The sequence below is a fragment of the Myxocyprinus asiaticus genome, chromosome 7 (genome assembly GCF_019703515.2).
Source record: "Myxocyprinus asiaticus isolate MX2 ecotype Aquarium Trade chromosome 7, UBuf_Myxa_2, whole genome shotgun sequence".
Taxonomy (NCBI): Eukaryota; Metazoa; Chordata; class Actinopteri; order Cypriniformes; family Catostomidae; genus Myxocyprinus; species Myxocyprinus asiaticus.
In genome coordinates, this window is record NC_059350.1 from 2,710,690 (window position 1) to 2,972,500 (window position 261,811).

The 261,811-nt window shown below is 38.7% G+C and overlaps 19 protein-coding genes and 1 long non-coding RNA gene across 44 annotated transcripts; 10 read left to right on the forward strand and 10 right to left on the reverse strand.

The window, feature by feature from the left end:
• Positions 1 to 8,589: 8,589 nt before the first annotated feature.
• On the forward strand, positions 8,590 to 28,913 carry LOC127444206 (E3 ubiquitin-protein ligase pellino homolog 1-like). Of its 2 annotated transcripts, none has more exons than XM_051703469.1 (7): positions 8,590 to 9,810; positions 19,757 to 19,950; positions 20,043 to 20,172; positions 20,371 to 20,472; positions 20,895 to 21,092; positions 23,110 to 23,298; positions 26,949 to 28,913. In XM_051703469.1, exons 2-7 carry the CDS (start codon positions 19,880 to 19,882, stop codon positions 27,585 to 27,587), a joined length of 1,329 nt encoding a protein of 442 aa, XP_051559429.1. In that variant the 5' UTR covers positions 8,590 to 9,810; positions 19,757 to 19,879; the 3' UTR covers positions 27,588 to 28,913. The 2 variants fall into 2 exon arrangements, with proteins under 2 accessions (XP_051559429.1, XP_051559430.1); XM_051703470.1 differs by lacking the exon at positions 8,590 to 9,810 and adding an exon at positions 16,839 to 17,134.
• Positions 28,914 to 33,429: 4,516 nt separating this feature from the next.
• On the forward strand, positions 33,430 to 62,360 carry LOC127444196 (vacuolar protein sorting-associated protein 54-like). Of its 3 annotated transcripts, none has more exons than XM_051703442.1 (23): positions 33,430 to 33,574; positions 36,598 to 36,769; positions 36,878 to 37,119; positions 41,304 to 41,385; positions 41,565 to 41,599; positions 43,234 to 43,365; positions 43,459 to 43,844; positions 43,984 to 44,110; positions 44,922 to 45,029; positions 48,603 to 48,655; positions 48,770 to 48,866; positions 49,249 to 49,634; positions 51,586 to 51,712; positions 51,972 to 52,153; positions 52,255 to 52,367; positions 54,347 to 54,410; positions 54,493 to 54,598; positions 54,754 to 54,841; positions 54,939 to 55,060; positions 55,144 to 55,224; positions 55,959 to 56,066; positions 56,153 to 56,247; positions 60,252 to 62,360. In XM_051703442.1, exons 2-23 carry the CDS (start codon positions 36,616 to 36,618, stop codon positions 60,355 to 60,357), a joined length of 2,994 nt encoding a protein of 997 aa, XP_051559402.1. In that variant the 5' UTR covers positions 33,430 to 33,574; positions 36,598 to 36,615; the 3' UTR covers positions 60,358 to 62,360. The 3 variants fall into 3 exon arrangements, with proteins under 3 accessions (XP_051559402.1, XP_051559403.1, XP_051559404.1); XM_051703443.1 differs by having other exon boundaries at positions 51,589 to 51,712; XM_051703444.1 differs by lacking the exon at positions 33,430 to 33,574 and having other exon boundaries at positions 36,648 to 36,783.
• A 925-nt stretch (positions 62,361 to 63,285) lies between these two features.
• On the forward strand, positions 63,286 to 67,571 carry LOC127444222 (UPF0390 protein zgc136864). Its single transcript, XM_051703495.1, has 3 exons — positions 63,286 to 63,410; positions 63,590 to 63,645; positions 66,988 to 67,571. The coding sequence occupies exons 1-3, from the start codon at positions 63,323 to 63,325 to the stop codon at positions 67,138 to 67,140; spliced, it is 297 nt and encodes a 98-aa protein (XP_051559455.1). The 5' UTR covers positions 63,286 to 63,322; the 3' UTR covers positions 67,141 to 67,571.
• Positions 67,572 to 67,723: 152 nt separating this feature from the next.
• On the reverse strand, positions 67,724 to 73,097 carry LOC127444223 (uncharacterized). The gene is made up of 4 exons (XR_007897785.1): positions 73,013 to 73,097; positions 70,617 to 70,670; positions 70,244 to 70,400; positions 67,724 to 70,086 (listed from the first exon to the last, which is right to left on the reverse strand). It is a non-coding gene; the product is annotated as an uncharacterized LOC127444223 (long non-coding RNA).
• Positions 72,065 to 86,959, forward strand: LOC127444203 (calcium-binding mitochondrial carrier protein SCaMC-3-like). Of its 2 annotated transcripts, none has more exons than XM_051703460.1 (10): positions 72,065 to 72,879; positions 76,613 to 76,739; positions 82,335 to 82,422; positions 82,549 to 82,660; positions 82,758 to 82,916; positions 83,337 to 83,489; positions 83,597 to 83,710; positions 83,841 to 84,008; positions 84,083 to 84,233; positions 85,018 to 86,959. In XM_051703460.1, exons 1-10 carry the CDS (start codon positions 72,688 to 72,690, stop codon positions 85,197 to 85,199), a joined length of 1,446 nt encoding a protein of 481 aa, XP_051559420.1. In that variant the 5' UTR covers positions 72,065 to 72,687; the 3' UTR covers positions 85,200 to 86,959. The 2 variants fall into 2 exon arrangements, with proteins under 2 accessions (XP_051559420.1, XP_051559421.1); XM_051703461.1 differs by having other exon boundaries at positions 72,072 to 72,879; positions 76,616 to 76,739.
• A 560-nt stretch (positions 86,960 to 87,519) lies between these two features.
• On the forward strand, positions 87,520 to 110,476 carry LOC127444201 (far upstream element-binding protein 2-like). Of its 2 annotated transcripts, none has more exons than XM_051703454.1 (18): positions 87,520 to 87,715; positions 93,619 to 93,724; positions 93,814 to 93,867; positions 93,975 to 94,011; positions 94,196 to 94,254; positions 97,121 to 97,192; positions 97,330 to 97,387; positions 97,473 to 97,638; positions 97,729 to 97,827; positions 101,948 to 102,100; positions 102,206 to 102,308; positions 102,591 to 102,712; positions 102,809 to 103,108; positions 103,210 to 103,319; positions 104,899 to 104,972; positions 105,407 to 105,607; positions 108,494 to 108,675; positions 108,955 to 110,476. In XM_051703454.1, exons 1-18 carry the CDS (start codon positions 87,611 to 87,613, stop codon positions 108,961 to 108,963), a joined length of 2,010 nt encoding a protein of 669 aa, XP_051559414.1. In that variant the 5' UTR covers positions 87,520 to 87,610; the 3' UTR covers positions 108,964 to 110,476. The 2 variants fall into 2 exon arrangements, with proteins under 2 accessions (XP_051559414.1, XP_051559415.1); XM_051703455.1 differs by having other exon boundaries at positions 108,497 to 108,675.
• A 1,036-nt stretch (positions 110,477 to 111,512) lies between these two features.
• Positions 111,513 to 118,799, reverse strand: r3hcc1l (R3H domain and coiled-coil containing 1-like). Its single transcript, XM_051703478.1, has 8 exons — positions 118,478 to 118,799; positions 117,461 to 117,925; positions 114,364 to 114,551; positions 114,188 to 114,258; positions 114,011 to 114,106; positions 113,413 to 113,553; positions 113,050 to 113,110; positions 111,513 to 112,956 (listed from the first exon to the last, which is right to left on the reverse strand). Exons 1-7 carry the CDS (start codon positions 118,541 to 118,543, stop codon positions 113,058 to 113,060), a joined length of 1,080 nt encoding a protein of 359 aa, XP_051559438.1. The 5' UTR covers positions 118,544 to 118,799; the 3' UTR covers positions 111,513 to 112,956; positions 113,050 to 113,057.
• Positions 118,800 to 119,041: 242 nt separating this feature from the next.
• On the forward strand, positions 119,042 to 128,348 carry LOC127444202 (cartilage acidic protein 1-like). 4 transcript variants are annotated; one of them, XM_051703456.1, is made up of 14 exons: positions 119,042 to 119,161; positions 119,475 to 119,668; positions 121,313 to 121,509; positions 121,591 to 121,727; positions 121,835 to 121,991; positions 123,930 to 124,064; positions 124,230 to 124,366; positions 124,484 to 124,620; positions 124,746 to 124,828; positions 125,006 to 125,106; positions 126,885 to 127,053; positions 127,504 to 127,703; positions 127,833 to 127,875; positions 128,077 to 128,348. In XM_051703456.1, the coding sequence occupies exons 1-14, from the start codon at positions 119,153 to 119,155 to the stop codon at positions 128,085 to 128,087; spliced, it is 1,710 nt and encodes a 569-aa protein (XP_051559416.1). In that variant the 5' UTR covers positions 119,042 to 119,152; the 3' UTR covers positions 128,088 to 128,348. The 4 variants fall into 4 exon arrangements, with proteins under 4 accessions (XP_051559416.1, XP_051559417.1, XP_051559418.1 ...); XM_051703457.1 differs by having other exon boundaries at positions 127,504 to 127,699; XM_051703458.1 differs by having other exon boundaries at positions 127,504 to 127,649.
• Positions 128,349 to 128,841: 493 nt separating this feature from the next.
• Positions 128,842 to 130,850, reverse strand: LOC127444219 (germ cell nuclear acidic protein-like). 3 transcript variants are annotated; one of them, XM_051703492.1, is made up of 2 exons: positions 129,306 to 130,850; positions 128,842 to 128,950 (listed from the first exon to the last, which is right to left on the reverse strand). In XM_051703492.1, exons 1-2 carry the CDS (start codon positions 129,704 to 129,706, stop codon positions 128,908 to 128,910), a joined length of 444 nt encoding a protein of 147 aa, XP_051559452.1. In that variant the 5' UTR covers positions 129,707 to 130,850; the 3' UTR covers positions 128,842 to 128,907. The 3 variants fall into 3 exon arrangements, with proteins under 3 accessions (XP_051559452.1, XP_051559451.1, XP_051559449.1); XM_051703491.1 differs by having other exon boundaries at positions 128,891 to 129,254; XM_051703489.1 differs by having other exon boundaries at positions 128,891 to 129,839; positions 130,044 to 130,095.
• A 102-nt stretch (positions 130,851 to 130,952) lies between these two features.
• LOC127444218 (golgin subfamily A member 7B-like) lies at positions 130,953 to 141,135 on the reverse strand. 2 transcript variants are annotated; one of them, XM_051703488.1, is made up of 5 exons: positions 141,044 to 141,135; positions 133,988 to 134,113; positions 133,450 to 133,602; positions 133,283 to 133,384; positions 130,953 to 133,067 (listed from the first exon to the last, which is right to left on the reverse strand). In XM_051703488.1, the coding sequence occupies exons 1-5, from the start codon at positions 141,053 to 141,055 to the stop codon at positions 132,990 to 132,992; spliced, it is 471 nt and encodes a 156-aa protein (XP_051559448.1). In that variant the 5' UTR covers positions 141,056 to 141,135; the 3' UTR covers positions 130,953 to 132,989. The 2 variants fall into 2 exon arrangements, with proteins under 2 accessions (XP_051559448.1, XP_051559447.1); XM_051703487.1 differs by lacking the exon at positions 141,044 to 141,135 and adding an exon at positions 137,886 to 138,051.
• Positions 141,136 to 141,217: 82 nt separating this feature from the next.
• Positions 141,218 to 153,122, reverse strand: LOC127444205 (protrudin-like). 7 transcript variants are annotated; one of them, XM_051703464.1, is made up of 14 exons: positions 152,944 to 153,122; positions 151,645 to 151,875; positions 151,236 to 151,306; positions 150,976 to 151,162; positions 150,772 to 150,867; positions 148,216 to 148,328; positions 147,894 to 148,015; positions 147,148 to 147,219; positions 147,025 to 147,045; positions 145,917 to 145,973; positions 142,603 to 142,744; positions 142,475 to 142,521; positions 142,304 to 142,385; positions 141,218 to 142,210 (listed from the first exon to the last, which is right to left on the reverse strand). In XM_051703464.1, exons 2-14 carry the CDS (start codon positions 151,872 to 151,874, stop codon positions 142,143 to 142,145), a joined length of 1,308 nt encoding a protein of 435 aa, XP_051559424.1. In that variant the 5' UTR covers position 151,875; positions 152,944 to 153,122; the 3' UTR covers positions 141,218 to 142,142. The 7 variants fall into 7 exon arrangements, with proteins under 7 accessions (XP_051559424.1, XP_051559426.1, XP_051559425.1 ...); XM_051703466.1 differs by lacking the exon at positions 145,917 to 145,973 and adding an exon at positions 146,821 to 146,841; XM_051703465.1 differs by lacking the exon at positions 147,025 to 147,045.
• Positions 153,123 to 156,083: 2,961 nt separating this feature from the next.
• On the forward strand, positions 156,084 to 166,931 carry LOC127444141 (uncharacterized). Its single transcript, XM_051703357.1, has 3 exons — positions 156,084 to 156,228; positions 162,729 to 163,126; positions 165,102 to 166,931. Exons 2-3 carry the CDS (start codon positions 162,729 to 162,731, stop codon positions 165,343 to 165,345), a joined length of 642 nt encoding a protein of 213 aa, XP_051559317.1. The 5' UTR covers positions 156,084 to 156,228; the 3' UTR covers positions 165,346 to 166,931.
• Positions 166,927 to 178,963, reverse strand: LOC127444140 (phosphatidylinositol 4-kinase type 2-alpha-like). Its single transcript, XM_051703356.1, has 9 exons — positions 178,498 to 178,963; positions 172,519 to 172,719; positions 171,968 to 172,099; positions 171,288 to 171,441; positions 171,109 to 171,170; positions 170,212 to 170,311; positions 169,911 to 170,044; positions 169,709 to 169,768; positions 166,927 to 167,895 (listed from the first exon to the last, which is right to left on the reverse strand). Exons 1-9 carry the CDS (start codon positions 178,834 to 178,836, stop codon positions 167,734 to 167,736), a joined length of 1,344 nt encoding a protein of 447 aa, XP_051559316.1. The 5' UTR covers positions 178,837 to 178,963; the 3' UTR covers positions 166,927 to 167,733.
• A 1,823-nt stretch (positions 178,964 to 180,786) lies between these two features.
• On the forward strand, positions 180,787 to 188,765 carry cdc25d (cell division cycle 25 homolog d). 2 transcript variants are annotated; one of them, XM_051703130.1, is made up of 12 exons: positions 180,787 to 181,075; positions 182,408 to 182,511; positions 182,750 to 182,774; positions 182,868 to 182,901; positions 183,040 to 183,111; positions 183,424 to 183,570; positions 183,831 to 183,935; positions 185,238 to 185,300; positions 185,511 to 185,609; positions 185,756 to 185,994; positions 186,073 to 186,190; positions 188,350 to 188,765. In XM_051703130.1, exons 1-12 carry the CDS (start codon positions 180,978 to 180,980, stop codon positions 188,512 to 188,514), a joined length of 1,269 nt encoding a protein of 422 aa, XP_051559090.1. In that variant the 5' UTR covers positions 180,787 to 180,977; the 3' UTR covers positions 188,515 to 188,765. The 2 variants fall into 2 exon arrangements, with proteins under 2 accessions (XP_051559090.1, XP_051559092.1); XM_051703132.1 differs by having other exon boundaries at positions 180,788 to 181,075; positions 182,871 to 182,901.
• Positions 188,766 to 190,290: 1,525 nt separating this feature from the next.
• LOC127444153 (phosphoglycerate mutase 1-like) lies at positions 190,291 to 198,385 on the forward strand. The gene is made up of 4 exons (XM_051703376.1): positions 190,291 to 190,707; positions 193,074 to 193,348; positions 195,144 to 195,324; positions 197,170 to 198,385. The coding sequence occupies exons 1-4, from the start codon at positions 190,569 to 190,571 to the stop codon at positions 197,337 to 197,339; spliced, it is 765 nt and encodes a 254-aa protein (XP_051559336.1). The 5' UTR covers positions 190,291 to 190,568; the 3' UTR covers positions 197,340 to 198,385.
• A 4,545-nt stretch (positions 198,386 to 202,930) lies between these two features.
• Positions 202,931 to 209,134, forward strand: LOC127443536 (exosome complex component CSL4-like). 3 transcript variants are annotated; one of them, XM_051702229.1, is made up of 9 exons: positions 202,931 to 202,976; positions 205,421 to 205,495; positions 206,349 to 206,464; positions 206,555 to 206,629; positions 206,721 to 206,809; positions 206,894 to 206,927; positions 207,010 to 207,060; positions 207,280 to 207,360; positions 207,438 to 209,134. In XM_051702229.1, the coding sequence occupies exons 2-9, from the start codon at positions 205,480 to 205,482 to the stop codon at positions 207,564 to 207,566; spliced, it is 591 nt and encodes a 196-aa protein (XP_051558189.1). In that variant the 5' UTR covers positions 202,931 to 202,976; positions 205,421 to 205,479; the 3' UTR covers positions 207,567 to 209,134. The 3 variants fall into 3 exon arrangements, with proteins under 3 accessions (XP_051558189.1, XP_051558190.1, XP_051558188.1); XM_051702230.1 differs by lacking the exon at positions 205,421 to 205,495 and having other exon boundaries at positions 202,939 to 202,976; positions 207,280 to 207,364; XM_051702228.1 differs by lacking the exon at positions 205,421 to 205,495 and having other exon boundaries at positions 202,939 to 202,976.
• Positions 209,048 to 218,747, reverse strand: knop1 (lysine-rich nucleolar protein 1). The gene is given in 6 exon segments (XM_051702234.1): positions 209,048 to 209,677; positions 212,382 to 212,435; positions 212,600 to 212,659; positions 214,871 to 215,431; positions 215,434 to 216,105; positions 218,672 to 218,747. Coding segments are annotated over 5 exon segments (1,503 nt in total). The 5' UTR covers positions 215,956 to 216,105; positions 218,672 to 218,747; the 3' UTR covers positions 209,048 to 209,371.
• A 594-nt stretch (positions 218,748 to 219,341) lies between these two features.
• Positions 219,342 to 230,415, reverse strand: gprc5bb (G protein-coupled receptor, class C, group 5, member Bb). 2 transcript variants are annotated; one of them, XM_051702224.1, is made up of 4 exons: positions 230,095 to 230,415; positions 222,931 to 224,001; positions 222,747 to 222,853; positions 219,342 to 220,217 (listed from the first exon to the last, which is right to left on the reverse strand). In XM_051702224.1, the coding sequence occupies exons 2-4, from the start codon at positions 223,997 to 223,999 to the stop codon at positions 220,173 to 220,175; spliced, it is 1,221 nt and encodes a 406-aa protein (XP_051558184.1). In that variant the 5' UTR covers positions 224,000 to 224,001; positions 230,095 to 230,415; the 3' UTR covers positions 219,342 to 220,172. The 2 variants fall into 2 exon arrangements, with proteins under 2 accessions (XP_051558184.1, XP_051558183.1); XM_051702223.1 differs by having other exon boundaries at positions 229,701 to 230,414.
• A 7,990-nt stretch (positions 230,416 to 238,405) lies between these two features.
• LOC127443535 (lipopolysaccharide-induced tumor necrosis factor-alpha factor homolog) lies at positions 238,406 to 246,043 on the reverse strand. Of its 4 annotated transcripts, XM_051702226.1 has the most exons (7): positions 245,930 to 246,043; positions 244,509 to 244,621; positions 244,262 to 244,363; positions 243,771 to 243,872; positions 240,166 to 240,267; positions 239,921 to 240,068; positions 238,406 to 238,986 (listed from the first exon to the last, which is right to left on the reverse strand). In XM_051702226.1, exons 2-7 carry the CDS (start codon positions 244,609 to 244,611, stop codon positions 238,881 to 238,883), a joined length of 663 nt encoding a protein of 220 aa, XP_051558186.1. In that variant the 5' UTR covers positions 244,612 to 244,621; positions 245,930 to 246,043; the 3' UTR covers positions 238,406 to 238,880. The 4 variants fall into 4 exon arrangements, 2 of the variants coding, with proteins under 2 accessions (XP_051558186.1, XP_051558187.1); XM_051702227.1 differs by lacking the exon at positions 240,166 to 240,267; XR_007897674.1 differs by lacking the exons at positions 238,406 to 238,986; positions 239,921 to 240,068 and adding an exon at positions 240,396 to 240,992 and having other exon boundaries at positions 240,168 to 240,267.
• A 2,334-nt stretch (positions 246,044 to 248,377) lies between these two features.
• On the reverse strand, positions 248,378 to 260,627 carry LOC127443538 (lipopolysaccharide-induced tumor necrosis factor-alpha factor homolog). The gene is made up of 5 exons (XM_051702231.1): positions 260,304 to 260,627; positions 253,461 to 253,570; positions 252,844 to 252,930; positions 250,496 to 250,643; positions 248,378 to 249,804 (listed from the first exon to the last, which is right to left on the reverse strand). The coding sequence occupies exons 2-5, from the start codon at positions 253,558 to 253,560 to the stop codon at positions 249,699 to 249,701; spliced, it is 441 nt and encodes a 146-aa protein (XP_051558191.1). The 5' UTR covers positions 253,561 to 253,570; positions 260,304 to 260,627; the 3' UTR covers positions 248,378 to 249,698.
• Between the last annotated feature and the right edge of the window lie 1,184 nt (positions 260,628 to 261,811).

Consider the following 261,811-nt stretch of genomic DNA (forward strand, 5'->3'; position numbering starts at 1 on the left):
TAACCCTTGTGCGTCAATTTAAAAAAGTTACTCAGAGGTCCTTAGAGGACAAAAATGTCTGCTTCAAAAAACTGACATAATAATATTATATATTAGTATTATTTTCCACTTTCAATGACTTAGATTTTTTTAATCAACATCAGTCCTGATCATAACTACCAAATATTCATTCATTTTCAGGATTTTAACTCTTTAAATGCCAGTTTGTTTATATAATGCCACTGTTGTTTATTTACACACACACACACACACACACACACACATTTCTCAATACACACGTGCAAAACACACTCTGACCTCCATACCAACACACACACCCACACAATTTTATCTGCATCATTTATTCAATTGTCCTGCAGTGCTCTATAATACAGCAAACAGAGAATAGGGGAAAAGCTTGTATTTGCTCCATAGGCTAAACATGAGAAAAATGGCGCCATCTGGTGGAAAATATTACAAATATAAATTTTGAATCAGGGCTCTGGAATGAAAGCATAATATCATAGAATTCGTGATTTTATGCTTTAATGGCACTGGGATCAAATATTGCAGTTTTAATGGGTTTCAATGGGGACATTTTTGTCCTGAAGGTCCTGAGTGTAACTATTTTGTGTACACAGATGTATTATAGGAAATGAGGTTGAAATATCAAAATTCCCCCAAAAATACACACCTTTGGCAAAATTTATGCCGTTGGCATTAACACAGCCAAAATGATCGAAAAAACAGACAAAAATGTCCCGAAGTTCACACAAGGGTTAATATTTCAATTGTGTCTCCAAAGACTCCAGCTTATCAGATTTTCCTTCAGAGTTTCAGAAAAGAACCGGTAAAACTTGACAGTAAGGTTGTATTTGTTAACACTAGTTAACATGAACTAAAATGAACAAACATTTAAAGCATTTATTAAGTGCTAATTTCTACATAATCTAATACATGTGTTAGGCTTACACAAAAAGTTGTATATGTTAACATTATGAACTAACATGAGCAATAGTAGTATTTGGATAAATGAACATGAACCAAGATGTAATAATTGCTGTTATTGTTAGCTCATGAATACTAATATATATTTGCTAATGTTAATGAATAAAACCGTATTGTAAAGCGTTACCAGAGATCTCAGAGGATCTGGACTTTGCTATCCACTAAAATGTTATACCTCTGTACTCTTTCTGTATGTCAGCAATTGACGAGGAACCTCTGAGCAAGAACATTTTTCTCTGGGTATGGTTATCATTCAGTACCATGACATATATCAAAGTACTTTGGTTATTACCACTGTCACAGTACTTTTCTTGTAGTGTGTTTGATCTTTTCCATTCTAGACATAAAGTTTGAAACATTTCATTTCAAGCAGATTCAACATACGGCACCATACAAATGTTATTAAGATGAGATGTAAAGATGTGAATTAGAACCATGTGTAGACTTTATTCCAGTTACATAACAGTGAAATATGTTACCAAAAAAACAAATCTTGGGAAAGAGGAAAAAGCCTAAGGAAGGAAAGCGTTTTTAATTGGCATTCCAGTGAGCTGTAAAACATTCCACTCTTTAACTCATTTGTGTTGATGGACTAAACTATACTGAATGTAAAAGACAAAGACATTTCACACAGTGTGATTTGAAAGTCGCTGTTTGTCTTCATTGTGATTTGACACATGATTAATCAGCACTCTGTTGGATCTGTATATTGAAATAAGACTTACAAGATTAAACACAATGAGGACAGCACCCAACCCATCACGTGTTTTGTGTTGTGAATGTGTATACAGCAGGTGGCAGTATATAGCAATCCTGTAGTTTCACAATGACCTCTGCTTCACATGACCTGCAGGTGCTATATTCATTTACAGTGGCTTGATTCATGCGTCCTTCACAAAGACTGATCTGCCTGATTCTAGCCTTGCTGAAGCACCCCCAGATCATCACCGATCTTCCACCAAATTTCACAGTGGGTGCGAGACACTGTGGCTTGAAGGCCTCTCCAGGTCTCCATCTAACCATTAGACGACCAGGTGGAGGATCGGTGATGATCTGGGGGTGCTTCAGAAAGGCTGGAATCGAGCAGATTTGTCTTTGTGAAGGATGCATGAATCAAGCCACGTACAAGTTTATCCTGGAATAAAACTGGCTTCCTTCTGCTCTGACAATGTTCCCCAACTCTGAGGATTGGTTCTTCCAGCAGGACAATGCTCCATGCCACACAGTCAGGTCAATCAAGGTGTGGATGGAGGAGCACCGGATCAAGACCCTGTCATGACCAGCCCAATCTCCAAACCTGAACCCCATTGAAAACCTCTAGAATGTGATCAAGAGGAAGATGGTTGGCCACAAGCCATCAAACAAAGCCGAGCTGTTTGAATTTTTGCGTCAGGAGTGGCATAAAGTCACCCAACAGCAATGTGAAAGACTGGTAGAGAGCATACCAAGACACATGAAAGCTCTGATTGAAAATCAGGGTTATTCCACCAAATACTGATTTTCTAAAGTTAAAACATTAGTATTGTGTTGTTTAAAAATGAATATGAACTTATTTATTTATTTATTTATTTATTTACTGCATTATTCGAGGTCTGAAAACACAGCATCTTTTTAGTTATTTTGACCAGTTGTCATTTTCTGCAAATAAACGCTCTAAATGACAATATTTTTATTTGGAATTTGGGAGAAATGTTGTCAGTACTTTATAGAATAAAACTAAAATGATAATTTTACTCAAACACATACCTAGAAATAGTAAATCCAGAGAAACTGGTAATTTTGCAGTGGTCTCTTAATTTTTTCCAGAGCTGTATGTATATATAAAGCTCAAATCTGGGTTTACAGTAAGGCACTTACAATGGAAGTGAATGGTGTTAGACTGTAAATGTTAAAATACACACTGTTGCAATAGTATAGCTACAAGATGCAAATAATATACATGTTAACATGATTTTACTGTGATAATTTGCTTATCTTACATCTATCTATCTGTCTATCTGTCTGTCTGTCTATCTATCTCTGTTTGTCTGCCAGTCAGTCAGTCTGTCTGTCTGTCTGTCCATCTGTCCGTCTGTCTGTCTGTCTGTCAGTCTGTCAATCTGTCTGTCTGTCTGTCTGTCAGTCTGTCTGTCTGTCTGTCTGTCTGTCTGTCAGTCTGTCTGTCTGTCTGTCTGTCTGTCAGTCTGCCTGTATGTCTGTCTGTCTGTCAGTCAGTCAGTCAATCTGTCTGTCTGTCTGTCTGTCAGTCTGTCTGTCTGTCTGTCTGTCTGTCTGTCAGTCTGCCTGTATGTCTGTCTGTCTGTCAGTCAGTCAGTCTGTCTGTCTGTCTGTCTGTCTGTCTGTATGTCCGTCTGTCCGTCTGTCTGTTAGTCTGTCCGTCTGTCCGTCCGTCTGTCCGTCAGTCTGTCTGTCTGTCTGTCTGTCAGTCTGTCTGTCTGTCTGTCAGTCTGTCTGTCATGTCTGTCTGTCTGTCAGTCTGCCTGTATGTCTGTCTGTCTGTCAGTCTGCCTGTCAGTCAGTCAGTCAATCAGTCTGTCTGTCTGTCTCTCTGTCTGTCAGTCAGTCAGTCAGTCAGTCAATCTGTCTGTCTGTCTGTCAGTCTGTCTGTCTGTCTGTCTGTCTGTCAGTCTGCCTGTATGTCTGTCTGTCAGTCAGTCAGTCTGTCTGTCTGTCTGTCAGTCAGTCAGTCTGTCTGTCTGTCTGTCTGTCTGTCTAGCTAACTATAGTCACATTCGACATATAGTATTGTGTTGAGAAATGTGCATACTGCATAGATACACTGATAGGCAGCTAGTGTATGCACATTTCTCAACACTATAATATGTTGAATGTGACTGTAAATACAAAACGTGAACAGAATTCAAAGTGAAATCAACCCCGTTTGACAGGGTAGTTGTGTACAGTATGTCTATTTTCTCCATGGCCATAAAAGTATACAATACACAAGGAATAACTCTTGACATAATCTACAGTTGAACCTCCAGTTATCAAAACAAACACTCTCTAGGCTAACTGGTTTTTTAAACATCTCATCACTGTGTTGGTTACCAGTGACCTATTGACTTATTCAAGATTATAAGCATGGCCGTTTTTGTTTAATTCTTTCTAAAGAGTTGTATAATAAATCTTCATGCTTTGCTGTGTCATGGTGCACTGTTCTATCCTGATGGTGCATGACCGCTGTTAGATTGACTAAATAAGATTGCAATAATGTGTTATACAGACAAAGACTTCTAAGACAATATCTCTCTTCTCTATCTCCTACGCCCAAATATCACACACACACACACACACACGGTCAGACTTCAGGACTCCGGCCAACCAGTTCTTTTGTTTCCCTCCCAAGTCTGAGTTCAGGGTATTTAAAACACACTGTAAACACACTCGTGCTCATGGCAACTGTCGTCATGACGGCATGACAACAAGCCCTTGGCAGCTGGGGTAACTTAATATTTGCCTTGCGTTAGCATAACATTTTCATTATGTAAGGTCGTGGCAGTGAGGCCGAGCACCCATTGAAGTTCAGTGCAGACTGCTCGGGACGGTTGCTATGTTGCTGTGTGTTGAGTTGCAACTGTGGCAACAAACTCATGGTGAAGTACTTCCTTTAGCAGAACATCTGGTGAAAAAAATGTCCCCGGGGCGTAGTGTGCTCTGAAAAAAGAGACACATAGAGAGGGAGAGGTGGGGTGGGCAGACAGACAGACAGACAGACAGACAGACAGAGAGATATGACATAGAACATATGCATTATTCCCACTGCCAGGCTCATGGGTTTGCCTTCAGTGTTGCTTTGTGTTGGGATTCTGACTCACCTTAAAGGGTGAATTGGGAATTGCCTGATTTAAAAAGAGACTAAAGGTTATAGAGCAGAGACTGTGAGTAAACGCTTGACTGTTTATGTTTGTGTGGACTACGCCCATGGCTACACCTGTGTCGATTCAGCACACCACAATGACACACTATCACTGCATGTGAAACACACCATTAGTCAAACATGCGATCCAACTGTTGAGATGTCAGCCTGTGATTCTATTTCAACATTTTACGATAATTCTATTCTACGTAAATGCTGTAAATAAAGTGAGGAAACATGCTTTTTTAAATATAATCAGTGAACAAACCAACTACTTTAGGCTAGACTATTCTGTTATGCTATGCTCTAATCTATTCCATTCTATTCTAGAACTGACTAGAACAGAGCAAAGCATAATATAATAGAAAAGAATAGCATATGTGGCATAATATAGCAGAATATAATAGAATGTATCTTAACAGAACAGATTAGACTAGATGAGGCAAGACTCGACTAGAATAGAATGTAGCATAATATAGCATAATACAATAGAATAGAATAGAATAGAATAGAATAGAGAAATAAACAGAATTTAACATAGCGGAACAGATTAAACTAAACGACTAGAATAAAATAGATAGAATATGGTAGAATAGAAAAGAATAACATTTGTGGAGTAACATAGCAGAATAGAATAGAATGGGGAAGAATATAACAGAATAGAATAGAATAGCAGAACAGAAAAGATTAGACTGGATGAGACTAGACTAGACTAGAATAGAATGTAGCATAATATAGCAGAATAGAATAGAATGTGGAATAATCTAACAGAACAGAACAGAATAGAATAGAATAGAATAGAATAGAATAGAATAGAATAGAATAGCAGAACAGAAAAGATTAGACTGGATGAGACTAGACTAGAATAGTCTATATCTGCTATATTATGATACATTCTATTCTATTCTATTCTATATTATGCTACATTCTATTCTATTCTAGCCGAGTCTTGCCTCATCTAGTCTAATCTGTTCTGTTAAAATACATTCTATTCTATTCTGATATTTTATGACACATATGCTATTCTTTTCTATTATATTATGCTTTGCTCTGTTCTAGTCAATTCTAGTTCATTCTATTATCTTATGCTACATTCTATTCTAGTCTAGTCTAGTCTCATCCAGTCTAATCTTTTCTGATCTGCTATTCTAATCTATTCTGTTAGATTATGCTACATTTGATTCTATTCTATTCTAGTCTGGTTTATTCTATTCTAGTCTAGTCTAGTCTAGTCTAGTCTAATCTAGTCTAGTCTCATCCAGTCTAATTTTTTCTGTTCTGCTATTCTATTCTATTCTGTTAGATTATTCCACATTCTATTCTATTCTGCTATGTTACTCCACAAATGTTGTTCTTTTCTATTCTATTCTACCCCATTCTATCTATTTTATTCTAGTCTTGATTAGTTTAATCTGGTCCGCTATGTTAAATTCTGTTGTATCTATTCTATTTTATTCTATTCTATTCTATTCTATTATGCAACATTTTATTCTAGTCTAGTTTTATTTAGTCTAATCTGTTCAGTTATGTTACATTCTGTTCTTCTCTATTCTATTCTATTCTGCTATATTATGCTACATTCTATTCTATTCTAGTCGAGTCTTGCCTCATCTAGTCTAATCTGTTCTGTTAAAATACATTCTATTCTATTCTGATATTTTATGACACATATGCTATTCTTTTCTATTATATTATGCTTTGCTCTGTTCTAGTCAATTGTAGTTCATTCTATTATCTTATGCTACATTCTATTCTAGTCTAGTCTAGTCTCATCCAGTCTAATTTTTTCTGTTCTGCTATTCTAATCTATTCTGTTAGATTATTCCACATTCTATTCTATTCTGCTATATTATGCTACATTCTATTCTAATCTAGTCTAGTCTCATCCAGTCTAATTTTTTCTGTTCTGCTATTCTATTCTATTCTGTTAGATTATTCCACATTCTATTCTATTCTGCTATATTATGCTACATTCTATTCTAATCTAGTCTAGTCTCATCCAGTCTAATTTTTTCTGTTCTGCTATTCTATTCTATTCTGTTAGATTATTCCACATTCTATTCTATTCTGCTATGTTACTCCACAAATGTTGTTCTTTTCTATTCTATTCTACCCCATTCTATCTATTTTATTCTAGTCTTGATTAGTTTAATCTGGTCCGCTATGTTAAATTCTGTTTTATCTATTCTATTCTATTCTATTCTATTCTATTCTATTCTATTATGCAACATTTTATTCTAGTCTAGTTTTATTTAGTCTAATCTGTTCAGTTATGTTACATTCTGTTCTTCTCTATTCTATTCTATTCTGCTATATTATGCTACATTTTATTCTAGTCTAGTCTCATCTGGTGTAATCTGTTCTGTTCGGTTACTCTATTCTATTATTTTCTGTTAGATTATGCAACTTTCTATTCTATTCTTCTTTGTTACACCACAGATGTTATTCTTTTCTATTCTATTATTCTATTCTAGTCTAGTTTAGCCTCATCTAATCTAATCTGTTCTGTTATGCTGAATTACTGTATATATATATATATATAATTATTATTATTATTATTATTATTATTATTATTATTATGTTACATTTTATTTTATTTTGCTATGTAAGGTCACATATGCTATTCCTTTCTATTCTGTTATGAAATGCTCTGTTCTATTCTACTCTGTTCTATTCTCTTATGCTTATTCTATTCTAGTCAAGTTTCATCTGGTACAATCTGTTCTGTTATGCTATTCTATTCTTTAGTTTTTTATTGTATTCTGTGAGATTGTGCTACATTCTATTCCATTCTGCTATTACTCCACAAATGTTATTCTATTCTTTTCTGTTCTATTCTGCTACATTCTATTCTATTTTAGTCTAGTCTTGATTAGTCTAATCTGTTCCATTATGTTATAGTTTTTCTCAAACACTTTTGCTCATTTTTTTAAACAGCCTTATCATTCTCTAAACTGTAAGTGTGACTGTCGCAACTGTTTTATGGGACATCACAACTCTATTGCATGTCTGCAAAATGTAATAACTCACCCAAACATTTCATTCGTGCTTCAAAATCTAGTTATTGTGTCAGTAAATTGGCCAATGCCACCAAAATGAGAAGTTTTTTTTGTCATCGTGTGAGCCGTACTGGTCAAAATGTTTTTTCACCATGGCAGTCAACCCTGGAAATGTTTGTTATATACACATTTCATTTTTGTTCTACTTTTTTGTTGACACTGACTGCTTACTGTACTGTACAAGAATGTCAGTTTTGTCAAGCTGAATGCTGTTGTGTATCACACTGAGCTTTATAGATACCGATTTCAACAATAGGTAAAAGTTTACTGGGAAAAGTCAGTACTGTAGCACACAGAATAAGGATATGCACATTTGTTTGTATACAGTACATTTATTTTTGTAGCAATGTGTTACATGTAAACAGAAAATTCACATTTGCATATACATTTTTACACATTTCTTATAAGTAAAGTCATATATAGTGAACAGAAAATTACCACAAAATGAAATACATGCAAAAAAAAAAACCAAACAAAAAAAAACCTACAACAATGAAAAAACATTCCATGTCATAGATATTTATGGAATATACATGTATGTCTGACAGATTTTGATTACTGAATGGATCATTTTGCATGTGATGGCTCATACGATGAAAGAATGTTTAGAAGATATGAAGAGTATGACAATTTCACTGAGAATCATCTCAGTTTTGATCAGCAAGACATGTGCATTTAGTTATTGTGCAAACTGTAGACAATTGTGTTTACTCTTTTGCACACATGTGCCAGAACACGTGCAATTTGCTTAAATGAACAAGAAATTCAAATCTGGTGTGAACAAGAAACTAATTATCCAGAGATTTGAACTTATTGTTTTGAGAAAAAAAAAGAAAAATTATTCTCATTTGAGAATTGAGCCAAAGTGAATGAGAAAAACTGTAAATTCTCTTTTCCTCTATTCTATTCTATTCTGCTATATTATGATTCATTCTATTCTGTTCTATATTATGTAACATTCTATTCTATTCTGTTAGATTATTCCACATTCTATTCTATTCTGCTATGTTATACCACATATGCTATTCTTATTTATTCTATTATGCTATGCTCTGTACTATTTTTTTCTAGTCTATTCTAGTCTCTTATGCTACATTCAAGTCCAGTCTAGTCTAGTCTCATCCGGTCTAATCTGTTCTGTTCTGCTATTCTATTCTGTTATATTATGCTGCGTTCTATTCTATTCTGTTATGTTACCCCACAAAATGTTATTCTTTTCCATTGCATTCTGCTACATTCTATTGTATTGTAGTCTAGCCTCATTTAGTCTATTGTTACTTTCTGTGCTAATCTATTTTATTCTATTCTGCTGCATTCTATACTATTTGTTTATGTTATGCCACATATGCTATTCTTTTCTATTCTTTTATACTATATTCTATTCTAATCTAGTCTACTCTAGTCTCATCTTGTCGAATCCGCTCTGTTATGCTACATTCTATGCTAATGGATTCTCAACTGAATGAAGTGTGACATTTACTGTTCAAAATTACAGTATTTAACTCTATGCATTATAACTATATTATATTACAGTAATTAGACTTCCTGTTATTCATGTAGGCTAACAACTCTTATAGAGTTATGCATGTGTGGTGTTCTCATGTTTCTGTTGTTCTGCGAGTCAATGGGACGTTGCTAAATGAAGTAGTGTTAATGAACTACATTACCCATGATCCTCATGCACCGCTCTGTGACGTCAGCTCTCACGCTGTGTAGACAGCAGCGCTCTGATTCTCTGGGCATCTAGTGTACTGTAGACAACTGCACATCCAACTTCATTCCTTGCATGATTTGTTTGTATTTTATCAGAACAACTGTTATCATTTATTTCCAACAACTCTTGAGTGAGTTCACCTGGAGTAACTTTAGTTTGACGCACAACTGCAAAGGCATAAAGTCTAAGTAGAGGTAAGCCGTTGCCTTTAGTGGGTAAAAAATGTAATTGAAATGCAGTCTTGGCATATTGCTTTTTTTAAGTATGTCAGATGTCTAGTATGCACACTTTTGCACAAATGCAAACAAACATTTAACAAAAATGTAAACAGGAGGTAATGAAGACATAAACTAAATGTGGAATTATAGTAATTACATTAGTCTCAATATAAACCAAATACAAGTGGCGTTTATTGAAGATCATTACACGTATAAATCTGCATTTTACTTCCACGGATTGCCAGTAAAATTGGTTTCAAATATTTAGGTCCCCCTTGCCTTCCTTTTTATTTAATTTACTTTTTGTATTCCTTTATTTTCATTACGTTTTCTTGACTTTATTCATTTTTAGTTTCTGTTCCTTTGTTGTGGCTCGGTGATTCATGTGTTTGTCTTTATTGTCACTGATTAATCAGCAGCGTCGATTGATTGACAGCAGTCAGCATATTTAATATTCTCTGATTGACACCTCATCGCTCAGGATGTTCTCAGTTGTTTTGGTTGCCGCCCGGTTGAATGCTACTGGAGTTTATAAATAACCGCATCATGTTACTATGGCTCTCTAAACTCTGTTTCCATGCCTGAAAAGGCTGCGGATTTCATGATCACATCGAAATGCTCAAAGCCCCATTCACAGGAGCCTTCACAAAATGATACTGAAGCAGTGGCGGTTCTGGCTTACTTGGTGCCCTATGTGAGATCCGACGCGGCCCCCCTTAACAACAACAACAATATGAGAAACAGATCAATATTTAAGTCCTTTTTTTACTCTAAAGCTCCACATTCACATCTGAAAGTCACATCTGATGCCTGTTTAGTTTCACTTTTATGTCTGAAAGTGTAAGTGGAGATTTAGAGTAAAAAGGGGCTTAAATATTGATCCGTTTCTCACCCACACCTATCATATCACTTCTGAAGACATGGATTAAACCACCAGAGGCTTATGGATTACTTTTATTCGCTTTTATGTGCTTTTTGGAGCTTCAAAGTTCTAGCCAACATTCACTTGCATTTGATGAACCTCCATAGCTGAAATATTCTTCTAAAAATCTTAAATTGTATTCTGATGAAGAAAGAATGTCACACATCTGGGATGGCATGAGGGTCAGTAATGATGAGAGAGTTTTCATTTTTGGGTGAACTGTCCCTTTAAATAAATAAATAAATGTATGTATATTATACTGTTGATCGTGATTATCTTATGTTTGTTCAGGATGTAAGAATACATTATGAACATTCATAATCGTAACCATATAGAGCCTTTAAGGCTGAGTAGCCCGTAAGGAACAACTCGGGGCACCTTTCCCCCATCGCGATCTTGCGAGCTCTGTGGGGGGGGGGGCCGATCAGGTACCCTGTCGTGCCGCCCCAGAGAGCGTTGCCACCCTAGGTGGCTGCCTATATCACCTATGCCAGGATCCGCTACTGTACTGAAGAAATGTAAAGGTTCGTTTCAGCACATTTTTAGGTTCATTAAAGAACAATTTTCTGATCAAGAACCATATTTCAGTGTTCATAGGGATTAAAAATGTTCTGGATGTTTAATTAAAGGATTAGTTCACCCAAAAATGAAAATGCAGTCATTGTTTACTCACCCCTGTGTTGTTATAACCCTATATGATGTTTCTTTTTCTTAACACAAAGGGAGAAATTGTGTAAAAATGTTGTGCTCAGTGATGTCATACAATGGCAGTATATGGTGACCACCTCTTCAAACTTCAAAAGAACACAAAAGTATAATTCAGAAGTCTTATAAATTATTCCATGAGACTCATGATTGTTATATGATAAGATTTGGTGAGAAACAAACTGAAATCTAATGTATTATTTAGTGAAAATGTTCACTGACCGTTGATCTCCTGTGTGTGTTCATGATAGGGCATGAAAGCAACAGTTCACGCAGCCCCCTCGAGACATTGGGGCGTTCAAGCAAAAACTTATTTTTTTTTTATCTAAAAACAGTTCCTCCACAGTGATAGTGACAACACAGCTGCACACAAAATAGAGAACAGAACAGATTAAACATGTCTGAAGAGTTTGTAGTAAAAGAACTGATGCATTTCTATGCCCAGCCTTATTTTTTGTTAATACGTTTTTGGACCGGTGCCAGTTCACAGTGGATGGAGTTACCTGTGCGATGCCAAAAATAGAAAACAAGCGATTGATAGAATGCACCGTCGTTCATCACTGCTGGTTAGGACAAAATCACTGATTAACATAGAAAATATACCTTTTATCGCATGTTGGTTAGGACACGGTGTGACTATGGCTGCCTGTAGCTTCCTCTATGTTTCTGTTTGATTTCCGAATTCTCCATTCAAAAAAATAAGGCTGGGCATAGAAATGCATCAATTCTTGGACTACAAACTCTTCAGACATGTTTAGTAAGTTCTGTTCTCTATTTTGTGTGCAGCTGTGTTGTGTTCTGTTGTCACTATCGCTGTGGAGGACCTGTTTTTAGATAAACAAAATCAGTTTTCGCTTGAATGCCCCAGTGTCTCGAGGGGGCTGTGTGAACTGTTGTTCTCGTTCCCTATCATGAATGCACACAGGAGATCAACGGTCAATGAACATTTTCACTAAATAATACATTCGATTTCAGTTTGTTTCTCACCAAATCTTATCGTATAACAATCATGAGTCTCATGGAATAATTTATTAGACTTCTGAATTATACTTTTGTGACCTTTTGAAGCTTGAAGAGGTGGTCACCATAAACTGCCATTGTATGACATCACTGAACACAACATTTATTCACAATTTCTCCCTTTGTGTTCAGAAAAAGAAAGAAAGTCATATAGGGTTATAACAACACAGGGGTGGGTAAACAATGACTGAATTTTCATTTTGGGGTGAACTAATCCTTTAAAGGTTCTAGAATCTATTATGGGTTCTTTAAAGCACCAGTAGCCATGTATGCCAAGTTCTATTTGGAATCAAATGTTAAATTGGAACTTATGACATCAGTCTGTAAAATGCTCTTTGGTTCTAATTGGAATTTTGAAAGTACTGTATGTGTGTGTGTGTTCTTGTGTATGTGTGTGTGTGTTCGTGTGTGTGTGTGTGTGTGTGTGTGAGTGTGTTTTGTGTGGGTCAGGTTTTGCCTACATTGTGGAGACCAAATGTCCTCAAAAGGATAGTAAAACCTGAGATCACCTACATTGTGTGACGCAGCCATCGGTTAACCAAGGAAACAGCTTAATAAACATCCCAATGCCCTAATTAAAATGTAAATAAGTTTGTGTGAGGATTAGATGGAAAAGTTGAGGCCAGACACAGTTGCTGGTCCAGTATAAAAAAACAATAATTAAAAGGAAAGTCTCCACCGTGATAGAAAAACAAACTATTTTTAAAATGGCAAGTAATATGAAAATGAGCATGGTTGAGCAAGCACATTGTTTTTTATTTTATTTATTTATTTTTTTTTTACGATAAACAAAAACAGGAAACATCTCTATAATCTTCGCCTTCAAGTCTTCACATTCTTACTATGTGACACAATGTTTACTGCTACTGATTTACTGCATGTTATTACAGTGGTGAAGATATATGCTGTAAAAACACGCAAAAATCACCAATGATCACATGAAAAGTAGTATCAGACACATTTAGGATTACACACATCTTTTGACATTGTTAGATTCGAAGCAAAATATCATTTGGCAGATTTATGAACATTACAAATTGTGAGGAGAACCACTTCAAATGTCCACATCTGCTGGTTTTCAACCTGTTGGTTTTTCACCATATTAGTGCGGACATTGTGAACAATTTAGCCCTCACAAGTATAGCCAAACCACTCCCACGCTCCCCCATCTGTCAGATGAATAGACGGATAATGTCTGCTACTCTGTCTTCACCTCATCACTTGATTCTAGACTTTTCCTTAAGCTGAGCAAATCTTTACCTCTGAATTTTAGTATGTCAACTCTGCTATCAAGAACTCAAAAACTCTTTGTCAGAAGTCAATGCTGGTTTGTTTTGGAGTAATTTCACCCTTCCAGACAATCAATTTATCAACAACTTATCAATGACTGACCAGCATATACCAGGTCCAAAAGAGCTGACAGAAGCTCTCAGCAGCAACAATTCAAAACGTGTGGGAATAAATAACTTCCGTTGGAGTATTCATGTTAATTTAATCATTTAAAAAAATATGTTTTACTTGAATAAAACCAGTTAAAACCAGTTTTAAGTGTTTTTTGTGTATTGCTAAATTGTAGATATGTTGTTGTGGGTGGTTGCCAGGGTGTTACTATACAGTTACTTTGGTGTTCTGAATGGTCTTTAGCATTTATTGCTATATTGTTGCTAGGGTGTTGTGGGTGGTTGCCAGGGCATTACTATGCGGTTGCTAAGGTGTTTTGAGTGGTTTTTTTTTGCATATATTGCTATATTGTTGCTATGGGGTTGTGGTTGGTTGCCAAGGTGTTATGCAGCTTCTAAGGTGTTTTAAGTGGTTTTTAGTGTATTGCTAAATTGTAGATACAGTGGTGTGGGTGGTTGCCAGGGTGTTACTATGCAGCTACTTTAGTGTTCTGAATGGTCTTTAGCATTTATTGCTGTATTGTTGCTATGGTGTTGTGGGTGGTTGCCAGGGCATTACTTTGCAGTTCATTAGGTGTTCAGAATTCTCTTTAGCATTTATTTTTATATTGTTGCTGGGATGTTGTGGGTGGTTGCCAGGGTGTTACTATGTGGTTGCTAATGTGTTTTAAGTGGTTTTTGGCATATATTGCTATATTGTTGCTAGGGTGTTGTGGGTGGTTGCCAGGGCATTACTATGTGGTTGCTAAAGTGTTTTAAGTGGTTTTTAGCATATTGCTAAATTGTAGATACAGTGTTATGGGTGGTTGCCAAGGTGATACTATGCAGTTACTTGGTGTTCTGAATGGTCTTTAGTGTTTATTGCTATATTGTTGCTAGGGTGTTGTGGGTGGTTGCCAGGGCATTGCTATGCAGTTTCTAAGGTATTTTGAGTGTTTTTTTTAGCATATTGCTGTATTGTTGCTATGGTGTTGTGGGTGGTTGCCAGGGCATTACAATGTGGTTGCTAATGTGTTTTAAGTGGTTTTTAACGTATTGCTGAATTGTAGATACATTGTTGTGGGTGGTTGCCAGGGCATTACTAAGCGGTTGCTAAGGTGTTCTGAGTGTTTTTTAGTGAATTGCTGTATTGTTGCTAGAGTGTTATAGGTGATTGCCAGGGCGCTATTGTGCAGTTATTAGGTGTTCTGAATTCTCTTTAGCGTTTATTGCTGTATTGTTGCTAGGATGTTGTGGGTGGTTGCCAGGGCGTTACTATGCAGTTGCATAGGTGTTCTGAATGGTCTTAAGTGTTTATTGCTATTATTGTTAGGGTGTTATGGGTGGTTGCTAAGGTGTTTTGAGAGTGTTTTAGTGTATAGCAATATTGTTGTGTGTGGTTGCTTACTGACCCAAGTTAAAAGTCTCATTATGATATTCTGGTCTCCGAATATTGCTTGAGTCCCCCATCTGTTTGTTTTTTTCACCTTTTGTATCATCCACCAGGCAAAACTATTTGTCTGATCACTTAGATTGTTAGATGTTCTCAACAAGTCGCTCAGCCCTATGAGCAATAGCAAACACAACCAACTAACATCTAGTTTGAGACGATAAGCTTTTGAAGCATAATCAAAACAGAGACTTCTCCCTGTTGCACTTATAACATCCTGCGGTTAAACAAACAAAGCGTTTAACCTTCTCTCTTACAGATACAATGGATGAATTGAATTCAGATGAACGAGCAGTCTTTGCAAACTGCTTTGAGCGCGCTTTCAATCTCAGCACCAGCGAGGAGGTTGTGTGAATGTGTTTTTGTGTGTGTGCTATAAAAGAATCTTTGTTGTTGGACAGTGAAGTCACTCTTTGACTTGTGTGTCTGGTCGGGTGGGTCCATCCAGAGTGCTGAGCCCAGCAAGGGGCTTTCAGATGCTGGGTAAATGAAGCTCTGTGTGTGCCACCTTCCTTCTGGAGGAAACGACTCACACGGTCAATTCAAATCAAATCAAATCAAATCAAATCACTTTATTGTCACACAGCCATATACACAAGTGCAATGGTGTGTGAAATTCTTGGGTGCAGTTCCGATCAACATAGCAGTCGTGACAGTGATGAGACATAGTGTTTGTCTGTCGTAGACAATAAGGCAGGCAACATCCAAGACAAAAAACATAAGAATTGTAAACAAAACAAACAAACCATTGCTAAGTTGTGTCGGAGCTCGCAACGCAGCAGCCATACTCGGCGCCATCTTGAGACAACAAATCTTTTTGATTTGATTTGATTTCTGGAGGAAACGACTCACACGGTCAATTCTGTCTCAGATCGGACCATTAGAGCTTCAGCTAAAGCAAGCATCACTATTGCTATTCCTTATACTTAGGGTTAGTGATTTGAACAAACCCCTAACCTTGAGTATTAAAATCGACCCCATTCTGTTGAGTTACTGAGAAGCAGCATCTCCCATAGCACACGAAAAACTAAAAAACATTCTTATTTTTTGACACTTTTATTAAAAGTGATTTATAACGCACTTATAAAAGAGATAATTCCCCTATAATAACCTGAGGTTAAATGATTTAATCAAAGGCACAGATCTTTAACCAGTACATCCCTCCATTCCAGAATCATTTAGAGTCAGAATTTTTAAACATGCACACTCTTGTGTATGTGTTGTGTGTGTGTGTGTGTGTATTTTTACACTCTTTTTACTACTTTCTCAGAAAAGTCTCTCGTAAATCATGGTTCATCATTAGCAAATGTCCCTCTGGCGTACAGCGAGAGTCCATACTTCAAAGCACAGACTCAGAGAGGTGTGTGCCCTACATCTCTCAGTGTATACTCTGTTGCTGTGGAAACGCTGTGGTGTGTTTTAGCCGCCTGGCAAGAGTGCAAGCAAATGTCTGGCATTGATACAGGGACGAAGCCGGGGTGTGACACACACACACACACACACACACACACACACACACACAGTACATACTGCCCTCAGAGCTGACAGTATCCAACCTTAAGAAACATATCTGTCTTTGTTGAGAATGTGTGTGTGTGTGTGTGTGTGTGTGTGTGTGTGTGTGTGTGTGTGTGTGTGGCAGGGAAGATGAGGTGAGAAGTGTATTCACACTATGCCGGCGTGTCTCTGTCAGACATTAGTGACGGGATGAGATATCTATACTGATTATGATTGTTCTCTACGTCATTCATAAAGACCTACAGGAACTAGAGCAAATGGATTTAATGGAAGTGTGCACATATTTTTCATTTAATCTTTACAAAGGTGGGTTGATTATGTAATTTCGAAAATATTCAGGGCACCGTCTGCCCTGTGCTGGTCCAATATCTAGAACACAGCAGCTGTTTTTGTTAATTTGTGCTTGTTTTATGGTTGGTTGCACTTGCGTATATGTTTGTTTATTTTATTATTTATTTGATTTGCACTAGTGTTTATGCTTCTTTGATTTTTGTTTGTTTGGTTCTTTAAAGGCCATGCTAATGTTTGTTTGTGTGTTGATTTTGTGCTTGTATGATGTATTATGATTGTGTTTACGTTTGTTATTTTGTTTCTTTGTTCATTTTTGTTTGTTGTTTTTATTGTTCATTCATTTCTTTATTTGATTGTTTATTTATTTGATTTGCGCTTGTATTTATGCTTGTTTAATGTTTTTGTTTTTAATGCCTGCTGTGCTTATGTTGTTTGAGTTGTGCTATGTTTGTTTGTTTGTTTGTTTGTTCTTTCATGTATGTTTGTTGTTTTATTGGTATTAATTGTATTATTTACTTGTTTATTTATTATGTATTTATTGTTTGTAGATTTTGGGTATGCAGTATATTTGATTTATGTTTTGTTTATTGTTTTTATGGTTGTGTTTATGTTTGTTGATTTGTTTGCTTGTTTATTTGTACTTGTGTTTAGGCTTGTTTGTTGTTTATTTGTACTTGTGTTTAGGCTTGTTTGTTGTTTATTTGTACTTGTGTTTAGGCTTGTTTGTTGTTTGTTGAGTTCTGCTTATGTTTGTTTTTGTCGTTTTATTGTTTATTTAATTGTTTGTTTGTTTGTTTGTTTATTTGATTTGCATTTGTGCTTGTTTAATTAATTAATTTATTTATTTATTTTCTCCCCTTTTCTCCCAATTTGGAATGCCCAATTCCCAGTGTGCTCTAAGGGTGTGTTCACACTTGGCAGGTTTGTTTCTATTAAAACAAACTCTGGTGCGATTGCTCTGTTAGTGCGGTTCATTTGAACAAGTGTGAACGCTGCCATCCGAACCTTGGTGCGCACCAAACAAGCGGACCGAGACCCCCTGAATAGTGGGTCTCGGTCCACTTCCAAACGAACTCTGGTGCGGTTTGACTGATATATGAGTGCCGCATGGACCAAAGATGTCTAAACGGACCAAAAACAGTTAGTAATTTGCCTAATACTGACCTCAAGCATACCTGGTTCTTCTCATCATAGGAGCTATGTTGCCCATTACTGTTCGGTACAGGCGTCGGAACCACCATCTCCTTGCAGCATATCTTGGTTTGTGTGTGCAACGGAGGAATTCCTGCCGCTGTTTTGACTCCTTTACACATTTTATTAGCTCTTCGTTTGTTCTCAGCTGGTAAAAATACCACCATATATACATAAATCCAGCGAGCGCATTTAGCCCAGCAGCCAGCATTGTTTTGGATGTTCGGCAAGTTCCATCAAAAAATATCCGTCATAACAGCTGTCCAATCAGGTTGTGACTTTATCCTTATGCCTTTTGTTTTGTATCATTAGGTTCGGTGTTAAAAATGCCAGTGTGAACGCTAAGCGAACCAGGATTAAATGTATCATTTTCTTTTTTGGTCCGGACCAAGAGAACCGAACTACAAGTGTGAACACACCCTTAGTCCTCGTGGTGGCGTAGTGACTCGCCTCAATCCGGGTGGCAGAGGACGAATCTCAATCTCAGTTGCCTCTGCATCTGAGACTGTCAATCCGCGCATGTTATCATGTGGCTTGTTGAGCGAAGACCTAGCGTGTGTGGAGGCTACACGCTATTCTCCGCGGCATCCACGCACAACTCACCACGCACCACACCGAGAACGAACCACATTACCCCATGTGACTCTACCCTCCCTAGCAATCGGGCCAATTTGGTTGCTCAGGAGACCCGGCTGGAGTCACTCAGCACGCCCTGGATTCGAACTCGCGACTTCAGGTGTGGTAGTCAGCGTCAATACTCGCTGAGATACCCAGACCCCCGAATATTTTTGTTTTTAATGCCTGTGCTAATATTGTTTTTTGAGTTGTGCTATGTTTGTTTGCTTGTGCTTGCGTGTATGTTTATCATTTTTTTGTTTATTTTATTATTTATCTGTTTATTTACAGTTTTTTTTAGATTGTTTGTTTGTATTATATTCGTTTGTCATTTTGTTTAATGTTTCATGGTTGTTTGTGGTTCTATCGCATGTCAAAGCTGAGTTTTCATGACCGCTTGACCTAAGTCGGTTCAAAATAGCACTGGTGCCAACCCACACCAAGAGGAAGTGAAACCGTCTTACCACTATTTAGAAAAGATCTGCTGCTTTTTAAAATCCACTGAGACCTTATTGCTTTTTCATATTAGTAAGAAAATTAGCATTCTTTTTTGTTTTGTTTTTATTTTATTTTATCTATTTTTGGTTTATGTGGTTTCTGATTTGCATGTGTTATGGTATATTCTCAGTGGTGCCATCCTGCAGGTGGGATTCAGACTGTTATCGTTGACATTTAAGCTTTATATTTTGTGCTACTTTGCGAGGTGTGTGTGGTAGGAAAACAAATGTCATTACAGACATCATCAGAGGCATCTGTTGGTTAGTCACACGTTAGATAGAGTGCAGAAGATTAACGTATCCTGTTTCTTTTTGTATTTTTATTCATTTGCAGATGTCTAATAGTGAGACAGTGATGAAGGAGCTTTGAGGACGAAAGATTAGGAAGGGAAGAAGGAGGCAAAACCTGAAATATTTCAGAGGAAGTCATTGAAAACTCTTGGCGAAATCCAGACCAATGTTGTCTCCAGAGCAGGAGCTTCTGAGCTCTTCAAAACCCATCAAATACGGAGAGCTCCTCATCCTCGGGTAAGAGCACCACTGCTGCCTCAACTGGGATTTCTGTTTACTAACGCAAGATGCTATACTAAACTTACCTCAAATGTTTTTGTTTAACACAGTTACAATGGCTCGCTACCAAATGGAGACCGAGGCAGGAGAAGGAGTCGTTTCGCTCTATTTAAAAGACCCAAAGCCAACGGAGTCAAACCCAGCACTGTCCACACCGCATGCAGTCCACAGGTCGCCAAGGTACACAATCATTCACCTGATGCTGATTTTATTTATCTTTAAGTCATTTTAAATGTCATATTAAATGTTTTATATTTTTATATTTTACTTTGTTGTAAATGTGAGCTAGATGCATGCTTTATTGTTGTGCATTTGATAAATAAGCATAACTAGCATCAACTTAATAAGCGTTTACATGTGCATGTGATCTTCTTGCAGGCCATTAGCAACAAAGACCAGCACAGCGTCTCGTACACACTATCAAGGGCGCAGACGGTTGTCGTGGAGTACACACATGACAGCACGACAGACATGTTTCAGGTACAGCTCACATGATACATGTTACATATCCAAAAGCTAGCTTGAAGTCAACATGAAACACAGTATACAACCCATTTTACTTCCATAATCTGACGTATTTTAGATCAATTGAGTTTTATTTGGAATAACGTGTACTGATTAATCGTTCACAATAAGACCAGGAAGATGTTGACTTGAAATCAAAATAGACGTTTCGGGGTTTTGAGTTGATGTCTGTTAGCTTTGAAGCCTTTTAAGCATATATATGCTTTACAGTCTTTGTCTCTGAAACACACATCCTCTGACCACAGCAGTTTGGCTTTGTCTATCATCGATATCAGTCAGTATCTCTCTGTGCGTCATAGATTATAGATTACACGAAACGTTCCCCTCTGTCATTCCATTAACCCTATTAAAATGGCATTATATTTGGTCTTTTTTAGATTGGCCGGTCCACTGAAAGCCCCATTGATTTTGTGGTGATGGACACTGTACCTGGTTGTCTCTCTAACAGCGACACTCTGTCATCTCAGAGCACTATATCGCGGTTTGCGTTCCGGATCGTGTGTCAGAGAGCGCCGCCCTACACTGCTCGCATCTACGCTGCCGGCTTTGACTCGTCCAAAAGCATCTTTCTGGGGGTGGGTCCAACTGTCTACATCAACACAATCTCTCTCCTCTCTAACAGTCTTTCATATTCATCCATTCATCCATCTGCTCCACGATCCATTCTTGTGTTCACCTGTGCCCTAACAATGATCCTGGAGAGGCTGAACAAGTGAGTGAGTGAAAGTTAGAATGAGTGAATTAAAAAAGAATGAGTGAGTGAGTGAATGAATGAGTGACAGTTTGAATGAGTGAATGAATGAATGCATGTGTGAGGGAGTGAATGAGTGAATTAAGTGAGTGAATGAATGGGTAATTGAAAGAGTGAGTGAAAGTTTGAGTGAATGAATAAGTAAAAGAGTGAGTGAATGAATGAGTCAGTGAAAGTTAGAATCAGTGAATGAAAAAAGAATAAATGTGTGAATTAATACATGTCTAATTGAGTGAAAGAGCGAATGAATGAATGAGTGAGTGAAAGTTTAAATGATTGAGTGAGTGAATGAAAGAATGAGTAAAAAAAATGAATAAGTGAGAGAGTGAGTGAATGGAGGAGTAAGTGAATGAATGAATGAGTGATTGAAAGTTGGAGTAAATTAATGAGTAAAAGAGTGAGTGAATAAATATTTTAGTGAAATTTAGAGTGTGAATAAAAAAGAATGAGTGAATGAAAAAATAGTGAGTGAATAAAAGATGAATGAGGGAGTGAATGAATGAGTAAAAGAGTGAGTGAATGAATGAGTAAAAGAGTGAGTGAGTGAATGAATGCGTGAGTAAAAGAGTGAGTGGATGAATGAGTGAGTGAGAGTTAGAATGCGTGAATTAATGAAAAATTAGTGAGTGAGTGAGGTAGTGAGTGAGTGAAATTTGGAGTGACAGAAAAAGTGAGAGAGTTGAGTGAGTGAGTGAGCCAGTGAGTGAATTGGAGAGTTGGAGTGAGTGAAGGAATGAAGTGAGTGAATGAGTGAGTCAAGGAGTGAGTGAGTGAAAGCTGGAGTGAGTGAATGAAAAAGTGAATAAATGAGTGAGTGATTAAGTGAATGAGTGAGTAGAAGTTGTAGTGAACGAGTGAAGGAATGAGTGAGAGATTGAGTGACTGAATGAATTAAAAGTGAATGAGTGAGTGAATGAATGAATAAGTGGATTGTTAATGAATGAAAGAATGAAATAATATTTCAGTTGTGAGATTTGGAGTGAGAGAGTGAGTGAGTGAGAGAGTGAGTGAGTCAGTGAGTAAGTTGAAGAGTTGGAGTGAGTGAGTCAATGAGTGAGTGAGCAAAAGCATGAGTGAGTGAATGAAAAAGTGAATAGATGAGTGAACGAGTGAGTAGAAGTTGGAGTGAACGAGTGAAAGAATGAGAGTTGAATGAAAAGTGTGAAAGAATGAATTAAAAGTGAATGAGTGCGTGAACGGAGTAAGTGAATGAATGAGTGAAAGTTGGAGTGAATGAATGAATGAATTAATAATTTAATAGTAAGTGAGTGATTGCGTGAATGTAAAAAGTGAATGAGTGAATAAATACATTAATAAGTGAATTGTAAGTGGTGAATGGATAAATTAATGAATGAATAAGTTAGTTAGTGAAGGGGTGAATGAATAAATGAATGAGTGATTGAGTGAGTAAAAGTTGGAGTTAAAGAAAGAGTAAGTTAATGAGTGAGTTGGAGAGTTGAAATGTGAGTGAATGAATAAGTCAGTGAATGAATGAATGAGTGATTGAGTGAATGCATGCATGAGTAGAAGTTGAAATAAGTGAGTGAAAGAATAAGTGAGAGTGAGTGAATGTATAACTAAGCAATTATGAGTGAGTGAGTGAAAGTTGGAGTGAGTAAATGAATAAATGAATAGTGAATGAGAGTGAATTAATGAATAAGTGAATTGTGAGTGAATCAATTAACAAATAAGTCAATTGTGAATGAATGAATGCATGAATGAGTGAATGAATGAATTAATCCAGTGTGGCAGTTTGAGATAAAGCGGTTAAACTGAGACATCTCGTCTCACTTCAGCTCTTCACCGTGTCACCGTTGTGCTCATTTTCTCGTTGTCTTCAGGAGAAAGCAGCTAAATGGTGGTGCGCCGATGGACAGATGGATGGACTGACCACGAATGGTGTGTTAGTGATGCGTCCACGACATGGCTTCACCTGCGAGTCCAAACCGGGAAGCTGGAGAGAAATCTCCGTCTGCGGAAACGTCTTCACGCTCCGAGACACGCGCTCAACTCAGAAACCAGGAAAAATGGTGAGAGCCGAGATCAAACCTCTCTCAAACACGCATTGGGCAATATAATTGTATCACAACCCAGATATCGCTATAATTGCTTTATGCCAGGCCCTTGTTGTAGCGATTAATCCACGTGCCTCCAAAACATTGCTCTGATAATGTTTGAACAACCATTTCATAATCGATTATAGCACCCGAACAGAAAATGCAATACTGTATGTATGTGCAAAAAAGGTAACGTGATAGCACACGCCAAAAATATACCCGAAAATGTATAATAACTTTATTAATCTGAATTTCTCATGAAATGCCACAGCCAGCAAAGACATAATCAACAGAAGATAACAAGGCTTTACAGAATTCCCCGAAATAGAGTCTGAGGATCACGGAATTCTCCAAAACGAGGTCAAAACATCACCAAAGCAACGTTTTAGTCATGCACAGAAAAACAGTGTGGAATGACGTTTCATTGGGACAGTATGTTACACAAGGAGCCAGCTAACATTACCATGACAACTGGTAAATTCTCTACTCATCTGGGATCTTGAAAACTCCCACCCGCCCTTATCTGGAAGCACACACACACCTGACAGCAGCACTGCAGTTTTACTGTGTGAATATGAAGCTTTTTATATTTTCATCTTCTCGATCAACAATCGCCCACAGAAATAAAATCAGCTCCAGTACTTGTGTGTTTGTGTTTGTGTTTGTGTGCTGTTGAGCGTGATATGGCTCCCATCCAACAAGTTTGTTGTGTGTTTAAAATCTGGTCTCCATGGAGTCAGAAGTCCTTTCCTGGATGCACAGTGTGGGACGTGATGAAATGACAGTCGGTGGTAAACAACAGGAATTCTAAACATCTCGGAGCCAGTTCCTCTCGAAACTCCAGCTGAAGCATTTCTCAATATAACTGAATTGTATAGCCAGTATTTTATGGTCACATTTCACCACAAACTCAAAAGAAATAAGAAATTATATTTAGCAAATAAAGAAAATTAAGCCTATTTTTTGGACCATTTGGGTTTTTGCATTTTAACCATTTTTATGCAGATTTCTCGCCAAAATTATCCATACTGTAATGACAAATAATAACATTGTTATTACTGTAGTACAGAAAATCATCCTTTAGCAATCAATGCAATATTTCTTTTGTTTAAATAACAGCATAAAATAAACTCATACCATGATTGTTGCCATTCATAAATGTTCTTTATAATTGAAATATCATTGTGAGTAAATTAATGTAGCGAAGCTACCAACTTAAAAGCATTTTTCAGTAGCATCACAGTAACTCTATTTTTACACTAGTGTATCTTTTCCGGTTAAAATGAACAAGTATCAGGGACGGGCCTGTGTAGATCAGCGAGTGGGACAAAAATAAATAATTGTTTGGTTATAATAATAATAAATAACAACTAAATTCCAAAATGTTAGTGAGTGAAGGAGATTTTGCACACCCTAGTGTTTTGTAAAAATATATGTTGGTAAATATTGCTTTTTTTATCACTGTATTGTCAAAAAAACTGGAAAAATGCATTAATTACCTTGAACTAGAATTTTATTTAATTACATTTTTTTTGAATGTACTCGGCTATAACGGCTGATTAACATTATGATTTAAAATACATTTTATGTCATTTTTAAGCAACATTTTCTAAATGGGGCCCCGGGTTGGTTGATTGCTTGGGGCCTCAGAAATCGTAAACTCGCCCCTGTTTGCCAGAAGTTTGCAGCTCTTCGCCGGTACTGGTGAACCTCCGGCAAACCTTTAGCAGCAATAGACAATTTTCCGCAAGTTTGCCGCAAAGCTCATTTGCATATGAAAATGGTCAGTGGCAAATTTGCCATGAACTCTCGATTTTCCAGTAAAAAGATACATATTTTCAGGAGTTAATGAGTAGTGGTGTAGAGTCACAAAAGGCCACATTTCTCACATTTTATTGCGAATGCGGTGTGATCACACGCACTCACCTACTGTAAATCATCCTCTCTATCTCGTGTGTAGCGTTTGGAACACAGATTCATTTTAGTGAATCGGTTCTTTCGAACGGTTCATGTAAATAAACTAGTTCACATAAATGATTCACTGATTCACTTGAGCCACGTGAAGTCTTATTTTTTTTAAGCACTATATTTCGAGGTGTTTTCTAGTTGTATTTATATTCAGAATAAATGTATAAGTTCAATTTAATGTCACCCTTATTAAATATATAATATCAGGTGATATTATTTAATTCTGCTTTTAGAAGTTCTGATAATATCCTATTGTTTTTATTTTAAAATATGTTCTTATTTAAATAATATAATATAATTAGCTATTTTTTAAAAGTGTAGTTTGGCTGTAGTTAAAGGGATAGTTCACCAAAAATTGAACACAGAACACAAATTAAGATCTTTAGAAGAATATTTCAGCTCTGTAGGTTCATACAATGCATGTGAATAGATACGAAAATTATGAAGCTCCAAAAAGCACATAAAGGCAGCATAAAAGTAATCGATACGACTCCAGTGGTTTAATCCATGTCTTCAGAAGCGATATGATAGGTGTGGGGGAGAAACACATCAATATTTAAGTTAATTTTTGCTATAAATTCTCCTCCCTGCCCAGTAGGGGGTGATGTGCACGAAGAATATGAATCTCCAAAAACAAAAGTATAAGAAAGTGAAAGTGAAAGTGGAGATTTATGGTAAAAAAGGACTTAAATATTTACCTGTTTCTCAGCCACACCTATCATATCACTTCTGAAGACATGGATTAAACCACTGGAGTCTTATGGATTATTTTTATGCTGCCTTTATGTGCTTTATGGAGCTTCAAAATTTTGGTCACCATTCACTTGTATTGTATGGACCTACAGAGCTGAAATATTCTTCTAAAAATCATCATTTGTGCTCATCAGAAGAAAGAAAGTCATACACATCTGGGATGGCATGAGGGTGAGGAAATGATGAGAGAATTTTCACCTTTGGGTGAACTATCCCTTTAAATACTTCAATTAATGAGTGGCTTGGCAAGCAACAGCTTTAAAGTAGCTTCCCCAAAACTGGATAGTTTTGCATAACAGTAATGGTAATTCTGGGGGTAAATTGGCTTAATTTATGACTAGCCCTTAAAAGATGCTTCATTTTCTTTATGCTAAATTTAATGTAAAATATTTATTATTTTAATAAGAAATATAACTAGGACATGTTCTTGACAGTTTTTGTATGAGTCACCCTTTTGTGACATTACAATTTAGATATTTTTGCACTGCGAATAGTTAAAATGCAGTATTGCCCTACTGTAGCTACACTTGTGAAAATGTTTTAAATAGTGGACAGCTGTATCCACATGCTGTCTGTGTTTCAAGTGTTCTTTTGGTGGAGAATTGGAGGTGTCGGCTAGATTTGTGCACTTTGCCTGAGACAGTACAGCTGAGGTGACACTGGGAGGTTTTAGTGGATATTTTGTGCTCTCTAAATAGTGGAAATAGTGGTTTGGACTTACTCCATTAAGACTCACTAAACTGGTGTATGAGAGAGCACTCTAGTGGGCCTTTAGAGCCAGTGCACATCAATTTCCTAATGCAATTCAGTGGAATTTAATGTTCATGTATACAGCAGCATCCAAACAGATTCACACATGTATGCTTACTTTAAACGATCTTCCTCTCTCTTTCCGTCTTTAGGTTGAAAATGAGTGTCAGGAGTTGGTTGATGGCTCTTTAATCGATCTTTGTGGTGCGACTCTGTTGTGGCGCTCTGTGGAAGGCCTCGCCCGCACTCCCACCATCAAACACCTGGAGGCGCTGCGAAGGGAGCTGAACGCCGCGCGGCCACAGTGTCCCGTTGGACTCCACACACTGACGTTCCCCAGTTTAGACCACTCAATTAGGGGTTACGCCCACGAAGACCAGCCCTGGGCGTATCTTCACTGCGGACACGTGCACGGGTACCACAGCTGGAGGGGGCGCCGGAGAGTCATGAAGGAAGGATCGACGGAAGAAGAGGATGATGGGTGCGAGACGAAAGCAGGGATGGAACTATTGAAGGAGGAAGAGAGAGAGTGTCCATTGTGTCGTACGCGCGGTTTGTACGTTCCGTTGAAGCTGGGACGCGAGTCGGGCTTCTATCTGGACGCGGCGCCTCCGACGCACGCTTTCATCCCGTGTGGACACGTGTGTTCAGAACGAACGGCCTCGTTTTGGAGTAAACTGCCGCTACCGCACGGAGCTTACGGTTTTTACACAGCATGTCCATTCTGCATGAGGCCACTTGCTCGAGACAGGAAATACGTGAGACTGATCTTTCAGGGACCGTTGGACTGAGAGAGTGTGTTTGTGTGTGTAATATTACACTTCTCTGATCATTTACTCACCCTCATGATGTTCGAAACATGTATGACATTCATATAATAAAAGTGGCTGAGACTTACCATCATGTCTAACATCTCCTTTTGTGTTCCACAAAATAAAAGTCATATGGGTTTGGAACAACATGAGGGTGAGTAAATGATGACAAAAAAAAATCCATTGGACTAGCAGTGCTCTTATGCGTTGCTCTCCTGAGAACAAAAGTGCCAACTCACATATTTATCACTCTGTTTTTACCCACAAGCCATCTGTTCTCTGCACCGCAGCTTTGACCCTCTCTGATTGGACGGAGCGAAATATTCGCTTTACATTACAAAGTGACTGAGGTTCAGCTTTCCTGAGCCTTTCACTGCTATTGCCTTTCAATAAATAATAATAAACATTCAAATGCTTTACCTGTCAGGAATCTGTACTAGTACACTCAAAAGTGTAAATCACTAAATGTTTAGGTGTGTATACTAACGAGTAAGCAAAACTATTAACATGTTTCCTGAATTGTTCTTTTGAATTAATGAGTTCGGTTCATTTTTGCGCTTGTTATTTCAAACTGCAAACGATTCTTTTCTCTCTTAAAATACCAATGAGTTTCATCATTAATGAGTTTGAAATGAGTTTTTTTAATTATATTATTTTATATTACACTCAACAAAAATATTTTAAGATTTATGCATTTAAATTTCAGATCAAAATTCCATCAAATTGAATTAAATCATCTTTAAAAAAAATAAAAAAAATAAACATTTTATGTTTTATTACTTTAATGTAGTTAAATATTACTCAATTCAGTTTGATGGAATTTTATATAATGTAAATCTTAAAATCTTTTTTTTGGAGTGCATATTATATTATATTTTGTGGGTTAAACTGTATTTTGTTGCATTTTCTCAAAAAACATTTTGTATCATTCTTAAAGAATAAAGTTATTTTGCTCCAACTTCAATAAAACACTGTTTCCATTTAGAGAAAACTATGAGTGAATAAATGTATTAATTTACAGAATGAATGAATGAATGGATGAATGAATGGATGGAAAGCAGATAAAGAAAGGCAGAAAGAATTAATGTCAAAAGAAAGAAAGAAAGAAAGAATGCTAGAGAAATAAAGAAAAAGAAATCTTAAAGGAAAGAAACCAAATGAAGAAAGAAAAAAGCTAAAATGAAAGAAAGAAAAAAGAAAGATAGAAAGATAAAGAAAAAAGAAAGAAAAAGATAGAAAGAAAAAAGAAAGAAAAAAGACAGAAAGAAAAAGAAAGAAAAAAGACAGAAAGAAAAAAGAAAGAAAAAGATAGAAAGAAAAAAGAAAGAAAAAAGACAGAAAGAAAGAAAAAGATAGAAAGAAAAAAGACAGAAAGAAAAAAGAAAGAAAAAGATAGAAAGAAAAAAGAAAGAAGAAAAAAGAAAGAAAGAAAAAAGACAGAAAGAAAAAAGACAGAAAGAAAAAAGATAGAAAGAAAAAAGAAAGACAAAGAAAAAAGATAGAAAGAAAAAAGAAAGAAAAAGATAGAAAGAAAAAAGAGAAAGAAAAAAGAAAAAAAAGAAAGACAAAGAAAAAAGACAGAAAGAAAAAGAAAGACAGAAAGAAAAAAGAAAGATAAAGAAAAAAGAAAGACAAAGAAAAAAAGAAAAATAGAAAGAAAAAGAAAGAAAAAAGACAAAGAAAAAAGAAAGAAAAAGATAGAAAGAAAAAGAAAGAAAAAAGACAGAAAGAAAAAAAGAAAAATAGAAAGAAAAAGAAAGAAAAAAGACAAAGAAAAAAGAAAGAAAAAGATAGAAAGAAAAAAGAAAAATAGAAAGAAAAAGAAAGAAAAAAGAAAGAAAAAAAGAAAGAATTTTCAAAAAAACTTTATTACAATTTAAATAAGATTCAAAACATTATCCAATGTAATCGCTTTATCAAAGAAACAATAAAACAGAACAATATCAGGGTAACTCCAAATCACATTTCCCTTAAACAACAACAACAACAACAACAACAACAACACCTCAGTGCATGAGATATAAACACATGTTTACATCAGATACCTCACACAACACCAGATCAGCTCAAAAGTCACTCGGTCTTTCATGGCTTTATAATATCGAAAATCAATCAAAATTCAAGATTTCACAAGATTTGAAAACACCATTTCTGAGTTACAAACCAAGTTTATCTTGACCGGTGTCTCTGAACATATTTAAACACGCAAATAAAGGTCTTCATTGAAAAAAACTAATCAAAACAATCAATAAATAAAGGTTTTAATCTAACAGGATGCATAAAAGCATGAAACACAGTTTCGCTCTGAAAGGACATTCTTGATTTACAGCAGCGTTTAACACTGAAACAGAAGCACTGCTGACTTATAAAGCGTTCTCCACTCCTCCATTAGGACAGTGCGCCAGGTGTATCAACCTTTTTTGAGTCCATTGATCCTGTTAGAAGTCTTTGTACATGTTGACACCAAAAAGCCGCTGTTCTGCTCTGAGAGAGTGTAAGTCTGCGCCCTCCTGTATTTTAGCCCAAAAGTCTGCTGGAGGATCTACACAAGCTAGCCGATGCAACTTAATTACTAATAATCAGCAGGGCCGGTTCTATACATTAAGAGGCCCCCCTCCCCTCACAACACATATTTCTGATTTGGAAACTAAAAGAATGTATTATGTTAGAGTAGTAATGTAAACATCAGTTTTACTTGATGCTGATTCAGATCATCACTTAATCACATAATCTACTTCAAACAGTATACTTTCTTTCAAAGACTCAATGCCCTAAACTTTGCAAGCTTTGGCAAGTCTAATCTAATATTTCGACTTGTTCTTCCTCTAAGGTGCTCATTGTTGCACCCTGGTAACCTCTAAACAAAACTTTGTTACCTGATCAACTGATGAAAACTTGTGCACCTCCAGACAATCACAATGCATTTTCTTCCAGCTTCCGTCATGCTCGCCATGAATGCTCTGTGGGTTTTCCATAGGCATGCTGTTGAGACTGTTTTGTTCTTTACAAGTAGCTACAGTAACTTAAACATAAGGGAGTGCAAAATAATCCCATAACAAATTATATTTTTTAATTCATATTCATGAACACATAGTTTTTATTAACATTCATTGCACTGGTTTAAGAATAGACCGCTGATAACCCCTTATCTGTCGTCCACTAATGTGAATACTCTATAGAGGAATACATCACATAGTGTTTCTCTAAGGATGCTCAACATCTCCTGGCTAATTAACAAGTTCAAATATGAGAGAAAGAGAGAGTGAGAGAAAGAGAGCAAGAGAAAGAGTGAGAGAAAGAGAGTGAGAGAAAGAGAGAGTGAGAGAAAGAGAGAGAGAGAAAGAGAGAGTGAGAGAAAGAGAGAGAAAGAAAGAGTGAGAGAAAGAGAGTGAGAGAAAGAAAGAGTGAGAGAGAGTGAGAAAGAGTGAGAGAAAGAGAGAGAGAAAGAGAGAAAGAGAGAGAGAGAGAAAGAAAGAGTGAGAGAAAGAAAGAGTGAGAGAGAGTGAGAGAAAGAGTGAAAGAGTGAGAGAGTGAGAGAAAGAGAGCAAGAGAAAGAGTGAGAGAAAGAAAGAGAGTGAGAGAAAGAGAGAGTGAGAGAAAGAGAGCAAGATAAAGAGTGAGAGAAAGAAAGAGTGAGAGAAAGAGAGAGTGAGAGAAAGAGAGCAAGATAAAGAGTGAGAGAAAGAAAGAGTGAGAGAAAGAGAGAGTGAGAGAAAGAGAGAGAGAGAGAAAGAGTGAGAGAAAGAGTGAGAGAAATAAAGAGTGAGAGAAAGAGAGAAAGAGAGAGCAAGAGAAAGAGTGAGAGAAAGAAAGAGTGAGAGAAAGAGAGCAAGAGAAAGAGTGAGAGAAAGAGAGTGAGAGAAAGAGAGCAAGAGAAAGAGTGAGAGAAAGAAAGAGTGAGAGAAAGAGAGAAAGAGAGAGTGAGAGAAAGAGTGAGAGCAAAAGAGTGAGAGAGAGAAAGAGTGACAGAAAGAGAGAAAGAGAGAGTGAGAGAAAGAGAGAGAGAGAGAAAGAGAGTGAGAGAAAGAAAGAGTGAGAGAGAGTGAGAGAAAGAGAGAGAGAAAGAGAGAAAGAGAGAGTGAGTGAGAGAAAGAAAGAGTGAGAGAGAGTGAGAGAAAGAGAGAGTGAGAGTGAGAGAAAGAGAGTGAGAGTGAGAGAAAGAGAGAGTGAGAGAGAGAAAGAGAGAGAAAGAGTGAGAGAAAGAGAGAGTGAGAGAGAGAAAGAGAGCAAGAGAAAGAGTGAAAGAGAGAGAAAGAAAGAGAGAAAGAAAGAGTGAGAGAGAGTGAGAGAAAGGAGTGAGAGTGAGAGAGCAAGAGAAAGAGTGAAAGAGAGAAAGAGAGAGTGAGAGAAAGAGAGAGAACGAGTGAGAGAAAGGAGTGAGAGAAAGAAAAAGAGGATTAGAAAGAAAGAGTGAGAGAAAGAAAGAGTGAGAGAGAGAGAGAAAGAGTGAGAAAAAGAGAGAGTGAGAGAGAGAAAGAGAGCAAGAGAAAGAGTGAGAGAAAGAAAGAGTGAGAGAAAGAGAGAAAGAAAGAGTGAGAGAAAGAGAGTGAGAGAAAGAAAGAGTGAGAGAGAGAAAGAGTGAGAGAAAGAGAGAGTGAGAGAAAGAGAGAGAAAGAGTGAGAGAAAGAGAGAGTGAGAGAGAGAAATAGTGAGAGAAAGAGAGAAAGAAAGAGTGAGAGAAAGAAAGAGTGAGAGAGAGAAAGAGTGAGAGAAAGAGAGAGTGAGAGAGAGAAAGAGTGAGAGAAAGAGAGAGTGAAAGAGAGAGTGAGAGAAAGAGAGAGAACGACTGAGAGAAAGAGAGAGAGAGAGAGAAAGAGAGCAAGAGAAAGAGTGAGAGAAAGAAAGAGTGAGAGAAAGAGAGAGTGAGAGAGAGAAAGAGAGAGTGAGAGAAAGAAAGAGTGAGAGAGAGAAAGAGTGAGAGAAAGAGAGAGTGAGAGAGAGAAAGAGAGCAAGAGAAAGAGTGAGAGAAAGAAAGAGTGAGAGAAAGAGAGAAAGAAAGAGTGAGAGAAAGAGAGAGTGAGAGAAAGAAAGAGTGAGAGAGAGAAAGAGTGAGAGAAAGAAAGAAAGAGTGAGAGAAAGAGTGAGAGAAAGAAAGAGTGAGAGAGAGAAAGAGTGAGAGAGAGAAAGAGAGCAAGAGAAAGAATGAGAGAAAGAAAGAGTGAGAGAAAGAGAGAAAGAAAGAGTGAGAGAAAGAGTGAAAGAGAGAGTGAGAGAAAGAGAGAAAGAAAGAGTGAGAGAAAGAGTGAAAGAGAGAGTGAGAGAGAGAAAGAGAGAGAAAGAGTGAGAGAGAGAAAGAGAGCAAGAGAAAGAGTGAAAGAAAGAGAGAAAGAGAGAGTGAGAGAAAGAGAGAGAAAGAGTGAGAGAAAGAAAGAGAGAAATAGAGAAAGAAAGAGTGAGAGAAAGAGAGTGAGAGAAAGGAGTGAGAGTGAGAGAGCAAGAGAAAGAGTGAAAGAGAGAAAGAGAGAGTGAGAGAAAGAGAGAGTGAGAGAAAGAAAGAGAGAGTGAGAGAAAGAGAGCAAGAGAAAGAGTGAGAGAAAGAAAGAGTGAGAGAAAGAGAGAAAGAAAGAGTGAGAGAAAGAGAGTGAGAGAAAGAGAGAGAAAGAGAGTGAGAGAAAGAAAGAGTGAGAGAAAGAGTGAGAGTGAGAGAAAGAAAGAGTGAGAGAAAGAGAGAGTGAGAGAAAGAGAAAGAGAAAGAGTGAGAGAAAGAGTGAGAGAAAGAAAGAGAGTGAGAGAGAGAAAGAAATAAAGAAAGAAAGAGAGAGAGAGAGAGAGAGAGAGAGAGAGAGAGAGAGAGAGAGAGAGACTGATCTGTGTGATGACGCGTCTCGCGGAGTGTAAACCGGAAGTGTGTGTGTGTCGAGCGCGCGGTGTGTTGTGGGCCGGTTGGCCGGTGAGATCTCGAGCTGTTCTGTCGTGATGATGATGATGACGACGACCACCAGCAGCTGCTTTCATTCATATATCAGGTATTTAATATCAGTGTTCTGGGATGTTTGACGAGCTTTAATGGCGCTGAAGCGGATGTTTTGATCATTAGCACATAGGCTAACAGCACGAGATTACGAGTAAACACACATTAACAAACACAACAACACATCAAACTGATTAAATACCGCAAAAATTACACCTATATGCACTCAAAGACTTGTGTTAGATGTTTAAATGTTTTTTATTAGATGTTTGTATGTTATTTAAAGCGAGTAAGATGGCGTTATTAGCGTTGTTATGGGTTATTTTACTCTTCACGTGTAATTTTAATAATGTATTATTAATATTTATTATGTCAAAATACTAAAACGGCATGTCTTATATCTTTAAAACAGCATATATCTGTAATTTCTGAATGGGTTTGATCTGTGTGAAGAGACAACTGTAATAACTCATAATAAATAAAAGTGCATGAAATATAGAGCTAATAGTTGATCAAATGAATAAAGTGTGTGGTTCAATGTGTTAATGATTTGATCTGATCATCACTTCTGTTTGTCAGCACATTTAGCTCAATGAATGAAGGCTTAGAAAGAAGAATCATCTATTGAGACTAAGTCTAATCTCTCTTTTATTTATTTTTATTGGAGACTCTTTGTATTGTTTGTATCTCTTAACTGGTGCCTGATATACAAATGGAAATGCTTCCTAGCAATTTCTATTAACAAGATTAGTAAATATCCACAGTACTCATAAACGACTTTTCATTGGTTAAAGGTGTGTGATACTGCAGAATTATATAGTGTGTATAGCTGGTGGTTTTGAAATCTTCCTGAGGTCTGGCAGTACTCGAAACTGCAAGCGTATAGAAGTGAAACCACAGCTCCTTTCGATTCTCATCCTGAATGATTAGTAAGTGATGAGTGTCGTTCTTTTCATCTGGCATGCAGAAATGTCCAGTTCAGCTCATTTGCAGCCGTTACAGGTCTTTAGTTACCTGATGGATCAGAATCCTGCCTCCTCTGAAACACTGATCCAGGGTCAGACATGTCTGCTCTTAGATGCTCAGAGCAGATGTAGTTATCTCACTAGTCGCTCAGGTGTGAAATCAAGTCCTGTACAGGTAAAACATCTCATCTGTGTCTCATTAAACATGCTGTGATGTGTGAACATTATTCTGATCAGTTCACACACAGCTGTGGGGTTTAAACACAACCCTGTTCGTATATGAATCAATCTCTTTATATGTTTTCATTATGACTCGCTGTTTAATGCTTTTCTGTTTAGGCTGATAACGTAATGAGATAAGATATCATTTTGACAATATTACTAATCCAATCAGACTTTGGCTTGTGGAGGAATCTAGCTCATCTTTTCTCTAAAGACAGATACTTTCAGGATGCCATTGTGAGTATTTATAAGGACAGAGCAATATACCTAAAAATGTAAGCTAAATATTAATATTTGTCATCCCTTTGACCATATTTGATACATATTTACATGACATTTTTAACGTCAATCCGTGAAGAATCATGTACTCAACATGTGCGCACATTGGATAAGCCGGTAAGAACTGCGGTTAAGGTGTTTTATTCCACACGAAATCAGCGTAATGGGCAAAAAACGACCTGTGTTGACCGATTGTTATGCTGTTTATGACCTTACACTGATAAAGGAACACCGTTTATTGTGTTGCATGACCACTTGTGTTGTTGGCTTATTAAGCATTATCTGTGTAAGAACGTACATGTAAACGCACTCTTATGTTGCTAGGTAGATTCAAAATGTTTGCTATTAAAATATTTCTGTCTTAATTAGAGCTGTGCCAATTAAGCCTGTCACGATTGTTAAATAACCGTATGATTGCGGTTATTTGAGAGAACCACGATTATTGGGCATTCTAATTCCAATAACATTTTAATGCCCAAATAAGGGTATTTTTTTCCTCCCCAATTTGGAATGCCCAATTCCCAATGCTCTCTAAGTCCTCGTGGTGGTGTAGTGACTCGCCTCAATCCGGGTGGCGGAGGACGAATCTCAGTTGCCTCCGCGTCTGAGACCGTCAACCCGTGCATCTTGGGGGCCTGGGTAGCTCAGCGAGTAAAGACGCTGACTACCACTCCTGGAGTTGCGAGTTCGAATCCAGGGCGTGCTGAGTGACTCCAGTCAGGTCTCCTAAGCAACCAAATTGGCCCGGTTTCTAGGGAGGGTAGAGTCACATGGGGTAACCTCCTCGTGGTCGTTATAATGTGGTTCTCACTCTCGGTGGGGCGCATGGTGAGTTGAGCGTAGATGCCGTGGAGAATAGCGTGAGATGTTTCCACACGCTCAACAAGCCAGGTGATAAGATGCGCGGATTGACGGTCTCAGACGCGGAGGCAACTGAGATTCGTCCTCCGCCACCCGGATTGAGTTGAGTCACTACACCACCACGAGGACTTTGAGCACATTGGGAATTGGGCATTCCAAATTGGGGAGAAAGAAAAAAAATTTGCACATCTTATCACGTGACTCGTTGTGCATGACACTGCGGAGACTCACAGCATGTGGAGGCTCATGCTACCCTCCGCGATCCACGTACAACTTACCACGCACCCCATTGAGATCGAGAACCACTAATCGCAACCACGAGAAGGTTACCCCATGTGACTACCCTCGCTAGCAGCCGGGCCAATTTGGTTGCATAGGAGACCTGGCTGGAGTCACTCAGCACGCCCTGGATTCAAACTCGTGACTCCAGGGGTGGTAGTCAGCGTCAATACTCGCTGAGCTACCCAGGCCCTTTAATATCTATTTATTAGCTCTGAAATGGCTTTTTATTCAATCAAAGGTATCACCATTTTATCCAGATAGCCGAGTAGATTCAAATGTTTAATGCACATGTTAAAAATGTGGTTAAGAATAATCAAAGCATGTTTTCCAATTGCCACATGTAGACTTCGGTGAACATTTTGAATTAAAAGGTAGAGGAATCTAGCTCTATTATCCCTAAAAACAGGTACTTCCTGTGCTGTGAGGAAGTCAGTGTTTGTTCTAAAGTGTCTGTTGTCTTCTATCTCAGTGTGAGGGATGTGCAGTGATGTCCTCCAGTCAGGGCTCGTCTCCGGTCCCTCAGTCCAGCGGAGGAGACACCAGCGATAAGCTCTTCCGCAAGCCCAGGGACCTGCCTGCAGCCTCCAGACACTACCGAACACCTCACTCCCTACCGGACGTCTGTCCCAAGGAGCCCACCGGTCAGATATCATGAGTTCAGCAGTTTTCATTTGGATTAAAAAAAAAATTATATACTATGTTTAGCTGTTATTTGTAAACTATATCTCCCACAATCCCCCTCTGTACAGGTGATGGACGTGCCCTCTGTGATGGCCCGTCCGTGGTGGCCGACCAGCATCGCTGGACTGTGTATAACTCTAAAGTGAATCTCCCCGCGGCCCTGAATGACCCCAGACTGGCCAAGAGAGAATCAGACTTCTTCACTAAGACATGGGGCATGGACTTTGCAGAGACTGACGTCATGCCTTCATTCTACCTGCCCAACATCAGCCGAGAAGACTTCAGCTCATACCTGCAGGACACAGCTCAGGTGACACGTCATATGAATTATTCACACGCACACGGAGAGAGAGAGAGAGAGAGAGAGAGAGAGAGTTGTCTGAAAGCTAACTGTGTACAGAACAGATTGAGGGTCTCGTTCTGTTTAGTGTCAGTTCTTGAGCAGCAGAATTATTATTTATTTTGTCTGTGTGTCTCATGTTTATCTCTCACCCACATGAGAACATGGGCTTGGCTCCAGACTATGTCAGTTATTTTGTCTCTGTGGTTTTCTAAAGGTTACGAGACAGTTCCTTTCCACTGTTGATGGTTTGTTACTCATTTCTGAAGAACAACTCTTCTGTCCTCTCATTTCCGTAAATAAAGATTATTTTGTCAGTTTCCAAACAGTTTTGCTTTGTGTTGCAGAGTTGGAAAGGCAGATCTGTGTGTTTGAAATATTGTACCGCTGTCTCCAGGGGTCCCATCACATGCCACAAAGTAGTATTGCCAAATTTGTAAACATTTTTTTTTTTTTTTTTGCAAGCAACATAAAATCATATATTAATATAGATAATTGAACGGTTCAAGATTTTTTTTTTTTCTTTTTGAGGGGATCATAAAAGTGACTTTTTTTCACTGTCTGCTGCGTTTTTGTTTTAAGGTGTTTTTAGGTTTAATGATTCTAATCATCACTTAATTTGTTTTGGACATTTACTTCCTCTAACTTACTAAATTATTTACTAACCTGTTTAAACTCTCACTGATGGGTGATGATTAACCAGCTGTCTCCTTTTGCTGCTCATGTCTGTTTACAAAAACACCAATTACTCATTTGTACCTGACATCTTACTGCACTCATTAAGTTTGATGTTTGTAATTGTCACTTTTAGGGGTGGGCGATATAAGCAAATATTGTACTGTGAAATTCGTAACACTTTTGGTTAACCATATATCGCGATATATTGCGATATATAAATTTTTCATGGAAAGTGATTAAACTTCTGAAAGAATCAAGTTTCTTTTTGATTTAAAACAATGTCCAGGGTAATGGTAGAAGTTCCATATCCACTATGTCCAATGAAAGGACTTAAATAATACAAATGACGGCACTTTGCATCACCGCGAAAGCAAGGATTCACGAAACATTTTTGTGGCTCATGATGGCATTAAGATGCTGAATTACATTTCTTTGGATGTTAAAATATGTTTCAGAGGTTGACCGATAGTGGATTTTGCAGATACCGATAACTAAGGTGGTGAAAAAGGCCAATAACTGATTAATCGGCTGATCAATTTTTAAAAAAGAGGTTTATAGTGTGTTTACCAATTTTTGTAGTCTTCTCTTGCTATGACAGGCAAAGACATATAGACTACAAGAGTCTAAAATGAATAAAATCCCAGATTCAGTTTCTTGTGCGACCAAAATCCCATTAATAACCAGAAAAATTAAGATTTAGTGCATAACACAGGACTTTTATCTATAAACAAGCCCTAAATACACGGCACCGATTAATTGGAAAAAATATTTAGTCTACCTTAAATATGTTCTCAAAATTAGGAAAAAGGCTTTGTAAACAAACATCGTGATGGGCTTTGATTGTTTATGCGCAAGTTATATACCAACGTAAACAAAGATAGCAATGGACTATGTTTATGCGAAGGTTATATACCAACATACACAAAGATCGCAATGGACTATGTTTATGCGTAAATTATATACCAACATAAAGATCGCAATGGACTACGTTTATGCGTAAATTATATACCAACATAAAGATAGCAATGGACTATGTTTATGCGCAAGTTATATACCAACATAAAGATCACAATGGACTATGTTTATGCGCAAGTTATATACCAACGTAAACAAAGATCGCAATGGACTATGTTTATGCGCAAGTTATATACCAACGTAAACAAAGATCACAATGGACTATGTTTATGCGCAAGTTATATACCAACGTAAACAAAGATCACAATGGACTATGTTTATGCGCAAGTTATATACCAACGTAAACAAAGATCACAATGGACTATGTTTATGCGCAAGTTATATACCAACGTAAACAAAGATCACAGTGGACTATGTTTATGCGCAAGTTATATACCAACGTAAACAAAGATCACAATGGACTGTTTATGCGTAAATTATATACCAACATAAAGATCGCAATGGACTATGTTTATGCGCAAGTTATATACCAACGTAAACAAAGATCACAATGGACTATGTTTATGCGTAAATTATATACCAACATAAAGATCGCAATGGACTATGTTTATGCGTAAATTATATACCAACATAAAGATAGCAATGGACTATGTTTATGCGCAAGTTATATACCAACATAAAGATAGCAATGGACTATGTTTATGCGCAAGTTATATACCAACATAAAGATCGCAGTGGACTATGTTTATGCGTAAGTTATATACCAACATAAAGATCACAATGGACTATGTTTATGCGTAAGTTATATACCAACATAAAGATAGCAATGGACTATGTTTATGTGTAAATTATATACCAACATAAAGATAGCAATGGACTATGTTTATGCGCAAGTTATATACCAACATAAAGATCGCAGTGGACTATGTTTATGCGTAAGTTATATACCAACATAAAGATCGCAGTGGACTGTGTATGCGCAAGTTATATACCAACATAAAGATCGCAGTGGACTATGTGTATGCGCAAGTTATATACCAACATAAAGATCGCAATGGACTATGTTTATGCGTAAGTTATATACCAACATAAAGATTGCAATGGACTATGTTTATGCGTAAGTTATATACCAACATAAAGATTGCAATGGACTATGTTTATGCGTAAGTTATATACCAACATAAAGATCGCAATGGACTATGTGTATGGGTAAGTTATATACCAACATAAAGATCGCAATGGACTATGTTTATGCGTAAGTTATATACCAACATAAAGATTGCAATGGACTATGTTTATGCGTAAGTTATATACCAACATAAAGATCGCAATGGACTATGTGTATGCGTAAGTTATATACCAACATAAAGATCGCAATGGACTATGTTTATGCGTAAGTTATATACCAACATAAAGATCGCAATGGACTATGTTTATGCGTAAGTTATATACCAACATAAACAAAGATAGCAAGCTCTTTCTTTCAATATTTACAAAACACATTTAAATATTGCTGAATAAACTACTATCAATGTCTGCTTTCATTTTTACATTTCAGTCAGTTTTCATTTTAAGCATCTTTGTGTCTTCACTTTGCCCACGCTGTATGCCGAGAAAAGTGCACATTTAAATGAAAAATAACGCACAACCAACTAACGATGGCTACAAATGCACATTCCCTACCAAATGGCGGCACTTTGCATCACCGCGACAGCAAGGATACACAACATTTTTTTTTATGGTTGACACATTTCTGTCCATATATCGATGTAATCGGTATATCGCCCACCTCAAGTCACTTAAAATTGTTTCTTGACAATATCTTTTAGCCTCCCACATCCCTTGACAAATCTTTTGAACAAATAAACTATGCTCTTTTGAGCTGCACGTGCACGCTTCATGGTAGCTTTGGAAGTGGCTCACAAAAACCTAGCTAGCATTATCCAATCCTGCTTAGAAAAAAGCTCAAAAGTTAATAACAGCCAACATTTGCCAAGCTAACAAGCAAATTAAACATACAAGCAATTTACATAACGCTAAATATGACAATCCACATTTTGTTTGATTACCCTTGACACATTTTCACTGGTTATCAAGTTAAATTCGAGTATGTTGGCTACTACACTCAGCCATGCTATACACACGTACGGTTAAATGTTAGTCTTTTGAATAATACAACGTTAAAAATTAAATGGTAAAAGTCCAAATCTATATTACGCTATAAACAAATACTCAATATGTATTACAGATAGCTTTATTATCCTCTCACATTCGTTGCTCTTGCTTATCTTCTCCGGGCGGGAAATATGGCTGCTCTGAAGCAGCACATTCAGTTAAGCAGCAGGGCAACCAATTGATTTTGACCAATCACAACTATTCCAATCACAACGCTAAAGGTAAAGTCAGGACTGGATCACGTAAGTGGGTTCTATTTTGAACCACCAGAGCTAAAAATGCAGGTTAATGAAGCTGAAATAACGGAGAAAAGTAGTATTACCATGGCAGTATTGGTAGCGGTGGCCATGCACGTCTCTCACACTGACTGTGTTTGTGTGTTTCAGAGGGAGAAGATTCACGAGCGCTGTAAGAATATCTGTCCGAACAAAGATGATCTGTTGGTCCCTACCATCACAAATAATCATGGTAGGATTTACCAGACTTTTAATGAAAATTAGTTGCAAATTATCACTGCAGCAGCAGACAAACACAAGCAGAGCTAAATCTTTGGAGGAAATCATATGATTGTTTCTCTGTGGTGTGGTGTGAAAATGTTGTTTATTTGGGGAATTCAAATGCATTTTTGTCACACATTTATTCTGTAGATAAAGCCAGAGCTGAACTGGAGCAGGTGCCCAAGGTAAGTGCAAATATTATCAATCATTGATGCTCTGTTTCTCAGCATGAAAGCAATATTTTTTAAAATAAAAAGATTGCATTTAAAAATATTGTAAGTAAATTAATTGCTATGAATTTATCTTTTTATACATTTAAATAAGTGACTGGGACATTGAGCTCATGATGGCATTAAGATGCTGAATTAAATTTCTTTGGATGTTAAAATATGTTTCAGAGGTCGACCGATAGTGGATTTTGCAGATAGCGATAACTAAGGTGGTGAAAAGGGCCAATAACTGATTAATTGGCCGATAGTTTTTAAAAAAGCGATTTATAGAGGGTTTACCAAAAGTCTTCTCTTGCTATGACAGGCAAAGACATTGACTACAAGAGTCTAAAATGAATAAAATCCCAGATTCAGTTTCTCGTGCAACCAAAATCCCATTAATAACCAGAAAAATGAAGATTTAGTGCATAACACAGGACTTTTATCTATAAACAAGCCCTAAATACAAGTCCTTATTTCGGGACTGTTATTTTGAAATGACGGAGACTTGCTGCGCCCCTTCTAACTGTAGAGTCCTCCAGAGGAGGAACATGCGTAGGAGTAAAAAAATAAACTATTGGCAACTATCGGCATAGACTTTTGCCGATAACCGATAATTCTAAAAAGCAACTATCGGCATGGATTAATCTGAAAAAAATTATATTTAGCCTACCTTAAATATGTTCTCAAAATTGAGCGTAAACAAACATCGTGATGGTCTTTGATTTTTTGTGGGCGGGTTATATTGTAACGTAAACAAAGATCACAACGGACTATGTTTATGCATAAGTTATATACCAACATAAACAAAGATCGCAGTGGACCATGTTTATGCGCAAGTTAATTTTGAACGTATACGAAGATCGCAGTGGACCATGTTTATGCGCAAGTTAATTTTGAACGTAAACGAAGATCGCAGTGGACTATGTTTATGCGTAAGTTATATTTGAACGTAAACAAAGATCACAACGGACTATGTTTATGCGTAAGTTATATTTGAACGTAAACAAAGATCACAACGGACTATGTTTATGTGTAAGTTATATACCAACATAAAGATCACAATGCACCATGTTTATGCGCTAATTATATTTGAACGTAAACAGAGATCACAATAGACCATGTTTATGCGCTAATTATATTTGAACGTAAACAAAGATCACAACGGACTGTTTATGCGTAAGTTATATTTGAACGTAAACAAAGATCACAACGGATTATGTTTATGCGTAAGTTATATTTGAACGTAAACAAAGATCACAACGGACTATGTTTATGTGAAAGTTATATTTGAACATAAACAAAGATCACAATGGTCTGTGTTTATGCAAAGGTTATATTTTAACGTTATCAAAGATCACAACGGACTATGTTTATGCACAAGTTATTTTTGAACGTAAACAAAGATTGTAAAGGACTATGTTTGTTTGCAGGTAGGTTATATAGTTACGTAATCAGATGCGTCCTTGTTTGGCTCTCCATTTAGTGGAGACCCTGGAAGGTTCACAGGTCCCCTGACTGAGTACTGGCTTGGTCACCAGTATCATTTTAATACAAAAGTGGCTCTAGAGTGCCAGATAAATTTACACACCTGTCTATCTCTCTCTCAGATCTTCATGAGCCCTGAGTTTATGCTGAATGACCCAGCCACCTTTAATGCTGTGTTGCCGTGGTCTCACTTCAGCGTTGCCGGGGGGAAAAACAACCGAGATGTTGCATCATCACGGTTACTACAGGAAAAGGTGCTTATTTTTCATTATTTGTCAGAACATCCCATAATATCAACAGCCACTAATAGAAACACTCAAATATTCATCATATCTTTTTTGCTGTAGTTGAGTCACTACCTGGACGTGGTGGAGGTGAGTATCGCACGACAGATCTCTCTTCGCTCCGAGGCATTTTTCCATGCCATGTCGTCTCAGCACGAGCTCCAAGACCAGATGAGAGAGACGGCTGACGCCGTTGCGAAGCTTCGGGCTTGCACGGCCGCCATTGACCGGGTAATGTGTCGAGGGCCGTTACGTGCCCTGCGGGATGCTCTGACCCGTAACAACTGTATTAAACTACACAATAAACTCAAGCTGATGGCTGCGGTGCACCAAACGCAGCCCACAGTGCAGTTACTACTGTCCACCTCAGAGTTTGTGGGGGCACTAGAGCTCATCGCCACCACCAAAGAAGTATTGCAACAGGAACTGCAGGGAATTCATAGCTTCAGGTGAGCACACACTCAAACGCATGTCTACGAGGAAACTTAGAAACAAGACACATAACTGAAAAATCTTTTTGTAATTTACTTACTATTTTGAGATTATTGCTGTTGATTTCCTCTTAATACTTTCTGTCTCTCTATGCAGACATTTGGGTTCTCAGCTCTGTGAGATGGAGAGATTGATCGATAAGATGATGGTGGCTGATTTCTCCACATATGCTCAGAGTGATCTCAATCGACCCTTTGAGGAGGACATTCAGGTCCTAGAGAAGGTCAGACAGATTTTAAACAATAATGTTAAAGGTACAGTTCACCCAAAAATGAAAGTTCTGTCATTACAAACTTGTATGGTGAGGAAATGAAGACATGATTTAAATTTTTTGGTGAACTGTTCCTTTAAAGACTTCTTTTATCATCTGAAAACCCAGGCATGTTATTCAGTTCTCTCGGCCATCTGGCTATGGTTTCAAAATCTGTCATGTTGTTTCAAAAGAAAGTGTGAAACAAACTTGTCATGAAATGAGGGATCGCCATTGTGACATCACCATGTTTACAAACAAGCAGACCGCAGCAGCTGTTTCCAGGTGTGAAATTGATGTAGCGAGCACAGTGAATCAGGTCATGCTTGTGTTGAATGTAGGCGTGTGTGTTGGTTTGAGGTTTACAGTGTGAGGTTTTCTCATACAGGTCACAAAACCGGCTACAGCGTCAGGAAAGGTTGGTCTTCTCTGAGAGGGAGACATTTATTTAATGTCCTAATTCCCACTGATGTACCCACTGAATGTTTTCTCACCCAAAACCACTGATCTCATTTAATTTCCTTCTTGAAAACAGAACCACAAATTGTCAACAGGCCATGCTTGAAATCAAAATGATTTGGAAACAATTAATTGGAAAACAGACAAATGAATGTAAATTGGAAATATAATCAAGAATAAAATCTTAGCAGAATGTATGTTTTAATGATGTGGTATGATTTGTCTGATATCAGTTTATATTTGATTTGAATCTCTTTAGTTGGAGTTATTGGTTTCTGTGATGATGCATTAAATCTGAAACGTAATATCTGTATATGTATTACAGGATCGTTTGCAGTCTCTGGTGTTTGGTTTGTTGAGACAGAGGAAACTGGACTTCCTGGATATCTATAGTGATGAGATGATCCGTGCAGCCAAGAACGTCGTACGGCAGGTACAGCACACGAAACGGGAACAGTAGAGGGGCCAAAACAGGGGCAGAGGAAGGAAATGCGGTGTCATGCAAGAGCGTGATTCTCACAAAACCTGTCGAGAAAATGTCCTGGTCCTATTTTAATGAAGTCTAAAGAAAAAAGTACGAAATTAGAAAAAAGACTATTTTTAGAGCCATTGTGACATTATTTTCATGACAGTTATGCACATTTTACCCCCCAGTTGTCATTACCACAATGTGAATTTTTTTTATATTTCGGTTGTGAAGTATTCATACACTGCCTGGTCAAAAAAAAAAAAAAAATTGCATACTCTAATATTTAGTTGGACCACCTTTAGTTTTGATTATGGCGCACATTCGTCGTGGCATTGTTTCGACAACCTTATGCAACGTCACAACATTTATTTCCATCCAGAGTTGCATTCATTTTTGGCTGAGATCTTGTATTGATGACGGGAGAGTCGAACCACTCCATAAAGTCTTCTCCAGCACATCCCAAAGACTTTCAATGGGGTTAAGGTCAGGACTCTGTGGTGGCCAATTCATGTGTGAAAATGATTCCTCATGCTCCCTAAACCACCCGATGAATCTTGGCATTGTCATCCTGGAATACGTCAGGGAAGAAAAAACTCCATTGATGGGGTAAACTGGTCATTCAGTACATTCAGGTAATCAGCTGACTTCATTTTACTGCCGCATAATGTTGCTGAGCCTCGACCTGACCAATTGAAGCAACCCCAGATCATAACACTGCCTCCAGAGGCTTGTACAGTGGGCACTATGCATGACAGGTGCATCGCTTCATGCGCTTCCCTTCTTACTTCTTAATCTGGGCTCAACAGACCACATGACTTGCTCCACAGTCCAATCTTTATGCTCTCTAGCAAACTGAAGTCGTTTATTCCAATTAGTCTCACTAACAAGTGGGTTTCTTGTGTCCACACAGCTGTTTAGTCCCAATCCTGTAAGTTCTCGTCACATTGTACGTGTGGAAATGCTCTTACTTTCACTATTAAACATAGCCGTGAGTTCTACTGTTGATTATTTACGATGTGACTTCACCAGGCGTTTTAGTGATCTCCGATCACGATCATTCAAGATTTTTTTTCTGACCACATTTCTTCCACGAAGCTGACGGTTCACCACTATCCTTCAGGTTTTAATAATGCGTTGGACAGTTCTTAACCCAATTCCAGTGATTTCAGCGATCTCATTAGTTGTTTTCTTTGCTTGATGCAGGCCAATAATTTCTCCTTCTGAAACACAGTAACATCTTTTCCACGACCACATGACGCGTCTAACAACATGATTAAGAAATGAGAAGCTACACACGACATCAGTTAAAAGAATTGTTGCCAGCTGAAACATATTAATCACTGCAATAATGATCCAATCATAGACTCTGAAGTATCTGCTTATTTAAATACAAACGGCAACTTTTTTGGAGGGGGGGGGCCAGGCAGTGTACATAAGAGTAGTACTTCCTTGGTACTGCCTTTCATTTTAACAGATTTTAATTTTAAAAATCATTGTACAATAGCATCTTTTTAACTGTAATACAGGGGAGAAAGACTGTTCCGGTAATGAGAATCATCACTGAAAACATCAGATGGGAATAGCAGAAGTAAAACTTCCAGACACATTACTGTAAGGAGAATTGGGTCATTTAAATAAGGGATGTGCGTTTCGAGTAATATTGTGGTCAAGTGCTTTTAACCAGGGCTGCTTAATTTAACCCGTTAATTTCTGCGATAAATAGTTGACTGTTTAAAGCGTTAAAAAAAAGTTTTATGCAATTAATACAGTATCCTTTTTTGTTTGATTTTTTTTGTTCAAATTCTCTAATGACATGCATTGCGAGTAATGAATAAGAGTGCACCAACAATCATCCATGCGAATATCTAATCCGCTAATCGTGTGGCAGCAGTGCAGAGCATAAAATCATGCAGATACGGGTCAGGAGCTTCAGTTAATGTTCACATCAACCATCAGAATTGAGGAAAAAATGTGATCTCAGTGATTTGGACTGTGGCATGATTGTTGGTGCCAGATGGGCTGGTTTGAGAATTTCTGGGATTTTCACACACAACAGTCTCTAGAATTTACTCAGAATGGTGCCAAAAACTAAAATCATCCAGTGAGCGGCAGTTCTGTGGACAGAAACATCTTGTTGATGAGAGAGGTCAACAGAGAATGACCAGACTGGTTTGAACTGACAGAGTCTACGGTAACTCGGATAACCACTCTGTACAATTGTGCTGAGAAGAATATAATCTCTGAATGCTATTCTGAGATGTGGGTTGGCGCTGTTTTAGCGGCACGAGGGGTACCTACACAATATTAGGCAGGTGATTTAAGTGTCCTGAAAAAGAAGTCACATTGCACAACATTTTCTTTATGCAAAATATATATATTTTTATTGATTTGGGGTTTAATATGACCAGGAAATGTTCTCCTTTTTTTTTTTTTTTTTACCCAATTTGTAATGCCCAATTCCCAGTGCGCTTTTAAGTCCTCGTGGTCGCGTAGTGATTCGCCTCAATCCGGGTGGCGGAGGACGAATCCCAGTTGCCTCCGCGTCTGAGACCGCCAACCCGTGCATCTCATCACGTGGCTTGTTGAGCGCGTTGCCACGGAGACATAGTGCGTGTGGAGGCTTCACGCCATCCACTGTGGCATCCACGCTCAACTCACCACGCGCCCCACCAAGAACGAACTACATTATAGTGACCACGAGGAGGTTACCCCATGTGACTCTACCCTCCCTAGCAACCGGGCCAATTTGGTTGCTTAGGAGACCTGGCTGGAGTCACTCAGCATGCCCTGGGATTCGGACTAGCGAACTCCAGGGGTGGTAGCCAGCGTCTTTTACCACTGAGCTACCTTAATTTTCCACAGAATATAATCCCCGTTGGACCCCAAACCGATTGAGTTGGCTGAAAGAACTTGTTTCGGGTATTCTATTCGATGCCGGATCAGAAATCCTAAAATATTGCTTGATGATTTATGTAATTAACTATCAAAATACATAAATTAATGTCTTTTTAATTTTACATGACATACCACATGATACAACTGATGCTCACATTAAAAATGTAGCTTTGTGTTAACAGTTATTGTGCTAACCGATTAGCTTACTATGCTAACAATTTATCATACACTCCCTCTGGTTAGTATGCTAATCAGTTAGCCTGCTAAGCTGACATATTCCATGTAGGTTACTTCACCTAATCATATCAAAAGGTTGAATTTCATGCTATATGTTATTACCATATTTTCTTTACTGAATATCATGTCCAATTGTCAAATGGTATACGTTAATAATTTTAAGGAACATGCAACATAAAATGTAATATCCTGACAAACTATATGAAATATATTATCCGCATTGAAATACCATTTAATTATGCCTGTCTTTACGTGATCAGCTACAACCGGAAGATGTGACAGACACTTCTGATCGGGCATTACAAACAGCTACCCCTGAATCTCGCACAAAAGCATTTGAAAATTAAAATCAAATTAAATCTAAACAATGTTTCGTGGTGTGACGATTCTCTTTTTTTCTCGCAGTGTGTTTTGAATTCCGTGTCCCAGATCAGTGAAATTGATCCAGACACTATCAAGTAAGTTCAGATACAATCAGCATCATCATCATCACTGATGATAATAATAGCGCTGATTATCACAGTACTGTATTATCACAGCTCATTGTGTGTGTGTGTTTGTGTGTGACTCAGATTGCACGAGCAGATGCGCTCGATGACGCTTCAGCTGTGGTTTAATCTTCTGAAGGATATCTTTGAACATTTCATCCTGTTCCTCAAGAGAATCAAGGTAACAAAACTATACTCTCAAACTATTCTCAATAAAAAAAAACACAAAACTCTGACTCCATATAGCACAATACACACTACTGAACAATCGGCCAGTGAAACTCAGCACTCCTGTTCAGTTGTTTAATTTTACAATATTTATAAGACATTGGCTGTCCAAAATCTCGACAGCATTTTAAGGTTACGAAAAGTAATGCGCTATCTTTTGGCCAAATTCTAAGGCAGCATTGCATGTATTTGTTGTAGATAATAATGCGTCACAATGAACTGCAAAAGTTTTGGGCTGTTTTTGTGTGCTTTGTTTAATGAGATTCTCTGATTGGTGGTTCTTTCTCTTCAGGATCATGAGTTAATACACTTGTGTGTTTGTGTGTTTGTTGTAGGCCACGCTCGGCGTCATCCGAAACGTCGTGTTGGAAGTGCTTGACAGCAGCCAGAGGAGTCGATTGGCTGATGTTTCCTCGGCAGTGAATCATTCTGATGGCAGGGCCAATGAGGATGACGAGGAGGAGGAGTCAGGAGGCTCCGCCCTTCATTCAGGAGAGGCGGCACTAGCATATCTCACTCACGAGGGGCTTTTCATCAGTGATGCATTAAATGAAGTGGAACAACGCAACAGCACGGCAGCACATGCGCATTTGAAAGCGCAGGTGCGTTTAGAGACCTGTGGGAGCGACTCAGCTTCCGCAACGACTGAATCTTCCTCCAGCAGGGAACATAACTCCAACACTACCTCTTCTTCACTGCCCATATGGGGCGCTGCTGCAATGTGAGTTAGCTTGGTGTAAGCCTTAAAGGGGTTTTGTTGCCTTTTAAGTCTGCTTATATTGTTGCTGAAGGTTTCTTGCATTTGCAGTTCTTGATAATTTTCCACCTTGTCGAAGCCATATTTTTGTTCTACAAACTTGGTTTTGTTTTGTTTTTTTCAAATCCCTAAACTGAGGCCAACATTTTTAACATTAACTTCTAGAGCTTTCAAGCTACATCCATCAAACCTGGTACAGACCTTCAGACTGTTCTGGAATAGTGTGCTGTGTCTTTTCTAACTGATCGGACTTACAGTTTTCATACAGCGGACGATGGCAAATATGAAAAATGCCATAGACTTCTATTGACGGAATGTTCAAATGGGCCAGTGGAATGCTCGTTAATTCAAACTATGTCCGAATTTCAAATGTAAACAAACCCACAAAAACTTTATCTGTTTATCTCTTATTCTTTGATAATTTATTAATAATTTTGCACAGTACATATTATTGTAATCGGTAAAAACAAAACTGATCATTTAGCCATGTGACGTATGTCGTTGGAAAGCTCTCAAAGAGTAGAACACAACCAGCCTATTTGTTTTACTCACTGACAAAAATATAGTGAGTAATTGCTTAGTACATGTCTTTGACATACATGTAAATAGGTGTTGCCTATAAGCCTTTTTGCTTATAATTTCACGAAAAATAAACAGAACACAAAATATCAAATACCATTACTTAGAGGAGGGGATTCCCAAGCCCACACACAACGTAATCGGATGCATAGATCATCAGATAATCCACACGAAGCACAATGTGCTCACAGCACATAATGTGCTATCTGGCTAAAAACACTTTAGCTTTCCTGGATCAGATGACTTCGGAAATGATGTAGTATGTTGTCCAGCATCATGGAACGCTAAACAAATCGTATTAGGATTCAGATCACTCCAACCTGTGGTGGAAGTCATCCAAATATGGGCAGAGAGGATCATTAACTCTAATTACATATGGTCACCAGGAGATGGCGCCAAGTACATGACACAGACTCAATGATGACTCAAATGACACAGAATGGAACTGAATGAGATCTGGTTACACATGCTTGCATGCTTTGAAGAGAGAACATACCTTTAGACATTGTTGTATTTGCATGTACAGTTCTTATATACAATGATTATGTTTTATTTTTTTTGGAGACGTTTTTGGACACTTGGATAAATAATATTTGAAATGCTGTAACTTTTGATTGCCTTGTCGTATCAACACAACATTTTACTCGGGTACTGGTGACATGATTGGGAACAAAACATAAGCAGTTTTTCGGAGCAACCTTATTTACACCCTTAGATATATAATGTTAAATCAAAAAAACAGGGGGGAAAAGTTAATTTTTTGGCACAATTTTTTGCTTTGGCTGAGAGTATCAATTTTGAGAGTCTGTATCATTAGAAAATGTGACAAGTAATCTTTTAAATGACACCAAACAATTGATCCTCTTTGGGTTTTTTGTCGTGTTAAGCTTTAATTTTGGTCATGTCACTGAAACAGGAGATCTTCAAAAACACCTTCAGAGGTTAAAGGGTTTATGTTGCTTTAAGTGTAGACAAGGCTTTGTCAACCCAACATCTTGTTTTAAATTAAAATATCACTTTTTGTATAATAGTAATGAGAATCTGTGGGGGAAATCAGCTTAATTTTTATGAAAATAGTCTTAGCTAATTATGGTACTAAAAATAGGATTTTTTTTTTTTCTTTATGCAAAAATATTTTTTCTTTCTTTTTATTTTGGTGTGAAATATGACCCTGACATCATCTTGACATGACTTTGAGATTCTCCCTTCCATTTTTCCTTGATATGACCCCTTTTAAGATCCTCTGTGTTGTATTTTTAATAAATATCACGTTTATAGACATACCAACAGTGAAAGCATTTTACCCATTCATATCTTATGTCTCTCTCTCTGGCAGTAGTGAGGATGTGATGCCATCTGATCTCGAGTTGGGTCGAGTGGCCAATAACATCCAAGAGCTGCTGTACACGGCGTCAGACGTCTGTCATGACCGCTGTGTCAAAGTGCTCATGACCCGAGCCAAGGTACACACACAGTCTTTTGTTATGGACACACCTGTAAAGGGACTGGTTTATCAACTCCTTGTCAATCAAGCTCTCAAATCCACTAAAGCAGAACCTTCCTTAAAACATGACGTAGTTCACCTCTGCCTCTATGGATAAGTAGAATCAAAACATAGTACTACGGTGTGAAGTACAAATATTAAAGTAGTCTCTAAATTATTAAGAATCTCTCCTTCTAGTCTTTGAATTAACATGTCTATTTGTGTCTCTCTGTGTGTAGGATGGCTCTCTGGAGCGCTTGAGTTCATCAGAGTTTGTGTGTTTGAGTCAGACAGTCGAGACTTTCGCCAGAGACACTGAAGAGCTGTGTGGCAGACGCAGTGTGAGCCTGAGGGGGGCGCTACAGAGTCAGGCAAACCGCTTTGTACAGCGATTCCATGAAGAACGCAAGACTAAACTCAGGTAGAGGCCAATGCGAGATAATCACATATATATAGTGAGCAATGTATGGTGTTGATATATAATATCCAGTGCACTAATTCACTGACATTCTGTGCATGCAGTCTGCTGTTGGATAACGAGAGGTGGAAACAGGCGGAGGTTCCTGCTGAGTTTCAGGATCTGGTTGACTCCATGGCTGATGGACGCATCACTTTGCCTGAACGCAAATCCACAGGTACATAACTGGCCTTTATTAATACACTGTGTCCCACTGTGTTTTTAAATTGATGTTGTTTCGGGGGGCCTGGGTAGCTCAGCGAGTATTGACGCTGACTAACTCCCCTAGAGACATGAGTTCGAATCCAGGGTGTGCTGAGTGACTCCAGCCAGGTCTCCTAAGCAACCAAATTGGCCCGGTTGCTAGGGAGGGTAGAGTCACATGGGGTAATCTTCTTGTGGTTGCGATTAGTGGTTCTCGCTCTCAGTGGGGCGTGTGGTAAGTTGTGCGTGGATCGCAGAGAGTAGCATGAGCCTCCACATGCGGTGAGTCTCCTCGGTGTCATTCACAACGAGTCACGTGATAAGATGCGCGGATTGAAGCGGAGGCAACTGAGACTTGTCCTCCGCCACCCGGATTGAGATGAGTAACCGCGCCACCACGAGGACCTACTAAGCAATGGGAATTGGGCATTCCAAATTAGGAGAAAAGGAAAAAAAAAAAAAAAAAATACAAAAAATGTATGTTTCTTTAATCCACAACAAGGTGCTACAAATATATATAAACCAAACAGCACTGTTTTATATTGTTTATTATTGCACAGAACACAACTGGCTGTCATCAAAAGGTCAATACATTTTAAACTAAAGTGCATTAAAGGTAAAAAATCAAGATTTAGCCAGTTTATATTCTCAAATCTTAAGTAAAAAAGTTAACGAAAAAAGAAATGCTTCAATAGACAGTTCTATGTTAAGTTTGTGTTGCATGTTGTACCAGCGCCACGGTACTACCGCGATACTCAAGCTTCATAATACCATCATAATATTACTAATTCGCTAGTAATATTCCAACATAGTAGCTGTAATTGGCTGAACGGCTGGTGTACAAACAGATGGAGCGCAACCGAATGGAAAAGAACGTGGGGATAGTTTTTAAAATGCATTGCTTATGCTGCGAGACGCCGATTAGGCTAAAGAACTCTACTTAACACTGAACGTGTTTTTTGTGCCTGTCCACTCAGTTTTTTGTTTGTTTTTCTATGTAAACATGCACTAGACAGATGTCTTTGAATGATGCGTCGTGTTTCAATGTTTTTTAAGTTAAAAAGTTCAAAACCTGCGTTCTGTTGGATTGCGATAGTTGCGTTGCGTCAGGCTTTTTTTAGTGCATGAATGCGATCAGTCCAAACGGAGTCATACCTAAGTGATTGTCAGTACTTGACACACGTCCATACACACATTTAAGATATTTTTATCTTAAATTCGATAAATATTCAAATTTTAAATGGAAACATACTTTACGCAAGAACGTGAACTCAAACGCATCTTGCAACGCAATCTTGATTTCATGTGTCATTGCTGCAAGGGGAGCTACAGCGTCATTGAGACCGAGTACTTAAGTTTGTTCCTGCCACGGTAACGCAAGAACACACGTAAAGCATGTTTCAGCCTTTGGTCAACACTGAATACGTTAACATTGTGCGACGTGACATAATCACAGCCAATCCGAAAGTGTTTGAAGTTTATTGTGCAGTTATGAGAACCTGGATTTTGGACCAATGAGAGTTGGGGGGGTGGGTCCACCTGACCCGTCACTGCAGAAATGGAAACCAAGCGATCGACAGAATGGCCTGTGTAGAAGTAGTGTGCGATTCTGAATTAAGCCAATGTCCTGTCGGTTGTCGCTTTACTCTGTCTCGTCTGGTTAGGATTCGATGTTACAGTTTATTATTTAGGTTTTTTTTGGGGGGAGACTTCACGCCATCCACCGTGGCATCCGCGCTCAATTCACCATGCGCCCCACCGAGAACAAACCACATTATAGCGACCACGAGGAGGTTACCCCATGTGACTCTACCCTCCCTAGCAACCGGGCCAATTTGGTTGCTTAGGAGACCTGGCTGGAGTCACTCAGCACGCCCTGGGATTTGAACTAGCGAACTCAAGGGGTGGTAGTATTATTTAGGTTTTGAAAGTCTACTATGTTTTGTTTTCAAGGCTCTGAGGACAGGAAGCCCAGTGACTTCCTGTGTGTTGATGGACAGAAGTACGCTGTTGTCGGGTAGGTTTTTATAAACAAAATCATCACAGGAACTTTTGTCCCTCTTGTCCCTGTGTGACCTTTGCCCTCTGCCCTCTGATAGGACGGTGCTGCTGTTGATCCGGATGTTTCTGGAATACTGTCAGTGTGTGAATGACATTCCCTCCATCACCACAGACATCCTCACACGCCTCGCTGACCTGCTCAAGGTGTGTGTGTGTGTGTGTGTGTGTGTGTGTGTGTGTGTGTGTGTGTGTGTGTGTGTGTGTGTGTGTGTGTGTGGAGATCTGACATTCACTTCCATCCTAGACTGCACTGTGACATCACTTGATTGACAGGTTGTTTTTTGTTTCCGTGGTAACAGCACTTCAACTCTCGGAGCTGTCAGCTGGTGTTGGGGGCGGGAGCTCTGCAGGTGGTGGGACTGAAAACCATCACTACCAGAAACCTGGGTGAGAAATCTTACAATTCAAGGGATGGTTCACCCAAAAATGAAAAATGTGTTGTCTTTTACTTATCATTTATTGTCTTTCTTTGTGATCTCCTCAGCTCTGGTGTCTCGCTGTCTGCAGCTGGTCGTTCACTACATCCCAGTGATCCGAGCACACTTTGAGACCAGACTGCAGCCCAAACAGTACAGTATACTGCGACACTTTGACCACATGACAAAGGTAAACGCACAAACATATGCATCCATCAACACTACTCACTAATGTCTGTGACACTAATATGAAACGTGGTTCTCTTTCTTCAGGACTATAATGATCACATCGCAGAGATCTCTGCTAAACTGGTGGCCATCATGGACAGTATGTTTGAGAAAGTGCTTTCTAAGGTAGGCGTCAACATTCGAGTACAGTGAATAGTCACAAAGTTCTGTAGTATCTTCCAGATTAACTGTAAAAGCTTTGAAATTTGCAGACAAATCAGAAGTTTTCTAACAGGCAAAATATAGTGAGTAATTGCTTAGCATATTTCTTTGACATGTTACATGTAAACAGGTGTTGCTTTTAAGCCGTGTTTTTGCTTATAACTTCACGAAATATAAACAGAGCATATAATATCACATATTATGTGAGATTATCTTTAAAACGAGCCCACACACAGCGTAATCGGATGCAGAGCTCATTAGATAATCCACACAAAGCATAATGTGCTATCTGGCTAAAAACACATTAGCTTTCCTGGATCAGATGACTTCATCAGAAATTATGTAGTACGTTTTACAGCATCATGGAACACTAAACCAATTGTATTAGGATTTAGATCGCTCCAACCAGAGGTGGAAGTCATCCTAATAAGGGCAGAGAGGATCGTTAACGCTAATTACATATAGTCACCAGGAGATGGCGCCAAGTACATGACACAGACTCAATGATGACTCAAATGACACAGAATGGAACTGAATGAGATCTTGTTACTCATGCCTGCATGCTTTGGAGAGAGAGCATACCTTTAGACATTGTAGTATTTGCATGTGTTCTTATGTACAATCATTATGTTTTATAGGTGATCAGTGTAATAACTCACTTGACTGTAGGTCAACTGAACAGTGTTTTCTCTCTGCAGTATGAGGTGAAGGCTCCAATGCCATCAGCATGTTTGCGTAATGTGTGTAAACAGATAGCCAAAATGCATGAGGCCATTAATGAACTCTTACCACAGAAGCAGACACAGGTGAGACATCACATATGATACCTGCTGAGAGTGAACCAACCTCTCCAAATGCATGAGATTCATCGTGTGTGTGTATGTGTGTGTAGATGCTGTTCTTACAGATTAACGCCAGCTTTAAGCTGCATGTGAAGAGACAGTTGGCGCGACTGGGAGTTATAAATGATGGCGGACCCCAATATGGGTGAGTCTTGCTCTGTCAGGGTGAATCTCACAAAAAATATAAAGAACATGTTCAGGTCATGGTTTACACCAAAACTAAAAGAAATGAGAAATGTATATTTGCATAAATAAAATAAATCCCCCCAGATTATCAATACCGAAATGCAAAAAGTCTCATTGTCATTACTGTAGTGTGATTAAAAAATAGTGTACTATTTAAATTGTAAATTGTTTATACATTTATACATAATAATATTTGTTGTACTACCTTTATGCTAATTTAAGCGTCGATGACACGGTGCTAATTTTATTTATTCCAAAATACATTACAAATTTAATTTACACAAAATATAAATACTTCTCTACTGTGAGGAACATGTTTTTCATTTCTGAGTTCAAAGTCAATTTTGATTTTTTTTGGGGGCTTAAAGTCTAAAATGTTTAAGTAGTGTAACCGTCCAGAGATGGTAAAAAAAAAAAAAAAAGCTATTAAAAATAGAAATGTTGGCATTAGAAGTTGACCGACAGTGGATTTTGTTGATACCGATAACTAAGGTGGACGAATAGGCCGATAACCGATGGTTGATAGTTTTTAAAATCGATTTATACAATTCTTTGTCAATCCGTACTACGACGGGCACAGACAGAGGCTACAATAGTCCGAAATGAACAAAATTCCAGATTCAGTCTATTGTGTAACAAAATCCCAATAATAGCCAGAAAAAAAATTAAGGACTTTTAACTATAAACTAGCCCAAAATACACTTACTTATTTCAGGACTCTTATTTTGAAATGATGGAGAATTGGCTCAGTTTGAATGCTCTATATTGAAAGGTGCTGAAAGTGATTTATTTTCATGGAAAGCTTTGCAAAAAATGTTCCTACACCCTAAAAAATATTAATGAAATAAGTGTCATGAGATATCTCACCGGTCTCTGTGACAGCTGTAGACTTTGTAAAACAAAAATGTGTCCGCGGACAGTGACGCTTTTCACCTGTAAATCATTTTGTTCATTCTCATATTATTGTAGTTGCAGCAAATTATTGAGACTTAATGCCATTTTTAAGCCATGTTGTTCATAACAGTTGTCAGCTGAGGGCGCTATTTTGCTGCTGTTGTTTTTATCAACCGTTTCTGCATGATGTCAGCGTCAATAAAGATAATTTGGTATCTTTGGAGTTTGGTGTTTTGGAAAGAGGGAGTGTGTCTAATCCAATGGCTCAGTCTCAAGGAAGTAGAATGGCTGAAATCGCTTACAGCACCTTTAAATAGTTACCAAATGAAGCTTTTATAGCCTAAATTCACCAGACTGAGAATTTGATATATCACCAGGTGATGTTTTTAATTATTATTCACAAGAAAGTTGGAGACACGGTGTATGTGCCGTGGGGCACGTTTCTATACAGTCACATTTTTCTTTGCATGTTCTCGCTTCACTTTAGAACACTAAAATAAAAAATATGCATTAAAGTGAGGATAAAAATATGGATTAATATTATCAATGACAAAAGATTTAGAAATAATAAATCCCCACGAGGTGTCAGTGATTGTTTTTATTTCACTTCTAGAGGCTGCTGTTATATTGTAGGGAAAAAAAAGAAATATCAGCAACTATCGGCACCGATTAATCGGTAAAACTGATATATACAGTTCTGCTCAAAAGTTTGCATACATTGGCAGAAATTGTGAAATTTTGGCACTGATTTTGAAAATATGACTGATCATGCAAAAAAACTGTCTTTTATTTAAGGATAGTGATCATTTGAAGTCATTTATTATCACATAGTTGTTTGGCTCCTTTTTAAATCATAATGATAACAGAAATCACCCAAATGGCCCTGATCAAAAGTTTACATACCCTTGAATGTTTGGCCTTGTTACAGACACACAAGGTGACACACACAGGTTTAAATGGCAATTAAAGGTTAATTTCCCACACCTGTGGCTTTTTAAATTGCAATCAGTGTCTGTGTATAAATAGTCAATGAGTTTGTTATCTCTCATGTGGATGCACTGAGCAGGCTAGATACTGAGCCATGGGGAGCAGAAAAGAACTGTCAAAAGACCTGCGTAACAAGGTAATGGAACTTTATAAAGATGGAAAAGGATATAAAAAGATATCCAAAGCCTTGAAAATGCCAGTCAGTACTGTTCAATCACTTATTAAGAAGTGGAAAATTCAGGGATCTCTTGATACCAAGCCAAGGTCAGGTAGACCAAGAAAGATTTCAGCCACAACTGCCAGAAGAATTGTTCAGGATACAAAGAAAAACCCACAGGTAACCTCAGGAGAAATACAGGCTGCTCTGGAAAAAGACGGTGTGGTTGTTTCAAGGAGCACAATACTTGTTGACCCCTCTCCAAACATAGCGCTTATGGTTGTGACCATAAAGCTCTATTTTGGTCTCGTCACTCCAAATTACAGTGTGCCAGAAGCTGTGAGGCATGTCAAGGTGTTGTCGGGCATATTGTAACCGGGCTTTTTTGTGGCATTGGCGCAGTAAAGGCTTCTTTCTGGCAACTCGACAATGCAGCTCATTTTTGTTCAAGTATCGTCGTATTGTGCTCCTTGAAACAACCACACCGTCTTTTTCCAGAGCAGCCTGTATTTCTCCTGAGGTTACCTGTGGGTTTTTCTTTGTATCCTGAACAATTCTTCTGGCAGTTGTGGCTGAAATCTTTCTTGGTCTACCTGACCTTGGCTTGGTATCAAGAAATCCCCGAATTTTCCACTTCTTAATAAGTGATTGAACAGTACTGACTGGCATTTTCAAGGCTTTGGATATCTTTTTATATCCTTTTCCATCTTTATAAAGTTCCATTACCTTGTTACGCAGGTCTTTTGACATTTTATTCAGGTAAAATGGAGTTACCCTGAGAAAACTTCTGGATATTCGTGACTCAAAAATGTATATTTATTTTTTTTAAAAATACCTTGAAAAATGTTTTATTTAACCTAATGATTAAGTTGCGTACACTTCAAGGTGCACGCAAAGTATTTTAATTCCTTTTACATGATGGTTACACCACTTGACATTTTTATATTCATTATGTTTAGAGACATTTTCAATAGTCATTTTGTGTACAAAACACTATAAATGTTTTCCAAAAACCTATGAAACCAACATGGACAAAAATTACATTTCTACAAAAAAAATTCCGATTAACATTTTTCATTGATTCGTACATAACAAAGAAAAACAAAACATATATACACTGAATCAACATTTAACACCCACAATTACCCCTCCCCAATCACCAACCCCACCCTGACCCCCAACGAACATCCCTGTGGTCACTTATAAGAATACACACAAAATAATAAATATATATATATATCACACATTTAAAACTATACTTCTCCACAGCCCCTCCCCGAGAGTCCCCCAAAAACGCCAAATAACTGCCCCATTTCCCATCAAGCAAATCCCAGATCACCAGCCTTCTACATGACACCTCCTCGAAAGCCGCCACCCTCCCCATCTCCGCGCACCACTCCCGAAATCAGGGCGCTCCAGCCAACTTTCATCCGCTTAAAATAGTTTGTACATTCCTACAAACTTGATAAATATTTTTTATTTGATTTTTAAAAGGTTTCAAATTTGTATCATCTCGGACAACTGTATTGTCATTGACTCTTAAATAAAACATTATTTAATGACAATGTTCTTACTGTAATGCATTACGAAAAATCTCATTTAAATTGGTAGAATTTGTTGAACTGATTTTAATGAAATCATTGTAAAATATTTATTACTGTAATACAGTAAAAATGACTATTACAGTAATGAGAATCACAGAAAAAGTAGTAAAAAAATGTAAAGCGTTTTGGAGGAAATTTGTTGAATTGTTATGTTGTAAATAATGAATATTAATGTTCCTTAAAAACAGGCTTCGCTTATTAATGCAAAATATAATTTCTTATTTCTTTTGATATTGGAGTAAAATATGACCCGGATATTTCTTCCAGAGTTTCTCCCATTAACTCTCGATTTTTGTTTTGTTTTGTTTTCTCTTTGTGCAGGTTGGTGATGGTGGACGTGGCGTTTTACTCTGAGAACGTTCAGGCTTTGCGCGCTCTGGAGCGACTGGACTTAAACATGCCTGAGATCTGGGAGCAGAAGAGGTGATGACGAACAGCTCCTCCTGGCCAATCGGGCTTCTTGGCCACGCCTACCATCACGGTGACCCCGTCTCGGAGGAGGAAGTGAGGTCGGTGGGGAACAGGAAGGAGCAAGTGGACAGACTCCAGGTGTTGTTTTTATACCTCTGTGAAACTGGATTCCTCCAGCGGCACCTCGCGCTCCGCCCGCCGCCTTCACCAATCAGAACGCAATTTTGTGGGCTCGTTAAACGTGGAGGTCGCCTGTGACGTAGAAACGTCTCTCCTATCAGTTCGTACCCAGAAGGTACCGGAGACCAAATCAGGACAAGCTCATGTGATTGACCAATCCTGTCGCAGCTGGGAATTGTGGGAAATCAGTTTTGTTGTCTAAAGCAGAGACGCATCCTCAGTGCCTCCTTCAGTACCGCCACTACAGTGCAATTATCCATTCGTGTGCAGTTCTGTCCGATTGTTATTACCGAATTATTTAATCACTGTTGAATGAAACAATGAATAGTTATTTATTTAAATGTATATGTTGTTGATTGTTTTTTTCAGGTGAACTGGAGAACTTGTACCTAAAAAGCAGTTTTGAAACACTGACTTCCAGTTTCTCCATTAATTTAGCCAACATTATAATGATTTTTGGTTTTCATGTTTGTTCATTCATGATGGGCAAATCAATGACGTATCAAAGCTATGGAGAGGTTAAAGGTCAAGGATGCTAGACCGAGGTATCACGCAAATCTTTCTTTATATGGATCTTTTTTTTTTATATATAGATATTCTCATCTTCAAGCTGCTCAACAAATTCAGATAAAGCATTTTACTGTTAATCCGCATTAGATATATATATATATAAACTACTCATGATATTGGCTACACTAGCTCCCAGTACCAAAATATATTATAATAATAGTAGATGATGGAACAGTCCTCCTAAATCACAGTAATTTGACATCAATGCATGTAAAATAAACATCTAAAAGATTCTTCATAGCCCCTGTATTAAACCTGGTTTCCTAGTTTAAATCTAAACTCCATATAGAAGTGTCTTATACGATGGTTTTAGGTCTCTTTAATGAAATCTTCATGAAGAATCATGATTATAAGTTAATTCCCTTTCCACTATAGTGCATTAAAATTATTTCTCTGACTTCCAAACCCCAGTATTATTGTAATACTGCCTCTTGAAGAGGTGTGTTTGTGTGTATCAAATCACTTATTGTGTTGCTGTGGGCATTTGTCATTCAGTAAGATCCATGTTTGTCAGCAGACACCTTATTTAAAACCTGTGCTGTCCCGATAAAAAGTGCCTACCAATTATTTGATATCAAAGACGAGTACTGATCAGCTGAACAGATCAGAGATATACTGATGGGGAAATATCATGGCATGCTTGACCATTCAAAATGTGGTACTTTTTATTATTAATAAAGCCACAGTGAAAATAAATACCTGTTGTTCATTTTATGTAATGCATTTGAATTAAACTACTGGACTTTTAATCACTACTGGACTTTTAATCACTTGGTACCACGATAGTAGGCTACTCCAAAATGCATCAGAGAAAACCATGGTATTACAACTGCACATTTCCAAAAACACGTTAATACCATGGTACTTTTGAAGTGTGTTAATGCCAACGGCACAAATTTTGCCAAAGGTGTGTATTTTTGGGGGAATTTTGATATTTCAACCTCAGTTCCTATAATACATCTATAATACACTGTGTACACAAAATAGTTACACTCAGGACCTTCAGGACAAAAATGTCCCCATTGAAACCCATTAAAACTGCAATATTTGATCCCAGTGCCATTAAAGCATAAAATCATGAATTCTATGATATTATGCTTTCATTCTGGAGCCCTGGCTTCAAAATTTACATTTGTAATATTTTCCACCAGATGGCGCCATTTTCCTCATGTTTAGCCTATGGAGCAAATACAAGCTTTTCCCCTATTTTCTGTTTGCTGTATTATAGAGCACTGCAGGACAACTGAATAAATGATGCAGCTAAAATTGTGGGTGTGTGTTGTGTGTCAGAGTGTGTTTTGTATGTGTGTATTGAGAAATGTGTATGTGTGTAAAAAAAACAAAAAACATTCAAATGGCATTTAAAGGGTTAAAATCCTGAAAATGAATGAATATTTGGTAGTTATGATCAGGACTGATGTTGGTTTAAAAAATTAACTAATTGAAAGTGGAAAATAATATTAATATATAATATTATAATGGCAGTTTTTTGATGTGGACATTTTTGTCCCCTAAGGACATCTGAGTAACTTTTTTTAAATTAACACACAAGGGTTAAAATAGTGTTTAATAGCGGAATTCCTGGTGAACAACTACACTACCCATGATCTAGCAAAGAGAGATCCACCAATCAGAGACCTGCGGCCAACAAAGCCCAAGTCCCAGTGACCCTTTTTCATGACACAGTCAAGTCAGTATCCCTGCACACTCAAATGACATATATTTGCATATATCTGAATATTTTGCAGTAAACTTAAAATATATTGTTTCTATACTTATAATCAACAACCTAAAATCAATAGTTTTATATATTTCCTTAGTTTTTAATTCGATTACGTCATTCGCAATGCCTAATGGGATTGTAGTTCATGCCCTCGTATTTGGCCTAATATGTTGGAAAATAGTAAAGAATTAATTAATTTTCAGAGTTACCTTTATATTCTTCCCTTTTTAGGGTTAAAAATATCCCTCAGACGCTGAAAATAACGGCGTGACGGTCAAAGACGTCAATCAAGTGCGTGTTTATATAGAAAACAATAGAACAAAACAGCGCAGACATACGCAAAAATGTGTTTGATCCAAACGGTTCATAATATCCCGAGAATATCCTGAATTGCATATTCTTTGCTGTTAGAGAGGACTTTTATTTTAAATTTCACCCCAGGAAACGCCAAGGACTTTTATTCTATTTCTCACAACATTCTGCTTCCGGTTGTGATTAGACCATCGCAATGGCTCAAGGCAAACAGAAATTTAAAGGGCAGCGACCCGGAGGAGCGAAAAAACAACAGAACAAACCGAAAGGACTCAAGAAAGGAGGTAAAAACATTCGTGTCTTTGTAAACAGACCTACTGTGAGCTTTCAGGAGCGTCAAGTAGAGGCGTTTTATTAGCAGCATGCTAAGTGAACACGTTGCTGTAGTATAGACGCGCATGCGCATGACTGACATTGTAAAAACGCAGTTCAGTGCACTTTGAGTTTACTATGTTTATTACAGGAAGGATAATCGCACCCAAGAAAGCTCAAGTGGTCCAACAACAGAAACTCAAGAAGGTAAAACATCTGCTGCATTAAGAGGGTGTATCTTATTTTAAAGGTGTACTCAGTATTTTTTTTTTTCCTTGTTTTACTCCTAAAGTAATTAATTGTATTTTTGAAACCAGGAGCATTCACATGAGATGAAGATTCCAGTCATATCTGTAACCTTATAAAGCTGTTTTATTCTACTCTTGAGAGGGTCTCCTCATGGGGGCGGCCATGTTAGGATCACATGAGCGCCCGCATAGTACTCGACCTGTTATTGGACACTTTCGTTCATGGATTACATTAAATATGGCTGACTGTGAATCGGTTGCAATCTATTAATTTTTAATGATGCTGTGTCCACTTGATAATAGTCACCATAAGTCCAAGATGACAAAAAAAAAAAAAAAAATTACTCAGTGCACCTTTTGAAACCTCCTTTTTTTGTAAATTAAACAAAAAAGTGCCATGGTACTACAATATTTGTACTATTTTTACCACAAGGCATGGTAATACCATGTTTTTTTGGACATGTAAACTTCTGACTTCAACTGTACATACACTTAGTCTGAAGTCATTAAAACTCATTTTTAACTACAGATTTCATATTAGCAAACTATAGTTTTGGCAAGTCATTTAGGACATCTAATTTGTGCATGACGTAAGTAATTTTTCCAACAATTGTTTACAGACAGATTGTTTCACTTTTAATTGACTATATCACAATTCCAGTGGGTCAGAAGTTTACATACACTAAGTTAACTGTGCCTTTAAGCAGCTTGGAAAATTCTAGAAAATGATGTCAAGCCTTTAGACAATTAGCTTCTGATAGGAGGTGTACTGAATTGGATGTGTACCTGTGGATGTATTTTAAGGCCTACCTTCAAACTCAGTGCCTCTTTGCTTGACATCATGGGAAACTCTAAAGAAATCTGCCAAGACCTCAGAAAATAAATTGTGGACCTCCACAAGTCTGGTTCATCCTTGAGAGCAATTTCCAAACACCTGAAGGTACCACGTTCATCTGTACAAACAATAGTACAGCAAGTATAAACACCATGGGATCACACGGCCATCATACCGCTCAGGAAGGAGACGCATTCTGTCTCCTAGAGATGAACGTAGTTTGGTGTGAAAAGTGCAAATCAATCCCAGAACAACAGCAAAGGACCTTGTGAAGATGCTGGAGGAAACAGGTAGACAAGTATCTATATCCACAGTAAAACGAGAATTTCCGAAAATTTCAGAAAATTATGTCAAGCCTTTAGGCAATTAGCTTCGGATAGGAGGTGTACTGAATTGGAGGTGTACCTGTGGATGTATTTTAAGGCCTACCATAAAACTCAGTGCCTCTTTGCTTGACATCATGAGAAAATCTAAAGAAATCTAAATAAAAAGACCTCAGAAAAAAAAAATTGTTGAACTCCACAAGCCTGGTCCATCCTTGGGAGCAATTTCCATGCAAGTATAAACACCATGGGTGCTGGAGGAAACAGGTAGACAAGTATCTATATCCACTAGGGGTGTAACGGTACACAGAAGTCACAGTTCGGTATGTACCTCGGTTTAGGGTTCACGGTTCGATACGAGTTTGGTACAACAGGAAAAAGCAACACATCCCAAATGCTAGGTTTCTTTTCATTTATTTTGAACAGACAGTAGTGCAAATTACAGTTTGTTCCACCTAGCGGCATTTAGTCTCCCTTGAGGTAGTTGGTACAGTACAGACTCCTTTAGTGTATTAAGCAGTAAACAGAATGCACTCTTACACAGGCCATATTGTTTTGTAGGGTTGATAAAAAACAAAAGGTATTTGGTCACAATCAGCTACAAAACTGAAAAGCATCTCGTGTTATAAAAGTACAAAATAAATAGAATAATGAAAAATAAATCTTGTGCATTAGGAGAAGCCATTCTTGTTTTGGGTTGGTGCATAGATGGTCTCTTCTTTTTCTGCTCTTCTTCCTGTTGTGTTGTATTTAAATAGCGTCGCACAAACAGCGTTGCATTACCGTGCGCCCCACCTTCTGGATTAGAGTGTGGATCGCCTGTGACTGACTCGGATGTATTATTCGTCTGACTGCATGCACTGAACCGAGACGTCAGTACTGTGACGGTTTGGGACAAATACATGTACCGTAACACCCCTAATATCCACAGAAATAGAAGTCCTATATCGACATAACCTGAAAGGCTGCTCAACAAGGAAGAAGCCACTGCTCCAAAACTGCCATAAAAAAGCCAGACTACAGTTTGCAAGTGCACATGGGGACAAAGATCTTACTTTTTGTAGAAATGTCCTCTGGTCTGATGAAACAGAAATTGAACTGTTTGGCCATAATGACCATCGTTATGTTTGGAGGAAAAAGGGTGAGGCTTGCAAGCCGAAGAACACCATCCCAACCGTGAAGCATGGGGGTGGCAGCATCATGTTGTGGGGGTGCTTTGCTGCAGGAGGGACTGGTGCACTTCACAAAATAGATGGCATCATGAGGAAGGAAAATTATGTGGATATATTGAAGCAACATCTCAAGACATCAGCCAGGAAGTTAAAGCTCAGTCACAAATGGGTCTTCCAAATGGACAATGACCCCAAGCATACCTCCAAAGTTCTGACAAAATGGCTTTTTTGTGGGCAGACGCATGTGCGAGCAAGGAGGCCTACAAACCTGACTCAGTTACACCAGTTCTGTCTGGAGGAATGGGCCAAAATTCCAGCAACTTATTGTGAGAAGCTTGTGGAAGGATACCCAAAATGTTTGACCCAAGATAAACAATTTAAAGGCAATGCTACCAAATACTAACAAAGTGTATGTAAACTTCTGACCCACTGGGAATGTGATGAAAGAAATAAAAGCTGAAATAAATCATTCTCTCTACTATTATTCTGACATTTCACATTCTTAAAATAAAGTAGTGATCCTAACTGACCTAAGACAGGGAATGTTTTCTACGATTAAATATCAGGAATTGTGAAAAACTGAGTTTAAATGTATTTGGCTATGGTGTATGTAAACTTCTGACTTTAACTGTAGCATGAAAGCATCATTGCATTTAACTTGGAGTGTCATGTGAATACTGTGGTATTTTAATTTAGTAATATTTAGTACCATACACTATATTTTGATATATGATGTTGCTGTGGTTTAATTTTTTCAGTTAATGTGATTTATTTGCATGACAAATAGTGTATATGTAAAGTGTAGATTTTATGTCCTGTAACTGTAATGTTTTTTGTAGTTAAATGTTCCCACGGTGTGACAACTGAATTTATAAAAGTACAAATATTCCATGTAGTCTCATTTAATATGAGCTGCATGTATAATCCTAGCACAAGAATTAGATATGGAGGATTGTTTTTGTTTTCCGCAGGGTTTGGAGGTGGCCATCAGAAATAAGATTGAACAGGAAGTGACACAGAGGGCCAGCACTTCCTTACATAAGAAACTGAGTGTCCTGAAGACTCCAGCGGGGAAGAATGGGACATCAGGACCCCCAAAATCCGCTGCTGGATCATCCAAATAACACACCAGAACCTGTTGGGAGCTCAAGATGTGATGAACTGCTTACATGCAAACAGTATAATTTGCTGTATGGACACTAGGTGGAGCTAGAAGCCATATTGTAAAGACTAATTGCTTGACAGTAAAAATGTATGTAGAAATGTGGCTTGATGCTTGTACACTGCAGATTAGTTTTACTGCGAGAGCTGGCCTTTTATGACATATTCATTTTGAGCTTATTTTTATATTATAAGTAAAATGACAATTGTTTGTGACCTTTATGTGAGTTTTGCATGGTCAAGTACCACTAATGTTTCTTTAGAAAATGTAAAAATTGAAAATTGGCTCTCAAGTGCTTGAATGACAACATTCGTTCATTGTATTACCATTGATCTCTTTGGAAACAGATTTATTAAATTAGTTTGAATAATATAAAGGTGCAACTGGAGACTACAGCAGGGTCAGAATGTACTTTTTGTAATGGGGCAACTTTTGCTCCCTGAATAGTTTTTTTTACCTTTATGAGGGCAGTTTAAAAAAAAAAAAACTACATCGTTCTTTTATGTAAAATGTTTGCGTTTAAACTGTCTTTCTAGCAAGGCAGTACACTGGCGGCCATCTTTGGAACGCTCCCGGGAAGCTATTTCCAATCATAACAGTGCAACTCCTATCTAGTTGAATGGGGGAACATCGAAATCTTCAAAACGGTGGGTCAAGATTATGATCAAAACACATTTAAATTCAGAAGGTGATTGGCTCTTTTACCTGTAAGGCGGGACTTCCTTTCTACATCCGTTCCCTTCTACAGGTGTTCCAATTTCTCCCATTCATTTTATAGAAGTTGCCCATCTCTGCTAAATAGTCTCTGGCTTAAAGGTTCTGTAAGCCATTTTAGCTGTTCTGGAACTTCCACCAGACTGAGCCATTAAAATAGACACGCCCCCTATTTCCAAAACCCCACCCTACAAAGATAGAGTTGAGACCGTCACCTTCTCCAAAGTCTTTCTAGCTCTGTCTTCTCAACGGTTGTCAAACATCAGGAGATAAATAGTGCCATCAGCTGACAACTGTTATGAATCTAAATATGACATTAAACCTGAATGAACTGCTTCAACAGCTACACTTTGAGAAAACGCAAAATGATTGACGGACAAAAAGCACATCAAATTCTTCTGATTGGCATTGAAAATCACTGTGGTCACATTTTGTTTGCTGTTTACACAGTCTAGTGCTGTTAGAGACCGGTGAGGGATTTATTTAAGTGATGTCTTTAAGGAAAAAGGAACACTTTATGCATACCATTCTATAAAAAAAATAGTTTACAGCACCTTTAATTAGTTAATGTAAATTCCAACTTCAGTAAGTTTGTAAACTCTATTGGACCCGCTGGTGGGCCAAAGGGGGGGCACTATATTGCGAAAAAAGTTTACGCTTGAAACGTTAAAGTCTCCGTATCCATAAGTTAGGTATATGAGGTATCATTTGAAGGCTTAGAATCTGAACTTTTCATAGATAACCATCACTTCTGCATTTATGTTTTTAAAATAACAAAATACGGCCTCAAATCATTTGCATTGAAAAGTAGCGCCCCCTAGAGGTCATAGGGTAGAAATATTTATATAAAAATCCCTCAGATAGCACATAAATGGACAAGTCATATATCAAATGAAAGCTCTCATTCTCAGGAATGTGACTGTACAGTTTATTTTGTTGCCCTAAACACCACAGTTCAAAAGATTTTCAAAATAATCACAAAGTGAAATATGATTTCTGTAAGTCATCAAATACAAACGTCTCTTTAATGCTCCGATAACTGCTGCTGTAAGCTACAAGTAGCCAAACATTTTATATCTGCTTTTACCTGTGGAAGTTCTCTTAAAAAAAAAAAAAAAAAAAAGATGAGCCATTTTTTACTTGTCTGTGAGCTTGCTTGTGTGAATAATCTAATGATATATCTTATATGTCAAGAACAAAATATGCCATTCAGAAGGAAAAGCATGCAAAACAAATAATCATAAAATATGTTTTCAACTATTGAAGATAAAATGATATATCATCGCTAAGGGGAGGATCTCAGCTTTCTAATGAGTTACTAGATTGAGCTTCTAGTCCACTCAGAGGCCGAGATATTCAATGAAACAATGAGGGTGGTGCTTGAACTGAAAATTACACTGAATGTCTATGGACGAACACATCTGTGAGGGCTAAAATACATTAAAGCGCCACCTACATTTCAGATCTGTATATTGTGATGGAATGTGATTACTGCCACATAGTGGAATAAAGTGAGACTTTTTAAAGTGATGTAGACTGAACAGAACCAGAATTACATGTTTACAAAGTTAGGACGACAACGACAAAATCTGTTTATCATAAGAGTCTAAACATTCAGTGTTACTTATGAATAATTAGAGTATTTTTTTATTATTATTTGGGGGGTTCTCTGAAAAATTAGACAAATTTTTTTGCAATTAGTCCACAGTGTGTGTGTGAATGGTGAGCTTTTAAATTCGAGTGTGAAAAATTGCAGGCGGCAGCCCAAAAATGCACCAGAGTATAAGGGGTTAATGTAAATCAGCATCAACTCATATTTTGTTAAGAGGGCATATATTATGAGGGCATTTTTTGCCCCTACATTTTGAATTTTATTTCTATTAATTAATTTCTGACACTGGACTACGCTATTCTGTACCTAACACGTTCTTAATGTACATAAATGCAACTACATCCTACCTGACAGTGGTTCATGCATGTCAACTGGCTGTTTAACTAGTCTACGAACCAACAGGTTCAATAGCAGGCTGTGTCTCGCAGACCTTTGAGTGACTGTTGACTATATGAAGAATGCAGAAAATGTGGGAATGAATCTTTAGCCATGAGAGAGAAGATCCGGTGCTGAGCTTCATCAAATGTGTCTGTCGTAGGTTCATTCATCACATCATTAATGCTTCACGGGTCTCAAATTCACCTGACAAACATACAAACAATATCAGAACAATCGCTGTGAGCTCATACTATATACTACTAGGGTAAATATTTTAAAAACAAGTCAATTTCACACCACAACCCATTTAACTGTCATGAAAGTAATGTCACAATGCAAAAGCTCTTAATGGTGCTCTCACCTCATGAGGTGCATCAGGGTTGATGAACTGGTTGTAGATGCTTTGGGCTTTTGCTGTCAGTTTAGATCCTGAGGAGTTCTTGTAATCTTCACATGCCAAACAAAACTCCAGATTCTCCTGTCTGAACGGAGGAACCAGTAGAACGCCTGAAGGCCCACTGCAGAGAGAGTTCAAAGAAGATAAAATGAGTATGGAGATGATGAATGTTATCATTGATAAAACTGTCAGTGTTGACAGTCCAATTTATGATTATAGAAATCACTGTACTGAGATTACTGTGCATGGTGTTCAGATAGACTTTAGGAAAAGACTGAATTCAAACATTATGAACCATTTATTTATATGAAAGAAAAAAAAAATAGAAATGTCTCACTCTTGCTGTTAAGCAGAGGTTCCAGGTCTTGTGTGCAACTTTTCTTCATGAGCTCTAGAGGAAAAAAAGGTCATTACGCCCCAAAAAGTATACGGATACTTATTACAATGGCCTTATATATATATATATATATATATATATATATATATATATATATATATATATATATATATATATATATATTTCAGCTCTATAGGTCCATACAATGCAAGTGAATGGTGACCAGAACTTTGAAGCTCCAAAAAGTACATAAAGGCAGCATAAAAGTAATCCATAAGACTCCAGTGGTTTAATCCATGTCTTCAGAAGTGATATGATAGGTGTGGGTGAGAAACAGATCAATATTTAGTTTTTTTTTTCTTATAAGTTCTCCTCCCTGCCGAGTAGGTGGTGATATGCACAAAGAATGCGAATTGCCAAAAGCAAAAGAAGAAAGTGTAAGTGGAGATTTCTAGTAAAAAAGGACTTAAATATTGATCTGTTTCTCACCCACATCTATCATATCACTTCTGAAGACATGGATTAAACCACTGGAGTTTTATGGATTACTTTTATGCTGCCTTTATGTGCTTTTTGGACCTTCCATGTTTTGGTCACCATTTACTTGCATTGTATGGATCTACAGAGCTGAAATATTCTTCTAAAAATCTTCATTTGTGTTCAGCAGAAGAAAGAAAGTCATACACATCTGGGATGACATGAGGGTGAATAAATGATGACAGAATTTTCATTTGTGGGTAAACTGTTACTTTAATAACAATATCACTAAACTAATTCTGAAATGCCACTGGTACACAAAATACGTTTTAAGCCACTGTAGGTCTAAAGTCAGAGCCGAGCTGTTTTTTTGGCCAGGTGAGATAGTTTAACCCTCATGCCCTTTACCCTGAAACACACACAGTTGCTAGGGTGTTGTGGGTGGTTGTCAAGGTGTTGCTACATAGTTGCTATGGGGTTGATAGGGTGCTGTAATGCAGTTGCAAACTTGTTCAGAGCGATTTTTTTTGGTGTGTTGCTATGCAGTTGCTGGGGGATGTGGGTAGTTTTCAGGGCGTTGCTATGTAGTTGCTAAATTGTTTTTTGTGTGTTGCTATGTGGTTGCTATGCAGTTGCTGAGTTTTTCTGAGTGTTTTTTTTAGTGTGTTGCTGTGCGGTTTCTAGGGTGCTGTGGGTGGTTGCCAGGGAGTTGTAATGCAGTTGCTAATTTGTTCTGATTGATTTTTTTGGTGTGTTGCTATGCAGTTGCTAGGTTGTTGTGCGTGGTTGCTAGGGTGTTGCTATGTGGTTGCTAAATAGTCTGAGAGAGTTTTTTGGCATGTTGCTATGCGCTGTTAGTGTGTTATGGGTGGTTGTCAGGGTGTTCCTATGTGGCTGCTAAATTATTCTACTGTATTCTTTATGAACTGCCAGGAAATGACTTCATTAGCCAGTCTTAATCAGAAATAAACATCTAAATGACCCTTGTGAGAAAGATCTTGGTTATCTCTGACAGGCTGATTTTATTTGTTTGTATTTCATTTTATTCTTGACTCAGTTGCAACTAAGCAGATCAGATAATTAGGCCTGTTCAGGCACATTCAACACTATTTGTCTGTAAGTGCTGAAGGACCGAGGCGAGCTGGAGATGTATGTGTGCATGCTCTCCTGTCCGGCGGTGTGGTGTAATCTGAAGCCTCTGTAGTATCGGTTCACTGCAGTACTGTCCATGAGCTGCGTCTCGGCCCACGGACACTCACATTCGAGCATGTCATTGACATATTCAGCTCATGCATGAAGGAAAGTGCCGTTTGCTTAGTTCAGATGCTTTTGTTTGAGGATCCGCGGTGCGTGCATTTCTGGGAAGTGTTTAATTCACGTTTGTGATTCAGGCTTCCTGGTTCTTGCAGCGATAAGCAGCTGTTTCGAGCCACCAACTACGCGCTTGGAAACGCGAGGGGCTTTTACTTCGCTAATAGCTCCTTTTTGACGTCTAACCATCGTTTGGCACGTCGCACCGTTTTCCACCCGGTGCGCCGTGGAGTTTATCGTGCAGATGCCTCTCCTTGCGTGACTGCGTGTGGACATAATCATCATGGGTAAACGCGGATGGCGCTCGGGTTGGACCCAGGCGCGATGCCAGGACAGCGGGGTCGATCCCGAACGCGAGCGGCTCTGGGCCGAGCTCTTCGAGCAGCTGGATTTGAACAAGGACGGACGGATCGATGTAAACGAGCTACGGGTCGGACTTGCCGACCGGGGGATGTCGTGGAGCTCCGTGGAGGATGTACGTAAGAAACCCGACACACACACTCAAAACAGAAGCGAAAGGTTAAATGCACCGGCCGGAGGTGAGCTGGTGGCCATGAATTTAAAGGTTTTCTGGGTGTCAGATTCATTAACCTGCTCCCCTACATCACCTGATCTCTTCCCTCCTTGACAGTCTTCCAGCGACAAATTCGTAACTGAAAGCGAAAATGTTGTCCGACGCGACACAATAACAGCCAATCAGAACATAGATAAAATATACAGCAGTGTGATTTGGACCAATGAGATTTTACTGTGGGCGGGGCTACCCACAGCGACGCGACAGAAGTAGAAACCGAGCGATTAACACAATTTTCACTAACAAGTTTCCAGCGACTGGGCAACAGAAAACAATAACAACCAATCAGAACATAGTTGTAGTTTGGATCAATTAGATTTCATTGTGGGTGTGGCTCCCCAGCGCAACAACAGAAGTAGGAACTAAGCGACTGTTAAAATGTAGTGTGTATCGCGACTGTTTACAGCGACAAGTAATAGAACGCAACAGTCTGGTTCCGGAAGTATTTATCCCATAGACGAACTGATTTTCAACGATAACTTATAAACCTTTAAAGACAGACATACCGTAAGCTACGAGGTTGTTCATCGATGGTATATGCTTCCGTTGAAGCCATCCGTCTTCATTGCTTAAAAATCGTGTTTGATAGCGGAATTCATGTTTAAAACAACTACATTACCCATGGTACAGCAGAGAACCACGTCCAACGAAACCAGCGAAACGTGCCTCAGAGCAACCGCATGCACTTATGAGTGACGTAATCGAGTCGGTCTCCCTTCACCCTTAAACTACTTACTGTATATATTTTCACATATTGGAATATTTTGCAATAAAGGTAAAATATATTGTTTCTATACTTATAACTAACAACCTAAAATCAATAGTTTTATATATTCCCATCGTTTTTTATTCAATGACATCATTCGCAATGCTTCATGGGATTGTAGTCCGTGCCCTCATGAAAGACGGTAAGTACACAGTCTTGTACCGTTGTCTTTATGTCTGATTTTCAAATAATTTTTTGCCTCAAAACAAAGTTGAATTGATTTAATTGCTGCATGTCGTCAAGCCACTGTACTGTTAGCCGCTAGTAGCTAGTATTCGACAGCAGTTTTCAACTGTGTCAGCCAGCAGATACATTGATGGTCATTACATCACAATACTGCCTACTTATATAAAGTAAGCAGTGTTGAACGCTGCTCAACTTCGTCGCATAGTCAACGGTCGCTTTCGCTCTTTGTCACTGCTGGTAGCCAACTCTCATTAAAAATGACTTGCGGTCAGTTTATTGCTAAAAATGGATGTCGACGTCAACACAATGGAAATGGCTTTTTTTTAATGCTTTTTTATTTATTTATTTATTTTGCTTTTTCACACCGTGTCTGGTTCTAACAAAGTGTAAGATCAAAATCCCTTTCAAGGCATGTCAGTCCACTCGATGGCCATATTTGTAATGCTCCCGGGCAGCTATTTTCTATGTAAACAAGCGACATGAAAGCACAGCTCCTATCCACTTGAATGGGTAAAGATTTAAATCTCCAAAACGATTGGGTCAAGATTACGATCAAAGAACAAATTTCAAATCAGCAGTAAAGTCTGACAACAATGGTATCATAAATAACATGATGCGCATGAGTGTTCTCGAGATGAATGACAGGTGATGTCTTTATCTAAAACGTGATTGGCTCTTTTACCTGTAAGGCGAGACTACCTTTCCTACACCTGCCATATTGGGTGTTCCAATTTCTCCCATTCATTTTAGTACAAGTGCTCCATCTCGGGCTAAATAGTCTCTGGTTAGAGTCAGGAACAGGGTGGAAAAGAGTGCAGTGTTGCAGCACTAATGGACCAGTTTATGAGTGCTGTAGTTCATGATCTCAAGGTCAGATATGCAGAAACAGAGGAAGCCCTTCAGAAGTGCCTACCCCACCTGTCATTTCCTGGATACTAGAATAAGGCCTCCACCTATTTCACCAGTGGGGCATAATCTGCTATAATTAGCGCTGGTTGCTAATGCAAGCATTATATCTATAATATTATCAATTATACTTGGGGATAGATTTGAACAAACCTCAACTTCATTGTGTAACTCGTTGCTTCGTCATGAAGGAATTTGTTGATTAGAGATGTGCCATTACTTATCTAAGCGACCAGACTTGGAACATGGTGGATAATAAAATGCATGAAAAAATCCCTTAGATTTACACTGAAGGAGGGATCTGAGCCATATAGAGACCACAATAGAGCAACCACCTAGAACACCCTAGCAACCATCTAAACCACCTTGTAACCACATAGTAATATGTTGAAAACCCCTGAGGGCATGGGCAAGCACCACTCACATTTATGTCTATTGTAAGTGTAGAGTTGCACATACTGTATCTTGCAGTATTTTAAATGTTTATTTTGTGTTTGTGTCATTATGTAAAATCTTAGATTACCGGTTATATACAGTAAATGTAATTTCACACCCAGATATTGATTGCTTATGTACTGCCTGTTAAAGAGGTAATTGTGATATCTGTTGATTAGGTTTTTGATATAGTGCCAGCTGAGTGTTGGTGTCATTAACCATCTGCCTGTGTGTGTTTGTTTCTTGATCTGGTGGTGAATGCAACGTGTGTGTGCATGTGTTTATAATTTTTTTTACATGCTTTTTTGTTTTTTACATTAATAACATTTTAATGATGTCTGTAGTTCAAAAGGATGTATTTCACTTTTCTTTATTGTGTTTCTATAGCTATCACACTTTAGAGTGTGTTAAAGCTTCTTGGGTGTGATCCATGCGAGAGTAAATACCATGTGACTGGGGTTCACATAAATACACAACAGCACACGTGTACGTCGACATATTGTGTAGACGTCTGCCCGCAGAAGAGGCAAAGCTAGTTAAATGTGTGAAATAACTGGCATATTTTCGTGTGGAACACACAGAGTCCGCTTCACAGCGTCATTTAGCCTACTACATACCAGGGAGTGTGGGAATATTTGTCTGGTTTACTTTAAACACCAGAATGAGTCGCCCAGTGCAGCGTTTCGATTTAAGGCTACAGTACCCCTTTGTGTTTTGGCTCATTTAAATAAGGTTGTGCTGAATTGACCTCTGATATTAGTTACTGCATGAGCCAATGTGTTGTTTCGAAGAACAGAAGAGTCCTCAGAAGTGCAAGAAAGTCTAGTCCTCCGTGTTCTCGCCTCAGGAAAAAGCAAGTTGAGGCACGCTGCACTGATGAAATTCTGGCATTTTTAAAATTTAGTGTCCCTGGGGAGACATTCTGAAAAAACATGGTACTGAATGGTGACTTGGCACAATGTCCCAACTCTCTCAAAGTACAGCAAATCTGAGCTTTACTTTGAGTAGAATTTCGTATAATAAAGTGTTTATAAAGTAGTGAAACATCTTAAGCTAGTGTCTTGTGCGCTTCGCTTTCTTTGTTGCTTTGGTAAGTTACAATCATTTTATGAACTTATAACTAAGACATCTTGAATTCAAAGGTTTTGAATGTTTTTTTAAGAAGTGCTCTTTGTGTGTCATGTTTGCGGTTGTGGGCTGTTGGCTTTGCATGTTTTTAATGGGCTTTTCTCCTGATTTTTGTACTCTCCCATCCCACCTCTCCTAATGATTCCGCCTCTCTCTCTCTGTCTCTCTCACTCTCTCTCTCTCTCTCTCTCTCTCTCTATGCCATATATCCAGCAGGTTGTACGAGCTGGAGACACCAATCAGGATGGTCAGTTGGATTTTGAAGAGTTCATTGAGTATCTGCGTTCACATGAGAAACGTCTTAGACTCATGTTTCACAGCTTGGACCGCAACAATGATGGTTTGTGTCTATAACCTTTACATTCCTGTCAGAACCTACAGTATATAAGCATTACGGTTGAAACCTAATGTGTATCTTTCAATTGCTCTAAGCATATACACTATTATATTGCTACTAGTATCATATTACTATTAAAATCTATACAATTACATCACTGTTAGCACATATAATCTCAGATTACCTTACAAATCTTTACTGTAAGCATCTATATTATTACATTACTGTTAGCATCTGTACTATTACAATACTGTTAGCATCTATAACCTCATATCACTATTAGCATCTATAACCTCATATCACTATTAACATCTATACTATTACAATACTATTAGCATCTATAACCTCATATCACTATTAGCATCTATACTATTACAATACTATTAGCATGTATAACCTCATATCACTATTAGCATCTATACTATTACAATACTATTAGCATCTATAACCTCATATCACTATTAGCATCTATACTATTACAATACTATTAGCATCTATAACCTCATATCACTATTAGCATCTATACTATTACAATACTATTAGCATCTATAACCTCATATCACTATTAGCATCTATACTATTACAATACTATTAGCATCTATAACCTCATATCACTATTAGCATCTATACTATTACAATACTATTAGCATCTATAACCTCATATCACTATTAGCATCTATACTATTACAATACTGTTAGCATCTATAACCTCATATCACTATTAGCATCTATACTGTTACAATACTCTTAGCATCTATAACCTCAAATCACTATTAACATTTATACTATTACATTACTGTTTCCATCTATAACCTCATATCACTATTAGCATCTATACTATTACAATACTATTAGCATTTATAACCTCATATCACTATTAGTATCTATACTATTACATTACTGTTAGTATATATACTGTTACAATACTGTTAGCATCTATAACCTCATATCACTAGTAGCATCTATAGTATTACATTACTGTTAGCATATATAACCTCATATCACTAGTAGCATCTATAGTATTACATTACTGTTAGCATCTATAACCTCATATCACTATAAGCATATATACTATTATATTACTGTTAGCATCTATAACCTTAATCACTATTAGCATATATACTATTACATTACTGTTAGCATCTATAACCTCATATCACTATTAGCATCTATACTATTACAATACTGCTAGCATCTACAGTATAACCTCATATTACTGTTAGCATCTATACTATTACAATACTGTTAGCATCTATAACCTCATATTATTATTAGTATCTATACTATTACAATATTGTTAGCATCTATAACCTCATATCACTATAAGCATATATACTATTATATTACTGTTAGCATCTATAACCTCATATCACTATAAGCATATATACTATTATATTACTGTTAGCATCTATAACCTCATATCACTATAAGCATATATACTATTATATTACTATTAGCATCTATAACCTCATATCACTAGTAGCATCTATAGTATTACATTACTGTTAGCATCTATAACCTCATATCACTATTAGCATCTATACTATTACAATACTATTAGCATTTATAACCTCATATCACTGTTAGTATCTATACTATTACATTACTGTTAGTATATATACTGTTACAAAACTGTTAGCATCTATAACCTCATATCACTAGTAGCATCTATAGTATTACATTACTGTTAGCATCTATAACCTCATATCACTAGTAGCATCTATAGTATTACATTACTGTTAGCATCTATAACCTCATATCACTATAAGCATATATACTATTATATTACTGTTAGCATCTATAACCTTAATCACTATTAGCATATATACTATTACATTACTGTTAGCATCTATAACCTCATATCACTATTAGCATCTATACTATTACAATACTGCTAGCATCTACAGTATAATCTCATATTACTGTTAGCATCTATACTATTACAATACTGTTAGCATCTATAACCTCATATTATTATTAGTATCTATACTATTACAATACTGTTAGCATCTATAACCTCATATCACTACAAGCATATATACTATTATATTACTGTTAGCATCTATAACCTCATATCACTATAAGCATATATACTATTATATTACTATTAGCATCTATAACCTCATATCACTAGTAGCATCTATAGTATTACATTACTGTTAGCATCTATAACCTCATATCACTATAAGCATATATACTATTATATTACTGTTAGCATCTATAACCTTAATCACTATTAGCATATATACTATTACATTACTGTTAGCATAACCTCATATCACTATTAGCATCTATAACCTCATATCACTATTAGCATCTATACTATTACAATACTGCTAGCATCTACAGTATAACCTCATATCACTGTTAGCATCTATACTATTACAATACTGTTAGCATCTATAACCTCATATTACTATTAGTATCTATACTATTACAATACTGTTAGCATCTATAACCTCATATCACTATTAGCATCTATACTATTACAATACTATTAGTATCTATACTATTACAATACTGTTAGTATCTATAACCTCATATCACTATTAGCATCTATACTATTACAATACTATTAGCATCTATAACCTAATATTACTGTTAGCATCTGTACTATTACATTACTGTTAGCATCTATACTATAACTTTGTTAGCATCAATAACCTCATATTACTGTTAGTATCTATGATATTACATCACTGTTAGCGTATATAACCTCATATTACTATTAGCATCTATACTATTACAATACTGCTAGCATCTACAGTATAACCTCATATTACTGTTAGCATCTATACTATTACAATACTGTTAGCATCTATAACCTCATATTATTATTAGTATCTATACTATTACAATACTGTTAGCATCTATAACCTCATATCACTATAAGCATATATACTATTATATTACTATTAGCATCTATAACCTCATATCACTATAAGCATATATACTATTATATTACTGTTAGCATCTATAACCTCATATCACTATAAGCATATATACAATTATATTACTATTAGCATCTATAACCTCATATCACTAGTAGCATCTATAGTATTACATTACTGTTAGCATCTATAACCTCAAATCACTATAAGCATATATACTATTATATTACTGTTAGCATCTATAACCTTAATCACTATTAGCATATATACTATTACATTACTGTTAGCATCTATAACCTCATATCACTATTAGCATCTATAACCTCATATCACTATTAGCATCTATACTATTACAATACTATTAGCATCTATAACCTCATATCACTATTAGCATCTATACTATTACAATACTATTAGCATCTATAACCTCATATCACTATTAGCATCTATACTATTACAATACTATTAGCATCTATAACCTCATATCACTATTAGCATCTATACTATTACAATACTGTTAGCATCTATAACCTCATATCACTATTAGCATCTATACTGTTACAATACTCTTAGCATCTATAACCTCAAATCACTATTAACATTTATACTATTACATTACTGTTTCCATCTATAACCTCATATCACTATTAGCATCTATACTATTACAATACTATTAGCATTTATAACCTCATATCACTATTAGTATCTATACTATTACATTACTGTTAGTATATATACTGTTACAATACTGTTAGCATCTATAACCTCATATCACTAGTAGCATCTATAGTATTACATTACTGTTAGCATATATAACCTCATATCACTAGTAGCATCTATAGTATTACATTACTGTTAGCATCTATAACCTCATATCACTATAAGCATATATACTATTATATTACTGTTAGCATCTATAACCTTAATCACTATTAGCATATATACTATTACATTACTGTTAGCATAACCTCATATCACTATTAGCATCTATAACCTCATATCACTATTAGCATCTATACTATTACAATACTGCTAGCATCTACAGTATAACCTCATATCACTGTTAGCATCTATACTATTACAATACTGTTAGCATCTATAACCTCATATTACTATTAGTATCTATACTATTACAATACTGTTAGCATCTATAACCTCATATCACTATTAGCATCTATACTATTACAATACTATTAGTATCTATACTATTACAATACTGTTAGTATCTATAACCTCATATCACTATTAGCATCTATACTATTACAATACTATTAGCATCTATAACCTAATATTACTGTTAGCATCTGTACTATTACATTACTGTTAGCATCTATACTATAACTTTGTTAGCATCAATAACCTCATATTACTGTTAGTATCTATGATATTACATCACTGTTAGCGTATATAACCTCATATTACTATTAGCATCTATACTATTACAATACTGCTAGCATCTACAGTATAACCTCATATTACTGTTAGCATCTATACTATTACAATACTGTTAGCATCTATAACCTCATATTATTATTAGTATCTATACTATTACAATACTGTTAGCATCTATAACCTCATATCACTATAAGCATATATACTATTATATTACTATTAGCATCTATAACCTCATATCACTATAAGCATATATACTATTATATTACTGTTAGCATCTATAACCTCATATCACTATAAGCATATATACAATTATATTACTATTAGCATCTATAACCTCATATCACTAGTAGCATCTATAGTATTACATTACTGTTAGCATCTATAACCTCAAATCACTATAAGCATATATACTATTATATTACTGTTAGCATCTATAACCTTAATCACTATTAGCATATATACTATTACATTACTGTTAGCATCTATAACCTCATATCACTATTAGCATCTATAACCTCATATCACTATTAGCATCTATACTATTACAATACTGCTAGCATCTACAGTATAACCTCATATCACTGTTAGCATCTATACTATTACAATACTGTTAGCATCTATAACCTCATATTACTATTAGCATCTATACTATTACAATACTGTTAGCATCTATAACCTCATATCACTATTAGCATCTATACTATTACAGTACTATTAGCATCTATAACCTCATATCACTATTAGCATCTATAACCTCATATCACTATTAGCATCTATACTATTACAATACTATTAGCATCTATAACCTAATATTACTGTTAGCATCTGTACTATTACATTACTGTTAGCATCTATACTATAACTTTGTTAGCATCAATAACCTCATATTACTGTTAGTATCTATGATATTACATCACTGTTAGCGTCTATAACCTCATATTACTATTAGCATCTATAACCTCATATTACTGTTAGCATCTGTACTATTACATTACTGTTAGCATCTATAATATTACATCACTTTTAGCAACTATACTATAACATTATTAGCATCTATAACCTCAAATTACTTTTAGCATCTATATTATTTCATCACTGTTAGCATCAGTAACCTCATATTACTGTTAGCATACATCGCTGTATAACCTCATATTACTCTTATATTATTACATGTCTGTTAGCATCAATGGCCTCTTAATTCTATTAGCATATGTAATATTACAGCAGTGTTAGTATCTATATACTCTATACTATCTATTAACTTACGTAACAGCTGTAATTAATAGTTTTTTCATATCTGTGTGTTTTGTAGGTAAAGTTGATGCTGGTGAGATCCAGCAGTCACTACATAATCTAGGAGTGGACGTCACAGTGGAACAGGCTGCGAAAATACTGGAAAGGTTTGTATGTTTATGCTCAGTTTGAATAAGTGAAGCTTTTTCTAAAATACTTTTTGTGGCTTGTGTCAGTATAGACAACAGCTGCCCTATAATAGAGTAGTGACTTTGATAAATGTGTTTATGCAGTATGGATAAAGACCGTTCCATGACTGTTGACTGGGCCGAGTGGCGAGATCACTTCCTGTTTAACCCTCTGGACAACATGGAGGAAATCGCACAGTTCTGGAAACACTCAGTGGTATGAGCCACGAGACACACAACTGAATCAGTGAAGTTTATGTCTGTAACATTTTTTCTTGTACGCCATTTTACAATATGTTTATGTTTTTGTGTAGATGTTGGATATTGGAGAACTTCTAACTGTTCCAGATGAATTCTCAGAGAAGGAGAGGCAGTCTGGGTTTGTGTGGCGGCAGCTGATGGCGGGGGCCGTGGCGGGGTCTGTATCCAGAACATGTACCGCACCGCTTGACCGTCTCAAAGTGTTTCTGCAGGTGAGACAGCACTGGTCTGGAATTAACTGTCTGTCTTTAAAGTGGTGTAAAATATTAAGCTGTAAAACTATCTATTGTGATTGACCATTATACCTGCATGTACAAGGTTAGGATGCTCTGACGTATGACATCAGAGAGTTGATGGCATTGTGGTGGTGCATGGTAGCAACACATATAAAACATACAAAGCTGAAGTGTGGAAGTGTGTTCTGCCGGAGACTTACTTTGACTGTCCTTTGAAAAGTGAGGGTTTCCATCAGCACACAAGGACCCCTGGAGGTCATAAGAGATATTGCAGCTAAACAGACAGCTGTTTATTATGTGAAGGGGTTGTTTTATAATAATCCTGGAGTTTGAGAGACTCAAAGTGGAATTAGATTTTGAATTTGCCTTGTTCTTTGTGTGTGTTTGTTTGTGCAGGTGCATGGCCAGAGCTCTGATAAAGGAAATGTTTGGCATGGTCTTCGAGCGATGGTTAAGGAGGGGGGGCTCACTGCGCTGTGGAGGGGCAATGGCATCAATGTGCTGAAGATCGCTCCAGAAACAGCTATCAAATTCTTTGCTTATGAACAGGTAAACCTCTCTCGCTCTCTCTCTCTCTCCTCATACTCACCCACACAGTATAATCAGAGCTCAAAAGTGCGCTCTCTCTCTCTCTCTCTTTCTTCCTCTGGCTGCAGATTAAGTGGTTAATGAGAGGTAGAAAAGAAGGAGGAACTCTAAAAGTCCAGGAGAGATTTGTCGCTGGATCTCTGGCTGGAGCCACAGCTCAAACTATTATATACCCTATGGAGGTACACAAACATACACATATGATGTCATCTAATGTGGTTTGACAGCAAGTTTCTTCACACATCGTCTTTGAAGTTTATTGTCTCTGTCTCTCTCTGTTCCTGTCTGTCTCTATCGTTCTCTATGTTGTAGGTGCTGAAAACACGTCTTACTCTTCGTAAAACAGGGCAGTATTTGAGTATGGCGGACTGCGCGAAGCAGATCCTGCAGAAAGAGGGCGTTCTGGCATTTTATAAAGGATATCTACCCAACATGCTGGGCATCATCCCTTATGCGGGCATAGATCTCGCTGTATATGAGGTGTGTTTGAGTGTGTGTATTCAGAATAGTTCCTTCATAAAGACTCTTCCTCATGCTGTCTTCCTCTTTGTCAGACGCTGAAGAACGCATGGCTGCAGCGGAACACGGAGGGTTCGGCTGACCCAGGTGTTCTGGTGCTAGTAGGCTGTGGCACTGTCTCCAGCACCTGCGGACAACTGGCATCATACCCGCTCGCCCTCATCAGAACACGTATGCAGGCTCAGGGTGAGAGAGAGACAAAATGGTTAACTGTGTGTACAGAGACAAAAAGGAAGACTGAATAGATGGATGGATGATTGATAAATGGATGGATGGAAATGAGATAGATGGATAGATGAATGGATTATGAAAATAGGATGGGTGGATAGATGAAGGATGGATGGATAAAAGATACATGATGGAGAAAAAATGGATAATGGAAACAAGATAGGTGGTTGGATGGATGGATGGATGGATGGATGGATGGATGGATGGATGAATGGATGGATGAAAGATGTATGGATGGACAAAGGATAAATGAGTGGAAGATAAAAATTGGATAGATGGATGGATAAAAATGGATGTATGAATGAATGATGGATAGGTGGATGGATGAAAGAAGGATGGATGGATGATGTATGCATGAAAGAATGATGAAAATAGGATGGGTGGATGGATAGATGAATGGATGGATGAAAGATGAATGATGGATGTAAAAATGGATAAGGAAAAATGGATGGATGTAAAAAGGATGGATGGATAAAAGATCAACGGATGGATGGATGAAAGAAGGATGGATGATGGGTGGATAGATGATAGAAATTAGAAGGATGGATGGATGATTGAAATTAGATAGATGGATGAAAGATGGATGGATGAATGGATGATGAAAATTGGATGGACAGATGGATGGATGAATGGATGGATAGAAGGTTTTAAGGGACATTTTGAAAATGAAGTAATATTACAGAATGTTTAGATTATGTTTTAGTTAATTCTGTTCCCTTTTTTTCTCTTTCATCACTCTCAGCATCAGTGAAAGGTGCTCCTCAGCTGTCCATGTTGACTCTCTTCAGGAATATTGTAGCTCAGGAGGGTGTGGTGGGACTCTACCGAGGCATCGCTCCAAACTTCCTCAAGGTTATCCCAGCTGTCAGCATCTCCTACGTCGTCTATGAACACATGAGGAAAGTACTGGGAGTAGGAACCTGAGAGAGAGAGAGAGAGAGACAAAGAGAGCCTATGTGTGTGTGCAGAAAAAAACACCAAAAATGTATTTTTGTTAAAAGATGGACAAGAAAAGACAATAGGACTCATTTATGAATGTCTAAAGACATATCAGATCACTGGCAGTATGAGAGAAGGGTTGAGGTGTATTTACCAAAAAAACAAAAAACAAAAAAACAACAGTCCACTGTCACTCTTCCTGAGAACAAAACGAATGACAGAAAACGACTCTATAACAGACTGATATTAAAACAGAAGTATGCAGAATCTAAGAGGTGCTGTCCTGACCCATTTCTCAATCACAGAGATTCATTTATTTTTGTTTGTTTATTTGTGTTGTTGGTCAACAGGGGCCTGATATTCATGTATACTGGGTAAGCCCCTCTGGACGTGGTAAAATAAAAGCTTGTGTGTGGGAGATTGTGTGAGCATGTGCTGTACTGTGTCGCCTGTGTGTGTGTGTTTAACCATTGATTTGTGGGAATGGACGCTGATCAATCGCTAGTAAAACCATTCTTACGTAAACTGTTATATTGACTTGATTGTGATAATTCACGTAAGAACGGGTTTACAAACTATTTATAACAAAGTTTTTCTTGTGTTTTTTTGAATGAGGCGCATATTATCTCACAAATAGTATGTGCCCAAATGTTATACCTTATCTGGTGGATTTTCAAAGTGTGCTAACATTTTTCGGCTAGCATTGCCCACAACCCATTGTGCTACGGTTTGTGACGGTTCTCTTTCTACTGTTTCAGGTGAAGAAAAGTGCCTAAGGAATATGAGGCCGGAGCTGCTACAGCACTTTTTAAATGTTAACATAAAGTGAAATAATAGTTCATTTTAAGGCAATGAATTTAGCTAAATGCTAATGCTAACATGTAAACTCAGACCGTATGCTACAAAGGGGTGTGTGTTATCAAGACATATGTTGCAATGTTGGCATTCTGTTTTTCTACACTCTCAAAAGAACTGAAGGATGTACTTAAAGTGCGCAGTTTACGTATGTTCAGGAGCGGAAAGCCTTATGAACCGATGAACGTGAGAGTGTATGTGTGGTTTCTTGATTTTTGACTTTGTTAGGGTCAATTTTAAGTCAATATGCTGTTAAATTTATCGCCACCTGAATTTTTCCTCATTAAAAAAGTTTTACTTCCAAAATAATCAATAGTAATTTGGAAATGTATTCATAAAATCATGAGTTGAAGACTCCAGGCATATCAGAAACCTTATAAAAGATGTTTTATTTTACATGGAGAGGGTCCCCCCATGGAGGCTGCCATGTTATGATCACATGACCAGTCGAATATTACTCGCATAATCTCAGTAACCGCTAGGTGTCAGTGTATGTCCAAGACGACTTTTTAAGTAATTAAAAAAATTATGGAGTGCACCTTTAAATGTTTTCATCCATGAATATGAGTTCTCTTAGCTCGATTTTGAACATTTTAAAATGTTTACATCCATTCTGAAGAATTCCACAGATTTTATCATAAATAGTGTGGAAAGTATAATAAAATTGCAACAGATTCTGTCTGGGTATATTCATTTCCAAGGTTTTGTATACATGAATAGGCTGCTGTTCTTATTTGGATGTAAACAAAACAACTATATGACCATTATCTATTTTTGCGTTTCTTCTGTGCGGTTTTTTTTCCTTTTTTTTCCCCCTTAAAAAGCAAACTACATCTTTTTATTGAATACATGCAAAGAATGTATGTATATTAAATTATTACATTAAAATGTATAGAGTCTTGACTGGATGTTTTCCTTGAGGTCAGCTAGAAAAGGCCTTGTCCTCTTGCAGTGTGATAGTGTGTGCTTGTCTCTTCTACACGGAAATTATATTTTACAAATCCATAAAAACGCCAAGAAATGCATAGAGCAGCAAAATCAACCAAGACTGTAAACACCCTCTTAATGCATATTTGCATCCACACGTCTATTATTGCCAATAAGCGTTTTCTTGAACCTCATTGGTCAATTTTATGTGCTCTTGAGCTCTGATTGGCTCCCGCATGTATGGCTAAAAGCATATCCAATGATCACACAACGCCCGCTCCAGCTGCTCTCTGATTGGTCAGCTATCCACACGTCTGTTATTGTCAATAAGCGTTTTCTTGAACCTTATTGGTCAATTTCATGTGCTCTTGAGCTCTGATTGGCTCCCGCAAAGCACATCCAATAATCACACAACGCCCTCTCCCAGCTGCTCTCTGATTGGCCAACCCGACAGCTCATCATTAAGAGCGCCTATAGGAGACGTCTCTCAGCTCTCCGAGGCTCTTTTGTCCCGCCTATGCGTTTGTGTAGCTTGTATTCCCGCGTCTGCGCACCACCGCTCGGCCTAGACTCACCGCCTCATCCTGAACGCCTCGCACCTCCGCACGGACAGCATGTCTGAGTATAGCGCGGTGCCGTCGTCCGGGACCGGAGCGCCTCTTGGAGCCGGTGGAATCAAGAAAGACGCCTTCGCCGACGCAGTGCAGCGTGCCCGGCAGGTGAGTAATCCGCAGTGCGGGATTGAGCGCGGGCCGCGTTTGTGGGTCAGCGGGCCTCGGGTACACGAGCCGGCGTGCGGGACAATGAGATCGCCCATATTATAAAAATAATATCTGAAAACTAGTTACCCTTACAAACATTACTGTAGTGATAAAACGTTAGTAATATAGTAGCACTTTGATTTATAACATCATGGTACTGAATGAGTGCTACTATGGTATTTACATGGTATTCCAAGGTACTGCTAAAAATACCGTGGTAAAGTATGTCCTTAAAACAATGGTAGTTCCATTTACTTATATGGTACTCCAAAGCATTTCAAAGAAAAAATTAGTAACTACTAATTACATCTTTACAGTGTAATTAGATTACTGCACTAATTACTCTGTCTGAATAGTAATTGCATTACTTATTAATAATTACTTTCTAAACCCTTATCAACCTCGACCAGATGAACAATACAAGGATAGACATGAAACTGTTCTTTTAATTCTTTCAAATAAATAATATAAAATCAAATAAATTATTCATGATCTGGCCAAAGAATTTAAAGGGGCGGTGTTAAATTAGAAAAAATATATTTTAACATTAGACATTAAATTTTGATTTTAAATTCACTATTGTTTTATATAGAATTGTTCTAGAGTCTATACAGTATTTAACGCAATTACATCAGAAGTAACTAATTAAATTATTTAAAAATGCAGAGTAATCCCGTACTTTACTTTTTTCAACGAAAAAGTATTTTAATTACTTAGTAATGCATTACACCCAACACTGGTGTAAACCAACTTCATTAAATGTTTGACTTTCTTCTGCTGAACACAAACGAAGAGTTTTTTTGAAGATTATCTCAAATCTGTAGGTCCATACAATGCAAGTGAATGGTGACCAAAATATTGAAGGTCCATAATGCACATAAAGGCAGCATAAAAGTAATCCATACGACTCCGGTGGTTAAATCTATATCTTCTGAAGTGATCTAATCGGTTTTGGGTGAGAACAGACCAAAATGTAAAACTATCATGTTTTTAATTTTGATTGCACTTCCTAGTGCTCTGTGCATGCGTCAAGCACTAGGAAGTGTAATCGAGCTTAAAATATCATGATTGTACCTAGAGACTGCAATGGGGAGATGTACATTGAAAAAAAACCCCATTACATTTTGGTCTGTTCTCAACCAAAACCAATTAGATCACTCCTAAAGACATGGATTAAACCACTGGAGTCTTCTGGATTACTTTTATGCTGCGTAAAAGTTCTGGTCACCATTCACTTGCATTGTATGGGCCTACAGAGCTGAAATATTCTTCTTAAAATCATCATTTGTGTTCAGCAGAAGAAAGAAAGTCATACACATTTGGGATGGCATGAGGGTGAGTAAATGATGAGTTTTAATTTTTGGGTGAACTATCCCTTTAATGAGCTTTCCAGGCCTGTAAATGTAAATAATGCTTAAAAGGTTTTCTAGTTTTGCTTTTCTCTGAAATATTTCATTGGATAGATATTGTTCTAATCTCTATAAAACAAGTTCCAAAAATCCACATTTCTCGAATGACATAAACATTCATTGGTCAAAAGCTGTCGGGAAACCTGTTTAAAATGTTCTTCATTGTTTTGTTTTTTTTATTTGTTTTTATATTCTCCCCAATTTGGAATGCCCAATTCCCAATGCGCTCAAAGTCCTCGTGGTGGCGTAGTGACTCGCCTCAATCCGGGTGGCGGAGGACGAATCTCAGTTGCCTGAGGCCGTCAATACGCGCATCTAATCACGTGGCTTGTTGAGCGCGTTACCACGGAGACGTAGCACGTGTGGAGGCTTCATGCTATTCTCCGCGGCATCCACGCACAACTCACCACTAGGGTTGCAACGGTATGAGATTTTCATGGTATGATAACCGTCTCAGAAAATCACGGTATACGGTATTACACAATTACTATTATCAGTTACAATGACCCTTAAAGGAGTGAAAACAGTTTATTATAATTGAAACTTGAAACCATTTTTTTTAATTGAAGTATGTGTTAAAAAAAAGTCTTCCTTTTGAAAATAAAAAGAATAAATAAGAAAGCTAACAGAATTATAATAATAATAATAATAAACTGAATTATAAACATGATACAAAAATTGCATGCAACTATAACATGTTATATAACTAAAGCATGTTAGCATAGCATGCTAAATTAACTATTAAATGAAAAATAACATCATCTGTGTGAGCTTTTAAAGTAATGTCCTAGGATTATTAATAATTAACATAAACTGTAGGTGTGCGACTGCTCCCGTCTGTACCTTTAACTCAGTGTTTCCTCAACTGGTTTTTACTTCAGAACAGATTTTACATTGGAAATCAAGTGGCGACTTTTCCTTTTATGTTGCATAGTTTTGTTCATGGTTTTCAAGTACAAGGACATGCACCAAGTGACATTGCTGTTGATGTCAACAACAAAAGCAACAGGAAGTTTTCTCTCCCTCTTTTAAAAACTGAAGAGCATATTTACTTGCATGAGCCCATTATTATCATCCCGTTTGTTTCCTAATTTCAAACATCATTCAAACAGAACATACATATTACACAGGAGAAAAGACTCCTCATTACCATGGTTAGGTCAATGTAGCTAGTCTTAGAGTGTGTTCACACTTGTAGTTCGGTTCTCTTGGTCCGGACCAAAAAAGAAAATGATACATTTAGTCCTGGTTCGCTAAGCGTTCACACTGGCATTTTTAACACCGAACCTAATGATACAAAACAAAAGGCATAAGGATAAAGTCACAACCTGATTGGACAGCTGTTATGATGGATATTTTTTGATGGAACTTTCAGAACATTCAAAACAATGCTGGCTGCCGGGCTAAATGCGCTCGCTGGATTTATGTATATATGGTGCATCTCAATAAATTAGAATGTCGTGGAAAAGTTCATTTATTTCAGTAATTCAACTCAAATTGTGAAACTCGTGTATTAAATAAATTCAATGCACACAGACTGAAGTAGTTTAAGTCTTTGGTTCTTTTAATTGTGATGATTTTGGCTCACATTTAACAAAAACCCACCAATTCACTATCTCAAAAAATTAGAATATGGTGACATGCCAATCAGCTAATCAACTCAAAACACCTGCAAAGGTTTCCTGAGCCTTCAAAATGGTCTCTCAGTTTGGTTCACTAGGCTACACAATCATGGGGAAGACTGCTGATCTGACAGTTGTCCAGAAGACAATCATTGACACCCTTCACAAGGAGGGTAAGCCACAAACATTCATTGCCAAAGAAGCTGGCTGTTCACAGAGTGCTGTATCCAAGCATGTTAACAGAAAGTTGAGTGGAAGGAAAAAGTGTGGAAGAAAAAGATGTACAACCAACCAAGAGAACCGCAGCCTTATGAGGATTGTCAAGCAAAATCGATTCAAGAATTTGGCTGAACTTCACAAGGAATGGACTGAGGCTGGGGTCAAGGCATCAAGAGCCACCACACACAGACGTGTCAAGGAATTTGGCTACAGTTGTCGTATTCCTCTTGTTAAGCCACTCCTGAACCACAGACAACGTCAGAGGCGTCTTACCTGGGCTAAGGAGAAGAAGAACTGGACTGTTGCCCAGTGGTCCAAAGTCCTCTTTTCAGATGAGAGCAAGTTTTGTATTTCATTTGGAAACCAAGGTCCTAGAGTCTGGAGGAAGGGTGGAGAAGCTCATAGCCCAAGTTGCTTGAAGTCCAGTGTTAAGTTTCCACAGTCTGTGATGATTTGGGGTGCAATGTCATCTGCTGGTGTTGGTCCATTGTGTTTTTTGAAAACCAAAGTCACTGCACCCGTTTACCAAGAAATTTTGGAGCACTTCAGGCTTCCTTCTGCTGACCAGCTTTTTAAAGATGCTGATTTCATTTTCCAGCAGGATTTGGCACCTGCCCACACTGCCAAAAGCACCAAAAGTTGGTTAAATAACCATGGTGTTGGTGTGCTTGACTGGCCAGCAAACTCACCAGACCTGAACCCCATAGAGAATCTATGGGGTATTGTCAAGAGGAAAATGAGAAACAAGAGACCAAAAAATGCAGATGAGCTGAAGGCCACTGTCAAAGAAACCTGGGCTTCCATACCACCTCAGCAGTGCCACAAACTGATCACCTCCATGCCACGCCGAATTGAGGCAGTAATTAAAGCAAAAGGAGCCCCTACCAAGTATTGAGTACATATACAGTAAATGAACATACTTTCCAGAAGGCCAACAATTCACTAAAAATGTTTTTTTTATTGGTCTTATGATGTATTCTAATTTTTTGAGATAGTGAATTGGTGGGTTTTTGTTAAATGTGAGCCAAAATCATCACAATTAAAAGAACCAAAGACTTAAACTACTTCAGTCTGTGTGCACTGAATTTATTTAATACACGAGTTTCACAATTTGAGTTGAATTACTGAAATAAATGAACTTTTCCACGACATTCTAATTTATTGAGATGCACCTGTATATGGTGGTATTTTTACCAGCTGAGAACAAACAAAGAGCTAATAAAATGTGTAAAGGGGTCAAAACAGCGCCAGGAATTCCTCCGTTGCACACACAAACCAAGATATGCTGCAAGGATGGCTGACGGTGGTTCTGACGCCTGTACCGAACTGTAATGGGCAACATAGCTCCTATGATGAGAAGAACCAGATATGCTTGAGGTCAGTATTAGGCAAATTACTTACTGTTTTTGGTCCGTTTAGACATCTTTGGTGCATGCGGCACTCATATATCAGTCGAACCGCACCAGAGTTCGTTTGGAAGTGGACCGAGACCCACTAACAGAGCAATCGCACCAGAGTTTGTTTTAATAGAAACAAACTTGCCAAGTGTGAACGCACCCTTAAATAATAGTAATAATAATAACAAATTATAGTATTTATGAAATAAATAGATGGTCCAATAGATTCTACCTTTTAGATTATTTCATATGAAACGATAACATTTTGTCAAAATATAAGTTACTTTTACTCAGGTGAAATTGTGAAACAATTTTGTAAAGGTGATGTATAATAAAAAATTGGCGCATAGCACAGTGTTGCTCTTTTCCTCCGCAGTGCTGTTTGGCATGTCGGGGCTGCCTGTTTGATGGGTTTGACTTGACTTCCTCCGTAACGCTTTAAACTAGAAAAGTCTCACTAGAATTGAAATTGGTCACATCAGTTTTGAGGTCTGCGTTCCGCAATATCGAGGGAAGCCCGGTTGTTGCATGCGTGCGCCAGAGCGCAGATCGTGATCGTGAGCTGGTTCCGTTACACTCGTGCGAAAGTGCAGATGAGAAGCCTTTAGTTGATTGTGAGATTATCATTAAATCTGCCTCGGCAGTCCTAAATAAGCTATCACTTGGGCGACCACCAAAATATCTTCAACGCGAGAACCGTGGCATTGTTCTTTCCCTGCTGTCCACGACCCAGTCCGAATAGACCTGCAACCCACCAGTTGAGAAACACTGCTTTAACTCACACACACTTATATCAGACCCCCTTGCCTTGCTTCTCTCTGACATTTTCTCCACTGCGTGTGTGTGTGTGTGGCGCAAGTTGACGAGTCTGACAGGCAGTTGAGGAGGAAAGGAGATTCTCAATCCGGTTGCATTTTTTTCCTCAATACTGTAGATAAGCAAATGTACATGGTATGATAACCATCAATTTTCATACCGTGGTATACCATGAAGCTGGTATACCGCTGCAACCCTACTCACCATGTGCCCCACCGGGAGCGAGAACCACATTATAGCAACCACAAGGAGGTTACCCCATGTGACTCTACCCACCCTAGCAACCGGGCTAATTTGGTTGCATAGGAGACCTGGCTGGAGTCACTCAGCACACCCTGGATTCAAACTCGCGAATGCTATTTTGTATCTCAGAGTAATCATCTTTATCTGTTTTCTAGATTGCAGCGAAGATTGGCGGTGATGTTTCTGGTCCTCCCATGAGCAATAATGGTGGTGCAGAGGGTTACCCTTTTACAGCACAGAAACGATCACTGGATGATGGAGGTACTGCAGAATTTGAGATATGAACTGGATCTGTCTGTCTGATTCTCTTTGAGCTAGTTATGATCAGGTTTTGTGTTTTTCCACATCAGATCAACCAGAGAGTAAGAAGATGGCGTCGGACAGGGACAGCGCTGCTGCCCTGTGTATGTGTTGTTAGTTTCTATGCACATGCACTCGTCATGACTCAAAGCAAATGTGTGTGTGTGTGTGTATTTATAGAGCAATGATTTTATACTTGTCTCATCCACAGCTATTGGAGCTCAGCTGGCTGCCCTTTCACAGCAGAGGTAAGACTGTCCTTCATTACTGTGTATGTCATCAGCTCTTCATTTTGCTCATACTTGGGGATTAATGATGTGAACAAACCTTAAGTGTTGAGTACTGAGAGTGTTGAGAACTTGAGGATTAAATGTATATTTAGAGCTAGAAATTTTTAGTTGCTGATGTTGACGGTCACATTTGTTTGTACAGTATCCGTCCCTCCACTGTCACAGAGGACTACAGAGTGCCTGATGGAATGGTCGGCCTCAGTAAGTTCATGCTACCCATCATGCACTGCTTCAATAGCATGTCCGGATCACATTTCACCTTAAAATTAAAAAAAGGAAATAGTATTTTGATTAATGAAAATGAAGCCTATTAGCACTATCAACAGCCTTAAAAAAAAAATGTGTGTGTTTGTTTATTTATTTATAGTAGGGCTGTCAATTTAACATGTTAATTTAGTGCAAATTATATGAAAACAAACTAGACTGACAATTTAAAGTTGCGCAGAGGGAAGTAGGGAAATAATAGGGTAATGTTCAATGATATGTAAATAAAACAAACAATATTTTGACTTTCAAGCCACTTTTTGTATTGTCTAAATGTTTGATGCCACAATATATGTATATGATGTTATTGAGTTGTAATATGTAACATTTATAGTTATTTTAATTATATTAAATTGTTTTTATTTGGGGCTTTTCTCAAGAATGAGCGATATGCGATAAATTGTAATAAAGATTATTAATCGGCACATTTAATTAATTTGATTAATCGGCACATTTAAATCAATTAAAAAAAATTTAACGATTGTTTATTCATTGCAATTATTCTATAAAACAATATAGTTAATTACGGCACCATAACACATTTTCCTACCAACCGAGTTGAGCTCTACAATTATATTTAATTTTATTTATTTTTTAAAATATTTTTAAAAATATTTCTCCCCAATTCCCAATGCGCTCTAAGTCCTCGTGGTGGCGTAGTGACTTGCCTCAATCCGGGTGGCGGAGGATGAATCTCAGTTGCCTCCACGTCTGAGACCGTCAATCCGTGCATCATATCACGTGGCTTGTTGAGCACGTTACCGCGGAGACGTAGCGCGTGTGGAGGCTTCACGCTATTCTCCACGGCATCCATGCACAACTCATCACGTGCCCCACCGAGAGCAAGAACCACATTATAGCGACCACGAGGAGGTTACCCCATGTGACTCTGCCCACCCTAGCAACCAGGCCAATTTGGTTGCTTAGGAGACCTGGCTGGAGTCACTCAGCACGCCCTGAATTTGAACTCACGACTCCAGGGGTGGTAGGTGGTAGTCAATACTTGCTGAGAGAAGATGATGTTAAAATGAAGAGCACATTAAACAGCTGTTGTGAATTCAGCTACACAAACTCATGCAGATATATGCCCAAATAAAAGCGTGCCTGTTTAGAACTCATTGGTTTAACTGGACCACATAGCAATACCCTGTACAACTTGAGATTTAAGAAATGTATTACTATTGTCTAATAATAATGTTAATAATCATCTTAATATTATAACATTAATATAATATTGACTGAGTTCCAAAAAATAATAATGATCAGTAGTAGGCTGAGATCCTATCACAAAGTGGACAAAAAACAGGTACGTAGTGGTCCGGTACATTAGCCGCTTTTCCACTATCGGACCAGCCGAGCCAGGGATATCATCTGGGCAGCCAGAGCCAATAGCCTCAGATCTCATGCCGCAAGACCAAAATCAATCTGCATTTCCACCATCGGGCAAATAATTCTGCAGTGTTGCCCAAAAATACGCCGCTGCATTGCCAACGTAATACACCCGGCCCATTTCACAAGCAAGAGGGAAGCTCAAGCTGAGGTATCACGTTATTTAGTTATCTAGAATATCAAGTTTATATAGAGTGTAAATAGCTAAATAAGTTGCCGTTGAACTTGTAGACTGTAACTGCCATGGTGTCCTGAGTGGTCTCTCCACTAACAGCGGGATGTTCCAGCACACCATCTATGAATGTTCACCAAACATGGAAAGTAATTTCTTGGGCACCGCTTTACCCATTGGGCGTTTTAATGGATTTTTATTGTGCTTGCATTTTTTTCGAACCTGTACCGTTGTGCGCTGGATACACAACCTGGGAAGTTCGGCAAAACTCCGCCTTTGACACTGATCCGGCCTCAATCCCCGGTTGGCCTTGTTTGGCCCAAGGGTAATCTGTGGGCCTTAGGCCCAGAGAAAGCCCCGATGAGCCACGATGAAGCCCCGGATGTGACGGTGGGAACGCAACTGGCACGCACTAGCACGCCCTCATTTGGCCTGATAGTGCAAATGGAGCTATTGTGAATATGATGGAGACTGTTTTTTTTTTATTATTATTTATTCTGTTTCACTGTTTTATTTGTTTGTTTGTGGCAAAAAAAAGGTCAGAGTTTCACTCAAAGAGTGGCCTAAGTCTAAGAACATGGGCAAAAATTACCAAATTTTGGTCAAAAGAAATCACTTACTAGTTATTTTTTTTATTTTTTAGATAATCACAGTTCAAATAGTAATATGCGTTTTTGTCCAAATCGTGCAGCTTTACAACGGAGCAAATAAACCTTGAAGTGCTACCTCCATTTTTTTTTGAGTCTCAGTCAACAGGGGGCAGTAAGCGCAACTCCAGCTGGACGGAGCTAAGTGCAGGGGTCTCCAGATGCGTTTTTTCAACAATACAAATGACATTTAACTTGACAAAGTGTTCTTAAAAATGCAGTGTTTACGGCTAGAGATGTTGAAAACCAGCTAAATGCGACTCAGTCACAGAGAGAAGCACAAAATGCCAGTATAACATGCAGTACGTGTACAGAAGGAACGCAATAACGGGTCCTATGAGACCTCAGACAGATTGATTTACTAAAATCAATTTATTAAAAATATATGTATGTATGTATGAATTAAAACGTTTTCGTTTAAGTATTTATAGATCATAGTAAAATGTGTTGTACTACCTTTAATTCATAAACAATTTTACAATGCAAAAATCCTAATGGTCCTCAATAGGCTTTTTAATAAAAATTCTTGTTTTTTCTTTGTATTTTAGGGTGAAATCTTTTGTCTATATGTATTAATGTATGTATCTGCCTGTAGTTATTGGTCGGGGTGGAGAACAGATCAGTAAGATCCAGCAAGAGTCAGGCTGTAAAGTCCAGATCGCTCCAGGTGAGTCAATGCATGTTGAGTCTGTAAACTATATGGCTTAATACATTTAGAGTAGATATGTTTAATTCTTTAATTTAGCTCTCATAGCTACATGTTTACATGTATTGGGCATGATGGAACTTGATGTTTGTGTTTAGATAGCGGCGGTCTTCCAGAAAGGAGTGTGTGTCTCACCGGCTCCCCTGAATCCATCCAGTACGTTTGTTCTTATGACGCAAATAACATAACATCACTGTCAATCTGTGTATTAGAGGCTTGACCTTTTGACCTCCCCATTCAGGAAGGCCAAAATGCTATTGGATGACATTGTGTCTCGGGGGCGGGGCACTCCCCCTTCCTTCCACGAGTCGACCAATGGCAGCGGGCACATGCAAGAAATGATCATTCCGGCAGGAAAAGCGGGTCTGGTCATCGGCAAAGGAGGAGAAACTATTAAACAGCTGCAGGTTTGTGAGTTTGTTTGTGTGGAGAAGGTGTCTTGGAGTGAAGAATATGTTGTACATACCTCTTGGCTTTAACTAATGTGTGTGTTTCAGGAGCGAGCTGGTGTGAAGATGATTTTGATTCAGGATGCTTCTCAGGGCCCGAACATGGACAAACCACTGCGCATCATAGGAGATCCCTACAAAGTGCAGGTAAGAGCTGTTTTGCATTGGATCTATGTCAGCTGATCAGTGTTGAAGTATCAGCTATTAATCTAATATGTTCACCCCCAACAGCGACCAAACCAAAGCCAGTATACAAACCACACAAGGGCTGGGTATCAAAATAGATTGCCAGTTATGTCAAGTCATTTTTATTTGTATAGCGTATTTCACTATACATATCGTTTCAAAGCAGCTTTACAGAAAGTCATACTGTGATGTCTGTAATGTCGTCCCCATTGAGCAGTTTAATTAAACACTTTGAAATTGAAAATTATACCTTGATGTTTTTGTCTTTAGGCCCGCAGTGAGCATGCCAAAGGCGACTGTGGCAAGGAACGAAAAACTCCATAAGATGTTAGTTAGTGGAGAAAAAAACCTTGGGGGAAACCAGGCTCGGCTGGGGCTATACAGCATGAACATAATGCCAAAATCAGTTAGTTACGTGTAAGACAAGTCATGTATTAAGTATGTAAGGCCAAGTGCACACTACACGACTTGCAGTAGGCGCCCTGAGACTCTCAGTCTTGTTTTCTGTCGTGCTGGTGTGCACAATACAGGACTGATTGCAGACGGGGGCGTTTTAACTACACGACCATTCGTCCCCGACTGAGGCCCTGTGTACACCCGATATTAAGATGCATTTTGAGTTATCCGATCACAAGTGTACAAGCGAGGCACATCACCATTACACCTGTCGTCTCTTTTGACCACTTGTGTATGGGTTTTCGAGGGGAGAGTCTCTGATTTCATGAGCACATCAGTCTTTACGTCTGTGTTTTTACCGAATGATGATAAAGCGCAAAAAATACAAAACGCCGCACAGTTTTTCTTATAGGCAAACATGATGTTTAAACCTCCGTTTCAACTTTGCAGACCTGCTGGCGGGTCCGAAAGGGGCCGCTATGTTGCGAAAAAAGTTTACGTTTAAAATGTTTAAGGCCGAGTTCGGAATGACACACTACCATACTTCTCTTACCATTTCTGCCACAGACATATATGACAATAGTATGGGTAGAATGTCATTCCAAACTCAGCCCAAGTCTCCGAATACATAAGTCAGGCATATGTGGTATTGTTTGAAAGCTTAGAATATGAGCTTTTCATAGATGACCATCACTTCTGCATTTATTACATATAATCACAAAATAAGGCCTGAAACATTCGCGTTGCAAATCAGCACCTCCTATAGGTCATGTGGTAGAAATATTAATATGAATCTGAAAGTCTTTCAAATAGCACTTAAATAGAAAAAACTCATGAATATGACTGTACAGTTTATTTTGTTGTCCTAATACCACAGTGTGAAAAATGTTACCGGCTACCACACCTGGAGTCGCGAGTTCGAATCCAGGGCGTGCTGAGTGACTCCAGCCAGGTCTCCTAAGCAACCAAATTGGCCCGGTTGCTAGGGAGGGTAGAGTCACATGGGGTAACCTCCTCGTGGTCATGATTAGTGGTTCTTGCTCTCAATGGGGCATGTGGTAAGTTGTGTGTGGATTGTGGAGAGTAGCATGAGCCTCCACATGCTGTGAGTCTCCGCGGTGTCATGCACAGCGAGTCACGTGATAAGATGCACGGATTGACGGTTTCAGAAGCGGAGGCAACTGAGACTTGTCCTCCGCCACCCGGATTGAGGTGAGTAACCGTGCCACCACGAGGACCTACTAAATAGTGGGAATTGGGTATTCCAAATTGGGAGAATTAAAAAAAAAAAAAAAGTTTTATGTATCTGTAAGACATAAAATCAGCGCATTAAAGAGACCGCTGTATAACTGCTTCTGTAAGCCCCAAATAGCTGAAAACTTTATCATCTTTTACCGTAAGCAGTTTGCTAAAAAGAGCCAATTTTTACTTGTCCTGTGAGGTTGCTTGTGTGAATAATCCAATGTTATATCTTAGATGTCCAGAACAAAATATGCGGTTCAGCAGGAAAAGCATGCTAAACATGTAATATGTTATTGACTATTGATGATAAAATGTTATACATCATCGCAGCGGGGAGAAACTCTGCTTTCTAATTGAGCTTATAGTCCACTCAGAGGCCAAGATATTGGATTAAACATTGGGGGAGGTGCATGAACTGAAAATGTAGATGAGCACATCTTTGAGGGCTAAAATGCGTTGGAGTGCCACCTACATTTCAGATCGGCATTTTATGATGGAAGCTGGAGGAAAAATCTAGTGGAATAAAATAAGGCTTTTTGGAGGTAGCTGGTGTTAACAGGACCAGAATTACAAAGTTAGGACAACAACAACAAAAAATTCTATTCATCATAAGATTGTAAGAGTAATTGGAGACTTATTATTATTATTTGGGGGGTGTTCTGAAAAAATGAGACAATTATGTGTAAATGAAGAATTGCAGGTGGCAGCCCAAAAATGCACCAGAGTTGAAGAGGTTAAAGCCGAATTTTTAACTGTGCTTTCGATGTGCGTGCTTCTCACAGCTTTGTCCCTACATGTTGAAATCAGACACTGAAAAATTCACTCACTAACTCTAGCCTTTTATTTGTGATGTCAACAAACATGAGAGTGGTCCGCCCCGTTATTTAAACGCGAAGGAAATAATAAAGACAGTGTGCAGGGAAATATAGGGGTTTTTATTTTCAATTATAAATTTTTTTTCTCTCCTGCTTCCCAATACCTTGCTCTCCTCTAGCGCTCTCTATATTTCATTGGCTGTGGCTCATTGTCTGTCTCTCACTTGTCGGGACGGTGCGCACACATGACGATAAGACGTCTAGATATCTGTTTTGAAGCGTAGCGTCTGCGACTTCGGGGTATGTCGTAGGATTGTGCAAACAACATGAAATTGCTTGTGAGATCTGAGACTTCTCGACGCAGACCAGTCGCCGATGGGGACGAGCTTGAGTTGTGTAGTGTACACTAGGCTTTAGCTGAGTAGATGTTTTGGTAGGCAATGTTTAAAACTAAAAGGTATTGATTGAACTGTAAGATAAATAGTGTCTTTTTTGCTTGCATACAATACCAGTTTTGATGCCGCAACTAGATTTTCTCTCTTCAGTCAGTAAGATAATAAGAGTAAAGAAACTGATTACAAACTATAGAACATGGATACAAATTAAGAAAAAGTGCTTTAAGTTATCGGGAGTATTCAAGTAAACATTCAACAATTAAAAAGCAACTTCGGTTACTGGTCTTTACAGTATAATAATACATTAATACTCTTTGAATGTATTCCGCCAAGAGTATTGAGTGGTTTTCTTGTTTTTATTTGATTAATATTAACATCATACTATACCGCGGCAGGTCTATTAGTCTTCATTTACACCTCGTCCGATTTTATACAAATCCAAGACGGGTGTGCTATTATTTTTGTGCCGTTTAGGAGTGTATCCGCATTACCGCAACTCAGCGTGCGCTCTGAGAACACGCTCATCATGCAACACAAGCAGCTGTCAGTCATTCAAGCAGCGCACGAGTATCGAAATGAGGAAATAAAAATGATCTTTAAGATTCTCATTATTTGTCTAGTTTCTCTCTCTGCTCCCTTTTCCTTTTGACATGTAAACGAGATCGAGCAGTGGTTGTCTTACGATCGACTGGTAATGAGTACATGTGGCATAGAGATTTTATTTAGAATTTCCCCTCCACTGAGACACTTACAATGGAAGTGAATGGGGGTCAATCCGTAAACCTTAAAATACTCACCGTTTCAAAAGTATAGCCACAAGACATAAACAATATGTGCGTTAACATGATTTTATTGTGATAAAAATAGCTTACTTTTCTGTGTAAAGCTATAGCCAATTTTACAACTTTGTTGCCATGATGACGCAACAACGCTATTAAACCCTAAAAAGACTGTAAAAGTGACTATTTTAAATTATTTTTGTGCTTTTATAAAATGATACATTTCACATTTCTGCCTTTTTAAACACTCCAAGAATTTGCCCCATTCACTTCCATTGTAATGCACAGTGCCGTCAATTGATCTTAACTTGTATTGAACCCGGAGTATTCCTTTTAATCAAAAAAAATCTTTATTTTATTTCCATAGAAATTTGAACCGTTACACCCTTAACCGTGTTTCTCAATGTAAATTTTAGCTTTACTGAGAGGTCATATCATTTGTCTTTCTCTCCAGCAAGCACGTGAAATGGTGCAGGAAATTCTGCAAGAGAGGGATCGCTCTGGATTTGACAGAAACGAGTTTGGCTCTCAGATGGGAGGCGGCGGTGGCGGCGGTGGAGGCGGCGGTGGTGGAGGCGGTGGTGGTGGTGGAGGAGGAGGAATTGAGGTCTGTTAAATTGCAATTCTCTTTAAACCGTTAAGCTGGAGTTTCCCCACATTAGAAAACAAGCACGCTGTATGAATATGTATTAATCCCGTTCTGATTGGACAGGTGCCTGTGCCACGTCACTCAGTGGGTGTTGTGATTGGCCGAAGCGGAGAGATGATCAAGAAAATTCAGAACGATGCCGGCGTGAGGATACAGTTTAAACCAGGTCTGTTTGCTGTCTCGGAGCCTGAATTATATAACTAAACCCTGTTTTTCTTCAAACTTCTAGGAGACCCGCATTTCTTGGAACTTTCTAAAGCTACATCCAGCAAACTTGGCACAGACCTTCAGACTGTTCTTACTTGCTGTGCCATATTGCTTTTTAACTGATCAAATATACTTTGTTCACAGCGAACGTTCACATATCGGATAGACTTGCATTGATGGAATGTGCAGAGACACTATTTGACTGTCAAGCCAAAATCAAAGTTTCTCATTCTCTGTGTAGATGATAATACTGGTCCGGATAAGATCGCTTATGTAATGGGACCTCCTGACCGCTGTGAACACGCCGCCAGTATCATCAATGAACTTCTGCAGAGCATCAGAGTGCGAGAGGAAGGCGGAGGGGTGAGTGATCTTGAGTCATGAATGTGCTATTCTGGTGACTCGCATCACTTAATTATTATTTTCAATGTTTTTTTTTTTGTCTGTTTGTTTTCTTAGGGTCCCTCTGGTCCTCCTGGCACAGGTATGCCTCCGGGTGGCCGTGGCAGGGGACGTGGTCCAGGCAACTGGGGTCCCCCTGGGGGTGAGATGACCTTTTCCATCCCCGCTCACAAGTGTGGCCTCATCATTGGCAGAGGAGGTGAGAACGTGAAGGCGATCAACCAACAGACCGGAGCGTTTGTGGAGATCTCGCGTCAGCCGCCGCCCAACGGCGATCCCAACTTTAAGCTGTTTATCATCAGGGGGGCACCTCAACAGATTGACCACGCCAAACAGCTCATTGAGGACAAGATCGAGGTAAGATAATGATTCGGTAAAAAGACATGTACGTTTGTCTTGAGTTATAAAGGTGCTTGCTGGTTTAACTGGATTTGATTTTGGTCTGCTGCTTTTTGTAGGGACCCTTGTGCCCTGTTGGCCCCGGACCGGGTGGGCCAGGCCCTGCTGGACCGATGGGCCCCTACAACCCAAATCCATACCAACCCGGACCCCCTGGAGGACCCCCACAGTCAGTACTGCATTTAGTTATGACAGATGAACTTAAAGGGGTCATGCTTTTATGTTCCTTGAGGTTCACTTATTTATCTAGAATTAGCCTAGATACATTCATGTGAACGATTTGTTGGGTGAACAAGCATTTTGTTTGGCCGATCGTGTCCGTGATAAGAGCAGCACAAGCAGAGGTGGACGCGTGCACACCACCGCCTCGCCACAGTGTGTTTCACTGAAGGCCAACAGGCAACAAGCTCTAATCGCGTTTCCAAACCAGGGGGAACATATCCTTACTGTTGCAGTGAATGGTACAAAACTGATTTTCTAACTGTATTTCTTGCTTAATATACTCCACAGAATTCATTCGTACAGAACATGACTTGTACAATGGCCACAATGTTTGGCTATTACTAGTAACACACTAACTTTATGATGTCTGTTTGAATATCTCTTATATTCTTTACTGTCGGTTGTTGATATAGATACATTAACATCAATCGCATATAGCGCAGAACCGGCAAAGAAACAGTGTGGCGATTTCTCGTCTATGGCTTATTTCTAAAACTGTCCCCCTCCCTCTTAGGATATGAGAAAAAGATGCAAGGAAAGGAAACTTGGACGGAGGAATCCAAGTGAAATGTATTTGTAAAATTAAATGTCCCACTTATTTAAGCATCATTTCAGAGCATCGCCTTTGAGCAGTTGCATTCCCTCGGAGCGCTTGCAGTTATGTTGTTCAGATTTCATTTATTGATATATTGAAAATAAATCCTAATAATTCAAGATGCGCGCTCAAAGCATGTGGCAATTACAGTTAAAACAGCGGTGAAACATGAATTTGAACTATTGTGTCGGATGTGAAGGGGGAGGAGAATTTATGCGTGCGTCAGGTGCTTCGACATCCTCCTCACAAAGCTTCCTCTGTCCTCGTTTCAATTGTTTTTCATATAAACATGCACTACATTCATTTCATTGCTGTGTTTAAAGACTCTGAAAAAGAACTTCAACTGTTAAAAATGCATCTCGAGACACCTGCGTTCTGCCTTATTGTACTGCATTTTGCTTTTAGTGCAAGAACACGTTTGGTCTGAACCAGGGGCAGAAATGAACAGGCTTAGGGCAAAAATGACCCGAAATTAAAAATGTGGGGGCAAAAAATATGTGCCACTTATGATTTCTATTTCCTATTTGTAACATCGGATATTATATTATTTTTATATTCTCGACCGAATATATACGTATCACATTATTGGTGAAATTATTTGATGTTCATTTAAATTTATAAGTAAACATTTTTCTGGTCATTCAGGTTGAACATGTATTTTAAGAAATTGATTAATTTGAAGTATTTGAAATAACAAAATGATGTCATTGTCATATTTTGTATGGTTATAAAATATGCCCAAACAATGCCCTAATAATGCTAAAAAAATGTTTGCCTAAAAACAACTCAGGGGGGCAAATGTCGCCCCTTAATAGAAAAGTTCATTTCTGACGCTAGTCTAAATAGCCTCTTAAAAATGCTTTAGGCAGTAGTTACATAAATGCTATACATACTCAAGAAGAAAATAATAATAATAATTCTCTCTTTGCAGTGGAGGGCCTCCTGGTGGTCAGTATCCTCAGGGTTGGGGAAACACATACCAGCAGTGGCAGCCACATGATCCCAGTGAGTAAAAACATGCACATTTATTTACTGCCTAGAAACCTCTTGGAAGTTTGGAGTTTTGTGGCTTTTAGTCCATGTGCAGTAGCTTCTAAACGCTAATGTACACCTAAAGTTGACAATAGGGATAGATGGAAATCTATAATTAGCAGTTTCTTTCTATGGGTAAAGAAACAAAACAAATGACTTTTTTTTTTTTTTTGTCCAATCAAATGCTCTCTAGATTAATACTTGGCCCTCACTCTAATATCACCTGCCTTTGACGAGCAATAGGATTTTCATTGGCTCTTTAATAGTATCTCACTTAATGAACATTGAGCCACATGTTGTTTCTGTGCAGTGGTTGAGATCTACTGACAAAACACTACACACTTCTTGTAAGTCGATTTGCTTGGACTCTGTTTGCTTGTGATTTGTAAGAAGTGAATTTCTTTCAGGTAAGGCTGCTGCAGATCCTAATGCAGCGTGGGCAGCTTATTATGCGCAGTACTACCAGCAGCCTGCAGGTGCCGCTATGCCAGGACAGACACCAGCGGGCCAGCCGGCTGCTCCTGCAACTGCAGACCAGAATCAAGCTGCTCCGGGCGCTGCTCAACCCGACTACACTAAAGCCTGGGAGGAGTATTACAAGAAGATGGGTAAGACATAGTGTGCTTGTGTGTAAATACTAGGGAGAGTACCAGAACAATACCAAGTTAATGCTAAAATTTGAAAAACATTTGCAATATTGAAAACATTGTAATATTGGTAGTAGCAACTATGTAGCACATTGTTTTTGCTGGCCGGTTACCTCTTTTATACATTTATTAATGGTCCGTTCATGCCATATCGGAATTAATGTAATTACGAGTTTCCGACTAGTAAATACCGTTCATGTCACTTACAATTAATAAAACAATTGGTGGCCCTGGAAAAAGCACTTAAGTCCTGGATTTTCATTCGGTGATTCCTGTGTGAACTCTGAAATCCTTTGGCTTTTGAAGGCTTGGCTCATGAATATTAAATTGGTCATGTTGCTGTTGGTTTGTACATTTCCTGGCATTCCTGGCAATAACATTACCTTTTATTTTTTTCATTATTATTATTATTTATTTTTATTATTAGGAGCCAGGCACCAAAGGTGCAGAGCCCCTACTGTTTCTGTTAGTGTTCTTATTATTCTTCCTCTGGGTGTCTATGGCAGCCCATAGATCCGTATGGTAAAATGTTGTGAAATTTGGCAAACTTGTAGGGGAGAGTCTGAACAGTCCTCATGGCAAGTGTGGAGCCTCTAGCTCAAATCCTGTAGCGCCACCAACTGTCCAAGTTTCACTCACATTTATGCTTCACTTTTGAACCGTATGGCCTAGAATTTTTTTTTGCTGATTTCTTGGCTCATGACCGTTTGAGTGGTTACAATTTCCACCTGACTAGATTTTCCGCCATTTAGATTTTTCCTGTGCATTGAACAAGCATTACACAGACGCCTTTAACGGTTGTGTACTGTCACCATGTCAACAACCGCGTCTCTCGCTGAAAGCATTTAAACTCATTCCTCCTGCTAATATGGATAAGGGGAAATGGGCTCCATGGCCGTGAGCTGGGTCCCATGGGAGTTGTGGGCCCCTGGGCTTCAGCCCGTATGAGCCCGTGCATTAATGCGCCCCTAGTCATAGCCATCATGACTTGAGAGTATCTGCACAGTTTAGGCACAGCGCCACCTAGTGATCAGGAGATATGAAATGCCTTTATTTTTTTTGCTTATAGTTTGGCCTAAAATCATGAGACTGATCTCTTTAGATTTCTTGGGGCATACCGAGTGGAATGATACCAAATTTTCCCATTTCGGTCATATTGGCCATAGACCATTTTGAATTTTGTTGTAAAATAATGTATTTTACAAACACGATAGTATTTATGTTACAAAACTTGGTGTGCATCATTGGCACCATGCCCTTAGGTTACCTACAAAGCTTGGGGCCAGCACCACCTTGTGGTCAAGATGTAATAACGAAGTGTTTAAAAATGCTTATAACGTTTGTCTAATTTGGCTTGTCGTCCTGTGACTGCTCTGTTTAGATTCCTTGAATCATGCCGAGTACGATGATACCCAATTTGCCATGCCCGGCCATACTTCCTGTCCGCCATTTTGAATGCAACTGAAAACCTACTTTTTCAACCACCTCCTATGCTGTACGTCCGATTCGCACTAAATTTGTCGTGTTTCATCAAGGAACACTCATGGCAAAAAGTGCTCAAAAGCTTTTCGATAGATCAAATCGTTCTCTAATTGCACACTAAAGTCATTGGCAAGACACCAAAAAGGATCTGAGGCTGTCTCTCGGTAACTCTGACATATTGACATGAAACCTTGTGTTTCATTGTGACCACATCCTGACTGCAACCTATAAATTTGGTGACAACACCACTTATTGGTCAGAAGTATAATCAATTGTATTGTAACATAAACAATTCTACTTATGTTTTTTATACTATTATTCTTCAAATTATAATCTGTGGTGTCCAAGCATACTTCCTTACATGCCATTGTAAGAGGCAATGGCTGATTTTCCACTATCGGGTCAGTGCGAGCCAGGGCTATCAACTGGCCAGCCGGGGCCAATAGCCTCGGTTCTTGAGCCGAGAGACCAAAATTGATCTTCGTTCCCACCATCGGGCCAATAGCCCACAGTGTTGCCCTAAAAACTTCCCTTTATACACCGCATGTAAACATCAAATTGCTAGCTAGCTAGTGTTGAAAACTCACCGATTGTAACTGCCATGTTATCCTGAGTGGTCTCTCCACGAACAGTGGGACGATGTCCCAGCACACCGTCCATGATCTTGAACCATGGAAAGTTCTTTCTTTGGGCACCGCTTTGTACATTGTGCGTTTTGTCAGAATTGTACTGTACCCTCAATGTTTTATGTTTTCCCAAACCTGTACAATGGTGCGATGGATACACAACCTGGCAAGTTTGGTGAAACTCCGCCTTTGAGACCCTTGGGCCAAACCCTGCCTCACTGCCCATTTGGCCTTGTTTGGCCCAAGGGTAATATTCGGAACAAAGTCCATTGTCCGTTTTCCCTGAGGAGGCCCCGAGGAGCCACGATGAAGCCCGGAAGTGACAGTGGGAACGCAACTGGCCCTGGCACGCACTAGCACGCCTTCATTTGGCCCGATAGTGGAAACGCAGCTAGTGTTAAATTTGAGAAAATTAACCTACGAATTGCTTGCTTACAGTTGTCTCTGCATATTTAGCTACGATAGGAGAAGTATGTTAATACCCAAAAAGTTACACATTCCAACTTAAAGATCCACATATGAAAGTGCTTTGGGATGAGTGCTACATGCTGTCATTTTAATATGTCCAAACTCTTTACATTTATTGTGTTTAATTGCATCTTTTGTACTGAAATTGAGATAAAAAATTGGTGGATTTTGAAATTTCGATATCAGGACAACCCCAGTGCCACACATGCACTTATTCATTCAACCAACACAGCATTTTGTTGACAAAGCATCATTCCTTTTTCTCCGTCAGCAGCAGCAGATGGAGGTGCGGCCCCAGCAGCAGGGGGCGCTCAACCCGCAGGAGCCGCAGCTGCAGCAGGACAGACGGATTACAGTGCTGCATGGGCTGAATACTACAGACAGCAGGCTGCTTATTACGGTCAGACGGGACAGACGCCTGGACAGCCGGGAGCAGCGCCACAGGGCCAGCAGGTACATGTCAATCTTGCACAAGAACTACGGCTGGACTTTAATTTAAAATCAGAAAAGCTATTAAAACACCCGTCTTAACGCTCTTATTCTTGAGTCACGAGTCAAGAATTGTAAAACCAGTCTACATTTCGGAAACTTAATGAGCTAGTTAAAAACACATCAAATTGTTATATTCATAATGTTGTTTAATATTATATGATATATATGTATCACAAACGCTTTTCAAGTATATAACTTAAATGCTACACCATTGATCTGACAAAAAAATTTATGTTTCAGGCTCAGTGAAAGACTATTGGTCAACCCTGATTCATCCTGATTCGTCCATCCATTCTCATGCTGTCCTCTGACAAAAGGACTGAAATTCTTCTGCTCTTCCTGTTCTTCTCTTCCTGTGTCCAGCAGGAAGCTGCGTGACTCTCCTCTGGAGCTCACTGACATGCGTCACGGCTTCTGCGAAAGCTGTGTTCCCTTCTTTCTTTCTTTCTTTCTTTCTTTCTTTCTTTCTTTCTTCTGCTGGATCCACACACTGATGAACTAAAATTAAACTCTGCTTCGTCTCTCCTTCCTCTTCCTCACACTAATGTGACTCATCTCCAGGGAAACTTCTTTACATGAGTGTGCACTTCCTGTTTTGCATACATTTTTGATTTAAAAAGATCTTTTTGAGGAAAATGGTGCATTAGAAGAAAACTTCAGGTGTTGTAACTACTGTGTTTTAAAACTCAATGAGTAACTTTGTATTATTTTCTTTTTTTAATGCCTTTATTTTTGGAGCTGGAACATTCCCATTGTTTGTTTTTAATTCATTTAATGCGATTTAATTTTTGTTTCTGTGATATCAAGCGAGACTTGGTGTGTTTCTCACTCTATGAAACAAAGGTTTCTTTTTCATCCCAAGTCAGCGGAAGTCAAGATGTGATACACCGATCAGCCACTACATTAAAACCACCTGCCTAATATTGTGTAGGTCCCCCTCGTGCCGCAAAACAGCGCCAACTTGTATCTCAGAATAGCATTCAGAGATTATATTCTTCTCAGCACAGTTGTACACAGTTCAAACCAGTCTGGCCATTCTCTGTTGTCCTCTCTCATCAACAAGGCATTTCTGTACACAGAACTGCCGCTCACTGGATGTTTTTTGTTTTTGGCACCATTCTGAGTAAATTCTAGAGACTGCTAGTGTGTGAAAATCCCAGAAATACTCAAACCAGCCCGTCTGGCACCAACAATCAACCATGGTCCAAATCACTGAGATCACATTTTTTCCCCATTCTGATGGTTGATGTGAACATTAACTGAAGCTCCTGACCCGTATCTGCATGATTTTATGCACTGCACTGCTGCCACATGATTGGCTGATTAGATAATCGCATGGATGATTGTTGGTGCCAGATGGGCTGGTTTGAGTATTTCTGGGATTTTCACACACAGCAGTCTCTAGAATTTACTCAGAATGGTGCCAAAAACAAAAAACATCCAGTGAGCGGCAGTTCTGCAGACGGAAACACCTTGTTGTTGAGAGAGGTCAACAGAGAATGGACAGACTGGTTTGAACTGACAAAGTCTACGGTAACTCAGATAACCACTCTGTATAATTGTAGTGAGAAGAATATCATCTCTGAATGCTATTCTGAGATGTGAGTTGGTGCTGTTTTGGCAGCACGAGGGGGACCTACACAATATTAGGCAGGTGGGTTTAATGGTTTTTTTTTTGTTTTGTTTGTTTTTTGTTTTTGTTTTTTTACTGCTTGTTTTTAAAAAATGCAAAATAAAATGTTACCGAATTCTCATCAGTTCACATGGCTGCTGTTCAGTGTGAAATTTTGTTGACAATCTTTTTAGTGGTGTTTGCAAAGTCAAGCATCACTATTACAATTTTAGGGTCTGTGTTTTGAATAAACCCCTTACAGTTTTTTTTTTTTTATAAAATCTTAAATGGTCACCTAAAATGTAATGGAATGACACAATACTGGTCGCGCTGTATTTTAACAATGTTATTTCGGGAATCAGACTACACTGATAGCGCTATAAGCTGCCAAAGTCTCTTTCAAGGCCACAGAGTGGACAGACTTGCCATCTTTGGAAAACTCCAAAAAGGTTGGTCAAGATTATATTTGAAATAGATTTTACAGCTGATTTGTAATGGGACAACTATGGTACAAAAACGCCATTTTCAGGCTGGTGCAGCTAATGCGCATGCGTGTTCAAAAGTTGATTGACATATGTCTGTATTTGAAAGGTGATTGGCTCTTTTATCTGTAAGGCGGGACTTCCTTTTCTACATCCGACATATTGGGCGTTCCCATTTCTGCCATTCATTTTATTACAAGTGGTTCGTCTTCGGCTAAATAGTCTTTGATGCAGCCAGTAATTGATCGCCCCACTCATATATTAAGCGCTGCCATTTACTTCTGTGCATGGAAAACACCACATACTCAAAGTATGACGAAACAGCGCTACCCGATTAAACCGTGCACGCATCCACTGGCCGTTTCCGTTCCTACTCACTGATTCAGACGTCTCTGTTCCGGACGTATTTTCTCCATTAAATCCTTCATAAAAGAGTTGTACACCATGAACCAAACCAACCAGCTCCGCGGTGAATCACATCATCACAAACTTTGTTTTGAGACAAAAAAGTATTTGAAAATCGGACATAAAAGTCAAAGATACAAGACTGTCCTTACCGTCTTTACTGAGGGCACAAACTACAATCCCATGAAGCATTGCGAATGATGTCGTTGAATAAAAACGATGAAAATATATGAAACTATTGATTTTAGGTTGTTGTAAGTATAGAAACAGTCAGTTTTACATTTATTGCAAAATAATGCAAATAATTTAAGGGTGAAGATACCTGATTACGTCACTCACAGTGCGTCATGGGAGCAGTTTCGCGGGCTTGGTTGGACGTGATTCTCTGATTGGTGGATCTTTCTCTGCTGTACTATGGGTAATGTAGTTGTTTACCATGAATTCCGCTATCAAACATATTTTTAAACAATTTTGAAATAATGCATTTACCATCTAACAACCTTGTAGCTCACAGTAGGTCTGTTTTTAAAGGTTTATTAGTTATTGTTGAAACTCAATTCGTCTATGGAAAGAAACTAATGGGCTTTTAACTTACAGGACAAGCCTGTTGCCCTCTATTTAGGCGGGAAAATGGAACCGAAAGTCATGAAAATCATACGGTTCCAATATATATATATATATATATATAAAAATTAAATAAAAAAGAACTGGTTTCCAGCCATACAAATTAATCTACAAGAGAGACTTTTTTTATTTTTTTTTATTCAGATCATAGAAACCCTATTGCACCAACTTTGAAGAACAAGACACAGACTTGCTCATGAGTGTAAACTTATTGCAAAAGTCAAACAAAGACACTTGAAAATGTATTTGTTTTTGATGATCTGGCACCTGAATAAAACTTTGAGCATTTAAATCTCAAAAGCTTTAAAGTACAATATTTACACCTGTAAGGTAATTAGGAAACAACATGAAAAATCTAGTATGTACTGAGGTTTACAAGTGTTGACTGGCATTAAACACAGAAACTTTTACAAAGTCATTCATGTAAATGAAAAATGGGATTCCCCCATTCACACTGGTCCAATGTGTTCAAACGCTACATGAAATAATGACTTGCCTGAAAAAGATAATCAACAGCTCCTGGTGTTAACTTAATATCTCTTTACTAAAACAAAAATTGGTGCAAGAAAATTCACTTTGTAAGCTGACTAAAGGATAGTGATACTGACGATGTAATTTATAGGGATGGGCGGATCGATCCTAAAATATCAATCAAGAAGTCTAATAATTTTCTGTTTAGGCTCACAAATGTAAAAAAAACAAAACAATTATGACTAAAAATAATATTCTAAATTACCAATTTTATCCCAAGAAATCATTAAAAAAATTAATTTAATAGAAGTATCGGTATCGACGATATTGGACATGAAATTATTGGTATCGCCCATCCCTAATAATTTAGTTACAGGCAGAAAAAAGAAAAGCAATATCCAAGATGAAAAAACCCCATTAAAAATCTTTCTCAAGCATAAAAACAATACTTTGAGGGGGAAAATCTCTGCATTGAAGACACATCTCTAAAGGAAAAATATAAAATTACAAAATGTCTCTGTTAAAGTTTGTGGCTCTCTTGCACCTCTGCTAGCGAGTGTTTGAACTCCCCCAGACATGCAGCTTTGGTTCAGTCCGTCGTGTTGTTTTGTAGTAGTCCTGATCCACTTCAGACTCTCAACACAGAGTCTACAGCAGACAGACAATGATCCAGGAATTATGATTAGACCTAAAGTGACCTTTTAAACTCTAAAGTACTTCATAGTGAATATAAACACTCACCTTGTTCTTCACAAGCCCTCCCAGGCGTCTTCACGCTGCTTTGCCGCCAAGCGCTTTTGCTCTGATGACAAAACACAAATAAAACAGAATAAAAAAATCAATTGAGATATTACACAAATTTGAGCATATCATAACTATTATTTACATAGCAATTCTATTAAAAGTAATAAAGGGTTCAAAAGCTTTGAGATTTGATATGATGTTGTTAATTACGTGATGAATTCAACATAAACCACCCCATGAATTATTAATGGTGCCATTAATCTCTTCTGTAGAGAGGCAATAAACGCTCGAATTAGAATGCCATTTTAAATCAATCTAAAAATCAGACATCAAAATAAGTGAAAACAACTCATTTGGCACCTTTTGCTTGCCGTAGTTTGTTCCTCTCTGCCTCACGCTCTTCTTTGGTCTGGTTACTCTTCACACCCAGAGCACCAATGACCAGTCGACGGGCCAAAGCTGCACTCGTCTGAGGTCGCTCTTTAGCCGGCAACAAGTAATCTACACAGAGAGAGAGCGAGAGATAGGGTTAGGGTTAGGATACAATTAAAAAAATTAAGTGAAAATGTAAACAAATGAATTTTTCAGCCGGAAGTATTAACAGTACGTCATGCACTGCAGAGCTCTTTTGGTGCACTTTTTTTGCCTTGAATCTCTGATTGGTGGATATTTCTCAGGAGGATCATGGGTAGTGTAGTTCTTCACCAGAACTTCTGCTCTTAAACGCAATTTTTTTTAAGTAAAGATGAATTAACGCAGACTGATGGCTTCAGGAAAAACATATACAATCGATTAATAACCTCAAAGGTTTGACTTTTAAAGACTTATCAGTTATCGTTAACAATCAACTCCCCTATGGGAAAAATGAATGGGATTTTTACTTCCGGAACCAGACTGTTGCACTATTGGGGTTTCAGCTTTGATCCACTAATAGTAAAAGAGACAGAGAAGGGAGTACCAGAGCAGCTGCGAGCTTTGGCTTTAGTGGCTTTTGATGATTTGGAGAGAGGCCTGATCTTCATCATGGGGTTCTTCATCCTCAGAGCATCACGAGCTACACAAACACACACACAGATTATCAGTTCTTGACTGTAGAGACCTTACAAGCGTCATAACATCTGTAAAACAAACTGACCTGCTATTGGACTGGAGAACAAACCCAGAACATGTGTATCATCAATCCACTTAATGTCAAACCCCTTCTGCCTGAAAACACACACACACACATAATAATCACACTAGCGTACAAGACAAATGAATTTCTGTAGATGATCTTGAATCAGTGCAATTCATGATTAGAGATACACGCACTGAAAAGAGTTAAAGGATCTTATCAAGTCCTCCGTCTTGAACTCGGATGGGAAATCGTAAATCTCCACAATGTGTGACAGCTCGTCATCACGAAGCTCCACCTCTTCTTCTTCTTGAGGAGACCAGTTGTAGTGGTCGAAGTGCGGCTCCTGTTTGGAGCTCTTCTTGTGGCCGTCTTTAAGGGACATCTGTGACAGGAGGGAGAGATGATATCAAACATGAGTATAAAGCCCAAATAATGGATAAAACATCTTACACAGAATGCATTATGTCATTATTAAAGGAATATTCTGGGTTCAACAAGTTAAGCTCAATCAACAGCATTTGTGGCATAATTTTGATAACCACAAAAATTAATTTTGACTCGTTCCTCCTATTCTTTAAAAAAAGCAAAAATGGAGGTTACAGTAAGACACTTACAATGGAAGTCAATGGGGTGATTTAAACACAGAACTGTGAAGCTTATAACTGTATAAAAGCACTTACATTAATTCTTCTGTTAAAACTAGTGTATTATTTGAGCTGTAAATGTATTTAAATTGTAATTTTTACAGTCGTTTTAAGGTTTGTTGACAATACATCATCATGGTAGCGAAGTTGTAAAATTGGAGGACATCCATATCTCATTTGTACGGAGCCCCTTAGAACAGGGAGGGAAAACTCTGAAATAGTTTTGCATTTCCTTCGCAATAAGTTTTGCGTTCTCTTGCAACAGTCTGCGTCCTTCGCAATAAATTATGCGTTCCCTTGCAACAGTCTGCGTCCTTCGCAATAATTATGCGTTCCCTTGCAACAGTCTGCGTCCTTCGCAATAAATTATGCGTTCCCTTGCAACAGTCTGCGTCCTTCGCAATAATTATGCGTTCCCTTGCAACAGTCTGCGTCCTTCGCAATAAATTATGCGTTCCCTTGCAACAGTCTGCGTCCTTCGCAATAATTATGCGTTCCCTTGCAACAGTCTGCGTCCTTCGCAATAAATTATGCGTTCCCTTGCAACAGTCTGAGTCCTTCGCAATAATTATGCATTCCCTTGCAACAGTCTGAGTCCTTCGCAATAAATTATGCATTCCCTTGCAACAGTCTGCGTCCTTCGCAATAATTATGCGTTCCCTTGCAACAGTCTGAGTCCTTCGCAATAATTATGCATTCCCTTGCAACAGTCTGAGTCCTTCGCAATAAATTATGCATTCCCTTGCAACAGTCTGCGTACTTCGCAATAAATTATGCGTTCCCTTGCAACAGTCTGCGTCCTTCGCAATAATTATGCGTTCCCTTGCAACAGTCTGCGTCCTTCGCAATAATTATGCGTTCCCTTGCAACAGTCTGCGTCCTTCGCAATAAATTATGCGTTCCCTTGCAACAGTCTGCGTCCTTCGCAATAAATTATGCGTTCCCTTGCAACAGTCTGCGTCCTTCGCAATAAGTTATGCGTTCCCTTGCAACAGTCTGCGTCCTTCGCAATAAGTTATGCGTTCCCTTGCAACAGTCTGCGTCCTTCGCAATAAATTATGCGTTCCCTTGCAACAGTCTGCGTCCTTCGCAATAATTATGCTTTCCCTTGCAACAGTCTGAGTCCTTCGCAATAAGTTTTGCGTTCCCTTGCAACAGTCTGCGTCCTTCGCAATAAATTACGCTTTCCCTTGCAACAGTCTGAGTCCTTCGCAATAATTATGCGTTCCCTTGCAACAGTCTGCGTCCTTCGCAATAAATTACGCGTTCCCTTGCAACAGTCTGAGTCCTTCGCAATAATTATGCGTTCCCTTGCAACAGTCTGCGTCCTTCGCAATAATTATGCGTTCCCTTGCAACAGTCTGAGTCCTTCGCAATAAGTTTTGCGTTCCCTTGCAACAGTCTGCGTCCTTCGCAATAAATTACGCGTTCCCTTGCAACAGTCTGAGTCCTTCGCAATAATTATGCGTTCCCTTGCAACAGTCTGAGTCCTTCGCAATAAATTACGCGTTCCCTTGCAACAGTCTGCGTCCTTCGCAATAAATTATGCTTTCCCTTGCAACAGTCTGCGTCCTTCGCAATAAATTACGCTTTCCCTTGCAACAGTCTGCGTCCTTCGCAATAAGTTTTGCATTCCATCGCAATACATTTTGCGTTCGCTCTCTTGCAATATCTTTATCCCTACCTTATGAAAATTTACCATGGTTTTACTACTGTAACCATAGTTGAACCATGGTATTTGTAGTAAAACCATAATAACCACGAAATTCACCATTGTTTTACTGCAGTAACTATAATTCACCTATGGTATTTAAATTAAAACCATAACCACAATATTTATCATGGCTTTACTAGAGTAACCATATTTTATCCATGATATTCTTAATGATAATACAGAAAAACCAAAAGTATGGTAATAAAATCAATCATTCTGGCAAAAAAAACAAAAAACAAGGTTACAACAGTTTTACTATAGTAACACCATGGTTAATTTGTGGTACAAGTATGGTATTTAAAATGGTATGGTTTTTCCCCCGAATATTTGTGGTTACTACGGTATTACTACAAATGCCATAGGTCAACTATGGTTGCTGTAATAAAACCATGGTAAATTTTCATAAGGGACAGATAAAGGTATGGAGTGGTGGTGGCGTAGTGGACTAAAGCACTGAACTGGTAAGCAAAAGGTTGCTGGTTCAATCCCCACAGCCACCACCATTGTGTCCTTGAGCAAGGCACTTAACTCCAGGTTGCTCCAGGGGGATTGTCCCTGTAATAAGGGCACTGTAAGTCACTTTGGATAAAAGCGTCTGCCAAATGCATAAATGTAAATGTAAATAAAGGTATTGCGAGGGAATGCAAAACATTTTCAGAAAATAAAATTCCCTCTCTGTTCTCTAAGGGGCTCAGTACATGTGCGCTTGTGTTCAATTAAAAAAAAGGCATAATTAGACTTTTTACAGGGTAAGTAAATTATGACAGTAAATAAGTAATGAGCGAACTATCCCAATACATTTTGCTCTCAACATACACATTGTCATTGGAAGGTTTCAGTGAGGGTGGAGTGGTTAATGAATGTGGGTTTTACAGGGTAACGAGGTTTAGTATTATTATAATGAGGGGGTTAAATCAACTTTTTAGCTCTTACCTCCTCCAGCAAATGAGGGTCTAGACAGTCACCATCATCATTAAACAAAGAATCCCAGTTCTCCTCCTCCTCATCTGAGCTCCCCTCATGTTCCAGTGCCCTGGCATCATTACCCGTCTCTTCTGGTGTGTTCAGAGATTTGGATGTGGAGTCCATGTCTTCTCTGGACCGCTCGTCCTTTTCTGTTTGCATGCTTTGGTCCTCTGCATCTCCCTCCTCCCTCCCCCCTTCACCATCATCGTGTTTTACCTCTCCATTGGGCATCTCCCCGGCTTTCGCTTTGTCCTTCTTGTTCTTATTTTTCCGGGCCTTATCTGTGTACCGGGGCCTGGGTTTGGGCTCTATCTTCTCGGCCTGCCGTTTCTTGGTCACGTAAATCTCCATGGTGGGCTTTTTGGTTCGGGATGGGGCAGAAGATTTGGACCCTCCCTCTGGCTGGGCTGCTTCCTCTGTCTCCATAGAGATCTGCATAAAGGAAAGTGTGTCAATAAAAGCTACTACTATACTACTCATACTACTTCTTAAGTATGTATACTGTGTGCAGTATGCACATTTTCGCTACACATAAATACACGGGATGACTTACAAAATTTGCTGACCTTTCATTTCCAGAGTGACATATTTGCATATTATAGTTAGAGTACTAACTATTTATTAAATAGTACGCAGTATGCAGTATATACTGTGTAGTACGCAAGTATCCCATTCTGTACGCAGACATCTTCTTATTGAAATATCCATGTATTGATTAAACTGTAGTAATTATATAGTACGCTGTCTTGAATATACGTCGATCAATATAGTTATGATCTACGCATTATCTTCTGTTTAACTGTTATTATAGGAACATAAACACAACACATTTCCTTAGTGTGACCCTGTATTCTCTCTTCAAAACAACATATATATTTTTTCGAAACATGAAGACCAACAACCAAATCATGTAAAATCTTCGCTGCAAATTCAACATTAAATGTATTTACAAAGAACATATATTCGCTGTATATTTCCACTCACATTTCTCAATATTTTCCAGTTCGCTAAAACGTTGCAACCACCATGACCGGATGTTTGGAAACGCATAGCCGTCGTGACGTCACAGTAACGTATTCATGGGAGTTGTAGTTTAAGGACTGTAGTTTAGAACGCAGCTTCTGGACCAAATTGAATTATTCACAAAGAAATTGCAATTATGCTGCTTTAAACTATATTAACTTGTGAATGCCAGTAAAATAGGACAACTGTTACGTTTTATGCTTTCACGACAAAACATATCTTTAAATTTCACCTCAACCAACTTGAAACAAACGATAGAATTGTAGATTTTTTCCCCCAAAAAGTATTAATGAATTAATTCGATTAATTCAAAAGACTCAATTAATATTCATTTAGGTGAATTATTAATATATTGGTAAATAAAATCTTAAGCTCGCGTTTGTTAGAGCGCGTGAGGGTCTTCAGGGGCGGGTCACGTCCTCATTCGGATCCGCGTGTCAACAACGCCCCCTTTTCTATTGCAGGTTTCTGATTGGTCAAACCTCCAAGATATTTAAATATATCGACTGTGATTGGACAGAAGCGCTTACACAAGGCGACTACGTTGGAAGTTGTGTAAGGAGCGAAAAAAACATAATATAAACAGCAGTCCCGCATCATTTTGCGTATTTTTCAATCAAGTCACCTATTGGAAACATGAGGAGCGTAAGTAGCCGCTATAATTCAGCACAAATACCATGATGATAGATGAATGTGACATTATTGTTTATTTGTTTAGCTAAAATAATCGTATAATTTGGTCATTCTTTAATTATAAGTAACACTGCTCTTTAATGCATCATTTCCCTCATTTTTTTCTTTTTGCAAATGCAGTGTATTTATGTTATGCCATATGATGTATATGCACCATAATAAATGCTTTTCACATCTTTAAGATATGATTCAAAATGATGACCTTATAACCATGTGTAATGCATTGTAATGTGCTTCCTGTGATCGTATACTGTTTGACTGACAGGTGGAGATGAGGGTGTGGTGGGCGTGTCTTCTCTTTTTGGGGCTGTCTGGTCTCTCTCAAGCTCAGCCCATGTTCTCTGTTACCACGGACACAGTTCTTGCTCTGCATGCTCTTCACAACCCCACTCAACTGAATTATGGGATGGCGGTGACGGATGTGGATGGAGACGGGGATCTGGAGGTGGTGGTGGCCGGGTAAAAACAATCCAGCATAACTCTATTCACATTAGTCCAATACAGTATAGTTAAAAAATATCCATCAGTAGAGAGTGGGTTAACCTTTCAGGTTCGGATGGGACCACCATTTTTTTTTTTTACTCACAGACATAATTATAGCGAGTAATAGCTAAGTACATGTCTTTGACCTACATGTTACATGTAAACAGGTGTTGCTTATATGCTGCGTTTTCACTTATAACTTCACAAAAGGGGGTTCCCCTTAAAACAAGCCCACACACAAAGTAATAAGATGCATAGATCATTCAATAATCCACACAAAGCACAATGTGCACACATCACATAATGTGCTATCTGGCTAAAAACACGTTAGCGTTCCTGGATCAGATGACTTCATCGGAAATTCTGTAATAGGTTGTCCAGCATCATGGAACGCTGAACCAATCGTATTGGGATTCAGATCACTCCAACCAGAGGTAAAAGTCATCCAAATATGGGCAGAGAGGATCGTTCACTCTAATTACATATGGTCACCAGCAGATGGCGCCAAGTACATGACACAGACTCAATGATGACTCAAATGACACAGAATGGAACTGAATGAGATCTCGTTACTCATGCCTACATGCTTTGGAAAGAGAGCATACTTTTAGACATTGTTGTATCTGCATGTGTAATTAGTTCTTATGTACAATTATTATGTTTTATTTGTTTGAAGAGGATTTTGGACACTTGGATAAATTATTTTTGTAACGCTATAACTTTTGTTTGCTTTGTCGTATCAACACAAAATTTTACAATTATTGTAAACTTAACGAGATATATAATGTCAAATCAGAAAAAAAGTTATTTTATTGGCTCAAGTTTTTTTTGTAATTTTTCAGCAGTTTCTTAGGCTGAGAGTCTCAGAATTTATCATAATCTGTATCATTAAAATTAAAAAAAAAAAAAATTCTTTAAAATGATACCAAACACTTAAAATAAGCCTTTAATTTTTGGTATGCTACTGAAACAGGAAATCTTTAAAAACACCTTCAGAGCTTGGGGGCCTGGGTAGCTCAGCGAGTATTGACGCTAACTACCGCCCCTGGAGTCGCGAGTTCGAAGTCAGGGCGTGCTGAGTGACTCCAGCCAGGTCTCCTAAGCAACCAAATTGGCCCAATTGCTAGGGAGGGTAGAGTCACATGGGGTAACCTCCTCATGGTCACTATAATGTGGTTCTCGCTCTCGGTGGGGCACGTGGTGAGTTGTGCGTGGATGCCGCGGAGAATAGCGTGAAGCCTCCACATGTGCTATGTCTCCGCGGTGACGCGCTCAACAAGCCACGTGATAAGATGCGCGGATTCACGGTTTCAGACGCGGAGGCAACTGAGATTCGTCCTCTGCCACCCGGATCGAGGCGAGTCACGACACCACCACGAGGACTTAGAGCGCATTGGGAATTGGGCATTCCAAACTGGGGAGAGAAAAAAAATAACACCTTCAGAGCTTAAAGGGTTAAGGGTAAGGATTGAAATAAGTCTAAAGGGTAAGGATTGAAATAAGTCTAAAAAAAGGAAACTACCCATGGCACTCTTATTGCATTAAAACGCCTTAATTATCACATGGCTATGTGTAGAAAAAAAGGTGGACATTTCAACTTAAATTTCGGTCTGTTTTCAGGTATAATGGTCCAAACTTAGTTCTGAAGTACGACCGTACTCAGAACAAGCTGATGAACATTGCCGTGGACGACCGCAGTTCTCCATATTACACCCTGAGAGACCTGCAGGGAAACGCCATCGGCGTGACAGCCTGTGATGTGGATGGAGACGGCAGGGAGGAGGTTTATTTCCTCAACACCAACAATGCATACTCAGGTACACACACACACACACAATCTGTGTTGCAGTGATTTACAGAAGCATCCTTTACCGATGTCAAAACTAAATTCTTTGCAGGTCAGGCAACATACGCAGACAAATTGTTCAAGTTCCGTAACGGTCGTTTTGAGGATCTGCTCAGTGATGACATCAACGTGCGAAGAGGAGTAGCCAATCGCATGGCAGGGCGCTCAGTTGCTTGTGTTGACAGAAAGGTACTTAATTGTTCATTAGTTTATGAATTATTGTGTCAATATAAAAAATTCTTTGTATTCACAAATCTGTTTAATTTCATGTCCGTTTGTGTCTCGTCATGTTGTAGGGTACAGGTCGATACTCTGTTTATGTGGCGAACTATGCCAGTGGTAACGTGGGGCCGCACGCACTGATAGAGATGGATGAAGCTGCCAGTGATGTGGAGAAGGGCGTCATTGCGCTGTCTGATGTTGCACCGCAAGCCAACGTCAACAAACACACAGGTCGATTAAAATGTTTAATCAAATGCATTACGTGAGATTTTTTTTTATGTAATTAGTTGAAATATTATAAATCACAGGCCCCCAAATAAAGATAATACAAAAAAATCTAAATAAATATGATAAATATAATAATTCAGATAACTGTTCACATAAATCAAAGTGCACTTCAGTTTATGCATGTCGCTAAGTCTCGCGCACAGTGCACATGACTCAAATTTGGTCATTTTGACTGTCTAGCAGCCTAGTTTTTCTAGACATGCAGACAATCCACGTCTTTGCGCATCGTCGGCCCATGTGCCTGCCGTTGACCGAAAGACTGAAGCGCGCGACTGTTTGCAAGAATTACACCCTAGTCTTCAGACAAACGCTTTTAGAGCATGTCATTGTGGCATAAATGCTGCATTGTCTTTTTAACTTGATGTAGGGTCAAATTCACTACACAGTTGCACCACTTTAGCGCGTGGTATTTCACCACAAAAACCTACATATTATTCATTAACCACCTGCAGTTTAGTTTAAGCAGGCACAATCAGCGCTGAAATTGCCCATGCGTCTAACATATTTAAATGTTATTGTTATTCCTTTCCACACAAACATGCCTCCTTTCTATGTAAATTAGGCTTATTATTGAGTGCGCTTCATTCACAAAAATTGGCGCAGTTTACATTGCGTATTCCCGCCAGATGAAAGGAGGTGATAAAATTAATTTTGTTTAGCAGAGATGTTTGTGAGAATTTTCTATCAACAGTAATTCAAATAATGATCAAATAATGAAGAAGTGCATTATAACCATATATCCAGATTCGCGGTGTTGCCAAGCGCACTTTCTGCATGTTAACCTGAGATGATAGACAGTGATGCTGTTCAATCCTGCCAAAGTTTGTCAGATCTATATGATCTGCGGCATCCTCCGCTGTATAGCGCTCAGAATCGCCCCCACTAGGAATTATGCAGATCATGCAACAGCGCAAACTCACCCATAAAATCACTGCTGAATGCAATTTGCACGCGCAATTCCGATCAGCAGTGATTTTATGGGCGAGTTTGCGCTGTTGCATGATCTGAATAATTCCTTTAGTGAATAGGGCACTAAATCAGCACAGACAGTGCGTGCAAATAACTGATGCTTTTAGGTTTGAAGTGAATTCCCCCCATTAAACAACAAGGCGCTCCTGCGCAAGGCGCTGAAAAAAACAGCGAGACGCTGCGCAGCAGTCAGAGACATACGTCTAGTGCATGTTTTCCTAGAAAAATGCAAAAACAAGTTTGGTTTGCCGGCTCTTGGGTGTTTAGTTTCATGTACAACTGCGCGTTACCTGTACAGCTGGACTTGTGCTGAACGCCTCCTGCTGACTGTGACTGCAAAAACATTAAGGTGTTACTTTAAGCTGCTTCACCAGTAGTAACATTTAGAATGGAATTTATGCACAGATAGGTTGGGCATGTTAAATTGCAAACATTTTTTTTATCACACAATTTTCATATAATTTATTGCACTGCATTAATGTTTTAAATTAGCAAAATTAAGGCTCCGGTGTACTTAATTTTTCTGCGTGCCGTTCCGTCTCAAACTTGTTGGAGCGCCCGGCTTTTGACCCCAAACCAGTAATGATGCGTTCAACACGTGCACGTGCGTTACTCTTTTAGCACCGTCAGCAGCAGGCACATGTGATGAAGACGCGCACAGAAATCTGCATGTTTAGAAATATTGGGCTGCACGCAGACAGTACGCAGGGATGAAATTTACGTCACGCTCACATTCCGCGAGACCTAGCGGCACGTGGACAACCGAAGTATACTTTCATATTTATATATTAAATACGGTACATTAGTGCTCTGCATAATGTTTTGAATGATACGATTCATCCAAATGACAAGTGAAATTTTGTAAGGGCAGTCAGCAAAGTATTATTGTGAACCATGGCTCTCTGTTTTCAGGTGGGCGTGGCGTGGTTATCGGTCCAATCCTCAGCGAAACAAGATCAGACATTTTTTGCGACAATGAAAATGGACCCAACTTCCTGTTCCAAAACAACGGTGATGGAACTTTCAAAGATGTCGCCGCAGAGGCTGGTGAGAGACCCGAAATTTACAATAAATTAATATTGTGTGTTAAAAATTGTCCTGCCTAACAATATAAATTATTAATTGATAAAAAATTAACTATTATTGTTACATTAATGCGCCACTGATTTTGAGTTATCGTCACAAATGATGTTTATGTCTGATTGTTGACAGGAGTTGAAGACGGGTATCAGCATGGCAGAGGTGTGGCACTCGCTGACTTTAACGGTGATGGAAAGACGGACATCGTTTATGGTAACTGGAACGGTCCACATCGACTCTACCTGCAGGACAAACAACAGAGATTCAAGGTGACGGTCCTTCACCGTCAGATCCCATACGCCAATTATGAATAATTTTAAATAATCATGCTCATGTATAGTTTATGTTATGTTTACATGTTTACATAGTGTGTTCTGTTGTTGTAGAACATCGCCACTCAGGCCTTCGCGTCTCCATCACCCATTCGTACCGTCATCGCTGCCGACTTTGACAACGATCTCCAGCTTGAGGTCTTCTTCAATAACATTGCATACAGAGGAAACGCCCCCAACAGAATCTTCAGGTACAAACTCAATCATCAACTATGGATTATATTGATAATAATAAACACACCACAGACCACTGAGCCACCTCAGACTGGTCTAAGAAGGTTTCTTCAGCAGGGAATGTGTCTTTGTGGTTGTTCAGGGTGTCAAGGAAACATAATTCTGACCCTGAGATCACTGAGCTGGATGTGGGCGACGCCTCTGAGCCTCAGGGACGCGGCACAGGTGAGACCACCTGACCAACATCACATGCCCCTTTTATCAGCCAATCACATCCAGTCCTGTGTTAATAAACAACCTAATTACTTTCCGTCTTGAATAATAGAATTTATCATTGTCATTATTACACTAAATATGCGAGATTCATTAAGTTTACTGATCAGTCTATTGTGGGTGTTACAGGTGCCACAGTCACAGACTTTGATGGTGATGGGCTGTTGGATTTGTTGGTCGCTCACGGTGAGAGCGCGTCACAACCGATCTCTGTGTTTAAGGTTAATCAGGTACGTCATAATAACCAATCAGCCCACAGAGATTAAAAATCGAAATACTGGGAGTGCTGGGATCAAACTGTTTTAACCGACACACGCACTGACATGATATACACTTAAAGTAGCCTATAATCAGATTAACATTTGCATCTTCACATGTAATTAATTCTTTACATCTGTTTGCCATTTCCTATCCTCTATAGACATACAGCAATTTAGCGATACCGTAAATTACCGTAATCACTGAAATTGCTCTATAAAATTGACAATACAAAATTAATGTACATTTCATACTTTTATATGAATGCACGGGCCACAAAAAGATGATTCCGACCTGTAAGCCATCTGTTGAGTACCATGGCTTTATATTATTATATATGAAAAGCAAAACGGATCCTATATCAGTAAGACTGGGCAAAATTATCGATTTTCCGATGAATCACGATCTTTTACTTTATGCGCAACCCTCCACTACAATGAGAGGAAATCACTCGCATTTGCAACTAAATTTCACGCTATGCGACTAAAATGTATATATTTGGCAACTGGCTGGTACATTCTCAGATTTCGCTCATTCCGTATAATGTGTGTCCAAAGACAAGATCCACACGGCTCATTTGCCATTGAATAATGTCTCTTTTAATACACTTTCTGGTCTTTACAGTCAATTGTTGATCAAAAACAATAAAAAATAAATGTTTAATTCTAATCACACATAGCACGAATGAGATAAAGCCATTTGATTAATCTCTTGTGAACATGCGCTCATTTACAGACGCTTTTTACAGAACTGCTGGTTTTCTTAAAGGGACAGTAACGTATTTAGCATGTGTTCAACAAATCAATTTAAATACTTGTAAATAGTTACAATTACACTAGTAAACAATAAACATGTTGCAAAATATGGGGCCTGGGTAGCTCAGTGATAAAGACGCTGGCTACCACCCCTGGAGTTCGCTAGTTCGAATCCCAGGGTGTGCTGAGTGACTCCAGCCAGGTCTCCTAAGCAACCAAATTGGCCCAGTTGCTAGGGAGGGTAGAATCACATGGGGTAACCTCCTCATGGTCGCTATAATGTGGTTCTCGCTCTTGGTGGGGCACGTGGTGAGTTGAGTGCGGATGCCACGGTGGATGGCGCGAAGCCTCCACACGCGCTATGTCTCCGTGGCCACGTGATAAGATGTGCGGATTGACGGTCTCAGACGTGGAGGCAGCTGGGATTCGGATTGAGGAGAGTCACTACGCCACCACGAGGACTTAAAAGCACATTGGGAATTGGGCATTCCAAATTGGGAGAAAAAGGGGAGAAAATCCAACCAAAAAAAAAAAATGTTGCAAAATATGATATATGCAATATAAAATAATTTTTATTGATGGAATACATGGATTTGTTCATTTTTTAAAAGCTAAAATGTATAAATAGCATTAGCTGGTTGTAAAATGGACTTTATAACTGAACTTATATGAATCGATATCGAATCGAGAGCTTGTTCATCGAAATCGATACCCAGCCCTATACAGTATATCAGGACTTATACAATTTGTATTTTTGGCATAATAATTAGAGTGAAAAGTTAAAATTCATATGAATTTATTTCATTTTAAAATAATTAAAAATGAATTCGAATTGTTTCACATTTTTCACAATCCTGAAACCTGTTTATTTCCAAGTTTAAATAAATAATAATAATAAAAAATGCTTTTCAATATGTAAATATATTTGAAGTATAAATAATCTTTTTTTTAATGTGCATAGACTCAACACCTGCTCTGTATTCATCTCTCTATAGGGCTCCAGTAATAAGTGGTTGCGTGTGGTTCCGCGCACTCGTTTCGGGGCGTACGCTCGTGGAGCAAAGGTGGTGATGTACACGAAACACAGCGGCGCACACATGCGCATCATTGACGGAGGGTCGGGATACTTGTGCGAGATGGAGCCTGTGGCTCACTTCGGATTAGGTACTAGATGTTTATCTACACCAGATGCATATATGATTATTTAAGGTGTACTCTGTCATTTTTTCCTGATTAAAAGAGATTTACACCTAAAGAAATAAATAATACTTTTGATAAAACCGTTTAAAAGGATGTTCATTGAAGACTCATTGAGCCCTCGTATAAATAGCCTAATAAAAGCAGTTTTTTTATACATACGGTGGTGCCTCCAGATCACATGACCAGCCAATTGCTACTTACTGTATCTCGACAACCCCCCTATTATGGGATGCACGGGTAGCAACTACACCTGTAACATCATAAATCGAAAAATAATCATTATAAAGTATAAGACACTGTTGAAACAGAAAAATAAAATAAACTAGTGCCCCATTAGTGCCTCTATTCTCTGAGTACTGTATTATTTTAAACATTTGCATATTGCAATCACAGTCTCCTCTCATTGGCTCACAGGAAGTGATGAGGCCACCAGCATTGCAGTCTATTGGCCGGATGGTCGTTCCATGGTCCGGCCGCTCGAGTCTGCTGATATGAACACGGTTATTGAGATTGCATACCCTAATGCAGGGGAGGAGTCAGCGCTCACATCTGACGCACAGGTATGGATGCTTGCAAATGAAGAGGAGGAGTCAATTCACACATTACACAGGCAGGTATGGAGATATGCAAATTAGGAAAGAGATTATGTACTCTTTCAACTCACTAGAAGCTTTTCTGCACAAATCCATCTGACATATGCGTCAATAAAATATTCCACTGAAGTACAGCTCTTTTTTTTCCAGTGTGGAGAGGGATTTACGGTGAATATAAACGGCCGCTGTGTTGGTAAGATCTCTACAGCTCTTCACCTTTGTAAATTACATGCCTCATTTGCATATGCATGAATAATATTCATGTATATACAGTTATTTTACAGTAATTAAAATGGCAGAAAAAACAAAACAACACAATTTAATCTTAACTGTTTCAGTAGATAATATAATCTTTCTCATTTTCTTTTTTTTCTTTCCCTCACCACCGAAACAGTGACAGCCTGAGTATTCTCAACTGGATCTGTTTTAATACATCTGAGCTGTGTAGTTATATGTGTGAAGTTACAGACCAAACAAACAAGTGTTCAAACTGAAAATCTACAACACTTAAATTCACATTCATTCATTTTCAAGTTCACCAAACAGCTAAACATTTGATTACTAGATGTACAAATGCCCACATGAAACACATGAGTGTTTTTTATGTATTTATATTAACTTATGTTGTCCAATTTCTGTTTAATAAAAATAAAGTCACACCCAGCATGAAGGTCTGTAAGCATGATTCTGTTTTCTAACAGCTCTCACTCTCCCTCTCCTCCTCTATCCGCTCATTCCCGCTCATCCCTTCATCCTGTCAGATATAAACGAGTGCAGACAGGTGCCAGCGGTGTGTCCTAATACTCGTCCATTGTGTCCTGATACGTACGGTCATTATAGTGCAGTCTTAAGAAGAGGTGTGCTCAGGGCTACAAGTCCAGCAGAGATGTGCGAGCATGTGTGAGTGAGTGCCATGAGTAGGATTTCTGTAAAAACATGCCAAGAGTACATGATACATCACATGCCTTGTCCACTGCATAACTCCTGCATGAAAAGACAGACCCTTTTAATTAAGATATAGAAGTCTACATTTTCTTTAGCCAATTAGTATTAAAAGTATTTGGTGGAAAGACTGATGGAACCTCTTCTTGTTGATTTCTCCTTCCCAAGCGTAAAAACAAAGCAAAATCAAGTTACAGTAATGCACTTACAATGGAAGTCTATGGGTGCAAGACCATTTTTAAAATGCACAATGTATAGCAAGAAGATTTAAACACTATGCATGTTAACGTGACTCTAGTGTGATAAAATCGATGATGTCATCCGGCCTCACGTCATAGCTCTCTTCTGGGTCCTCTTGGACGAAGACATCATCCGACCTCACATCATAGCTCTCTACTGAGTCCTCTTGGACGATGACATCATCCGACGTCACGTCATAGCTCTCTTCTGGGACATCTTTGACGATGACGTCATCCGACCTCACGTCATAGTTCTCTTCTGGGACCTCTTGCACGATGACATCATCCGACGTCATGTCATAGCTCTCTTCTGGGACCTCTTGGACGATGATGTCATCCGACCTCACGTCATAGCTCTCGAGGGACATCTTGGACGATGACGTCATCCGACCTCACGTCATAGCTCTCTTCTGGGACCTCTTGGACGATGACGTCATCTGACCTCACGTCATAGCTCTCTTCTGGGTCCTCTTGGATGAAGACATCATCCGACGTCATGTCATAGCTCCCTTCTGGGTCCTCTTGGACGAAGACATCATCCGACCTCACATCATAGCTCTCTTCTGAGTCCTCTTGGACGATGACATCATCCGACGTCACGTCATAGCTCTCTTCTGGGACATCTTTGACAATGACGTCATCCGACCTCACGTCATAGTTCTCTTCTGGGACCTCTTGCACGATGACATCATCCGACATCATGTCATAGCTCTCTTCTGGGACCTCTTGGACGATGATGTCATCCGACCTCACGTCATAGTTCTCTTCTTTGACCTCTTGGACAATGATGTCATCTGACCTCACGTCATAGCTCTCGAGGGACATCTTGGACGATGACGTCATCCGACCTCACGTCATAGCTCTCTTCTGGGACCTCTTGGACGATGACGTCATCCGACCTCACGTCAAAGCTCTCTTCTGGGACCTGTTGTACGATGACGTCATCCGACCTCACGTCATAGCTCTCTTCTGGGACCTCTTGGACGATGACGTCATCGGACCTCACGTCATAGCTCTATTCTGGGACCTCTTGGACAATGACGTCATCCGACCTCACATCATAGCTCTCTTCTGGGACCTCTTGGACGATGATGTCATCTGACCTCACGTTATAGCTCTCTTCTATGAATTCACGGACGATGACGTCATCCGATCTCACGTCATAGCTCTCTTCTGGGACCTCTTGGACGATGACATCATCCGACCTCACATCATAGCTCTCTTCTGGGACCTCTTGGACAATGATGTCATCTGACCTCACGTCATAGCTCTCGAGGGACATCTTGGACGATGACGTCATCCGACCTCACGTCATAGCTCTCTTCTGGGACCTCTTGGACGATGACGTCATCCGACCTCACGTCATAGCTCTCTTCTGGGACCTGTTGTACGATGACGTCATCTGACCTCACATCATAGCTCTCTTCTGGGACCTCTTGGACGATGACATCATCCGACCTCACGTCATAGTTCTCTTCTGGGACCTCTTGGACGATGACGTCATCTGACCTCACGTCATAGCTCTCGAGGGACGTCTTGGCTCTCTTCTGGGACCTGTTGTACGATGACGTCATCCGACCTCACGTCATAGCTCTCTTCTGGGACCTCTTGGACGATGACGTCATCCGACCTCACGTCATAGCTCTATTCTGGGACCTCTTGGACAATGACGTCATCCGACCTCACATCATAGCTCTCTTCTGGGACCTCTTGGATGATGACGTCATCTGATGTCAGCTCTCTTGAGGGAGGGATCCAGCCATTTTCCCTTCATCGCTTCAGCCATGTCAGGGCCAAGAGACTGATGACTGACCAGGTTATGGGGCTGCTTATTACTGTTCCCAAGGCATTTGTGACCCTAGATTCCCCACGAGCTCTCTTTTGGGACCTCTTGGATGATGACTTCATCTGACGTCACGTCAGAGCACTCTTTTGGGACCTCTTGGATCACAGGATCGTCAGACCTCTCAGGATTGGCTGGTAGCTCATACATCAGAGTCTCCAATGCATGAGTAGCATCAGCCTGGTGCATGAAGTTCATACCATTAACAGTGTGTCCCGCCAAGTCTTGTCAGTCGTGCCGAACTGATGGGGCCGAAGAAGGTGGAGGTCTTGAGCAGGTTTTTGTTTACTGCTGGGTGCAGGTCAGCCAGAAACAAAGACCCCGGCTGGTCACAAGAAGATAGTTTGAATAATAGGTCCATTGTCCTAGTCTATACAAACAAAGAAGCGGTATCAAATGCTGTAATTCTGCAGTAATCTGGCAGCTAAAGTGTGCAATCAGATCAAATAATAGTAAACTGAAGGTTTCAGCTCCTTTAATAGACTGAGTGCAAAACAGACATTCCACAGTCTCAGAGTCTCTTTATGACATCACAGTTAAGAGTTCCTTTCCTTAATATGTTCCATTGCAACCATTTAAAAAACAACAACTTTGGGTTCAGATCAATTCTAAATAACAATTAATTAAACCCTTGAAAATATATTTTATGTGTAAATTAAGAGTGAGTGAATTATTGTGCTTAATCACCACACACAACCACATACGCACCATACACAAATCAGAGTGAATCACATGAAATGAAAGCTTAATTTTTAAGCCCTTGAAAAGAAAGAAATGTATGTTAAAAAAGATGAACATAAATGAATAAAAGATTAAAATATTTTTTCAGCAGGTAATGAGGATAATGGACAAAGTGTTCACCATTCTCCCATTTATGGAAAAAAATGTATAACATCATATACACATGCTTACACACTACTGAAGTGATATTACACAGGACTAAAACCAGACATTTAAAGAGACAGTTCACCCAGTAAATAAACATTTGTTAAACTATGAATTAAAATGTAAGAATAATCAAATGTAAAATAAAAAAACGGATAGGGTGAACTTTTTAAACATTGAGACGACTCAAAAAGTAGCCCAATTTACTAGAATCGGCCCTGTTATGTTAGCTTTCTTTATCCTTTACTATCCTTACTGTTCAGTCTTCTTCTTAAACATAAAAGTTTTTAATTTCAAAGCAAAAATGCAAAAATAAAACTTTGTACCATAAATATGATTAAATAAAAATCACTCACTCATTTGACTTAACTACCATTTTTCATTTATTTACTTTGCTACACAACAGAAAAAGCACTCTTAATTGTTTATTTCTCTGTACATAAATATGAGCCAAAAGTTCTTGAAATGGAAAAAGAAATGAAAGCTCTTAATGAGGGACAATGTGTTTCAGGAAGTTCTGGCCCTTGGCAGTAGCTTTTCTTTCCCCCCCGATGATAAAAAAGCATGAGTGATTTCCACACGACACAATAAAATAGATGTAAAAAGTAATATATAATCCCCATGGGGACAAATGGCAGTGTCTGGGGTCTGTATAAAATATCTGAGTGTGGTCACACTGATCTAGAGTCAGATTTCTGTCCTGTTCTCTTATCTGAGGTACATTAAAGGAATAGTTCACCCAAAAATTACAATTACCGTATGTAATTATTTACACCCACTCATGTCATTCCAAATGCATGTGCTGCTTCTTTTTAATTGCTATTTTTTGCTCTGGAACACAAAAGGACAATTTTAAAGAAACAGGTTTGGAATGACATGGTATTTTTATTGTAAGGCGAAATATTCCAACCGCTTATCATCTAAAAGTAAATGATATTCAAATTATAATAAAAATGAAATCTCATGTCCAAACACCTCAGACAAAAAGGGTCAAAAATCATGCAAATGTCAAACTGCAATGGAAGACTGTCATGTGCCGATCGGCCGCTACATCACACGGTGGGAGTGAATTTGCATATTACAGTGACGGAAGCTTATGTGAACTTTAACCAGAATGCTACAGCTAGTGACTCAGAGATGTGCAACAACTGCTGCTTTCTGAAGGTGCTGGAAGGTCATGTGCAGATTCTGTTACCAAATGATGTGCAGACGTGAGGTAATGACATGCTGGATGTGACGTGTCTTGAGGAGGCAGTTCTTGCGTGGTGGGTGATGTCAGATCTGGTTTTGTTTGCCAATGCTGAACGGATGATGTTTCTCTTCAGTGAGCATCAGTATGAAGCATCAGTCATGAGCGACTGAGTGTTGTTCAAGTGAATGTTACAGTGTGTGTCAGAATCATCGTCTGCTGCTTGTTGTGCTGCTTCCTGAGCTTGAACCGCTGGAGCTGCGATCCTCATACACGCTGATCTCAATCTAACAAACAAACACACTCAGGTTAAGGGAATAACATCTAGAAAGTAAAGTCTTTTTAAAAACAAATTTCACACTCATTAATTTAGTCCAACAGAGTACAGTATGTACATGCCAAGATTCAAACCCTACTTTGTCCCATATTTTGTGCCACAAGGTATGCTATTACAAGTTCATGCACACACTCACACAGTAGTTTCTAGATTATGTAAGGATACAACCCTCATGCCCCTCTCTATAGGGTCTGTGATGAGCAGGCCTCGAGGAGCATAGATCTTCTCATTCTGCTCCTGAATGTACCGCGAGATCTTCTTCAGCACCTGCACACACACAGATACATGTGAGGTATTCTTGAAAACATGCAAAAACACACACACTCACATACCTTCTCATAGCGTGTCTCGATGCACAGGAAGATGAGGTAAACAGTGATGCAGGCGAGGCAGCCCTCGAGGTAGGATTGGCCACCGATCTTCTCTGCCTCCGCATAGTAATTATTCAGCGTCTTCACCGTGTCCTCGAACAGTGTCCTCTCAATCTGACCAATCAGATGCAGGGGTAAAAGATTGGTCAGCCTATCAGAGCACATTTGAGACAAAGCTGATACTAAAACATAACTGAAAACTTCATTAAATCTCCTGAGTAAATAAAATGTGACACCTATACACAACACTTTTCACTTTTGTATCTCTCATTTACTCAGCAAGTCTTCACAGGCCCTGTGTAACATGATCTTGCACCCTTCAATGGCTCTATTATCAGCTCTATTAGCAGCTCATTATGTGTGTGTTGTGTGGGGTTTGTGTGGTCAGCAATGCTTTTGCTGAAGAGCAGAGTTTTATCTTTAAATAAAGAGCCCTGTTGTCTCTTTTTCTTTCATTGTATGCTTCTTTCTCTTTGTTCGTCTGCACACACACACTTACCCTGTTGTCTAACTCAGAGGGGAACTTGGTCTGGAACTTGCAAGTGGTGCCATCCATGTAGTCTCTCTGAATGAAGACCTTACTGGCTAGAGACGCACAGTGTCTCAACTCCTGAAGGTTATGAAACTAAAGAGAGCGAGAGAGAGTTGTAATGTATTAATGTTCATATGAAATACTGTATTACATTTTCTTTGTGCTGTCAGATGTTAAAGATCCCCTATACTGTTATTTTGCCTACATTTCACGTTACTGTAAATGTGAATGGCATAAATATGTATGTAAATGCCTCCTAACGCAACATAATTTAAGTCTTTATAGGGAAAACATGTAATATCAGATCACTGCAGTGATGCCATCATTAGCTCAAAATGCAGTGATGTCACCATCATTAGGTGATAGAGTAATGCAGTGACGTCATCATTATCACACAGTGTAATAGAGTGATGTCATTATTAGCTCATAGATTAATGCAGCGCCATCATCATTAACTCAGAGTAACAAAGTGATGTCATCATTATCTCAGAGGAATGCAGTGATGTCATAATTAGCTCATAGATTAATGCAGTGATGCCATCATCATTTTCTCAGAGGAATGCAGTGATGTCATAATTAGCTCATAGATTAATGCAGTGATGCCATCATCATTTTCTCAGAGGAATGCAGTGATGTCATAATTAGCTCATAGATTAATGCAGTGATGCCATCATCATTATCTCAGAGGAATGCAGTGATGTCATCATTAGCTCACAGTTTAATGCAGTGCCATCATCATCTCCTCAGAGGAATACAGTGATGTCATCATTAGCTTATAGATTAATGCAGTGGCACCATCATTAGCTCAGTGTAATGCAGTAATGTCATCATTATCTCACAGAGGAATGCAGTGATGTCATAATTAGCTCATAGATTAATGCAGTGATGCCATCATCATTATCTCAGAGGAAGGCAGTGATGTCATAATTAGCTCATAGATTAATGCAGTGATGCCATCATCATTATCTCAGAGGAATGCAGTGATGTCATCATTAGCTCACAGTTTAATGCAGTGCCATCATCATCTCCTCGGAGGAATGCAGCGATGTCATCATTAGCTTATAGATTAATGCAGTGGCGCCATCATTAGCTCAGTGTAATGCAGTAATGTCATCATTATCTCACAGAGAAATGCAGTGATGTCATCATTAGCTCATAGAGTAATGCAGTGATGTCATCATTAGCTCACAGATTAATGCAGCACCATCATCATTAACTCAGAGTAACACAGTGATGTCATCATTATCTCAGAGGAATGCAATGATGTCATAATTAGCTCATAGATTAATGCAGTGATGCCATCATCATTTTCTCAGAGGAATGCAGTGATGTCATAATTAGCTCATAGATTAATGCAGTGATGCCATCATCATTATCTCAGAGGAATGCAGTGATGTCATAATTAGCTCATAGATTAATGCAGTGATGCCATCATCATTTTCTCAGAGGAATGCAGTGATGTCATAATTAGCTCATAGATTAATGCAGTGATGCCATCATCATTTTCTCAGAGGAATGCAGTGATGTCATAATTAGCTCATAGATTAATGCAGTGATGCCATCATCATTATCTCAGAGGAATGCAGTGATGTCATCATTAGCTCACAGTTTAATGCAGTGCCATCATCATCTCCTCAGAGGAATACAGTGATGTCATCATTAGCTTACAGATTAATGCAGTGGCACCATCATTAGCTCAGTGTAATGCAGTAATGTCATCATTATCTCACAAAGAAATGCAGTGATGTCATCATTAGCTCATAGATTAATGCAGTGCAATCATCATCATTATCTCAGAGGAATGCAGTGATGTCATCATTAGCTCACAGTTTAATGCAGTGCCATCATCATCTCCTCGGAGGAATGCAGCGATGTCATCATTAGCTTATAGATTAATGCAGTGGCGCCATCATTAGCTCAGTGTAATGCAGTAATGTCATCATTATCTCACAGAGAAATGCAGTGATGTCATCATTAGCTCATAGAGTAATGCAGTGATGTCATCATTAGCTCACAGATTAATGCAGTGATGCCATCATCATTTTCTTAGAGGAATAAAGTGATGTCATCATTAGCTCATGGATTAATTCAGTGGCACCATCATCATTAGTGCAGAATAATGCAGTGATGTCATCATTTTCTCACAGAGAAATGCAGTGATGTCATCATTAGCTCATAGAGCAATGCAGTGATGTTATCATTATCTCAGATTAATGCAGTAATATCATCATCTCATAGAGAATGCAGTTATGTCATCATTAGTTCATAGAGTAATGCAGTGATGATATAATTAGCTCATAGATTAATGCAGTGCTGTCATCATTATCTCAGAGGAATGCAGTGATGTCATCATTAGCTCTTAGATTAATGCAGTGCTGTCATCTTCATTATTTCTGAAGAATGCAGTGATGTCATCATGAGCTCAGAGTAATGAAGTTGTTAGTTCATAACTTAAGGCATTGATGTTACGTATAGTATATTAATGCTTTAATGTAATCATCATTAGCTCTTAGAGAAATGCAGTGATGTCATCATCATTATCTCCAAGTAATGCAGCGACGTCATCATTAGCTCAAAGTAATGCAATAATGTCATCATTATCTCACAGAGTAATCCAATGATGTCTTCATGAGCTCATAGATAAATGCAGTTACATCATCATCATCTCAGAGTAATGAAGTTGTCTTTATTAGTTAATAGATTAATGCAGTGATGTTACGTATGGTATATTAATGCTTTAATGTAATCCTCATTAGCTCTTAGAGAAATGCAGTGATGTCATCATTGTTAGCTTATAAAGTAACGCAGTGATGCCATTGCTGTGTTAGTTCTGCTATGATAGGCCAGTCCAAACACACACAGACTGTAAAGTCTTATGAGGTTTATAACATTGCCCACATCCACACACGCACACACACACACACCCAAACACGCACACATCAAAGCAACTGGCCATCTGTCACTGCCAACACACACATGCACGCACGCACGCACACACACACCAACATCAGCATGAATTGTGGGTCCTTCCATCCCCCACTCTTGCAGTACAGCCTTTCCATTACTGTCCGTGTTAACAGACTGGACTGATCAAACACATATAATGATACACTTTTGAAGAATATAATAAGAAAGCACTTCCCATAGCAAGTCAACAAGATGATCCTCACATGCTAGTCCTTATCTTGGACATCTAAAGGTCAGATAAAAGTATTATTCAGATCGCAAGGGATGATAAAATTGCCCAAGCAGTCCTGACAACCTGTTTATTTAAAAGCTCTGTCTGTTTTAGTCCCAGGGCTTGCCAGTACCTCTCTCTGTCTGATATAGTAACTGGGTGAGCCAGCACACACACACACACACACACACACACACACGCACATTGCTCTTCAATACTGTGGATGCAATCAATCACTGGCACTGAACATTTGCAGATCTCAAGAACACTTGCAAAGTTCATATCAGCTTAAAGGCATGGTGTCAAATAATGTAATGCTACACTGAATACTTGTTGAAAACCTGTTGAAACTTGTTCATATTCTGATGTAGATGACAGACACTGTTACTGACTCCCACAATACACACACCGCTGATACCAAACCATCAAAACACAATCTAATAATCTAGTACAGCCAATACACAGTAATTATTGTTCTAGTGATGAGAACGTTTGTTTTCCCCACACACACACTCAAAGAGAACATCACACTTCATGGGACGGCGGGCACACATTTGAGCCTTAAATAGCATTAAAATAACATAAGATATCAATTTTGAGTTCCAATCACATGAAATTGCGTTTATCGCTGCAGATATGGCGGGATAAATCACTTTTAAAAGGGGAAATAAAATCAAAATCGCTTACAGACTCGTGGAAGTACGGGAGTTTAGTTCTGTCCGTCGCTGTCCGAGGTGCTGAAATCATTCCTGGTGACCGATCAGACACCAAAGACAAACTCACAAACAATATATCTGCTTTCACTAAAACAGCTCAACGACACGAGGACAGAGACGTGTTTATCCTCTTTGATGTCCCAGTTGTGCGCTCGGCTATGTCACAATACACGAGTTTGTCTGGAGGAACATACGGCACCAGATCCTTCTGCATCTCAACACAACAGCTTTAAGAACACACTTGCCTTTATGGATCTATTCACAGCATCAGCTTTAAGCTTTTTAAACACCTACAAGCAGTAACCATGAGGTCCAACATTTGGAGACATCAATTAATAAAGTGGTAACCTGTAAATTTGAGCTCAAGGACTTATTTCTACTTGATTTATCCCATAAAAATTACTTTCTTTAATGTAACCGAATTTGTCAAGTTGATTTAGTCAGATTAAATAACATTTTGATTAAAATAAAACCAGTTAATTTAGCCGTCACCACATGAAGCACATGACAAAACATTTATACAGAGCACTAGTTAAAATGCTTCTATTTTGCATTCTTTTCCAATTTATTACATGTTTTTCCATATTATTAGCATAATTACAATGAGAATTTGAATGTAATCTATCTATCTATCAGTCTGTCTGTCTGTCTATCTCTCTCTGTCTGTCTGTCTGTCTATCTATCTCGGTCTGTCTGTCTGTATCTATCTACCAGTCTATCTGTCTGTCTATCTATCTATGAGTCTATCTATATCTATCCGTCTGTCAGTCTCTCTTCCTGCCTTTTCTACCTATCTATCTGTCTGTCTGTCTGTCTGTCATCTATCTATCTCTCTCTCTATCTATCTATCCGTCTGTCTGTCTGTCTCTCTTCCTGCCTTTTCTATCTATCTGTCTGTCTGTCTGTCTATCTATCTCTATCCATCTGTCTGTCTGTCTGTCTGTCTCTCTTACTGCCTTTTCTATCTATCTATCTATCTATCTATCTCTGTCTGTCTGTCGTTTCTGTCTATCTACAGTTGAAGTCAGAAGTTTACATACACCATAGCCAAATACATTTAAACTCAGTTTTTCACAATTTCTGACATTTAATCATAGAAAACATTCCCTGTCTTAGGTCAGTTAGGATCACTACTTTATTTTAAGAATGTGAAATGTCAGAATAATAGAAGAGAGAATGATTTATTTCAGCTTTAATTTCTTTCATCACATTCCCAGTGGGTCAGAGGTTTACATACACTTTGTTAGTATTTGGTAGCATTGCCTTTAAATTGTTTAAATTGGGTCAAACATTTTGGGTATCCTTCCACAAGCTTCTCACAATAAGTTGCTGGAATTTTGTCCCATTCCTCCAGACAGAACTGGTGTAACTGAGTCAGGTTTGTAGGTCTCCTTGCTCGCACATGCTTTTTCAGTTCTGCCCACAAAATTTCTATCAGATTGAGGTCAGGGCTTTGTGATGGCCACTCCAATACCTTGACTTTGTTGTCCTTAAGTCATTTTGCCACAACTTTGGAGGTATGCTTGGGGTCATTGTCCATTTGGAAGACCCATTTGTGACCTGAGCTTTAACTTCCTGGCTGATGTCTTGTGATGTTGCTTCAATATATCCACATAATTTTCCTTCCTCATGATGCCATCTATTTTGTGAAGTGCACCAGTCCCTCCTGCAGCAAAGCACCCCCACAACATGATGCTGACACCCCCATGCTTCACGGTTGGGATGGTGTTCTTCAGCTTGCAAGTCTCACCCTTTTTCCTCCAAACATAACGATGGTCATTATGGCCAAAAAGATAAATTTTTGTTTCATCAGACCAGAAGACATTTCTCAAAAAGTAAGATCTTTGTCCCCATGTGCACTTGCAAACTGTAATCTGACTTTTTTATGGCGGTTTTGGAGCAGTGGCTTCTTCCTTGCTGAGCAGCATTTCAGGTTATGTTGATATAGGACTCGTTTTACTGTGGATATAGATACTTGTCTACCTGTTTCCTCCAGCATCTTCACAAGGTCCTTTGCTGTTGTTCTGGGATTGATTTGCACTTTTCGCACCAAACTACGGTCATCTCTAGGAGACAGAATGCGTCTCCTTCCTGAGCGGTATGATGGCTGCGTGGTCCCATGGTGTTTATACTTGCCCACAATTGTTTGTACAGATGAACGTGGTACCTTCAGGTGTTTGGAAATTGCTCCCAAGGATGAACCAGACTTGTGGAGGTCCACAATTTGTTTTTGAGGTCTTGGCTGATTTCTTTTGATTCTCCAATGATGTCAAGCAAAGAGACACTGAGTTTGAAGGTAGGTCTTAAAATACATCCACAGGTACACCTCCAATTCAGTACACCTCCTATCAGAAGCTAATTGGCTAATTGTCTAAAGGCTTGACATAATTTTCTGGAATTTTCCAAGCTGCTTAAAGGCACAGTTAACTTAGTGTATGTAAACTTCTGAGCCACTGGAATTGTGATATAGTCAATTAAAAGTGAAACAATCGGTCTGTAAACAATTGTTGGAAAAATTACTCATGTCATGCACAAAAGTAGATGTCCTAAACGACTTGCCAAAACTAGACTTTGCTAATATTAAATCTGTGGAGTGGTTAAAAAATAAGTTTTAATGACTTCAACCTAAGTGTATGTAAACTTCTGACTTCAACTGTATCTATCTATCTATCATCTGTCTGTCTGTCTGTCTATCTATCATCTATCTGTCTGTCTGTCATCTGTCAGTCTGTCTGTCTATCACCTGTCTGTCAGTCAGTCAGTCTGTCTGTCTATCTATCTCTTTAAAATATTAACAAATATTTTATAATACAGCGTGTAATCACAGTTTTCATACACGATGTCAGTGCGCTTCACTTGTGGCTGCTCATGCCTAAACATGTAGCGTTATTTTTACCTCGTGCATTGAGCGTTTTGTTTATTTCACCTTGTGCAATCAATAGCAATAGTGCATTTTAAAGAGCGACGGATGGAAACGGTCTCCAGAGACATTTGCATGTAATGTCACGCACTTATATTAATGTCATCCATCATATCCAACCCAGATTTAAATCCTGATTCAAACGGTTCCTCCCAGAAAAACGCATCTTATTGAACACAGAGATAGAAGAATAAATGCACGTCTCTCACCTCCGTTGCCATGCGAGCGCGCAGTGTTGTCCCGGTGCTGGAACTGGTTCACGGGAATAATCGTTTGCGCTCGCGGATAAGCAGAGCAGGGGGCGGGGCCGGAAATAATCCCACAATGATGACGCAATGATGTTCATTATAAATATTAACCATGCGTCAAGGAATTCAACACAGTTTTCTATTCAGAAGGTTTATTACAGTAACAGTTTAACCAGTATAACAGAGCAAAGTGTTGTACTGTGGAATAAAACCCAACAAATCACAAATGCATAGTAGAGTACAGTAGCATGGGTTACAATTAACATACACACAGCTCTATAACCGGTGATTTTACATTCAGCTTCAGCTTATAGACAAAGAGATCAACAAGTCAAAGAATGACACAAACATGAGCCATAACTCATTAATTCAGTTAACACTGACACACATGATGTGAGAAGGAAAGCTCATAGTTACGGCAGTATAGTGACACGTCTGGTTAACCATTTCAGGCATAATTTCACAAATAAATAAAACCGACAATACAATAAACTTTGAAACAATCATGGGTTTAATTAAGCAGCTAGCAGGAGCCATTTAAAATGCTCAGATCCACTGGGTTTGCCGTCCAGTGCAATGAATGACCAGCATTACTTACATGTTCTTGAAATCTTCTTTAGAATCCCTCATGATGTGGTGATAATCATATAGACCAGCGGCGCCCCTTGATATTAACCTGATATCTCATCAAGGGCTCTAATTCTAGAAAGTGATGTCATAATAAGCGTTAATGAAGTGATGGCAGTAACTGATATCTAGGCATGTTGAGGTCAAAGTAAACAGATAAAGTCCAGATTTGTGAAGCATTAAATGTTGAACATCTCCAAAAGAAAAGGTGGCAAGTCAGACGTAAAGGAGGCGTGTTTAGGGTCCAAAGGTGTTTTGGGCAGCCAAAAACACTCTCTTTGAGTACATCCAGATGTAGCGGTACGTACAAAGGCAGCATAAAACTCTGAATAGTTTGCATAAAGCAAGACCCTCTTGCGGCCCACCAACAATTTCTGCTTCTGAGGTGCTTTTACGGAGTTGTAATGGTGGGGGATCATTTTGGGATGAGATCCTACTTGCTGCTGAGAAAAATATTACACGTAGCACACACAAACACAGTCTCTCTCTGGGCCTCAGGTGCTGAAAAATCAGAGAGAAAGGCAACAGGTGTCAACTTAACCTCAAAACGTTATTTTCCTACAAAACAAAATTCACAATTTGTGCTTTTCCTACCTGTGGCTCCCATAGTGGACCGGAACACTTTATAAGAGCAACAGCGGGAACAGAAGCTGACGCCACAGTTACTGCAGTTTCTCTGGATGAAATGAAACAATCATCAATGAAATATCATCACACACGACTGGAATGGAGAAGAACATGCTGAATAAAGTTGGGAAGCAGTACCCTTTTCTTTAAAACAGAAAATGCTGAATTACACTGGAAACAGTTTCCTGTGGGGAGAGAACGAGAAACTATGGTTACAAATAGAAGTATAAATAGAGGGATATGTAGAAGGCAAACAGAATAAAGACCGGTGGAGTTGGAAGGAACCCGCTTGCGTAGTTTCTCAGTGAGTTTGGACACTTTACTGCGGATGGGCTCGTTTCGACTCAACAGTCCATTATCAGAGACAGTGTCAAACTCAGGAACACCAGAAGACACTTCGTCGTCGTCCTTCCAGAGATAAACACACAGAAACAGAGAGAGAGATTTTTCAACAATCAGATTCATTGTGACAATAACAGAAGGAGAGGTCAGAGGTGAACCCATGAGCTCTCAATGTTCAGCTCAACTTTACCATCACATGAAAAACCGGCACACAACCTTCTGTTTTAACCCAATAAAAGAATTCTGAGGTTCCACATTTATATATGGGACAATTATGTTTTTTTTTTTGTTTTTTTAGAATTTGACTTTTTATATGACATGGCAAGTTTGGTTCAGGTTGTCAAATGGTATAACCCAAGAAAATTACATGATATTCATTATTCATGATACACACTCACTGAGCACTTTATTAAGTACACCTGTACACCTATTTATTTATGCTGATTATCTAATCCGCCAATCGTGTGGCAGCAATGCAAAGCATAAAATCATGCAGATACGGGTCAGGAGCTTCAGTTGATGTTCACATGAACCATCAGAATGGAGAAAAAATGTGATCTCAGTGATTTGGAGCCAGATGGGCTGGTTTGAGTATTTCTGTAACTGCTGATCTCCTGAGATATTCATGTGCAACAGTCTCCAGAGTGTAAAGAGAATGGTGCGAAAAACAAAAGACATCCATCGAGCGGCGGTTCTGTGGGCTTGTTAATAACAGAGGTCAGAGGAGAATGGCCAGACTGGTCCAAGCTGATAAGAAGGTGACAGTAACCCAAATAAACACGTTACAACAGTGCTATGCTGAAAAGCATTTCTGAACACACAACATGTCAAACATTGAGGCGGATGGGCTACAGCAGCAGAAGACCCCTACGGGTCCCACTACGGACAGCTTAGAACAGGAAACTGAGGCTACAGTGGGCACAGTTACCGTAGCCTTTCTGTCAACTCGAACCAGTCTGGCCATTCTCTGTTGACCTCTCTCATCAACAAGGCGTTTCTGTACACAGATCTGCCGCTCACTGAATGTTTTTTGTTTTTGTCACCATTCTGAGTAAATTCTAGAGACTGTTGTGTGTGAAAATCCCAGAAATACTCAAACCAGCCCATCTGGCACCAACAATCATGCCACGCTCCAAATCACTGAGATCACATTTTTTCCTCAATTCTGATGGTTGATGTGAACATTAACTGAAGCTCCTGACCCGTATCTGCATGATTTTATGCACTGCTGCCACACGATTGGCTGATTAGATAATCGCATGAATAAGCAGATGTACAGGTGTACCTAATAAAGTGGCCAGTGAGTGTATTATATTGATAATACATTTTTTTAATACATTGCCTGGCCAAAAAAAAAAAAAAAAAAAAAAAAAAAAGTTGTCGTTTGTATTTAAATAAGCAGATACTTCAGAGTCTATGATTGGATCATTATTGCAGTGATTAATATGTTTCAGCTGGCAACAATTCTTTTAACTGATGTCGTGTGTAGCTTCTCATTTCTTAATCATGTTGTTAGACGCGTCACGTGGTCGTGGAAAAGATGTTACTGTGTTTCAGAAGGGCAAATTATTGGCCTGCATCAAGCAAAGAAAACAACTAATGAGATCGCTGAAATCACTGGAATTGGGTTAAGAACTGTCCAACGCATTATTAAAACCTGAAGGATAGTGGTGAACTGCTTCGTGGAAGAAATGTGGTCGGAAAAAAGTATTGAATGATCGTGATCGGATATCACTAAAACGCCTGGTGAAGTCACATCGTAAAAAATCGACAGTAGAACTCACAGCTATGTTTAATAGTGAAAGTAAGAGTATTTCCACACGTACAATGTGACGAGAACTTACAGGATTGGGACTAAACAGCTGTGTGGACACAAGAAACCCACTTGTTAGTGAGGCTAATCAGAAAAATGACTTCAGTTTGCTAGAGAGCATAAAGATTGGACTGTGGAGCAAGTCATGTGGTCTGATGAGCCCAGATTAAGAAGTAAGAAGGGAAGCGCATGAAGCGATGGGCGCGTCATGCATAGTGCCCACTGTACAAGCCTCTGGAGGCAGTGTTATGATCTGGGGTTGCTTCAATTGGTCAGGTCGAGACTCAGCAACATTATGCGGCAGTAAAATGAAGTCAGCTGATTACCTGAATGTACTGAATGACCAGTTTACCCCATCAATGGAGTTTTTCTTCCCTGACGACATGGGCATATTCCAGGATGACAATGCCAAGATTCATCGGGTGGTTCAGGGAGCATGAGGAATCATTTTCACACATGAATTGGACACCACAGAGTCCTGACCTTAACCCCACTGAAAGTCTTTGGGATGTGCTGGAGAAGACTTTATGGAGTGGTTCGACTCTCCCGCCATCAATACAAGATCTCGGCCAAAAATTTATGCAACTCTGGACGGAAATAAATGTTGTGACGTTGCATAAGTTTGTCGAAACAATGCCATGACAAATGTGCGCTGTAACCAAAACTAAAGGCGGTTCAAACGAAATATTAGAGTATGCAACTTTTTTTTGGCCAGGCAGTGTATATATGGAATTAGCAATTATTGATATATGTGATAAATTTGATTAATCAATCGGCATGTCATGTATTTAGCTTAATTAAAAAAATGTAATCGACTGACAGCCCTTATTGTAGAATAGATTCTTTACATCATCTTGGACATTCTTGTTTGCCATGAACCCATATATACAATTCAATGTCCTTTTACTTTATCTTCTCATTTGGCTGTAAAGAAGGCCACACATGATTGTGAAGGTGTGTGAAGGTTTTCTCTGTGCATCAGTCAGTGTGTTCAGCTGTGTATGTAGAGGGCTTTGAGTGAAATGGGCCTCATTTAGAAACTGAAGAATCCTGTAGGACACGTGTCACTTCCACCATTGTTGTGCTGAGCGTGAATCATTTCCTGCTGTCATTTGATGACTGTTAAGAGTTCTCAGATTTCTGTGCTATCCAGCACTTAACACCATAATCAGACTATAAGCCCTCTAAATACAGGTTTTAGTGCTCAAACATATGTAAGTGGACATTCCCGAACCGTTTTCACAAAGAGTTTGAAGTTAAATCTTGGCCTCTTCAAAAGAACTAGAGTGACTACTGCTGAAGGAACTGTTACCAAGAAACCATTTCAGTGACACCACTGTTAATAGAAACCACCCAAATGAGGAAAGGCATGAGGGGGCGTGGTTAGAACACCCAGAGATCATGATTGACAGTTGATGTGGGCACCTTACGCACTCTCCGTCTCCACTGAATCTTTGGTAGCAAATAGGCTATAGGCCAAACCTACATCCAAAACACAGGCCAGACAGTTTTACAACAGTCATGCCCATTATAACATAAGACATTGTTATTAGTATCTGAAAAACAAATGTCTTGATCTGTTGTGCCCTGATTAACATTATCAGTGTTTATGAGCTAAATGCGTCTGAATATATACTCAGACAGAAACCTTGTTTGAATAGAAACCTTGCAAACATGACATACAGGTGAATATCATGAAACCTGTCGAGAACATGTCCTGATCGTATTTCACCCCAAAAACAATGTGAAATTAGATTTTGCATTAAGAACTTTTAAATTGCTATATATAATAAATGTATAGTATGTTATCTACAGTCAACAGCTCATTATCACAAAATTAACCCTGACACGAAGGGGTCTTGTATCACTCTGAATTTGGTTATTTTGCAATAATGGCCATCTGACTTCACATTCAGTCAACCTACCAAATAAATAAATAAATAAATGGACATGAAATATTAACCTGAGTTCAAATAATGTTATTATGTGAGAACAAAGAGACTGCAGAGATTCCAGAAACACCTGAATTCCCTCTTCGCTTTCCTATTGTTTTTGGGGAGAAATATGACCCAACATGTTCTTACGCCGTTTCTTGACATTCCCTCTTGAGATTCAAAGGTAGACAATCCAATGATCAAACACACATTTTCACATCTTCAGTACATAAACCTGTGCACATGCATTCCATTGCACTAATGCAAAAAGCACACATGCACGCACACACACACAAACAAACACAAACTGTTCAGGCCAAGACGTTTCTTCACTCATTTCGAATAGGAGAACATTAACTCATATATTACATGCTCCTGGTTACTCCATCACTCACCACTAAAACCAGTTGAGGTTCCTTCAAGAGCAGAGTAAAGGTCAGAGGTCAGAACTTAAATGCATACTACACAATTAAAACTATTTCTGATCAACAGTGGTCAATGAGACTGATGTCCACACTCATACACACTTTATTAGTATACTCAGTTCTTTTCTAATGTTAATGCCATAAGTCTCCATTCCACTAGAGGGAGCTACTTACCCGCATCACCAGCTGAGTCTCCTTGAGTAAGCGAACAGCAGAAGTAGGAGAACTTGTCAGAACAATGCCGAGAAAACAAAGAGAGAGAACAACAGGTGGACAGACAGAATAATTTTTCCTGACCTCTATGGCGTCTTTAAACTCGTCGTCAGGCTCCGCCTCCTCTGCCTCTTCAATGTTGCCAGGCGACAGATCCTAAACAGGAAATACAATTCATACAGTAACATATAGAGATGACTGACTGTAGTCCAAAAATAGGGAAGACAATTAGCATTTTCGAGCCATGGGTTCCCTCAGTAATTTCCTATGGGTTTTTATAATGGTAGTTTTAAGTTTAGAGTTAAATATGGCCTGTGGTGAAAATTACTTGAAGAGACTTTCAGGTTTTGCTCTAGAACATAAATTACACACTGTCAAACCTCAAATGTGAATTTTAGAGCTACTGTGCTAATAATGCTAATTAAGGACTACAACTACCATCAGCATGTAAGCTGCATGCTTGACGAAATGGACGACTGTTGTAGTCCTTATTTAGCAAAGGGTTAGCAACAGCGTCAAAATTCACATTTGAGGTATGACTGTGTGTATTTTATGTTCTAGAACAAAACGTATTTTTACAAATTGTCTTATTTTACTTGTAATTTGAAAATTCCTATTTAAGAAAAAAACACTTGCCTACAAAGTGATGTCGTGCCTGAACCCTGTCTCTTGTCTCTTTACGCACAAGAGGAAATCTTGACAAAGTACCACAAACAGAATATAATCCATCTGAGGTATTGATGTTTTTCTTTATAGTGGTAGCAAGTCCATTTGTTTGCTTGAAATTCTGAGAATACAGAATGATCAAGAATTCTCAGTGATTCTCTCACCTCCACGCTGGTCGGGGTGGGCGTGCGGTCCTGCAGGTTTCCCTGATCCGGGTCACTCGGTTCAGTTTCCTCTGCAGGCTGGACTCGACTCGGGTGAACAAACTCCTTTAACTCCAAAAGAACTAGAAAAAGAGATAGAAGAGAAATCTGGTGATAATGTCATGCTAACTGAAACTGTACAATCAAAACAGTTACAAAATCAGCAGCGAAATTGTGTCTGGTGATTTATAAAAATGAGGTTTGAATGTTTGTATGTGTGTTAATTGTGGTTGTATTTGCTACTTATGTGTGTGTGTGTGTGTGTGTGTGTGTGTGTGCTGACCTCTGCAGAAGTCTTTGTTCCACAGGAAGAGGGCGCTGTTGAGCACAGACAGACTCAAACCCACAGGAGCCGTATACAGTAAACACACTGCAATCAGGAGAGAACCGTAAAACCTACACACGCACACACGCACGCGCACACACAGATACACGCACGCACGCACACACACAGATACACACGCACACAGACACAGTTACACACAGATACACACACACACAGAGATACACACGCACACGCGCACACACACACACACACACACACACACACACACACATAGATAGATACACACATGCACAGACACACGCACACACAGATACACACGCATGCACGCACACACACATACACACAGTTACACACACACGCAAGCGCACAGACACGCGCACACACACACGCACACAATATTCCATCATCATCAACTCCATCACCTAATTTCAAAGTTTTGAAAGGCATGCAAAGTATACAAACATTATTCAGCAAGGAATCCATATATGTATATCAATAGTATATATAAATGAATATGTACGTTGAAGTTGTTCATCTGGTATAGTTAGTGTTAATGCCTTTGGTCATAAACCCAAATGATGTGTGAAGAGTAGAGATTAGCTCTGGGCGATAGGACGATGTAATCGTATATCGACAATGTCCCGATGCTGATTCCGAACAGACGATGATCGGCAATATCGGGAAATGGCAAAACCATGGATCTGTGAAGTTGCCAAATATATTAAACAGTGGCCAGGGTGTGAAACTAGCACCCGCCTCCTGCAAAATACGACGAAGCTGAATCCAGTTCACAAGCTCCTCGTCCAAATGTATCTCATGCGTGGGTAATTTTGCTCATCTACCCGCTACAGGCGGGCGACCTGCTGCAATACGTTTCAGAGTGACACATGACAAGAAATGCTGTTAGTCACAAAGACATGCGCTTGAAGAAACACACTTCATTATATTTTTAAGAACAGACAAAAGAAAAGCCGTCAATAGCTGTGTTTCCATCAATGCTTTTTTATTCGCATGTTAGGATATTAATAAAAGATTCACACAGTCGCTAAATTTCCCTCTGCAGGTTCAGTAGTATATATCTTTGTATTAAAGAAACAAAGACGAGGGGGCCTGGGTAGCTCAGCGAGTATTGACGCTGACTACCAACCCTGGAGTCGTGAGTTCAAATCTAGGGCGTGCTGAGTGACTCCATCAAGGTCTCCTAAGCAACCAAATTGGCCCGGTTGCTAGGGAGGGTAGAGTCACATGGGGTAACCCCCTCGTGGTCACTATAATGTGGTTCTCGCTCTCGGAGGGGCGTGTGGGGTATGCCGCGGAGAATAGCGTGAAGCCTCTACACGTGCTAGGTCTCCGCGGTAACGCGCTCAACACACCACGTGATAAGATGTGCAGATTGACGGTCTCAGACGCGGAGGCAACTGAGATTCGTCCTCCGCCACCCGGATTGAGGTGAGTCACTACGCCACCACGAGGACTTAGAGCGCATTGGGAATTGGGCATTCCAAATTGGGGAGAAAAAAAATAACAAAGACAAACGTGAATAAATCATAAAGTAATATAAGACACTATTGAGTTCTGTTTATTTTCTTTAGGCAGCATTAACTGTATTACCAAAACGCAATTCAAATACAAATTCGATAAGAACACATTTGGCAGCATTATATTGGGAACACAAGGGAATTTATTAGGCTTCTTTATTTTGATTATCATTTACTTAATATTTATAATTGTCTTTAGCTCTTAATTTGTAGGCTATTAGTAATTTTCCACCTGTTGTCATTGACGGATGCTTGCTTGATGGCAAATGGGGCCGTTGGAGACGGTAAATGTTTGGATTTTGGGAGGTGGTTAAAAAAAGTTTTTTTTTACTTTGTTATTTTATTGCTTTTATCGTTTCGTTTAAAGTGCAATTTGAATTTAGAAATGTCTTTTGTTTTTTTGTGTTTCAATAAATGAATAAAAGTTTTAAAGCAAAATCAATTAAGCAAAACAAAATTCACCGACCCTCGGCAGGTGGGTTGACGATGTAATCGGATATAGCGATATTATCGCTAAAATATTTTTTACATATCGCCCAGCCCTAGTAGAGATAAACCAATATATTGGCCAGGCTGATTAATCGGTCAATATTTTTATATATTATTATGCATCGGCCTATAATCATGCCCTCTTAGCCAAGTAACAGAAGTGTTAGGGGCTGTTCAGGAGTTTTTATAAGTAGAATTTCTTCAACTTGTCATGGCATCTTAAAAACGTGGCGCTCAAGTGCAACACGCTGAAAAAACAAAACAAACAAACAGCAAGACAAAGCGCAACGGTCAAGGACGTATGTTTAGAGCATATTTACATTGACGGATGGATGTGAAAACACAATCTACGTGAACGACCCCTTAGTGTGGCTAAATCTGAATAGTGCGTTAAATAAGGGTTTATTTAATTTTGCACGTCTCAGATATATAATCGAGATATCTGTCACAAAGTTTTATCAGCAATGGTCGCTGAAAAACACTTTAAACATTAGCATAGAGTGACGTGTGTGTATGTGATACTCACATGGAAGACACTGCATGACTCTCCCAGTATAAAAACTTATACATAGACTCTGCATACAAACACGCTTGGGTCAAGAGGTCATCTATGCATTTCAGCCTGTAACACACACACACACACACACACACACACACACACACACACGTGTGGTTATCTCAGTCTCAGTGGTGATGTTGTCATTAAAACTTTCCAGTTATGTCCACTCACATGCCCTTGACCTCCAGAAGGGCTTCCTGTTTGCTCATGTGGATCGTCTGCAGGTCTCGCCGCTGGACCGCATAGTGTTTCTTCTTCTGTACTGTCATCTCGCTTGCAACACTCTGGCAATGGTCGCCAAGGTAACCCAGCACAGCCGGACCCAAGAGCCCCAGCAGGAGCAGAGAGACCCACATGCCTAAAGACAGAGTGATAATTGTGTTCTTTATTACACGACTCTCTGGAATATTTGATTGTGATTGGTCTCTCACCTTCGCTCAGCGTGAGGAAAAGGATGTTGAGCAGGACACAACTCAACAGAGAACACAGCGGCATCTTCCATCTAAAAACAGACACGCAAGTGTGAGAGCTGTATACGTGCAACATATCCTCCGGAGATGTGTTTAGTAACTGACTGAGATAAACAAAAGACTTCTCATGAGAGTCACATGATATAATCACCAACAAAAGAGATTTATAAGCAGCCTGAATATTCTGTCTAACATCTCATTTTGTGTTTCAAGTCAGAAAGAACGTCATGTGGGTTTGGAACAACATGAGGGTGAATAAGTGATGACTGAATTTCATTTTTGGATGAACTATCCCTTTAACAGCACTTTATGTGCAGCTCTTTATGAAGACAGTGTGATTATTAAGGGATGTTTGAGGTCAGACTCTCACCCAAGCAGATAGCGCAGCACCTCCACCGTGTCTGTGATGGGCTCCAGGTAGATCGCCAATCGCTTGAAGGAGATCACCATGTTTAACAGATCAAAGTTCAGCGCTTTGGAGCTGCCCAGCTCAGAGGTGATGTTCACTGATGTGGGATCCTTTGTAGGCAACTGGGTCAGTTCAACCCGATCTCCGCTCGCCTGTGGGGTCTCATAAGGAGAAGAAGCTGCGCTCTGCATGCTGAGAGATCACAGAACATGACAGGAAATGATCAAGACTGTGTTTATCTCGACACACGTGTGAATACCATGCTGCTTGAGAGTCTATCTGCCATAAAAAAAAAAAAATTTAAATAAAAAAAAAAAAGAAATTAAATGAGTAAAACAATATAAATCAATTTAACCCTTATGTAAATAAAAAAAAGTTACTCAGAGGTCCTTAGAGGACAAAAAAACCGCCATAATAATATTATATATTAACATTATATTCCACTTTCAATGACTTAGATTTCTTAACCAACATCAGTCCTGATCATAACTACCAAATATTCATTCATTTTCAGGATTTTAACCCTTTAAATGCCAGTTTGTTTACATAATGCCACTGTTGTTTTTACACACACACACACACACACACACACATTTTATCTGCATCATTTATTCAATTGTCCTGCAGTGCTCTATAATACAGCAAACAGAGAATAGGGGAAAAGCATGTATTTGCTCCATAGGCTAAACATGAGAAAAATGGCGCCATCTGGTGGAAAATATTACAAATGTAAATTCTGAAGCCAGGGCTCCGGAATGAAAGCATAATATCATAGAATTCATGATTTTATACTTTAATGGCACTGGGATCAAATATTGCAGTTTTAATGGGTTTCAATGGGGACATTTTTGTCCTGAAGGTCCTGAGTGTAACTATTTTGTGTACACGGTGTATTACAGACAAAATGATCGAAAAAACAAAAATGAAAAAGACTAAAATGTCCCGAATGTCACACAACGGTTAAACCTCAAATTCAGAATTCATCCAGGATACCAGTAAAACAATCACAAAATGCATTTAAGATCAGAACAAGCATTTAAAAAAAAAAAAAGCTTTTTAAAAACACGGGCAGCAACTGGAAGGAATTTCACTAGATGTAAAACTTATAGATATTAAGACACACCTGATGCTTATGTTTCAAACAAAAAATATATTAATTACTTAATGAAGACAGTAATAAATCGTTATTAAATGTTATTACATAAACATACAGCATACTGTCATATAAACACCAACAGAGGAACACAGACTTCAACAAACCTTAAATCCTTTAAACAGCGTTTTATACCCGCTACAAAGTCATTTAATCGTATCCGTCTGTGTCTGATGTAAATAAAGGCCGCTGAAAATCAAATTAATCTTTTATAAGTTATTAAAATGCGATATTATCGCACCCGTCCGATGCAATCTACCTCCACTTCCGCTATTGACAGGCTGACGTGTTGACGTCATAACCCGATGATTGAGCGTCAGGTACAAAAGTAGAGCGCCGATCACATCGATGTGTTTGTTGTTCGGCACTTTCATCCTGATTCTGAGTGGCTAATTTTTAATTACGTTAATTAACCCTTGTGCTACCTTCGGGACATTTTTGTCTTTTTCATTTTTTCAATCATTTTGGCTATGTTAATGCCAATCTATTTTAAACGTTATAACTCATTATCTTTAGCAGCTCTTACGTATGCATTTGCATTTCAACATTTAGCGATATACAGTACCAACCAGTGAAACAGTGAAGTAAAGTAAAGATTAAAACAAACATTTAATAAAGACAGGTTGATGCATTCATCGCATCTCTCCTCCCTTACACATATCAGTGACTGAAGCACGTAGTTGTTTAATTCAAATAGGGCCGCTGGTGCCGACACCCTTTGTCTCCTTTCACCTTTCACCTTTTGTCATTTGTGTTTCAAGCTGATCTGTGATTAAATGTCTGCTACAGACCCGTGTAAGGAGAAACTGTGAAATGCACTTGGATTGGAGTCAAGGGTGTAAATTTGGCTTGAACATTGGGGGGGTTACAATGTGAAGAATTTACATATTTCAACTGAGCATGGTATAAATATTGGAAATATTGGGGGGGTTACCTCCCACCCATCCCCCCTGGAATCTATGCCTCTCATTGCTTTCTCAGATCGGCTCGAGCTGAATTAAAGCTCTGAAACTGTCCTTCCTCTGAATTTTCATTTTAAATGGCGTTTCGGGAACTAGGCAACCACGGCTCATGTAAACGCATTTAACCAGAAACTAGCGGGCCGCACTATTTCAAAGCGGAAGTACGTCATGAGGCTCAGTGCAAGTAGTCCATTCCAATAGCACATGAAGGCATAAATGTACATAACTCCACGTGTATTTATATCACTGTACCTTGTGTTATATTATCAAGGCATTATAAATAGAGAAGTTGGGTTCTGGAGTCTGTTTGGAAGATACTCGTAGTTAAATACATTTGCAAATATAAAGAAGACATATATTGATGCAACAGTGCTCTTTACTCATCTCACTCACATTAAAAAACACAGATTATATACTCCTCAAAATGCATCAACACCATGGAAAATACATAATGAAACCGTTATGCCGAATGAGGTAAATAAATGCTTTAAAGGTGCTGTAAACGTTTCCATCCGTTCTACTTCCATGAGACTGAGCCGTTGGATTAGACATGCCCCCTCTTTCCAAAACCCTGCACTCTAAATTTAACAAAGTTTATCGAGACCAATATTGAGGAGAAACGGTTGTTAAAAACAACAGTAGTATAATAGCGCCCTCAACTGGCAACCTTTATGAACAACATGGCATAAAAATGGCATTATGCCTCAATAATTAGCTGCAACTACAATACTATGAGAACGCACAAAATGATTGACAGGTCGAAAGCGTCAGAGACCGCGTCCCGCGGACATATTTCTGTCACAGAGACAGGTGAGATATCTCATGACACATCGCTTACAGCACCTTAATATATTAATCTCTAACAGCTGAAGGGTACGGACGGGAGACTGTATGACAGTAGCACCACAACAGTGCCGCCTACTGTACAGAGGTGAAATATTGTTTTATTTAATGTTTTTACGGACTCTGTGTGAATAGACCTTCCGTCAGATGTTCGTCTCGCAAAATCGTCACGGATTTGGTGTGAACAGGCCTTTAGTCCAATATGGCCCTCGACCTAAAATGAGTTTGACACCCCCGCTTTAACAGTGAAAAAACACACACTAATAATTATGTGTTTCATCTCTATCTGCGTCAAATTGTGTCTATTAAGGCAGCAATGCATCTACATTTTTAAATATGTATTGCTTAAGAAAGCTGAGGAAGTACAAATGATTGTTTTTTATCAGTATCAAAAATCATTTAAATGTCAGCTAGTGTACACAAAATTATGATAAATTCTGTTACAGAGTCTGTTTTGTGTTTGTCCACACAAACTTAGTCAAAGAGAGCTGGACATCAGCAGTGTTGGGTGTAATGCATTACTAAGTAATTAATTACTGTAATTAAACTACTTTTTAGTTGAAAAAAGTAAAGGGATTACTCTTAATTTTTCAGTCATTTAATTATTTACTTCTGATGTAATTGTGTTAAATACTGTATATAGACTACAGAACAATTCTATATAAAACAACAGTGAATATAAAATCTAAATTTAATGTCTAATGTTAAACTGTATGTTTTCTAATTTAACGCTGCCCCTTTAAATTCTTTGGCCAGCTCATGAATAATTTATTTGATTGTATATGATTTATTTGAAAAAATTAAAAGAACTGTTTCATGTCTATCCTTGATTTTGTCATCTGGTCGAGGTTGATACGGGTTTTAGAAAGTAATTAGTTATAAGTATTGCAATTACTTTTCAGACAGAGTAATTAGTACAGTAATCTAATTACATTGTAGAAGATGCAATTAGTAGTTTGTAATTAATTACTTTTTTAGAGTAACTTACCCAACACTGGACATCAGCCACCCATTTACAAAGTGTCTGTTGTTCCGATGGTCATGCATCCAGCAGTATTGCAATGTGATGCTTATTATGATAAAATGAAAATATTCATCATGTCGTGCTTTGAATGAGAATAGAGATTGATATGTTTAGGACTTTTAAAACATCAGGCTTTGAATTTGCAAAGTTAGAGTTTTACATTTATTTGTTAAAAATGTATTTGTGAACACCAGAATGAAAGTAACTGGACGAGCTGTCTTTCTCTTTCACTTGACAGTTTCACATATTGGCACGTGTGTGCCCGCAATGACGTCAATGACGGATTACACATTTCTCGGGCACACACATAGACGTCACACATGGAGGAGAAACATGATTGGCTACCAGGGGTTTGGAGGCGGGTTAAGTCGTTGATTCCAGTCCTTTCATTGGTCAGAGCGGGTACAGTAGGTGACGAGTCTAATCGTTAAACTTTTCTACCCGTTCCGCCCGCTAGACACAGACAGAGAAAATCAGACACTACGCCTGTGTACTGCTTTTTCTGAAGCAACTTAAAATATTCAACATGCACATGATACCAAGACACTAGTTCACACGAAAAGGTGAGTGGATTTCTGTATTTGTGCTTTATTTTAATTTAATTTCCGGCTCCTCTGTTGTTTTTCCTGGAGAGTAGCACAGCAACGATTGGCTTCATGCCCCTGGATGTCGTCATTGTTTATGGAGCAGTGCTTTTAGACGTTTTTTATTCGCCACAATGTCCAGTCGCGTTTTTGCAGTGTCGCCTCGCGCAGCTGTCACTGCGGAGGTTCGTGCGCTCCTGCATAACTGCATGACGTGTCGTCACGTGACACGTTCTGCTGCAGACTAAACAAACCTTGAAGCGAATTTTCACATTCACCAAAACAACTTAAACAAGTAATAGGGGGCCTGGGTATCTCAGCGAGTATTGATCCTGACTATCACCCCTGGAGTTGCGAGTTCGAATCCAGGGCGTGCTGAGTGACTCCAGTAAGGTCTCCTTAGCAACCAATTTGGCCCGGTTGCTAGGGAGGGTAAAGTCACATGGGGTAACCTCCTCGTGGTCGTGATTAGTGGTTCTCACTCTCAATGGGGCGTGTGGTAAGTTGTGCATGGATCGTGGAGAGTAGCACGAGTCTCCACATGCTGTGAGTCTCCGGTGTCATGCACAACGAGTCACGTGATAAGATGCGCGGAGTGGGAATTGGGCATTCCAAATTGGGAGAACAGGGGATAAAAAAATAAAAATAAATAAAAAACAGTAACGAAAAGCTAAATATAATTGCGTATGTGAGCGAAATCAAGCAGTACATCCAAACAATACCTAGCGAACACTACGACATAAGACCATTTTCACAGTCAATATAGAAAATGGCAACATATTATATTCATATATGGTTTTATTGATATAAAAATTCACACACATATTTCAAATTTGTCCGTTGACGTGTGACAAATACTAGTGGAATTTTAATGTAGGCTCAAATATATGAATGATACTTTATATGTTCATATATGGCCATATGTCAAATTTCTGTACATATGAACTTCATACGACAGATGTAGCGGCTTTTTAACGTAATAAATGTGTATTTTCACATTTTAGAAACGTTATTTGTCAAAATTGGCCTAAAGTTCCAAGTAAACTGCTTACTAATAACCAGTGTTGGGTAAGTTACTCTAAAAAAAGTAATTAATTACTAACTACTAATTACATCTTCTACAGTGTAATTAGATTACTGTACTAATTACTCTGTCTAAAAAGTAATTGCATTACTTATTACTTTCTAAAATCCGTATCAACCTCGACCAGATGAACAATACAAGGATAGACATGAAACTGTTCTTTTAATTCTTTCAAATAAATCATATACAATCAAATTAATTATTCATGAACTGGCCAAAGAATTTAAAGGGGCAGCGTTAAATTAGAAAACATATATTTTAACATTAGATGTTAAATTTCGATTTTAAATTCACTATGGTTTTATATAGAATTGTTCTGTAGTCTATACAGTATTTAACACAATTACATCATAAGTAACTGTAATTAAATGACTGAAAAATTAAGAGTAATCCCTTACTTTACTTTTTTCACTGAAAAATAATTGAATTACAGTAAATTATTACTTAGTAATGCATTACACCCAACACTGCTGATAACATATCAGTATTAGTAGTAAGTAGTTGAAAGATAGAGATATACATTTCAAATATGATATTACAGCTAGTTTTTTCATATTTCTTCATCATAATTCGCCATTCTGAATAAAAATGATGCTATTTGTGTACATGAAATTGGAATAACCAGCATATTAACAATGCTTTAAGGCAATTTTTTTTAAAATTCCGCCTTACCTGAAGGTAACCTGTTATGACATTATTCGTATGTTATTTTTTTTAACTTTTAAAAACGTTATTGATATTATTTTTCGTGGAATAAAAGTTACCACAGAAAACGTGCCTCCTGTCAGACTCCTGTAGTGCGCTTCTCAAAATCCGTTTAACGGTTTTTGTACGAGCGAGGTGAGAAATGTCTCGTGCGCCCATTCAAAAGTATCTTCCTTACACAAAGTTGAGAATAAAATAATAATGTGAATATTCACAATTTTTTGTGAAATGTTTGGTAGTAGTGATATAGAAATATCTTGTTGTTGGCAGAGATGTCTTTTTGTTATTGCTGCTGCTGTAAGGCATTTCTCAGAACTATTTTAGTGAACTGTGTACTAGCACTATTTTTTGTGTGGTGTTAGAAATAAATCCTGCAGTATTCACACATCTGCAGATGAGACCCTGACTGCAGATTGCTGTAATAACGAACAATGGTGACTCAATGTCACTAATAGTCTTTAGTTGTTCTTTCCAGGTTAAAGACTATGGCAGCATGTGGATGTCAGTAGGCTAATGTCTGAACCTGCAGGGCTTTTTAAATACTCTTTTTCCATTGACGTACCAACTCAAAGCTCTTTTAGACATGAAAATGACTCATACACAATTGGACTCATTGTTGTAGTTCCTTCTCCGCTAACACATCAATCTGCCGCACAGAAAGTAGTAGATGTGTTCATGGTTCCCTTACAACTCAGTACACTTGACATTGCATGCTAACGCATATGGAGAGTTGTCCTTCCACACGACCTAGTTGAAACCTCTCGATAATAACGCCAATATTCTAATATTGGCTATGGTGTTTGAGCCCCGGCCTTTTAGGCGCAAAGCTGTCCGCTATAAAAGCAGGTGCACAAACACCATTCCTCAGAATTTTCTTTCCTCAAGGGAGCGATTCGTCTCTCATCTAAAATCCCACTACTACTTCGCCGTCAACTACACAAGTCAGTGGGCGGAATTTTCACAGCAACGAGAAGACTCTCCGCTCCCCTGTAGTGCTCCAGCGAACATCACTCCACCTCGCGGCTTGACGCTTCGCTGGTGAACAGGCCGCTTCAGCATCCTGATTCCCCACAGCGCTTCAGCAGGTGTTGTGTATCCTTACAAAGCAATTGTATATTGTGTATTGTGTGAGATATAAATATATATTTTATATATCTAAAAGAGCCGTTTATGTGTTTGCATCTTTTTAAAGATGTCGATTGAACATGGGTATACAATCCAATTTGCATGCCGGCCACCCTGAAGATGCGCCAGTTTTACTAGCCGAAATACACTATCTCCTTACAAAAAATGCGATAGAGGTTGTTCCAATTGGTGAAACCCAAAAAGGGTTTTACAGCCGCTATTTTCTTGTCCCAAAGAAAGATGGCGGGCTTTGGCCAATCTTAGATCTGAGACATTTGAATCACACACTTATAAAGTGGCCATTCAAAATGAATACTCATAAAAGGATCTTATCGCACGTCCGCCCACACAGTTGGTTTGCGTCGATACATCTGAAAGATGCGTACTTTCATGTCTGAATTGTACAACATCACAGGATCTTATTGAGATTCGCGTTCAAGGGAATGGCGTATCAATTCGAAGTCCTGCCCTTCAGGCTGTCTGTGGCTCCTCGCACGTTCACAAAGTGCATCGATGTGGTTCTCGCCCTCTTAAACTTAGCGGCGTTTGCATTTTGAACTACCTCGACGATTGGCTGTTACTGGCCCAGTCAGAGGCTCTGTAATGCCAGCACAGAGACTAAATGCTTGAGCATCTAAAAAGCTTGGGCCTCAGTGTCAACTGGGCGAAGAGCAAGCTCTCCCCCCAGCCAACAAATCTCCTTTTTGGGAGCCTGATTCGACTTTGTGAGCGGGCACGCGCACCTCACAAGCAAATGCGATCAGGCCATTCTGCAGTGTCTGTCTCAGTTCAAACTGGGGAGAACACTTCCACTGAAGCTGTTTCAAAAAGCATTGGGGTTAATGGCGTGAGACCTCTTTAGTGCTGTCTCAAGCGCCGTGTGCTGCGACATGCTTGGTGCTATGGGTGCATGCACATCACTATATCTCACCGCTGAATAGCTGCTCTAGCACCTTGGACAGCTCCTGCCTCCTGAGAGGTGTCACGCTGGGGCAGATTGTCAGGCAGAAAGTGGTGACTACGGATGCTTCCAACACAGGTTGGAGGGCGGTGTGCGATGGATGCCCGGCTTCCGGCAAGGACAAGGAAATGATTCTATTAGTTGCACCGAAATGGCCCAGTCAGCCATGGTTTCCAGAAATTATAGAGATGTGATACAGCTTGCCATGGGAAATACAGCTGAGGAGGGATCTCCTCTCTCAGGCGCAAGGCACAATCTGGCATCCCCAGCCCAAGCTGTGGAACCTACATTTGTGGCCCCTGAATGGAGCGCTCTAAACGGACATTCTCATATTTCTTCAAGAGCGATTGGATGCAGGGCTCACTGCGTCAACACTCAAAGTTTATGTGATGACTGTATCTGCATATCACGCACCTGAAGCCGGCGCCACTATAGGCAAGCATGATTTAATCATAAAGTTCCTTAGAGGAGCTAGATGATTAAATCCAACTCGGCCAGCTACAATTCCAACTTGGGACCTAACTTTGCTCCTAAAAGCGCTCACAGGGCCCCCCTTCGAGCCTTTGGACTTTGATTTGCGCATGCTCTCCATTATGACCACATTACTGCTGGCTCTGGCCTCAGTAAAACGGGTTGTTCTAACCCAAAGCCACTGTCAAACCCAAAAAAGGCTATGTGCCTAAGGTTCTAACCACGCCCTTCAGAGCACAGGTGGTTCACCTTCAAGCCTTCTTCCCTCCTCCATTTAATTCGGATGAGGAACACTCCTTGCATTTGTTATGCCCTGTGCAGGCGCTACAAGCATACGCTGAGCGCACCCACCAGTTCAGACTGTCTGATCTGCTCTTTGTGTGCTATGGAGGGCGCACGAAAGCAATGTCCATCTCCAAGCATAGACTTTCTCACTGGATCATTGATGCGATTGCCCTGGCTTACGAGTCACAGGGTAAGATCTGCCCAATTGGTGTTAAAGCACACTCAACTAGAGGCATGGCCTTCTCATGGGCATGGATGAATGGTGTGTCTTTACAAGACATATGTTTTGTTGCAGGATGGTCCTCTCAAAACACATTCGCAAGGTTTTAAAACCTAGACGTAACGTATCTCTCTTCACAAGTCCTCTCTGTCTAGAGCGCTTGCTGTTTAATTTGCCAAAAATATACTTGCGCCCCTCCCCTTAAGTACGGGCTCCCCATAATTTTACACAACCGCCTGCATTCTGGCCGTTGTAATTTACCATAAAGTCACAAGTATTTTCATTATAAATAAACTCCCTTCCCGACTGGGTTCGTGAAAGGGGTTAATTCATACTATATGACTATAGTTCATATATGCATTCTGAGTGCTCCCCTCCTGGCCCAAGATGAGGGTCAATCACTTGCGGCATACTCATGTCAGTCTCCGTCCCACAGGACTGCGGCGTCATGTTTCCTCTCTGGAAGGTTATGTCGTGTAGTGTGGCGTGATGGTATTCTGTTCCCCATATGCGTTAGCACGCAATGTCAAGTGTACTGAGTCGTAACGGAATGTCTCAGTTACATATGTAACCTCGGTTCCCTGAGACGAAGGGATCGAGACATTGCGAACGCTGGCCACACTACAAGACTCAGAGTTCTTCTGAGGTGCGAGTGATGCGCTCCTAGTCCCTCAATCAGAAAATTCTGAGGAATGGTGTTTGTGCACTTGCTTTTATAGCGGACAGCTATATTAGAATACTGGCATTATTGTAGAGAGGTTTCAACTAGGTCGTGTGGAAGGACAACTCCCCATATGCGCTAGCACGCAATGCCTTCGTCTCTGGGAACCGAGGTTACATACGTAACCTGAGACGTTTTCGAGGGTGAGGACAAGTTACGCAACTTGTCTGTGTTGGCATCTATCTAATTTGGCTAGCTCCTATGATGTTACGGATGAATTCATGCCAAAACAGCTAACTTGATTGGACGCTTAGCCCTTGACGTCAACAACAAATTATATTGGAAGCATTTTCTCCTACCTTTTAAAAGTTAAAATCCTCTTTATTTTGATATCCTAACTTTGCACAATTAAATGGTTATTTGCAATTTGTGACATTTTTTTTTTTTTGGTCACCAGTTAAGAACTAGCCTACTGCTTTAGAACGGATTCTTAGAATAGAGTCATGCTGCCAATATTTATACAAAAATCACTTGTCAACTTCTCAAAACTCCTACATTGCACATATAACTAGATTGGTGAAGACAAACTTTGATATTGGCTTGGCAAAGTTTGATGTTTATATGGATGATGAATGGATAGAGCAACTTCAAGCAGATTAAAAGCTATGTATGTGTTTTTTTACATTTGAAGTTTTGGCAGTTGGAGTTTCAATTCATGAACTTTCCATCAATTTAAGTCTATGGGTGTTTTCCCCATTTTCGATTGTCCTCTACAGGAAAACAATGAGTCCAATCAGTTTAAAAAGACAGAGCACATTAAGTTAGAACAGTCTGAATGTCTTAACCAAGTTTGTTGGATGTAGCTTGAAAGCACTTTGTTTAGAGACTTTGGAAATACCCTAAACCAAGTCTGTAGAATAACAGTCAAGCCAACATAATGACCCTATTTTCTCCTCTTGTTCCATAGATGGAGGACGTGGCCTCAGCCCCGGTTCTCGCAGGCCCGTCCCAACCCACATCTTCCCGCCCATCAGTATCCGAGCGTCGCAAACGGAAGTCTGGAACAGCCAACATCTTTCAGGGGGTGAACCTGAGGCAGCTCAGACGGCTCTTCCATGCAGCTGGGGAACCGGATGCAGACCAGAAAGCTCGGATGGTGTGGGGGAACCGGAAAGAAAGGGGCAATGAGGATGGGGTGGACGGGGAGGAAGACGACAAGGATGGAGGGATGGCGGAGGTGGAGACGGGGCTGGCACAGGCGTTGGTGGGACTAAGGGTTCGAGCTCGGAACAGAAGTGGACTCAGGGTGGAGTCTCATAAGGACACTGCAGGAACGAGATGGGTCCGAGCATTTGGTCATCTCAGGTGAGAGAGAAAGAGTGAAATCAGTTGGTTATCTCAAGTGAGAGGCTGATAAAAAGAAAGATTATCAATTACATTTATTAGCTATTTACTGGAATTTAACAATGTATACTCAAATGTTTTGACTGTTTTCAAACAAGCATATTTATGGGTGAATATCATAAAACATGTCAAGAACATGTCTAGTTCACTTTTCATCCTAAACTAAAAAAGACCTTGCTAAATAATATTAATAATAGTATTATTTAAATATGATGCGTTTGCATTTAAGTGAATGCATTATGGTAGGAGAATTTTGGGCGAAATGAAAGTAATATAATAAAAATGTCTCAAAAAAATTAAAATGGTCATAAAATTGGTTTTATATATATATATATATATATATATATATATATATACACACACACACACACACACACACACACACTGATCAGCCACAACATTAAAACCACTGACAGGTGAAGTGTATAAATTTATTATCTCATTACAATGGCACCTGTCAAGCGGTGGGATATATTAGGCAGCAAGTGAACAGTCAGTTCTTGAATTTCATGTATTGGAAGCAGTAAAAATGGGCAAGCGTAAGGATCTGAGCGACTTTGACACAGGTCAAATTGTGATGGCTAGACGACTGGGTCAGAGCATCTCCAAAATGGCAGGTCTTGTGGGGTGTTCCCAGTATGCAGTGGTTAGTACCTACCAAAAATGGTCCAAGGAAGGAGACCGGTGAACCAGCGACAGGGTCATGAGCACCCAAGGCTCACTGATGCGGTTGGGGAGTGAAGGCTAGCCTGTCTGGTTCGATCCCACAGAAGAGCTACTGTAGCACAAATTGCTGAAAAACGTAATGCTGGTCATGATAGAAAGGTGTCAGAACACACAGTGCATCGCAGCTTGCTGCATATGGGGCTGCGTAGCCGCAGACTGGTCAGAGTGCCCATGCTGACCCGTCCACCACCGGAAGCGCCTACAATGGGCACGTGAGCGTCAGAACTGGACCATGGAGCAATGGAAGAAGGTGGCCTGGTCTGATGAATCATGTTTTCTTTTAGATCATGTGGACGGCCGGATGCGTGTGTATCATTAACCTGGGGAAGAGATGGCAGCAGGATGCACCATGGGAAGAAGAAAGGCCGGCGGAGGCAGTGGGATGTTCTGCTGGGATACCTTGGGTCCTGGCATTCATGTGGATGTTACTTTGACATGTACAACCTACCTAAACATCGTTGCAAACCAGGTACACCCCTTCATGGCAACGGTATACCCTGATGGCAGTGGCCTCTTTCAGCAGGATAATGCGCCCTGCCACACTGCACACATTGTTGGGAAATGGTTTGAGGAACATGATGAAGAGTTCAAGGTGTTGCCCTGGCCTCCAATTTCCCCAGATCTCAATCCGATTGAGCATCTATGGGATGTGCTGGACCAACAAGTCCAATCCATGGAGGCCCCACCTCGCAACTTACAGGACTTGAAGGATCTGCTGCTAACGTCTTGGTGCCAGATACCACAGGACACTTTGAGAGGTCTTGTGGAGTCCATGCCTCGACGGGTCAGAGCTGTTTTGGCGGCACGAGGGGGACCTACACGATATTAGGCAGGTGGTTTTAATGTTGTGGCTGATCGGTGTGTGTGTGTATATATATATATATATATATATTTTGAAAGTCACAAATGTGACTTGGGCATGCTTTCATGATATTCACCATTGACTGACTAAGTCTAAATACTGCTGAATTCTTGGCTATACACCACCTTCATTGACACTTGTGTTTGTATTCATGGGAACATGCTAATCTGAACAAATGTAGGTCATGAGAAAGATTAGCCACAAACTCACTGAGTTAAAGATCCTGTACACAAACAGTTCACACACAGAGTCAAAACACTTTTGTACATCATACTTAAGCACAGAATTATAAATGAGAATACCGATCCAGATTATAATTGCATGCATTTGTTTTTAATCTTTCATAAGAATCAACGAGGGGTCATTAGGCCAGTCATCTGATGTCATAACCGGAGATGATGAAGACGATGATGATGCGTCTGCTTTGGGAGCCTGTGGAGGGCCGGGCACGTTTGAGGCTGGATCATGTGACCAGGCTGACTTCCTGTCCCCAGAGGAAGAGACTCAGGGGTCATCTGGTAGTCCCAGAGGGAGCTGGAACTCCGTTCAGGAAAAAGACCCAGAACGCTACCTGCATCGGATCCGACACTGATGCTGCCAGCAGGAAATGGAGCAGTGCGGGATTAACGCTGACTAAAAGCATGGAATTAGATTACAGCCTGGGACGCTGTCATCATAGATTTACTTGAAAACTCAATTAAATGCTAGTCTTAAAGGGATATTTCACTCAAAAATAAAGATTCTGTAATCATTACTCATTCTGATGTTGTTCAAACCTGTATGACTTCATTTCTTAGGCGGAACACAAAAGGAGATGTTAAGCAGAATGACAGTTTCAGTCACACTTTACTTTAAAAAATAAATAAAATAAATATCCAATGAAAGTAAACAGTGTTCCATGGAAGAAAGCAAGTTATACAGGAACAACATAGGTGAATAAATGATGCGAGAATTTTAATATTTGGGTGAACTATCCCTTTAAATGAGCAATGAACAACATTTACAGCCCTGCGTGGCTGGGATCAAACATTAACAATAATCCCACAGGGCGTGAGGAACTATTATACCTGAGAGCTGAGGCACAAAGTTGTTGTGAAATCCTCAAACTCTACAGATTTGTGCCATTCTCACGACCTCTGACCTCAAGCACACTACCAGAACGCACAACATCAGTGGAACACTATTAAAGGGACAGTTCACCCAAAACAAAAGACACTTCAGTGATCATTAATGCACACTAATATCATATCAAACACGTGTAACTTTCTTCTGTCGAACACAAAATGTTGGATGTTAGGCAGAATATTCAAGTTGCTCTATTACATACAATGAAAGTAAATGGGGACAAATGCGGTCAAGCTCCAAAACTGACCAAAAGCACCATAAGTCATGAAATTTGGTGCAAAAGCACTTTTATGGTCCATTTTGGAGCTTGACTGTCAGTCACCATTCACTTTCATTTTATGAAAAAGAGCAGCATGAACATTCTGCTAAACCTCCTTTTGTATTCCATGGAAAAAAGAAAGTCATACTGGTTTGAAGCGACAAGAGTGGCAAGTAAATGATAACAAAATTGGCATTTTTGTCAACTATTTCTCAAATGCTAAACACAAAGCAGTGACTCAAATCTCATCGATGCTTCCAGAGATCCTGCTTTTTGTTTTGTTTGATCATTTTCTGTCATTTAATGTTATGCGCTTGTATTTTTTGAACACTAGTTTCACAGTAGTCCTCCTTTAAGGGTGGGTTCTGCCTTCCAGTGGTGTTTAATAGTCAATATACAGGTATATATGAAAATATAAAAGAATGTGTTTGCATTTACTGCAACAGTGCAGTTCTCTTAAGCATTAGTGTTGATTTAGATACAGATAGTCTGTGGTAATATGTAAATTATGCATTATATCACCAGTTGGTGACGTTATATAGAGATATGCTGGACACTAATCATTATTACAGATTATTTGTCTTCTTCTGTCACTTAGACAGACATTTAGAAGCAATACGGATTGACAAAAAAAAAAATGTAGCTAAATGTAGTCTTTATGAAGCCTCAGAAATCAACTGTTGCCATTTTGCATAAAGGTTCAAAAGTGAGAACACTATATGTGCAAGAATAAGAGTTATTTTTCACATTGTTATTAAGCTGGAACTTCCGATTAAAACGTCTTTGAAGTAAAACTCAAGTCTGTTCTTTTATTAAGTACGCCACTGTTATAGTTTAAGCATCTTTCATTAAATACATTACATACAAATTATACAGTCCATTTTCACATGTTTTAAGGTCAGTTGCGTTGACACCTGTAAATAGTGTTTAAAAAATTACAATATCTTCTGATTTTCAAAATCAAACAAAAAGAATGTCACTGTGAGATTGGAACGTTCCAGTGTTTCCACACATTACACTCGGGGTTAGGAACATCAGACACGTGCGCATAAACAGAAAAAATTAGAAAAATATAATGCTAATAAAACAACAGGAGACAATGTGTGATTTTCAGACAAATCCGTTTTTGATTAGAGAACAAATAAACAAAAAGCGAGGCAAGAAATCCCTGAAAGGGAAATGGTTTTGTATTACACGGTACATCCGTGTGATGCGAGAAGTTATCATTGCGTTGTAGTTCCTCTTCCAGTGCTGGTGAGGGCGCTAAAGCATTCAAGCATTGAGGAGTTACTACAGAAGAAAGTCTCTCCATTGTCTTATTGACATGCAAGTCTTGTGTTTGTCCATACAGTGTTTTTTTACAAGGCAATGTGAAGGCTTCCTTCACTATATCCAAGGATGATTACGTTACACCAACATTCTCTCATTGGATTCGTAGCTTGCATTGTTGCTTCTTGTCATTCATTCATCCACCCTTCCTATTCTCATTTGTTCCCAAAATCAGTGTAGCGACGCAGATAAACAAACAAAAACAAAAAAAACAAGGAAATGCATCTAAAATCAGACCGTACACGCACACGCTTATAAAAGCTCCCATCACCACCATGTGAAGAACGGTTTTCTGCTTTGGAAGCTTTGCGTGTAAGATTCACTGTTGGCACGCTGCGGTGCCCGGGCCGTCTCCACAATAACCGGTGCCATCTGCACCAGCTGCAATGGGGTTTTACCATCCCTCAGCACCTGACTGAGGTTCAGGATCTACAGGAACACAATACACAAAACAAATGAGCTGAGGACACTGCAAGGCAAAATCTTCCGAAAGACTCAAATAGTTCATCTTTCTCAAGAGGGAAAGGTGACTTCTATGACTCATAAGATTTATGCTTTGTCTAAATTATTTGTCCAAAATCTTGAAGGCTCCAAGTGGACACCTTCAATTCATTAGCAATAATAACGATATTAACACAAGCCCTTTTGACATTTAATTTTAGATAGACAATTACATTTTTACTAGTTAAAATGATTATTCTTGGGATCAATGGAATTACTACTAGTAAAAGTGCTAATTTTTTATATCAGTAGCTACATTTTCACTAGTAAACTTTCACAGTGATGATGTCATAGACTCCTGTTTAAAACGCAATTACAGGTATCTATAATTAATAGTTGAAGTAGTTAAAATTCCTATTACACATACTGTATCAGCTATGTATTTCTTACTAGTAAAATAATAATTTTTAATATAAAAATTACATTGGATAGTTATATATGTAACATTCCTGATAAACAATTGAATTACAACTAGTAAAAATTATAATTTTTGATATCAATAATTACATAGTTACTAGTATAAATATCCATTCCTGATATCAAAAATGGAATTTCAATGAGTAAAAATAACACCTATTGATATCTGTATTGATAACTGCATTTTCACTAGTAAAATTTCACAATGACGTCATTCACTCCTGTTCACAAAGCAATTTCAGTTATCTGTTATTTCATACTAGTTGGAATTCCAAACATACACATAATGTATGTACTTCTTACTAGTAAAAATTATGATTTTTGTATCAATAATTGCATTGTTACTAGTATAAATATCTATTATTGATATTAACAATTAAATTACAACTCATAAAAATCATAATTTGTTTTATATCAGTATTATCACTAGTAAAAATTCCTGCTATCAATTAAATTTTACTAGTTAAAAACATAATTATTGATATCTTTAAGTATATTTTCTCTAGTATAAATTCACAATAATCTGTCATTCACTACTGTTTAAAACGCAATTACAGATATTTATAATTAATAGTTGAAGTAGTTAAAATTCCAACTACACATACTGTATCGGCTATGTAATTATTACTAGTAGAATAATAATTTTTGATATCAGTATTTACATTGTTATTAATATAAATTCCTGATAAACAATTGAATTACAACTAGTAAAAATTATAATTTTTGATATTAGTAATTACGTTGTTACTAGTACAAATATCCATTCCTGATATCAAAAATGGAATTTAAATTAGTAACAATTATTGATTTCTGTAACTGCACTTTCACTAGTAAAATTTTACAATGATGATGTCATTCACAAGCCAATTTCAGTAATCTATAATTGCGTAATAGTTGCAATTTGTAAGTCAAAATTTACACATCATGTATGTACTTCTTACTAGTAAAAATTATGATTTTTGATATTAAAAAAATTACATTGTTTCCAGTATAAATATCCATTCCTGATATCAGCAATTAAATAACAAGTAAAAATGATAATTTTTGATATCAGTAACATCATTGTTACTACCAGGACAAATATAAACTGTTCCTGATATCAACAATTGAATTTTAACTAGTTAAAAATATAATTATTGATATCTGAAACTACATTTTCACATATGCATTTTACAGGGCAAACATGTATCACTAACATCAGCATTTATGCATTAGATTATTTAAAGATAGAGATCTCTTAACATCATAACAAAAGAACAGACATACAGATATCAGTGCTTTCAGAATCTTTAAACACAATTAAAATCTATTGTGAATGACTCACCTGCCCCCTCATTACTGAGATCTGTTTTTTAAACTGTCCTCTGTCGAAACCCAGGTCTTTCTGTGAATGTAAAAAACCCCCACAAAGAATTCATTTCCCATGTTTCAAATGTTGGTCAATGAGTAATATCCATTTGACTTCCTTAACCTTTATCTCAGAGTTATCTAGAAGTGAAATTCAAATAAAGCTCCTGGTCTCTCACCTTAAATAGCTCATACAGATCTTCTTCGAGGTCTTTGATGAAGTTCGGGTCAGATAATTTGGGCATAACTAAATCTCGAATCTCTTGAGAGAATGCAACTTTAGCCTGTGGAAGCCACGCCCAATAAAAAGGGTCTACAAGAAATACATCCAACAAAAAGATGACAAATAACAACAAATTACAGAGTATACATTAAAAAACACAAAAGTTAATTTATGCATTCAACGCGGTGGTAAAACTGTAAAATATGATTGGTCAGTGGTTGGTCATGTGTTTATGAGGTGGATGCTGATTGGCTTACAGGCTCTCCATGAGTCCGGGTGTTTGAGAGGGAAAGCTAGTCCGTTATCAATGGCTGCCAGTTTAATGATGGGGTCCTTCACTACCACCCAATCAGAGTCCTGGAAGAGAAAACAAACAATTAGATTTAAAAAAAATATATCATATAGAAAATAAACTAGATAGGTAAAGTTTGTCAAGACAAACGTTGATGTTGGTATGACAAAGAATTCTCTGAAAGTTTAAACTAGACATTACACCAAGACAAAAGTCTTAGACACAGCACACTATTCCGGAACAGTCTGAAGGTCTGTGCCGAGTTTGGTGGATGTAGCTTGAAAGCTCCAAGAGGAATTACAGTCAGAATTTTCATCCTCGTTTAGGAATTTTGAAAAAACCCTTAAAGTTTGTAGAATAACAGTACTTTGGTTTTGTCAAGCCAACATAATAAGCATAAATCACGGGGGGCCTGGGTAGCTCAGTGGTAAAAGACGCTGGCTACCACCCCTGGAGTTCGCTAGTTCAAATCCCAGGGCATGCTGAGTGACTCCAGCCAGGTCTCCTAAGCAACCAAATTGGCCCGGTTGCTAGGGAGGGTAGAGTCACATGGGGTAACCTCCTCGTGGTCGCTATAATGTGGTTCGTTTTCGGTGGGGCGCGTGGTGAGTTGAGCGTCGATGCCGCGGTGGATGGCGTGAAGCCTCCACATGCGCTATGTCTCCGTGGCAACGTGCTCAACAAGCCACGTGATAAGATGCAAGGGTTGATGGTCTCAGACGCGGAGGCAACTGGGATTCGTCCCCCGCCACCCGGATTGAGGCGAATCACTACGCGACCACGAGGACTTAAAAGCGCATTGGGAATTCGGCATTCCAAATTGGGTGAAAAATCCACCCCCCAAAAAGCATAAATCACTCACCCTGTTGCTTGATGTATCCATCGGATAGTCATATTTTAAAAGCCAGTTGTCATTTCCTCGATCTACAAATCGCCACAAAAATAACACTTATTAAAGCAGTTATTACACCATATTACAACTACACGACAATATCGTAAACCGAGCTGAAATGTTGACCTTTACAGCGTTTCTGTGGTTACCTGTGTTTCTGATGATGTAATCCAGCACCACCAGTCTCTCAAACTGCAACTGGAGTTGGCGATTGGTGTTTTCGGGTAAAGGCTCCGCTTCAAACCGCCGCAGCCAGAAATCTGCATCTTTATATCCTTCTACAAAGACCTGGAACGAGCCGATCTACAACAGCCAATAGAGACGAGTTTATACACTAACACCAAACGCCCACTTCACATGTCAAACCAGATGCAATGCTTTGCTGCTTTCACACGCGGGCTGTGGGTTTGCTGTCAGGTCGAATACAGTTTTTAACAGCTCCAGTATTTAATAACATCTGCGAAACCATCTGCGCTGAAATGTGATGAATAAACGGTTAAGACCAGACTGTAATGATCAGGGATCGTATTAAAAATAAACTTTAGCTGCTCATTTCTAAAAAAGAAATGGGACACTACAGAACACAATATGCAGCGGAGTAAGTGTTGTCATGCTTTAAGGAAGTCAGAAACTGTAAGAGGATTCATTTTGCATGCTTTTCTGCAATGGCGAGGAAGTTGGTTTTTTTTGTTTTTTGAAGTTACAGTGCGGTTTCACTGTACATTGACCTCTTTTATCTAAAAAGATCAAGGATCATTTGATTCACCGTGATATGACCCATTTAACTTCCTCCAGGCAGATAGTTGACACAATCTTAAACCAGACTTACCTTAGGTGGCAAGCCAATCCGGTGAAAACGTTGGCCCACTTTGGGCACTTTTTCTAGAGCTAACCTCTTCCCTCTGGACTTTACACGATCAATAGCACTGTAATTAAATGTTTCACTTGATAAATACACCACCTAAGAGAAAGAGAGAAATACAGATGAATGTTTGCGATCTCTTTATAGATGAAATGTCTTCTACGTCAATAGTCAGCTATAATGACAGGAGACAGTTGACTGTATATATGAGGTAGGTGTTTTTTTAGGTGTGTGTGGTTGAGTGTTTATTTTCATGTGAAAGGGGTTGACCATTCACCTTGGTTTTAGTTTCACACTGAGCTAACATTCACAGAAATACACAAACTGTGATGTGTGTGGAGTATCATTAGTCAGAACACAGTTAAAGGGATAGTTCACCCAAAAATTAAAATTGACAGCCATGGTCTCTATGAACTGTTGGGTTTGGGATGACATGATGATGAGTAAATAAAGAACTTTTATTTTGGGTGAACTATTCCTTAAATGTGAAAATACATGAGTGTGTGTTGATCTCATACTTTGGTGCGTGGTACGATATTGAGTTCTAGTTTCTGGTCCACTAAACTGGCGCCGGCCTCTGACAGGTAACCTTGATTCAGAACCAGACAGTCCCGGCCGAAACAGCACGGACAGCAGAGCTTCTGCAGCCATTTGGCCCACTTTGGGTTCAGCTGTCCGTATGGTTCCTCGTTCTTTGGTTTGAAGACCCCGATGATCTTCTGTTGGAGCGGAGAAGGGTAATACATGCTTAGCACCTGTTAACAACACACTCACTTGGAAACAATTGTTTGTGTTTATTATAGAATAAAATTGTAAGCTTAGCAACATGCTATTATTAATCTCTATTGGAATCAGTTGTGTTTGTGTTCAGTAAAGTATCAAACTGTTAGCATAGCAACATGCTAACTTCATGCTCTATTGGAATCCACTGTGTGTTTATTAATGTTAAAGTATAACCAAGTGAAAAAAATACACTTATATTTAAGATACATTCTCTTAAAGCAAGTCTAAATATCTTATATGTTGCTTCTCAAGTAAATGTATCTTGTTTTAAGGATTTGTAGACAATTTTAAATGGAAAACAAGACAAAAACACTTGATAACAATAGGATATTTTTGCAGTGAATTTCTTTACTGAATTAAACTTAATAAAAAGTATTTTTCCCTTTAATTCAGTGAATGTCATTTAGAGGTATTTTTTAAAAGATGATTTTGTCCTCTTTATTGTTAGTACGCACGTTTAATACAACCTTTTAAGTCGGGGCACAAGCTGAATAATCGGTTAAGAGCTAATGATTAATCGTTGCGATAATCACTGAATAGTCGAATAATCGTTCTAATAATCGTTAGATTAATTGATTATCAAAATAATTGTTAGTTGCAGCCCTATTAGAATCAGCTGAATTTGTGCTTATTAGACTATAACTGTTATATTAGCAACATGCTAACATCAAGTTTTATTAGAATCAACTGTGTGTTTATAATAGAATTAATCTATTAGCATAGCAACATGCTAACATCAAGCTCTATTGGAATCAGCTGAATGTGCTTATTAGACTAGAATCGTTACCTTAGCAACATGCTAACATCAAACTTTATTAGAATCAACTGTGTGTTTATAATAGAATTAATCTATTAGCATAGCAACATGCTAACATCAAGCTCTATTGGAATCAGCTGCATTTGTGCTTATTAGACTAGAATTGTTACATCAAGCTCTATTAGACTTAACTGTGTGTTTATTAGAGGTGTGAATCTTCACTTGCCTCATGATTCGATTCCGAAACAGAGGGTAACGATTCGATTATAAAAGGATTCTCGATGCATCTTGTTCTCCAATTCTTTTATTAATAATACACACACTTGAAACTATCTCTTTCAGCTTTTTTATTTAACAGCTGTTTTCAAACAAAAGAACATGTCAAATTACATGACAACCTGTCTATTTTTCAAGTTACTCAGCAGTATGTATAAACACAAAACACTTCTGAAACTTCCAGCTGCGTTTTGCAGGTTTGCTGCTAACTTTAGCTCTGGGTGAATACAGGAGATGTGATTCCTCATATCTGTTGTGTTGCCGAAGTTTTTAATCTTGGCTCGACATGTCTTGCACACAGCATATTTTTTTATCAAGCTCTTTTTTCCTACTTATCTTCGTAAAAACCGAAAATGTGCCCAAATATCTGCTTTCAAGAAGTTAGGCTCTATAGGAATCAACTGCATTTATTCTTATTAGACTAGAATTGTTAGCTTAGCAGCATGCTAACATCAAACTCTATTGGAATCAACTGTGTTTATTATAATATCGAATTGTTAGCTTAGCAACATGCTAACATCAGCCTCTATAGGAATCAACTGCATGTATTCTTATTGGACTAGAATTGTTAGCTTAGCAACATGCTAACATCAGGTTCTATTGGAATCAACTGTGTTTATTATAATATCGAATTGTTAGCTTAGCAACATGCTAACATCAGGCTCTATAGGAGTCAACTGCATTTATTCTTATAAGACTAAAACTGTTAGCTTAGCAACATGCTAACATCAACCTCTATTGGTATCAACTGTGTGTTCATTATAATATCACATTTTAGCTTAGCAACATGCTAACATCAAACACTATCGGTATCAGCTGTGTTGCTCGTTCACTTATCGTCAGCGAGGATGCTGCTAGAATGTAGCAACATTCCCTGCTGGGGGAAAAAAAAAACTTAAACCAGTCTGGCTTGCTAGTCCAAGCTGCTTATTAGCTGGTCTCCCAGCCTGACCAGCTGAAAAGTGCCCCTCTAAAACCAGGCTATGAGAATGGCTAAGACCAGCAAACCAGCTCAGGCTGGTTTAAACTGTGTTTTTTAACAGCAGAGCAAGAAATGAGATGTGTTGATAATGTTCATAGCATCTGATTTCCCACAAAATTGTCATCAACTACAAAGAAGACACTAAATGTGGATGATATCAAAGCTTCTCAATGACAAAAGTCATTGATGGCTTCATCTTTTCTCCGTGACCACACCACCTGATTACACATGTGCTCGTGTGCTGTGTGACTCATGTAAGATGCCTCACTGTTCAACATATGAACTTTCCAGTGTGTTCACATCTGTGAGGCAGTACATATTCTATATGCAGGCTCAGATAAATGATAAATAAACTGAGAGTAAGATGGGGTAGGAACTGATTAACATTGTGCATGTACATTAAACCACTTCTGTCTGAACTGATCACATACACACTCACAGGTCAGGGTGAGGGCATGAATAGAGAAGTGTGATGTTTAGGATTAACACAAGTCAAAGCACTACTGAAGAACTAGTAACTATGTGATACTGTTATTAACATAAACCTGTAAAGACTTTGACTGTCAAAGCACCATCCAAATTAGGATGACCACAGGAGGGAGATTTAAAGTCAGCTTTATTACGACCAAACAAAAAACAAACAAACAACATTTAGCAAAGCTAGAATTATATTTAAAGAGAATAGTTCTCCCAAAATGAAAGTTCTGTCATCATCTACTCACCCTCATGTTGTTCCAAACCTGTACGAGATGATCTCTAAAAGAGATGTTAGACAGTATGATAATCTCAGTCAGATTCAGTTCACTTCAATTGCATCTCTTTGTCCATAAAAATGAAAGTGAATGGTGATTAAAGCTGTTATTCTGCTTAATATCTCTTTTGTGTTCCACAGAAGGAAGTCATCCAGTTTGGAACAGCATGCGGGTGAGTAGATGATGACAGAATTTCCATTTTTGGGTGAACTATCCCTTTAAAGGAATATTCCGGGTTCAACACAAGCTCAGTCGACAGCATTTGTGGCATAATGTTGATGACCACAAAAATAATTTCGACTCGTCCTTCCTTTTCTTTAAAAAAATAAAGAAGCAGAAATTGAAGTTACAATGAAAGTGAATTGGGCCAATTTTATAAAAACACTTACATTCATAAATTTGTTAAAAACTCAGGTATAATTTGAGCTGTTTAGTTGCTTAAAATGTCATTTTTACAGTTGTGTAGGGTTTACGGTACTACACTGTCATGGCAACGAATTTTTAAAATTGGTAACTACTGTATAACTTATGCACAGAAAAAGTTAGTAATTGATTTTATCACACTATAATCATCTTTACACACATTTTGCTAATGTCTTATGACTTTTCTCCCCAATTTGGAATGCCCAATTCCCAATGTGCTCTAAGTCCTCGTGGTGGCGTAGTAACTCGCCTCAATCCGGGTGGCGGAGGACGAATCTCAGTTGCCTCCGTGTCTGAGACCGTCAATCTGTGCATCTTATCATGTGGATTGTTGAGCGCGTTACCGCGGTGACGTAGCGCATATGGAGGCTTCATGCTATTCTCCGCGGCGTCCATGCACAACTCACCACGCGCCCCACCGAGAGCAAGAACCACATTATAGTGACCATGAGGAGGTTACCCCATGTGACTCTACCCTCCCTAGCAACCGGGCCAATTTGGTTGCTTAGGAGACCTGGCTGGAGTCACTCAGCACACCCTGGATTCGAACTCACGACTCCAGGTGTGGTCAATACTCGCTGAGCTACCCAGGCCCCCATGGCTATACTTTTTAACATTTACTGGCTGGACCCATTTACTTCCATTGCAAGTGCCTCAGAGTAACTTATCTTTCTTATTTAAAGAAAAGGACGAGCCTAAATTAGCCACAAATGCTGTTGATTGAGCTTATTTTGTGTTGAACCTGGAATATTCCTTTAAGAATTCGGCCAATTCCACTGAAAATGGAAAAATGCGATTTCAATCTTATTTCAATTCATCATGCAGCTTTGATGGGTATTATAACATAATATAATATGTCTCAGAGGTCAAAGTCTGCAGATTTCAAAGCGCTTTGGATGGTTTCCCCTCATGATGCAAGTGCTGCTTTCACAACCGTCATGTCCATAACGAAGAGATGTCACGCCAGATATGCCAGTTTTCCACAATTTATGTGAAAATGACAATCAATAAAAATTAAATATTACATCATCTTAGGAGTGCCAACTCTTCTACATTCTGTGGCTGGTTTGTGCATTTCAATTCACAAAGATTTTACAAAGTGCGTGGTCTCCCAAAAACTGTCACATTTGTAAATTTCCCGACCAAAAAAACTTGTCTAGACTGAAACTTTTCTGATGTCTGTACTCTGTCTGCAGGGGTCTATGAATATACATAAAAATGCTTTGATATACTGGTAATGAGTGCTTTATTTATGAAGTTAAAGTTCAAGCAAATGTCACATCCTTAACGCTGGAATTGCCCAATACCGAATCAAACATTACGAACTGAGAAATCTCAAACAGTCCCTCGGATCTGCTTAACAGAAGAACAGGAACGTCAATCAATCTGTGGTAAATACATCACTCGTACACGATCAGTAATGCCGTTTAACCTTGTTTTAACCTCACTGAACTATCAAGACAGAAAAACTGGTGTTTTGATTCGGGCAAAACTGACCGGTTCCAAAGCCGAGAGTTACGGTGTTGTGAAATTCCATGGCCATGAAGAAAGAATAAACGTACTCGCCAAACACACTGGCTTCAGTCTAATGCAATGTTAATCACAGCTGTGCACACTACTAGAACTCAAACCACAGAATTAGGCCACTTAACACAGGTCTTAAGCCATGTCAAACATGTTACCTTTATTTTAAGGTTTTATTTAAAGAAGTGGGTAACTGTTGCATAATTGAGTAGGTACTGATATGAGAACTGTCACTCAATGATAATAGATGGTTCTGTGTTTTCAGTGATGAGAGCTACAAAGAAAGAGTGCCAGAAAGTCTTTTGTCTCCTGATGAAAGACTATGTCTGCATTTCAAAAGCTTGCCAAATGATCATGCCAAATGCGTCAATGACGACTCAAAAATGCTGTCTAGGTAGGCAGCTAATTAGGTTTTGAAAGCCTATAATACCTGCTGCAGTTCCACTTTCAGTGATGTATGTGCAGTGACGCAGCAATGTGTACAGACACCCAAACACTACAGGTCTATGAAGGTACTAGAGAGGGTGCATGGACTACTATATAAAACATATATACAATATTTTCACAAATGCTTTCTATATTTCAAAATGTGGTTAATCTGCATTGTACATTCTTTTCATTTATGGTTTAACGAAACAGCCTCTTATAGTTGATTATATATAGTATGCAAACCACCATTAAACACATGTAAATCTCGATTTGCTATACAGTGGTTGGGCTACTGATCAAATCCAGCATTTTCATATTAAGGGGTCCTTCTGGGTGGGGGTCCCCAAGACTCAAAACAGCCAAGACTGCCGAGTCAAACCCAACTTAAACATATTAGAGTAAAAAAGTTCAGACTTTTTAGGAACTAGGCCTGACCTTATGGCACAGCTGTTACTGTGATCATTCAATAAACAACATGTTTTGCTTTATCTGAGGCTGTGAGTGCACATTTTATTGATTAGGTGGGCTTATGTAACGAGGACAGAGCTCAAAACAAGATAAAATGTCTCACCCCAGTTGAATCTTTCACGAAGTAGCTGCCGCTGGAGCCCTGATAGATGCGCTCCGGGTAGATGCCCTCCTCGATGGCCCGCTCCGCCTTCCGGATGATGTCCTTAAACTCCGGGTCCTCCGGGAACTCGTTCCTGTGCGGGTCCCGGGGAGACGCGCCTCTATCTCGGTCCAGCAGCGGCTGTCGCTCGCGGGTGCGTCCGGGACTCCCCGCCGGCAGACGCACCACAGAGCCCGGCGTGCCTCCGAATCCGCCCCGGGGACTGGTCAGCTCGGCTGGTCCGTAGCTGAAATCGTTCGAATCGCGGAGAGGAGACACCAGCGGGCTCGTTTCGTCCATGTCGGAGAAAGGAGAAAGCTGGAGGACAGTGGGGGAAAAGGGGCAATTACGCGGGACAAGAGTCCGTTTGTTGCTGTAATGAAATGATGCGGCTTTGAACAGTGAATCGCCAACAAACAAATCACATGACAATCAGCTTCCGAAAAGAGGAGGGACTAATGTGTGATCGCAGGGGTATTGGCCAATCAGCGCTTGAAAATTGTATCGTTTTCCCATATGTGCACTGTGATTGGCTCGAATCAAACCACCCACATTGACCATGTGACAAAACACAACATCCCTGCAGCGTGACTATGAGTTTTCAGGAAATTTAGTGTGAATTAATAATTAGTTTAGAGTATCAATAACTTAGTGAATTATTTGTTTTATTTAAACTATAAAGGTAAAATTTGTAATTAAATTTTTTAATTTGAAATAATACATTGATAATTGATCCCTTTATTTTGTGAATACTTCTAGTCTTCCATAAAAGCCTGTACTAAAGGAACACTACACCCAAAATGAAACTGTCATCATCTGCTCACCCTCATGTCGTTCAAAAGCCATATGATTACTTTTTTCTGTAGAATAGAAAAAAATATGGTGTTACGTCCAGGTTGCTCATTTCCATACATCAAAAAAGTATGGAGGACACTTTTAAATTGACCACTTTTGTAGTATAGAAAAATGCAGCCTGGACATTCTGCTCAACATTATTATTTAAAGGGATAGCTCACCCAAAATTAAAATTCTCCCATCATTTACTCACCCTCATGCCATCCCAGATGTTTATGACTTTCTTTCTTCTGCAGAACACAAAGGAAGATTTTTAGAAGAATATTTCAGCTCTGTAGGTCCATACAATGCAAGTGAATGGTGATCAGACCTTTGAAGCTCGAAAAAGGAGATAAAGTCAGCATAAAAGTAATCCATGAGAATACAGTGGTTTAATCAATGTCTTCTGAAGTGATCCAGTTGGTTTTGAGTGAGAACAGATCAAAATGTAACTCATTTTTAACTGTACATCTTGACAGCTGTCTCCTTGGCGATCATGATTTCAAGCTCGATTACACTTCCTGGTGTTTGACGCATTCGCGCAGAGCGCTAGATGGTGCTATAGGAAACCAAAACCAACTGGATCGCTTCAGAAGACATGGATTAAACCACTGGAGTCTCATGGATTACTTTTATGCTAATTTGATCTCCTTTTTCGAGCTTCAAAGTTCTGGTCACCATTCACTTGCATTGTATGGACCTACAGAGCTGAAATATTCTTCTAAAAATCTTCATTTGTGTTCTGCAGAAGAAAGAAAGTCACACACATCTGGGATGGCATGAGGGTGAGTAAATGATGAGATCATTTTCATTTCTGGGTGAAATATTGCAATTACAATTTTCATTAACTTATTAATTTAAATCTGCGCATTAGCGCCAGCAATTGTGCAGGTTTGGTAAATACAAAGGCTCCTGACATGTGATCCAAAACCCATCTTGTTTTGCTCCCAGCTTCGTAGGACGGCATGACAAAAATGTGCGTTTGGTGTGAAAGGGCTAATATTGTCCTGAAAAAAAAAGAAAAGCATACTGGTTTGGAACCTCATGAGGGTACCGACAGAATTGTAATTTTTGTGTGAACTATCCCTTTAAGAACTGTTCTTTTTTTCACATGTCCATAAGTATATCATCAGTATCTAATGGTTAACAAACGCACTTAACTTTCTTAAATGCAATCAAACAGCTCACTTTGTGGAAGCAGTTGCTGTGTGTTCTCGAAAAGGGCAGATTTTCCATCGCTTGTGTCTGGAGGGTGATTATTGATGTCAGGGTGGCATGACTGGCCTCACGGGCGGGGACGCGACGCGCACCACAGATCACATGAGCTTGTTGTAGCAACACGAGTTTCTATGGGGAAGAAATCAGAGACCCCTCAGTGGGACAGAAGATGAGATATTCACAACATCCATCGCTGGATATCAGACTGAGACCACTGACTTTTATTCCAGGAAGCGAGCAATTTATACTTAATATGATCTATACACGCCACTATTGTTTCATTTATTATGATGCACAGTTAATCTGACATGTGTTATTGGCAACTCGTATTAAAGCAACAGAGTTACATTTATTTAGTCGTTTAGTTTGCATACAGCTCGATTAGATAAATGGCTGGAGATGTGCTGGATGCAGTTTGGGATCTGTCCGCAGTTTCCCCGGTGTCTGAACTTTCATTCAGTTTGCAGAACCTCCAGTGTCAGGATGGGTGAGTAAACTGAACGTGCTTTTGTTTACAAGTGATACAAATATTCTATTTGAGATGGTTTGACAATATTAAGAGTATCCTATTAGAAAGCATACATTCATAATGTTTTACATTTATCATTTTTATTAACATATAGGCCTAATATCAACACTGCTTATTATGTATAAATATAGAATATTAATATGAGTACATAAATTAATAATTGTAATAATAATCATTTAACTAATCAGAATAAATTAATAAAGATTAACATTTATATTTTATATTAATACATAACAGTAATAACATTCATTCATTATTGTGATTATTAGTAATAATAATGAATAATATCAGATATATTAATGCACGTTAAAATATTATTAATATGAATTACTATTTATGTTTTTATAAATGTTTTATTGTTATTATTATAATTATTGTTTGTATTAATATATCATTTAAACATGGCTTATTATGGACTAATGTAAAATAATTTATAATAATTCATAAATTAATAATAATTATAATGTATTCTATGAATCAGTATATATTTATAAATATGTATATTTATAATTTATATTAATATATAACAATAACAACATTAATTCATTATCATGATTATAATTATTGTTTGTATTAATATATAACAATAACAACATTAATTCATTATTGTGATTATTAGTAATAATGAATAATATCAGATATATTAATGCACGTTAAAATATTATTAATATGAATTACTATTTATGTTTTTATAAATGTTTTATTGTTATTATATTATTATTATTTGTATTAATATACAATTTAAACATGGCTTATTATTTATTAATATAAAATTATAAATAATAGATACATAGATGAATAGTAATAATAATAATTATATAATGTATTCTAGTAATCAGTATAGATTTATAAAGATGTATATCAATAACAACATTAATTCATTATCATGATTATTAATAATAATGAATAATGTAATATATAATAATACGTTAAAATATTGTTCATATGAATTGCTACTTACACTTTTATTAATGCATTATTAGTATTAGTATTATTTCTATTAATATTTAATATAAACATTGCTTACTATGTATTCATATGAAATAATTAATAATAATAATACATAAAATAATAATAAGATTAATCAGTATTCATTTAGGATTACATTTATAATTGCTATTAATATTTAACAATAACAACATTAATTAATAATCAAGATTATTAGTAATAATGAATCATGTAAGATATAGCCTATTAATGCATGTTAAAATATTCTTAATATTAATTACTATTCATCTTCTTACAAATGCATTATTATTTATAAAAGTTTTGATGTGTGATTTCTTTAAGTGTGACTGCCATGAACTCGACCCCCCGGAGGAAACTTGTTTTGACGCCTGAATGGGTCACCCCGCCACTCAACAGACTCTCCAGAGAGAGAGAGACGCCAACAGGTCCGGACAAGAGTCTCTCTTTCTCTCTCTCTCTCTCTCACACACACACACACACACACACACACACTCATATACTGATTAATTAACCCTCCTCTGACACTTTAAACTCAAGCTTTTCAAACCATTTCTGTTTGCACATTAGACAAATCTATTTGATTAAGCTAATAATTACAAAGATAATATATGCACAATGATCCACAATTAAGAAGTTTAATTTACTGTGAATTTTCTCTTATAGTTTCTGCAGTCAGAAGGCAAGCAAGGTAATGAAAACAAGCATGCATGCATAGTTAATTATAAATCTGTGATCAAAGGTACGAGTAAACACACAGTCATATATCTGTCTTCGCTCTCAGCAGAAGTCTGTCCCCTGAGTCCTCTTTAAACAAGGTAGGACACATATAGACAAAACCTGTTTTCTGTCCCAACCGTGTTTATTAAGAAATTATTCTTTGAATTTACCAAACAAAACGCTTTAATCATTTATATCAGTTAATGTCTCTGATGTTGTTTTTTTGTCCACTTCAGAAGGTCCAGTCAAGGTGTCTTTGGATGGACGATCAGGATTCTGCAGCCAACAAGGAGAATGAGAGAGCTATTGTCAGTAACAGTTGCATTACTCTGTCCAAATATTATATTCAGACCAGTTCGGTTCAGTCACTAGTGCCATTTTGAGTGTAATATGCACCTGTTTATACCTTAGATATAGTGGGTTTATCTTGGCATGGCATTTGAATGGTATTTTGCACTGCATTGCTTTGGAAAACTGGGTCGTGTTCCTCCAGGGCGTGGTGTGGAAAGATGATTTGTTTTCCTTTCATTGAAATCAGCTGTGATATTTCATCTACATTCAGAGTGGTGACAGCCGCACAGTGCTGGTATTATTGGTAATGCAGTCTTGTTGTCCTGTAGAAGAGATTGCGGGTGCAGTTGTCCAGCCGGTTCTCCAGTGCAGGTGAGAGTCCAGAACCAGCAGTGGGCAGAACCTGTAGACAGTACCGCAGTGATCCAGGAGATGCCGCCAGTTACTCGAGAGAGACAGATGCGATAGACACGATGGTGAGAGTAAAATGCAAACATGAAGACAGCCATATGAAATATGCTTCTATTCTGTTATCGTAAAGTAAAGCTTTGTAACCACTGCAAGTGAACTTTGTTTACAACTGATGAGTGTGCTTGTGATGGGTCACATAGATATCGTATTTATTATTTTTAGACGTAGTCAGTGTACACACTCCTTAGGGATGCCTGGTGTTGGGGTTCACTGCATTCTGTGACATGTATGACTGTTGTTTGTTTTATTTTATTTTTATCTGCAGGCTGCCGTAAGGTTCAGGAGACTGAGGTCATGCAGGAAAACCCCGCCCACTCAGGTGACTGAGGCCGCCGTCGCTGACATCACCCTCATAGGGGACTTCAGTAAGGTCAGTCCGGCAATTAGGACTGGACACATATTGGTCAATAAAATCAGACAAAATGTACAAGAGGTACAAGATTGTGCACTTAACGTCTTTCATGAAGGAAAAACTACAATTCTATGAAGCATTGCGAATGACATAATTGAATTTAAATTAATAGAAAAGCTGCTGATTATAAGTAGAGAAAGTAATTATTGCAAAATATTCAGATATTTACAAATAAACAAGTAGTTTGAGAGTGTGGGTAGACCCCTTTGATTGCATCATTCACAGTGTGTCGTAGAAGTGGGCGATCGCTGCAGAGCTCTTTTGGTGCACTTTGTTTGCCATGATTCTCTGATTGGTGGGTCGTTTCCCTTAAGGATTATGGGTAGTGTAGTTCTTCACCAGAAATTCCACTATGGGAGGTCTGACTTTTAAAGGGATAGTTCACCCAAAAATGAAAATTCTCTCATCATTTACTCACCCTCATACCATCCCAGATGTGTACGACTTTCTTTCTTCTGCATAACACACATGAAGATGTTTAGAAGAATATCTCAGCTCTGTCGGTCCATACAGTGCAAGTGAATGGTGATCAGAACTGTTAAGCTCCAAAAAGCACATAAAGACAGCATAAAAGTAATCCATAAGACTCCAGTGGTTTAATCCATGTCTTCAGAAGTGATATGATAGGTGTGGGTGAGAAACAGATCAATATTTAAGTCCTTTTTTCTATAAATTTCTTCTTTCACTTTCACTTTTACATTTTTTCTTCTTCTATTGTTTTTGGCGATTCACATTCTTCATGCATATTGCCACCTACAGGACAGGGAGGAGAATCTATAGTATAAAAGGACTTAAATATTAATCTGTTTCTCACCCACAGCTATCATATCACTTCTGAAGACATGGATTAAACCACTTGAGTCTTATTGATTACTTTTATGCTGCCTTTATGTACTTTTATGAGCTTCAAATTTCTGATCACCATTCACTCGCATTGTATGGACCTACAGAGCTGAAATATTCTTCTTAAAGTTTAGCAGAAGAAAGAAAGTCATACACATCTGGGATGGCATGAGGGTGAGGAAATTATGAAAGAATGTTGTTTTTTGGGTGAACTGTCCCTTTAAATTAAGTTATTGTAAGTTATCGTTAATATTGTTTATAAGTTATCGTTAAAAATATGTTCGCCTATTACTTTCGGTTTATTAATTAAAATTGGTTGACGTAGTGACTGCATTGTAAAACTTTATGTGTGTAACTTATTTATGTTTTCTGATTATACTATTTTTACTATTATCCATCATACTGTCATTTCCTTAGCAACATCTGCTTCCTGTTGAGAAGGTCGGCCATCAGGAGCTACACTGTGTCAGCGCACACACCGTAAGAAATATTCTTTAAACACTTTCTTTCCTAAACTGAATCGAAAACAAAATTATTTTAATAAAGTGGTCTTCTCTGTCATCTGAAATGGTCAAAGGAGCTAAATGACAAGTGAATGCAATTTCCCATTAAATCTCTCATTAAAAAAAGTTCATTTTATTGCCGAGATGTTGAAATAAAAATACAGTATTTTCACCTCCTGACCTGAAGGTGGCGTCTTTGATCAGAGGTCAATTCGGTCCTGCAGTGGAGGACTTCCTCATCATTGACTGTCGTTACCCGTATGAATATCAAGGAGGACACATTAAGGTATTCAGATGTGATTGGGGTGTTCACACCAAATAAAATTTACAAATCTAAATTTAATCTCTCAATTAAAACTCTAATGGTACTAATTGTGGGCTCGGTCTCAGATTTAGCATATAATATCAAGTATACTCCTTGCATTCATACAGGGGGCAGTGAATCTGTACACTGAGTCTCAGATCCAGCAGGCCGTCCACCAGGCCTCAGCTGGAAATGAGTTTTCCCCCTGTACTACAGGAAACGTCTCCTCCTGGGGACTGCAGGGACTGTGGGCGGCTCAGCCAGCTGACTCACTGTTGGAGAAGAAAGTCACAAAAGACGAGGGGTCATCGCCACGGAAACTGATAGTGTTCCACTGCGAGTTCTCATCCGAGAGAGGGCCACACCTGTAAGACGCACACTCACACTCTTATACACAAACACATGCATAAAGAAGTTTTACATATGTTTCTTACCTGTGCAACAGGTGTCAGTATCTAAGGAGGTTGGACAGATGTTTAAATGCTCAGGTGTATCCAAACCTGCACTATCCAGAGCTTTACCTGCTGCTGGGTGGTTACAAACACTTCCATACCTGCTATCCGGTACAGTATAAAACAATCCCACTGTTAAAAACAACACTTTACCAACACTATACACCTAAATATCTCACTTATTTAAGGCCGAAGCATACACGAGTACATGAACGCAGGCATTTCTTGCTGCGCAAGCTTTTTTTTTTTCTCCCCTTTTCTCCCCGAATTGGAATTCCCAATGCGCTCTAAGTCCTCGTGGTGGCATAATGACTCGCCTCAATCCGGGTGGCGGAGGACGAATCTCAGTTGCCTCCACGTCTGAGATTGTCAATCCACGCATCTTATCACGCGGCTTGTTGAGCGTGTTACCACGGAGACATAGTGCGTGTGGAGGCTTCACGCTATTCTCCGCGGCATCCACGCACAACTCAACATGCACCCCACCGAGAGTGAACCACATTATAGTGACCATGAGGAGGTTACCCCATGTGACTCTACCCTCCCTAGCAACCGGGCCAGTTTGGTTGCTTAGGAGACCTGGCTGGAGTCACTCACCACGCCCTGGATTTGAACTCGCAACTCCAGGTGTGGTAGTCAGCGTCTTTACAAGCTGAGCTATTCAGGCCCCTTTTGCTGCGCAAGCTTGATATTTTTTATGCATTGTTGCATTCACACCGCAATTATAGCGCCCCTTGTGGCAACGCATGGCATTATTAACATTGCCACAAGGGAAGCTATAGAGGGTATTAGCGTGAGCGTCCGCTTCTATGGTGAGTTTTCTCTTTCAAGTCAACTACTGTCATGGTGGAGCAAGTAAGTTAAAGTCAAAACATTTATAGCAACTTACCTGAATAATAACACATCCAGTTTAATGGCACAGACTTTTGAATGTAACTCTATCACCCCTTGCATACTGAGGTTTGTCCCACCACAGTAATGCATGAGCACACGTTACATATGTTCAACCAGACCATGCATGGCTAATGCGGTGGCCAATTTCTCGCATTTGCGTTCGCATACTTGTGTAAAGTATGTTTCTGGCCACACGTTTTCCTTTTACAAAAACAGAGCGTTTTTAGAGCGTTCTCTATTACCACTAGGGATGTGCATGCTAACCGTCTGTAATATTTGGATAACAAACATTTATTTGGTTATTCGTTGGAACTCGGGAATAAAGAACATTTATTGCAATGGATATGTGTTAAACACTACTCAAAATAGCAGAGAATAAATTCCACAGTGAGCAATGAGCCTAAACAGCACAATACATAGATCTTCAAATGATAAAATCACTTCACTAAAAAAGCTAGAGGCAGCACAACAAATTAAACAATGCAGGTGTCTCGAGATGTGTTTATAAAAATGTAAGTTCTTTGTAACTTGACACGGTGTCTAAAGAATGCGGCGGTCCTGCGCGAGACGCAAAAAACCCCAAAAAACAGTGAGATGCGACGTCCATCCAGCATGTTTAGAAAAACAATTGAAAAGCAGTGCAGACGTACGCAAAAACATGGCCTATACTTAAAAAACGGACCCAAAACTGACCCGAAACCTGGCGGTTTGTCGGGTCCCATCGGGCTCAAGTCAGGTTGTGTAACCGGTCCTGCTCGTCTCACTCCGAGCGAGATTCGAACCGGTGTCAGTCGGCATGGGAGGCGGGCGCGCTAACGAGGAGGCTAAAGGCTAAACGCTACAGCTTCTAGCGTCAGTCACTAGTGCGCCTCTTGAGGCCAGGGGAGTGAGGTTTTACACATACCGCACAGCTATCACTTACCAGCCGCCTCCCATTACATTTGCAGACCTCTATTGCATGTGTGGAATATCTAAATAGAGATTTTGGTATTCATATAGTCAAACGGTTAAGCCAATAACAGCTATCTGTGCACATCCCTAATTACCACTTATTTTGGAAACCAATGACGTTAGGAAACTAAAAAAAACTGGTGTGGATGTGGCCTTAAACATCATACACCTACACAGCCCTACAAATGCAGAATGCAGTAACTACATCAACACATCAAAGATGCCTTCAAAGGTATTTGGTTTTAGTGTGGATTTTGTATAGCTAAGCATAGCTAAGCCAAACCCATCTGACACAGGATAGAGCATACTATTAAGAGACATGATTTAAGGCAAAACCCAGTGTTGACAAAATGTGTAGTTACTGCATTTTGCCTTTGCATATCAGTACAGTATAGCATCAAAATCACAGTCTCTCTCTGTTTTAGGGCCTGTGTGATCCCTGTGGTTATGTTCCCATGCGGCACCGTGAGTTCAGGGAGCAGCTTCACGGGTTCCGGAGAAAAAGACCCTCTCGGCAGCGAAGGCGACGCCCAATCAGAACTAAAGTAGACTGTGTAGTTCATTGGCAATGGGATTGCACATACTTTTGAGTATGTATATTTGAGTATGTATATATTTGTTGGTATAGTGTATTATTAAAAAAGACTGTGTCCCCAAGGTTTGGCATCAGCCCTGTTGCCATCCACCTTTAAAAGTAACAGATTATTCCATAATGACATTATGTTGTTTGTCTGAAGGGGAGAATCTCAAAATGTCAACCCCATTGTCATGATTTTGTCTAATAAACAATTGATAATTCAAAAGTGGATATCTGTTGAAACATGAGTATTCAATTCTCTTCTTTCTCCTTGTAGTTTCATGATCCTGTCCACAAGATTTGTAAGGTGAAATTAAACTAAAACTGTCAACCCTGTTACCTTTCATATGTATAATAATTAGAGGTAGACCGATATATCGGTTTTACAGATTAATCGGTGCCGATAGTTGCTTTTTTGAACTATCAGTTATCTGCAAACATCTATGCAAATAGTTGCCGATTTTTATTTATTTATTTATTTATTTTCACCATGGCCGGCACTATTTTGATTAGATAATCTAGTCCTTTAAATTAAAGTGAGGGCATGCAATGGAAATTGTAATTTATCAGCACATACAAGTACATTGTGTCTCCAACTATTATTCATATCTTGTGAACTAGGAACCTTACTCCTAGTTCAACCTCATCTGGTGAAATATATACAGACTTTTCACCTGGTGAATATGTAGGCTCTAAAAGGCTTAATTTGGTAAATACTTCAATATAGAGCATTGTAATGGACCCAATCCCTGTCATTTCAAAATAAGAGTCCCCAGTGTGTTTTGGGCTTGTTATAGTAAAAAGTCCCACATTATGCACCAAATCTTCATTTTTTTCTAGTTATTATTGGGATTTTTGTTAAACAATAAACAAAATCTGGTATTTTATTCATTTTGGACTCTTGTAGCCTCTATGTTTGTGCCCGTTACAGTAAGGAAAGAGGAATCGAATCGGTTACCATCTTTTCCACCACGTTTGTTATCGGTATCGCCAAAATCCACTATCCGTTGACTTCTAATAATAATACCTTTTCATATAATTCAGCTTGTGATGACACATAACACATCAATATTTGTCTGATGGAATATATATATATATTTTTAAAGAACCTTTTCAAGGTGGCAACAGTTTTATAGAAAGGCCCATACTATAATTAGGGATGCACTCATTCTTAACTTGCATACTATTTAAAGTAGTATGCAAAATGGTGTCTAATAGTTATGAGAATGTTTTCACTTATACTTTATATAATGTCAGCTAATCTGTAGACCACCATAGTCATTCCAGCATTAATAATATAATTATATATATATATATATATATATATATATATATATATATATATATATATATATATATATATATATATATATTAAAACAGCCGGTTATTTCAGTTGTTTGTTTTCACACAATCAAGTACATGCTCTCCATTTATGAACCATCATATTTCACCAAAGTCTTGTTATTGTGGTCTACAGGGGCGTAGCAATCATTTCAAAAGTGAGGGGGACAGAACAATTAGTCCAAGATGAACATAATATTTTTATATATATATTTTTAAGGGTCTCAGTCGATTATTTTATAACCGTTAATTACATGATTGACCAGTGAATTTTTAACTTTTGCATTTATACATTTAGATATTTGCTGAATGACAGACACAGCGTAAACACATTTGCCCTGTGAAAAAGTGCGACTTTGGTTTTATTGAAAGTGAGGGGACATGTCCTCCCCCATCCCCCGCGTGTTCTACGCCCCTGTCTCTTTATAATATGTACTGAGAGAGACTCTAACTTGCATTGGTGTGTTTTAACAGCAAATTTCAAATTTGTTTCGTAACGACAGCTAAAGGATTTCCCACAGCATTATAAAAAAATAAACAACATTATAGTTATTGTGACAGGTCACGCTTGAGCTTCATGCTGCAGTAGTGACGTGCTCTTCTTCCTCCGTGCGGCAGGAAGCGTTTCTCCTTTCACAAGCGACGACCTCCAGAACCACCGGTCCGATATTACCGCTCTGATCCGTCTCCTTTATTCGGTGCATTTGAAACCGTTTGCGTGCACAATGGCTGCGTATAAGCTGGTGTTGATCCGCCACGGCGAGAGTTGCTGGAACCAGGAGAACCGATTCTGCGGCTGGTTCGATGCCGATCTGAGCGAAACTGGAGTCCAGGAGGCCAAGAAGGGCGGAGAGGCTCTGAAAGGTGATGCTGTTTTAAATGCATGCGTTTAAATGGATGTTTTGCATTGCATTGCATTAGTGCGTGACCCTCCTGTGTCATTATACACAGATCAGACAGGTGACCTGCGGTATGACAGGCCTGCACATATGGATTTTCTCTCGTGCAATATTATTACTGGTGAAATAACTGCATGACTTATATTATATGAGTCTACTTTTCATCATTACCTTGTATGTAACTGGTGACATACGTTTTTCATTTTGCACATTCAAAGCATATTTCTAGTGCTGGCTTTTGCATTGATTGATTGATTGATTGATTGAGACATCTGCTGTTTCATCATCACCCAACGGCTTGTCCGCACAATGGTAGACTGTCTACAGTCCCTATGCTCACTTTAAACTTGCTTTGACCTGATTGAAATTACCCTCACTATACTGTAAACACATTAAACACACTGTAAAACCGTATAGACACAATTAACCCAAATATGCTTTTGCCATTTCTGATACCTTTTATTTAAAGGTTTCATTGATTTAGTCTTATCCCAGACTGTCAATATTCAACTATGAAAATCCATTATAAACACAAATGATTAAAACTATGATTATCTAAACGAGTGAAATAAAAGATAAAAAGTTTCAAAAGTTAGCGTACTTGTGAACCAAGCTGACAAAAGTTTAATTGTGCTTGAGACAAGAACATAAAGAAAATTACAAATGTTTTACCATCATTTCCAATTAAGCTGTAATTTTGCCTAATTATGCAAGAAGTGTAAGAATATTATTTAACTGTTTATTTATTATACATAACATGTTAGCTATGAAATTAGTTGTAGCAAGTCAAAGGAGTCGGCCATTTAATGAAGAAAAAAAAAAGCATTAAAAATGTAATTTCCGTCTGCGTCATTTCCACCACACGTTCTATATTAAACACAATACAATTTTTGAGACGTGCTGGAAATGACACTGTGATCGGAATTTTAATGACTTTTAGAAAAAATTACACAAATTATTTAAACCTCCTGTCATGCATGTGCATATATTGTTGGACATTGTTAGTAGACAAATTTGAATAAATGAAATGAAATGAAATTTTTTTAAAAACGATTTTACTTTCTAGAAACTCACATGGTTAAAAAAGTGCCGAAGTTGAAGAAACACCCATTAACAGAGGCATATACACCGATCAGCCACAACATTAAAACCACCTGCCTAATATTGTGTAGGTCCCCCTCGTGCCACCAAAACAGCGCCAACCCGCATCTCAGAACAGCATTCAGTGATTATATTCTTCTCAGCACAATTGTACAGAGTGGTTATCTGAGTTACCGTAGACTTTGTCAGTTCAAACCAGTCTGGCCATTCTCTGTTGACCTCTCTCATCAACAAGGCGTTTCCATCCACAGAACTGCCGCTCACTGGATGTTTTTTGTTTTTGGCACCATTCGGAGTAAATTCTAGAGACTGTTGTGTGTGAAAATCCCAGAAATACTCAAACCAGCCCATCTGGCACCAACAATCATGCTACGCTCCAAATCACTGAGATCAAAATTTTTCCCCCATTCTGATGGTTGATGTCAATCTCTAGAGTTTACTCAGAATGGTGCCAAAAACAAAAAACATCCATCTTGAGGTCAGGAGAGTGAGGTTTATACACATTGCAGAGCTATCTATCAGCTGGCCACTATTACACTCACCCCCCTAAACCTCACTCCCATCTGGGTCATGGCACCATTGTGATGCTCCTGTTCTACCCACTCCGTACGGGACTCGAACCGGCGTCTCTGGCGTGGGAGGCAGGTGTGCTAACAAGGAGGCTAAAGGCTACAGCCTCTAGTGCGCCTCTTGAGGTCAGGAGAGTGAGGTTTATACACATTGCACAGCTATCTATCAGCTGGCCACCATTATACTCACCTCCCTAAACCTCATTCCCATCCGGGTCACGGCACCATTGTTACACTCCTGTTGTACCCGCTCCGTACGGGACTCGAACCAGCATGGGAGGCAGTGCGCTAACAAGGAGGCTAAAGGCTACAGCCTCTAGCGTCAGTCGCTAGTGCACCTCTTGAAGTCAGGAGCTGGCCACCGTTACATAAGCCTATAGCTGTGTCCCAAACAACACAGTATACACTATGCACTTATAAATATACTATGCACTCAGTCATGAAGTGTATGAATTTTCAAAGTGTAGGATCGTCCCAAATGGAACACGTTTTTTTACTACACAGAAGCATTCACCGTTTAACAGCTGATGGACATGACGGTTCAAGCACACGTGATGTGTTGCCGCTAGCTGTTAAATGGTGAATGCTTTCCGTGTAGTAAGTTTGGAAGTATAATAAGAATATAATTAATATAAACAACATTTCATGTTTTCTCCTCCAGAGGCTGGTTATGAGTTTGACATATGCTACACATCTGTGCTGAAGCGTGCCATCAGGACCCTCTGGCTGGTGCTGGACAGCATCGATCAGATGTGGCTGCCTGTGCATCGCACCTGGCGTCTGAACGAGCGCCACTACGGCGGCCTCACGGGCCTCAACAAAGCCGAGACAGCAGCCAAACACGGCGAGGCCCAGGTGAAGATCTGGAGGCGCTCCTTTGATATCCCACCTCCATCCATGGATCCAGACCATGACTTCTACACCACCATCAGCAAGGTGAGGAACAAGGAGGAGAGTTACTGCTTCAACTGAGAAGTGTGTGTGTCTTCAGCAGGCATCATCTAATATAAATGAAGCAGCGATGCAAGTCATGTGACTTTTAGAAGTGAAGGTTCTTGAGGGCATAACGGAAGTTATTCTCAAAGGCTTATACCCTGCCTTACAAAGCACTGAGCTTATGTACAGTGCATCCGGAAAATATTCACAGCGCTTCACTTTTTCCACATTTTGTTGTGTTACAGCCTTATTCCAAAATGGATTAAATTCATTATTTTCCTCAAAATTCTACAAACAATACCCCATAATGACAACGTGAAAGAAGTTTGTTTGAAATCTTTGCAAATTTATTAAAAATAAAAAACAAAAAAAAACACACGTACATAAGTATTCACAGCCTTTGCTCAATACTTTGTTGAAGCACCTTTGGCACCAATTACATACTCAATTCTTTTTGAGTATGATGCTACAAGCTTGGCACACCTATTTTTGGGCAGTTTCTCCCATTCTTCTTTGCAGGACCTCTCAAGCTCCATCAGGTTGGATGGGGAGAGTCGGTGCACAGCCATTTTCAGATCTCTCCAGAGATGTTCAATCGGGTTCAAGTCTGGGCTCTGGCTGGGCCACTCAAGGACATTCACAGAGTTGTCCCGGAGCCACTCCTTTGTTATCTTGGCTGTGTGCTTAGGGTCGTTGTCCTGTTGGAAGATGAACCTTCGCCCCAGTCTGAGGTCCAGAGTGCTCTGGAGCAGGTTTTCATCAAGGATGTCTCTGTACATTGCTGCATTCATCTTTCCCTCGATCCTGACTAGTCTCCCAGTTCCTGCCGCTGAAAAACATCCCCACAGCATGATGCTGCCACCACCATGCTTCACTGTAGGGATGGTATTGGCCAGGTGATGAGCGGTGCCTGGTTTCCTCCAGACATGACGCTTGCCATTCAGGCCAAAGAGTTCAATCTTTGTTTCTCATGGTCTGAGAGTCCTTCAGGTGCCTTTTGGCAAACTCCAGGCGGGCTGTCATGTGCCTTTTACTGAGGAGTGGCTTCCGTCTGGCCACTCTACCATACAGGCCTGATTGGTGGAGTGCTGCAGAGATGGTTGTTCTTCTGGAAGGTTCTCCTCTCTCCACAGAGAAATGCTGGAGCTCTGTCAGAGTGACCATCAGGTTCTTGGTCACCTCCCTGACTAAGGCCCTTCTCCCCTGATCGCTCAGTTTGGCTGGGCGGCCAGCTGTAGGAAGAGTCCTGGTGGTTCCAAACTTCTTCCATTTACGGATGATGGAGGCCACTGTGCTCATTGGGAACTTCAATGCTGCAGAAATGTTTCTGTACCCTTCCCCAGATCTGTGCCTCGATACAATCCTGTCTCGGAGGTCTACAGACAATTCCTTGGACTTCATGGCTTGGTTTGTGCTCTGACATGCACTGTTAACTGTGGGACCTTATATAGACAGGTGTGTGCCTTTCCAAATCATATCCAATCAACTGAATTTACCACAGGTGGACTCCAATCAAGTTGTAGAAACATCTCAAGGATGATCAGTGGAAACAGGATGCACCTGAGCTCAATTTTGAGTGTCATGGCAAAGGCTGTGAATACTTATGTACATGTGATTTTTTTTATTTTTAATACATTTGCAAAGATTTCAAACAAACTTCTTTCACGTTGTCATTATGAATACTTTCCGGATGCACTGTATTTACACATGATGTTATTGACAATGTTAACCTTAAAACCCCATGATCTCAAAATAGTTTTGTGGCTTATAGTCCATGTCTATTTGCTGTTTGCAGGATCGTCGTTATACAGACCTGACGGAGGATCAGCTGCCCTCATGTGAGAGCCTGAAAGACACAATTGCTCGAGCGCTGCCATTCTGGAATGAAGAAATTGTTCCTCAAATCAAGGAGGGCAAGAGAGTTCTCATCGCTGCCCATGGCAACAGCCTGCGAGGCATCGTCAAACACCTGGAAGGCGAGAAACCATCTCAGATTATATGCAGATCAATGCCCAGTTTGCAAAATGTATTTATTTAGGCAGTGAATTTCAAATTTTTACATGGCGGATGGTTAAACAGCCAAAATCCTGTAGAATTATATTGAAGGAGGGACCCAAGACAAATCTAGAGATCAGAATATAGATTTGGATGTGGGCCAATAAGCAACCACTGAAAAAAACCTAACAGCTACATAGAAACGCCCTAGTAACCACTCAGAGCAACCAGGGAATGCACTAAAAACCAGTCAGAACATCTTAGAAACTTAATAGCAACGCCCCGGCAACCACCCACAACACCCCAGTGGCTCTCTAAAAACCATTCAGAATGTCTTAGAAACTGCATAGCAACGCCCTGGCAACCACCCACATCTCCCTAGAGATGCACTGAAAACTAGTTGGCTCATCTTAGAAACGGCATAGCAACGCCCCGGCAACCACCCACAACACTCCAGTGGCTCTCTAAAAACCATTGAGAATGTCTTAGAAACTGCATAGCAATGCCCTGGCAACCACCCACATCTCCCTAGAGATGCACTGAAAACTAGTCGGCTCATCTTAGAAACGGCATAGCAACGCCTCGGCAACCACCCACAACACCCTAGCGATGCACCAAAGACCAGTCGGAACATCTTAGTAACTGCATAGCAACGCCTCGGCAACCACCCACAACACCCTAGTGATGCACCAAAAACCAGTCAGAACATCTTAGAAACTGCACAGCAATTCCCCGGCAACCACCAACAACTTCCAAAAAACTAGGGTTGCTCCGATACCAAAATTTTGGCTTCGGTACAGTACCAGCCCTGGTACCTCTGTATCGATACTAACTTGATACTTAGGCAACAAATTAAAAAAAAAACTTACACAGAAATTACACAGAAAATTTTTGAAAAAAGAACTGCATAAATGTTATAGATAAAAATGATGCCTTTTCTGTTTTAATTTTTCTGTATTCCATGTTAAATGTTTTGATTAAATGTTATGATCAAATTGTGTTTAATCAAATACATCCTGTACAGCTTTGATCAAATGAAAATATAATAATTTATAAATAATTATTTTTGGTAAAAAAACAAAAAAGATGCACAACAGATCTTTACACTATTAATGAAAAAATTTAATGAAAACAATGTGATTACCTGAGGCTGCCATGGCTGAATCACAACATGTTGATATTCAGTACTGGTATTCAGCTTTTGTGATATTGCTTACAGATAATAATACTAGTAATATAACCATTTAATATTATATTATTGTTATTAGGAGTATTATTGCTACTACTTTGAATATTACACTTTTATATAGTAGTAATATTTTATATAATCTGTCATAATGTCTTCAATTTCATGCATCCGGTTAAATAGAGCTCTTATTTCAGCGGGACTTTTATTTTGAAAGACCTTTGAAGTTCTTCCTGTTTTTGAAGGGTTCGTTATGTCAAACATCCCGTGACTAATGAGCTGAATTCTCAGATGAAGAAGGCCATTTGAGAGTTCACATCCGTTTATACACTTACACTGCTCTGCGGTTCTGCAGATGGATACTATTGGACACACTACATGAAAATCAAGCACTAGTAGTGTGTGTGCGCGCACCTGTGTGTGTGAAGGAGATGACAGAGTGGAGCCTCGCTCAATCTGTGGCACGCATGTGACTATATTATTGAATTAAATGATATCCTTCTGCAAACAGTACTTACATTTTCTTCAAAAACATTTTCATTGCAAGTGCCTTCAACAAACTCTTATTGACCCGTCTTTTAATGAGCTGTTTTATAGGCTGCAGGTGCTGCGTGTCATATGACCTGTGTGTGTTTTCTAGGTATGTCAGAGGAAGCGATTATGGAGCTGAACCTTCCTACAGGAATCCCCATCCTCTATGAGCTGGACAAGAACCTGAAGCCCATTAAGCCCATGCAGTTCCTGGGAGATGAAGAGACCGTCCGCAAAGCCATGGAAGCCGTCGCTGCTCAGGGCAAAGCCAAAAAGTAGACGGAGACATTGTACAAATGGTCTCTCATTTTCCACAATTCTCCTCAAAAATGCAGTCAGTGTTGTACCATGAGCCTAGAACCAAACCAATGACCAATTATTTATTTGTTAATACTCCTGAGTACACGGACCATCTTAAAGGGATATTTCACCCAAAAATGAAATTCACTCTCATGTTGTCAGAAACACATCTTTCTTTCGTGGAACACATGAGGAGACATTTCCTTTCGTGTTCTACAGAAAAGCGAAAGTTATACAGATTTGGAACAACATGAGGGTGAGATTTCTGGCTGAACTTTCCCTTTATTAAAATACTTGCAGATGTCACTGTCACTTTAACTGCTGGATTATGTAAATAATACATGAAACTGAGCCAGAGTTGATTTAGCACAGGACGTATTTTTGCTTTATTTAGTCTCACATTTCAAAGTAGGGCACTTGTGTTTATCTGTGATGGCACTGCTTTGACAGCGGTATCCAAGCAACAGCTCATATTAATTATTGGGTGGGCAGCTGAAATTGTGCATTTTCCATCTTTGCGTGATTCATGCTTAATACCGATGCCGTATATCTCTATACGCCCACAGAAATGCTCTTAATATATTCCACGATTTTAAAAGCACTGAGAAGATATTCCTTAAAACGGTTTGTATTTAAGATACTCGTTATTCATGAGTCAAGATGTGAGTTTGGTTGGTGATCAGCAGCAGATTATATTCCTATGAGACGTTTGGAGATGTTTATGATGAGAGATGGTCGTTTTTGTCCTGTGCGTGGTAATTGTCACCACATCATGTTGGCTCATGTTTTGATGTATTCGCAGTCACCCCTATGTGTATATGAAATGATATTTGAATGTTTTGCTCCAGAAAATGGCATTTTCTCACATCGTCTCTTCGCATATTGGTTTGGACAAAAAGATGTTGAGATTAGTTTTGCTTGACTGAACGATGCTGTTCTTTGTACACTTGAATGAGTCCATGAAACATGAGTTTAATGTGCAATCCCTAATAAATGTTGTCTGACTTAAGCAGATATATATGTTGCATGGTGTTAGTGTTTTCTTTAATCTGTTCCTTTGGTATATATTAAGTTTTCCCAATGTAGAGGAGTAATATTTTTTATTCTCTTCAGAATAACATCTTTAGAAACTTATATTGCATATGATGATGCCAGCTCACTGTTAATAAACTACAATCAGAGGTAACCCCCCCTAATAATCAAAACAAGCAAGTACAACCCCCTAATAAATGCTTCAATTCTACACCCTTGACTACAATAGATGACTGAATAAATTGAATATCAGTAATGGGAATCGAAGGACTTGCATTATTATAAGTAGTGTCCAATTGTGCAAAGGATTTGTATGTTCATACATCTTAAGTTTTTTGTGAACTGTTCCAAAGACAGCCACTTGGACTAAAATTAATGGGGGGAAATTGGAACGTACAAAATGGCGGATTTAGAAAAGGAAGTCCCGCCATAAAGGTAAAAGAGCCAACCACCTTTTAGATACTGACATTGACTGACGGGGTTCAGCGAAGAAACGGCAGCTGGCAGCTGAAGTGCCTGCCAGTGACTTTCGGAAGAGTAGGAGGAACCTGCTGCTGGCAGCTGCCAATCATTAGCATCCAAACAGACACAGCAGCTAATTGATAAACGAGTAACGAACGATAACAGCAAACAGAGCCATTTCTCAATGTTATTATTTGCTGGGCAGCTAAAATTGTGCATTTTCCATCTTTGCATGATTCACGATTCATGCTTAATACCGATGCCCTATATCTCTATACGCCCACAGAAATGCTCAATGTTAGCGGTTGAGTTCGTATTATAAAATAATTGTAACATATTTCTTTAATCGTATGTATAAAGATTCGACTAAATATTGTCAGCATTGTCATTATTATTACAAGTCTTGTATTCTGAATTAGATTATTTGAAATGAATTTATAAGTATAATGGCGAGTAGCTAAATCTGTCAGCGATATTATGGGCAAAAAAGAACCATTCATACAAAAGACATTTAGAAATGTTGTCAACACTTTCCATAAGTAAGCTGCATTTTGTATTGCTAGCGTTAAACAAGCCCTAAATTAAAGCTATTACGCCAGTCATATGACAATCCCCAATGAATTTATAAAAGGAAATAACTGAAGTAAACCAAAGATGACATTCCAGAAGCATGGTTTTATTTGAAACACGTTCATTTCTACTTTTTTGCCAGCACTTTCAGCAAATATAACAATGGTGCTTTTATTATGAAGGAGAAAGAGATTACGTCCCCTCAAACATGCGAGTGATTGGCTGTTCCAATGACAAGCCCCTCCCACTTACGTTTATTTTGGCAGGTACTTTCTGCTGCCATTGACTGCTGCCAGCTGGTGATTATTCTTACTGCATCAACTGTCAGTAAACTCGAAAGCGTGCATGCGCAATAAAGCGCAACAGTTACCGCCCACTTTTTCAGCCGTCTGGTTCCGGAAGTATTTTCCACATTAATTTCTTCCATAGACTTTTAATAAAATCCTTCATGAAAGAGTTGTGAGCCATGAACCAAACCAACCAGCTCCGAGGAGAATCACAACATCTCCAACTTTGTTTTGAGGCAAAAAAGTATTTGAAAATCAGACATAAAGACAATGGTACAAGACTGTGTACTTACCGTCTTTCATGAGGGCACGGACTACAATCCCATGAATCATTGCGAATGATGTCATTGAATAAAAAACGATGGGAATATATAAAACTATTGATTTTAGGTTGTTAGTTATAAGTATAGAAACAATATATTTTACCTTTATTGCAAAATATTCCAATATGTGAAAATATATACAGTAAGTAGTTTAAGGGTGAAGGGAGACCGACTCGATTACGTCACTCATAGTGCATCCGGTCGCTCTGAGGCACGTTTCGCGGGTTTCGTTGGCCGCGGTTCTCTGCTGTATCATGGGTAATGTAGTTGTTTAACATGAACTCCGCTATCAAACACAATTTTTAAACAATGAAGTTGAAATAACGCAGATGGATGGCTTCAACGGAAGCATATACCATCGATGAACAACCTCGTAGCTCACGGTAGGTCTGTCTTTAAAGGTTTATAAGTTATCGTAAAAAATCAGTTCGTCTATGGGATAAAATAATGGGATTTTTACTTCCTGAACCAGACTGTTGCGCTCTATAGCGGGAGCAGCCTGAATTTGTTTATTTTAATTTTTTTTTTTAACTTTTTTTTATGATCTAAGCTAAAGGAGCACAATTTATGAAATCATTGTTGTCAGATTTAACTGCTTATTTAAAATATGTTCTTTGATCGTATGATTGACAGGTGAGGGAACCAATAGTGGGAATCTGAAAAAGTGAAAGTAAACAGAGAGCAAGAGACAAGGGAGAGAGAACAAACACAAATACACGGCCAGGGGCGTAACATATTGTCCAACAGTTTTAGAGATGTCGGTTTTTCCCATTCCAGTAGATAGGAGCTGTACTTTTGTGCCGCTTCTATCTATAAAACATAGCTGTATTTCAAAGATGGCCTCCGAGTGGACTGACTTGTCTTAAAGGGATAGTTCACCCAAAAATGAAAATTCTCTCATCATTTACTCACCCTCATTCAATTCCAGATGTGTATGACTTTCTTTCTTTTGCAGAACACAAACCATTTTTTTTCAGAAGAATATTACAGCTCTGTAGGTACATACAATGCAAGTGAATGGTGACCAGAACTTTGTAGCATCACATAAGAGTAATCCATACGACTCCATGTCTTCAGAAGTGATATGATATGTGTGGGTGAGAAACAGATCAATATTTAAAGGAGCCTATATATTTTTTTTTACAGTAACTCCTAAAGACATGAATTGTATTTTTGCGATATATGTAGATAATCAGGTAGAACATACAGGCTTTTGAGCATGCTCAGTTTGATCACTGACCCTCCAACACCCCCTATTTGTAAATTTGTGCTCCTCTGTAAAATGGAAGTACTGTTTTAAGTCTATAAAGTCAGGCTCTAGCATGAAAAATCAGGAAATATGTGGGAATTTAAATCTTTGATTTTGACTCATATCTTTAATGATGTTATCCATTTGTTAAAGTCATGGAAAATCTTGAAAATTCATGGGTCACAATCTGGGGGAACCTTGTGAGGCTGAACACTATGAACTTCACATTGTTGCACCTGCTGCTGAGCATGCCAACTGGAGAAGCATTGTGGCTGAAGACACTACCCACAATCCCCTGCTCATGAATTTATTTAAGTGTGTTTGGTCAAAGCGTGCCAACTTATTTGTAAATAATCGGTTATTAATTAGTATATGCTCTTGCTCTTGTGTTTTTAATTATGTCTTGTAAAAAGTTTTGTTTTGATTAAAGTCACCTTCAGGGTAATTAGTGTTCGCTTTGATGAAGTTTCTTTATATATGAAGTTGATTCAACTTCTAAAAGTTTGAAGTACTTGTAATTTACACCACCATTTAAGTTAGACCAACTATTTGGTCTTATGTTGAAATATGGATCTGCTTAAAAATATTTTGTTTTGTATTAGTTTCAAGAGTATTGAATATTATGGACAGCTATACTTAAAATTTTAAAAAAATTGGGGAATTTTGATATTTCAACCACAGTTCCTATAATACATCTATAATACACTGTGTACACAAAATAGTTACACTCAGGACCTTCAGGACAAAAATGTCCCCATTGAAACCCATTAAAATGGCAATATTTGATCCCAGTGCCATTAAAGCATAAAATCATGAATTCTATGATATTATTCTTTCATTCTGGAGCCCTGGCTTCAAAATACTTTTTTAATATTTTCCACCAGATTGCGCCATTTTTCTCATATTTAGCCTATGGAGCAAATACAAGCTTTTCCCCTATTTTCTGTTTGCTGTATTATAGAGCACTGCAGGACAATTGAATAAATGATGCAGATAAAATTGTGTGTGTGTGTTGATATGGATGTCAGAGTGTGTTTTGTATGTGTGTATTGAGGAATGTGTGTGTGTGTGTGTGTGTGTGTGTAAAAACAACAGTGGCATTATGTAAACAAACTGTCATTTAAAGGGTTAAAATCCTGAAAATGAATGAATATTTGGTAGTTATGATCAGGACTGATGTTGGTTAAAAAATATAAGTCCGTGAAAGTGGAAACTAATATTAATATATAATATTATTATGGCAGTTTTTTGACATGGACATTTTTGTCCTCTAAGGACCTCTGAGTAACTTTTTTAAATTGATGCACAAGGGTTAAGATCCAACTTGAATTGTTAAGTTGGTAAAACTAATTTGCATGAAGTTGAGTAAACTCAAAAATGCTTTACAGCTGGTTGCCTTTTTTTTAAGTTTACTCAACTTTTTTATTTTTTACAGTATTTACTTTCAAAAATTTTATGATAATGCTGGAGTAGATTTTGTTTTGGTGGTTGAGGGTATGACGGGGGAACGTATGTTCAAAAAATTAATTTGAACATAAACTTCTGTAACACTTTTACTGCCACAACAAAGATGGCGTTTAACATGCGCCACACGTCATAAGCTGACCAATCAGAGGGCGACTTGGCCTCAATCTAATAACCAATCACAACGCGGCTCTTGAAAGCATGTCGCCCATGAAGCTGTCTGTTCCAGGTGGGTTGCTGTTATTAACTTGTTGTATTCGCTTTATTTCGGGGTTATTCATAAAACATTTGTAGGGCTTGGTTATTTGCTTTAGTTATGCTCGGTTTGTGCTTTTATGAACTTTAGTGTCGTTGATAAAAGTTCAAAGCAGTTTGATCACAGTGTTCACGTGCAGCACATTGTAATCATTGCATGCTTGAGGGCTGATTCATCCGCACGCGCAAAACAATTGTAAACTTATACGTGAAATTATAAACATAAACTTGTTCGACTGCAGTCAACATTGGTTAAGACTGCTGTTGACATTTTTTGATTATATTATTATTGACATACTGTATATAAGTGTAGTAATGGTGGTGTTTTGGGGTTTAAAGACTCGTTTGGCGACGCTGCTGTCAAGCATACCTGCCCTGAAACAACTATAAAACACCCATGTACTGTATGTGCCTGTACACGAAATACAGCTGGTGAATGACAGAGTTACCCTAAAACAACCAGAAACTATTCCTAGAAGTCATAGCCCAAAATGTGTTCAGTGTTTAATATTATTTTTTGCTGTACGGGCAGCATCTGTCGATTACCACAGAATCGCGTTTTCTGTAATGCACTTACAGTGCAAGTCGGTGCAAATGTACCGGAGGGTTTAAAAGCACTTGCAAATGTGTTATCTGAGCTGTAAAGTTGTCTAAAATATTCTTTCATGGTTGCACTACTCTTCTAGTTGGATTAACTAAATGTAAACAGTACTTTAGGGGTATTTTCTCGAATGCGTGTACTGTGAGAAAATGAACGATAGTCAGTCGGGTTGGGAATCGCAAGGTAACCGGCGATACGATATTATATCGAAATGCGATTCTTTATTTTTTGGTGTATTGCGATTCAAAACTACGATATATTGCAATATTTCACTCAATGTTTCTCATTTGTCTTCATCGGACTTAAGAGAACTGTTTCCAAATCACCAAATGCATTGTTAAATTAATATAAAGGTGCCAGTTTATTTCCTAATATCCATGTACAATGCAAAGACATAAGCATATGAGACCATAATGGGGATTATCTGTAAAGCATCATAACTGCACCTTCTAAGGGACCGACTTTGATTTCCTAGATCGATTTGGCAAAGAGAAATAATGTTTCCCATCACCATAATGTGAAAAAATGTAAATTATAATATCGATACAATGTCACATTGAAAAATATCACGATATACACTGGCGGCCAAAAGTTTGAAAAAATGTACAGATTTTGCTGTTTTAGAAGGAAATTGGTATTTTAATTCACCAAAGTGGCATTCAACTGATCACAAAGTATAATTAGGACATTACTGATGTAAAAAACAGCACCATCACTATTTGAAAAAAGTCATTTTTGATCAAATCTAGACAGCAGCCATCACTCCAACACCTTATCCTTGAGTAATCATGCTAAATTGATCATTTGGTACTAGAAAATCACTTGCCATTATATCAAACACAGTTGAAAGATATTTGGTTCATTAAAAGAAGCTTAACATTGTCTTTGTGTTTGTTTTTGAGTTGCCACAGTATGCAATAGACTGACATGTCTTAAGGTCAATATTAGGTCAAAAATGGCAAAAAAGAAACAGCTTTCTCTAGAAACTCATCAGTCAATCATTGTTTTGAGGAATGAAGGCTATACAATGCTTGAAATTGCCAAAAAAACTGAAGATTTCACACAAAGGTGTACACTACAGTCTTCAAAGACAAAGGACAACTGACTCTAACAAGGACAGAAAGAGATGTGGAAGTCCAGATGTACAACTAAACAAGAGGATATGTACGTCAGAGTCTCTAGTTTGAGAAATAGACGCCTCACATGTCCTCAGCTGACAGCTTCATTGAATTCTACCCGCTCAACACCAGTTTCATGTTCAACAGTAAAGAGAAGACTCAGGGGTGCAGGCCTTATGGGAAGAATTGCAAAGAAAAAGCCACTTTTGAAACAGAAAAACAAAAAGAAAAGGTTAGAGTGGGCAAAGAAACACAGACATTGGACAACAGATAATTGGAAAAGAGTGTTATGGATCTTAACCCCATTAAGCTTTTGTGGGATCAGCTAGACTGTAAGGTGCGTGAGAAGTGCCCGACAAGACAGACACATCTATGGCAAGTGCTACAGGAAGTGTGGGGTGAAATGTCACCTGAGTATCTGGACAAACTGACAGCTAGAATAACAAGGATCTGTAAAGCTGTCATTGCTGCACGTGGAGGATTTTTTGATGAGAACTCTTTGAAGTAGTTTAATAGTAATGTTTCATGTTATTAATGTCCTGACTATACATTGTGATCAGTTGAATGCCACTTTGATGCATGTCAATATTTTTTCCCACCTCTAATAGTCAGGGCATGACAGAAGTTGAAATATTGGATACATTTTAGACAAAGGTAGTAATTGATTGTATTACAATGTGTATTTTAAATGTTTTTCAGTTGCAGCTCCATAGACTCCCATTCTAGTTGCAAAATTATTTTCTGTGCTAATTGGCAGCATGTCTGTTGCATATGGTAAGCCGAATTGACTTTTAAATATGTGCAGGATTCTATGAATTATAGATATCTATAATAACATTTTCACTAGTTAAAATGCTATTTCTTGATATCAGTTGTTAGGTTTTCACGATTAAAGAAACGTTAATTCTTTACCAGCTAGTACAGCTAGTAAAAATGGTAATTTTATATATGTAATTTGGTTTTCACTTGTGGCAATGTTAATTTCAGATGTCTATAATGGTATTGTAACTAGAAAGGAAGGTTTTTATATATTTTATATATTATATATTTTATTTTTTAGGATTTTTCCCCTTTTTCTCCCAATTTGGAATGACCAATTCCCAATGTGCTTTTAAGTCCTCGTGGTCGCGTAGTGATTCGCCTCAATCTGGGTGGCGGAGGACGAATCCCAGTTGTCTCCGCATCTGAGACCGTCAATCCGCGCATCTTATCATGTGGCTCCTTGAGCGCTTTGCCACAGAGACATAGTGCACGTGGAGGCTTCACGCTATTCTCCACGGCATACACGCTCAACTCACCACGTGCCCACCGAGAACGAACCACATTATAGTGACCACCAGGAGGTTACCCCATGTGACTCTACCCTCCCTAGCAACCGGGCCAGTTTGGTTGCTTAGGAGACCTGGCTGGAGTCACTCGGCACACCCTGGGATTCAAACTCGCGAGCTCCAGGGGTGGTACCCAGCGTATTTTACCACTGAGCTACCCAGGCCCCCTTTACGCTTCAGTTTATTAAAATTGGAAGGGAGGGACTTTATTTTATATATTGAGAATTGATTGGATGGTGAAAAATGGTCTCTATATTAAAATGTATCATGCACATAGACATTTGCTGTTGTTTTTGCAGGTGAAAGGCTCTGCAGTACAGAGGACTGTATCCCCGGTACCGGCACGTACCTTCGGCACGGCTGCATCTTCGCCTCGCTCGCGGGATATGTGCTGAAAAAGAACGAGGGAGAGGAGGTGAGTGTTTGTTCAGCTATTGTGCAATCACATTTTCCAGCCTTAATGACAATCCAATGGAGAAAAGTTATCCAAACTTTTCTTTTAAAGCTCCCAGTTATATCAGTGGTTAGAGAAACAGAAGCACAACTTTTGCCTGACGTTGGTGCCATCGTCACCTGCAAGGTTAGCCATATGATGCATGACATTATTGGTGGTTTTTACAAGTCAGAAATGTATGCGTCTTTCTTATGCTTTGTGTGTTTTACCTGTGCAGGTGACAAGTATCAACCCAAGGTTTGCTAAAGTACACATATTATACGTGGGGTCAACACCACTAAAAGATCGGTTTAGAGGCACAATCAGGTATGCACAATTTCTATACGCAGAAGTCGGCACTTAATTCTGACATTTATATTAAAAAAATAATTATTATTTGGATTTCTCCAGGAGAGAAGATGTGAGAGCGACAGATAAAGATAAGGTGACTTCATGACAAATGATTCGTTTTCATTAAATATCATGGTCTTCGATTACTGAAAATCTGTTTTTCTTTTTCTTTTCAGGTGGAGACGTACAAAAGCTTTAGGCCAGGTGACATCCTCCTTGCTAAAGTGGTATCCTTTATATCAAATGTCAATTGTGACTAGATGTTAAAAAGAATATTCCGGTTTCATTACAAGTTAAGTTTAATCAACAGCATTTGTTGCTTAATATTGATAAAATTAACCCTAACCCCAACCTAACCCTAGCTTCAGTTTTGACGAGTCAAAATTTATTTTTGCAATTATTTTTAATCTAATATGTTGCTGATGACCCTTGACCTTGGCTGTCAGATCTCTTTGGGTGACGTGCAGTCGAACTACCTGCTTACCACAGCGGAGAATGAGTTGGGTGTGGTCGTGGCCCACAGTGAGGCAGGTGAGGGGGCGTTCAAATAATAGTTTTTATAGTGTACTAGTCAAATGTCCATTAATCTCAAATCTTCACACAGGTGCACAGATGGTGCCCATCAGCTGGTGTGAGATGCAGTGTCCTCGCACGCACTCTAAAGAGTTCCGCAAAGTCGCACGGGTACAGCCAGAGTATCTGCAGGCCTGAGCCGTGCCCACCATGCCCGTAACCACACCCACTGGAAAACACAGCTTCAAAGACACGCCCTCCTGCTTTACTCATGCACAATTCTGAGGCAAATCATTGTGTTGGGAATTCGATAGATCAGTTGAATCTCCTTACACATGCCACTCTGCCTCATAATGTCTTTGAACAGCACACTGTCTGACCTGGTAAACTGCTTTAAATCCATTGCTCATACAGTACGAGTACAGGAATGGACATATACATGAATATCACTTTACCATAATCTGAATGTAGTCAGTAGTTACATCTATTCTAGCATTTCTAATGCTCTCGGTGCTCCAACACACCTTCGATTACGAGAAAACGTGTTCAGATGTTTCAGAGCTTCTAGAAGTATTGTAGAACATGAAGAATTGTGTCGTATTTTACCTTGAATGTCCTTTGTTGAGAGCTTGTGTAAAACATTGAAAATCACACCGTTGGAACAAATTATGGGTAAATTTCAACATGTCCAGGTCCCACTTGACAAAAAAAATAATAATAATTTGCACGAAGAAAAAAAAAAGCCTACTGTATTTAAGGACCAAAAATATATATTTTTTTGCATGGTGACATTATTTTCATTTGACAATTAAAGGTGCTGTAAGTGGGTTTTTTTTTGCATGGCAAGGCATGCAAAAAATGTTCCTACTACCTGAAAGATATTACTGAAATAAGTGTTGTGAGATATCTCACCGGTCTCTGTGACAGCTCTAGACTCTGTAAACAGCAAACAAAAATGTGTCCACGGGTCGGGGTCAGTGACGCTTTTGACCTGTCAGTCATTTTGCACGTTTTCATAGTATTGTAGTTGAGTGAATTATTGAGGCTTAATGCCATTTTTATGCCATGTTGTTCATAACAGTTGTCAGTTGAGGGCGCTATTTTGCTGCTGTTTTTAACAAACGTTTCTGCACGATGTCGGTCTCAATTAAGCTCATTTGGCATCTTTGGAGTTTGGGGATTTGGAAAGAGGGGGCGTATCTAATTTAACGGCTCAGTCTCGTGGAAATACAATGGCTGAAATCGCTTACAGCATCTTTAAATATATTTCTCCATCAAATTCTCATTACCGCTTTTGCTTTTGGGGTGTAATGTGACCTACAGAGGCAAAGTTTGCAGTGTTTCACAACGGGAGATGTGAAACATTTTGAAGTAACGTTTATTGAGCGCTAACTTGTGGCGGCACTGTTTGCAAACTCTTAAAAGTGCATGAACTGTAAAATTAGTCATTGAAAGCATTTATTTTGCTCTTGCTACTTTTATTCAGAATATTTGAAAATGTGTCTTTTTGATATTTTCCTCATTCTGTCCTTTTGTCTGTAACAGTTTTGAGGTCATGTTTTGATGACTTGCAGTTAATGTAATTGATCCTACTGTAATTCAGTAGCCGCTCTGATGGATTAAATGAATGACTACAGGACAACAGCGGTTGTGACTAGTGAATGTTTGATTTTCATGCAACCAGCAAATACTACTCAATAGTAAGACATTTTGTATTTGTTTTATTTCGTGGTACCGGACCTTTAGGTCCTTAAATTCAATTCAGTATAAATGCCATGAAAACTCTGATCCCCAGTGTCTGTATTCACCCTTCTTTAGTGACATTTGCAGGCATACTTGACCACATACATGATTAAAATCCACCTTGGGTATTTCAGGTATTTAATTTGTCTATTTCAAAAATTAATTCAGTGGACAATGGTCCTACTTTAAATTGAATTTCGCTGCATTAGATGTGACGACAAAAAAAAATTACAGTTCTATATATAATTAAGTCATTTATAAAAGATCCCCCCAAAGTCGGTCTCAGTCATCAAATCGTATAGCATTCCGTGCATTGGCGTCAATGGTAAATTTCTTATTGGATGGCTCTGTGAATCCCAATCCAGCTCCTTTATTCCTGAAGTCCACATTCCGGCTCTGAGCCCGCTCAAACTCTCCAAGAAGGCCTTGCTGCAAAGTCTTTTGTGCCTCTTTCCCCAGTGCCATACTGGCCCTTCCAGAGCTTCCTGTAATTGGCTGGCTGCTTTTTTTAAACCCGCCCAGCAGTCGCAGGAACTTCGCCTGTCTGTCAGAGCTTTCAAACTGGGCGGTTCCCCACTGGCCGAGACCCTAGACATATAAGAATACAAATCAGTTTGGCAAAACAAATACATTAATCTCATATGGTGCAGTAACCAGTCATTTTTATCAAGCAACTGTGCAACAGTGACACTAGCAGATGAAGTTTCAGAGGCAGGCAATTCATTATTATATGTTTATTTAAATCAAATTTAAATAAATAAAATGTATCAATTTGTTCTCGTTGTGGTGTAGTGACTCTCAGTTGCCTCCGCGTCTGAGACCGTCAATCCACGCATCTTATCACGTGGCTTGTTGAGCACGTTACCGCGGTGACATAGTGTGTGGAGGCTTCACGCTATTCTCCGCGGCATCCATGTACAACTCACCACGCACCCCACCGAGAGCGAACCACATTATAGTGACCTCGAGGAGGTTAGCCCATGTGACACTATCCTTCCTAGCAACCAGGCAAATCTGGTCACTCAGCACACCCTGGATTCGAACTCGTGACTCCAGGGGTGGTAGTCAGCGTCTTTACTCGCTGAGCTACCCAGGCCCCCGAGGCAATTCATTATTAATAGCCACAGAAAACAGTTAAGGCTCGGGTATACTTTGTTTTTCCGCGTTCCTCATCGCAACGAGCCCAGTTGACCGTGTTGCCTTTCAAAGTATACTCTTCTGATGACGAAAGAATATGAATGCATTCGACACACTACGACTGCTTTGTGATGCTCTTTTAGTACAGTCAATGGCGGGTGCATGTGCCAGCGCTGCGCACACACGGACAGCCCGTGCAGACTGTGCCAATGACGAAATTTGCGTCACACATAATGTGCACGTTCCGATCAGCAATGCGGAAAACCGAAGAATAATTTGGCATTTAGTAGTAACAAATAAAATATACACAAATTATGCTGTGTTCTGTATTATTGTAGTTAAAGAGCACAACAGTTTGGTTACGGAAGTAAAAACTAAATTCATTTTCTCCGTAGACAAATTGACTTTTAACGATATCTTACAGTATAAACCTTTAAAGACAGACCCACCATAAGCTCTGAGGTTGTTAAACAATGCTATATTCTTCTGTAAAAGCCATTAGTACGCATTATTTCTACTTCGTAAAAAAACAAACATGTTTAGTAGCAGAATTCACGGAATCATGGCCAGCAAAGTGCGCCAAAAGAGCTCTGCAGCGACCGCCCACTCCCATGAAGCACTGTGAATGATGCAGCTCTCAAACTACTTATACACGTATTTGTCTGAATATTTTGCAATGCAAATATTTTGTTTCTATACTGATAATCAACAACTTTATACAAATAGTTTTTAATTCGATTGTGTCAATTGCAATGCTTAATGGGATTGTAGTTCATTCCCTCATTAAAGACGTTAAGTACACAGTCATGTTCCTTTGTCTTTTTGTCCAATTTTCAAATACTTTTTTGCTTCAAATCAAAGTTTGTGATGTCGTGATTCACATCGGAGCTGGTTGGTTTGGTTCATGGCTTAGAACTCGAGGAATTTTTATAAAATCCCAATGGGAAAAATACTTCCGGAACGGACACGGCTAAAAAAGTGAGCAGGCACTGTTGTGCTCTTATTTTTGATAGTGTACTTTTTTTTTAAACAAATAAATTTTATGAAACTTTGATGTGACCTTTAAGCAGGCTGACACAAAAATATTATACTACTGATAAAAGTGTAAGATAAATGGTGTTCCAAAATGGTAAAAAGTACATCGCTAATTAGGTTTTGGAACAGGGCTAGTATCTGATTACACTGTGTAACAAATGTTTTTAAATTTTTGTTCCTGGGTAGTAAGCGTTATTTCCTAATTGCTTATGCCTCAAAAGTATAGAAAATGGCTGTTATTCCCCACGAGCTTTGCTTTTGTGACCAGGACAGTGATATTTTGAAAGGTACCTATTTTCCAATGAGAAAACGGGCGAATTTGTGTCTTTTCGTTCACAAAGTCAGAAAAAAAACAACATATCCAAATTAACGTATTTATACTAAAGTATATTCAAAGCCGTGCTGGTCCATAATGGTAACAAGTACCCGTCTCTTCCCCTGGCTCACTCAGTGCACCTCAAAGAGGATTACAGCAGCATCAAGACCTTGCTGGACGCCTTGAAGTATGATGAGTACGGCTGGGAGGTCATAGGAGACTTCAGAATGGTGGCATTCCTGATGGGTCTCCAATGCGGTTTTACAAAGTTCCCCTGCTATCTTTGCCTTTGGGACAGCAGGGACACCAAGGCGCACTACCACAGGCGGGACTGGCCACAGCGGACCGAGTTCTCTGTGGGGAGGAACAACGTCAAGTGGGAGCCACTGGTGGACCCCCGGAAGGTGCTGATGCCACCACTGCACATCAAATTGGGCTTTATGAAACAATTTGTCAGAGCTCTAGATAAGGAGTCGGCAGCCTTCAAGTACCGTCAAGACTTCTTCCCTAAGCCGTCTGAGGCAAAGGTCAAAGCCGGTGTCTTCGTCGGACCACAGATAAAGAAGGATTTTGGATTCACGTTGTTTTTTTCTGACTTTGTGAACGAAAAGACACAAATTTGCCGTTTTCTCATTGGAAAATTGGCAAATTTCAAAATATGATTGTTCTGGTCACAAAAGCAAAGTTTGTGGGGAATAATAGCCATTTTCTATACTTTTGAGGCATAAGCAATTAGGAAATAACACTTACTACCCAGGAACAAAAACTGTGTTACATAGTGCTACAATTATTTTTTTAACTGACTGGCTTTGGCTGTGATTCCTGATCAATGTCTCTCTGCAGGGCGAGACGCCGGACCTGTGGAACAAAAGAATCCTATTAAAGACACATTCACTCATGTTTATTATTGGTGGACTAATAAAACTCGTTTAGCTGTGGCCTGAGCTGTATGCTATGATGCTAGTGTGTGTGTGTGTGTGTGTGTGGTGGAGTATAAACAACAGACATTGTTGGTGCTGTACCTGGTCTATAGAAACTTCGTCACAATTTCCACGCTTTTCCGACAGGAACACAACATCGGTCTGATGAGGAATAGAGATAAAAACAATGGAATACAATTTAGTAAGTATGTGATGCACTTTGTATGTTTTAACTTCGAATTTAAACTACTAGGCAGGATTTTAAGGAATATTCCGGGTTTAATACAAGTGAAGCTCAATTTGTGGTATAATGTTTAATACCACAAAAAAATAACCGACTCGTCCCTCGTTTATTAAAGCGGTTACAGTAAGGCACTATATAACATTTACGTCTTGTGGCTATACTTTTGCCAGTTTATGGACTGGCCCCATTCACTTCCACTGTAACTCTAACCACAATTTATGCTTCTTTTTTTGTAATTTTTACTACTTTTATTTTATTTTTATGTAAATAAGGGACAAGTTGAAATTAATTTTTGTGGAAATCAACACAATGACACAAATTCTGTTAATTGAGCTTAACTTGTATGGAACATTCCTTTAAAGGGGTCATGTCATGAGGAATACAATTTTCCTTAATATTTTGGCATATAAGAGGTCTTTCTACTACAAAAACATACTGTAAATTTCAGAACTCAAAACTGAATCCTCATTGCAATAAAAGCATTTATTGAAACTGCAAAAATGACTCAATTGTGTCTTTTACATTCTTGTCATTCTTCACCAGGATTTATAAGCAAATAACTAATAAGCAAAAACTTTCTCAAAATAAAGACACAGTGGCAAGAAAAGACTGGTTTTCTGCATTAATTGGTCATAAAATGTGATCTAATTTTCATCACAAGTATAGACAAACACAGTGTGCTTAAGCTAACAAATCTTTCATGTCTTTATCGAACACATCCCGTTAAACATTCACAGTGCTGTGGAAAAAGTAAGTGAACCCTTGGATATAATAACTGGTCACACAGCCACCCTGACATTATCCTGAGGGATATCTTGAACTTGGGAATTCATTTTTCCCTCGATAATGACAAGCGGTCCAGGTCCTGAAGCAGCCCCAAATCATGATGCTCCCCCCACCATACTTCACCGTTGGGATGATGTTTTCATGTTGGTATGCGGTGCCCTTTTTACGCCATATGTAGTGCTGCATGTTCTTCCCAAACAATTCAACCTTAGCTTCATCAGTCCACAAAACATTTTCCCAGTAGCATTGTGGAGTGTCAAGGTGGTCTTTGGCAAACTTCAGGAGTGCAGCAATGTTTTTGTTGGAAAGCAGTGGCTTCCTTCGTGATGTCCTGCCACGGACACCATACCTGTTTAATGTTTTCAGTATAGTAGACTCATGAACAGAGGTGTTAACCAGTTCCAATGATTCCTTCAAGACTTTATCTGTCACTCTACGGTTATTTTTTACCTCATTGAGCATTCTGCAGTGTGCCCTTTGAGTCATCTTGGCTGGACGGCCACTTCTAGTGAGAGTACCTATAGTACTAAATCATCTCCATTTATAGAGAATTCGTCTAACTGTGGACAGATGAATATCTAACCTCTTCGAGATAACTTTGAAACCCTTTCCAGCTTTAAGCAAAGAAACAATTCTTGATTGTAGGTCTTCTGAGATCTTTTTTATGTGAGGCATGGTCCACATCAGCAGATGCTTCTTTTGAATAGCAAACTCAAAATGTTTGAGTGCTTTTTGTAAGTCAAAGTAGCTCTAACCCACACCTCCAATCTCATTTCATTAACTGAATGCCAGGTTTGCCAACTCCTGACTCTAATTAGCTTTGGTTGGCGTCATTAGCCTAGGGGTATATACATATCCTTTTTCCAAACCTACACTGTGAATGTTTTAATGATATATTAAATATGTACAAGAACAATACAATAATTTGTTAAAACAGATTGTGTTTTATTGCAACTTAGATGAAGATCGATCCACAGATTTTAAAACAAATTTATACATAAATGCAGGTAATTCCAAAGGGTTCACATACTTTTTCTTGCCACTGTAAAATAACGCAGACTGATGCGTATACCATCAATTAACAACCTCGGATCTCACATAAGGTCTAACTTTAAATGTTTATAAGTTATTGTTAAAAATCAGTACGCCAATGGAAAAAAAACGAAAGTGATTTTTACTTCCGGAACCACACTGTTTCAATCAGTAGAGGCCCAGTGATCTTATAGATGTCGTATCCATAACGAATGGCAGGTTTACGACCAGTCCTGTGATTTTACATTGTTAAAAGCCAATTATGAACCTCTTGTTTGACTTGGCAAAAAACAAATTTAAATGACACTCACCTTTTTATCATTTGCACTCTCCTCTAATGGGTCCTGATACTCTTCTTTCAGTTTTGTCTTTTTAACCTTGTCTTTGGACTTATTACTTCTGTCTCTTTTACTCCTTTTCTTTTCCACAGGTGCCTCCTCTATCTCGACGACATCATCAGCATCCTTCGTCTCTTTCACAGAAGCACGAGTCAAGCTTTCTAATTTCTTTTTGAGCTTTTTTCTTTTCTTTTCACCCGACGACTCTTCTGCTGGAGCTGAAGATTTCTTCTTTCTTTTCACCTTCTCTTCCTCCGTCATTTTGCTGGCACTTTTTTCTTTTTTCTTCTTCTTTTTCTCCTGTTGTTCTTTCTCTTTACATGCATCTGTTTCTTCTGTGTTGACATTTATTTCTTTATTCTTTCTTCTTTTCTTCTTGATCTTTCCATCATCTAATTCAGTGTTTTTTACTTTTTCAGACACATCATCCTCAGTTTTCCTTTTCTTTTTCTTCTTCTTGCTCTTCATCTCTTCATAGTGTCCCAAATTCACCCTTTGTTCTTCTATGGTCTCTACAGCCTTTTTCTTCTTTTTCTCTCTTCAGCTTCTCCAACACTTGTTTTCAACTTTTTCCGTCTTTTTTTCTCCTTGGACTCCTCTAAATGATCTCCATCCATCTTTTCTTCATCCTCAATGATGTTCATTTCAACTACTTCCTCCTGGTGTGATTCTACTTCCTTCTTTATCTTCTTTTTCTTCTTTTCAGGCGCATCCCCCTCCTGTTTCTCACGTTTATTGATGTTTACTTCTGATTGTTCTTTTTTAACGGTAGTCTGGACCGATGCATCATGCCACAGGATGTCTCCTTCCACATTCTGCTTTATTTCCTCCTTTCTTTCCTTCATTTTCTTCTTTTTCTTTCTCTTCCTCTCAGGAGCATCTTTATTTACATCTCCGTCACCGATGTTTATTTCCGACGATTCTCTTTTAACAAATGTTTGGACGGATGCATCATTTTTGTGTCCTTCATACTGAAGGAGGTTGTTTGCTTCCACTTCCTCTTCATTTATTTTCTTCTTCTTTTTCTTCTTCTCTTTGACCGCCCCATCGACAGCCATGTTCTCTTGATTTAAAGGCCCTTTTCTTGGATCACACTTGTCAACCACCTTTTTAGGAAAGATCTGATGTTGATCTTGTATTTCTTGGCTTTTGCATCCTTGAGTTTCTTTTCATTTGTTTTCTGTAAATTCTGGATCAGCATTAACCTTCTGAAAAAGCAGGAAAATACAACGTTATTTTTACTGGTTAGTGGAATTAGTTTTAACCTCTTAAACCCGGAGCAGGGCAGTATCAGGCCAAGAGGGGGCGCTGATCAAAAATTTTTTTTTATTATGGTATTATTCAACAACCACTTACTTAATCGGCACATAATAGGTGCCGTTTTAAAATGCAGACTCTCATCTTTACAATTAATTTAGATGATCTGTCCAATTCTAAAATATTGCTTTTAAATTTGCTGACAAATTAGAACAGCTCTATTTTCATAATTCGCACATTTACGATCATAACAATCATATTTAGAACCAGTAAAAATATTTTAAAAAAAAAGATCACACGTGTTATATGTTGAAAGAAAAACCTCCTTTCGTGCTGTGTAAAATTCTGGAAACACTTGGGCGTGAAATGCCTCGAACACAGCCGCGAATTCACCGTTAATCCTTCCTCTACAAAATGCAAAAATTCAAGCCAGCGGACCGTAACCAAGATAGTCTTGGGATACTGAACAAGGTTTAGTTAGGAAAACAACCAAAAACACACCTCTTTACCATCTTCACCAACATGCGATTGATGCTTCGTTCAACTCTATGCAAGGTTGTGGTATTTATAAGAAAGGGGCGGGGTTGGGGGCCTGGGTAGCTCAGTGGTAAAAGACGCTGGCTACCACCCCTGGAGTTCGCTAGTTAGAATCCCAGGGCATGCTGAGTGACTCCAGTCAGGTCTCCTAAGCAACCAAATTGGCCCGGTTGCTAGGGAGGGTAGAGTCACATGGGGTAACCTCCTCGAGGTCGCTATAACGTGGTTCGTTCTCGGTGAGGTGCGTGGTGAGTTGAGCGTGGATGCCGCGGTGGATGGCTGTGTCTCCATGGCAACGCGCTTAACAAGCCACGTGATAAGATACGCGGGTTGATGGTCTCAGACGCGGAGGCAACTGGGATTCGTCCTCCGCCACCCGGATTGAGGCGAATCACTATGTGACCACAAGGACTTAAAAGCGCATTGGGAATTAAACATTCCAAATTGGGTGAAAAAAAAAAAGGGGGCGGGGTTGAAGCTGACTACATTATTGGAGAAGTCCTGCATATGTCACCAGAGAAGTATGTCGTTTCACCAGAAGGTCGCGTTATGACATTTTGATGAAAGATTACGAGGTTAAAAAAATTAATAAAAATAAAACATATGCATGGATGAATCTTCACAATAAGATTGATAACATGCATTTAGAAAACTTTTTTAATGAAGAAAAAAGAGGGATGGACAGAACTGTACATTTAAATGTGCATCTCTCCTTAAGTTCTGTTGTGTGTGTATTGAACCCATGTAAAACACATGTTTTAATGCCTTATTGTGATTGTTTTATTAACCCTTGTGCATCAATAAATAAAAATTACTCAGAGGTCCTTCGAAGACAAAAATGTCCACGCCAAAAAACGTACATAATAATATTATACATTAATATTATTTTCCACTTTCACTTACTTAGATTTTTTAACCAACATCAGTCCTGATCATAACTACCAAATATTCATTCATTTTCAGGATTTTAACCCTTTAAATACCAGTTTGTTTACATAATACCACTGTTGTTTTACACACACACATTTCTCAATACACACATAAAAAACACACTCTGACATCCATACCAACACACACATGCAATTTTATCTGCATCATTTATTCAGTTGTCCTGCAGTGCTCTATAATACAGCAAACAGAAAAACAGGGGAAAAGCTTATATTTGCTCCATAGGCTAAACATGAGAAAAATGGCACCATCTGGTGGAAAATGTTAAACATTTAAATTTTGAAGCCAGGGCTCCGGAATGAAAGCATAATATCATAGAATTCATGATTTTATGCTTTAATGGCCCTTTAATGGGTCTCAATGGGGACATTTTTGTCCTGAAGGTCCTGAGTGTAAAAGTGTATTATAGATGTATTATAGGAACTAAGGTTGAAATATCAAAATTCCCCAGAAAATACACACCTTTGGCAAAATTATTGCCGATGGCATTAACACAGCTGAAATGATCGAAAAAACTAAAATGAAAAAGACAAAAATGTCCCGAAGGTTGCTCAAGGGTTAATACCTCAAAGCTAACAGACATGGACCATAACCTACAAAACTCCAATTTTAAAGTTATTAAAAAAACACAATTGCTGCTGATTTGTTATGTGTGAATCGTGATTTTTATTATTCAGTAGACTGGTTGATTAGAGAAGTAAACACATTAATATGATATTAGTATAATGTATCTGCTGACAGCTAGAATTGAATGAACAGACAAGATTTCCTGTAAAGTGTCACTTTTAAAATATCTAAACTATACATTTGGAAGATTTGCATGGATTTTACTCAACCATGGTTTTAAAATTTGTCATAAAATATTATATTTTATCTTCCGTTTTGTACAATTTAGGTTGCATGCTTATAATATAAATATGTGTAACAGAGCGCGCGCGTCACCACAGCAAGTTTAAATTCTGAAAACGCTCATCCGTAAAACTCTTTCACGGCATTTTATTATTTGTTTAATGTATATGTTTTGTTACTTACTCGTTAGCCACACGTGGGAACTCTTTCCTGCGTTTCAAATCCGGAAGAAAGAGTTCGTCTACTTCCTTGGAAACGCCGCCACGCGTCATTGGCAACAAATGAGTTCATGCCAAAGTTTTTATAGCAAGTCAGTTCACTCGGCGGCCATCTTTGGAACGCTCTCGGGAGGCTATTTCCAGTCATGCCAGTGCAGCTCCTATCTACTTGAATGGGGGAACACCGAAAACTGAAAAATGGATTGACCAATCAAGATTACAATCAAAGAACATATTTCAAATCGGCAGTAAAATCTGACAATACTGGTATCATAAATGGTGATTATTTGCCTCATATTACGCTAAAAACGCAATTTTCCCTGCTTTTATAGCTAATGCGCATGCGCGTTGTAGAGTTGATTGACAGGCGATGTCTGCATCTAAAAGGTGATTGGCTCTTTTAATTGTAAGGCGGGACTTTCTTTTCAACATCCGTTGGCCGTTAATAGAAGTGGCCCGTCTCGGCTAAATACATGCAGAGAGAGAGAGAGAGAGAGAGAGAGAGAGAGAGAGAGAGAGAGAGACAGCTAGCGCGCATGCGCGACACAGTATTCAACGCACGATAAGAGACACTGTGAAAACATTGTAAGAATATTTCTTATAATTTATTTGAAATATGAACATCAAAAACAGGGAGAAATACAACCATCTCAAAATCAAACACGTTATAAATAAACAACAATAGATGTATAGCATCAACTGTATAAAGAATTACGGTCAATCAGCGTGCAAAGCTTGGAAAAAGAGTGTTTATGTGATATCAAAAACAAACAGACAAAAAAGATACAATTTTAAAAGTTTAAAAAGAGACAGATGTAAATACTTTAATTTTGCTATTTAAATAAAGAGAATTTGATTATATATTTAAAAGTGAAATGCGGGAATATTTGCATTAACTGTAAGGCTAGGAATGAATTAATACTCTTTCTGTCATTTTCTTTCACTCTTTCAGTGCATGATTTGTCTGAAAATGTAATCTAATTTAAACTGACGTTGTTTAGAATGACTATTTTGAGTAAGTGAAATCAAATGTAACACCTCTTGTAATTTGTGCTTTAAAGGTGGCCCACTTAAAAGCTGAAGTGTATCATTCTGGCCCGCCCCCGTTTGGATAGTCCCGTCCCGAACTCATTCCACTGACTGAGCCAGAAGTTAAATGTCGGACCGCTCAAACAAACAGAGCAATGTTTTGATAGAGCCACAGTATTTACAATTTTGGTGGGAATTAACCTACGAATGCTACACTTATTACAGCTGAATCTGCACATTAAAGTGGGTTAGGAGAAAATACTTTTTTACACACATCAATTTTAAACAGCTTGTGCAAAATTTGCTTGCCCCCACAACAAGAGCATTTCCAAATGATTAACATGGAACCTCATTAAAGTGCCTTTTGACTTTCACTTTCCACCCAATGTGAATCCTTCATGGGGGAGAAGAGGATGTTATTGCCATGGCAACCACTCTCACCACAGATGCCTCCTTGTGAAGTTTGGAGGGGCAGTCGGGATCTAAAACACATGGGGTGAAAACACAGCATGAGGTGAATTATGTATGTGTCTGTGTGCCGTTTAAATGACAGAAACAGAAGATGCCACTGTTTCAGTTTTAATTTCTTACTGGTGAAGCATTTGTGTCATAATGTCGATTACCACAGAAAATAATTTCAACTCGTCACCTCAGTTTGCAATTAACCCTGCAATTAAACAATACCTATATTTTTTTTATTAAAAATTGTAGATAATAATAATAATAATACAATAACTACACATAACTGTAGCTGACACTATGAACTACATCAAAACAACAAAATTGCATTTTGAATGTCACAGCTTGCTAAAGTCACACAATTGTCACCTCAAAGCAAAATGTGCTTAAAAATCAAGATCGTCCCATAGACTGCCATTGTTTTCTGAAATCTCACAAAATTCACCCTAAAACAAAATCTGCATAAAAATTACGCTTTTGATTTATTTTTATAATCAGTGGCTTTCTAAAGACACGATCAAGGAGGAACAAATAAAATATATAAACACTGATCTATGCTTGGGTCTCTGGGGGTTGAATAAAAATCATGTCATGTAAGTCTATGGCCAAGTGTTCTGAAGGGTTAAATGGCATAAATGTGAAACTCATATTTTTGTTAAAACACTTGAATTATTTAGTAAAAAGGTGTTTATTATTTGAGCTGTAAAGCTGTCTTGATTGTTCCATTCCCTTTCTGCTGTCCTTGTGTACATCATGCAAAACATATTAGGTTTAATGGTGTTATGTGGTCAAGTGCCTTGTGGCTATACTTTTGAAAGTGTGTATTTACCTTGCTACATATATTTTCATTGTAAGTGACTTATGTTTTACTGCATCTTTTGCTTTTTTTTAACAAAACTGATGGAGGAATCTAAATATTTTCTGTGGTAATCGACATTAATGCTGTCGATCGAGCATAACTTATTCTGAGCCAGGAGCATACCTTCAACTTAAAGATCTTAAATATGTCAGCCAGTTTCTGAAATTACTTTGACAAATGTGGACCCACAAGGATAGTACACTGAAAACTCTAATAAGTTGACTTAAATGACTGAGTAAACTCATTCTCTCAATTGAATTGTTCACTTAACTTGGTGTTCATATAGAATTAACTTAACTATTTAAGTTAAGGTAACTAGATGCAAGTAGACTTAACTCAGGCTTGCTGTTTAAATATTGTTATTTCTACTTAATAATTTGAATTGAATTGACTCAAATTTTGATCATACACTGAAAACCCTGAAAAGTTGACTTTACTCAATTTATTGAGTAAAGTGTTCCCTCAATTGAATTGAGTAATTGTGACTCCAAAACGTGTGTAATTAAGTTCACTTGGTGAGCATATAGAATTAACTTAACTATTTAAGTTAAGGTAACTAGATGCAAGTAGACTTAACTCAGATTTGCTATTTAAATGTTGTGGTTAAGTGGTTTCTACTTAATAATTGTAATTGAATGGACTCAAATTTTTATCATACAGTAACACAGCTTAAATAAAAAAGATTATAACTGATTCTAGGTCAGTCATTAAATAAACTTGTTTCTCCACAGAAATGCATATACACCTGTATTTCAGTTGCATCTGCATGAGGAGAACTGATCACACTAATGGTGACATCACACGAAACAACTATTTGCAACAAAACAACACAAATATTAATACAAAAAGCTAAAACCTCGATGAATTCTTAATAACAACTATTTAGGGGTCCAGGGTAGCTCAGTGAGTATTGACACAGACTACCACCCCTGGAGTCGCGAGTTTGAATCCAGGGCGTGCTGAGTGACTCCAGCCAGGTCTCCTAAGCAACCAAATTGTCCCGGTTGTCACATGGGGTAACCTCCTCTTGGTCGTGATTATTGGTTCTCGCTCTCAGTGGGGCATGTGGTAAATTGTGCGTGGATCGCGGAGAGTAGCATGAGCCTCCACATGCTGTGAGTCTCCGCGGTGTCATGCACAACGAGCCACGTGATAAGATGCGCGGATTGACGGTCTCAGAAGTGGAGGCAACTGAGACTTGTCCTCCGCCACCCGGATTGAGGTGAGTAACCGCGCCACCACGAGGACCTACTAAGTAGTGGAAATTGGGCATTCCAAAATTGGGAGAAATAATAAATAAATAAAATAAAATATAATGTCCCCATATGTTTCCTTTGACTAAGAAAACATAATTAAATAATTCAAGCAAAAGGCATTATTGGTATTCCCAAAAATTTGAGTCATGTGCCTGAAACTTGACATTTCAAGTAATGTTTAATCAAGACAACTTTATTTTTCCAGTAATGAAAACATTAGGGTTTACAGTGTAAATCCTGAAATCAGCAACATTGTGGGGATTAATAACCATACAAAATAATGTCTTACTGAAAACGTAAAATGCAAAAAGGTTTGTGTAAGGGTTAGGGGTAGGGTCAAGGTTGGGGAGTAGAAAATATCATTAGCTCAATTTAAAAACAACAGAAGTCAATGGAACATCCACACCATGATAGAAGAAAAAAAGTGTAACACTCACCGTTCCTGCATTCATGAGCAAGGTCATCTCAGTGGGCTGATAAACATGACTGCGAAACGGCAGAGCAGGTCGTATCAATCCATTATGAAAACCTCCAGCCTGCAGAACTTTAAAAAACACCAAAATCCAGTGAGACCAACATGCACAAATATATACTAACAAATAAACACGTGTTTGATAGTACCTGCACTGTGCTCTTCTACAGAGTACGCCTGGCTCTCTGTGTACGGAGCTCTGGGATTGGACGACCGCTCGTCATCATGGTAACCCTGTGGAGCAAGGGGCTGAGGGGCGTCGTAGTAGTTTTGCCCCGTGTCTGCATTCCTCTGAGAGGCTGGACGCAAACACAGGTGGGCTTCTGGAATGGCGTGAAATAACAAAAGCACCCACCCCTCTGTCACCAAGGCAACTGCCAGTGCTGGCTCATCCCAGTCCTTCGCCACGGTCACAATGGTGGCGCTGCCATAGAGATAGAGCACTAGCCAGGCGACCCAGAGGAGAAGAGATGAAAGACACGTGAGAAATAGCCAAACGCCGTTACACCTCCATTTCATTCTTTTCCGGTTCGACTCCTCCCTGTTGCCACCTCCACATAGCACGACGCCCAACGACAACACAGTAGCCGCCAGCAACAATGCTAGAGCATAGCTACACACTAACACAAAGTCTAAAGGCAGGTAATCACATGCTTCATGTCCTTCACGGGCCACCGTAAGCAATAGCCACTCTCCAGCGATGACACCCTGGACCGCGGTTAGTGCAAACACCACCGCAGCGAGAGAGCTCCCAGCTGGGCTCCGCCTTCCCGCGACTAGCTTCTTCAATCGCACCCCCTGCACCAACAAACATGAGAAACACAGCGCAAACAGCGCCCCCCAGAGCCCACGACGAACCACACAGAGCACCTCGCCACGCCCCACCAGGAAGACCAGCGATAGGCTGAAAAGACCCACCGTTCCGGCCAATAGGAGGAGGAGGGGGCCGATGCCACATCGCTTCTCCGGCTCCGTTACCGTTTTTAGTTTGGCTAGGAGAATCACTATTAAAATTAATGCAGATACAGTTCCACCGCATGCTATAGCTTCTAAAACTACACCCCAAACTGACTCCAGATCGCAGAGAACTCTGTAGGGCGGGTCCACTGCAGCGCCACACCCTCGAGAAGGAGGCGGGGCTGTAACTTTGGGTTGGTCCTCAAGAGCGCAGCAGCCAATCAGAGAGAGAATGAAGATGAGAGTTGGCCGTAGAGCCATGGCTGCAAAGGAAAGAGAAAATTAACACTGTATGCAATGAATAAAACTCAACTTTTTATTGAGACACTCAATGCTTCTACTTCAAAATTTCTTTAAAAATGCTCCTGCGCAATAGAGAACAACAGTTCCGGAAGTAAAAAAGATTTATTTTATCCATAGGGAGATAACTTATAAACCTTTAAAGACAAACTGTGCTACTGTGAGCTCTGGGTTTATTAATCGATAGTTTATGCTTCTGTTGAAGCCATCAGTCAAAATTATTTCAACTTAATTTTTTTTTTTTTTATTGTGTTTAATAGTGCAATTTGGGGTGAAGAACTACACTACCTACAGCGGTGATAGAAAGCCTGTTCTGGTTGGATACCTACTGTATAATCCTAAATGGAAACAATTCACCAATAAGACAATCACGCCAAAGCACACCAAAAGAGCTCTGCGGCGACCACCCACTTCCATGACGCACTGTGAATGACACAACCGAGTTGGCTTTGAACTCTTTTATGAAGTAGGGTAGACCAAGTACAGTTGTAACGGAGTACAGTTGTAAAACTGTGACTATTTCCCTTTCCATGCAAGTTTGAACTGTCATTATCAGTATGCACATTCACATTAGAATCCTTCCTCTGTGTAGAAATTTTAATGACATTAATATGGAACATCTGTTTGGGGGGGAACAGACATACATTATACAGAGGTATAGATAGATAGATAATGATAGATAGATAGATAGATAGATAGATAGACAGATAAATAGATAGATAGACAGATAAATAGATAGATAGATAGATAGATAGACAGATAGATTGATACAATTGTGCTCAAAAGTTTGCATACCCTGGCAGAAATTGTGAAATGTTGGCACTGATTTTGAAAATATGACTGATCGTGCAAAAAAACTGTCTTTTATTTAAGGATAGTGATCATATGAAGCCATTTATTATCACATAGTTGTTTGGCTTCTTTTTAAATCATAATGATAACAGAAATCACCCAAATGGCCCTGATCAAAAGTTTACATACCCTTGAATGTTTGACCTTGTTACAGACACACAAGGTGACACACACAGGTTTAAATGACAATTAAAGGTTAATTTCCCACACCTGTGGCTTTTTAAATTGCAATCAGTGTCTGTGTATAAATAGTCAATGAGTTTGTTAGCTCTCACGTGGATGCACTGAGCAGGCTAGATACTGAGCCATGGGGAGCAGAAAAGCACTGTCAAAAGACCTGCGTAACAAGGTAATGGAACTTTATAAAGATGGAAAAGGATATAAAAAGATATCCAAAGCCTTGAAAATGCCAGTCAGTACTGTTCAATCACTTATTAAAAAGTGGAAAATTCGGGGGTTCTCTTGATACCAAGCCAAGGTCAGGTAGACCAAGAAACATTTCAGCCACAACTGCCAGAAGAATTGTTCAGGATACAAAGAAAAACCCACAGGTAACCTCAGGAGAAATACAGGCTGCTCTGGAAAAAGACAGTGTGGTTGTTTCAAGGAGCACAATACGACGATACTTGAACAAAAATAAGCTGCACGGTCGAGTTGCCAGAAAGAAGCCAATGCCACAAAAAAGCCTGGTTACAATATGCCCAACAATACCTTGACACGCCTTTGGAGTGACGAGACCAAAATAGAGCTTTATGGTCACAAACATAACGCTATGTTTGGAGAGGGGTCAACAAGGCCTATAGTGAAAAGAATACCATCCCCACTGTGAAGCATGCTGGTGGATCACTGATGTTTTGGGGGGGGGGGTGAAAATTGATGGCAAGATGAATGCAGCATGTTATCAGAAAATACTGGCAGACAATTTGCATTCTTCTGCACGAAAGCTGCGCATGGGACGCTCTTGGACTTTCCAGCATGACAATGACCCTAAGCACAAGGCCAAGTTGACCCTCCAGTGGTTACAGCAGAAAAAGGTGAAGGTTCTGGAGTGGCCATCACAGTCTCCTGACCATAATATCATCGAGCCACTCTGGGGAGATCTCAAACATGCGGTTCATGCAAGACGACCAAAGACTTTGCATGACCTGGAGGCATTTTGCCAAGACGAATGGGCAGCTATACCACCTGCAAGAATTTGGGGCCTCATAGACAACTATTACAAAAGACTGCACGCTGTCATTGATGCTAAAGGGGGCAATACACAGTAATAAGAACTAAGAGTATGCAGACTTTTGAACAGGGGTCATTTCATTTCTTTCTTTGTTGCCATGTTTTGTTTTATGATTGTGCCATTCTGTTATAACCTACAGTTGAATATGAATCCCATAAGAAATAAAAGAAATGTGTTTTGCCTGCTCACTCATGTTTTCTTTAAAAATGGTACATATATTACCAATTCTCCAAGAGTATGCAAACTTATGAGCACAACTGTAGATAGATAGATAGATCATTATGCAGTGGAAATTAAATTTAAGTAGATTAGTCCAAAAATATTGTAATTGTGTATTTTTGTTTATTTGCATGTGTTTCCATGTTATTGTTAAATTTACTTAATTAAAACTAAAGCAACACAATTCTAGAACATTTTGTCACAACTTGATGTCATTGCGTTCTACTCATTTAAATTTGTAAAATGGAAGTTTACTTAATTTATTCAATTTGGGACTACATGAATACTTTTTGTGGTGTTTATGTAGCATTGATGAAACTGGCAGGGGATTTCCATTTCCCAGCATGCTTTACAATTTTGTGTTATTTTATGTGTTTTTGTGCAAGATGAATATAAACGGGGAGACTTGTTAGTGTTTAATTGTTGGAGTTTTGGTGGTTACCATTATGGTGAAAAGTGGAGCTTGAGTTAATGATGAGGACAAGTAGATGTCAAACATGAAATTGTTGTTCGCTTCATTAAGCAATTGCTATGCTAACTATAACATAGTTACTAAACTACACTCTGTAGTAATTCCAACCAGCATGTTGACATCTCCTGATTGACTCACTTGTTAACTGTACTTTAGATATAAAGGCCTGGATGTCACAGAATTTTACAGCTCAACCAGGATAAAACAGAAGTATTGATCGTTGGTTCAAAGGCTCAAAGAGAGAAACTGACTCCCAAACTAAATACACTAGGACTCAACCCAAGCCAAGAAGCAAGAAATCTAGGAGTGATTTTTGGCTCTGATTTTAATTTCAAGGCTCATGTGTGGGGTGTCACAAAACAGCTTTTATCATTTGAAGAACATCGCCAAAGAGAGACCATTTCTCTCTCTGAGAAACACAGAGAGTCTGATGCACGCTTTTATAACTAGCAGGCTAGACTATTGTAACGCTCTCCTTTCTGGTCTACAGAAGAATAAAATAAATCAGCTACAACTAATTCAAAATTCTGCTGCACGAGTGCTGACTAAGACCAAAAGGAGAGCACACATTATGCCTATTTGAAAGTCTTTACACTGGTTACCTGTTAGTTTTCATATTGATTTTAAAATTATTTTATTAGTTTACAAGGCACTACATGGCCTAGCACCAGACTACCTATGCTTTTGGTTTATGAACCAGGAAGGTCCCTTAGATCCTCCGGTTCCTCATTTTATCTGTTCCACATAGCAGAACAAAAACAATTGGTGATGCTGCATTCAGCCATTACGCTCATGCCGCTGGAACAACCTTCCAGAGGATGTGAGAGGAGCTGAAAATATTTTTAAACGTAAACTAAAAACCCATCTATTCAGTCTGGCTTTCATGTAGTATTTTAAAAATTGTATGGTTTTAGTATTTTATTCATTATCATTATTATTATTTATTTTATTCTAATTTAGTCTTATTAACATTTTACTGTTAATCATTATTATTTTATTTTACTAACTTTTTACTGTGTTATTATAATAAATGTATTTTGTGTAATATGTCATAATTTTATTTTTATTGTTACATTACTGCTTGTATTTTGCGTCAATCGCTGGTAAAGCACTTTGAATGGCATTTGATTTGTTTGAAAGGTGCTATATAAAGTTTGATTGATTGATTGATTCACTGTCACTAGTTACTACATAAAGAAATAAAGAAGATTTATTTAAGTTACATTAACATGTCTAATATTGTTGGGTTTACCCAATACAATTAGGTTCTTTCTACACAAAGTGTTTGTGTTGAGATTACATAGTTATTTTAAGTTAAGAAACCTCATTTCAAACACGTGGAACCACTGTCCACGACTGAATCAAGTTCAGCTAAAAATATATTTGTGTGTGTGTGTGTGTGTGTTTGTGTGTGTGCACTGCAGGATACCTCGTATCGAGGTTAGGAAAACTAAAAGAGGAGTTCCAGCAGATGTGTTAGAATTGATAAATATGCAAGCATTAGAAATATTTGAAAACGATCACAGAGGCTGCATCCGAAAGCTGGAAAATCCTATCTTCGGAGGCTGTATAAGGAGGCAAGTTCCAAAGGGATATAAAACGTTCTGAAACTTAAATGCGGATGCGTGGAGGATTCAGTTTTCAGAGCGTCAAGCGCCCCCTGCAGGAATAAAACTTGGCAGTCAGTGGCTGACAACATGTGCAATTTTGGTCTGTAGGTTTGTTACCCATACAAAACTTTCATAACAATTTAGAAACCATGAAATACAGTATAATCACATGAGTCATACGTGGATTCAGTGAAGATGTTAAAGGCGTCCATAGAAATGATCATTTGTTTTGTTCAGGGTGAGGAAAGCAGACAGGCATTTCAGAAGAGCAGGTAAGAAATGTAATTTTCTGAAAGTTTTTCTGAAACATTAACCCTGATGCTTATTCTGAATGTTTGATATGGTACACAGCGTATAGCCTACATATTTAAGAGTATGCAATTAATACAATTTTCTATTTATCTGTGCTTTAATTAGAACTGTTATTATGCACTGTCCACACACACACCCTCCCCCCGAACCCACATTTGGACCCCCCCAGATTTCAAACCAAGTATACATCATTGTCTAATGCCTTATTTAGCACAATAAAAATGACTGTTACAACAGTACCAGACACAGGACACCCAGAACACTCACACTAAACAACAACACACTAAAAACACACTTTGGCAAACGGGTAGCAACGCCCTGGCAACCACCCTCAGAAAGTTGTTTTTGTGACCATTGAATTTATGCATTATTATTATTATTATTATTATTATTATTATTTACCAGAATTGTCCTTGAAGTGCTTTTAAATCGCCATTTAAACATTAAATGGTCATTTCCTGTCAGGTCACTCTTGAAAGATAGATTTTGTCTCTAAATGTACCTGGTAAATTTGGTCTTTTACCGGTTAGGCTATACTAACTAACTTTTGAAGAAAAGGAAACACATTTTCTCATCCTCTGCTGATGCAAAGATAATCTTTCATTTTGTCTCGCATCCTCCACGACAGTTGCTGTGGCAACCAGGGGCGCGCGTGGGCTGGCCTAGATGGAGCTGCGCGCAATTTATATAAAGAACAATCGCCAGCAACACACGACACACACACGCACACACATACATACATATACACACACACACACACACACACATATATATATATATATATATATATATATATATATATATACATACAACTTTAGGGTTGAATTCATTTAATCGTATAGTCGAATCACGACAAAAATGTGCAGACAACGCGTAAATATCATAATAGTGCTTTTACGCGCATGCAGACTTTATATAAACCACAACAAAACATTGACAACTATGAATAAAATTCGTGTTACTCACCTTGCGAGTGTAGATTTAGTCAGACAAAGAGTTAAAGCGCAAGTCTAGATTTATGTATTCATTTGCGCGGGAGAGTTTTCGCGGGCATCTAAACATACACGCGGCGCGCAAATAATAACTCAATATTGCCTTTTTAACGCGGGGTTTTGGGTTATCCTGACATATTTTGACGAATACACACTACTTTAACGACATGGCCACCAAACGCAGTCTTTCTCCCGTGTGTATTCGTGTTTAATAGTCGAAAAACAGTGACAGCATATCCAGATATTGTCCTTGATGTGCGCCAGGCAGTTTCACACCTACACACTACCATACATCTGTTATAAGAGAGCTCATTTCTTTCTTTCTTTCTTTCTTTCTTTCTTTCTTTCTTTCTTTCTTTCTTTCACACCTTCAGTCTCTTTTTGATAGTGTTAAATGTACTGATAGTGTCCCTTGTATTGGAGAGCTCTGTTGTAGCTGAATGTGTCCCCTGCTGTCTCCTCTTGTGGTTGTCCCTTCATTAAGATCAGGAAGCATTAGAGGGTAAAATTCACATCTCATTGAATATAGACTGCACTGGACCGTCGTAGTCCACCGTTGGATGCTACATGCATCTAATTACTTCAGTAGTGCAGAACCTATAAATAACCAACAGTAAACTCCACAAACTCTTTAGGACTAAAGAATCGTGCTGGTCACATTGTTGAGATGATCCAGATGTCTTCTGGCCTAACGATTTCCATTCTGCAGCCCTTACACACACACACACACACACACATATACAGCCAGGTGTGTGTCCATGTGGAATGTCTTAAGGGAGTCTTATAATAATAAAGATCTCAGTGCTTCAGGTCATACGTGTGTCTTACTGTAGTGTGTGTGTAGTCGTGTCTCTTTAAGTAGCCTTCAGATAATCCTCTCCAGTGGAGCAGTGAGCCATCAGAGTATTAGCAATACTCTGTTCCAGACACAAACACATACACACAAATTAACCTTGATTTTTCATTTAAAACATGCAACTTTAGGATTGAGTTTATAGGATCTACATCAACTTTCAAAAATAAGTGGTTTTCAACAGGTCGCAGGTGTGTTCTGATAGGGTCACGGACAGCAGAGATAAAAAAAAATGCTAATGAATATTCTTATCAACTTTTAAAAGGGAGGAGAAAAGGCGTCTCATATCTTCTGTTGTTGACGTCAGAGGCTACACGTCCAATTAAACTGAATGTCATTTTGGCACAAATTCATCTGTCACTTGGTAGAAGCTAGCCAAAGCAGGTGCCAACATGTACATCCTTGGAAAAACCTTAAAGGCATCATGAAATGCTCATTTTTTAAATAGTTTTATTATCTTCCCGAGGTCTACTGTTAATGTTAGTAAGGTTTTTTTTTTTTTGCATTAAACCAGTCATAATTTAGTAACATATGATCATTTTGCACCCTGTCTCTGGTCCTCTGTCTGAAACGCTTGGTTTTGTCATAAACGCCCAAAGTTATGATTACATTGTGCAGCCTCAATCGGAAGAAAATGAATAAGCACCAAACATTATAAAACTCAATGTCATTGGGGCCTGGGTAGCTCAGCAAGTAAAGACGCTGACTACCACACCTGGAGTCGCAAGTTTGAATTCAGGGCGTGCTGAGTGACTCCAGTCACGCTTCCTAAGCAAGCAATTAGCCCAGTTGCTAGGGTGGGTAGGGTCACATGGGGTAACCTCCTCGTGATCGCTATAATGTGGTTCTCGCTTTCGGTGGGGCGTGTGGTGAGTTGTGCGTGGATGCCACGGAGAATAGCGTGAAGCCTCCACACGTGCTAGGTTAACATGCTCAACAAGCCATGTGATGATGTGTGGATTGACGGTCTCAGATGCGGAGGCAACTGAGATTCATCCTCCGCCACCTGGATTGAGGTGAGTCACTATGCCACCATGAGGACTTAGAGTGCATTGGGAATTGGGCATGAGAAAAGGGGAGAAAATCCCCACCCCCCAAATATAAAATACAAATAAATATCAGGATTTACACAAAATGCACATCCAACGCATTGCATCCAAATATATTAAACTGTTCATCTCAAACTCAACTGTTAACACTCACACCCTGTCTACACCGGACACGAGAGTCATGCTGCTTCAAAAGCAATAGAACCCATTATTATCAATGATACTGTCTACCATGGAAGCATCCGGCGCGGCGCGTTGCACCGACACTAAACAGATGTCCCATTCCATTTTGCACTGCATGCGGTGGCGCTACTACTGCCAACAAGTTAAACGGTTTAGAAAGTTTGTGTCAATGCCCCCAGAGTAGGCAGCCTCAAGCCATTGTGCTGCATCAACGGACGCGCCCGGTGTAAACAGGGTGTCAGCACAATAAACTATCACACAATCATAATTTAATACTGTTTACTCACGGTTTTTGCAATCACATCCAAGTGTTCTTAACTGCCCCATCCTTCAGTACGTTCCTTTGCAAAGCTTGAATCGTATTATGACTGGTATGATATGAGCCGAACATACAATCCACCCTAAAATACACTGAAGACACAACCACATCCAATTTCCAGTATCATTCCTTCATGTTTTCATACACCATCAACTAAAAATAGTGCAGATGGGTGAAAGAACGCATTCATGATGCATTTGTGCTGAAAACAGCAGGGCAGCAGCTGAATGACACAGAGCTTCTCCTCTTTAGAGTTGTAACTTGACACTGCGTCTTTTTAAAGCAGACCGAGATATGTATCAAGTGGTCAAAGACGTCTTTCTGTGCATGTTTATGTAGAAAAATGTTTAAATCCAGACAGGCACATGGTGTCCTGTGTATCTTCACTTTGGATGAATCTCCCATGACAGGCTCATCTCTCTTCACTTCACCTGTGTGACTGATTGAGCACCAGTGGGTGGGGCCATGGGTGCAATGACGGATAAATAGGCATTGCATATGCAGATGTATTTGGTCCTTGTCACAAGTTCCATATGAGCCGTTTTTGTAGCTTGGTTTAATTAAATGCTCTTTTTCTATTAAGGAGGAAGTTTTCAGTTCTGAAACGTACAGTATTTTATTTTTTATAGTACAATGACCTCTTATATGTCAAAAGATCAAGGAAAATTTGATTACTCGTGTCATGACCCATTTAAAAAGAAATAAAACAAAAATAAATAATAACTTGTGAGGGGTCACCACTTGATGTCCAAAGCAAAATCTGGGTCCTGAAGCAAAACCAGTATTTCTATTAATTTATATATATTTTTTATATTAATCTATTATTTTTGTTTTGCAATTTTGGAATTTTAAAAAATATATACATTTTATTTGTTACTCATTTTTACAACTGAGGACGTCCCAAATGTCCCCAAGGGAAGGTTTTGTCTGATTTAGTCCCCAAGTTACACCTATGTAGCCCCAACATACATATATACATGCTTGTGTAAGTGCTCTTGACGATTAGGTTAAGCTGCATTCAGATCAGTTGCCAAAGCAGTCTGGTGTGATGAACATTGCTCTCTTTCCACCATAAAACTGACCCTGAGTCAGTTAATAAACAGATTAGGTGCCTAAAGCTGCCACTCATGCATAGTTTTAATGCAGTGGAACTTTGACATAACCAGTTAAATAGATTGCCTCAAGATCATAGTGTTAACAGTATAGTGTTTTAAAATATAATGATTTTATGATGTATTATTAATGCATAGCACTTTATGTGATATTTATATCAATTAAATAAAGATGGATTCAGCTGGAAGTAGTATAAATTGCTGCCAAGAACGTACTCAACATGTGTAACACCTCAGCCAGGTATGCATGTAGAGCCGTAAAGATGCTGAGTTGGTAAAGCCTGTAGTATCTTAACTTTACAGAGAGATTATCCTCACTGATGTCCTTCATACTTAATGGTCATTAGGACACAGAGGTCACATACTGATCTGATCTAGGCCAGTTATCATAATCAAAACTCTGTGTCCTGTGGTGTGAAAAGTGAATTTTTAAAAGTACAAATATTCAGTGTAACAGTCTTTTTGAAAGAAAATCGTCAATTACTTAATAGAGAAAATGCGGCTTATGGATCTTTTTTAACAAAAGGGAAAAGGACAAAACTTCAAGCACATACATCATATTAGGTGAAATCATAGAGTGCAGTACTGTCCCAGCAGAGAGGCAGCCCAGTCTATTTTCATCAGACACGCTCATGTCAGGACGGTGAATGTTGAGAGACAGAGAGAGGAAACCTGTCATAACACTCTTCTATCACAGCTCTCACTTTTGTGCATACATTAATTACCATCTAGTGCATACATTCTGCCCACTGCATTCTTCACCTGGCATACCCAATATGTGTACAAATTGTGCATGCATGTATATTGCATAGTATTGCATATATATTATATGTTTCATGCAATGTTGAATAAATTATAGATATGGCATACCTGTGATTATTTGAAAACACACTTGAACATTCCACACAAGTCAAATTCCTTGCAAGTGTAACTTGGAACTGCTTGGTTTGAAAACATAAACACATCTCACAGAAAAGGACTGTTAAGGAGGGCTAAGCAGTTTCATTCGTGGTCCACTAGATGGAGTCCTCGTGCCTCATTTTAGTTCTTAGTCTTTGCTCACTTTCAGGGTGGCACGGGGGCTCAGTGGTTAGCACTATTGCCTCACAGCAAGAAGGTCCCAGGTTTAAGTCCTGGCACAACTGTGTGGGATTCCTCCAGGTGTTCTGGTTTCTCCACAAGTCCAAAAGCATGCAGGTTAAGTGAATTGGAGAATCTAAACTGCCCTGTAGGTGTGCATGAAAGTTCCCCAGCCACTGGGGGTTGTGTCAGGAAGGGCATCTAGTGTAAAACCTGTGCCAAGTCAAATATGCAGATCACAGATGGTCTTGTATATGATTCCCCTGGGAGATATTATCAGGAATAGTGGAATACAGTACATTTCCACTGTTATGCAGATGATACCGAACTTTATATTTCTTCAAAACCTGATGAAATTTCGCAATTCTCCAAATTAGCAGAGTGTATCAATGAAATTAAAGATTGGATGGCCAGAAATTTCCTTCTACTCAATTCCAACAAAACAGAGGTACTAATTATTGGACCAAAAACCTCTAAAAATAAGCCTCTAAAATATAATTTGACTCTCGATGGATGTACTGTTACATCGTCTTCAACAGTGAAGAATTTAGGTGTTATATTTGATACCAATCTGTCCTTTGAAAATCAAATTTCCAATGTTTGTAGAACAGCATTCTTACACCTCAGAAATAATGCTAAGTTACGACACATGCTCTCTGTTGCTGATGCCGAAAAACTAATTCATGCGTTCATGACCTCAAGACTAGATTATTGTAATGCATTACTGGGAGGATGTCCAGCAAGATCAATAAATAAACTTCAATTGGTTCAAAATGCAGCAGCCAGAGTGCTGACTAGAACCAAGAAATATGATCATATTAGCTCCATTTTATCTTCGTTACATTGGCTACCTGTTAAATTTCATATTAATTAAAAAATTCTGTTAACTACGTACAAAGCTTTGAATGGTCTAGCTCCACAGTACTTAAGTGACATTCTGACATGCTATATTCCGTCACGTTCATTACGATCACAAAATTCTGACCTGTTAATAGTTCCTAGAATATCAAAATCCACAAAAGCAGGTAGATCCTTTTCATATTTGGCTCCTAAACTATGGAATAGTCTCCCTAACACTGTTTGGGATGCAGACACACTCACTCAGTTTAAGTCTAGACTAAAGACTCATCTATTTAGTCAGGCATACACCTAATTTATCCATCAACTCACAATTAGGCTGCTTTAGTTAGGTCTGCTGGAACCAGAAACATCTATCATGATCTATAACTCTGCAATATATTGAATGGCATCTACGCTAATATCATTCTATTTGTTTCCCTGTCTCAACCTCGGGACTCCTATCCTGAGGTCACCAGAACCGGCCGGATCAGCTCCATTCCTGCTTCGTGTTGGACTCCACTGCTACGTGTTGTTGTGTGATGATGACTAAAAGCAGCCAACGCCAGCCAAACATCACTTCAGTCTATTACAATGGACTTCAGAGGATGAACTGATGCTAACTCCATCCATAAGACATGGGATACTTTATCCAAAGTGACTTACAGTGCACTTATTACAGGGACAATCCCCCTGGAGCAACCTGGATTTAAGTGCCTTGCTCAAGGACACAATGGTGGTGGTGGCTGTGGGGATTGAACCAACAACCTTTTGCTTACCAGTTCAGTGCTTTAGTCCACTACACCACCACCATTCCATAATGTACTTCATATGGCATTGCCTAAACCTTGGACTTAGGATAGACCTCACCGAAATGAACTGCGATGCACCAAACTGATCTCTGCCTGCATCACCTCGGTCTAGACTACAGATAGACTACACTCTTAAAACGGAATACATAGACTATCAATTAGTTGCCAACAAAAGCCTTCATCAGCAAACTAACAAAGGACAATGCATCTATGTGAATTTCTGCAGTTAATCCAGGATGAACTTCAAAGATATTAGTCATTAATCTTACAGTTCATACAAAATCTTTGTTTAAACACTGACTCTTAACTCTTACATAGTTTACTAATTTTGAACCATGACCTGCACTGCACATAAATAACTAATATTGTCATTATATTCATGATGTTATTCAGAGGGGCACTGGCTCCCACAGTGAGTCTGGTTTCTCTTAAGGTTATTTTTCTCCATTAACCAACATCTTCTGGAGTTTTGTGTTCCTTGCTTAAAAGATTAGTTCAAAAACACTAAATATTTCATGTGTTTTGCATATCTTGCCATCAGATTTCGGTATTACAGAAACACATGATAGTATTTGTGTTTTTTACCTTTTTTTACAGCAGCTTCACATAATGAGCTTTATATACAAATCATTGATATTGAACTCCTTGTAACATGCATAGATAAAAAGACAAAAGGTGTTGAACCTGAAGCAATGACTCAGCAAGACTTAAACAAAATGATCACTTTATTCACTATAAAACAATAGTCAGAACCTGATGACATATGTATAAAACAACAACAACAGCTTATCACCTTTCAGGTGCAAAATGTCTCTAATAAAAGAGAATAAAAGTGGAAACTACTTTCCAAGCAACAAAAGTGGAAATCTAAAAACATCAGGAACACTTTTGAACATTAGATATTGCCACCTGCCTCATGAAAACAGTTGCTGCCACAAACTGACCCTTCACTAAGCCCCGCCATAAAAAGCATTTCTGACCAATCCTATCTTGCCGCTTTTCTGTTTTCAAGTGACTGTGACGTTTGCCTCAATTCTGATTCACAGTCTCCACAGTTTTCAATCAAATTACTGTGTAAATTAACCATTTCTTTTACAAAAAAAAACCAAAAAAAAAAACCCTCGTTATCCCAGCCAACCCATCTGTTGACCACAACCTCACTATTCATCTTGGTTCAACTACACTAAAGCCAACCAGGACAGCCCAGAACCTAGACTGGTGGTTGATGACCAGCTTAACTTCACTGCCCACATCTCATCAAACGCTTTACAACATCAGGAAAATCAGACTTTTCCTGTCTGAATATGCTGTACAGCTCCTGGGCCAAGCTCTGGTCATTTCAAGACTGGACTACTGCAATGCTCTGTTGGCCTCCCAGTTAGCATGATTAAGCCACTGCAGATGGTCCAGAATGAAGCAGTGCGTTTGGTCTTCAATCAGCCAAAGAGGGCTCATGTCACCCCACTCTTGATTTGACTCCACTGGCTACCTGTAGCTGCCTGCATCAAATTCAAGGCTTTGGCTCTGGCCTTCATGACAGCCAATGGAACAGCACCCTCTTACTTAAATTCGCTCCTCCAAGTCTATGTCCCAGATCTATGGAACAAAGCGTCTGCTAAATGGCTAGCTGTAAATGTTTTGATTGTAAGACACCCTTTGTGGATACCATACAAACGAATGGGAAGAGCCATAAACGGACATCTACCTGTCACAAAATTGTAAACAAAATTCTCTTATAAAACAGCAATTTTATTATAGTAAACTCCACATGGATTATTTTGTGTAAACATGTTGAAGATTAGCGAACATGTGGTTAATTCATTAGGTGATGAGCTGTTCCCTCACTCAGTACACTCAAGCATCTCCATTAACATTCATTCAAAAAGAACGGCCTCTGGCCTCCTCTGCAATGTACCGCCACGTATGCTATGTTTTGCTAACCTAGAAGGCTTCGTCTTCATAGAAGAGTTCTGTTATAGTGTGTAGCATTTCTGCTCATTCTTTCCCCTGTGTGACAGTCACTATTTAGTGAATAGTGGATGAATGGGTAAGGGGTTTCAAACACAGTATTTGCATGAATGTGTAAAAATAGAAACAGAAATAGCCTGAGTTCAGCCCAACGGCAAGATTTCCTGTTAACCATTACGCTGTCACTTTGTAACACCTTTTGTGGTTTCCCTACACTCCAGGCCCTCTGTAGTTCATTGTGTTAGTATATATATATATATATAAGGATATCAGTTCTTTGAGTCACCTGTTGCACTGTATTTATTTGATCTAAAATGCTAACTCGTTTCAATGCAAGGTCATTATCAGACAAAACATGCTCTGAAAAAACAAACTTTTTTATGTATGTGCTGAACATGTGTTTGCTTTTTTTTTATCTGACTGAAAAAAAAAAACAATGTACAAGTTTAGATAAACTTTAGATAAATATTGTAGATAAACAACATTTTAATCAAATAAACATAAGCTTAAACTTATGATATGTTGTGCAAAAATGGCAACAAGAAGTAAAATTAACATTTTGCTTAATGTTTAGATCCCGCAGGATTTAAATTTTACATTTCATGATAGAATATTTATCTATCTATCTATCATCCATCCATCCATCCATCCATCCATCTTCATCATAACTGCATAAAAAAGGAAAGTGATAAAACAGAAACTAAATCACAGGACGTATTATACAATACATTACAATTCAGTTTGGTTTTAGGCATGCAATAGACAAATAGACGCAGATACTGGGGTACAGGTGAAGTGAAGATGTGCCTGACTGTATTGTATTTCATTATTTATACAAAGTGCAAAACATTTGAAGGCAGTTTTGGTTTGAGTTGTCTTAAATTCTCCTAAAGTTTAAGTGTTTTGGTAATTTGTTCAGATTTTCTTTGCTACAGAACAAGTTACATGCGTTTGTGCACATGGATGAGGGTCTTGCAGTTTGTACAGCGATGTTCTACATCCTTGCAGGCATCCACACAGAACGGAATCAAACAACATGGCCAGATCCTGGAATGACAAAATACATAGTTTTAAAGTGTGTGTGTGTGTGTGTGTGTGTGTGGGTGTGTGTGTGTACACTGGGAAATAAGTGTGTTTTTTCAAATCACTAATAATAGTATATCTATTTTATATTTTGATTTCATATTTAATGTTTCACTAATTATATTTGCCCCCAAATCATTTGAAGTATTTGAAGTATCACTGGTTTATTGTTTTGATAACCACTATTTCACATACACCGGCCAATAAATGTCACATAAAAACAAAACAAATAGTGAGATTGTGGGCGGTTATTGGCCAGAGTATTGCACGTAATGCGGCAGTTCTCAGGTGAAATGTCCACTGTGTGGCGCTAAAAGCGAGTAAAATTTCCCCCAAACAGATGAAGTTTTTAAGGTTAATGCTTAATCTAGTTTTAAATCAACAAAACCTATTTTCCAACCCTAAACCTTAAACCTAAACCAAACCAATACTGTCACAAGAACACATCATTTTGTGGTGCTTCTACGACACTTTCGGCTCACTCGCAACTAGCGTGCTATTAGGAATCTTTTGCATGGCAAGTGCAGAGCTCTATCAGTCGAGCGACCGCACAATTAGATCATGCATGAACAAGCTTGTAAATGTAGTTGGTTACATAATACAAACATTATAATGTCATGCACGACAGTAAAAGTGTATAGATGTCATAAGATAGCTATGTGTGAGGAACAGAGTGAAAGGTAAGTGTTTTTGAACTCATAATCTGCCATTTGTATGAAAGTGTATACAAATCACTGTTGTTTAAGCGCCTCTAGCATTCATTTCACCATGAAACTGTCATGATACGTAAAAATCATTTAGCAAAAATGTAGATATATTCTCGTGATTCTATGAGATCAGGTTGGCCGATAGTCAAAAGTCTGACTGTGCAAGATTATGGTATAGAATAGATAATTACATGAAAATGCCAAGACCAACACAGATGCCCCAGACGAGCAGACCATTGATGAATGTTGTTTCTGTGACAACCTGCTGGTGGCAGTGTGGGCATTTCATTTGCCCCGGGACATCAGTCAGACGTGGGGGAATCATTACCATCTGCGGGACTAAAAACACACACATGCTTCAAAATGTATAGTATTTATGATCACAGTTACTCTTCTTACAGCCTTGACATTTTAAGAGAGGGGCATCATCACTCACCTACACCAGGCATAGATGTAGACTGGACAGTTTGAGTCACAGTGGATGCAGACATGACTGTCCCTTGTGTGGGTTGTTGAGTGTAAACTGTGCCCATTTGAGCTGAAAAAATAAATACATTATATATATATATATATATATATATATATATATATATATATATATATATATATATATATATATATATATATATATATATATATATATATATATATATAGGATGAACTTACAGAACCTGTTAAGTGCAAGTAAAAGATCAATTCCATAATTTTTAGTGACATGTATATCATCATTGCATGTGACCCATTCTTGTCCATCTTGTGAATACATCTCGTCTACTGAATAGAAGACACCATGTCAGTGGAATGGACACATCAACTTCATGCACCATGCTGATGCTGCTAATGCATTGGAGACTCTGATGTATGAGCCCCTCTTAGGCAAGCCCTTGAGGATCATGTGGTTCCAACCCCTGGCCAGTACTGAGAACTTTGTAAAACTCTGATGTCATCATCCAAGAAAATTGTGAAGAGAGCTCTGACGTGACATCGGCTTATGTCATCATCCAAGAAGACTGGAAAAGGGTCAACAGCATCAGTCACCCTGAAGTGTCTGTACATGCAGAATCTGCCATACAGCATCAGTAGTGAGGAGCTCAAATCTTTGTTCTCTCCGTTTGGAAGAATCAGTAGTGCAATAGTGAAGATGAAGAACGGATGGAGCAAGGGCTTTGGATTTGTCACTTTCCCCTCCCCTGAAGATGCCACCAAGGCACTGATGATGATGAACGGCCAGTTTGGCAAACAGTGGTTGAGAGTCACTCTGTCCTGGAGCATTGAGAAAAACACACACACAAAAAAGATCGGGTAAAGCACTGACACAACATCACCTGACGTCATCGTCAAAGAGATTCAGAAGGTTAGCTATGATGTGACATCATAGGATGACATCACTGAAGGGGACTGTAAGGAGAGCTCTGACGTGGCATCATCTGATGTCATTGTCCAAGAGAATTGGAAAGAGAGCTCTGATGTGACGTCGGCTGATATCATTGTCGAAAAAGACTGGGAGGAGAGCTCTGATGAGAAGGTCATTTCAGCACCCGCACAGACCTATACCTATTGCCAGACTGGGAGAAGAACCATCGACCCACCATATACCCAGGTGGTCCAGAAGTTGGCCTCGTTGCACAAGGCATCTTGAGCCCGGAATAATTCTGACAGTGGATGTGACCAGGAACCTTCTGTGAAAGAAGATCTTGAGGAGGTGAGTGATGACTCAAGTCAGCGGTCATCATCATGGGGACCCAGGCTTAGAAACACCTTGGGAACAGTAGTGCAAAGTCGCAATAACAATCATTGGTCTCTTGGCCCTGACTGTCCTCAAGCGATCAAGGAAAATTGTCTGGATCCACGTGCATTGTGTGCAACCACAACAAAAATGTTGTTTTTCTTTGCGTGAAATAATACATACATGATTATGTTAAATTGTTTTACACAATGACAGTGGATAGTGCCTCACTTTAAAACTTTAAAGGAGAACTAAAAGTAAAAGTAGTCCATTCGACTCTTACATCATATTAAAGAAGTCTACTGAAGGCATACAATAGGATTTGGTGAGAATTTGCAGTTTGAACAATCATGCATGAACTTGCATGAACATTCGAGCCACTGAGATCAAGCTTCTCTCATAGCGCTAATGAACAATAAATATTCTGTTACAGTGGATATTCAAAATAAGGCATCTGAGCTCTCAACTTCTATACGTAACTTTTTCATATATTTAGTGTATTCTTAATTTTTCTCAAGTTTGCCATTAGTTGTGAAAACTGATCGCACTGTGAATTCTGCGACAGTAGGTTAAAAGTTTTCAACTGAAATCGGTTTGTGCTTTACGAAATTCAAACCACTGCCCCCAGTGGCCGAAACTGGAAGTTTTGTTGAACGTATGAGCACATGTGAGCTTGAGTTTTCAGATGAAATGTCCACAGAGTGGCGTCAAAAGTGAAATGACTCGTTTTTAGTTATAAACTATATAATACAGTCAACAGGAATGCATATTTTATTAACTCCACCCTCTATCCCAAACCCCAACACACAACAGCGCTAAGTATACTTGTGTACAAGTCATTCAAAGTATACTCCATTTGACCATCGCTGCAGGCGCGCTACGACTGCTATGCGATACAGGACTATGTCTCTTCAGGAGTTTAGACCCAAATGTCTTAATAGTCTTCAGACTCGAGTTATAATAATGCATGTACATCCACAGTTGTTGTTGTTTCTAACTTCGTCTCCTGTTGTTTACAGCCTTTACTTAATCTTCTTGCACTCATTTGTGGAAGCAACAGCTCAACTGTGAGTGTTGCCACTTTGTGGACCCACTAATTAGTATAACAATTCCACGCACATGTGCAGACTATGCGTACAAAGTATGCACAGTTGGAAAAATTGGGTTGCTCGCGCACATTGCTGGCTTACCCTGCTGGTGACAAATTTATGTCAATCTCCCAAGTATACTTTGGGCTCAACCACCAGTGGAGTAAAAATGTAATTTTAAGGCAAAAATACAACCTCCAAATCACCTTCACCATGTGGTACCTGTTACTTTTCTCAGCGTTGGCCAGGATGGGCCAATCACAGTTGTTTATTATTACTGGATTTTTTAAATGCTTTTATAGTTAATGCTGAGGTGGATTTCCATTCACAGGTATGAATTAACAGTTTTTATTAAAAAATAACTATCCAGTGTTAAATGTCTCCAATGGGATATAAAATGTTCTGAGATTTAAATGTGGATACATGGAGGATTCGGTTTTTCAGAGCGTCAAGCGCCCCCTGCAGGAATAAAGCTTTGTGTCTCTCTAGACACAGTCAGTGGCTGACAACATATGCAATTTTGGTCTGTAGGTCTGTTACCCACACAAAACTTTCAAGTAAATTTTGAAAACATGAAATATGAGGCCTGGGTAGCTCAGCGAGTAAAGACGCTGACTACCACCCCTGGAGTCGCAAGTTCGAATCCAGGGCGTGCTGAGTGACTCCAGCCAGGTCTCCTAAGCAACCAAATTGGCCCGGTTGCTAGGGAGGGTAGAGTCACATGGGGTAACCTCCTCGTTGTCGCTATAATGTGGTTCTCGCTCTTGGTGGGGAGCGTGGTGAGTTGTACGTGGATGCCGCGGAGAATAGTGTGAAGCCTCCACAAGTGCTATGTCTCCGCGGTAACACGCTCAACAAGCCACGTGATAAGATGAACGGATTGACGGTCTCAGATGTGGAGGCAACTGAGATTCGTCCTCCACCACCTGGATTGAGGCGAGTCACTACGCCACCATGAGGACTTAGAGCGCATTGGGAATTGGGCATTCCAAATTGGGGAGAAAAAGCAAAAAGAAAAAACATTTCAAACCCCCCAATGTTCAAACCAAATCTACACCATTGGTCGAAGGAAAGGAATGTTGGAACAATGGCCAAGGAGTAACATACATACCATAAATTTTATAAAGCATTTCACATCATGAAACACCTAAACTGCTGGTTTACATCTATACACAAAGTGAGCCAGAGTCTTCTACTATAAAGAGAAACTTAAGCATCATCACTCACCTACACCAGGCATAGATGTAGACTGGACAGTTTGAGTCACAGTGGATGCAGCCATGACTGTTCCTTGTGCAGGCTGTTGAGTGTAAACTGTGCCCACTGGAACTGAAAGAAATATCAAAGCATGAGATGAATTTACAGAACCTTGAGTAAAAGTTTTGTGAAAGAATGTTATGCTATCTTTTGTTGCACATAAAAACATGTTACGTCAAACTCAAATTTGGCAATAGTACTTTTCACATTCCACAATACTAGTTTGTTCATCTGTATTTTTAGTTTGTGATGGCAGAGTTTTGGAATGCTGCAGGACGTCTTGTGTATTGTTCTACAGGTTTCAAACTCAAAGTTGCACAATCTTAAATTAGTTTTAAATGTAAAAATGTAAGGTAAATCTTACTGTACGTTTTAAACCTTATAAAACTTTTTAGGAACATTCTAGTTGACTTCTAAACCAGAGTCTCATAACACAATGTGAAACTAAGGCATCAATGCACCTATGCCAGGTGGAGATACAGCCTGGACTGTTTGGGTTACTGTGGGTCCTGCCATGAATGCCCCTGGTGTGGGTTGTGGGGGGTAAGCGTTGATCATTTGAACTGTAAAGAAGATCAAAACTCATGATGAAAACCCAGAGCAGAGCTGAAATTTATTATTGTCATGTTATGATTTTAAGTATTCAATGAACAATATTCTCATTTGTTTCTCTTTGTGTGGTCAAATCATAGATGAGGGTCAGCAGACCTGGTTGAGGTTGGTAAGGAAACTGCTGTACTGGGTAGGAAAGGTTGCCTTGGACCAATGATGGTCCAGGATATGGAGGAGGACTGATGAATCCTTTGTCCATTATCAACAATCTGTGAATGTAAATGAGCACAAAGAGGGAACTCAGTATTTGTTCTTGAGTGCTGTATATGCATGAATGTTTCACATGGAAAATTACCAAAGCATCAATACAAATAATAGATATAATGACAGAAGAAAAGATGTTGTTCATGGTAATAAAAATGTAATCAAATCAAAAATAATTAACTGCATTTATTTTTTATTTAATAGGAAGTACTTCTATCTAATATGTTTATATATAATACAGTGACCCCAAAAAGTTTTCGGACACTTAAGCCACTCTTAAAATGCACGATGCATGAAAACAACTGCTGAACATACGGGAGGCCATTTATCACACACTACTAGCACACTTCCTGTACACACTGACAACCAGAATGTGTAACAATACAACAGTAATTTTTTTCCAAACCTAACCTGTCCAACCTGTCTTTTTCCAAACCTGTCTTTTAGTGAAATGTTTTGCTTGAAAAGTGTGCTTCGTATCTAATGCAGTGACATTCATAAATAATTTTTACAATTGTGCCTGAAATGTCCAAATATTTTTCAGGGTCACTGTACATCTCTAGAAGTATATCTCTCTACTCTTTCGATTGCCGTACAACTGTTTTAGCATGAGATCTACTGACAGCAGAGCCCTGACCAGCTACGTTGCCGACATTTTATCTGTCAGGTTTCCTGTAAACTAAGAGACAGGTGAGTCAGCTAAATATGTGTTTGGAATAAAAGAGAGAAAGAGATAATCTGGGTCATGAGAGGCTAAATTAATGGCCAATATAATAGTGAAAATTAAAAGGACTTTTTAGTTTGATCACAAGTCTTCTGATTGGCTAAACAAACGATTTGACCGTGGCCCGGCTTATTGCCGAGCCTTCAGTTACAGGGACAGGTGTGATAATTCATGGCACCTATTTCAATAATATCTGACAGGTGATGCGGATGCTTTTTGCATGTCATTCAAGAAATGAATAAAGAATAACTTACAACACGTTAAATTTGACCATTACCACACAATACAGTAATTTCCTAGTACCATTCACTGTGAGTCACAATATAGTTAATTATAGTAAACTGGATAACTACTAGTGTAAAAAAAAAAAAAAACAAATACTGTGAAAGAACAGCAACTACACAGGAATATACTGTAAAGTCACACAATTTTTTGTAAAGTGTGTACGTGTTAAAAAAAACCCAATAAAGTTTTTGTTTAACTATTATGTTATTTAAAAATTGACTTCAAAAGTGACTACATCAGTACACTAAAGTAAAGAAACATAGCGTTCTTTTTTTATTATTTAAATGAGAATAAGAACACATACCTGGAGAGCTGTAGAAACTCTGAAGCTATTCCTTACAAATTAACTGAGAGTATAAAGAGAAAACAGGCTCAAGTATGATATGACAGAGAGAGGGTGGGTGGAGCTGGAACTATGGGTATGAGGGATGATAATGCAAATTCAGAATGAACTGCGTTCCTTATGAGAAGTGTGGAGCAACATGGTTATTCAATTCCACAAAAAAGATTTTTGCTGCTTGTTCAAGTTACTTAATATAAACTAAAGCAACACAATTCTTGAACATTTTGTCACAACTTGATTTCATTGCATTCAATCCATTTAAATTTGAAAGTGCAACTTTACTTTATCCATTTGAGTTGGGACTTCATGAATGTTGCATTGATGAAACTGGGCAGGGGATTTCTATTTCCTAGCATGCTTTGCATGGGATTGGATAAGTAGAACAAATGTTGAAATTAAGTGTTATTTTTATGCATTTTTGAGCAAGATGAGAATACAAGGAGCCATTTGGTATTTAAAAAGAGTGTCTGATTTCCTGGAGTTTTTGGGTTGTCCTTTTGTTGAATAATGGCATACACAGTACTTATGTTAATTAAATTAATGAAGTTGGACCAACATAAGAAAATTAATTAAATGAACTTAAGTAAATTGAGTTTGACGAACTAATTAAGTTGAGTTAAAACTACAATAGTTCATTCAATTGACCTAATCCAACTAAATTATGTTGGCTCAATTAAACTGTCTTTATCGATAACTTTCTACAATTCAATAAAGTAAGGGTAATGACTTCACTTTAGTGCTAATATAAACTGTTTCTATTGTGCTTTTCTGCTTTGGGAAGCCACATGCAACTCATCTGCAATCTCATTTTATTAAAGTTTTTGTTTGTATGTATCTTTGCAAACAAACGTAAATGGACGATAAGGCTACAGGATGAAAGTGGATACATCATTAATGGTAGAGGAGTGGTCCAATGTACAGTATGAAAACACATTACCTCCCATTCTGTATACAGAACTGCACATATTTGAATGAGCTTCTTAATTGGTCTGCACTGTAGAGCAAAATATTTCTAAAGTAGGCCTATGTGTGAAAGGGTTGAGCAAACCATTGAGATATTCGGTTTCCGTGACGAGTTCCTCCAGGCAATGAAAACATGTAATGTGACCTGTTCATCAGTGACATGTATAAACACATTAAAGACTGAACAAATATGAATAGATCAAACTGTCATGACTACCATATGCTCTCTAGTGTTTAAACAAGAAACCACATCAATGTTCTCAAAATTGATTCCATCGATTCATTCAGAGTGTGCCTTGGTCATACCTGCTAATGTTTTATACCCAGAGATAAATCTCCCAGAGTTATAACATGTCAAACAGGGATCACAGTATTGTGTTAAATGTCTGTACAGTTCTTTGGTGCTGAACACTCACATACTGGGACTATGGTAATGCCAAATCATATTAGAGCAATAAGCCAAGAGAGGCAGTGCGGTAGTGACTTTATCACGGTTTGCGGTGTTAGGCACAACGCAGAGCGGCAAATACAAAAACGACGGCAACAGCAATATGATGAAAGATAGCCTAGGCCTACTCATTTTTTAAAAGCAGTTCAGTGTGTTACTGATAATAGTTTGAATAAATAATTATTCTGCCAAGTTTGACCACTCCCTTCAGAGCGCAAGTTATTACCCTTCAGGCTTTCACTCCTCCTCTGTTTGATTCGGACGAGGTGGAGAGGCTCCACACACTATGTCCCGTAAGGGTGTTACGTGCATATGACGATCATAAGAGCCAAATGAGACTGTCAAATCAGCTTTTTGTGTGTGTCACAGGTTGCTTTAAGAATCTGGCTGTTTCCAAACAAAGGCTTTCACATTGGATCTTAGATGCCATTGCGCTCGCATTTGACTCGTAAGGCATACAGTGCCCTATTGGAGTTAAAGCTCACTCCACTAGACGCATGGCCTCTTTATGAGCATTATCTAATGGTGTTTCCCTTGAAGACATCTGCCTAGCTGCAGGTTGCACTTCCCCCAGGACATTCGCTCGGTTTTACAACCTGGATGTCACCTCTCTCTATTTTCCCAAGTGTTTACTGTGAAGGAGAGCTAGACTGTGTTTTCTGCTTCTTACTACCAGCTTATTTATACATGCTCATTCCATATGCTGCAGTCAGCTGTCACCCTATATGAATTTTCACGATTTTCATGCGAATCAGTAGCACGGCATGATGGTATACATTCCTCAAAGCGTCAGCAACGCAGCATTGAAATGACCGACTTGAAAGGGAACGATAAGTTTACAACTGTAACCACAGTTCCCTGAAAGCAGGGAATGAAATGCTGCGTAAGCTGGTCACACTACTGAATCTGAGTATCGCTCTGTACTCTTCATATTGTAGCGTTTCAAAGAAGCACACAGAGGTCTCACAAACATTTTAAAAGTTTATTATTTGGGCAACGGTAAGGCCAGTGTCCACGCCGTACAATTCTCAGGAATGATGTGTACACAACAGAACCCGCTACTTTTCCATTCCCCACCCCCTAGATAGACTAGAGTAATACCCGATTAAACACAGAAGAAATACATGTGCACACTAACAAAAGTATATATTGTGTTGTGCAAAAATGGCAACAAGGAGTAAATTACAATTGAATATACTGGGTTCAATACAAGTTAACTTATAATGTTGATTACCACAAAAATGAGTTAAAAAATAAAGCAAAAATCTGAATTACAGTGAGGCATTTATAATGTAAGTGAATGGGGCCAATCAGTTTATGTTAAATACTCAGTTTCAAAAGTATAGCCATGCATAAGACATAAACAATATGCATGTTAACATTGTAGTGTGATCAAATACTAGACCGATACTAACCTTTTCTGTGTCACGTTATATCAAATATTACAACTTCGTTGCCATGATGATGTAACGTCTTAATCATGTAATCCAGCAAAAAATAAAGATTTTAGCAACTTTACAGCTCACATAATACACAGAAGTTTTCACAGAAGAATTAATGTATGGTAAATGCTTTTATAAAATTCTAAGCTTCACATTTCTACCTTAAAAAAATTGTCCCCATTCACTTACATTGATTTTTGCTTTAGTTTAAAAAATAAAAATAAATGTATCCTCTTTTCTCCCCAATTTGGAATGCCCAATTCCCACTACTCAGTAGGTCCTCGTGGTGGTGCGGTTACTCACCTCAATCCGGGTGGCGGAGGACAAGTATCAGTTGCCTCCGCTTCTGAGACCGTCAGTCCGTGCATCTTATCACGTGACTCGCTGTGCATGACACCGTGGAGACTCACAGCATGTGGAGGCTCATGCTACTCTCCACGATCCACACACAACTTACCACGCGCCCCCAAAAAAATCCTACCTGGGGTGGTATGATTTTTACTTTATTTAAAGAAAAGTGGGACAAATCTAAATTAAATTGTCTGGTAAACAAACGTATACCACAAATGCTGTTGATTGAGCTTAACTTGTATTTAACCCTGAATATTCCTTTAATTACATTAACATGTGCATGATCAGTACATTAAGAGATAAATCTTCCCTCAGAGCCATGGTGCTCTTACAGTGTCACAGGTTTGTTATAAGCCTTACATAATAAAACAGTATAAATATACAGTATATCCACTTATGTCCAGTAAAGGCTGAATAATTAAGGCACTAGGGCAATTTTGGTTTGTGTTCAAGAGAGCTCTCTTAAACTCTCCAAAATAATTTTTTTTCTGAAGATTAGTCCAGATCTTCTTCACTTCAGCACAAGTTACATTCGTTTGTACAGGTAGATGATACTTTTGCAGTTTGGACAGCAATGTTCTACATCCTTGCAGGCATCCACACAGAACGGAATCAAACAACACGGCCAGATCCTGCAAAGACACAGTAAACACAATCAGTTTGTGTACATTTGTTTTCTCATATAACTTTAATGTGTTTTTATTTCAGTTTTAATGGTTCACTGATTTGCTCGTATACTCTCAGCCTGAAACTGTGGAACTTTTGCCTAACTTCGATTGTTGCTTGACAAATTGAACAATATGATGCCAATGAGACCTGTACAACATCGACGGCCTCGACTGCCTTTTATGTTAGTCTGTAACTTTTTAGCTAAGACTTTGGTCATGATTAACAGCATTGACAAGATGTTTTGAACATCAAAACATGAAATGATACAAACAAAAGATATCACAGTAAATTCCGATTGATTATGCCTCCAAATTTGGCCCCTTTGTGTCGAATTTCTGACAAGCTGCACCATGTGGTGAATGTTCATGCCCTGAAAATCTGCCCGCTGTGCCTTTGACCTCACATTATACCACAGAAAAAATCAAACTGTGGTTAGTGGTTTTATAATTTGCTTAGAAAGCCCCTTCCTTTCTAAATGAGCGGCTCTTGGACAGAATAAGCTACAATTTAACTTTACGGGAATAGACAAAAGTCTGTTTACGTGAGACCAATTTGCACCTCACCGGAGCGATTGACACCACATGACCTCGGAACTTGAGTGAGTGTGATTGTGTGTTATCATATTGTACAGTAATGATCAACATGGTTCCTTACAGCAAAATGCCAAGACCTCCACAGATGGCCCAAGTGAGCAGACCGTTGACGTATCTTGTCTCCGTGACAACCTGTTGCTGACAGTGAGGGCATTTCATCTGCCCCGGGACATCAGTCAAATGGAGGGGCATAACCACCACCTGTGTTACTACTCACAAAGACAACATAATATATTCTTGATCATATAGTTCATAGTTACAGCTCGTTTATGCTGGTGTCCCCACTATGCTTCTTAAAGGTACAATACAGACTTTCTATCAACATCTGTGTTTAAAACATTAAATTGCATGTTAATTGTGGATGAACATCGTTTTGTTTTATTTAAATAAGATGAACACGTATAAGGTCATGTAAATGGCTTAAACATTTTTCGTTTATCGGGGTAAGGTCATAAACATTTTAATCTTTAATATAGATTTTTGCCTATTACCCCAATTTCAAATGATCTGTATATATATATGGTTTTATTGAGGTCATAATCTGCTTCTTTGATGAAAAGGAATGTAAAAAAAAGAAAATGTATGCTACAATACTAGTTAAACCATCATCATAAAATCATGAAGATACACTACACAAATGCTATTTTTTTATGAACTTTTATTAACTTCAGCCAAATATTAGCAAACTTAGCAAGCTAGAAACAACTAAATGCACTATAAATTACCATTGCGTTGGCAAATTGACGATTATGAGTCACCGCGTACTAAAGCCATTCAGCCAGCATGGTTGAGTAGGGTTAGCTAACCGTGCTGAGAATTCTGGGTTGAGAACAGTTTATAATCGCGCCGTGCCGAATTGTGCTCAAGTGGATAGCTACTGTAACTGGTCGTACCTTGCTCAGAACCGTTCGGCCCGATGGTGGAAAAGCGGCTATATTTCCCGCCAAACTGATCCAGACCAAATCAATACTGTAGGCTTAACGTAGTAAGGCAAAAACACTTTTATGTACTGGCTCACAGTGCTTGATAGTAAATGATTACGGATTACGTAATCATATTACAAAAATCAAATACTTGTAATTGGATTAAATTACATATTAAAATACTTGTAATTGGACTACAGTTATTTTTATAGATTACATGATTACACATTAACAAGGCAATGGCAGTAAATTGTTAATAATTTATTGATCATTTTCATATCAGTATCATCATATTCTTACTCTGAAGCACAATAGGCTCACAGATGAACATTCTGAGCATGTGCTCCTTTTACGTTACAACAGTAAGATATGCACCTCATCTAAGAAATAGGTGATGGACTATTATTAAGTAGTAAGGGTTAAAAGTAAGTGTGTCAGAGTTTTGAGCTGTTAGCTTTGCCCTAGCAATGTCATTACTGTTGATTTCAGATTCATTACTGTTTGTTCATGTAATGTTTTTATTGTTTTATGCACTTAAAATGAAATAGATATGTTAATAAATGGGTTTTTTTTACTATTTCTTACTACCTCACCAATGGTGTGCAGCTCACACATTGAACTTAATTGCTTCAAAGGATCTAGTGAATGCCATCTGTAAGGGTCCTGCCCACAGGGTTCACAATAGTTCAACTGCAAAATGTGCAGCAATATGGAACAAAGCCCGTCACTCTACTGTTGCTGCTGATGCAATGGAGTCCATGCACTGTCATTGTTCTTAGATTTAATGTTTATTTCATTCATGCAATGTTTAATGCACTTTTTAAAAATTTCGTAAAGTAATCCGCCTTGCACTGCTGGCTCAATATTGGTATTTTGTTCATTTCTTTTTTTTTTTTTTACCCAATTTGGAATGCCCAATTCCCAGTGTGCTTTTAAGTCCTCGTGGTCGTGTTGTGATTTGCCTCAATCCAGGTGGTGGGGGACGAATCCCAGTTGCCTCCGCGTCTGAGACATCAATCCGTGCATCTTATCATGTGGCTTGTTGAGCGCGTTGCCACGGAGACATAGCGCGTGTGGAGGCTTCATGCCATCCACCGCAGCATCCACGCTCAACTCACCACAAGCCCCACCGAGAACGAACCAAATTTTAGCGACCACGAGGAGGTTACCCCATGTGACTCTACCCTCCCAAGCAACTGGGCCAATTTGGTTGCTTAGGAGACCTGGCTAGAGTCACTCAGCATGCCCTGGATTCGAACTAGCGAACTAGTGAACTCCAGGGGTGGTAGCCAGCGTTTTTTACCACTGGGCTACCCAGTCCCTGGTATTTTGTTCATTTCTAACTTCAAGAAATCCTCCGTAGTGTACGACTTTAACCAAATTAATGAATTTAACCACAATTTTCCCATGCTGGTTGGCTTCTCCAGCTAAGTTTAAGTACTAAAAATTAAGCAATACAAAGTGAAATTGTGGCAGAATTACTCACCTACGGCATGCGTAGGTTGGCCTGCTGGGGCTCCAGTGGCCGAAGTCATACCGACCCCCTGCGTTTGTAAGTGGGGGTACACCGGACCTGTAAAAACATTAAAGCACATAATGGAAACCAACAGAACCAGTTACATTTCAAATGATCAGTCACACGTTTTTCACATTGCCAGTTCTTTGAAAGACTTCCAGATATTTAGTATGAGACACTTAGTAGCAATCCAACTAGATATCAACAAACAGAACTGTATTTCATTTTGTTTTCTGAGTTATGTCCGTGAAATTATCTGTAACAGAAATCCTTACTACAAAGCCACACACGTTTTTGTAAATTTCCTTGTTGTTATCGGTGGACCATGGACTGACATTGCTGAGTTTTTGTTTGAATTAGTTTTTTACACCCATTTATTTATGGTGGTATCAACTATTTTTAAGATAGCACCCACTGTAAATGCAAAGTAAATACATAGCAAACTGTGACTGGTTGCTTTGCATGTCAGTCATATGGTCTCTTCCTGACTCATTGGGTGATTTTTGGCCAGAATAAGCTGTGATGTGGACCAGACTTTATACAAATAGTTAAAAAATCTAGCCACATGAAACTAAGGGCCAACTGACCTGGTTGAGGTTGGTATGCAATTGGTTGTCCGGGGTATGACATGTTGGGTTGGTCCACCTGTGGACCAGGATACGGAGGGGGATTGTGGCCTTTCTCCATTACCAACAATCTGTTAATGAGAAAGAATGAAATAACTTAGTCTCTGTTCTATCTTTGTTCCAGTATCTCAACTGTAGAGCATGCTGCTTGCAACCAGGAGCAGACTTAGTGATTTAGGGGCCCTAAGCAACCCCAGGTATGGGGCCTCACCTCACCACATACTCTCGCCCTTTTACTTTGATATTACAGGAAATGTTCTGACTTACCCAGGATTCCTTTTCACTAAGCCTACACTGTTGATTGGAGGAGCTGCTGCTATAGTTTCCAGGCTATGAAATGAAATGTAATCAGTTTGAAGGCCACTTTAATGAAGGCACCAGCACTACACATGAACTAAAATAGATAATACACTTTCAAACACACACACACACACACACACACACACACACACACACACAAATGGATGAAGATACACTATATTGCCAAAAGTATTCGCTCATCTGCCTTTAGACACATATGAACTTAAGTGACATCCCATTCTTAATCCATAGGGTTTAATATGACGTCGGCCCACCCTTTGCAGCTATAACAGCTTCAACTCTTCTGGGAAGGCTTTCCACAAGGTTTAGGAGTGTGTTTATGGGAATTTTTGACCATTCTTCCAGAAGCGCATTTGTGAGGTCAGACACTGATGTTGGACGAGAAGGCCTGGCTCGCAGTCTTCGCTCTAATTCATCCCAAAGGTGCTCTATCGGGTTGAGGTCAGGACTCTGTGCAGGCCAGTCAAGTTCTTCCACACCAAACTCGCTCATCCATGTCTTTATGGACCTTGCTTTGTGCACTGGTGCGCAGTCATGTTGGAACAGGAAGGGGCCATCCCCAAACTGTTCCCACAAAGTTGGGAGCATGGAATTGTCCAAAATCTCTTGGTATGCTGAAGCATTCAGAGTTCCTTTCACTGGAACTAAGGGGCCAAGCCCAGCTCCTGAAAAACAACCCCACACCATAATCCCCCTCCACCAAACTTCACAGTTGGCACAATGCAGTCAGACAAGTACCGTTCTCCTGGCAACCGCCAAACCCAGACTCGTCCATCAGATTGCCAGATGGAGAAGCGTGATTCGTCACTCCAGAGAACGCGTCTCCACTGCTCTAGAGTCCAGTGGCGGCGTGCTTTACACCACTGCATCCAACGCTTTGCATTGCACTTGGTGATGTATGGCTTGGATGCAGCTGCTCGGCCATGGAAACCCATTCCATGAAGCTCTCTACGCACTGTTCTTGAGCTAATCTGAAGGCCAGATGAACTTTGGAGGTCTGTAGCGATTGACTCTGCAGAAAGTCGGCGACCTCTGCGCACTATGCGCCTCAGCATCCGCTGAACCCGCTCTGTCATTTTACGTGGCCTACCACTTCGTGGCTGAGTTGCTGTCATTCCCAATCGCTTCCACTTTGTTATAATACCACTGACAGTTGACTGTGGAATATTTAGTAGCGAGGAAATTTCACGACTGGACTTGTTGCACAGGTGGCATCCTATCACAGTACCACGCTGGAATTCACTGAGCTCCTGAGAGCGGCCCATTCTTTCACAAATGTTTGTAGAAGCAGTCTGCATGCCTAGGTGCTTCATTTTATTCACTTGCGGCCATGGAAGTGATTGGAACACCTGAATTCAATTATTTGGATGGGTGAGCAAATACTTTTGGCAATATAGTGTATGTCCTTGATGCATAATAAAAAAAAAAAAATAAATAAAAAAAAAAAATGTTTCCCTCGCATTCCCTGATATGAACTGCTAACTGTGTCAATTCAACGATATAAAAATGTAATCTACTACAAAATATACTAAGTAAATTTTATATATCTCCTCAACATCTCCCTCTCCCTTCCTCTATCAATTCTGGCTCTGGCCCACATGAAGGAGATCACCAGCTAAATTTGACCCTGCGTGCTTTTGCCTCAGCAAATCTTGTTATCAGAGATTCTATGTCCAATGTCTTCCTGACTTCATGTTCAGTGGCGAGAACAGCAAGTGCAGAAAGCCTCTCCTGGGACATGGATGTTCTTAGATAGGTTTTAATCAGCTTCAGGGATGAAAAACTTCTCTCACCTGAAGCAATTGTCACAGGTAGAGTGAGAAGCAGTCTTAGGGCTATGCTCAAATTAGGATACATGTCAAGGACATTCTCTTTATATATGTTATATATATATTAGACCTTCAGCATCAATGTCATGCATTCTTTGCTCCAGTCTTTGGCAACACTCATCCAGTTTCCCTTCCTGCTCTGTTTCTCATCATGTCATGGGAGTAGAGAAATCCATACAGCTCATAGAAGCTTTCCATGTGAGAGAGTCGTGTCTATAATGGGCAGGAAAAACTCCCTTTTGAAATGCTCCTCTGGAGTTGACTTAGTTTGACCTCTTCATTCATACTGAAACTGTATTGCTGCTCTTCTCTGATGCACCTCTGGCCAGCTCATCTCCACCTCATCTCCCTGGCATCTGTTTTAGCAGCAGTTAGGCCCTGATCCCGATTATCCTGTAGGAATTCTCTCACTCCCCTTGTTTATATTCTTAGTGTCTCAATTAAGACTGTAGGGCTCTGCTACAGTCTCAATTGCTCACTCTGTTGATATGGTACAACACATTGTACCATACAATGGTGCTAATAATGAAAGGCCATGTCTGTATCTCTTGGCAGATGCTTCCAGCTGTTGAAACAACATCTGCATCCCATTTCTCTATAGCATACTCTATTAGAGCAGACAAAGATTTCACCATCTCAGGAAGCTGGTAATGCACTGCTTTAACACTGTCAACCCTACACTCCCAACTTGTTGTTGACAGTGCTTTCATTGTGAGGTCTTTCACGTGTTCCCTGAGAATGTCCCACCAGTGTACTGAGGAGCTAAAGAGTGTGTAGAGTCGCTGTAGTAGCCCAAAAAAAGCTTATCGAAGTCACATATGATTTGGCTGCATCACCTACAACAAGGTTGAGAGCATGACTTCCGCAAGGAACACGGAATACCTTGTTGTTAATTTCAAGCACTCTCTTTTGAACACCTTGTTTTTTTCCCTACATGTCACAGGGAATTCCATTATCATAGGACTGCCCACGGCAGTTGGCAATATCCAAACCTTGTGTCTAGGTGCCCTAGTAATGTCTCACACAAGCCCTTCCCTGTGGTGTCGACTACATTTAGAAAACCTACAAAATGCTCATGAATGGAAACACCTTTTGAGATCTCACAATTTACAGTCTTAATCACCACTGACAGTTGCTCCTTGTGACCAAGATCTGGAGTGCAGTCCATGATGATGGAAAAGTATTTGGCTTTCCTGACTCTCTCTACAATGGCATCCCTTGTACTTTTTGCCAAAATGGCAATGAGCTCATTTTGAATGTGCTTTCTGAGATACACTGGCGGCCAAAAGTTTGGAATAACGTACAGATTTTGCTGTTTCAGAAGGAAATTGGTACTTTAATTCACCAAAGTGGAATTCAACTGATCACAATGTATAGTCAGGACATTACTGATGTAAAAACAGCACCATCACTATTTGAAAAAAGTCATTTTTGATCAAATCTAGACAGCAGCCATCACTCCAACACCTTATCCTTGAGTAATCATGATAAATTGATCATTTGGTACTTGAAAATCACTTGCCATTATATCAAACACAGCTGAAAGATATTTGGTTCATTAAATGAAGCTTAACATTGTCTTTGTGTTTGTTTTTGAGTTGCCACAGTATGCAATAGACTGGCATGTCTTAAGGTCAATATTAGGTCAAAAATGGCAAAAAAGAAACAGCTTTCTCTAGAAACTCATCAGTCAATCATTGTTTTGAGGAATGAAGGCTATACAATGCTTGAAATTGACAAAAAACTGAAGATTTCATACAAAGGTGTACACTACAGTCTTCAAAGACAAAGAACAACTGGCTCTAACAAGGACAGAGAGAGTTGTGAAAGATGTACAACTAAACAAGAGAATAAGTACCTAAGCGGCTGCTTACGTCACTTATTGGTTTAGTCCGCCCCTGCTTGCAACACAAACATCACGTTCGCTAACCAGAGAACACACATAAACTGAAATGATGTATGAATGCACTGCTAAATGCTTTGTATCTGTCGACTGCATAAACTGACTCTTAGATAGACCCTGATCAGCAGGTCTGCCAACCTATTACATTTCATGTGTTTGTTTTAAACTGCATGACAGATGAGGATGACAGGTCTAAGTGCTTAAGTCAGTCTAAACAGAAGAGTTATTATTTATCTTTCCCACCCATACACATGCACGTTTGCCATTACATGCAAACACAAAGACTTTTTCCTTTTATAATGACTCAAAAATTGAACATCAGTTAGAGTGGTTTGCCACACTGCCCACTGAATAAGAGAAAGACAGCCAGATCTCATGAACATTACGTGACCTTGAAAACAGTTTTGCAAAACTAAATTACGTGCTTCATTACAAGTTTTGCTGCAGTTTCCCAGTGAAATGTCCAGTGTGGGGAACGGCAAAAACGAGTGAAATGGTTTTGTAATCAGATGAGATTTTTAAGGTGTATATTAGATGGTTTTAATGAGTAAAATGTACATCCCTTACCTATAGTTTTAATCTAAACCTAACCAATAGTGTTCTAAATGCAAATGAGAGGTGGAAATGTGGTCAGTGGGTCCCAAAATGTAGTCAGTGGGTTACAGGAGGGACTTATGCTTGCTTAAATGGACTCTGGTGGCCAAAATACCACAATTATAACTAGTTATAACTACACATTACATTTTTGAAAGGCTATGGTTGCTATGGTCCTGCCAACAATTACAGGCATGCAATATACACCGCAACATAAATCAATGGATGGCAACACATAAAGTAAAAAAAAAAGTGGCCCAATTTACCTGAATTCACCCTTTGTGTATTTAATTACAACTTCAGCCTTCTGAATGGCACACTTTAAACACAATCAAGTTTTGACGTAACTATTATCTTTATCTCAGTATCAAATAACTATTATTTTCATGTAAACATTACAAAGTGACATCACCTGATACAGACCATAGTCCAGATCCTTATCTTCACTGTAAAAGCTTGCCAGGATTTTACCAGATTTCTAACAATAAAATACTGTTTTCAGTATTTTACTGTAAAATCAGTGCACACTAGGTCATTTTCTGTCACAACACAACAAATGACTGTGAAAAAAGAAATTCGAATATCGCATTGCATTTTGGGAAAATTGTGTCACCATAATGGTGTTTAGTGTTCCCTCTGGATGGGACCTTATCTTATTTATTTCTAATTCACTTTCTCCCATTTGGTGCAGATGTGTTTAAGAACACCATTTATTGTACTGTGATGTATAAAGGAAAATTAGTCAATATAGTGGTTGACCGGCGCGGTGCTAGTGGTGGGCTTACCGGGCTATTTTTTTTAATCCTCTTTTCTCCCCAATTTGGAATGCCCAATTCCCACTACTTAGTAGGTCCTCGTGGTGGTGCGGTTACTCACCTCAATCCGGGTGGTGGAGGACAAGTCTCAGTTGCCTCCACTTCTGAGACCGTCAGTCCGCGCACGTGACTCGTTGTGCATGACACCGCGGAGACTCACAGCATGTGGAGGCTCATGCTTCTCTCCGCGATCCACGCACAACTTATCACGCGCCCCACTGAGAGCGAGAACCACTAATCGCAACCACGAGGAGGTTACCCCATGTGACTCTACCCTCCCTAGCAACTGGGCCAATTTGGTTGCTTAGGAGACCTGGATTGAGTCACTCAGCACACCCTGGATACGAACTCATGACTCCAGGGGTGGTAGTCAGTGGGTGAGCGGTAGCTATGAAGGTACTTCATAAAATGCATATTTGAACCCATTTAAAATTCTAAGAAAATGTAAAGTTAAATAAAATAAAATAAAATAAAAGTTAAATAAAATACATCCTTTCATTATCGTTTAAAATGGTGCTTTTGGTTATTTGTAAGGTATTATAGGAGATTTAAAAAGTATGATTTACTGACCGCCCTGCATTTGTCATATATTTTTTATGTTTGTCTACATATTTAATTGGCCTTTGTTTGATTGCTGTTTTAAAGTTATTTGAAATACCAAACAATATTTTTTTTGCTAAATATACAGTATGTCTCTCTCAAGTTTCTTTCTCATAAACACAACGTTTTAGTTGTTAATGATTAAATTCAAATCAGCGACTCTTGTTTAAATCAGTCTAATTTTATATAAATTATTTATGGCTAAACTGACTTGAGATCAGTTACAGCCTGCATTCTTTCTCATTTATATGCAACACAGTTTAGTTTCAAACCGCCTAGTATAACATTTCCAAACAGTGTGACTGTTTCGTAAAATGATTCGTAAAAATTTCATGAAGCGTGTTTTGAACGGCCATCACTATGAACGACGAGGAAGGGATGTTTGCAAACTAGGCTATAATATGGTTGGTTTTATTGCTCATGAACCTTGATATCATGAGTTGTCAATCAGGCACGCAAGATATCAACAAACTCAACGATGGTGACAATTAACAAACACTGTAAATAAAAATAATTTAAAAAACAGCACTGCTACATTACAGTACTTTCTTGGTCCTGTTCACTGTGAAGTCACAGAATACAGTTGTCTTTTAATTTTAATAAAGTGTAGAAATACTCCTGTAAAATATGCTGTGAAAGTCATGCAACTAGTAGCCAGGGATTTACTGTAAACTCACACAAATTCTTTTTTACAGTGTTCTTTTTAAATGTAACCACAAACACATGAGACTATGACACTTACCTGTGTGTTTCAGTAGTCACTGAAGAGCTGTGGACACTCTGATGCTGCTCCTTACAAACTCACTGTGTATACTGAGAATACAGAGAGAAGAGGTGGGGCTGAAACTATGGACACAAAGACTTAGCTACATAGAACCACACCCATGCTAATTTGTCTTAATACCTGAAAAAAGGGCATGCTCCCCCTGAGACATTCTTTTGCAGACAACAGCACCAAAGCATTAAATTGAGGTGACATTTTCTAGAGTACAATTTTGTAGCAGTGATGTAAATAGACTACAAAGAATCTCTAGATGGCAATACCATGTGATACTTTGATAGACTTTGATATATCAAAGCACATGTTGTAAAACATGGTTATGCCATGGCACTTTTTGATACTTTAACCCTTTATGCTCAGATGGGCCAGCGAGAATAAGAAAAAACAATCATCAAAAATAGTTTGAAAGCTTAGAAGCTCATCTTTCCAATGCATGAAGGTATTATGACCAAGTGAAATGAACAAGTGCTTTGAAATTTTCAGACAAATCAGGAGTGTTCCGTTTTGATAATTTATAAAACAATTTGCACTGTACATATTATTGCAATCGGTAAATAAACTGATCAAATGTCATGTGTCATATGTTGTTGGAAAACTCTCAAAGAGTAGAATACAACCAGCCTATTTGTTTTACTCACAGACAAAAATATAGCGAGTAATAACTAAGTATATGTCTTGACAATATTTTGGTGCTGCTTATGTTGCGTTTTCACTTTCAACTTTACAGAAGATAAAATATCACATACCAGTATGTGATACCTGTTACAGTCTGTCTCACTCGTGTTTCCTAGGACTCGTATTTTGAAGTGTTTCCCCCGGACTACGTTTCCCATCATTCACTGCCCTCATCACTGCCATCTGTTCCCCACTGTTCTCACCTGGTGTGTGTGTGTGTGTGCGTGTGTGTGTTTCTTTGTCAGTTCTTGTTGCTTTATGAGTTCCTGTTAGTTTGTTTCACTATTGCCATATTCAATAAAAGCCTGCATTTAGATCCAGCATCTCTCATCTCAGCAACCATTCATTACAGTACCATTATCACTTAGAGGAGGTGATTATCTTTCAAAAGAGCCCACACACAAGGTAATCAGATGCTTTGATCATTAGATAAACCACATGAAGCACAATGTTACATATGACCACCAGGAGATGGTGTCAATGACTCAAATGGCACAGAATGAAACTCATTCTGTGAAATCTCACTACAAAAATTATGTCACTATGCTTTGCACACCTTAAGTGTTTGCATGTGTACTTAGTTCTTATGTACAATTACATAACCACTGGTGGTGGTTAAGGAGAGTCCCAAAATTCCCTCCGGATAAACAGCACGAATATAATGCCAATATTAGTTATTTATGTGTAATACAAGTTATGTACTATTTGAGTAAACTGAGAATATTTTTGATGGGCAATGTTTAAAACTTAAAGATATTGATTGAACTGTAAGATTAATGATTAAGTGCTATGGA

Excerpts from the sequence above, each read along its gene's own strand:
- LOC127444141 (XM_051703357.1), top strand. The coding sequence starts at position 162,729 with ATGGAGGACGTGGCCTCAGCCCCGGTTCTCGCAGGCCCGTCCCAACCC. Across the intron at positions 163,127-165,101 it reads CGAGCATTTGGTCATCTCAG|AATCAACGAGGGGTCATTAG; the intron begins GTGAGAGAGAAA and ends ATCTTTCATAAG.
- LOC127444196 (XM_051703442.1), top strand. The coding sequence starts at position 36,616 with ATGTCCTCCAGTCAGGGCTCGTCTCCGGTCCCTCAGTCCAGCGGAGGA. Across the intron at positions 43,366-43,458 it reads CACGGTTACTACAGGAAAAG|TTGAGTCACTACCTGGACGT; the intron begins GTGCTTATTTTT and ends TTTTTGCTGTAG. Across the intron at positions 52,368-54,346 it reads GCCTGAACGCAAATCCACAG|GCTCTGAGGACAGGAAGCCC; the intron begins GTACATAACTGG and ends TTTGTTTTCAAG.
- LOC127443538 (XM_051702231.1), bottom strand. The coding sequence starts at position 253,560 with ATGGAGAAAGGCCACAATCCCCCTCCGTATCCTGGTCCACAGGTGGAC. Across the intron at positions 252,931-253,460 it reads TGCATACCAACCTCAACCAG|GTCCGGTGTACCCCCACTTA; the intron begins GTCAGTTGGCCC and ends ATGTTTTTACAG. Across the intron at positions 249,805-250,495 it reads GGAGGTCTTGGCATTTTGCT|GATCTGGCCGTGTTGTTTGA; the intron begins GTAAGGAACCAT and ends GTGTCTTTGCAG.
- gprc5bb (XM_051702224.1), bottom strand. The coding sequence starts at position 223,999 with ATGGCTCTACGGCCAACTCTCATCTTCATTCTCTCTCTGATTGGCTGC. Across the intron at positions 222,854-222,930 it reads TGTAGAAGAGCACAGTGCAG|TTCTGCAGGCTGGAGGTTTT; the intron begins GTACTATCAAAC and ends TGTTTTTTAAAG. Across the intron at positions 220,218-222,746 it reads TGCTCATGAATGCAGGAACG|ATCCCGACTGCCCCTCCAAA; the intron begins GTGAGTGTTACA and ends CATGTGTTTTAG.
- LOC127444153 (XM_051703376.1), top strand. The coding sequence starts at position 190,569 with ATGGCTGCGTATAAGCTGGTGTTGATCCGCCACGGCGAGAGTTGCTGG. Across the intron at positions 190,708-193,073 it reads GGGCGGAGAGGCTCTGAAAG|AGGCTGGTTATGAGTTTGAC; the intron begins GTGATGCTGTTT and ends TTTCTCCTCCAG. Across the intron at positions 195,325-197,169 it reads CATCGTCAAACACCTGGAAG|GTATGTCAGAGGAAGCGATT; the intron begins GCGAGAAACCAT and ends TGTGTTTTCTAG.
- LOC127443535 (XM_051702226.1), bottom strand. The coding sequence starts at position 244,611 with ATGGACAAAGGATTCATCAGTCCTCCTCCATATCCTGGACCATCATTG. Across the intron at positions 240,268-243,770 it reads TACATCTATGCCTGGTGTAG|CTCAAATGGGCACAGTTTAC; the intron begins GTGAGTGATGAT and ends TTATTTTTTCAG. Across the intron at positions 240,069-240,165 it reads TACATCTATGCCTGGTGTAG|TCCCGCAGATGGTAATGATT; the intron begins GTGAGTGATGAT and ends GTGTGTTTTTAG.
- LOC127444206 (XM_051703469.1), top strand. The coding sequence starts at position 19,880 with ATGTTGTCTCCAGAGCAGGAGCTTCTGAGCTCTTCAAAACCCATCAAA. Across the intron at positions 20,473-20,894 it reads GCACGACAGACATGTTTCAG|ATTGGCCGGTCCACTGAAAG; the intron begins GTACAGCTCACA and ends GGTCTTTTTTAG. Across the intron at positions 23,299-26,948 it reads CTCAGAAACCAGGAAAAATG|GTTGAAAATGAGTGTCAGGA; the intron begins GTGAGAGCCGAG and ends TTCCGTCTTTAG.
- LOC127444218 (XM_051703487.1), bottom strand. The coding sequence starts at position 137,945 with ATGATTTCAGCACCTCGGACAGCGACGGACAGAACTAAACTCCCGTAC. Across the intron at positions 134,114-137,885 it reads TCCCGTACTTCCACGAGTCT|TTTCATAACCTTCAGGAGTT; the intron begins GTAAGCGATTTT and ends CGCTCTCTTTAG. Across the intron at positions 133,068-133,282 it reads TAGAGAGGGGCATGAGGGTT|ATTGAGATCAGCGTGTATGA; the intron begins GTATCCTTACAT and ends TTTGTTTGTTAG.
- LOC127444202 (XM_051703456.1), top strand. Across the intron at positions 124,065-124,229 it reads AGATGTCGCCGCAGAGGCTG|GAGTTGAAGACGGGTATCAG; the intron begins GTGAGAGACCCG and ends GATTGTTGACAG. Across the intron at positions 124,621-124,745 it reads GCCCCCAACAGAATCTTCAG|GGTGTCAAGGAAACATAATT; the intron begins GTACAAACTCAA and ends GTGGTTGTTCAG.
- LOC127444205 (XM_051703463.1), bottom strand. The coding sequence starts at position 151,874 with ATGCAGAGCGCAGCTTCTTCTCCTTATGAGACCCCACAGGCGAGCGGA. Across the intron at positions 150,868-150,975 it reads CTTCTGGAGGTCAAGGGCAT|GCTGAAATGCATAGATGACC; the intron begins GTGAGTGGACAT and ends TGTGTGTTACAG. Across the intron at positions 142,745-147,024 it reads AGACTCAGCTGGTGATGCGG|GACGACGACGAAGTGTCTTC; the intron begins GTAAGTAGCTCC and ends TATCTCTGGAAG.
- cdc25d (XM_051703130.1), top strand. The coding sequence starts at position 180,978 with ATGGCTGGAGATGTGCTGGATGCAGTTTGGGATCTGTCCGCAGTTTCC. Across the intron at positions 182,902-183,039 it reads CTGAGTCCTCTTTAAACAAG|AAGGTCCAGTCAAGGTGTCT; the intron begins GTAGGACACATA and ends TGTCCACTTCAG. Across the intron at positions 183,936-185,237 it reads TCATAGGGGACTTCAGTAAG|CAACATCTGCTTCCTGTTGA; the intron begins GTCAGTCCGGCA and ends TCATTTCCTTAG.
- LOC127444222 (XM_051703495.1), top strand. The coding sequence starts at position 63,323 with ATGGCTCAAGGCAAACAGAAATTTAAAGGGCAGCGACCCGGAGGAGCG. Across the intron at positions 63,411-63,589 it reads GAAAGGACTCAAGAAAGGAG|GAAGGATAATCGCACCCAAG; the intron begins GTAAAAACATTC and ends TGTTTATTACAG. Across the intron at positions 63,646-66,987 it reads AACAACAGAAACTCAAGAAG|GGTTTGGAGGTGGCCATCAG; the intron begins GTAAAACATCTG and ends TGTTTTCCGCAG.
- r3hcc1l (XM_051703478.1), bottom strand. The coding sequence starts at position 118,543 with ATGCGTTTCCAAACATCCGGTCATGGTGGTTGCAACGTTTTAGCGAAC. Across the intron at positions 114,552-117,460 it reads ACCCTCATTTGCTGGAGGAG|ATGTCCCTTAAAGACGGCCA; the intron begins GTAAGAGCTAAA and ends CTCCTGTCACAG. Across the intron at positions 114,259-114,363 it reads AGATCCTTTAACTCTTTTCA|GCAGAAGGGGTTTGACATTA; the intron begins GTGCGTGTATCT and ends GTGTGTTTTCAG.
- LOC127444140 (XM_051703356.1), bottom strand. The coding sequence starts at position 178,836 with ATGGACGAAACGAGCCCGCTGGTGTCTCCTCTCCGCGATTCGAACGAT. Across the intron at positions 172,100-172,518 it reads ATATCGTACCACGCACCAAA|GTGGTGTATTTATCAAGTGA; the intron begins GTATGAGATCAA and ends TCTTTCTCTTAG. Across the intron at positions 170,312-171,108 it reads TGGATACATCAAGCAACAGG|GACTCTGATTGGGTGGTAGT; the intron begins GTGAGTGATTTA and ends TTTCTCTTCCAG.
- LOC127444219 (XM_051703489.1), bottom strand. The coding sequence starts at position 129,706 with ATGACGTCATCGTCCAAGATGTCCCTCGAGAGCTATGACGTGAGGTCA.
- LOC127444203 (XM_051703460.1), top strand. The coding sequence starts at position 72,688 with ATGGGTAAACGCGGATGGCGCTCGGGTTGGACCCAGGCGCGATGCCAG. Across the intron at positions 82,917-83,336 it reads GTCTCAAAGTGTTTCTGCAG|GTGCATGGCCAGAGCTCTGA; the intron begins GTGAGACAGCAC and ends TTGTTTGTGCAG. Across the intron at positions 84,234-85,017 it reads AACACGTATGCAGGCTCAGG|CATCAGTGAAAGGTGCTCCT; the intron begins GTGAGAGAGAGA and ends CATCACTCTCAG.
- LOC127443536 (XM_051702228.1), top strand. The coding sequence starts at position 202,949 with ATGTCGCCCATGAAGCTGTCTGTTCCAG. Across the intron at positions 206,465-206,554 it reads AAAAGAACGAGGGAGAGGAG|CTCCCAGTTATATCAGTGGT; the intron begins GTGAGTGTTTGT and ends TTTCTTTTAAAG. Across the intron at positions 206,630-206,720 it reads GTGCCATCGTCACCTGCAAG|GTGACAAGTATCAACCCAAG; the intron begins GTTAGCCATATG and ends TTACCTGTGCAG.
- LOC127444201 (XM_051703454.1), top strand. The coding sequence starts at position 87,611 with ATGTCTGAGTATAGCGCGGTGCCGTCGTCCGGGACCGGAGCGCCTCTT. Across the intron at positions 97,193-97,329 it reads TAAAGTCCAGATCGCTCCAG|ATAGCGGCGGTCTTCCAGAA; the intron begins GTGAGTCAATGC and ends GTTTGTGTTTAG. Across the intron at positions 102,101-102,205 it reads GTGGAGGAGGAGGAATTGAG|GTGCCTGTGCCACGTCACTC; the intron begins GTCTGTTAAATT and ends CTGATTGGACAG.